Consider the following 268,317-nt stretch of genomic DNA (forward strand, 5'->3'; position numbering starts at 1 on the left):
TTTCCTTCTCTGTTTGCTTTTAGGAAGACCATCAAGATGCACCTGTTTTCTCAGGCTTTTAACTGAAATTAATTTTAAACTATCTAATCTGCTTTTAAAATTAGATTGTTTAAAATCTTCTGAGATTGTTTTTTGTCTTGTGAATTTTAACTATTTTTATTCTGTTTTACATTTGTTTCATTTTAACTCTGTACACTGCCTAGAGATGCACATATCAGGCAGTATAGAAATAGGATAAATAAATATTTAATAGGGGGAAGCAACTGTCCCTATATAACCTCAACACAGTACCCCTCTAGTGGTTATTGCTGGTGTCTATTTTCTATTTCATTTTAGGGTGTGAATCCTTTTGGGGTAGGGAATCATCTTATTTTTCTACGTAAACCACTGGAGAAGTTTTGTTGAAAATTGCTATATAAATATTTGTAATTGCTTTTCATTTTGTAGTGGCTACAAACTAAAAGAAGGTTTGTGTGTTTTTCTTCCTATAATACACTGCTTCTGAAGCTGGAGGCTTTGGAGAACACTTGGCACCTGGATAAGTGGCTGCACTTTCTCTCACCCTTTGTCGTTATTGATACACTACCTTCCATCACCCACCTGTGAGACAAAACATTTTCTTGTCCCATGAATCTTATAAGAGGAGGAGTTGGCAACACATTCGAAACAAATTAATATGAGGGGGTTATGGTGATGCTGTACAAATTCCATAATGCTGACAGATAGGAGTATATGTTACATTATTTTTTCAAAGGGCCGAATAACCTAACACGTTTGGTAACCACTATCCAAATTCCATAATGTTGTATTCTGGTAACATATTCTGTTAGGAATTGTGTCATCTGAAGGTCTGTAGAAGGAGCACATCTGAGATAGTGATGTTCTCACCTAATCTGTCTATGTAATTCTAAAATAGACTTCTTCATAAGGAGCCAAGTTCATTATCCCCCCCTCCCCGCAAGTATTGATCGAGATGCTCTTTATAAACCACCTGTAAAATATAAATGTTCTGCATCTTTTCCCAAGAAGGCTTGCCTTTAGGTGTGTGTGCATGCATGTGTGCGGGTGTGGTGCCCATAACTAAAGAAAGAAAATATTGCATTACAACCCAGCCCATTGCATTTAATATTTATTAGGAAACACAGCTTGCCTTGTCAATTACATAGCCATTGAAGAAGTGCATAAACATTTCAATTAGACCACAAAGTCCATAGGCTCTAGCTCTTCTTTGCTAGCAGGTGCCTAATTTAGTGGAATAATTGAGATAATCTCAAGCAAATAGAAGCAGGTTCCCTTCACAAATTATTTTGTAGCTGAAATGAAAAATATCTGCATTTTGCTTCTATAAAAAGGAAATCTGCTTTTTAAGGATGTGTGTTTTATAGATCCTCTTAAAGCTATTTTTAAATGCATTTATTCATAATATAAGGTTGGCAGGAGTTTTAGATCTAGCCACAATAACTTAGACCAGCTAGTAAATTACAATTTGGCTAAAATTTATATTCCAACTTAACCTTGGTCTTTCACCTAGAAACAGCATGGATCAGACTTCTTAGATGTAGCAGCTATATATTTCAGAGGCAAATTGACAAGAGGCCTACAGAATTGTGTCCCTGCCACTAGTTCAGAGCACCTGTTTGCCTGCCTTGTTCCTGGGTAAGGGCAGGGGAGAAGACCATCAGGTTGTTAGTTGCCAGAACCTAAGGGGTATACTCGTGGATCAAATGGGCCGTAACCCAACATTGGGCTTTAAAAAAGCCAATCTGGCAACTAACAAACAGGTGAACTGAGCTCTGCGATGCTGAAAGTAGATTAACATAAAAACAGGTTGCTCACCTGTAATGTATGATCTGGAATTGATCCAGATCGTTTGATTTTTTGATGGCCCGGTATCATTCACAATGTGGGTTCTGCACCTGCGCAGTTGCTCCCATGGAAGGATTTGTCAGCTCTTTAAAGCACTTTGAGGCCATGCCCTTTGTGCAGAATCTTTGGTGCCAGAGTGCTGTTTCCCTCAGTTCCTGGATGGACATTGTTGTATTGAAGCTTCATCAGAAGGGATAGGTAAGGAAAGAAGGTAAGAGCATCTGATGAGCAGGGAGGCTGGGTGGGTGTTGTGAATGATACCAGGCCAACAAAGGATCAAAGTTACAGGTGAGCAACCTGTTTATCTTTGTGGTGATCTGGTATAATTCCCACATTGGGCAAGTAGCTAGCTTCTAAAAGGATTTAAATAACCTTCTTAAGGACTGCATGCCTGAAACCAGCCTCAGCCACAGAACGTATGTCAAGGGCGTAATGTTTAATAAAAGGTTGGTCAGAAGACCAGGTAGCAGCCTTGTGGATTTCAGCAAAGCTAATTCCAGAAAGGTGAGCAGGTGTCATGGCCTAGACCTCTGAGTCAGAAAAGTCAGAGGAGGAGTGGGAGGACTTGGTTGGGAGTACAGTCTCAGAAGCACAGCAGCAGGATTTGGCTGTGAGAACAGACTCTGAAGCTGAGCTAGAACGGCAGCAGACAGAGGAATCTGAACAGCTGGCAGAGATGAGGGCTGAGGAGACTGATCAGGAGGAAGCTGGAATTTCACCTGTGTTAAGAAGACGTCTCAAGAGAAAGGTTATCGTAGAGGGGGGTACCTAGTTTAGTCCAAGGGACTTTATTTTGTTTATGCTACTTTTCCTTTGTGAGTCATTTTTTGCTTTCGTTCGTGCAGCTAAGCTGCTACTCTTATCTCAGACTTTCTATTTAACTCACAGGAGTAGAGCTGAAGGGATTGTAAATTCCTGTCGGGGCAGCCGAGCCAACAGATTTATGACAGGAGCCCAAGTGGCCATTCCCCTTGTTGAATGAGCTGTGAGAGCAGAAGGTGGAGTGAGACCTTGTTTCTCATAACAGAGCAGGATAGCTTGAACCAACCATTTGGACAATCACTGTCTGAAGATGTGTTGGCCATTAATGGGACCTTCAAAAAAGTCACAAAAAGTCTGTTAGAATGCCTAAAGTCTTTGGTACAGGACATGTAAAACAAAAGGGCTCTCTGAATGTCTAAGGAATGCAAGGAACATTCAAGGGGTGACACCGGGTTAGAGAAAAAGATGGGCAAGACAATGTCTTGGTTAATATAAAAGTCCGACACTATCTTAGCTAAGAACGCAGGATCAGTGTGCATCACCACCTTATTAAGATACAAGGTGGCAAAGGGGACATCAACCCTCAAGGTGGAGACTTTGCTAACCCTAGCGGTTGTGATGGCAATAAAGAATGCAGTTTTGAAGGTGAGCAGTTTGAGGGAGGCTGAAGATAAGAGTTCAAAGGGGTCTTCTGTGAATGAAGATAGGACCAAAGAGAAACTCAAGGTCTCAACAGGCTGCCTAACTGGAGAAAAAGGGTTATTCAAGCCCTCCAGGGCTTGCAGGTGGGAGAAAAGAGATGTGGAACCCCAGCCAGGGTGCATAATGGACAGGGCAGACGTATGAACTTTTATGGAGGAACTAGTAATTTTAAGCCCGTTAAAATAACGGGCGCTAGTACCTTCCCCCCCTTTCTTCCTTCTCCCTCTCTCTCGCCCTCCTTTTCTTTCTCCCCCCCTTTTTCTCTCCCTCTCTTTCCTTTCCCGCCTTTCTTTTCCCTCTTCTCCTTCCCTTCTTTCTTTTTCCTTTCTCTTTCCCTCTTTCCTTCCTTTCTTCTCTCTCTCCCTCCATTTCTTCCTTCTCCCTCCCTCTCGCCCTCCTTTCCTTCCTTCCTTCTCTCTCCCTCTCCCTCTCTTTCCTTTCCATCGCGTCTTCCACCTCTTCTCACTCCCTTCTTTCTGTTTCTTTCTCTTCTCCTCTTTTCTTCGTTTAACGGGCTCGCTCTTTGGGGCTGGCGGCTCCTCCCTCCCTTTCTCTTTTCTTTTATCCTTCTCCCTCACTCCTTTCTCCTGTTTCTTTCTCCTTCCTTCCTTAGATCTCTCTTTCCTTCTTTCCCTCCCTCCCTCCTTCTTTCTTTTGTCCTTTTTCCTCCCTTCTCTCTCTTTTCTTCCCCTTTTGGGTGGTCAATAGCAGCAATATTTGGGACCAACGGAAGTTCCTAAGAACTCTTCAAAGGCAGCCCTTTAGCATTTGTTTTTAAGCTGTTTGTGGCAATCTGTGTAGGGTTTAAATAAAGGGGGGAGGAGTCTGAATCAGGACCATGGCAAGAGCAAAGAGTAAAGCCTCCTCCCCTATTCTGTGATCCCGATAGCGGGATAGTGGCCAACTGGGGAACCGGGGAAGCCCACAGTGGGGGAAAGAAGGAAACCACATATTCCCCTTGGTGTTCCCCACCAGCGCTGGGTGTTGGGGGGCATGCCCCCTCTGGTTCTGAAGGGAATCAACAGCCATCCCGGTGAGTGGGCAATGACACCCGCTATCCTCCATGGACGTGTCTCCTTCTGTGGGGCTGTTAGGGAAAGGCCCCAGAGACTGGAGACTTTGCTTTCATCAATTCCCCCCTCCCTTGAGCAGCAGGGAGCGCAGAAGACACCAGCAACGCTCTCCTCCGTTCTTGCCTGCCTTAAAGATCCACTCCAAGTAGCCGTTGAGTTCCGGGGGGAAGGGAGGGAGGGGGCAGGGGAAGGAGGGGATTCGCTGGGGAGCCTTCGCAGCTGTTCTCTCAGCCGGCCTCCGTGACGACTACTGCCGCCCCTGACTCCGTGCACGGCCCGCAGCAGCAGCACCGCCGCCGCTTCCTTTTGTGAAGAGGCTTGCTCTTAAGGAAACAGCACTTAGCTATGTTTTCCGCGGCTGGCCTGGAGCCGCCGCTGCCGCCTCTGCCTCCCTGCGGCTGCTGGAGCCGCCGCCGCCCTCCCTGGAGCCGCCGCCGCCCTCTGCCTCCCCGTCCAGGTATCCTTCTCCTCTGGCCGAGGCGGCGGCTCTGCCGCCTCGGCCATTCTCCCCCGCCGCCTCTTCCCTGGCTTCTGGTCGTCCAACATGGCCGCCGGGTGCTGGCGGTCGTGTCTCCCTCGATCTGTTCTACGCATGCGCTCCGCGCATGCGTAGAACAGCCGAGGGAGGCACGGACACACGCTTGGTGTCCGTCCACGGACGGACACCAAGCCTTTTATTAGAGAGGATTAGACCAGATTGTTTCATAGAGGTGATGTAGAGCAGAAATTGGTGGACAAAGGCTGTGGCTGAAGCCTTTGGATTGAGCATAAATAGAAAATCTCTTTCATTTACAGATGTAATTATGTCTGGTGGAGGCCTTCCTTCGTGAAGGAGGATATTATCTAAAGTTCAGCCTCCACACATTCATATTCAGGGTCCTGAGGCTGTGGTGAAGGACCTGACCTTTGTTAAAGAACATAAGAACAGCCCTGCTGGATCAGGCACAAGGCCCATCTAAGTCCAGCGTCCTGTTTCACACAGTGGCCCACTAGATGCCTCTGGGGAGCCCACGGGCAAGAGGTATGTGCATGCCCTCTCTCCTGCTGTTGCTTCTCTGCAACTGGTATTGAGATGCATCGTGCCTCTGAGCCTGGAAATGGCCTGCAACCACCAGACTAGTAGCCATTTATAGACCTCCACCATGAATCTGTTTAAGCCCCTTTTAAAACCATCAGAGCTAGTGGCCATCACCACATCCCATGGTGAGGAATTCCATAGATTAATTATGCACTGTGGGAAAAAGTGCTTCCTCTTGTCAGTCCTAAATTTCCCAACCTTCAGTTTCATGCGGTGACCCCTGATTCTAGTGTTGTGAGCAGGCGCGTAACAATGATAGGGCAAGGGGAGACAGTTGTCTGGGGGCCCCACTGCCTGGAGGGGCACCCCAGAGGCACCTCATGTGACTCCCCATTGCCCCCTGCCCAGCCCCATAGCCTCTCAGCCACTTGCCCTCTTCGCCGTCTCTCCTGCTTGTTCTGCTGGCCTGCAATCTAAGCAGCAGGCAAGCTGCAAAGAGCTCCTTTTCTCCCGCCTCTCAGCTGATCGGCGGGTGGGCGGGGCTTCCACAGAGGCCTCCGTGTAGGCCGCAGTGAAGCCTGAACTCGAGTAGGGCCCAAGCAAGCCAGGAAGGAGGAGGCAGCCAGAGTGTTCTCTGCAGCAGAAGACCCCTTGCTGCCCTGCTTAACCCAGACCAGCATTTTCCAGGTAGAGTGTGAACACCTTTTTGTGGTTACCTTTCCCGCCCCCCCCCCCAATATATAGGGATCTGCTTGCCATAGGGCTTGGATATGGGAGGGGGGAGGGACCGAGAAGTCTCTGAATATTTATTTTGAAACAGCTTGGAAAATTTGCTGACTTAAAAAAACTATCTAAAAAGTCCTATAAGTGGCTTGTTTCATGGCAGAAAATTGCAAAAACTTCTGGAACAGTATTTTATTAATTTTATTTATTCATTCATTCATTTATAAATGCACTTATGTTCAAGTTGTTTTGCAACCCAGAAGGTCTGAGTGAGAACTGTGAAGCATGTGTGGTGCTTTTATTTTATTTTTCTTGTGTGTGAACTGCTCCCCAATAACTTGCAGGGACTTCAGGGTAAATCTGGCCAACATGTGAATGCAGCACCTCCATTCCAGAGGAGATGTGTCTTAAAGGGCTTTAAAAGCCTCCTGTGAAAAACCTCCTGCAATCAAACTTGACTGAATTTGTTCAGAATTCTGAGAAAACAAACATAGGTTCACCCTGCATGGTTGAAAGTCTCCTTTGCTAATCTGCAGCGAGGGGCCCATTTTAATAATTCATCTTTCTAGTGTGTTCTAGGCATTAAAAGTAATACAAATGTATATCACTATATATTGTGACGTGTGTGTGTGTGTATTCAGTGAAATGTATTTGCAGGCAGCATACTTATTTTGGAATATCAGACTTAAATCCTTGGGGGCCTGGGGTGTGCGGAGGCCCTGGACTTTGGGGGGGGGCATTTTAAAATCTTGTCTCTGGGCCCATTCCAACCTTGCTACGCCCCTGGTTGTGAGAGAGGGAGAAAAAATTCTCTCTGTCCACCCTCTGATGGAGGAGGTCCAGGAGGTGCCAAAGACAGTGAGACCCTTGAGATAGATGGAAGAGGAGAGGAAACCAGGGCTGCCTTGGCCACCATGGGGTGAGTAGAATGCATTTTGTCCTCTGAAGTGATATTATGCATATTAAGCATAATATCCCCCATCCAGAGGATATTATGCACCCCTGGATGGGGTGGGAAGAGGTAGAAAAGTCTGCCTATCCATGGAAACTGGAAAGCGTCTCCCAGAACCCCTAACCCCACTGTAGTCCTTGAACAACAGAGTGGGCATTTCTTGTTCTCTTGGGTGGCAAAAAGGTCCACTTGGGGAATCCTCCACTGCTAGAAGATTAAGGTGAGGGCATCATCATGAAGTTTCTACTCGTGCTGGCAAGCAGTGCTGGTTTCCTTGTGGAGGCTGTCTGCTAAGATGTTGTTGGTACCCTTTATATGGAGAACCAGGGGGTAGATTTGGTGGTGAATGCACCAATCCCAAATTTGAATTGCAAGATTGCATAGGGACTTGGAGACTGTGGCCCCTTAATGGTTTATGTACGCTATGGCTGTGGTATTGTAATTGTAAACCGCCCTGAGCCATTTTGGAAGGGCGGTATACAAATCAAATTAATAATAATAATAATAATAATAATAATCCAACATCACCTGGACCATTTTGCCAAACAAGAGAGGAACGAACAACTTTAGAGCCAGGAAGACTGCCAAAAGTTCCAGGAAGTTGATGTGCAGAGATGCCTGCTGATGGTTCCAAAGGCCCAGAGCATGAAGGCCCAGAGCCAGACAGAGGAAGGAGTGAGAGCAATGGGCAAGGTTACAGAGGAGTCAAAGGTTCTGTTTAGAGGTGTCTGGACCTCTGGGCTTTGAATTTTGTTTTGTATGTTGAGAGAATGGGAACTTTTGACTTTGAGGGAAAGTATGACTATAGTTTCTGTGTTCAGGCCTGTTGCAGGGGACTCTAGACATGTCAAACCTACAGAAGCACTGTGCGTAGGTGCAAGTTGTATTAGCAGAAGTGAAAGTCCTGGCAGTAAACCTGGACTTTTTCATGCACTCCATGATGTCTGTTTCAGTGCTAAAAAGACCTCTGCCATCAAAGGGAGAGTGTTCCATGTTGTCCCACATATCCTGCTGGAGGGAGGGCGAGTGGAGCCAAGCATGTCTGCGCAGCAAAACAGCACTGGCCAGAGTACAGGACTCAGTCTCTGTAAGATGTTTAATCATACTGAGACAGACACTGACAGGTTATATCAACAGTCTTAGAAATAAGCTCCTTAAACCAAAATTGTAGGGGTGCAGGAGCGTTCTGCATGTCAGTTTTGAAGCCCTCCCAAATGGAATATTGGAATTTGGCCATACTGGCCATGTTGGAGATCTTCATGTAGAGGGAGGAATAGATCTTGCCTCCCACAGAATCCAACTTCCTACCCTCCTTATCAATGTTTCTTTCCTGATTTAGAGGAGAGTGTACAATCCACCACCAGAGAGTTAGGTGGGGGAGGGGGGTGTTTGAACAAAAATTTACAATCCTCCTCCTGCACCCTATAAAAAATTTCCAATCTACAAGAAGTAGACGCAGAATTGGAAGGAGCCTCCCAAGCAGATTTCGCCAAGTTGACCAGGACTGGTAGCATAGGTAAAGCTGCAAGCGTGGAAGGAGAGGTAGAGGACATGAAATGGTATACTGGATCACTGACACTTTTAGTAGGGGCATGCTTGTCTATCTTTGAATGTACTATCTTGGGGGTGGAGTCACAGTTTGTCTCCTTCTTACTTGTGGACTTAAATTCAAACTGAGAGGTTTTCCTCGCTCTGCATAAGAGACTGTTAGTCTGTTTATTGTTACTTGGATGGTGGAAGGTGTATCAACGGTACTGAGGGCAATGGATGCAGCAACACAGAAGACTTCCCCGAGGAGGAGCAATACTTAACAGTTGAAGCTGAAGGTGATTTCAAAGCTAGACCTGAAGGCAGCATTGTTGAAGAAGCTGGTTTGGTCGATGTCAGCATCAATGCTGAAGATATCTTTTGGTGTTTTGGAATTGACGAAGCATCTGTCTCCTTGTGCTTCCTCTTCTTATGGTGGGACTGTCTAGGGAGATCCCATGGCTTAAAAGCACCTAAGGAAGCATCGATGTTGATGATGTTGACAACATTGGGGTTGGTGGGCACAAGGTGGTTTCGTACAGTGCAGCCCTCAAACACAACTCTCCACTTCTCTGAGTCTGTTTTGAGAAGGAAAGGCAAATTTTACAGAACTGGACATTGTGGTCTTCCCCTAGGCAAAAAAGGCACAAGTCATGCCGATTCGATGAGGGGAAGAGTATAATGGAACGAGGAACACCTCTTAAATGTTTTTCTTGAGACCCAGGAGGCAAACAAATCCAAAACCTAGGGTAAAGCAAGGTCAGAAAACAATCCAAGAGTCCAAAAAGCCAAATAGTCAAGTATACAACCATTTTTGTTTCCCAGGAACTGGATGGAAAGGCAGAGACTATGTCGAAGAACTACAGGTTGCTTACCTGTAACTTTGGTTCTTCTAGTGGTCATCTGTCCTTTTACACGCCCTCCCATCCTCCCCACTGGATCTTCTGAAGGTGGACTCTGTGACTGAGGGGATGTGGAGTGGCGCAGCCGCATATAGTGGCTGGGGGTGGGGTTCCCACCTAAATCAGGAGAGTAGAGCTTGTTAGGTTCTGACAAGGTCTCTGCGCAGGCGCATAGCCCATTGGTGTAAAAGGACAGATGACCACTAGAAGAACCAAAGTTACAAGTAAGCAACCTGTAGTTCTTCGACGTAGTCTCTGTCTTTTACACCAATGGGCGCATAACAAGCTAGCACGCAAGGTGGAGGGAAATTAAACAGAAACATGGATGCACTCTGCAAGAAGTATTTATTTCAAAGAAACAAAGCATATCAACCAAAAATAGACTGCAGAACAGTCCTGCCAGACTTAGCATCATTCCGTGCTCTGGCACCAATAGGACAATGATGAATAAAGGAATGGGGCGAAGCCCAAGTAGCTGCCTGACAAATAATGTCCAATGGAACCACATGATCAAAGGCCATAGAGGCTGCCATGGACCTAACTGAGTGCACCTTAATGGTCCCAGGCAATTGTTTATTTGCCAAGCTATAGCAAAGTTCAATAGTTGAGACAATCCACCTAGATAGGGACTGTGAAGAAACTTGCAAATCCTTTCAAGGTCCCTCATACAGAACAAACAGAGAAGGAGTTTTTCTCCACTCTACAGAACTTTGAACCTAGAAGGATAATGCCTTTCGACTCTTCAAATGATGCAACGATGCAAAGGCTCAAAGGGTGGGTGTAACAAACCAGCCAGAACCACAGACAAATCCCAAGCCGGTGACATTACAGGGTCATCCAGCAAAACATGTGACAGCCCCTTCAGGAAACTCTTCACCAGTGGGTCCTTGAACCAGGAAATCCCAGTTGTGGGCACATGTGCCACAATGGCCGCCAAGTGTACTTTGAGAGAGCAGAGTTTCAAACTAGACTCTTTCAAATAAGTGCAAACATTTTGAACAGATAGGTTAAGAACATCAAAACCATTTTGATTAGCAAAGGCAAGAAAACGGGTCCATTTATGTCCATACAACTTTCTCATTGAAGGCTTCCTAGCGGCAAGTAAAATGTCTCTGAGTTTCAATGGGAAGACGATAAGATCTTCCAGGCAGCCAGACGCAGAGACCAGATTTCTGGATGGAGCACCTGACCCTCCTCCTGTGACAGAAAGGAAGGTAGTGAGGGAAGATGCACATATGTCACTGCCAGCCACATCAGAGCCGCAAACCAGGGTTTCTTGGGCCACCAAGGGGCTATTAGAATGGCCCTGGAGCGGTCTTCCCTCAATTTGCGAAGGACTCTCGGTATGAGCAGGGACGGCAGAATAAGGCGGTTTCCCATGGTTTCCCATTAAAGATGGTTTCCTATGGGATGGTTTCCTATAGTTTCCCATGAGTGGATGTTGGATCGGGGTGTGTTTTAGGACTTGTTCGCAATGTGAGGTGTTCCGGTTCTGGATGTCTTTGTGTCACAGGACAATGCTCTGTGTGCCCTCTATTGTTCAATGAGAGGGGAAGGGAAGTGCTCTCTGGGCAATGCATTTGTCCTGTCCTGGACGGGCCTCCGGGAGAAAAACTCTCCAAGCGGGTGTCGAAGATCAGCCCTATAAACTGCATCCTGCGGACCGGTTCCAACGAGGACTTCTCAAAGTTGACCTGAAAGCCCAAGGCTCTCCAAAGTGTCTGTGACTGCTTTGAGAGAATCCAAAGCAGCCCGCTTTGAACCTGCTAAAATGAGCCAATCAGCTAGATGTAGCAGTATTTATATCCCCTTTTCTTGTAGGAACGCCACTAAGGGGCCAGACACTTTGTAAAGACCCTCGGGGCTGTTGTCAGGCCAAACGGCAGGGCCTTGAACTGATAGGCAATTCCCCGTCTTGAAACTCAGAAAACAGCGATACTATGGACATATGGAAATATGATAATACACATCTCTCAGGTCCAAGGTGATCATCCACATGTTCTTCTCCAACAGGGCCAAAATAGTCGGCACTGACAGCATTTGGAACCTCTTGTAAGCGAGGTACCTGTTCAGGCCTCTGAGGTCTAATTAGGGCGTTGACTGCCATCCAGCTTCAGAACAATGAAGTACTGGGAGTAGAACTCGGGGCTTGTCACATTGGCAACCTTTTCAATCGCATCCTTCAAGAGAAGAGTGGAGACCTCCTGCTCCAACACTGGAGTTGAGGGAGTAGTCACGACCCATGAATGTGGTGGTGTCTGGCGAAACTCAAGGGCATAACCTATACGTATGACAATGAGGACCCACTGATCCACAGTCACCTTGTCCCAATTCACAGTGAAGGCAGCAAGGCGGGTCCAAAAGGCCCAATACTCATTGTTTTTTTTAAAAAGTACTTGGTTGTTGCTTCTGAAAGGCAGGCTTACTGGCCTGGAAACCAGACTTGTATCAAGGCTAGAACTTGCTAAATCGAAAGGAACACTCTGATGAAGATTGTTGCTGTGGAGGAGCTTTAGCCTGCTGGTAAGGAGACCATCTGGACTGTCTCTGCAGTTTAGAGGCAGAGGAAGAGTAAGACATAGATTTTGCTGTACTCCTCAGCTTCTGCACTTTCTTCAAAGTCTCATCAGTCTGTTCCACGGAGAGACTAGAACCTTCAGTGGAAGATCCTCAATTCTGGATCGGGCCTCATAGGTCAACCCGGAGGAGCGCAGCCAGGCATGCCTCCTAAGAGCCAATTGAATGTCCAAGGGAGATGATCCTAAAGCAGGCTTCCCCAAACTGCGGCCCTCCAGATGTTGCTGAACTACAACTCCCAGCATCCCGAGCCACAATTTCTTGTGGCTGGGTATGCTGGGAGTTGTAGTTCAGCAACATCTGGAGGGCCGCAGTTTGGGGACGCCTGTCCTAAAGAAACTAGGTCCGCCCTCGATCTCAGACAGCGAGGAGGAAGGGGAAGCTGTCAACTTTCCAGCCGATGCAGGAGTGTCTGAGGGGCAGAGCCCGGCTGTCAGTGTTCATGAAACGGATGTGGTAGATCCAGCTAATGATTCAGAGCAAGCACAACAACCTGAGACAGCAGAAATCATGAAGGACCAATCCGAAGAGGAGCTATGCAATCAACCTCCACTGACTCCACAACAGCGGCGTCTTATGAGACGCAGGACTCAATTAGAGACTATTAGGAGGAGCAAACTCCTCTTGCAGAGGCTGATAAGCCTTGAATTCCTGCCAGATGGGAGCTCTCGGCTTGCACTATAAATTACGTCACCAGCTTTCTACTCACTGCTGAAAAGCAACATTTGTCAACCTCCGTGTCGACAGTGTGCAGCCAAGTCTGGTCAAGACAAACTTTCCGAGCCGTATCCTGTTGCAGCAGTTCCGTTTTGTCCCGTGATCTTCCTGGCAGTTGGCCAGGCCCTGACATCTGGAGAGTCAGGGTCACCCCCTTTATTATCCATCTCTGGAGGTGTAACCAGATTTGGAACCAAGTTCAGAGGGGTGGTTGGAACCTCCAAGGGGTTATCCAAGGGAGATGGTACTGACCCATCCGCCATTGTAGTCAGTATCGACGAAGGCTGCGTTACCGGAGGCTGAACTGGAACTTCCAATGGCAAATTACAGCCACTAGCACAGTCACGTAGATCCCGTCAAAGAGAATGAGAACAAGGCCTTCCTTCCGAATGTGAAGGGACCCTATGTAAATCTCGTCTAGTCCCCCAGTCATCAGTCGCAAATTCCTCCCAGTACCGAGATCCATACCACCACCTCCCATAGTCAGAATAACCAGAGCAGCAATCAGAAGGAAACTGGCTATACACTCCATCTTCTTGGCACCAACCTCCACAGGAGGGGGGTTCATTCTCTACATGGTACATGGAACCCCGCACAGAGTCACAGTATCGACCAGAGTATGATTGACCACGTTGATCCCAGTCTCTCCCATATCTACATTCAGAGGAGTAGTCCTATGAGTCCCAACACACCCTTCGATCCCCACGGAGGGACTGTTCCGCATGGTGCATGGGAAATGAACGACGTCTAGGCAGCCACGTCAAATTCACATCGCCTCTATCAGGTGAATAAGGCCCATAGTTCAACATAGCATAGTCCATTTCATCGGTTGCTATTGAGCTTTCCTGTCCAACACTGGGAAAAGTACAGTCAGGCATCTGGTTCAGCGACTTCCTAGCCACCAGGGAACTAGTATGATGAAAAGTTCTGGTAGATTTCAGTACCGAAGGCTGGCATATTCTCTGATGCCTGATCAACAACTGCTGAGCCCTGTGCCACGGAGATCAATTTTGGCTTCTTGACCAAGGGCACCTCCAAAGGAGAAGCTGACAGGGGCTTCTTCTTCTTGGGAATAGGAGGCAGATGCTGTCCTGCCGGTAGAGGGGGGCCTTGTGCTGGAGGCTGCTGCTGCTGCTGGAGTTGTTACCGAAGGTATAGCAGGCCTAGGCAACTCGTCTGACAGCACAGAAGGGGCCGGAACCACAGGCAGGTCCGGAGCAGACATTGATGGTACTGGTACCGAAGCCAGGAGAAGCAAAGTCCGAACTCTCTGACAGTATCAAATAAGCCATTTTAAATGACTGCTTCAATGAAAAGGCCTTGGATGAACGGAGGAACAAGTCCTACAGGGCAGCGCGCAAGCGAGAAGCCCTGTTCTTTTGAGTCTGCTTTGTGAACCTTTGCCAATGAATGCAGGTCTCGACTACGTGGGATTCCCCCAGACAAAGCAGACACTCAGTAGGGTCTATGACAACTCGCTGCAGCCAACTTGCAGCGGCTAACTTGCCACTGGTCAATTGGATGTGGCCAACTCACTGCAGGGACAACTCGACGCAGGGAACAATGCAACTCCTACCCCTGCACGCCTGTCCTGTCACTTTGGCTTTCGATCCGGAGGGGACAAGTGGGAGGGAGGCGAGAGGAAACTAAATTTCCACCTACCACCCACCAAAGCATGTCTTTCACGTTCTACAGTGGAAGGAAGAATCTCTCTGCATTCCTACCTGTGGGGTTGTGCCTCATGAGAAGTGAAATTTCAGGTGCGAAGCCTGCACCAGATGCAGAGAGATCCTTCCTTCCACTGCAGAACATGAAAGACATGCTTTGGTGGGTGGTAGGTGGAAATTTAGCTTCCTCTCGCCTCCCTCCTGCTTGTCCCTTCTGGATTGAAAGCCAAAGTGACGGGACGGGCTTGAGGGAGGGGGGGAGTTGTGTTGTTCCCTGCGGCGAGTTGGTCACGTTCAATTGACTGGAGGCGAGTTGCCCCATTCCCCACTTGGTATGAGTATCAGGGGAAGGGATCTTAGATTCACAACACACACATTTTTAAATGTTTTTTGTGCCCGGCATAGAAGTGCCACAAAGCCTTGTCCCAGCTGGGACCAGAGTCAAACAAACAGGGAGAGAACAAGGGGGGCAGGTGCAGAAAAATAAAAATGCCAAGAAAAAAATGCTACTGCATGAAGTAAAGAAAACAACAGACATGAAAACAGAGGAAAATAGGAGAAAAACAAGAGGATCTAAGAAAGCTACAGTTCTACTCGTTGCAGAGCCAAAGATTCCACGTCTACTGAAGCATGGATGATGAAGACTGAGGGGATGTGGAGTGGCGCAGGGAGCAGGGTTGTTTGTTTATTATGTTACACAGTCAGACAGGTGTTATTGACTGGTTTGCTTTATCCAGACATCGAGTCCTTCCCAAGGACCTGGGATGCCAGAATTTTATTGTCAATGCTGTTGCTGCTGTTATAGATATCGACGCAGAATATAGGCTGTTCCCAGTAAAGCTGCTTTTTGTAATTGGCTGATGGTGATTTCTGTGGCCCCTATGGTGTTGAGGTGCTCTTCAAGGTCTTTTGGAACTGCACCCAGGGTGCTAATTACCACTGGGATTATTTTGGTCTTTTTCTGCCACAGCCTTTCAATTTCAATTTGTAGATCTTTGTATTTGGTGATTTTTTCTATTTCTTTTTCTTCTATTCTGCTATCCCCTGGTATTGCTATGTTGATTATTTTGACTTGTTTTTCTTTCTTCTCAACTACAGTTATATCTGGTGTATTGTGTGGCAGATGTTTGTCTGTTTGTAGTCGGAAGTCCCATAATATTTTTACATCTTCATTTCCTTCAACTTTTTCAATTTTATGGTCCCACCAATGTTTGGCTACAGGTAGCTTGTATTTTTTGCAGATGTTCCAGTGTATCATCCCTGCTACTTTGTCATGCCTTTGTTTGTAGTCAGTCTGTGTGATCCTTTTACAACAGCTGATCAGGTGGTCCACTGTTTCATCTGCTTCTTTACAAAGGCGGCACATGCTGTTTGTGGTTGATTTTTTGACTTTGGCTCTTATTGCATTTGTTCTTAGTGCCTGTTCTTGTGCAGCCAGTATTAAACCTTCTGTTGTTGTTGTTGTTGTTGCTTCTTCTTCTTCTTCTTCTTCTTTTTTTCAGTTTCTATGCTGCCCGTCCAAAAATGGCTCAGGGCGGTTTACACAGAGAAATAATAAATAAGTAAGATGGATCCCTGTCCCCAAAGGGCTCACAGTCTAAAAAGAAACATAAGACACACACCAGCAACAGTCACTGGAAGTACTGTGCTGGGGGTGGATAGGGACAGTTACTTTTCCCCTGCTAAATAAAGAGAAGCAGCACGTTAAAAGGTGCCTCTTTGCCAAGTTAGCAGAGGTTCCTGCCTAAATCAGCAGAATAGAGCTTATTAGTTTCCAATGAGGTCTCTGAGCAGGCGCATAGCCCATTGGTGTAAAAGACAGAGACCACATTGAGGAACTGAGGGAAACAGTGCTTGGTGTCAAAGATACTGAGCACACTCCATGAGTGAAGGGCATGGCCTCAATGTGCTTCAAGAAGCTGATGAATTCCTCTGCAGGAGCAACTGTGCAGGCACAAAGCCCATGTTGGGAATACCGGGCCACCACAAAGATCCTTTTAAGTGAGCTACAGACAAAGCTTCCCAGAGAGATCGTTACTGGAAAACCAGTTTTAGATGTCTTCTTTTCTATGTTAGGTATTAAATATCTTATGTTGATGAAACATATTCAACATATGAATGCAGAAAGAAAATCTGTCAAATTCGACACCTCAGAAGCAAGAACTATTCCGCTAATAGTGTCAGCTAATTCTGACATCAGCCAGTTAACCATGTTTCTTTTTCTGTGCCATGTAGGTAAGAAACAAAGATGCAAATATGCACGCAAATTGTGGAAAGGACTTATACAAACCAAACATTTTATCTTAACTTATTAGGGCAAGTTCATATCTATAACTGAAACTCCTCTAATTGGCTTTGCAGTGTGTGTGACTATCACCAACTTGGGTTGAAGTGTAACTGGATATGCACCTAAATTTACTATGGTAACCTTGACTATAGCAGAATTCTCAAAGTAATGCCAAAATCAAGGTGAGTGGAATGGGGAGAAGCGAGAAGACAACTGTTCTGGATGGGGTCACACTTCCCCAGAAGGAACAGGTACGTAGTCTGGGGGTGCTTCTGGATCCAAGTCTCTCCCTGGTGTCCCAGGTTGAGGCAGTGGCCAGAGAGAAGTGCCTTCTATCAGCTTTGGCTGATACGCCAGCTGTGTGTTTCTTGAGACAGATGACCTCAAAACAGTGGTACAGCTGCTGGTAATCTCCAGACTGGATTACTGTAATGCACTCTATGTGGGGCTGCCTTTGTATGTAGTCCGGAAACTACAGTTGGTCCAGAATGCGGCAGCCAGGCTGGTCTCTGGGTCATCCTGGAGAGACCATATTACTCCCATGTTGAAGGAGTTACACTGGCTGCCGATATGTTTCCGGGCAAAATACAAGGTGTTTGTTATAACCTATAAAGCCCTAAACAGCTTGGGCCCTAAGTATTTAACAGAACATCTTCTTTGTTATGAACTCATTGAGATCATCAGGAGAGGTCCGTCTGCATTTGCTCATCTGGTGGCTGCTCAGTGATGGGCCTTCTCCATTGCTGCCCCGAGGCTTTGGAATGCGCTCCCTAGTGAAATAAGAGCCTCCCCATCTCTGACAAATTTTTAAAAGTCTTTAAAGACGTATCTGTTCACCCAGGCTTTTAACTGATGCTGTTTTGATTGTTTTAAATGTTTTAGAATATTGTTTTAAAAATTTTGAATTGTTGTGTTTTAAATTCCTTGTTTTTGTTTTTAACTAATGTTTTACTTTTGTTTTTATCTTGTTGTAAACCGCCCAGAGACGTATGTTTTGGGTGGTATAAATATATGTGAAACAAACAATCAAACAAACCCACCCTTTAACCTGTTTTCAATTATGTCTGAACAGGGTTGCAAGATTTGCATTTTACCTTAACTCTCAGATAAACAGGTTGCTCATCTGTAATAAATGATCTGGAAGAGATCTGATGACATTCATAAGTATGGGTTCTGTGCCTGCGCAGGACTTCTGGGTAGATTTTGTTAGCTCATCACTGCACCCAGATCTTCCCTCCCCCCCCAGCTTGTACAGGAGTTTCGTTATAACTGGTGGTTGGGTGCTTTCCACCTCAGTTTCTTCTTTTTGGCTAGCTATGCACTGGAACCATCTGATGTCCAGAAAACGGCAGCTAATTGCATCTTACAAGGTAAGTGGAATTTAACTTTATTTGTATAACTTTACAATTTTTATATAATATGTGATTTTAATATAACAGTATAGGCAATTCTTAATAAAAACACCACAGGGAATGCATAACATGCTTACTGCTGCAGGGAGGCTGGGTGTTATGAATGTCATTGAATCTCTTCCAGATCATTTGTTACTGGAGAGCAATCTATTTAGCTGAAAAGAGATCTGATGACCTCCATAAGTATGGGTTTCTAGCGAGCTATCCAAAATGGCAGAGGGTGCACTAAGCTACAGCAACACTTTCTTCAGAACACTTCTCCCAAAATTTGCCTCCACCGAACAGAGATCCAATGCATAGTGTTTCATAAACATTTGCTCTGATGACCAAGTTGCAACCATACAACTGTCTTTAAATCTGATGCCAGACAGATGTGCTGATGAAGTCGCAGAAGCCCTGGTTGAATGAGCCCTAACCAATCTTGGTGGATCCACATTCTGCTGCATATATGCCAGGTAAATCGACTCAACTAATCAGTGTGACATATGCTGTCTGGAGATTAGATTCCCTTTCACCTTGCCTTTGTAGAATACAAAAAGGTACCTTGTTCTACGGAATCCCTGAGTTCTTTTAATGTAAAAGAGCAACACCCTTCATATGTCTAGTGCATGCAACGCCTGTTCCAGCCTAGTTTCCGGTTTCCCCAAAAAGATTGGAAGAACAACATTCTGTTTCAGATGGAAGTCTGAAAATTTGGGGGGGTGGAATTCCGAATCCAAATGGAAAACAACCTTCTTGGAAGAATCTAGTATAAAGTTCATCTTACATTCCGGATGTGAAAAGACCATCTTACCATCCCATCCCTTGTGTCGTGAGGCAAAGGCTGCTAAATAGACTTTCACTGAAACATTCACTAGCCCACTCTGCTTTAAACTGGTCAAATAAAGCATGATCTTCGCTGAACACGATTTAAAACCTTGCAATCTTGCATACTCTTTGAAACATCTCCACTGAGAGGCATAATTCCTCCTAGTGGAGATTTCCCTCTCATTAAGTAGTATTTTGGCTAAGTCTATTCTCGAGGCTGTTAAGCACAGGGTCCTTAGACTTGGATGAAGCATCTGACCTCTCCCCTGGGAGAGATTTGTGCATTGTGGTAGCCTGCAGTATTTCCCATTTGACAGTCTGAATACTCGAGGAAACCACGGCTGTCTTGACCACTAGGGAGTTACTAGAATGCAGTGTTCCCTGTCCTGCAGTATCTTGGCCACCACCCTGATTAACAGCAAGTAAGGGGGAAATATGTAAAAGTATCCTTGAGTCCAGACATACTGGAAGGCACCACCCTTTGTGCCTTGACCTATTCCCACCCTTGAGCAGTAGATATAGCATTTCTTGTTCTCCCTGGTGGCAAATATTATTGTAAGTACTTTCCCTTGCTTTCCATAATTTATACTCTGGGTAATTATACCTAAAACCAGGAGATTTCACCACCTGAAGACATCTAGTGTCACCTTATTTGCCATGAGGCAACAATCTTTGGTCCTTGGAATAATCTACATGCTCCTTTGCTAGAAGCCTCTGAGAAAGGAGATGAGGTGTAGATGGATGGACTAAAGTACTAGATGGTTGCGTATCAGTCTCACAGAGGACATATTTGGAGTTTTTGGAACAACTGGCTCACCTCCTAAGGTGTCATCATCTAAACCATGGCTGAAGCAGCCATGGAAAGTGGAAGCAGAGGAAGTGCTTTCATTAGACTCTAGTAGCATTAGCAGTCTGTGCAGAATTAGGGTCCAGACTAGCCTCTATCTCTGTTTGCACAGGCACTTCCTAGAAATCTACACGAGATTAAGCTGCAGAATATGCCTGAATGTTGAGGGTGGTGGTAGATGGGGATTGCCGTGGAATTGGGATGCTGCCCGATAGTGTGTTGATGGGAAGCTCTGTGTTGTTACAGTAGACATTGACAATTGTTGGCATCCCTTAGCAACAACCTGTGCCGGCACTACTTCCCTATTCTTCTCCTGGGATCGATCCGCCAAAGGTGGGGTAGCCTGTAAAGTGCACTGCAACCCAGTTAGAGAGACAGTGTCATTGAGCCCAATACCGGGGCAGGTGCAGAGGCGTGAGCACGATCATCCCTATGCTGCTTAGGTAGAGGTTCCATGCTTTCATCCCTCCTCACATTGTCCTCATGATGCCACTTCTGATCTCTTTCCTTTGATGGAAGTTCCAGCTCTTTGAACTGACTAGATATTGACACTGCCAGAGCCTCCAACGTCAAGAGTTTTGACTGTGAAGGAGACGCAGCCCTCGAAATCATAGCCAATCCTGATGGCGAAGCGGGGGAGTGGGGCATTGGAGTCCCTGGTCCGAGGGTGTCCTCAAACAATGCTGCCCTCAATCTCAAAGCCCTGTATTTTAAAGTTTGTTTGGAGAAAGAGGCACAAACCTTACATTTGCTAGTGTTGTGCTCTTCCTCAAGGCAGAGTAGGCAAAGCAGGTGGCTATCTGTTGACAGAATGGAAGCCCTACAGTTTGAGCACCTGTTAAAGTTTTTTTGGTTTGGTTTAGGGTCCATTTGCTACTTGTTCTTGATTTTGTTGTTGTAGAAACAAAGCCAACATCCATTTTTTAAAAAGGAACCTAGCAGTCCATGTCAGTCCATTATGTTTAATACTTCCCAACCCATCATCCGCTAGGCTATCACATTGTCTATCATTGTCAGAGTCATATACATAAGGATCTAATCAAAAATTTTACTGTTTCTTTTTCTTAGGAATTTAAATGAGGAGCTACAGCTACCACAGGGCCAATCACTTAGGTGGTCAAAAAGAAACTGAGGGAGAAAGTGCCCAACCGCCAGTTATAATATAACTCTTGCATGCAGGGGGTGGTGGTTCTGGGCACAGTGAGGAACTAACAAACTCTACCTGGACAGTCCTGCGCAGGTGCAGAACTCTTATGGACATAAGAACATACTTATGGAGAACTCATACTTATCTGATCTCTATCCAGATCTCTCTATTATTATTATTTTTTGTAACTGACTAATTCTGCTACTCTAAAAACAGTTTTCTTAACTGTGCTTCAATAGAAGAGGAAACCAGTATGCAATATTAGAGCAAGGTAAACATAAGGGCCACTAACCATTGTTAAGGGACATGCACTATGGGATCTTTTGCAGCCTTAACTGTGGTTAATGCTAGTCATAATGTGCTGTCTGTTAACCGTAATTTGAAACCTGCATCAAATCATGGTTAATAGAAATCTATGTTAGTGTTAGTCACAACTAATGTTTGTACAGATAACACCACTAAGTTTAAGGACTTGCAATGGAAAGGGGAAGGAGCACCCTATCCCATGGTCTGATCCCAATCCCTTAACAATGGTTCAAAGGAGATGGCTCACATTATGCCTGTACCGGTCCTCAGTTTCTGGGGCTAGAAAATATTAGAATGTAGTTTTGTTAAAAGGGAAATTGTGAACAAAACAGTTTTAGAGGAGATGCCTTTTAATTACCATGTTTAACAAGATAGCACTCTGAGGGAAACTGTAAAGCAGGGCTGCTCAACTTCAGTCCTCCTGCAGATGTTGGCCTACAACTCCCATAATCCCTGGCTATTGACCACTGTGGCTGGGGATCAGAGTTGTGGTCCAAAAAGAGCTGGGGGACCTAAGTTGTGCAGGCCTGCTGTAGGTCCTCCATATTAGATAGGTATCATCAATTACCAACCAGCCCAGTATTTTGTTGGGAATGTGGCATCTCGTGCTTCTTTAGGTCAGCTGAGCCCCTGGGTAAAGACGCAATTCTGATGTAAACAAATGAAGCTTCTGATGTAGCTTCTGTTTTATCTGTTCTGTGGTTTTTCTGTCTGTCTTGTCATTACTACATCACCTGTGGCCCCACTCATTTTTGCTGAGATAGAAAGCACAACAGATGTGCTTACCTACTTGGTTATCTTGTTCCCCACATCTCAAACAATGCTTGTTCTTATGATGACTGAAAGTAGTTTCCCCTTGCCTCCTTACACATCAGAACTATTTTAATAGAAGCTGCCGAACTGTCTAACCCGGCTTCCATGTATCATTTATGTCATCTAAGACAGCTTTATAATATGTCACAGGAGTTACTTGCCCACATATACCTATATCAATAGTTTGTGGCCTAAACTGTGTGTGTGTGGGGGGGGGTGCGTGTGTGAAGAAAAGAGAACCAACATCTACAAAGCTTGGTTGACTTGCTACAGGTGATCAAAAAGTGGGTATTTACTAGGCTGATCTAGTCTCTGTGGTTTTAAAAAGAAGAAATTGGTCTGAAAATGCAACATCATGGATGCATAAATAAATAGTATGTGAAAATATGCATCATAAAACTGATCCGACTGGAAGACTGTTGCAATTCAACCTCTTTAAAGACACCCGCATTAAATTTTGTAACATAACCAAGGGTTTATTCCACAATATAAACTGCAACATCTGATACAAGCTACCAAAAAGAAGAAAAAGCCAAAATACAGCTGTGGCCATTACTTTACAGAGCTTTTCTGTCTCCTACATCACTAGTCCATCAGTGACACTAGAACCTAAACATTTGCTTTCTGTACATTAACCAATGCTAAGAGCACCAACACGCTGTTCAGAATTATAATTCCAGTCACTGAAACCAGACACAGAAGTTATTGCTCAGATAAATAAAGCTAGTCTAAAAATCAAAGTGGGGAAAATAATCTAAAGTTTTCAAAAAGGTCAATAGCGTAAACAGGGGTTCTTTAAAAAGAGGACATATGGGAATTTAGTGCAGTGTTTGCACCTAAACAGATTAAGTGTGCTGGTAAATTCCAAAGAGGTAATTTAATGCTGTAGATGAAAAGGTGCATGTTTTGATGCCTTCCAAATTGGCAAGAACTCCTGCTAAACAGTCAGAATTTCAAATCTCAAATAACCACAAACAGTTTAAAGGATAAAAATACAAAAGTGTCAAATTGTTTTGAGTTCTGAAAAATGATCCCATGAGAATAGAACTAGCACCATTTTCAACTTGGCTCTAAAACCAGCTCTGTGGCTTTATGGGGGAAAATCTGATCTTCTCTTGTAGAGTCCTGTATGCTCACTGGACAGTTTACTTTCGATATGGAGAATCCTTTCCAGTACAGCTCACACAGATGTAGTCTTCTTTTTCTGCCATCTCTGGAGAAACACCCACACACACTTGATGGAACCACTGGTTGCAGCAGCCATCACACTGGACCCAGTCCACCTAGATACAAAAAGCAGACAAGTCTTCAGAAAAGATAGCAACTATGACGTATCACTTTTATGTCTGGTCACTTTCAAACTGTACATAGCTACAGGAACATTGCTAATGTGTTTTTTAACAACATAATTTCATTCCTACATCCCCTCTCAACTTACCTCATCACCTTCAGGCTGCAGGCAGTTGACAGCTGGACAGATGGCATCCTCATCTTCAGATTCCTCCTGTTCAGAGAAGGACATATCTGACAGAAGCAACTGGCTTTCACTAGAGCGCTGAATGTCAAACAGCCTCTCTCTTTCCAGCTTGCTGGTACTCAGCTCTCTCAAATGAGTGAGTTTCAGTTTTTTCTTGTTGGGAGTTATTTTTCGGACTCTCGTTCTCATCTCATTGCAGAAATTCCCTCTCTCAAAGCGCCTCTTTAGCTTCCTTTCCACAGAACAAATTCCATCTCTCTTTCCTCGGCAACAATCGTGCTGTGAGAAACAAATTAAAAACACCACCATTAAGTACTGCATAGCCAGCTCTTCCATGACTTTCCACATAATGAATTACAAGCACATCTTCAGCGTAACACTTTGGAATTATGGAAGTGAAGAAAAGAAAAATGCCTTTTTCTTACAAAGCTGGTAAACGTAGAAGGGGCTTTTATTTATTTTATGTTTAAGATAAAGGAACAAAATCAAAGCCCAAACTCAGGTTGACTGTTAGTTGCCAATATGCAAGCTTTCCCTAACTGCCGTTTGAACTCATATGTCATCACAGAAGTCTGGAGCTCTAGTTTCAGTCTGTTGAAGTGATTTCCACTAGATACTGGTTGGGCTTACGAGATGCAATGGAATACTTACATTCTAACTACACAAGAGACTTCGGGACAGAAGCAGCTGTGCGTCACTGGTTGGAAGTGATGTGGGGAGGGGAAAGAAGGGCTGAATTTCTAATGTGCCTTCTGGTTTATCAAGAACATTTACAGCATCTCATGGCTGGAAACATTAGGGAGAAAAATGGAAGTTATGTTTGGGTGACTATCTCTATATATGCTGTTAGTAAGGAGGCGGTGGCTGGATTTAGAATAAATCAGTTAAAAAAAACTTTTCACACAATTTCACTTTAGTCCATAAGCCAGGCCCAAAGGTTTTGGCCACTGGTACCGTATCAGGAGCCATCTAATGGCACAGCGGGGAAATGACTTGCCTAGGGAGCAAGAGGTTGCTGGTTTGAACCACTGCTGGTATGTTTCCCAGACTATGGGAAACACCTACATCGGGCAGCAGCAATACAGGAAGATGCTCAAAGGCATCATCTCATACTGCATGGGAGATGGCAATGGTAAACCCCTCCTATATTCTACCAAAGAAAACCACATTGCTCTGCGGTTGCCAGGAGTCAACACTGAATTGAGGGCACAACTTTACCTCACCATATCAGGGCACGAATGCTCATTTTTGCCAATGTCTACGCCCCAGAGATGGAAAACAGGAACCTGTGTCAGACTATTGGTCTATCTAGCTCTGTATTGTCTTCACAGACTGGCAGCAGAGCCGGATTAACCTAGTAGCAAATGTAGCATTTGCTACGGTCCCCGCATTTTTGAGGGCCCCACACTAAATGTTTGCAAGCTTTTCTCCTATTCCTATAACCTTCTCTCCTGTCTGGAGATCTCTCCTCCTCTCTGCTTCTGCAATCCACCCTAGGCAGGAAAAGAGCCATTGCGGTCTTAGTGCTCACCGGTCACCCAGCCCTCACAGCTTCACTCATTCTTGTTGAAGGGAAAGTTCGCTTTTCTGCCCAGGCAGTGCTCCAAATGGCGAAAAGCTGGGGCTTGCAGCAGCCCAAAGGAAATAGCCTGTCCACTGGCTCTTGGAAATTTCTTGTCATGCTTACTTTAGGGCTCCTTTATAACATATGCTACAGGCCCCACATTAGCTTAATCTGGCCCTGACTGGCAGCAGCTTTTCCAAGGTTGCAGGCAGGAATCTCTCTCATCCCTATCGTGGAGAAGCCAGGGAGGGAACTTGGAACCTTCTGCTCTTCCCAGAGCGGCTTCATCCCCTGAGGGGAATATCTTGCAGTGCTTACACATCAAGTCTCCCATTCATATGCTACCAGGGTAAACCCTGCTTAGCTATGGGGACAAGTCATGCTTGCTACCACAAGACCAGCTCTCCTCTCCTAGGTGATTGCACTTATAGCTTTCTCTGTGTTATCACCCCTTCTTTATCCCTAACCACCACCCCTACCCAAATTAGGGTATAATTGCAGTCATTTTTGTACAGCAGGAAGGATTAGAGTAAGGTTAGGATAACTGAAGAAAAATAGGTTGCTAAACTGTAACTGATGACCTGGAAGTGGATACATTAACATTTATAAGCCTGGGTTCTGCACCTGCACAGAACCTCCTGGGTGGATTCCTCAAGCTCCTTGTGGTGCCAAGATTTGCTTTGCATGCACAGCGCATTCGTTATTTATGGTGGATAGGTGCCATCATATTTGGTTCCTGCACAACCACCCAAAAGTACAATAAACACAAGTCTTTGTAGGCCACAAACAGCCACTTAGTTTTACGGAAGTTCCGCCGGACAATTGCTTTGCTAACTGGGCAAAGAGGAGAAAAAAACAAAAAGAAACCGTGCACACTGCTAAATGAGGGAAAACCAAACTAGAAAAAAAACTGAAAAAGCACGGGCTGAACTGCGACCTAGGAACCTGTCTGATGTGTCTCTTTGCTCAGTTAGCAGGAGTATCTTATCTAAATGCCTATCTTCCACGCTGTCAGTCTTAATGTTTCCAAGTTTGGGTGAAGCACTTTACCTCAACTGCGGGACAGGAGATTCGTGGTGACCCTCACAGTAAGAGTCAAAGTCTGGAACTGAATCCCTTCCTATAGGTTGTTCTCTACAGTCCACCACTTCAGAGATCCCAGGACAGAATCTGGGATAGTTACGAGTCTTGTAAGGGTTGTCTACATTCGGTTGAAAGACTGACAAACCATAGCTGGAGCTTCCTCATAAGTAGACATGTGTACCACACTGTCACAGTGCAAGAGCCCATGAGGCCCCATAATTTCTGGATGTTGTGCACCCTCTGAGGTGGTTTCATCTAAAAAAGTTGAATCAGTTATTTTATATAATGGCAGTGCTTACTGGGCAAGAATGCCCTTTGAGCCTGTGCATCCAACAACACATCAGTTAATTTATTCTCTTCGCAGGAGTTAGGCTGGACTTTTTCCAGTTGACCGGTATTCCCAGAGTCTTGAGGAGATGTAGTAGAACATAAGAGATCTGAGGAAGTAACTTGCTTTTGTCTCTAGCTGCCAAAAGCCAGTCATCTAGGAAAGGGGGAAATCACCAGACCCTTGGGTTTTGCAGATGAGCCACAACCATGATCATGCATTTCGTAAACACTCTTGGGGCAGTTGCAAGTCCAAAAGGAAGTACACTGTATTGGTAGACCACACTCCCCACAGTAAACCTCAGGTATTTTTGGTGATTTGCTTGTATGCCTATGTGGAAATATGCATCCTTTAGATCCAACACTGCAAGCCATTCCTCCTGGTAAAGAAGAGAAAGGATACCTTGCAACGTTATCATCTGAAATTTCCGGGCATGTGTCCACTGGACAGAAGCAACTGCCCCTTTCTTCAAAAATGCTTTCACTTCTTCCCTCACTGTTGGTGAGGCAGGTGTGTACCTTATGCCTATAAAGACCAGCAGGCACTTGAACTCTGTTGCATAGCCTGTATTGATTATGTGCAAGACCCAATGATCTCAAGTTATGTGGTGCCATGCAGACTCATGGCTTGCAACTAGATGAAAGATGTGGCAGTTAGGGAAGGTGTTGGTGGATGGATAGGTACATCAAAGATGCTGCTTTGATTTTGAGGTTTTAAGTGGAACCCCTGGAAATAATAGTAAGCATGGGTCCAAAAGGAGACCCATAAGATTTACACTGGAACTTCTGATACAGTTTATTATTATTATCTCTATATAGAATTCACTTATGGATGACAGAGTTGAGGACTATGTCCAGAGGCATCCGGAGCCATGCGGATGATTGCCTCGGGAAGGGAGGAGCAGTGAGCTAGGGACGGCAGGCGGAATCGGCAGACTCAGGAGACAGAAGAAGAAAGCAGGAAAGGCAGAGAGGAAAGGAGGAACCATTGCCTGGGGAGGGAGCAGCAACAAGGGAGGTGGGAACCGGCAGACTCGGGAACAGAAAAGGAAAGGAACGGTGGAGGAAACCGACCACAGAGAGAGGCACTGGGGGGGAGAGAGAGAGGGCGAGAGAGGCGCCGGGGGGGGGGAGAGAGAGAGGGCGAGAGAGGCGCCGGGGGGGGAGAGAGGGCGGGCGAGAGAGGCACCGGGGGGGGGAGAGAGAGGGGCCGGGGGGAGAGAGAGAGAGGGCGGGCGAGAGAGGCGCCGGGGGGAGAGAGAGGGGGGGCGGGCGAGAGAGGCGCCGGGGGGAGAGAGAGGGGGGGCGGGCGAGAGAGGCGCCGGGGGGGAGAGAGAGGGGGGGCGGGCGAGAGAGGCGCCGGGGGGGAGAGAGAGGGGGGGCGGGCGAGAGAGGCGCCGGGGGGGAGAGAGAGAGGCTGGGCGAGAGAGGCGGGGGGAGAGAGAGAGGCTGGGCGAGAGAGGCGCCGGGGGGGGGAGAGAGAGAGGCTGGGCGAGAGAGGCGCCGGGGGGGAGAGAGAGGGCGGGCGAGAGAGGCGCCGGGGAGGAGAGAGAGGGCGGGCGAGAGAGGCGCCGGGGAGGAGAGAGAGGGCGGGCGAGAGAGCTGTGGGAGGACCAGCCATATTCTCCCATCTAAATCCAAAAAGGAAGTAAACTACCGCACAGATGCTCTGTGCAGGTTCAGCTAGTTATTATTGTTACATTTATATCCCATTCTTCCTCCAAGGAGCCCAGAGCGGTGTACTACATACTTAAGTTACTCTTTCACAACAGCCCTGTGAAGTAGGCTAGGCTGAGAGAGAAGTGACTGGCCCAGAGTCACCCAGCTAGTATCATGGCTGAATGGGGATTTGAACTCGGGTCTCCCCGATCCTAGTCCAGCACTCTAACCATTACACCATGCTGGCTCTTTTACAGAAAGTTTACAGCAGACCTTGCGCTCAGAAAACTTATAAGCAGGTTGTCACTGATTATATCCACGATATCTAGAGGTAGCATAGGAGGTTGAAGTAGACATGAAGTATTTGGCAGTGAACTTTGATTCCCCCCCTCCCCCGTTTCTCCATGGTGGAATCAATATCTCTAAAAAGGTCCTTGCCATCCAACGGCAGGCTCAATTTTCTCATTCACATCTTGCTGCAAACTCACAGAGTGTCGCCACACGTCTGCAGATGGAAATAGCTGTAGTAATTGTCCTGGATTCCATTTCTGCCAAATGTCTGGCAGAACTGAGTTGTTGGCACATTACAGAAGTAGACTGAGTAGCCTCCACGAAGCGCCGCTTGAACTCATCCAGAGTTTTGGAAGTATGATCCCAGAAGAGATTATCCCAAAGAGAAAGATTGTACTCAGCCATACAAACAGTATAATTGGCAATCTTTACAGACAAGCAAGCAGTCAAATAGGTTTTTTGGCCTAGCACATCAAGCTTGCACCCTCTTCTTTATCCGTTGATGAAGAATGGTGACAGCCAGACTTAGAGGTAGCAAAGTCTATAACTAAGGAATTTGGCATAGGGTACTTCAATAAGTACTCATTGTTTTCTTCCTGTACCCTATAGGCTTTCCAAACATTTGGATGTTGGTGCTGATGTTTGGAGGACCTCCCAAGCAGACTAAGGAGCCTCAGATTACTGGCAGCATAGGTAAGAAGACAGGCTGAGCAGTCCGGGAGGTGATAGATCATAAACTGGATCTTTAAGGTCCATGGTCGTCTTCTTTCAAGTCCTAAAGCTTCCACCATTTCTGAAACCTGTAGGTGATAAGATTGGAGCTCTTCATTAGGAGAGATAGATGGAGTAGGTTGCACATCTGGTGGCGGATGAAATAGATGTTTTGTAGAGGCAGATTAACCATCAGTCGAGGTAAAGTTATCGTACTCCTCATCTGAAGATGGCTGACTAGTTGCCTGAATTGCTGGGAGAGCAGCATCCTGGGAGGGACCACAGCATGAGTTGCAGTAATAATTTGAGTTCCAGCAGTAGCACATGTCCGTTGAGCAACCAAGGAGATTGGTGCAAGAGATGAAGAAGTGGATGGTGGTAAATGAGAGACAGACCCATTGACTCTAAGAGGGTTTGAGGAGATGTAACCTGGGTTCCACTCTCCACCATACCCAAGGTGGTAGGTTGGCATGACTTCCAGAATTGTATTCATAATAGTCCTAAGAAAGGCTCTACACTGATCCTGCTCAACTTAGGGCCCCCCCCAGCTGTTTTTGGACGACCATAACCCCCAGCCACAGTGGCCAGTAGCCAGGGATTATGGGAGTTGTAGGCCAACATCTGCAAGAGGGCCAAAGTTGAGCTGCCCTGCTCTACACCATGGTACTGATGGGTATCCACCCAACCACCTTCAGAGAGCAAACCCTGAGACACTGTGTAGCCCTTTGAAGACTTCTAAGAAGTAGAACAGGAAGCAAGCGATCAACTGATGGCAGGCTGTATAGCAGAAGGTTGCAAGGGGACCTGAAATGTAGTGGTAGCACCAGGAGTGACATCTTGGGCCGGAGACATTGATGGAGTCTTCAGTCTTGTAACAGGCATCTACATCGGCATCCTAGCCCCGGCTGAGAAAATCTTTGAAAGTCAAGGCTGATGGCATACTCTCATTATAATTCAGCAGAGACAGCGCTGTAGAAGGGTCCAAGTCAACCTCCAAATCAGCTTCCTCAGCATCAATGTTGTACGATGCTGAGGAGTAGGTTCCCTTGGTGTCGACAGTGACTGTCGAGGTGTAGAGGCCAGCAATAAGGACTTTGCACAGTGATGGGCAACTGATGTTGAGGCCGATGTCAAAGGGCGCACAGGTGTCAACACAGACAGCAAGGAAGGATGTCATGGAGGGTCCAAAAAGGACACGGTATCACAAGTCTCAACAGGGGAGCGAGCCCCAGCAGTGGTTCCTCTAATTTTTTGCATCTTTATGCGGAATGAGTTTTGTTCTGGGCGGCAGTATCAAGGCATCGTGTGTGCACCTGAATTCAGAGTGGGACTCTCCTGATTAAACCTGAGTGGGATCTAAAATTAACTGAGTGAACATCAGAAAACTTGTGAGTGCGCACGCATGCCTTAGAGGGACCAGTGACCGCCACCCAGTGGTGATCCAGATACCAACAGGGATGTCAATGCATGCTGAAAGTCTGTTGGAGATAGAGCAGTGACAGACGATGAAGCTGCAGTCAATGTCAAAAGAGGAGTGGAGACTCGATCTCGATGTTTAGAAATGGGAGCATCACGATCCTCATCAAAACCTTACGCTTCTTCTTATGCTTGTGCTTATGTGAAGAAGATTCTTTAAACAGCAAAACCAGCCATTTGAAAACTTGTTCAGATGCCAGGATTGAAGATCCAGATGTTGAGGGTTTAGACTGTGCAGGTGCGGCAGCCCTTGACATCAATGTCGACAGGGATCGCAGCATTGGCAGTTTCAGTTAGGGGTCTGCATGCAACTGGGAAGCCCGGTTTGGTTCGAATCAAACCCAACTGGGCCTGGTTCCATTAGCGTTGAGCCAGGCCCCAGTTTGACTCAAGGCCGAACCAGTTTGGGCCAGGCTCGAAGGTGGGGGGGGGGGAATCAAAAAACTAATATTATATATAATATATATCTTAAAGAAATCTTACTGCCCCGTCTGGGGGCCTCTAGAGGGTGCTGCTGCAGCCATGAAGGAGGTAAAAACAGGTTGCTTACCTGTAACAGATGATCTGGTAGTGGTTCCATCATTCATAATCAGTGGGTTCTGCGTCTGCGCAGATCAGCTTCGGGTAGAATTCGTTAGCTCCTCGCGACGCCAGCAACCGCCAGTTGCACGTGACTGTAGTAGCCTCTAGTGGCGGTTGGGCATCTCTGCAATCAGTTTCTTGATGGCAGACATGGCCGTACGATGTTCCTGTTACAGTGGCTTGTCATGTCAGATGCGGGGACGGCAGGGAGGGCGTTATGAATGATGGAACCACTACCAGATCATCTGTTACAGGTAAGTAACCTGTTTATCTGGATATTGGTTCCATCATCCATAATTAGTGGGTGAATTACGAGCTACCCAGCTGGAGTTGGGCATAATCTGCCAGTCACTGTAACACCCTCTTTAAAACTGCCCATCCAAAGTCAGCAGCCTTTGCTGCTCTAATGTCCAAAGAGTAGTGTTTCACAAACGTTTGGTGCAATGACCACGTTGCTGCCGTGCAGATGTCAGCGAAGTGAATGCCAGCCAAATGCGCAGCCGATGTGGCGTAAGCCCTAGTAGAGTGTGCCTTAATTGTCTTTGGGGGACTGACCCCTTGTTGGTCATACGCGAGTTTAATCAACTCCACCAACCAAAAGGAAAGCTTCTGTCGGGTTGGAGAACACCCCATGAACTTCCCTTTCAAGTCTATAAACAACCGAGGTGTCTTGCGTATAGCACTCGTGGCCTTCAAATAGAACAGAAGAGCACGTCGGACGTCTAGCAAGTGCACCGCACGTTCGAGGGGAGATGTTGGGTCCCTAAAAAAGGTAGGTAGTACAATATCGGTGTTCAGGTGAAAATCAGTCACCACTTTAGGCTGGAAATCAGGATCCAGGCGCATGACAACCCTTTCCAGATAAATTTTGTATAGGGTTCGTCAATACGCAGTGCACGCAGCTCACTTACTCTCCTGGCGGAGGTTACTGCCACTAAGAACAGAGTTTTAAGGGTCAAGTGTTTAAGAGAAGCTTCAGCTAGCGGCTCAAAGGGCGCCTCCGTCAGAGATGAAAGAACTAAGGAGAGGCTCCACTTCTCGGCTGGCTGCCGCACTGGAGGATACAGATTATTGATGCCTCTTAAAAAGTCCTTACAATGCGGATGGGTAAAGACCGTCTTGCCGTCCCACCCATCGTGGTGCACTCTATATTGCCGCCATATGAACCTTAATAGACACGTTTGCCAGTCCGCCCTGCTTCAGAGTAGTGATGTAGAGAAGGACGGCTTTCAGACTCGCCTCCCTAGGGTCACAGCCTTTGGAGGCAGCATGTGCAGCGAACCTACGCCATTTCGCTCTGTAGTTGCGTCTCGTGGACCACTTACGGGTATTCAGGAGGATCTTCCTCAGAAGCCTATACTCCACGCTGTGAGATTCAGTACAAACAGGTTGGGGTGCACCACCCTGCCTTGATCTTGAGTGACTAGATCTGTCCACTGAGGGAGTCTCCTGTAATTCCCTCTCGATAGTCTGAGTAGCTGTGTGTACCACGGCTGCCTTGGCCACCATGGAGCAATCACTATTGCCCTCGTTCAGTTGTGAAGCAACTTGGCAACCACCCGAGGCAGTAAGGGTGTGGGTGGATAAGCATAAAACAGCTCCTGGCTTCAGAGATACTGAAAGGCATTGCCCTTGCTCAGTGGTCCGACCCCCATCCGTGAACAGTAATGCTCGCACCTGCTGTTCTCGGCGGTCGCAAACAGGTCCACCATTGGCTTGCCCCAAGCTTTGAATAGTTATCCAAGCACTTCAGGATGCAATTCCCATTCGTGCAGCTCCAACACTAAGTCCCTGCTCAGTGAGTCTGCCAGTCAGTTCATGCTGCCCTTGATATGAATGGCCACGGGGTAAATCCCGAGCGGGATGCACCAGTTCCATAACTGCAGACTGAGATCACATAGAGACCTGGACACTGTCCCGCCTTGCTTGCTGACGTAAGCAATGGCTGTTGTATTGTCCATCTGTAACTGGACCGTCTTCCCGACCAGTTCTCCCTGAAAGGCGACCAGGGCTCTCAACGCAGCCAGCAGCTTGAGGAACTTTATATGCAGGAGTCTCTCTTTCGGGGTCCATACCCCTTGAGCTCTGTGGTGCAGCAAATGCACCACATTTGGTCCCCCAACCGTGCATGGAGGCATCGGATGTCACTGTCAATGCGGGCTCCCGTGTGCAAAATTGAATGCCCGTGAGCATATTTGACTCTTTTGTCCACCAATTCAATGATTCTAAAACTTTCTGTGGAAGAGTCACCCGTTTGGACTGAGGTTCGGACCTTGGTTTGTAGGCTCTCAGAAACCAGAGCTGTAGCTTGCGCATCTGTAACCTCGCGTACAGGACTGTGGTGGTGCAGGACGCCATCAGGCCCAACAGTACCTGTACTGTCTTTGCCTTTTGTGTGGGATTCTCCTGACAACAGTAAATCAGGACACGCAGACGGGAAAACCGAGCTACTGGAAGGAATGCCTTCTGGGCTGACATATTCAGGTCCGCGCCAATGTACTGTAGGCGCTTTGCTGGCTGGAGAAAGGATTTCTCCCAATTGATCTGCACCCCTAGGTCCTCCAGTAGGTTTGTCACCATGTCTATGTGCCGCAGCAACTGTTATTTTGTTGCGGCTGTCAGAAGCCAGTCGTCCAAGTACGGATAAATGGACACACCCTGTACTCTGAGATGGGCCACAATCACCGCTACACATTTTGTGAACACTCTGGGGGCGGTGACTAGCCCGAACAGAAGCACATTGTATTGGTAAATTTCGCTTCCCATGGTGAAGTGTAGGTACTTGCGATGATTCTGCTGAATGCCTATGTGAAAGTACGCATCCTTTAAGTCGAGCGTTGCAATCCAGCTCTCCCTGTGGAGGAGTGGAAGGATGGCTTGCAACGTTGTCATTCTGAATTTTTGTACTTCGATGTACTGATTCAGGCCTCACAGATCCATTATAGGTCTTATGCCTCCGTCGCGTCTGGGGATTTGGAAGCAGCGGGAATAAAATCCCGTCTGACTGAAAGCCCACCTCACCGGTGATACTGCTCCCTTTAATAAGAGCTTCTGCACCTCTTCCCGCAAAATCAGTGTTTCCGGAGTACATTTCACTCCCAGGAACGGTGGGTTTTCCTTGAACTCCAGCGCATATCCCGTTGAAACTATGCATAGGACCCACTGATCCGATGTTATATGGTGCCATGCTTGGGCATGGCTTGCCAGTTTGATGGTTATTCTGGCGGTGTTCAAGGAGATGGTGTTCCTCTTACTCTGAGAAGTCTGGTTTGTCCTGTTCCTCGGGTAATAGGGTCGCCTGTTACTATTGCAGAAACGTTGGTAAGGCCTTTTGAAGTCCCTCCTGTCAGAACGACGATAGGAACCCTGACGAGCTTGATACTGCCCGTACTGAGTATACTGGTTGTAAGGTCTGTTCTTCCCAGTATATTTGGAATTAGTGAAAGACCGAGCTGCAATTCGGGATTTCTTCCACTGCTCCATGGTTTCATCCGATCCCTCATGTCCTGTTGAAGTGCAGTTGCACGCAACCAGGCATGTCGTCTTAGAATAATAGAAGCAGTTAAGAGTCCGAGATTCGGATTCAGCCAGGTGCTTAGCGTTCGCCAATTGCTGGCGGGTGGCCGCAGTTGTCTTTGCAAATATTGCCTCGAACCTCTCGACAAACTCACCAGGCTCCAGCGCTGTGTGCTGATCATACAAAGCCTCCCAGAGGAAATGCGTAAATCTCGCCTGGCAAGCTACATAATTGGCTATCTTGATAGGCAAGGATGCGGTCGAATAAGTTCGCCTGCCAAGCATGTCCAGCTTGCAGCCTTCTTTGTCTGCCGGTGTTGTATGTCGCTTGCCGCCTTTAGTTGTTGTCGCACAATCTACCACCAGAGAATTTGGAGCGGGATGGTGCACTAAGTAAGTGTTGTCTTCTTCTTGAATGTGATATAGAGCCTCCAGCCGCTTGGAAGTAGGTGTGGAAGTCTGTAATACCTCCCAAGCCGACTTAGCAGCCCTTGAAATATGTGGCAGCATGGGCAGGTAAACTGGCTGGAGGCCCGCAGCGGCCCGCATCATATTATAAACGGGGTCATCCAGGTCAGTCGTCTTTTCCTTGAGGTGTAGACCCAGCACTCGAGCCATTTCAGCTACCTGCTGATGGTAACCTTTCATTTCTTCATTTGGAGAAATCGATGGTATTGCCGCCACATCCGAGTCCGGATCCGGGAGTGACGGAGTCTCTGGCTCTTCGGGATCACCCTCAGTTGAGTCTGAGGTATAGTCCTCCTCAATATCTTCATCCTCATCGTTTTCCCTAGACAACACCGGCGAGTTGCCTACAGCTGTAGAGGTCATTGTAACCAGCTCCTTAGCCGTCTGTGTCGCTGCCTGGTGGCTAACAGAGCGCAATGGCTGTGTAGACGCAAGTGGCACATCAGTTTGTAATGAAATTGAACGCTGCACTGGCAGTGTGAGTTCAGGTCTGGGAGGTAAATGCGCCTGAAGCGATACTGTACGTTGAGTGGGCCTCGGTACAGAGGCTTGGACGGCTGTCTCCGCCTGCTGCACAAGAATCATTGGTTGCACTGCAGTTTGTACAGCTATTTCAGTCCTTGCAGCCTGCATGGCAGTTTGCACAACCGTCTCAGTGCTATCCACCCTTATGGGGGGGGGGTGCGCATCCTCTTTCCTCTAGCCATCTCTTGTAAAGAGAGTACTCCTCACGAGTTATCGTAATCGAATCTCCCCAACCATCTCTGGGTAGGAGACCCATTACAGGCATAGCCTTCGCTGATAGAGAGGGCGTTTTTGGAATACGCAGAACATTATAGTCACCTTCATTAAAACCAGTAAAGGTGTAGGTAGATGGTGTACTCTCCTCTGAATTAAGCATACGCGCCAGCCTACTACCGGGAGAAAGCTCCCTCTGCCCCGGTGTGGTCATGGGGGACATTCCTGATGTCGGCAATTGTATAACACTTGAATCTTCTTCCTCATAGGGCACAACGCTGAGGCTGACATCGGGCACGATGTCGATGTCCATGTCTGGCACAATATCGAGCTCAGTGTCAAGAATAACTGCTACTGTCGATTCCGGAGCAGCGCAGCCTGTAGATGCCGGCCTCGACACCGAGCGGTGTCGATGTTGAGGAGTCAGTATCGAAGGCGCCGCTGTCTCCCGTTTGTCCTCCCTCGACGCCGAGTGACCTTGATGTCGAGACAGCGGAGTCAGTGGGGCCTGATGAGGTGTCGGTGCCGGGGATAAGGAAGCCGCCCGCCGTCAAGGGATGACATAGTTCTGCAGACCCGAAGGCGAAGGCGTGTGCTCCGCAACCGGCACGAGCTGCTTTTGTTTCTTAGGAGGCGGCTCCTTTTTCGAAAGCTTCTCCTTGTGCTTCCTCTTGTGGCGTTCCTCTGGATGCTTAAAGGGGGCCGACGCGGACGAGGTTGAAGCGGTCGATGCCGCAGCCTTCGATGTCGTAGCCCTCGATGTGGAAGCACTCGATGTCGAGGCCCTCTCGGTCGATTTCGAGGAAGCGGCCTCCTTCGGGGATTTAGACTGCCCTTCCGGAGCAGGACCCGGCACAGTATTCTCTGCAGCCCTTTTAGGCATCAGAGACTCCTCAAGCAAATACACTCGAAGGCGTGCTGCACGATTCTTCAAAGTCTGCTTGCTAAAGGTAATGCAGACTGAGCAGATATTCGCGTCATGCCGCTCTCCCAAGCAAAACAAGCAGAGGGCATGGCCGTCCGTCGAGGGAATCTTTCCATGGCAATTAGTGCACCGCTTAAAGGTTGTCTTGTCCCTCCCAGTCTTCCCCGAGCCATCTGTCTTACCAGATCTCTCGGTCATTTTCAAAGAATAGTCGTCCGGTCCGTTTGCCGAAGGGAAAAATCCGAGACTGCGACAAGTCCAAAGGGAAGTCCGTGAGAAAAGCCGAGTCCGTTCCGTCGTCAGAGGGGGAAATCAGAGTTCGCGACAAATCCAAAGGAGTGTCCGTGAGGGAAGTCGAGTCCGTATGCAAATTTCAAGCCAAATTTATCCGAAATAAAGCCAAGTCCAAAGGAGTATACGAAAGAGTAGTCAAAGTCCGTTTTCCAAGATCAGAAGTCCAAATAAACGATCAACAAACTTTCTTCGAGGAGCAACTATCTCCGAGAACTGAACGCAATGGCGGTCAGAAAGAAACTGATTGCAGAGACGCCCAACCGCCAGTAGAGGCTACTACAGTCACATGCAACTGGCGGTTGCTGGCATCACGAGGAGCTAACGAATTCTACCCGAAGCTGATCTGCGCAGGTGCAGAACCCACTAATTATGGATGATGGAACCACTATCCAGATCCAACAGTTCTCACTCCCCCTACCTGCCTCACCTGGACTTTTTAAGGCTGGTTTGGCCGATTTACAGGCCTTTTCAGCCCTCTCCCTGCCCATAGTGGCCATTTTGAAGGCCACCGCACATGTGCACTGGCATTTGTATGCCCAGGCCACTCAAGCATGCAAATGGCCACCACGGGTAGTACCAAACTGACCCTAAAAAGACCAGGGGAGGCTGGCAGGGTGAGCGGGAACCACTGGAGACTCCCCCCCACCGCCGTGGCAGCACCCCCGCCCCCAGAAAGCCACCAGACTGGGTGATAACTTTTCTCTTAATTTTTTAAAACACAACTTTTTAAAGTTTTAGAGCCCTGAGCTGGCGTGTGTGTGTGTGTGTGTGTTCGGCTCGAGGTCGAGCCAAACTGAACCAAACTGGTCCCAGTTTTACTCGAGGGCGAGTTATCAAACAGGGCCAGTTCAATGGCGAACTGGCTCAACCTCAAGCCAGTTCGCACATCGCTAGTCTCAGTGCCTCTTTGTACAAAGCTGTTCAAAGTCTAAGTGTTCCGTTTTTCAGTGTTTGACAGGAGAAAGTTCAAATTTTGCAAGCCAATGTATTGTGATTCTCTCCCAAGCACAAAAGGCAATGTTTGTGGCAGTCAGTGGATGGGAGTTCGCCACCACAATTCCTGCACTTCTTAAAATGTCCATGAGGGCACAAAGTGATTGAAGCAGACATCCAAGACCAAAGAACCACCTGAGTCCAATAACCAGGCGCAGAACCCGGGGTTATGAATGGCAATGAATCACAATCCAGATGTTCTTGTACTCTCCCCATAGAGTAATCTTTGGGGGATATTCCTGCGCATTTTCATTTCCATTCCTCTGATAAGATGGATACAATTTTATATACTTTTTGTGTTTTTAAAAGCTTTTAAAAACACCATTGCCCATTTGCCCACTGCAGTCCAGATGGTTAGGATAATAAAAGCATGAGAACACACTGAATGTATTGCAATGTGATTGTCTATTTTCCCATCTTTAGGGGTTCACCTTGTCACAAATCACAATCGGCATTTGTCCCCCCAGTTGGTACTGATCACCCCAGTTGGTTCAGGTACTAACAGTATTCCTATAAAGTTAACCAAGTCCAAGCACACTCTACCTTTCTTAGAGAAATTCCGGTCCCAAATACCTACCTTTTCACTTGTTGGTCCTACGGGCGACCTCTGTTCTGACTTGGAAACAGGGCTCTGCTTTGTGAATAAGATTTCATAGAGCTCTTGTATTTCAGGTAATGAAACCTGCAGCAATTGGGCTTCCATCATCAGTTCATTCAGCTCTGCACTAATAGCTATAATTACAAACACAAGCATTTTCAGTTCTCCACGAAGATAACAGGTATATAGCTTTAATAAATAAAAAATATATTTATCCCCTCCCCCAAGCATGTCAAAGAGAAATTAGTTTTACAGACTCCCTTCAACATGAAGCTGAACAAAGATGGACTTAGAGTTTTACACAAGCATTTCACAATCATCAGAGTTATTATGTAATCCATTCTTACCATGAAGGGGGATGCAGTTTTGTCCTGTAGAAAAAGGAGAATGTAAATGCATGGGTCTGTTATTCCAGTCATGAGGCAAAGAGAAAGACGTAGCACCAATTGTCTGTGATACCTGATTAAAGAAAAACAGTTAAACATCTTTTCCTTTAAAATGCTTTGAATTTGAATGATCAAAAGTATTAAAGTATACTTTTAATAAAATATTAAATGATCAGCTTTGTATCTTAGGCTTAAAAGTCATGTTATATTTTGCTGTTATTCAATATTTTTTGTAAAGATCTATAAATAAGAGGGAGCAGAATTATAAAACATATAGCAGAACAAGCTTTGCTAAAACAAATCAGCATGGCTTCTGCAAAAGATAATCCTGCCTCACCAAACAGATACAATCTTTTTGTGAGCGTCAAACATGTAAACAGAGATAACCTAGTGAACATTTTCACCCTATTTCAGAGTGAGCACAGGAAACACTGCCTTCACTCTGTGACATCACATAACCAAAGCTGATTTCAGCTTGTTGAAGAGATCACATTTTACATAAGATTTTCCATCACTGTTCAATACTGTAAGGACTGCAATTTGCAAAGAGCTTGGGCCAATCCTGACTAAACCCCGCAGCGATATCAGAGCAACTGAGGCAAGAGAGGAGAGCTGGTCTTGTGGTAGCAAGCATTACTTGTCCCCATAGCTAAGCAGGGCCTGCCCTGGTTGCATCTGAATGGGAGACTTGATGTGTGAGCACTGCAAGATATTTCCCACAGGGGATGAAGCCGCTCTGGGAAGAGCAGAAGGTTTCAAGTTCCCTCCCTGGCTTCTCCAAGATAGGGATAAGAGAGATTCCTGCCTGCAACCTAGGAGAAGCCGCTGCCAGTCTGTGAAGACAATACTGAGCGAGATAGACCAATGGTCTGACTCAGTATATGGCAGCTTCCTATGTTCCTAAGAGAAACCTGATGTAGACCCAGAGTACCAGATGTAGACAACCTCTACAACAGAGGACCTGATGTAGACCCAGGCAGTTGATGCAAGAGGAACAGAGCTCAACTATAACATCAAGGAGATATGTTTAAGGATAGGGACATCATGAGTCCAGGAGAAAAGACCATAGTTCAGAGGTAGAAAAACAGGTTGCTCTGGTATTATTCACAACAAGGGCTTTGCGCCTGTGCAACAGTCCCCATGGAAGGATTTCAAGCTCCTCATAGTGCTCTGGTGTTCTGCCCTTCGCACACGGAGCACGCTTGGTATCTTTGGCGGCAGAGCACTTCCCAGCTCAGTTCCTGAACAGCCGCTGTTAGAAACAAAGGACTTCTCAAAGTAATTAAGGTGATGAGACTAGGTACATCTGAAGAGCAGGGAGGCTGGGTGGGTGTTGTGAATGATACCGGATCACCAAAAGAGCAAAACTTACAGGTGAGCAACCTGTTTATCTTAATGGTGATCCGGTATCCTTCACAACATGGATAATTAGCAACTTTCCTAGAAAGGAGGTGGGTTAGACGATGTGTGTTATAGAACTTTCTCTAGTACAGGATGTCTAAGGCATAATGCTTGACAAAAGCAAAGTTGGAAGACCAGGTAGTGGCTTTCTGTATCTAAGAGAAACCAATGTCAGATAGGTGAGCAGCAGAAATGGCCCTAGCCCTAGTGGAATGGGCTTTAATACTGCCAGGAGTATTACATCTCGTTTGTCATAACAGGTGGAGATCAGTTAGACTAGCCATTCTGAAAGTCGTTGTCGGGAGATAGTTTGACCTCTGCACCTTCAAAAGGCAACAAAGAGTCTGTGAGATTTTCTAAAGTCCTTAGTCCTGTCTACACAGAAAAGGAGTGCTCTCCAAACATCCAGGGAATAGAGAGCGCATTCTGGGGGAGGGGGGAGAGACGGGGTTCATGAGAAGTGTAGGGAGGATAATGTTGTGGTTAATATGGAAGTCAGAGACAACTTTAGGTAGGAAAGCTGGGTCCGTTCGTGTAACTACTTTATTTGGAAAAAACACAGTAAGAGGAATGTCAGCTCTTAGGGCAGCCAGTTAGTGTACTCTCCAAGCAGCAGTAATCACAATTAGGAAAACTGTCTTTAATGAGGCTATGGATAATGGTTCAAAAGGAGCTTCCTTAAGAGTGGAGAGCACAAGGGAGAGGCTCCGGGGTTCAACTGGCTTTTTTAACTGGTGGATAGAGATTATTCTGTCCTTTGTGAAACCTTCTGCAGTCAGGGTGGAAGACCTTTGTGCACTGCAGACAGAGCTGACATATGGACATTGATGGATGAATTAGAAAGGCCCAAGTTCTTTAAGGAGGTCAAATAAAGTAGGACATGGCGTAAGGTGGCAGTAGTTGGTTCAAAGCCCCTAGACTTCGCATAGCTCACAAATCTACTCCATTTACAGAAGTAGTTACACCTGGTGGAAGCTTTCCTCTTATGGAGTAGGATCTGGTCTAAAAGTTCACCCTCCAGGTCATCATGTTCAACATTTGGAGGCTGTGATGCAGGACCTTGCAGCTGTTCTTAAAGAGGAGATCTGGATACTGGTGAAGGTGATGATGGCGGCCTTTGGACAATTGCAAGAGGAATGGGAAAAACAGGTTGCTTACCTGTAACTGATGATCTGGTAGTGGTTCCATACATTCATAACTAGTGGATTCTGTGCCTGTGCAGATCAGCTTCGGGCAGAATTCGTTAGCTCATTAGAGAAGAGACATAAACTTTTTTCAAGGAGCCAACTATTCTGAGGACTGATCGCTACGGCAGTCAGAAAGAAAATGAATGAAGGAACGCCCAACCACCACTAGAGGGACTGCAGTCAAGTGCAATCGGTGGTTGCAGGCATCACAATGAGCTAACAAATTCTGCCCGAAGCTGATCTGCGCAGGTACAGAACCCACTAGTTATGAATGTTGGAACCACTATCCAGATCCACAGTTGTCTCAGCCACTATGGAATGAATATTATGCAATTTGTCTTTTGCTGTAAGATTTTGCTCACAACACGTGATAGGAGAGGGAAGGTTGGGAAGAGGTAGAACAGATGTGTGTTTCAGAAGATCTAGAAGGCATCTCCCGAGACCCCTTCACTACTGCCATTCTCAAGCAGAAGAGAGGGCACTTCTTGTTGAATTGAGTCACGAAGAGGTCCACTTCGGGAGTCCCCTACTGATGGAAGAGATCGGAAATGACGTCGTCATCAATTTCCCATTAGTGTTGGCAGAAGAAATCTGTTTCTCTGCTGAGATTGTCTGCCAATGTATTGTTGGTGCCCTTGATGTGAAGGGCTAGTGGGTAAAAGCGAGGTTTTATGCACCAGTTCCAGAGTTGGGTGTACAGGTTGCAAAGAGGGCTGTTACTTCTATAAATGTGGCCAAGTTTTGTTTTGTTGCATCCAAACTTCGTAGAGCTTGTATTAGCAATCTGAATATTTTGTAAATTATAAATATATTATTTTAAGTGTTAAGCTGGTCTCAGGACTGTAATAAATTTACTACTTCCAATGTTTTGTTTGGGAGGAGGATTCCTCTTCTCGATGTTTTTGTTTCTTTTGATGTTTGCACCCATCCTTTGAGACATCACAAGGATTTCTGAAAGTAGCCTGCATGGTAATGGGGGAGGAGGTCAATGGATTTGAGCTCAGCTTCAACATGGTCAATGTCGATGGAGCCGGCGATATAAGAGAGTGCAGCAACAGAGTTGACAGTCGTAGGGCTTGCTCATACAGAGCTGCCCTCAAACGCAATTCTCTACTTTTCCGAGTCTGCTTGGAAAAGGACAAGCACATTTTAAAAGCACTGTTGTTATGGTCTTCTCCAAGGCAGAGTAAACATAGGTTGTGTCTGTTGGAAGAGGGGAGAATCCGGTGACTGGTTGAACAGCAATTGGAAGTCTTTTTTGAGTCCATTAGCAATAAAAGAATGGACAAAAAGAGTCCAAGGGTTAGTGTTTCTGAGGTCAGAGAAAAAATGAATACTCAAATCGTAATTTTTCTTTCAGGAACCGAGAACGAGGAGCAAGAACCCAAGGAACTGTCCACAACAGTGGTTGGAAAGGAATTGAGTTGTGAAGTGCTCTGCTGCCAAAAAATGATTGCACTCTGTGCACAAAGGGCAGATCCTGAGCACACTCTGTGCACGAAGGGCAGAGCACTATGAGGAGCTTGAAATCCTTCCCTGGGGACTATTGTGCAGGTACAAAGCCTGCGTTGTGAAGGATACCAGGATCACCATTAAGATCATGTTTTGAATGCAGAGTTTGCTAGGTTCAAACCCTGGTATACTCAGTTTAAAAAGGGATCAGGTGGCAGACAACAGGAAAGACCTCTGCCTGAGATCCTGGAGAGCACTATCAGTCCAAGCAGCTGACACTGGGCTAGATGGACATTGTCTGGCTTCAAACAAGCATGAGTATGTACAAAGGGAATTTGTTATTTAATTATGTGGGTTACATTTTAAGCTTTCCTTACTCTAGAGGAAGGAGTCTTGCTTCAGAGGAATGATTGCTAGTTCTGGACGAAGGAATCTTATTTCACTGAGAGAAATGGGTTACTTACCTGTATCTTATGATCTTGAGGTGATCTGTTGTCAGTCATGAGAAATGGGATTACTGCACCTGCGCAGGGACCTTCCAGATGGATTAATTAGTTCCTCTCTGGCGCCTCTCTCTGCTGTGCACATGCTCAGTGCCTTCTTTTACCCAGCAGTTGGGCGCCATTTTGAATCAGTTTCTTGCAGAGCGCCTGATGCTCAGATGATCCTTGAAGTGTCCAATCAACTGTCCATACAGGTAAGTCATCTTCCGGTTTTACAATGCTGCAGTGGGGAGGTCCAGGTGGGTCTCATGACTGACAGTGGATCACCTCCAGATCATAAGTTATAAGTAAGCAACCTGTTTATCTGGAAATGATCCGTTATCATGAGAAATGGGTGACTAACCAGCTTCCCCCCTCTACAGCCATTCTATTCATTACTCTAGAACTCTCTTCAGTACCTCTCTTCCAAATTTGGCTTCAGCAGCCATATGTAGGTCTATGGTATAATGCTTTATGAAAGGCAAATGTGTAGTCTAAGTGGCAGCTGCACGCAAGACTTTAAAATGGAGTCCACTTGTGAGCAGCAGAACTAGTGTATGCTCTTGTTGAGTGTGCTTTCACAACCTTTGGAGGCTGCCTGTTCCGCAACTTGTACATTAAGAAAATCAGTTCAACCAACCAATCAGAGAGCCTCTGTCTTGACACCGGCATGTCTTTGTTCTTGCCTTTAAATAATACAAAAGCAGCTTTGTACGTCAAAATTCTTTTGACCTTTTTAGGTAATGGAGAAGCCCGGGCCTGACAGCCAATGAATGTAAAGCCCGTTCCAGGCACAGCTCAGGTTCTTGAAAAAACGGTGGAGGTACAATATTATGATTCAGTTACTACCTAGGTAAGAAAGGCAGATCAGTATGCATAATTGCCTTGTTGGAGAAGAACTGTGTATATGGTGCATCTGCCCTTAAAGCGGCTATTTCACTAACACGACGGGCAGTAGTTATGGTGATGAGAAATGCAGTCTTTAACGTCAGATATCGCAAACTGGACTCATGCAGTGGCTCAAAAGGAGGCTCCATTAGTGAAACCAGCACCAGAGACAGACTCCACTGCTCAGCCGGGTGGCATACAGGAGGGTACAGAAATAGCAGCAAGGTGCACCTGTAAGGATATATTCATCAGACCAGATTCTTTCAGACTGGTTAGGTGCAGTAGGACTTGATCAGTTGAAGCTCTGAATGGGTCAAATCCATGGTCCTTGGCATAAATGGTAAAACACTTCCATTTGCTAGTGTAACTTTTCTGCATAGAAGGCTTACGACAGTTTAATAGGATTCTCTTCAATAGCTGACTTTCCACGCCGCCAGCCACAGCATCTGCAGGGCTGGATGTACTATTCAATCTCCTTGTTAGCAGATCTGAGTTGAGAGGCAGATGCCAATAATTGTTCCCCATCAGTCTGAATAGCAACACAAACCACAGTTGGCATGGCCACCATGGTGTCACTAAAATCGCTCTCACATGGTCTTGTATCAGCTTGCCCACAACTCTGTTGATCAGGGGCAGTGGAGGGAACATATATAGCAGACCCTTGTCCCAGTTGTACTGAAAAGCATCCCCCAGAGAGGTTTTCCTAATGCCATCTCTGGAACTTGAATCTCAGAAATTGCTTGTCCACTTCCATTGTGAATATATCCACCTGGGGAATACCCCACATGGCAGTCAGATGGTCCAGGCCAGCTTGCTTGAGCTCCCATTCATGATGCTGTTGGTTCTCCAATGTCCTGCTCAAGTCATCTGCTAAGATGTTATCTACACCCTTGATGTGGATGGCAATCAAGAACACACTTTGGGAAATGCACCAATTCCAAAGTTGTGTCCTTAACACACATAAGAGACCGTTAAACTGTGCCTCCCTGACATTTATTTATTTATTTATTTACATTTTATATCCCGCTGTTCCTCCAAAGAGCCCAGAGCGGTGTACTACATACTTAGGTTTCTCCTCACAACAACCCTGTGAAGTAGGTTAGGCTGAGAGAGAAGAGATTGGCCCAGAGTCACATAGATTGACAGACTGACATAGGCAATCGTCTATGCAATGGGGGGGGGGGCAAGTTGAGAAGGTAGCACACGTTGCTGTACAGACACAGGTGATTATTGTTCAATATGGCCTGGTGGCATACACTGCACTTTCCACAATTGAAACTCTACAAAGTCCAGTTGTGTCACAGGAGACATAGTATGTGTGACACCACACACTTGCAAAGGGACTCTTTGTGGTACAAAAGATTGCAAAGTGACAAACGTAGAGATCAGCTTCCACAGGGCCTCAGTGGTGGTAGGTGGCAAAGTAATCGTCAACGTAGCAGGTCGCACCGGTTGAAAAGAGGAATCCGTTCTGGTCGTGGAATTGGCAAATGGTGACATAGATGGGTTTTTAGGAGTTGAGTCCCCTTCCGCATCAACATCACTGTCGAAGCTGCCACTCAGGAACCCCATAAACATGGAGCCAGGAGTGCTCTTGGTGAATCCAACATACTCATTAGTGATCTCGCAGTGCTCTGATCCAAGAAGGTATCATCAGTATTGTCAAATAATAGCAGAAGGGACCTCACTGGCATCTGCACTGGAGACAACATCAGAGGCTTGTAGGAATGAGAGGGCACCCGTTAGTTGCCCCATGCTTGACATCGGGCATCGATACTGATGCGCTTGGTATCAGAGTCAGCATCTAAGACCTCAACGACTTCAACATGAATGTCAACGTTGATGGACATGACAGGAGGCCAATGGAGACCAGAGAGGCCTTCGAAGTCTAAAGCTTTTGGTACGAAGAATTCATCAGTGTCAACAAATCTCAACACTGAACCAAAGTAGGCGAGCAAGTCCTCAACCTTGATGGACATGGAGTTTTCTATCTGTGCTTCTTTGGAGGTGGAGAGTCAGCGTCAGAAGAGACACAATGTCGTTTAGGTTTCTTATGTCCGCTATCAGAGCTTCTCAGCTTTTTGAAGACCATTTCTTCCGGGTCACTCACCAAGGTTTTAGACTGTGCACACACAGACCCTGACTCCGACATCGAAACCGTCGATGTTGACTTCAGCACCAAACCCATAGATGTTGATCTTGATGTCAACTCTGGTCTCGGCATCGGTGGATGCAGCGTGTCACCATAAAAAGCCTCTCTGAGGCTCAACGATCGATATTTCAAAGTTTATTTTTAAAACAATTTACAAATCCTACAAGAGGCAGGAACATGCTGTTCACCCAAGAACAAGAGGCAAAGGTCATGTTCATCAGTAGAAGGCAATTTCGCTCTACACAGAGCAATGTTTGAAAGTAGTCTTTTTCTCTCTCAGCTCCCTCCATTCTAACAGCAGAGCCGTAGAATTCCAAACAACCAAGTCTGACATCCAGAAACCAAAGAATAGTAAACTCACAGTCCGTAGGACGAGAAACAGTCAAATCTGATCAAATAAAGCTTTCTTTTCTCATCAATGAAGAGCAACAACCTGAAGGTCTCAATGGATCAGCAGCTTAAAAGAAACTGAATCAAAATGGCACCCGACTGCCGGATAAAGGAAGGCACTGAGCATGTGCATGGCAGGGAGGGGCACCAGAGAGGAACTAATTCATCCATCTGGAAGGTCCCTGCGCAGGAGCAGTAACCCCAATTCTCATGGTGACAGTGGATCACTTACAGATACAACTCTATTTGTTTATGGTTTAGGGAAGAACAGGAGGGTATAACTGTCAGTCTGTGAAGACAATACTGAGCTAGATAGACCAATGGTCTGACTCAGTATATGGCAGTTTCCTATGTTCCTAACTGGAGGGAGAACATCACCCATGACCCAATAAACTGACAAACCCTTGGTAGATTAGCCAGCAATATATTAATAATTCACTCCAGTAAGTGTTGGCACAGAGTTAGATACATGTATAAACTGTCAAATGTTAAGGACGTTGCTGAACTAATCCTGATAACTTCCTGCAACACCTTATCAGGAAGTAATTGGAGTCTTACCTTACTAGTCTCTTGCAACTGGCCTGCCATGGTTTGCCATCTGCTGTACAGTATCCCTGAGCCCACTTTGTCTTGTGAAAGTATTATATTCCCTGAGGATAGCATTTGCTGTGCTCTGTGTTGCCAGGTCACGGTTCTCTCAATCATATACCGTAAAGCATCTCCCTCAGGCAGTCTCACACGAATACGCTGCAAGGCAGCCAGTAAAGGTAGAATCTTTTCTAAAGGTGGCTTTTCTGATCTATGGCAGTGAGGACAGAGCCACACTCGAGGTTCCGGCAATGTGTTGGGTACTGCAACACAACTGGTATGAAAGACCCCTCTGCAAAGTTCACACTGAATCATTGGTGCAGTTGGTTCTCTCTGGCATAGGCAAACTTTTATCTCTACATCTTGCTCATTAGAGAAAATTTTTTCTTCATTTGCAGCTCTTAGAGAATGCAATGCTTCCATCTCTTTTAAACGGGCTTCACCAAGTGTGGCCATCTGGAAGCAAGTTATATGAAAATATTCAAAATCCTCAAAGAGAAAACAAGTTTAACAGAAGAGCTCCACTGTAATTATATTATCCAACCTTTGCCAAAAAAAAAAAAAAAAAAGGTTTTGGGGAATATGAGAAAGACCTGGATGTTTTCTTTAACTTTTTTAAAATTACAGATCATTCATTCATTCAATTTCTATTCTGCCCTTCCAAAATTGGCTCATTATTAGTTGAGTGACCAAGTATTAAGGTATTTTCATATACAGAATGCAAGGCCCAAGTTTTAGTCGCAGGAACGACTTTCCAAACCAATACATACACCCTCACTTTTTAAAAGCACAGCCTTTTATTTTTGTGATAACACACATAGCAATATTTTACTATAGACAGACACACTTCCATGTCTGAGATAATTCTAATAAAAAAGAAACCTAGTAAGCTAGTAGAAAAGCCAAATAAAGAAAACTTGATATACTGAACCCTCATTTCAAACCCATTTTTAAATGTATACATACCGCAGCAGCAGTTTCTTTACTCTCTGATAAAGCTCTTTCTAAATCATTTAAACTTTCCAATTTGGTGCTTCTCTTTCTTCCATTTGGGACAGGCTCTTTTAATTTCTTTGTTTTTCTTTTAAAACCCAGTGTTCCAATATCACATCTTGGACACAACACCTGATGCAAAACCAAAACAATCATCATTTGTTTTGGTATAACACACAGCAACATCATATCTTCCTTTTAAAGGGTCATCTAAAACTACAGATATATTCTAATAGTGTGGCTTTGTTAGTCTGTTGCTGACTCTGTATGTTCTTGACTACTGAAAGGTCATGCCACAGAAACACTTGTTAGGCTTTAAATAAGACTCTTGGGATGGTAGATTGGGAGTTTGCTTGCTTTTTTCATAACAGAAGTACCTGAACACTGATCGGCAATAATCTACTATAATAGTCTGGAAATAGACTGCACATCAGTCTTTTAAAATCTGATAGCCATCTTAATCTTCAGAGTTGCCAGCTCCAACCATTGTTTCTTTTGTAATCAAATTCCTCATGTATAGAGGGTGCTGCCTGTGTGGAACCTGCGCAGAAAACAACTTGCTGCCACCAAGTAGAGTTCTTTTGAATGATTCTACCATCCAGTCACTGGAGCCTCTGTCCCTCAGCTTGACAAAAAGGTAGAGTGGTAAATTAGGGAGGTATGCATGGGGTGTGGGGAAATAATTGACAGAGACACTATTGAAAGTTCAAAAAAACAAGTTTACATGGTTCAAAATCTTAGTTTCAAAACAGTTCAGTAACCTTAAGTAAATTTTTTTAAAGCTTCAGGTAGAGCAAGAGCACAAGAAAAGCAAAGAATAACCAACACCAATAACCTATACAAACTAGGCTCATCAACAATCTCAAAAGGAGTGTGAAGGATAGCTTCCCCCAAAGCTCTCTTTCTTTCCCCTGTAGCAGGCCAGGCTCCTTCACTACTACCACCCACCTAGTAGTTTCTGCCTCTCCTATGCTGCAGCAATTCCAACTCAGTAATTTCAAGCTCTCTGCTTTTGACTGCCCCAGTAAGCTTTTTCCTGAAGTCTGCTTGCCAAGTCTTCACTGTTCATCTCTCAGGGTCTTACTTCTAGTCAGCTCTAATTCCAACTTTAACCTTCTCCGCCAGAGTGTTGGACTAAAACCGGGAAGAGCCGAGTTCAAATCCCCATTTAACCATGAAACTCACTGGGTGACTCTGCGCCAGTTATGTATCTCTCAGCCTAACCTATCTCACAGGGATGTTGTGAGGATAAACATAACCACGTACACTGCTCTGAGCAACTTGGAGAAAAAGTTACATATTATAAATATGTAAAAAATAAATAAATAAATAAATAAATAAATAAATAAATAAATAAAAATAACTTTCTGCTGCAGGCAAGCCTCCATTTGTTCTCTTCCCCCCTCCAATTTTGCTAAACAAACTAATCAAAATAAACTCGTTCCCTCCATTTTTTCAAATATAGCCAATCAAATCAAACCCTCTCTTCCCCCAAAAAATTAAACAGCAGAACTCTTTTCCCTCCCAGACCAAACTGTAAAACAGGAGTTGTGAACTTCTGACCCCTACACAACTTCTTTATACAGATGGAGTAAGCAATTTCATATATAATTTGGAAAGCACAAAGAGGAGGTAAAGGCCTCATACCTTCACACCATATCACTGATACCTGGGAGCAGTGTTCCCTCTAACAGGGATTCCCAAATGCTATTGACTACAACTTCCATAATCCCCAAGCAAAAGCCACTGCAGCTAGAGATTCTGGGAGTTGTAGTCAACAACTTCTGGGAATTCCTGTTAAAGGGAACACTGCCTAGGAGCATCAGAGCCAAGACAGATGCCACACACAACTGCATGCAGTGTTACACCTGAAGCCCTTATAAAACAACCCACCCCCACACTTTTGGAGGGGCAAACAATTGAAGAAAATGCTGGTGGGGGTTGCTTAATGGTGGGGGTTGCAGAGGGTTGGTCCAGTTGAACAGTGGGGTGCCAATAGCCATTTCTTTTAAACAAAGATGTATCAAAGACTGAAACAATGTCCTTTGAGTCAAGGGGCAAACACTGTATTGTTTTGTTAATCATGGAAAACATGGCTGTGCCTTGAAGTGTATGATTGGTGGTGGTAGAGTTATAACCACTTTGCAGATTCCAGAGGAGCAGCCATGTTAGTTTTATTAAGACCTAGATTTATTGTGGCATAAGCTTTTGTGAACTAGAGCGCACTTCATCTGATGTATGAAGCGTCATCTTCAGTTGGTAGATAAATATAAACATTAGTATAAAGAAGAAACAATGGAGTGAGCAACTGTGAGCACTGGAGCTAAAAGGTCATGAAATGCAACAGTCTGTGATATTTCTATGGAAAGCTCAAATGTGCACAAGATAAGCACAGTGACAAACACAACAGCAGTACTTTCAAACTGAAATTGCTAGGTATCCTCAGTGATATCATCACACTCCCTATATGTTCCCTGACTCGATGGGCTACTTCAGGAAGAAGGAAACAGAGGAGAAAATAGCACTGAAGCCGTATCAGTTGAGGACACAATGGCTGTGAGCACTTGCAAACAACATAAGGAAAGGTAAATGCAGGGGCTTTTTCAGAAACCATGAGAAAACAATATTTGCCTCCTAAATGTTCACAGGCAAACACTGGAAGTAACCCTAATATTTATTACTGCTTGCTTAAATTCTGAAGGATTAGACTCCAGAAAAATAAGTCTCTCTCTCTTTCATGCCAACATACATCTATTTTGGACAGCTTACCTCTAGAAGAGAATAAGAAGAATTCTCAGTCAAGAAGGTATTGGCTGCACACTCTTTCCAAGCTTGAACCTCAGTCACTAATGCCTCTAGCCTTGGCAGATATTCCAGATGTACTGGAATAGAGCGACTTCGTGACACAAGTTCCACAAGTGTATCTAACACAGGCACGCGTCCACCAGCCTAACAGTGCAGAGATGTTAAAAACACATGCATTAATAAAAACAATACTTTAAAAAATCAAATATATACACTAGAAGAATCAGACATGTGCTGAAAGGAAGTAGGAATTTATGGATAATTATCTTCTATGACAACGATTTGTTCTAGATGCAAAATCAACCAAATCTAAATGTGATTTTCCTGTTTCAATCATATGCTCCAAGATTACAAAAATATAAAAATAACTGGATTCTTCTGCTGTATATTTTCCTACGAACCTACCATTTATACAGTTTGGCCAGCACACACCCTACACAGCTCCCAGAAACAAATGAAGTCATAGTGAAATTGGATCATAAGCATGCAAACAATGCCTAGGTACAGTTTTCCTACCTGCAGGCCCTCCACTTCCTGTAACCAGTCTTTTGCCTTCTTTACAGCATCTTTCAGAGCAGCACCATTTGGAAGATAAGCAGGAATTTCCTCTATCTCCTTCACTGCTGCTTCAAGACTGTTTAATGACTGCCGTGGTCTTAAAATAAATGAAATGTAACATGCAGTCAAAGATGTGGCATCATATTGTTACACAAAAACTAGTATGAAATTGCTATCTGCCAAACAACTGTAAAAGTATATATCAACCACCAGCATCAATCAGTATGGACTATTGTTAGATTTCAGAAACAATAAAACAGAAATACAACAATTCCTGTGCATGTGCAGTTCAATTTCCAGCATTTAACTATTACAAGTATGTCCTTGCACAAAGCAAGGGTGTCTTTAAAAAGATCCTTCAGTAGAACTAGGGCCTAGTTCTCAAAGAGGCAGTAAACCTGTGTCCGGAATGTACCACATCAGACAACAGAAATAGTACTTTCAGACTATGGGGGATCCTATTACTAAATTCTTTCCTTCAACAATAAGATAGAGTTCTAGCCTAGCCATCTCCTAATACACAAGTTGTCTATGTGCAGGGAAATTTTCTGTATGGAAAAATAATGTGAACTCCTGCTGTAATCTGAAGTGGTACAGCCCAGAAACAGATTTACCCTTGCAGTAAGAGCGAGGCCTAAGATATCATTGTGAGATTGTTGCTCCTCAAATTCAGATGTTTGTGGAAATTCATTAAATGTGGACTAAGAACACAAATAGCCAATCCTCTATAGATATTAATCTATGGTAGATAGATGAATGGGATCAAGCTTGATAGTGCCAAAACCCAAACCCAGTCCCAATGCTACAGCAGCTTGCTACCTTCCTCAACATGACACATAGTGTGGCATAGTACTTGTAGGTTCCTGGCACAAGGGGTGGGGGCACAATGTAGGGGGTGGAATCAGCAAAGTTGCCCTTCCGTCCTTTGCACAAGCAGAATGTCTCCTGGTTGCACAAATATTAGTTTGGATGCCACCCACTGAAGACAGCCAAGAATGCATTTAGGATTTCATAGCTAGAAAAGTAGCATTATGAAATATAGATATTATTCAACTAAGCTCACATTGAATAAGTCACTGTGAGATAGTAATTTAAACTCCATCCCCAACTGAAACCAAGTTCAGCTGCGCATATTTAACTGCATTTGCTCATATTAGTCCCTCCCTACCCATGTCTCCCTCTGTTGTTCAGCCCATTGTGTATTTTAGATGGTAAGTTCCTTGGAGGCAGAAACCTGTCTATCTTTGACTGAAATTGTATATTACTGATAGCATTGTATACTACTACTAAAAGTACAAAATAAGAGTATTGTATATTATTAACTGCTAAAATAAGAAGAGCCTGCTTTGAAGAACAGATTTTATCTTCCACTAAAAGTTTGAAAAAGTGCAATAAATGAAAAGAAGGTAAAGATTTGTGAAGTGCCAATAAACAAGATCACTTAACTACACATTCCCCCCATTAATATCAAAAAATGTTTCTACAAAAACCCCAAACTGAATTGAAAGCAATGAGTAGTAAATTGCAATGGTTCTGATAAAGCAAACATTTAGATTCTACCTGGCCTTTATCAAGGTTCTGGCCTTGTCATCCCAGTGTTCAGATACTGTTAAGAGTTCTTGCAACCTAGCCATTGCCTTCTCAACTGCAGGATGAGGAGCTAGTCCAACACCAGAGTCTATGAGTCTTCTCATATCATCCAGAGTAAGAGAATTCTGGTCCAAGCAAACCTGCTGTACATCTTCCAGCCAGCGTGCTTGCTCTAGGCGTATCCGTAATTCACCTAGCTGAGGAAGATCAACATCAAAGTCAAAACTAACATCCAAGAGTTCCTGTAGTTCTGAAGCACTGGGAATTTCTTCAGAGAGGAGTTTTTGGCTATACTTCTGGAATTCTTCCACACGATTAAGAAAATCCTGAAATATGAAATAGAAAAATACCAAAGCTTAAATGCTTCCATATTGTAATTTCAGTTGTCTATTCACTACATTAATGATAACTCACAACAGTAAGCAGCAGATAGCCTCCAAGATTACTTCTGTGCAAATAAGTTCAGAATGTCATCTCTCTCTGCACAAGAAATCCAGATAATTTTTATTGCCATTTCTCAGAATTTCTAAATACACCTCTTAGCCCTCAATATTCTATACTGAATTAGCACAACTACCCAATTAGTATTTCCTTGTAGTTGTGCAGGCAATATTCCATACTCAAATATTTTTAAGGAAGTGCGCGGACACATAAAAGCAGAAGAGTTCATATTATATATTAGGTGTCACAGGGAATGAACAAATAATGCAGGAAGTAAAGCACCAGATGGAATATACCAGGACTTGGCAAATCCTAGGCACCAGGGAGCCACAGCACCTAGAAAATTAACTGTGGTGCCTAGATTAGGATATTCAGAGGCAGAGTTATTTAATACAACATTTATTTGCACCATACAGCCCTGTTTTTTAAGTGTGTTACTTGCCAAGGGGATACAAAGAGGACCATTTACCCTCCCCCTCCACAATGTCCATCACCAAGTCCAGAAATTTTGTCAAGTCTGACTATTTAAAGAGCAATTAATTCAGATCATCTGTTTTTCTTCAGTAAATAGTAACTGAACAAGGCCCTGTAGATCAGGACTAGTGGAGGCAAGGGAGCTTTAACTCTGTCTATCCATCATGGGTCAAATACAGCTGCTATTTACTCCAGAAAAAGTTCCCATTGGTGCCAATGAGAGATTTTCCCAAGACAGATAGTTGTCTGATTAGGGACCCCCATGGATCAAGATCGTGGCAGGGGAAAGGTGCCATTCTCTAATGAAAAACTAACACTTTAAATGTCATATGTAATTTGGCCCTCAGAAACTTCAGGAAATGTAGGCACAGTAGGGTCCTGCCTGCAAGCATAGACTAGGTCAGCCAATTGTACATAAAATCAGTTGCAGCCTGGACTGACTCACAGTAAGTTTACAGCTTATACAAACCCTACATCTATAAATCTCAACTTTTGGTTTTTAAAAAAAGGGAAAGCACAAACCCATCTTACGAAGGGTTTAGTCTTTTAACTATTACAATTAAGATAATTATTATAACACGAGCAACTTTCAGCAACAACAAACACTTTAGTGACATTTTTTCTCTATTCAAATTCTTAAATGTTTAGAAATCTAAAATGGTATTTTTGTACTTCTTTTCTGGAGATGGAGGGAGGTAGTTCTTCCATCTGCAAATTACCTTCAGCAATGTTGTTTGGCTGAGGACACATGGCAAAGCATAAAGTTGTCTAACAAACAAACGGAGTTCATTCACAGTCAACTGATTCTGGGATTTTCCTCCTCCAGACCGATATCTACAATTACACCAACATTTTTACACATCACTAATATATGCTTTAAATATTGCAAATTGTATAATCTGAGATTATGGAGAGGATTTATGCTGGAACTGAGGTGCCTATATTAAATAAAAACTAATCCCGCCCCCCTATTAGACAGCATATGAATTCTTCTAGCATTCAGACCAGATTTTAGGTATATTAAACTATCATACATACTGGTCTGGCTCCAGGTTTTTGTAGGCCCTGGGAACCAGTGTATCTGTGGGTACCCTTCATCACATACCCCTTCCTTGCATCCTGTGCCCTCCCACAGTGGCACCTGCTCCTTGCTCCACTAACACCAAAGAATACAATGCTGATGGTATTGCCAGAAGGAAACTCTCCAATGTCCAGCCATCAAGAAATGGGAGGACACCCCTCTGATGCAAGTGTCAGACCAGGACTGAGAACACAGGTTCAAATCCCTCTAGGACCAGTCACCATTTCTCAGCCTAACCAACTCATAGGCTTGTGGTGATAAAAGGGGAGGGAGAACCCATATATACCCTAAGCTCCTTGGAGGAAGGAACCCTAATCTCCTTAGAGGTACGGTTAGGTAAATGTATGACTGAGAGGCATCTAATATGTTTTCCAAATAAACCCGACAGCAGTTCAAGATCAGCAACACACACACAGAGCAAACATACCTGGTTTGCCTCTTGCCATTAAGAAGCTGCTGCGCAACTGAGGCACATTTTTCTGCATCCTGAGTAACTAAACGGAGATGTCGCAGTAGGTCATTGTCTGGAAACTTCTTCATTTCAGATTCTTCAATTAAAGCTTTGAAACTTATGAGACCTTTAGGATAATGATTTATAATAATTATAATAATGAACTAGAATATTTGGGGACTGTATTATTAGAAATGGCTACATATTTATGAAGTTGTCAAGTCTGCAGGAGAATCTTATGCACATGTAATTGGGAGTTAGTCCCAGTAAGCTCAATGCAATTTATTTTTGATTAAACATGCTTAAGATTAGGCTATGAATTACATAATGTCTAGTTAAAGTACAAGACAGAAGGTAAAGATACATACTTTTTTTATTATTAACTTTTGCCTCCAAAGCTTCATTGACATTAGAAGCCCATTCATTGTAGGACTCTGCCCGCAACTTAAGTGCATTCATCATTGGATACAGTTCATCTACTGTATATCGGTATCTGAAAGTAAGGCAGAATTCATTCAATTTACTTACATATTTTTAAATATTGTTATATGTTGGCTTACAGAACAAGTGTTGTTGCAGCAGGCATAGCTTTTGTCTGAAGTTAATTTAAATGTTTACTAGACCTTACAAGGGAAGAGACATGGGCCTGCTTTCTTTGGTGACAGCTGTAAAATCTCAGCTGTCCCCAACAGTAGCAGCCCCATGTCTCCTCCCCTGTAATGTCTAGTAAATGAAATGCATTATACAGTGTCACTGTACTACCGCTTCCCTGCCCCCACAAATCAGGAGCCAATGAAATGGAAGAGTGTGGGGAAACTTCCAGTGCAATTATGTCACGTTACATTTCAGTTTACTAAACATTATGGTGGAAGAAGAAGAGAGGAGACTAGGGCTGCTGATTTTGGTGGCAACCATGAAGTATCTGTAAAAACAGGTTGCTCACCTGTACTGATAAGAGATGAACTGATAAGAGATCCGTCGACATCCGTAAGAATGGGGTTCTGTGCCTGTGCGGGACCCTCACAGTAGAATGCCGCAGCTCTTCATGGTGACCAAGCCCTGCCTCCACACCCACAGTGTGCTATTTAAAGGTGGGCCAGCACCATATTCCTCAGTTCTTGGACGACTGCCGTGGAGGATGATCATATGTAGCAGGTAAGTTCATCATTGGAAGAAAATTGCATGCACACTCAGTATGCGCACAGCGAAACATTACTGCAGAGGGGTGGTCTGGGAGGGACTTAAATATGTCTGGGAAGAGCAGAAGGTTTCAAGTCCCTCCTTCCCTGCCCAGCTTCTCCAAGATAGGGCTGAGAGAGACTCCTGCCTGAAACCCTGGAGAAGCCGCTCCCAGTCTGTGAAGACAATATTGAGCTAGATGGACCTATGGTCTGACCCAGTGCAGCTTCCTATGTCGATGGATCTCTACCAGATCAAAAGTTACAGGTGAGAATCTGTTTATCGGCATTCGAGATCTGTTGAGATCCATAAGAATGGGTGTTTAGCTAGCTTCCAAAGGTGCAGTAGTAGCTATTGTAACACCCACTTTAAAACGCTTCTCCCAAAACCTGCCTCGGCAACAAAGCACACGTCTAGGGCATAATGCTTGATGAAAGGTAATTCAGTGGACCAAATAGCTGCTTTACAGATGCCTGTGAAGGTTACCTCTGATAAGTGTGCAGCTGATGAAACATAGGCAAGGGCAGAGTGGGCCTTGATTGCTTCAGGTGGTTTCACATTCTGTGACTTTTAGTTCAGCATAATGAGTTCAACCACCCATCTAGACATTCTTTGTTTGGAAATGCAAAAGCCCCTGGCAGGGCCTTTGTAAGCTACAAAAAGGCGTTTGGTGGATCTAAAGTCCTTAGTATGGTCTAGGTAATATAGAACCGCTCTGCACATATCCAAAGAGTGCACTGCACGTTCTAAAGATGTAGACAGGCCCCTGAAGAATGTAGGGAGAACAATATCTTGGTTAAAGTGGAAGTCAGACACCACCTTGGGCATAAAACTGGGGTCCATACGCATTAGTACTTTATCAGGATAGATCCTTGTGTATGGTGACTGAATCCTCAAAGCTATAAGTTCATTAACACGCTTTGCTGTAGTTATAGCAAGTAGGAAGGTCGTTTTTAAAGTTACTAGTTTGAAGGAAGTAGTACCCGCTGGCTCAGATGGGCTCTGGGTCAATGCTGAGAAGACCAAAGATATGCTCCATGGCACCACAAGCATACAAACAGGTGGGTATACATTCATGAGGCCCTTCAGGAAAGCTCTACTATCTGGGTGAGAAAAAAAGAATTTTGCCAGCACAGTGCGGATGTTAGGATGAGAGTGCAAACAAATGTACTTTTAGGGACACATTAGCCAAACCTTGCAAGTCAAGAAGAGGAGTATGTCCTTAATGGTAGCTTGTTTAGGCTGGAAACCATGCGCTCTGGCATAGGTTTTAAAAACACAGCCATTTGCCAAAGTAGGTACATCGGGTGGAAGGCTTCCTTCGGTTAAGTAGAATCTTATTCAGAAGCCAATTCGCAATGCCATCAGATGGAGTGTGAGTACATCTGGATGTAGGAAGTGAGAGGTGTGTGTGAGAAACCGCAGGAATGCCAAGCAGACAGACTCTCCAATTGGGCAGCAGATAAGAGTAAAAGACAACAACTGGTCAACTGAATGAATAGTAGCTGACCCTGTTGGTGCAGGCGTGGTTGTAGGAATAAACCTTTTGAATGTGGCCGCAGAAAGTGTACTGGGGGACGAGTCCAGTATCAATAGCAATGTGCATGCCATGGAGGGATCCAAACAGGCACCTCTATCTGAATCCTCTTCATCAGCGTCAAATGTTGGCATGAGCATCTGACACCGGAGGGAACCCGTCTCAATGCCGACAACAACAGTGTATGTAGCATTGACATTGCAGTTAGAAACTGAGGAGAAAGGATCTTCAGCGTCGACGGAGCTGAGGAAGGAATCAGTGTCGGAGCTGGAGACAGAACGAGCCCTCGATGTCGACTGCGTTGGTATTGAAGAGCTGTCAGCATTGAGAGGCTCCTGTGATTCCCGAATCTTCTTTGATGTTGAAGATGTGGAAGTCGAGGGGCTGGTACCATGGGCAACCATCGCCTTCAAGGCCTGTACACGATGCCAGTTTCTGTAGGTCCGATAGCGACCATGTTTCATCATTTGTTAACTCTATAGTTTTAGACTTGTTTGGTTTTTGTATCGATGAGGCTTCCAAGGTTGTCTGCTTGGTCTTGGACTTTGAATGTCTGGAACTCAAATCCACACCCAAAGGTGGCATAGGGCTCCTGAAAGCCCTAGATGTCTAAGTCAATGCCAATAGCTTCGACGTTTTCAGTGTTGAGACTGTTTTTGATAGTGATTTTGACATCAACGTCGATGGGTGGGGCTCACCCGGAGTTGAAGGATTTAACACTTCATCATAAAAGGTGGCACGGACCTCAGAGCCTGATTCTTGTGCATCTGCTTGGAGACAGACAGACATATCTTGCAGGAGGAGACGTTGTGCTCCTCACCAAGGCATATGAGACACAAACCAAGGAAGTCCTTAGAGGGGAGCTTAGCATTACAGCCCTCACACCTCTTAAAGCTTAGCCATAATCACACCTCAGCCATAATCGATAAGTGAATAGCGTCGTCCAAAGGTTCAACAACACCAATGCAGCCCAGAAGCCAAGATCAAGTCAATAAATGAAATAACAGTCTCCCCCCGCCACTCAATTTAAAAAGAAAAGAAAAGATGAACTCACAAAGAAAGTCTGAAGAACTTTATCTGACAAGGAGTGACAGACCAACGTCTGAATGCAACAGCAGTCAGAAAAGAACTGAGGAACATGGCACCGGCCCACCTTTAACTAACACACTGTGGGTGTGGAGGTGGGGCTCAGTTGCCACGACAAGCTGCAGCATTCTACTGCAAGGGTCCTACGCAGGCACAGAACCCCATTCTTATGAATCTAGACGGATCTCGACGCAGATTGTCTAGTTTCAATATTAAGAGTACAATAATCTCAGCGTTACCATTTACATACCAGGGTCTGCACTTTTCTTTTTAATCATTTCCCTTCCAGCAGTGGTTATTTCCAAATATGGAGCCTCCACAAGAGGTGGGGAAATGAAGAAGATTCCTTCAAAAAAAGGCATGGGCAGGATTCAAGTTCCCCTAGCAACGCATTTGCATTTGAAGTCTCCCCCCCATTCCTACTTCACAGGGCGCAACTTCACAACAGCAACAGATCCATGTATTTCCCTTGGCCTCAGGTAATTTTGCATTGTGAAAATGTAGATTTCTTTGCACATAAAAATATAGATCACAAATAATAGTATTTTAAAGTTCTACATTTTGTATAAATCCAGAAATCATCAGAAATACTATTTTTCCTCAGAATCATAGCAGAAAGATATCAGCACATTCAGTTAAAATTTACTTGAAGGTTTGCCTAACCCTTCTCCTCACTTTTTGTGTAAATGAGCCTCTTATTTGAAAACAATTTGATTTGGGGTCAAACTATCTCACAAAGAAGCAGCAGATCAGTGATGACACACCCAAATCTCTCCCCTCATATTCAGTGCTCCCTTCCTTGAACAAATATCCTTGTCATATCTATATGACACATGGGTTGAACAAATGAACAAATATCCTTAACAAATATCCTTGTCATAGCTGTATGACACAAGTGTATGGGTTTGTTCTGTATATTTATTAATATTTCTACCTGTTTAAGGTTGTTCACGGATTTTGCAACTGGAGTAAGCAATCCTAAATTGTAAAATACTGTATACACTGAGTGGCAGAGAGAGGCTATGAAAAACAGGTTGCTTACCTGTAACTTTTGATCTGGAAGTGATCCATTGTAGTTATAACGAATGAGTTCTACGCCTGCACAGGGACCTCTCGGGCTGACTAAGAAGCTCCTCGTGAGGTCTCACCCCACCGGCACGTGCTGTACTATGTCTGTTATGAATGGTGGTTGGGGCATCCACTCCTCAGTTTCTTGTAGACTGCAGGTTTTGACAATCTGTTCTCTTTGCATATGATCACCAGTCTTCTAGCTATCTGCTGCCGTGGGGATGGCAAGAGTGGGTCTTATGACTACAATGGATCACTTCCAGATCAAGTGTTACAGGTAAGCAACTTGTTTATCTGGATCGTGATGCGTTGTAATAATAAGGAATGGGTGATTAGCCAGCTTCTCCTCGTGGAGGTGGGTGCAGTAGATCCATAGCTTATGGCAGCACCCTTTTCAGCACATTTATTCCGAAATTTGCCTGCCTTGCCATTTGCAAGTCTATAGTGTAGTGTTTAATGAAGGGTTGTTGAGAAGACAACGTGGCCACCATGCGAATATATGACATCCTAGTGCCAGATAGATGGGCTGTCGATGTTGCATACACCTTGGTGGAATGTGCACGCACAGTCCTTGGGGGAGCAACACCTTGATGTTTGTATGCCAATAAGATCAGCTCCACCAGCCAATGTGCTAAGCGTTGGCGCGATATAGGATGACCTTTCTTTCCTTTGTATGCTACAAAAAGCTTCTTTGTTCTCCTGAACACGTGAGTTCTTTGCAGGTAATACAGGAGGGCTCGACGCACATCTAGAGAATGAAATGCTCTTTCTAAGGCCGTCTGTGGTTCTTGGAAAAAGGTAGGCAAGATTATTTCTTGGTTTAAATGAAAGTCTGATACCACCTTTGGCTGGAAGTGTGGGCCCAGACTTAAAACCACCTTATGTGGGTAGAACTGGGTATATGGCTTGTCCATGCGTACTGCCATCATCTCACTTACCTATTTGGCTGTGGTGATTGCGATCCGAAAAGCAGCCTTGAGAGTGAGCGGACGGATGGACACTGTGGTCAGCGGCTCAAAGGGATGTTCAGTCAGAGCTGATGGCACCAAGGACAAACTCCAATGTTCCATTGGTTTTCTTATTGGCGGATACAAATTATTTAGTCCTTTCATGAATCTTTTGCACTCGGGATGAGAGAACACAGTAGTCCCATCCCAACCTCTATGTTTCAAGGAAATGGCCGCTAAATGCACCTTGATGGAAACATCCAATCCCTTCAACTTCAAGGTAGTAAAATATAGTAGTACTTGTTTGACAGTGGCGCGTAGCAGGTGAAACCCCTTGCCACGAGCACAGATAGTAAAACACTTCCACTTGCTACCATAATTCTGCCTAGTGGCGAGGCGCCTATTGTTCAGCAATATGTTCCTTAAAATCCGATCCTCCATGCCATCATTCATAATGTTCATACATCAGGATTCAAGACCTTTCCTCTTTCCCTTTGGAGCAGATCCAGTACAAGAGGGAATCTGTGTAAGCGGCCTTTCGACAGCTGTAGAAGCAGAGCTAACCATGGCTGCCTCGGCCACCATGGAGTCAGGAGTATGCAGGTTGCTCTGTCCCTCAGTATCTGCGCTAGCACTCGGCCGATTATCAGTAGTGGTGGGTACAGATAAAGGAAACCCACTCTCCAATTGTGCTGGAATGCATCGCCTAGTGATCCCCTTCCTATGCCAACACGAGAGCAGTAATTGACACACTTCTTGTTGACAGCTGTTGCAAACAAGTCCACTGATGGGGCACCCCAGCTGTAGAAGAGGTTCCTGAGACAAGATTTATTGATCTCCCACTCATGCTACTGATCGTATTGGGAGACCTGACTGAGGCTGTCGGCTAACTGATTGTCCACACCCCTTATGTGTATCGCTATCAGGTAGATGGCATGTGCAATACACCATTCCTATATTCGTCGGGACAGGGCACATAACAACATGGAGACTGTGCCCCCCGCTTATTGAGATAGGCAACCGCCAACATATTGTCTAGCTTCACTTGCATCAGCGAACTCTTGAGCATTGGTTTGAACGCCCTCAGAACCAGGAACACGGCCATCCACTCTAAGCAATTTATATACTGTTGAACCTGAAGTTCCGATCACTTTCCCTGGATGCGATGTGCTCCACAATGAGCACTCCATCCCAGCAGAGAAGCATCCATTGTCACCCACTGTGTTGGAGTTAACAGCGCAAATGGTACTTCTTGGGAGAGATTGTCTTCTGTTATCAAACGCAACCTCTGGCTGTCCACATTGGGCTGGAAGTTGCTCAGGTACAACTGCTACAGCGGTCACATGCGAAGTCACATGTACCTGACGGTTGTATTGCATAAGGCCATCAGACCTAACAATCTCTGTATTTTTTCTGCAGGTTGAATAGGATTGCATATGAACTCCTGAACTAGCTGCCCGATCTGCTGGGTGCGCTCTAGACGCTCTTTTCTGTTCCATGTCTAGAATCGCACCAATTAAGCTTAAGCGTTTCATCAGATTCAGCTTTGACTTCTTCTAGTTGATACTGATGCCCAAGTCTTGGAGCAGTTGTGGATTTGCATGACTAGTTGCTTTTTGCTGTCACTGAGCAGTAGCCAATCACTCAAGAAGGGGCAGACCACCAGCCCCTGCGTCCGTAAGAACGCTACCACAACAGCCATCACATTAGTGAAAACTCCTGGCACTGTCAACAGTCTGAAGGGCAGGACTGTATATTCATATATCATACTTCCTACTGTGAATCTGAGGTACCTCCAGTGATTCTCCTGAACGCCAACATGAAAGTAGGCCTCTTTCAGATCCAACGATGCCACCCACTCCTCCTGGTTTAAGATCGGGCAGCTAGTTCTTAAAGGGTAGAATTACCTACAATGATTGCCCTGATTCTCCATCCCGCTTTGGGATTTGGAAGTAGTGGGAATAGAACCCGGACAATCTGTTCACCCACTGCACCGGGACAATTGCCTGTTTCTCTAGCAACACCTTCACCTCTTCTTGGAGAACTGCCATGGCCCTGGTGAATCTCATGCTGGAGAATGGCGGTAGAGCTTTGAACTCTATCACATATCCAGTTTCTATGATAAGTAAAACCCAGTGATCTGAAGTTATATTGTACCATGCCTGAGCATGGCTTTCCAGTTTGATGGAAGAGATGACAAGTACAGGACCGATGTTTGGGGCCCTGGCAGTGTTGGTTGATACTTGGCCAATATTTGGGGCCTTGGCAACTGGTGGAGTGTACAGTGGGCATACTAAGCCCTCAAAAGGACTGTTTAGAGTTGTCCTTATTCTGGCGTGCATTCTGACTTTTATTCTTTTGGCTGAACCCCTTAGACCGTAGGTAGGGTCTGTACTGCTTCCTGAAATCCTTTTTGTCCTGATATCTATAGCAGGCTTCCCCAACCTGCGATTCTCTAGATGTTGCTGAACTACAACTCCCAGCATCCCTGGCCACAATTTATTGGGTATGCTGGGAGTTGTAGTTCAGCAACATCTGGAGGGCCGCAGGTTGGGGAAGCCTGATCTATAGGATCTTTGTCAAGGGTACGTTCGTCCCTTTGAAGCGCCTGCTGACGCAGATGTGGGCACCATGAAGGTTCTCACCGTAAATTTTGACTTTTTCAAAGTCTCCATTGTTGAATCTGTTTTATCATGGAAAAGGCCTTTTCCGTCAAAAGCAAGATTTTCCACACGCTTCCTCATGTCTTGAGGAAATCAAGATCCCCCAAAAATCCCAAAAAAGAGTCCCTGGTGGCGCAGTGGTAAAACTGCCGCCCTGTAATCAGAAGGTTACAAGTTCGATCCTGACCAGGGGCTCAAGGTTGACTCAGCCTTCCATCCTTCCGAGGTCGGTAAAATGAGTACCCAGAATGTTGGGGGCAATATGCTAAATCATTGTAAACCGCTTAGAGAGCTCCGGCTATAAAGCGGTATATAAATGTAAGTGCTATTGCTATTGCTATGTCTTGCTGTAGGGACGTTGATTGGAACCAGGCATGGTGGCGCATACTGACGGCTGTAACCATCTTCCATGACTCAGTTTCAGCCAAATGCTTAAAGGCACTAAGCTGCTGCCTTGTGTTTTCTTCTCATAAATTTCATTGAACTTGCATTGGAACTCTTCTGGCGCCATGGAAGTTGAATCCTGCAATAAAGTGTCCCACAGCAGGTGATTATAGGGGGCCATGCAAGCTGCATAATTCGCGATCCAGATAGCCAAGCTGGATGTGGTGTAGATCTTTCTTCCCATCACATCCATATTCATGCCTTCCTTTCCACAGGCAACGTATGGCGACGGCCACCTCGAGATGTTGTGGCGCTATCTATGACGATCGAATTGAGCACTGGGATGTCACAGTAGGTAGGTGTTCCCCTCCTCTTGAATCCTGTATAAGTTTTCAAGTCATTTAGAAGTGGGGGGTAGAGGTCTGCAGGACTTCCCACACTGTCTTGGCAGCTTTGATGATGGATGGGATCATAGGCAAAGCTATTGGATGTGATGACTTGGCCTTTGCCATTATATTTTATACTGGGTCTGCAACCTCAGTATCAGGCATGTTCAAGTCCATATTCAGTGCTTCTGCTATTTCCTTAATGAGGGCATGATATGCCTTCAGTTGGGGATGTTGAAAGGTGTGGCAGAACGTCAGAAGGCGGGTCTGATTGGTGACTAGCAATAGGAGTGTGCATGGAACCGCCAAACTGCGGTCCGGAACTGGGGTGGGGGGTGGCTCTAAGAGCGGGTGGAGGGTTTACTTACCCCTCCCGCCTCTTTCCCATTCTGGCGCCCTAAGTTTAGTAGTAATTGGGGTGGCAGGATACCTCCCTGCCACGCCTTCCCCGCTGCTGCTCTGCAAAACTCCGAGAAGTCCTTTGCGCACACGCACATCATGAGCGCACTTCATGTCTCTGTGACGTGCGCGCGCAAAGGACTTCTGGGAGTTTTGCAGAGCAGCAGCGGGGAAGGGGCGGCAGGGAGGTATCCTGCCGCCCCAATTACTACTAAACTTAGGGCGCCAGAATGGGAAAGAGGCGGGAGGGGTAAGTAAACCCTCCACCCGCTCTTAAAGCCCCCCACCCACCCGAACCAGACCGCCCAGGTCCGGACCATTCCGGAGGCCTTTAGAATGGCCTCCGGACCGGTCCGAGCCCATCCCTAAATAGCATTGTCCGAGTCCGACACCTCTGCTTCTGAAGAGTAGGCTTCCAGGTCCGAGTCTGACACCTATGACACCTCAGCCTCTGAAGAGTAGGCTTCCTGGTCTGGTGACGATGGTACTCGCTCTGTTGGAGGAGGGCTTGCTTTAATCTTCCTCTTTCCTGCTGGTTTTCTAGGGCGTTGAGTCATCTGTTGCAGCGTAGGATTGAGTTGCCAGGAGTGCAATGACTGCAAATGAGAGGATGTCACAGTTTCTATTCCAGCATGCACACTGGGAGCCTGAATGTGAGGCTCCAATTGGCTTGCAACTGCTCCCAACTGGAATGTGGGCTCTTGTTGCACAATTGTCAATTGCTGTATCATCATTACAGCTTGCACTAATGGTAGCTGTGCAGGTTGATGCTGCATTTGTGGTTGTGCTAATGGTATTTGTGGAGCCACAAGCACTTGTTCTGCTTTCCCGCACAGATAGTCCCCATAGTCCTCTGGAAGTATGTGGCAGAAGCCACAAGAATGAGTTGGCTGGGCTGTAAGCAAGCAGATGCCCTGGTTTGCAAAATATTAGGTTGACAATGCTATCACTGTGTTAGGGACTGGCGCATGGGATAGGATAGCCCCTTGTGACACTCTAAATGGTGAAATCGATGGCGTTTTAGGTGGAGGGAGGGGTTCATCATCCTCCTGCTCCATGGCTAACCCTGTGCTCAAAAAGCCTCGGAAAGTCGATTCCGATGGTGTGCTAGATGTGGAATCTAGCAATTCTAACAAAGCATTGGGCCCATCTTGCTCCTGGAGATCTTGGCCCCTTTGCTCCTCGACCTAAGGTGTTAACAACGGTGCCTTCAGCATCCAGCGGGATTGCCTTGGGGTTTGTGCCGGGGACAGAGGTGGAGAGTTCTCAGTGCCAATGTCGACATCGCAATGGTGCTGGTGTCAATGTTAAAGAAGTCAACATTGATGGTGGAGATAATTGATGTTGATGTTGACATCAAAGTCCTTGATGCCGTGGTTGGAAGTTGTTTCCATGTCAACTGCACAGCTTCCATTGTTGAAATCAATGTCGAAGCGGTAGATGTCGACGATCTCTGTGCTTTCCCAGTCAATGTTGTGGGTTTTGTTGCTCTCGATGTCGATTTTGAAGTCTTCGATGTTGCAGCTGATAGTGACTCATCCGAGTCACACTCCATTTCACAAAGTTGTACCGAGGATGGCGAAGGGGTACGGTGATGTTTGGCTGGAGGCGTGCTTTCGTTGTCAGAGTCACTGTCTGAATCACGCAGGTGCTTTTCTCTTTATGCTGTTTCACAGAAATGTCTTTGGGCTTTTTAAAGACAACGTCTGTCAATCTGGTTTTAGACTGCTGCTGCGCAGATCTGTGATCGCCCAACTTTGAGGTTGGGTTGAGTGGGCACTCGACGTTGATGGAGGACTTGGCCTCGGCGTAGGCAGGTGGGGTGCCTCATTGTATAACACTGCTCTCAGACGCAATGCTCTGTTCATTCTGGTCTATTTGGAAAACGAGCAGCAAACTTTGCAAGCTGCCATATTGTGCTCTTCTCCAGGGCACATCAAACAAGCTTTGTGGTAATCCGTTGAAGGAAGCTTGGCCCGACATTTTACACAGCATTTGAAGTCTTTTTTACCTCCATTTCTGGTGGCAATTAGGTCCATCTTTGTTCTTTAGCCAATTCATTCTGCAAAATCAAGTCCGTAAAAAAGTCTAATTCCAGGTACAAGAAGTTCGTAAATCGAACAAACTAGTCTAATTTGTTAACCAAGCCAAAGTCCGTATATTTCTTTCCTATGTTTCCGTTGATCTGAGGACCTACTACGAGGTATGAACGCTTAGGTGGTCAAACAAACTGACCACCTTGGGGTTATCTTTTTAACGAAAGGCGGTATATAAATGCAAAAATAAATAAAAAAATAAATAAAGAATGGACGCCCCAACCGCCTCTCATAATTGACACAGCATAGCACGTGCTGACAGGGTGGGGCATCACGAGGAGCTACTTAGTCAGCCCGCAAGGTCCCTGCGCAGGATCAGAACCCATTCCTTATTATTACAACGGATCACAATCCAGATCTATTTAAGGAAGGGAGCACAGCCAAACCAATGGCAAAACCACTAGAAACACAAAGAGCGCCACAAGGAGCTAGCAAATCCATCCACAAGATCCCTGCACAGGTGCAGTACCCATTGCTTATGACTGCCAATGGATCACAATCCAGATCCACTATGGCTCCAGACTATGTGTTTGCACACAACCACCACCACCACCACCACCACCACCAAAAAAGGCCCCTAAAGAACCTACCTACACTATGGCCAAAAAGGGGGGAAGCACGAAAACTTTCTGGTAGCTGCCCATGTTTTTAGAGGTATGCTAGTTAGCACTATGAGAAAGGGGGGAACCGCAGAAGGCAGTTATGATACAATAAGTATATTCATGGAACTGTACAACAAAGAGAAAGTATTCATGGAACCATACATGTGGAAGGAAAAAAAGCGGAAGAACTGACTAAGTAAAAAGGGTTTGTTTAAAAATTCTTTATATTTCTGGTTCTTGGTGTAGAGGCTTAGTGGGAAAGTGCGCATGGCAACTGTTGCCAGGTGACTGGATTCTAATTATGGTCTCTAGGGAGCATGGCTGGGTTTGAGTGACAGAAGAGCCTTCTTCAGACATCTGAGGAAGACAACAGCATACTTGTGTATGCTATCCAAAACAGCGTACACAAGTCTCAGCCCAACCCCAACCCCCATCAATCATTCCTCCTTACTCCCTCCCACCATAACCATGAGCACCACTCATGGTTATGGTTTTGGTCTGAAGAAGTGAACACCGTAAGCGTGATGGTGGTTGCTTCTGTGATCGGAATTCTGTAATTTCAGGAACTGAAAGGCAGAAGGAACTACAGGCTGCACACTGGGTTTTAAGAGGATTTCTATTTCTCAGAATAAAACAGTTGCAAACAAAAGCTTACCCCATTTTATATTTATAAGAGGGACATGTACAGAGGTCCTCTATATGATATAGGCATACCAACAAGCCAGGGTTACATGAACAGTAGACAGCAGACATGTAGCAAGTGGTTTTACACTTTATGCACTGTCGTTCATCATCAGGCAACATTTCCAAATTCATTCTCTCTAAATCAGTAACTCCCTGTAGTAAAGCAAACAGTCACTTCATAGGATAATGAAACAACAGTCCATGTATGTAGGTAGTTATTATTAATGATATAAAGAGCCTGACAGAGAAAGTGAGGCATGCTCAAGTTTCATTTTAGAAATGAATGTATTTTATGCATTTAATTATACACTTATGGGTCAAATGCACCTCACACACAAATTACAGCAATCAGAAAAACTGTTATTCAAGGGGGGTAGGATCAAGGGGCTAAACCAGGGATTCTCAAACTTGGGTCCTCAGGTGTTATTGGACTTCAACTCCCATAATCCCCAGCCTCAGTGGCCTTTGGTTGGGAATTATGGGAGTTGAAGTCCAATTACACCTGAGGACCCAAGTTTGAGAATCACTGGGCTAAACCAATAAAAACAGTTGTCTAAGAAGTTGATTTCTCCATCAAAATCACTAAAGAAACAAAATATATTTTTAAAATAATTTTAACTGCTAGAACATTATCACTGCTTTTCCTCATATTGACTACTTATCCAGCAACTACTACTCAAGGAGTAGCAGTATTATTATGTATATATCCCCACACTGTTTGGAAGACCAATACATTTACATAGATAGGTATTCTCCCAGTTGATTTAAAATAATTCTGTTTCAACAGAGTTTTTCACAAAAACCTACCAGCTTACACACAGCCTCCCGTAAAGCCTTTTCATCTTCAATCATAATGGCCATGTCTTTCTCAACAGTAGAAGCTACCACCACATCAAGAGTCTCTGCTTTGGCAGCCATTCTACATATCATCTCATCATGTGAAAACACACAATAGCGGTTTAACAAGCGATAGTGTTCCACACACTGGCGGCCCAATGGCAACTAAAAGAAAAATGACCGCGAATTAATTTTCTTTAGAGAAAAGAAAATACTAAAAAGGGAAACCTGTATCAAGTCAAATTAATGCAGTTCAGTTCAACCAGGAAAAGACAAAAACCAACCACAGTCCATTCTTGGATCCTGCAAATATTTAAATCACTTTACCGCAGAAAGGAGTTCAACATTCAAATGAGAATTATACAATGATATGTGCAGATCTGAATGATCATACTACCATCCTAATCAGAAACTTTGAAGTTTATTTTCATTTGTGCAAAGGCTTCAACCTCTCAACAAAATAAGAAAAGTCCTATGTGTACAGAGAATGATCCAAATTACTTAAGTGGATCAGAAGCCCATTTTTAGATTGTGAGCCCTCTGGGGACAGGGATCCATCTCATTTGTTTGTTATTTCTCTGGGTAAACCGCCCTGAGCCATTTTTGGAAGGGCAGTATAGAAAATGAATGAATGAATGTGCCCAATGAAGCCTCCCTATAGAACTGTGAGTCAGGAACTGTGGGTCAGGAACAGAGTTAATTTTTTTTTTAAATTGTTTCTCAGGACAGCTACTACAAAGTTTTCAGATTACATTTGCCAACGAAGTTTAATGACCTAAAACATACCCAGTCAACAGTGCAGAAATTAACAGCTTCAGCAAAGTTGAAACCTTGATTAAATCCACTGTGATAGGCTCTTGGAAATGTAATCACAAATTCACCAGCACACTGGTTGGTTCGGTAAATCTAGAACAAACAAAGACCTAAATTAAAAATCCTTAGCTTTTACTTTCAAACACCACAAGAAAAAAACCAAGTTTCCATCTAGTCCAGCATCCTATTTCCAACTGTAGGCTACCCAGATACATCTGGGAAACCCATAAGCAAGGAATGAAGGCAACAATGCTTCCCAACTGGTCCCCAGCATCTGGTCTCCAAAAGTATACTGCTTCAGTATATTTAGCTATCATGGCTAATGGCCTCCAATAGGTCTATCTTCTGTGAATAATTCTTTTAAAAATCTATCTCAGCTAATGGCTATCAACTCTTTTGAGCTATTTAAGAAGCAGTCATAGCAGTCATACTGGGACTCATTCATGCTGAAAGGCCGACTGATCCTCAGCTCTGATGTGTGTTCTCTCATATGTTGGCATGCACAGTGGGGCCAGATTATATATGCAGCCTGTTCTTACAGTGGGAGAGGCCCGATGCCTGGACACATCCTTGTATCCAGGCAGCAAGCAATTCATCAGAATGCTGCTTCTGCTGTTTAATGTGATGTCCACTCCAGGAACCACAGTTGCTAATCTATTTTCTCTTCTCTGCTAGTGATAGAGATTAACAGAGATGACAGATAAATTGCCTTGAACATGTACTGGGTGTGTCAAGTTCTTTAATGGTAAAGGTTTCAGCAAAATAATAAAATTAAAACTTCTATTGCACTTCTGCAGAAAACAGACAGGCTAAACATTCAGGAACTTGTTTATTCAAGGGACTCCTTAAACTCCCAGTGCAGTCAATTAGTTTGGGGAGTGCAGCCCAAACAAAGAGCAATAAGACTCCCAAGTGCAGTCAATATACTATACACTCTTACTGGCCAGGGAAATTGCAAATGAACTATAAGCCATATCAGAACAGTAGACAAGATTGTTTTTTAACCTCCATACAACATTAAAGAAAATTCTGCTTATTTATTCTCTTTTTCCAGAGGAAACCTAAGACCAATTTAGAACTCTACTGGGTTCTCAATTCAGAACTGTGAAGGTACACTGCTCTAGGAAGATTACAATTAGCTTTCTTCCACCACAAGTTTACTTTAATATGGATTTTTATTCTCACTCACTCACACATGGAAAACCTTACACTAGAATTAAAAATTCACTTGAATCATACACTGAAGATTCATAAGTATGAAATATTTTGTATTCTAATGAGAGCACTTTACATTTATATTTTCCATTCTGGTGTAATATTTTCCACCTATATTTCTTCACAGTAATTCTTCCAAAGCACTCCCACTGAGGGAAAATATGTGAGAATTAGACCAACTGCGATTTGCACCTAAAGCAAGTCATGTGCAACAGAGTGATTTGCAACTCTCCAATATTTGTTAGACACATAAGACAGTTCCTTTCTTTTGCAGAAATGTGAGTTCAGAACACTATTATCAACCAAAGACTGGTTTTGTTCATTTTCAAATAAGTTATTAAAAAGCAATGGCTGCACTGTTCTTTGTATCACTCACCAATTTATCAAACACCACAACTATTGGTGTGTGCAAAAATGGCTAACATACTGCCAACTACTATAAGGGAATGGCTTGAAAGAGTGAAACTTTGCATTAGAAGGGGTGGGGGAGGAAAACATAGGAGTTCAGTGACTTACAGGCACACCATGAGACATTAGCGTATTGGGATTCATAATTGTAACTAGCTGATGTAAAAGGTCTGGCTGAGATTCAAATAGCTCAGGAGCCAGTTTCTTCATCACATCTTCTAATTGCTCAGCTGCATATCCTGGAGCTCCATACCATGTTTTAGGCTCTCCCCTGCAAACACAATTGAGAGAGAGACAGACTGACTGACTGACTAAAATAAACCCAAACACTGATGACTAGAATAAACCACCATATCCAGGGTTCAGGTACACAATTATGTAGCACACACAGGAAGAGAAATATATAGAAATGCTAAGACACCTGCATGTTAATGCTGAAAGAAAACATCTATTTATGGTGTATCACACACACACCCTCACCCTATGTTTGGTTCTTTATAAACTCACCAGTGCAGATAATTAATGGAATAGCTCCAGTGATCCTCAATATGCCAACAAAATGACGAAAAGCACATCCCTACATATAGCCAAGGCAACTTCATTCCACATATATCTGCAGTGATGTGAGCAAGGACAGATTGCTCCATCACAGGCATATTGTTCAAATTCCATCCACTATCAAGATACTCCTAAGTGAAAAGCAGGGAGTAGAATTCACAGGTTTAAAATAAAATCAGGTGGGAAAGGCAACAATGTTTTCTATATGATAAAGAACATTTTCCTAGTTCAACAATTATAGTAAAAAAACTCTCATGTGTATTCTCCCAAATCCAAGTATAGCTTCATTGATTTAATTTAAGTTTCCCCCCAGAAATATACATTCAAAGTATTTCTTAGCATTTATTGTACTTGTATCTTTGTATACAAGTACTACAGATCACATGGCTGGATAATCATAGAAATCCTGAGCAGTTGGGTCTTGGTCATTCCTACCCTCCATGCAGGTATGACATTTTGGGACCAGCTATTTACCAGTCGCATTGGAGAGGAAGTACAGGTGGGGTAAGGTATGTTACTGTAGTTGCTAAGCACTATATTCACATCTAAGGGCACAGCAAGGTGCTTTCCTCACTCCTCCTCTCATGGAGTTGAAATGTTATAGCAATCAACTAACTCACAAATGACGTGGAAGGAGAAAAATGGAAGTGTAAACTCAAGGAAGGAAGGGTTGGGGGGTGTTGGGAAGAAAGACAGCCAACAGGCTAAGACCAGACTTTGTTGCGAAGTTCTTATTTTAGTTCCATACAGGCCTTAAACACACACACACACACTTACTTGAAAATTAATGAATTAATTAGTTAATCAATCAATCAGAATCTTACCTCTTCTTCTGGTCTTAGTTTAATTTTCCCACCTCTCACAGGAAATCCACTGCCAAACTCCTTTGAAGCAATATCAGCACCATATTCCACTGTGACATCCTCTTCAATTGTGCTAACAAGACGCCAGAACTCTTTCTCAACTAATTCTGTAGGAACCATCTGTATATAAGAAAGACAAAATGTTACTCCAATATGAGTCTTTTTATGGAAAAAATATTAACAAACATTACAGGAATACTGCAGCAGTGATATTAACAGACACAAAAACTACAGTGTCAAAATGTTTATATTCTCAGGGGGCCACATGGAACACTACAGGTGTATGAGAGAAAGAGGTGTCACCCACATCTGGCAGGTCCAGCAGGTATTATTGCAGATACAGAAATTAGGGCAGACTACAACAAATGAAGACAAAAAGAGAGAGACCTGGTAAGAAACTGGCAGCAAACCTTAGTGGTAAGGCCACAAAAACCAGAAACATCCCTACATTTCCTGGTTCTTTCTGGTTATAGTCTGTTCTTTCTGGTTATAGTATGTTTGCTATAGTATGTTTACATTGCTACTGTTAGATTGTACTTTGCAACCATATGTTAAATCATTTCAACAGTCCCCTTAAAACAGAGAACATGTTGGCAGAAAAGTTACAGAAGTAAAAACAGGTTGCTTACCTGTAACAAATAAACTGGTAGTGATCCACTGACAGTCATAAAAGTGGGTTAAACACACACGTTACAGACCTCTTTGGGGTAAATTCTTTAGCTCCTTGAGGCACCCTTCCCGCATCATGTGTGCATGCTCTGCACCCATTATCATCAGTGGCTGGGCATGATTTCCCTCAGTTTCTTCTGGCTGACGACATCATGTCCAGTTTCTTGCCTTCAACCTACGTGTGTGTGCGTCTATGTGTATTTCTTGCTTGCCTGCCTACCTGCCAGCCACCCATCTGTTGCGGGTGAAGGGCGAGCATCTTTTATGACTGACAATGGATCACTACCAGATTATTTATTACAGGTAAGCAACTTGTTTATCTGGGTAGTGATCCACTGACAATCACAAAAGTTGGTGACTCACGAGCTTCCCTTTTATGGTGGTAGGAGAAGCATGCTACTGAAGCACCCTTTTAAGCACTGCCCATCCAAAAGATGCTGCCGAACGGAGGTCCAGCACGTAGCGTTTTACAAATGTTTGATCAGAAGTCCAAGTGGCAGCCATGCAGAATATCTCTAAACTTAATGCCAGATAGATGGGCTGCATAGAGATAGTACAAGCCCATGCTGAATGGGCCTTGAATAAAGAAGGCGGGTCTACATTCTGTATCCTGTGGGCCAAAAATATCATTTCAACTAGCCAATAAGGTAGTCTTTGCCTTGAAGGTGCATAGCCCTTGGTTTTGCCCTTGTACCATACAAAGAATCTTTTAGTCATTGTGAAAATAGCAGTCCTTTTCAAATAAAATAGCAGCGCATGGTGTACATCCAGCCTATGTGTTGCTTTTTCTAATGGTGAAGACAGATTCCTGAAGAAGGTTGGGAGCACAATATTTTGGTTCAGGTGGAATTCTGAAACTATCTTTGGTCTAAATGATGGAAGCTTCAATTAGTCCAGAATGCATCAGCCTGCTTCCTTATGGGTGATTGTAGATTTGACACCTTTTTTTACAGCCACTGCACTGGTTGCCTGTTCGCTTCCGGGTCCAATTCAAAGTGCTGGTTTTCACCTACAAAACCATTATTAGCACATTAATATAACCCCTGCTAACTGGGCAAAGAGGCACCTTTTACCATGGTGATTCTCTTTATTTAGCAGGGGGAGAGTAACTGGCCCTATCCACCCCCAGCACAGTACTTCCAGTGACTGTTGCTGGTGTGTGTCTTATGTTTCTTTTTAGAATGTGAGCCCTTTGGGGACAGGGAGCCATCTTATTTGTTATTTCTCTTTGTAAACCGCCCTGAGCCATTTTTGGAAGGATGGTATAGAAATTGAATTATTAATTATTATTTCTATTTCTTGTTTACACAGTCAGACAGGTGTTATTGACTGGTTTGTTTTATCCAGACATCGAGTCCTTCCCAAGGACCTGGAATGCCAGAATTTTATTGTCAATGTTGTTGCTGTTATAGATATCGTCGGAGAATATAGGCTGTTCCCAGTAAAGCTGCTTTTTGTAATTGGCTGATGGTGATTTCTGTGGCCCCTATGGTGTTGAGGTGCTCTTCAAGGTCTTCTGGAACTGCACCCAGTGCGCCAATTACCACTGGGATTATTTTGGTCTTTTTCTGCCACAGCCTTTCAATTTCAACTTGTAGATCTTTGTATTTTTTTATTTTTTTCTATTTCTTTTTCTTCTATTCTGCTATCCCCTGGTATTGCTATGTCGATTATTTTGACTTGTTTTTCTTTCTTCTTGACTACAGTTATATCTGGTGTATTGTGTGGCAGATGTTTGACTGTTTGTAGTCGGAAGTCCCATAATATTTTCACATCTTCATTTTCTTCAACTTTTTCAATTTTATGGTCCCACCAATCTTTGGCTACAAGTAGCTTGTATTTTTTGCAGATGTTTCAGTGTATCATCCCTGCTACCTTGTCATGCCTTTGTTTGTAGTCAGTCTGTGCGATCTTCTTACAACAGCTGATTAGGTGGTCCACGGTTTCATCTGCTTCTTTACAAAGGCGGCACTTGCTGTTTGTTGTGGATTTTTCTACTTTTGCTCTTACTGCATTTGTTCTTAGTGCCTGTTCTTGTGCAGCCAGTATTAAACCCTCTGTTTCTTTCTTCAAGTTGCCATTCTTAAGCCATTGCCAGGTCTTGGTGATGTCTGATTTTCCACTTATATTGTGCAAATATTGACCATGCAGGGGCTTATTTCTCCATTTTTCTGCTCGGTTCTTGACTTGTTCTTTCTTGTAGGCCTGCTTTGTTTCATTGGTGTTGAATAGTTTCTCGTTCTTGACCATTTTAAGTGCATCTTCTTCACTGTCCTTGATATATTCTTCAAGGCCTCTTTTCTCCTCCTCTACTGTTTGATGGACTTGCAGCATTCCTCTTCCACCTGAGCTGCGAGGGAGATAAAGCCTATCTACATCACTGCCGGGGTGTAGAGCATGATTGATGGTCATGATTTTCCTGGTCTTACGATCTAGCGTCTCTAGCTCTGCCTGGGTCCAGTCTATTATTCCTGCAGTGTATCTGATAACAGGTATAGCCCAGGTGTTTATGGCTTGTATGGTGTTCCCGCCATTGAGTTTGGACTTGAGGATTTTTCTAACTCTCCTGATGTATTCACTTCCAATTTTTCTTTTAACTTCAGTCTGTGTGATGTTATCAGCCTGGAGAATGCCCAAGTTCTTTCTCTTCCAGGTTCTTGATCTTGCTTCCATTGGGCAGTTCTATTCCTTCTGTTTTTCTTATTTTTCCTCTGTTCATTATTAATGCAGCACACTTGTCTAGTCCAAACTCCATTGCTATATCGCTACTGAATATACGGACAGTGTTTAGCAGTGATTCGATTTCTGACTGGGACTTTCCATACAACTTCAGATCGTCCATGTACAGCAGATGGTTGATTTTACTTGATGTTTTAGATGTTTGGTATCCGAGGCCTCTTTTGTTTAGTATTTGTGAAAGTGGGGTCATGGCGATTACAAACAATAGAAGTGATAGTGAGTCCCCTTGGAAAATGCCTCTTCTAATGCTAACCTGTCCAAGTGCCTCGCCATTGATTGTTAACTGTGTACTCCACATGCTCATTGCTTTTTTTATAAATATCTGAATGTTTTTGCTGACACCAGTTGTTTCTAAACATTTTCGTATCCATGTGTGAGGCAATGAATCGAAGGCTTTCTTGTAGTCAATCCATGCAACACTTAGATTTGTTTTTCTTCTCTTGCAGTTTTCTAAAATCATTTTGTCAATCAGCAGCTGGTCTTTTGTGCCTCTGGTGTTCGGGCAATTTCCTTTCTGTTCAACTGGAAGCTGTTTGTTAGTTAATAAGTGTTGCATCACTTCATCTGCTATTATTCCAGTTAATAATTTGAACATGGTTGGCAGGAAGGTGATTGGTCTATAATTACTTGGAACTGCACCTTTTGCTGGGTCTTTCATGATGAGATGAGTTTTCCCAGTTGTTAGCCATTGTTCAATATCACCGCCTTTCATAATGTGATTGAACTGTTTTGATAGTTGTTTATGAAGGCTTGTTAGGTGTTTAAGCCAAAAGCCATGCAGTTCGTCGTCGCCTGGCGCAGTCCAATTTTTAATTTTCTTTGCTCTTTCACTTATTAATTCTGTTGTTATTATTAGATCTTGCATTTGTTAGTTACATTTTTTGACCTCTTTCATCCAGCCTGCTTTTTTATTATAATCTATTGGATTGTCTATTGGATTGTCCCATAATTTCCCCCAGAATTGCACTGTTTCTTCTTTATTTGGTGTTTCTAGGTTTCTTGCAGTTTCTCCTTCTATGCTTTGGTAGAAACGTCTCTGATTCGACTGGAATTGGAGATTTTGCCTGTGTTGTGTACTTCTGGCTTCATATCTGCTAATCTTCTTTGACACTGCTGTTATTTGCTGCTTTATTATTTCCAGGACTTCTCTAATCTTCCTTGGTATTTTTGGATCAGATACTGTTTGGTGTTTTCATTCTTCAGCTTCTTGTCTTTCATATCTTTCAATTTACTAGCATCTGATCTAAGCCTGGAGATTTTATTTTCTAATCTAATCTTCCATTTAGGTGATGTACTGCTTTCTTTTTTGACAGGTCCAGTGATCTTATATCCGAGCTTTTGTGTTGTTATTGTTGCTGCACTGTACATTAGTTGGTTTGTTTCTTGCAAATTATTGGTTGTTATTTCTGCAAGTGCAGCACTGACATCTTTTAATGCCTGAGCAAATTGTTTTTTGGCAACTGTTTTTAGAGCTGGAAGTCGAACCCTGGTGGTTGTTTGGTTCATGTGCTCAGATATTTTTTGCTTTAGTTCTTGTTGCTTTTCTGTTAAACGGCATTCGGGTTTTTGAGGTGAAGGCAAAGGGGAGGTTGCCTGGTTTTGATTTTGAAACAGTTCAGCAACAGTAGCATCCTCGATGATGATGATGATGATGATTTCTCCGGGATCGCCTCTCTCAGCCGGTTGTATCTCGGCCCATGAGGTCTTCTCAGCTAGCCCTCCTAGTGTCGCAGGCCTTGGTGTCGTGCATGGTACATGGTGCCTGGACCCATAGGACGGCCTTCTATGTGGCTGCCCCTCTTCTATTGAACAGTCTTTCCCCACAGATTCATTCACCCCCTCCTTGGCTGCTTTTAAGACACTTCTTAAGACCCACTAGTTTCACCAGGTGTTTGGTTTATTATTATTATTATTAAAACTGTTATTGTTGTTCACTGCCTAGAGTCTTTGGAGGAGGTGGTATGCAAGAAAAACTTAATAATTAAAGTCTGGGTCAAAGCACATCACGACCTTGTCTGGGTGGAATTTAGTGTATGGTTTATCAATACGAAGTGCATTGAGTTCACTGACTCACATAGCAGTTGTTATTGCTATAAGGAATATTGTTTTTAAAAGATAAAGCTACCAAGTGTACCTTTATGGACACATTCACCAATCTGCTTGTTTTTAATGAAGTCATGTAAAATAGCACTTTTCGAATGGTCACCTTCTTTGATTGATTCTGCAAATTTGCCACCATATGGATTCCTCAGACAGTGGTGCACCTAGGTAATTTTGGCACCCAAACTGCTCCCACCTTTAGGCCCCTCGTCACAGTGAGACCCCTTCAAACCTGCTTTTGGGGGCCTCCTGCCACCACCCCTCACCCACCCCACCAGACCTCCAATTTCCTCCCCCAAAATTTCAGCCGCCATGTGCATGGCCGAGTCTGCTCGGCTCGCCCCCTGGCCACCAACCTCTGGCCATGCACATAGCAGCTGAAATTATGGGGGGGGGGTCAGAGGTTCGGCGCAGTGTGGCAAGCATGGGGTGGTGGCAGGAGGCCCCCCTGGCCATTTTGAGCCCCCGGCCCAGACCTTGGAGGCCATGGACCAGGGGGTAAGAATGACTCTGCTTTCGGACGATGCACCAGTTCCACAACTGCTGGCTTAGACGACACAGGGGTCATGACATTGTTCCGCCTTGTTTGTTTATGTATGCCATTGCCATTATGTTGTCCAACTGCACCTACATGGCACTGCCCTTTAATTGATTTTGGAACAACTTTAGAGCCAGGTATACTGTCAGAAGTTCCAAGAAATTTATATACAGCATCCCCTGCTGCACAGTCCACAGAACCTGCATTTTGAGGCCTAACATATGCACTCCCCATCCCAACAGGAAGGTATCCATTGTTACTGTTAATGTGGGTACTAGCACCTTGAAAGGCATCCTCTGTAGGAAATTCTCCCTACAAGTCCACCAAGTCAGAGATGTCCGTACCACCTCTGGGACACACAATATATTCTGGCTGTCCATATTCGGACAGAACGCGGATAGGTACCACAACTGTATCTTCATCATTCATAGCTTTGTAGATCACACCGTTGATGTGCATGAGGCCATAACGCCTAATAGCATCTATATGGTCCGCAACCTTTGAAGTAGCCTCTCCTGTATCATCATCACCATCTGAACAATGTGTCCGTAACGCTCTTCGGGCAAGAATGCCTTTTGTCCAACAGTGCCCCTATGCACTGCAGTCTTGATTGGCTTCAGGTGAGATTAGAAAGTAACTGTTATTTTGTTTTTGCAGACATCAGACAGCCAGAAATGGGGAAATGGTCAGTCCTTCGTGAACACACTTGGCGCTGTCGACAGTCCAAAGGGTAGAACATTGTATTGATATATTCTGTTGCCTACTGTAAACCATAGGTACTCCTTGTGATTCTCCTGTATGCTGATGTGAAAATAGGCGTCCTTTAGGTCCAACGTCACAATCCACAGACACAGATGTTGGAGGTTCACACGTTGTTGGAGAAGGGAGCGAAGGATTCCACCATGCAGAAATTGAAATATTGCTTGCAACATTATCATTCAAAAATTTTTCACAATGACATACAGCTTGAGCCACCGCAGATCCATTATTGGACAGATTCCCCTGCTCCATTTAGGGATCTGAAAGCAGCAGGAGTAAAGAAACAACAAACACCTTGTCTGCATGCCCATTGCACTGGAGATATCGCTCCCTTCTCCAACAGCATGTGAACCTCCAACATCTGTGTCTCCAAGGCAGAAGTGTACTTCACCCCCATGTAAACTGGCAGAGAATTCAATTCTGTCACATATCCAGTCTGGACTATTCTCAAGACCTACAGGTCTGATGTTATGTGGTGCCATGCTTGAGCATGACTTGCCAGTTTGATGGTGTTTCTGGCTGATGCCAGGGTGATGGTAGTCCTGGCACTGACGGATGTTTTCAGCTTGATGGTGTTTGCTCTTCGGTGTTCAATTGGGCTTACTTGAAAATCAAAGGTGGTGTTTGGGTTGCTGCACGGTCTTATTCTGTGTGTCTGGATTTCCCTTGTTCTTTACATTATATGGTTTCCCATTGTACCTATGGAAACATCTCTTGTAGTTGCCTTGCCTACGGTTGCTACCTAGCATCTGAGTATCATGGAGTAGTGGAAGTGGAAGTTTTTGCTGTGAATTTTGACTTCTTCCACTTTTCCATCGTTAAATCTGCATCATCATAAAAAAGACCCTTGCCATTGAATGGCAAAGCCTCTATCTTGTCTCTCATATCTTGCTGGAGACTGGTGGAGTGTCACCAAGCATCTCTTCTTAATGTAATAGCAGATGTCAGTGTGCGGGGCTCCAGTTCAGCCAGATGCTTGGTGTTACTGAGATTCTGCCGAGTAGCAGTAGTTGTTTTCATGAAAGTCTCAAACTGTTTATGGAAGTCTTCTGGAGACAAGGTCTTATGTTCCTGAAAAAGTGTATCCCACAAAGTATGTGTGTATTTTGATAAGCATGCCATATAATTTCCAATCTTAAGCGACAGATATGCTGTGGTGTAGGTCTTGCGACCCAAAACATCTAACTTACGCCCCTCATCAGTTGGTGTTGTATGTCGCCTGCCACTCTTGGAAGAAGCGGCCCAATCACGTTCAAGAGAGTTCAGCACCAGTGCTTCAGCAGATACTCATTTCCTTTCTCTTGCACTCTACAGAATGTTTCTAACCTCTTTGTAACACATCCCAGGCGGATTTTGCCACTTTAGTTATTACAGGTAACATGAGAAGATATACCGGTTGTGCAATCGAAGTTTTCTTCATTAAGTTATAAAGTGGGTCATCTAAATCACTCATCTTTTGTATCAAATACAGACCTAGCATCATAGCCATCTCTGCTACCTGCTGATGGTAGGAGTGCACCTCCTCTGTTGGAGAGATTGAAGGAGTGGTAGGTACATCTTGATTCGGGTCTGAGTTCCTTCCAGTAGATTCACTTTCCATGGAGTCCAATTCATTCATCTTCAGATAACACAGGTTCATCGGATTGTGCCATTGACCTACAGCCAGCCTTCACAGTAGTACGTCAATGTCCCATACTAGCCTTCGAGACGGTTTGCAGATGTCCTGACTGTACTGAAGAGCCACAAAATGTTCCAGGCTGTGATGGATGGGGAAATGTCCCTTTGGTAGGTATTGAATGTGTCTGAGTAGCATGGTGTGTGGTTGTCGAATAGTCTAGGTGCTTATAGCCTGTACAGACCTTAGTGGTTCTGGGCATGTGCTTGTTTATGTAGAACCTGTAATGTCCATACCTGTCCTAGAAACAGAGACTGGAGGGAACAAGTTAGCCTATACGGCGGCATCCTGGTTCACCAGATGCAGGGGCACAAGCTGTGGTGTCACAATGTGTTGCAAGACCTTTTGCACAGCCGTGTCCTGTATCAGAACTTGTGGTGGAGAGACCTGTGTTGCCATCTGCACCAATTTCAGTGTCTCCATTTGTCTTGCCTTCCAAGCTTTAAATTCCTTATAGTCCTCAGGTAGAACTGGTGAGAGACCAGTGGAGACATCACCCCATCCGCCAACAGGTTGCAAACAGTGTTCCCTCTAACTTTTTTCATCTGAGTGTGGAGTAAGTTTTGTTCTGGGTGGCAGTATGAAGGCAGTGTGTGCACGCATGTGTTTTAAGAGTGGGGCCTTCCTGATTCAACCTGAGCAGGATCTAAAATTGATTGAGCGGACATCTAAAAACATGTGAGCACGCGCACACATACATGCCTTACAGGGAACACTTACAGGTTGTAAACCTTGCAGTGGCATCGGTGATAAAGAAGGTGTCTTTGGTACAGGGTGAGAAATATCCACCAGGTCCTTCTCCTCCTCTAGACCCAGACTCAAGAACCCCTCAAAAGTAGCCGCAGAAGGGGTGTTTTCACCAGATTCCAACACTGCTAAAATATTTTGAGCAGACTTAGGGTCAAGAATCATTTCAGTATCAATGTCTCCTTCGAAGTCAACATTGAATACCACCAGAGAGGTCTCACATGGTCTCGATGTTGCTGTCGAGAATGGAAGTTGAGGGATACATAGCGATTGGCAGGGCAGAGCCAGAGATAGGGATATGGCTCAATGTCAAGGCATCAACGTTCTCAACCTCATCTGCACCCTGCAGATCCAGGGCCAAAGAGCAGTGCTCAGGAGATGCAGTATAATGTTGAAATTCCATAGGAGAATTTCAACCTCGAGCAGCACCTAGCTGACTTTAAAGACTTATCCTTTATGTTTTTTCTGTGAGGGAAGAATCAGAAGCGCATTCCTCCGCTTTCCCTTCTCCTGCTGGGAGGACTTAAGCTTCAACAGGGAATCAGGCTTTTTAAACACTACAGGAGACCCTGATGTCGTAGCCTCTGCTGCCAGAGATTTAAACTGCATTATAGGAGCAGTCCCCAGTGTCAACCTCAGTACCAACCTCGATGTCGAAGGAGACTGGGGTATCGATTTTTGCAGGCTTAGGGCGTCCTTTAAAAAAGCCACTGTTAAGCATGCAGCCCGAATCTTCAAAATCTGCTTAAAGAAAGAACTGCACACTGAGCAAGCGGATGCGATGTGCCCTTCTCACAAGCAAACAAACAGTGGTCATGTCTGTCCATAGATGGGAGCTTGTCTCTGCACCCATCACACCTTTTGAAGGTGGTTTCCCCCCCATGGGATTTCCCACTCAAGAGTCACCACTTTGAGGCTTTATGTTATTCGTCCACAACACTAAAGACTGTCCAGTAAACATGTCAAAGTTGTCAATAGCCCAGTTCTTCACCGAGGTAAATACTGGAAGTCTGTTTAGCCTTTATCTAGTCCATTAAACATTCTGAGTCAAATTGCCGATAAATCAAGTTAAAATTCATTACAGTCAGAAGGAGAGTAGTCAATCAGTCTGTAATCAAGCCAAATGTATTTTATTTCCAGAGGAATCAAGAGAAAAATACTCGCTAGAAATTTTCTGAGGAGTCGAAGTCACCAAAGATGCGATCACATTGGTGGTCAGAAAGAAACTGAGGGAAATGGCGCCCAACTGCCCAAGATAACGGGCACAGAACATGCACACAGAGCAGGGCAAGGGCACCTCGAAGAGCTAAAGCGTTTACCCTGAAGAGGTCTGTGCAGGTGCAGAGCCCACTTTTGTGACTGTCAATGGATCACCACCAGATTAGAATTTATCAGATGCTAATATACTAAAGACAAATTAGCCATTACAGAGGATAGCCAGGGTGTTAAAAGAAGGCTGTGCTGAATTCTTTTAAAATGGCAGGATCTGGTGTGGAATGAAAGTGCAGAACTGGGGTGGGGTGGATGGGATCAGAACCCACCTTCTGCCTGTTACTTCTCTCCACCACCACCTAATCAGCAACCAGTAGAAGCTACTGCTGCGCTCTGAGCCCCACCAGTAAATAGATACCTAGGAAGAAGTTGCCATGCGGAGTTTTACACACCCATACCATTTGATTAAAAAGTGATGGCAACTCAATTCAAAAATACAGACCTGCCACTATCATGCCTAGTTATACATGGCAGGCTCCGCCCCCTGCAATTTTATATCTAAGGACTATTCTGTTTTTAATTCTTCTACATACAAAAACAGAGCTTTTCCTAGAATTTACACTTCAATTAGTCCTGCAATTGATGCTCAAGTTACAGACTCATTAGAAATATGAACGTACGTGTACAGGCATGTTAAAATAATCTGACTTGAAGGCATCTGCCATTTCTCCAAATGTGCGAAGTGTGTAATCTCGCGCTGCCTGTTCAAATCCAAATGCTTCTTGTGGTTTACTGCACTCCTGGGTAAATGTAAGACGTTGCAGTGATTAAAGAGAGAATGCAAAAACCTTAACACAATTTTAACTTTTCACAAAGAAGTGAGCTTTATAAAGCTGCACCAGCACTGTTTCACTTTTACAGTATGGCTGTGGAAATGCAGGTTACTGTAGAGAGGTGGAAAGGAAGGAGTAGAATTATAAATGGTGCTGCTTTTATACTCTACCCAAAAGCCCCATCAGCTGCTCTACAAGCAATTATCAACTGCTGGAGGAGTGCTTCGTTGCAATACTGGGGAAATTGGGCTGCCTGGGGCAATTTCATCATCAAACCTTAGTCAAAGGACTCAAGTCATTCACAGCTGATAATCCAAACAGAAGGGCCACGTGGATCAGGTACGTTAAATATATTTTTTTTAAAAAAATAGACAAAATAAGAAGACGACCATCAAGGGGAGCATGAGGCACATGGTGGTTGTAGGCAGGCTGCCCACTAAAATAGCAAGGTAAATCACCTGTAAAGCCAGGTGGAGGAGGAATGCAGATAATGACCTCTAAGAAAGTGGAGGAAAAAATTAAGTATTTTAAATTCATTTTGCTTATTATATTGTTAGTCTATTTCAGTGCTGACTTTTTATATTTGCAAAGCATAGGAGAAAAAAATGCAGATTTCTTTTGTTGTAATTACCTGAGCTAGGCATTGGGGGCATCTCCAATCCCCTTTGGGAACATCATGAAGAGGTGGAATTAAGCAAAAGGTATGGTAACTGTCATCACAGCCATCACATAGGAGCAAACGGTCCTCATCATTACCACTGCCGCACAAGAGACATACATACAAATCCACCTGTAAAAATAAATTGATGAAGTAGAAAAAAACATTGGTCACATGTATCTCTTATCTTTGTTGCATGGTTCATCTCTATGTTTAAATAAGTTCTTTGTTCTCAGATATGAGCATATATAAACACTCCAAGATTCCCAACCACCCAGTTTGGAGAGAGCAATCTAAGACTACATAGATGGAAAACTAATATGAAGAAGATTTGATAAGCCACCATCAGAATTACTTTTAGTGTCAAGAAACACCACAGTATATATGGGTCATCCAGTTTTATTATTTCAGTGGTGGCTAGTTGAAAGATCATGCAATTCTAGAACTAGAAGGAACCTTGGAAAGTTTTCTAGTCCAACCCCCTTGCTAACAGTTCTCATAACAGATGGCTGTTGAGCCTCTATTTGAGAACTTGTAGCAAAGGGGAGCCCACAACTGCAGTAGGCAGACCGTTCCACTGACAAGCAGCTCTTACAGTTAGGAAATCTCCCCTAATGTCTAGCCTGAATTTGCTTCCTTATAATTTCAACCCATTAGTTCTAGCCCTGCCTTCAGTAGCAACAAAGAACTAATCTGTTCTTTCTATGTGACAGTCCTACAGATATTTGAAGATATCTATATTTCCCAAAGTCTTCTGTTTTCAAGCTAAACATACCTAGTTCTCCTTTAACCATTTGTCAGAGGACTTGGTTTCCAGATCTCTCACTTCTGTCCTCCTCTAAACCCATTCCAGTTTATCAATAAAATCCTTAGAATATGAAACCCAGAACTAGACATAGTAATCCAAGTGAGGTCTGATCAGGCAGAAGAGAGTGGAACTATTACTTTTCTTTATCTGGACACTATGCCTCTGTTACGCAGTCAATTGCTGTCCTCTAGAAGCAGCGGTGTGAACTAAACCACAACCCGAAACTAGTTCAGAGAGGTTTTCTAATAAAAGCAACCAGAGCTTAAGATCTCTTGCTTGCCTTGAACCTGACTGAATCAAACCTCTACACACAAAAAGGAATATTGGAGTTATCACAAAAGGTTCTTTCTACACTGTGGATGGATGGTATCCCCTCCCACTTGTGCCATATTGACAAGGCTTATGTCAATCAAAGGTTTTCACAGAATGTGGGAGCTGGTGGCTGTACCCAGTTTGGATTCTGAGCAGGATCTTTTTTCTTTTCTTTTTCTTTTAAAAAAGAGGAGAGCCGGTCCTTACCTGTTCTCCGCTAATGCATGCAGCTTCCTGCTGCGATAGTGCTGCTCCCAAGAACCCGTGTACTACGCCAGCATGCACATGGCATGCATGCCCGGATGCCATGTGTGTGTCGATGCCACACATGGGTTCTTGGGAGCAGCGCTGTCGCAGCAAGAAGCTGCATGCAGCAGCAGCGAGCAGGTAAGGACCTACTCTCCTCTTTTTTAAAGATCCCGCTCGATGCTCCCCTCCCTGAGGTGCTGAACCAGTGTACAAAACTCAGTTCATGCACATCCCTACTGGATACCCTCCATCCACTGTCTAGAAAGAGCTCTTCAAGATAAGACCAATGATCCTATCCAACACAGTGGGTATCGATTTTATGAGATATACCAGCAGTATGAATTGGGTGGGAGTGGTTTCTCAAAACCTCATTAGATATTTATCACCTGCTGCAACACCACATGGTGAAAGATAGCATCAGCTGAAGAAAAGGAATGAAATTTATAATGTTTAATAAAAAGGGAGAGATGTAGGACCAGTTAAGTTGCCCAGCAACTTTCTGATAGCAGGGGGTTGGCAGAGAAAGCTGCTGTGCTAAGAACTGAGTGGGCCATGATGCCTCTAGGTACTTGTAGACCAGGGAAACACAGACCTTAATACAGCAGGAAATATTGGATACTGCAGCCTAGAATGGTCAGGTGGAAAGTTAAGAATAGGGAATCAGTGAGCCAGGAGCCCTCAGCCTGACAAATGCAAATTTTGCAAGCCCTTCTGATATTGAGGGAGCGCCATAAATTTGTGTAAGGGAGAAAAGGAGAAAGAAGAACTACACCCTGTGAGTGGTGGAAAACAAAGTTGACTTTTGGGGGAAAGGTAGGATCTATTTGGAGGATGACATTATCTGTTTGAAAGAGGCAGAATTCCTTACAGCCTGAGAGGGCACCTTACACCAAAACTTTGCTTGCTGATATAATGGCCACTAAGAAGATAACTTTCCAAAAGAGGAACTTGAGTAAGACTGAACAGAGAGGTTCAAAGGTTGGTCAGCATGTTAAAGACCCCATTGAGCTCCCAAGTGGGAAAGTAGTGAATTGGAGGTGGAGCCAAGATGGAGGAACCCCTAGGAGCAACCACTCCGAATCCAGACAGCTGGAGTTAGGCAGGGTCAGTGTAGCAGAGGACCCTAGTGAAGGAGATCAGTACTCTGATGGAGTTCCATGATCTTGGATAAGGGCCACGTCTAAGGACTCTGTTCTGACTTTCTGAAGAACACACCCAAGAAGTGCAAGCAACACACACAGGAGGCCAAGGCACTGTCAATGCACTTGTGTCCTTGGCCCGATCACACAGATACCTAGTGAAAGACCTTAGAAACCTGTGATTTAGTGGGGAAGCAAATAGGTCTAGTACTGGAGTCCCAAACCAAAGAGTAATGGTGCAGAAGACACTGCAGTTCAGGGTCCATTCTATTTATATTTATTAAAATAAAAAATAGAAATACATTAAATCAAAACTAAAATCAATTAACGATTAAAATAGAAGACTATAAACAACATGAAGCCATTATTAAAACAATTAAAACAGTTTTTAAAACCCTGGAAAACCAGGCCGAACCATTACGGTTTAAAAACAGTTTAAGAACCCTGAAAGGCAAGGCCAAACAGATAGGTCTTAAGGGCTCTCTTGAAGGCCAATAATGAACTCAGATTACAGATTTCTGCCTGGAGTGCATTCCACAGCCCAGGAGCAGCTACCTAGATAGTGATGCATGCTAGGGTGAATTTAGACTAGAGAACCTTTTCGAGCACCGCCCGAGCCAAGTTGGCCTCTGCCACTGAAAAGATGTCCACAGCATAGTGCTTGACAAAGGGAAGGACTGTCGACCACGTGGCCGCTTTACAGATGTCTTTTCATGCTGATGCCCATGATGGCATGCTGATATGGCCATGGCTCTAGTGGAATGTGCTTTGATCGGGGGGGGACGACACCCCTTGATGATTGTAGCACATGAAGATGAGTTCTACAAGCCTGTGGGAGAGTCTTTGTCTCGAGATAGGTCATCCTTTATTTTCTCATTTATAGAAGAGAAAGCGTTTGTTGGTTTGTCAGAATGATTTTATTCTATCCAAGTAGTACCGGAGAGACTGCCTAACAAATGCATGGACTTCTCCAAAGGGGTGGAAGGGTTCTGGAAGAAGGTAGGTAGTACAATGTCCTGTTTTAGGTGAAAGTCAGAAACTCCTTTAGGAGTGAAAGAAAGGTCTGTCTGGAGGATGTCTTCAACTGGGTATAATGTTGTATAAGGAGTGTCAGTTTGAAGGGCTGTCAGCTCACTGACCCTCCGTGCCGATGTTATGGCAACGAGGAAAGCAACTTTTAAAGACAAAGATTTGAGGGAGGCAGAGAGAAGAGGTTCAAATGGTGCAACATCAAGAGAGGATAAGACCAATGAGAGACTCCATGACTCAATGGGCTCTCTCTGACAGGTAGAAAAATGTTATTTATTACTTTGAGGAATCTCTTAGGATGGGAGAAGACCGTACATCCATCCTAGCTTGGGTGTCTTGCAGAGAGTGCCGCTAGGTGGACTTTGAGAAAAGTATTCAAGAGTCCAGAGTGTTTTAGACCAGTGAGGTATAGAAGGATCTGACAGATCGATGCATTGAACAGGTCAAGCCCTTGGACACAGCACATACTGTGAAACGCTTCCATTTGTACACGTAATTCCAGCATGTTGACTCTCTTCTCTCATTCAGGAGGATAGTGTCTAGTAGCTGAGCTTCTAAGCTATCATAAAATCTAGCCAATTCAAGAAGTGTTGAACCATTTTTGAAAGTTAAGTGTTTAAACTAGAGAATGAATAAACCTATAGTTTTTTCATTCTCCAGTTCAAACACTAACTTTCAAAAGTGGTTCAACACTTCTTGAAATGGCTAGATTTTATGCAGAATATCAAACTCTCTTGTTTGCCAGAACTGAACCCAATTATTTTTACGGTTTGATTTCTTGACTAGATGAGAAAAATCATCTGCTTAGCAAGAATAGTACAAAGCTCCTGCAACTTATCTTTTAGGGAGAAAAAAGCTTTCACATTTAGTACCAAGCTGACACAGATCTCAAATGGGATTTGATACACACACTAGACAGCTGCGTGCCAAGACTGATATCTCATTCTAAATCCAGGAGATAATGATGGAAGCTCACTGGATCAACCTTTTTAAAAAACCAACCATAACAGTCTACTTTCAAGCTGTTTCAGTTTAACACTTCTAATACATTATTTTCTATTCAAATCAAAAATAAACTATCAGTGTCACATCATCACATCATGCAATCTGAAGAATTGTTTTTCCACTATCAAACTATGAGTTCAATATTATCTGCAATCAGCATTAAGAAGCACAAATGAGTACTCACTGCATTAAAGCTTTTCTTAGAACGTCCTTTTGGTTTTTCTCTGTCACTTTCCCAAACGGGTTGTTTCTTTTCAACAGCTTCCCGTTTCACTATGCCATGAGATTCTTTATCTGATACAGAAAAATATAAATTACTCCAAAATGTTTGTGACAAAATAGTAAACCTTGAAAATAGGGCTGTTGCCTAAGAAATCTTAGTTGATTGGAATTGCATAAGTTTACATTCCTCCCCCCCCCACCCCACGCCGGCTCTGACAAAAAAACAAATAGTTTTTGTTCCTGGATGATGCACAGATACCATGGCAGACATAATCTAGGAGAAGCATTTCCTCCCATGAGAAAAAGGGGAATGTGTCGCTCTTCTAAAATGTCACCCACCACCTGCTTGAAACCGATGTTTGTTTGTTTGTTTTTTAATTTTGTGGTGTTAAGGTGCGATTGTATAGTTAGCTAGCCAATTTCTGTTATTTTTTTTTCATTTGATGCACTTACCATTGTCAGGCTTTGCAGGGGTGCTTCCCATTCTGCGTCTCAAGTTGTGAGATTTGGTTTCAGTAGGCTCCTCTGAATCAGCTTTAATATTAGTAGCCTTGGCAAAAAAAATAATTGAAACATACATAACATATATTCATCTTAACATTTTATTCAGTATTAACTACTTTCCATTAGCCAATTCCAAAAAACAATGGACAGCTAGCTACTTTGATAATTGTATGTGTATGCACATCTACAGCCTACTTTTCAAGCAGATAGCAATTACAATATAATGTGTGTATTCATGAAAGGAGAGGAGAGAAGCCAAAGTCAAGAAAGATAAAGGCCTTAGGAAGGAACTTAATAAGGAATTTCGAAAGCTGTTAGAAGATATAAGAAGCAGTACAATTTTTATTTATTTATTTATTTATTGAATTTATGCCCCACCCAAACTTGCGTCTCTGGGTGGCTAACAACAATTAAAACACATATAAAAGTTAAGACAGTTCAACATATAACACCACATATAATAATTAAAACAATACAATAATTTAAAAACCATAAAATTAAACAAACAGTATTTTTAAATTAAAAAACTGAGAAAGCTTGGGTAAAAGAAGGGGGGAGGGGTTCAAATTTTTTTTAAATATAGCCAGAGATGGGGAGGATCGTAACTCAGCAAGAGCGCATTCCACCATCTCAGGGCAGCAGCCGAGAAGGCCCGTCTCTGTGTGACCACCAGATGAGCTGGCGGTAACTGGAGACAGACCTCCTCAGATGACCTCAATGGGCGGTGGGGTTCGTAGAGAAGAAGACGCGCTCTTAAATACCCAGGACCTAAGCAGTTTAGGTCTTTATAAGTTATAACTAGCACTTTGTATTTTGTCCAGAAACCTATCGGCAGCCAGTGTGACTCCATCAGCAAAGGAGTAATGTGGTGTCTCCGAGATGACCCAGAGACCAACCCGGCTGCAGCATTCTGAACCAAGTGAAGTTTCCGGACGACGTACAAACCCACGTAGAGTGCATTACAGAAGTTAAGTCTGGAGGTTACCAACAAATGGGGTGGATGAATGCCTAGAAGTATCCAGATCCTCTCTTACAGAAGGGGGGGTTGACTTTGAAGGAATTGGGTGGAGTGTACCTGCCCATTCCCGAGCCAGGGTGTGTCGCCCAGTAGGGCGCTGGGTAGGATTTCAGAGTTCTGACCTGCTTCTATTGGCCCGTACTGTTCTCTAAGGGTGATTAATCACCTGGTGTTCCAGTCTGCCATGCCTTGTGTAATAGTTAACAAAGTTGTGGCCCTTTTCTTCCATACTAAGTCTACGTGTTTTCTTGAGCTGGGGTCTGGGGACAATGTTTAATTTTTGTTTTAAAATGTTTTTAAATTGTTAGTTGTTGTTTTATTGTTTTTAATTTGTTTTAGCTTTTCATTGTTTTATAAGTTGTTTTAATTGTAAACCGCCCTGAGCCATTTTGGAAGGGCGGTATATAAATCAAACAAACAAACAAACAAACAAACAAACAATAAATGTACCACTGTTTTGAGGTCATTGATCTCAAGAAATGGGCGCAGCTGGCGTATCAGCCAAAGCTGATAGAAAGCACCCCTAGCCACCACCTCAACTTGAGAAACCAAGGAGAGGTGTGGATCCAGGAGTACTCCCAGACTGTGGACCTGTTCCTTTTGGGGAAGTGTGACCCCATCCAGAACAGGTAGATCAAAATCGTCTCTGGAGTTCTGACCCCGCACAATAAGTACCTCCGTCTTATCTGGATTCAGCTTCAGTTTATTCTCCCTCTTCCAGCCCATCACTGCTTCCAGGCAGGCATTTAGGGAGGATATGCCATCTCCTGAAGAAGTTGACGCAGAGAAGTGGATCTGGGTGTCATCAGCATACTGATAACACCCAGCTCCAAATCCCCTGATGATCTCTCCCAGTGGTTTCATGTAGATGTTAAAAAGCATTGGAGAGAGTATGGAGCCTTGAGGGACACCATACTTAAGCTCAGATTTTGAAGAGCAACAATCTCCAATCAGCACCATCTGGAACCTGTCTGAGAGGTAGGAGTGGAACCACTGTAAATCAGTGCCTCCCACCCCCTCAGACATTTCAGAAGGATACTATGGTCAATAGTATCGAAAGCTGCCGAGAGGTCCAAAAGGACCAACAGAGTCACACTTCCTCTGTCGATTCCTAATTGGAGATCATCCATCAGGCCAACCAAGGCAGTCTCCACCCCATAGCCCACCCGAAAGCCAGTCTGAAATGGGTCTAGATAATCCGTTTCCTCCAAGACTGTCTGGAGCTGAGAGGCCACCACACTCTGGTCTTGTGGTAGCAAGCATGACTTGTCCCCATAGCTAAGCAGGGACTGCCCTGGTTGCATATGAATGGGAGACTTGATGTGTGAGCACTGCAAGATATTCCCCTTAGGGGATGAAGCCGCTCTGGGAAGAGCAGAAAATTTCGAGTTCCCTCCCTGGCTTCTCCAAGATAGGGCTGAGAGAGATTCCTGCCTGCAACCTTGGAGAAGCTGCTACCAGTCTGTGAAGATAATACTGAGCTAGATAGACCAATGGTCTGACTCAATATATGGCAGTTTCCTATGTTCTTATGTACCTTGCCTAGCCACAGGAGGTTGGAGACAGGCCTATAATTGCTCAACTCTGAGGGATCTAACACAGGCTTCTTTAGAAGAGGTCTAATAATTGCCTCCTTAAGACAAGGAGGCATCTGCCCTTCCTCAGAGAAGCATTTATGATTTCTACCAGGCCGCCTACAACAGCCGCCCTGCTAGATAGAATAAGCCATGTTGGACAAGGGTCAAGAGAGCAAGTGGTAGGCCTCACTGATCCAAGCAGCTTGTCCACATCCACAAGAGTCACAAACTGAAATTGATCTAGTCGAATCGCATAAGAGGAATTGTTGGATACCTCCAGTTAAGACATCAAATTAATTGTGGAGTCTCCATCTAGGTCAGGCTCAAATCTGAGAGATTTTGTCTGCGAAAAATTCATTAAACACATCACAGCGGGTGACTGATGCCTCCAAATTCTGGTTCATGGGAGGGGAGCAGATACTAGTCCCCTCACAACCCTGAACAACTCCGCCAGACGTGAACTCGCAGAAGCAATACAGGCAGAAAAGAATTGCTTCTTTGCCGCATGTATCGCCTGAGCATAGATCTTTAAATGTGCTCTATGTCGTAATCTGTCGGATTCGAGTCGAGTCTTTCTGCACTTGCGCTCCAGTCGCCGACCTTGCCGTTTCAGCCCCCGTAGCTCTTCCGGATACCAAGGGGCCAATTCTGAAGCGGGTTGGAGGGAACGCTTATGAGCAATCGTGTCTACTGCCCTGGTGAGCAAGTTGTTCCAATTCTCAACCAGGGCATCAACAGGATCACCAGCAAAGCCAACATTAAATCTTTTCAAGGCTTCTTGGAATCCTACTGGATCCAATAACCTCTTCAGGCAGACCATTCTAATAGGCCCCTCGCCCCTGCGGAGGTGGGAAGTGGTTGTAATCCCAACCTTAACCAGATGGTGGTCCGCACATGACAATGGGGAAATCACAGGAGTCCCCACCCACGGAACACCACCCTGATCAGAGTAAAAGACAAAATCAAGCGTGTGACCTGGCGTGTGTGTTGGTCCAGAGACCACTTGGGATAGGCCCATCGTTGTCGTGGCCGCTATGAACTCATGAGCTGCCCCGGATAGATTGGTCCTGAAATGAACATTAAAGTCCCCCAGCACCAAAAGTCTGTGAGACTCCAATGCAGGTCCCGCAACCATGTTCGTAAGCTCAGTAAGGGATTCAGTTGGGCAGTGGGGCGATCGGTACACCAACAGAAGTCCCAATCTATCCCTGGTTCCCAAACTTAAGTACACACATTCAATATGGTCCGATACCCTAACAGGGACCCTGGTAAGGGAGATGTCATCCTTATTTTTTATTTTTTATTTATTTGATTTCTATACCGCCCTTCCAAAAATGGATCAGGGCGGTTTACACAGAGAAATAATAAATAAATAAGATGGATCCCTGTCCCCAAAGGGCTCACAATCTAAAAAGAAACATAAGACAGACACCAGCAACAGTCACTGGAGGTACTGTGCTGGTGGTGGATAGACCATAGCCACTCCACCTCCTCGCCCACGTACCCTCACGTGCTCCTCCACAGAATATCCTGGAGGAAGAAGCTGGGATCTAACTGGACCACTAGCTTCCCCCAACCAAGTCTCAGTAATACATACCAGGTCAGCCCCTTCATCTATAATCAAATACCGCCAACTCGTTTGGTGGCTGCACAACTCGTTTGGTGGGCCTTCTTGGTCACTGCCCCGAGATTGTGGAATGCGCACCCTGCTGAGATACGATCCTCCCCATCTCTGGAAATTTTCAAAAAACACCTGAAAACCCATCTTTTCGCCCAAGCTTTCTCAGCTTCCTAATATTTTGGGGTTTAAATTTCTGGTTATTTTTAAATTGTTAAAGTGTTTTTAAGTTTTTGTATATGTTTTAAACTAGTTTTATGTTATTATAAGCCACCCAGAGATGAAGGTTTGGGGTGGTATACAAATTAGATAGATAGATAGATAAATCTCAGATGAGCTCTGGCTTATTTTGGACCAAGCTGGCATTGCAGAGGAGCAAGGTGAGGCTATGTGGGTTGTTGGCAATGCTCCCCAAGGTCAAAGAGCTGGCAGGACAGCCAGAAGGGGAGACAGCTATTAAATTTCTGATTACCCTTCCCCTGGAACGGCCTGATGACCTGCCAACGTTACTTCTTCTATTCCCCACCACCACCGGAATAGCTGCCCCACATTCAATGAAGACACCCCCTGTCTCCCCATCTCCAGGCAGACCCAAACACATTACCCAATCTCAGTAACAAAGCTGGAACACTTATTGCTACAACTCCTCAAACAGCCAAACTGAATAGAATGCAGCCCAACCCTCAGCCCTACACCAAAGGCCGGCTGGCTTTGGCGGCCGCCTGAAGGCTGGCCGCGCCGCCTGCTGCAGCTCTTCCCTTAAACAGCCCCCAGAGTTCTTCCTCTCACAAAGGACCCTGGGTAGGGCTGATGTGATCAGTCAGTGCCTACAGGTGGAATATGTCGGCACTTGAGGGAAGGGAGAATCCCAATTAGGCAGCAGGACTGTGCTAGGCTGAGTTGGTCTGTCCAGCAAATGAAGGGTGGGGAGGAGCAGCTCCAAAGCTCCCAGCTGTCCAACAAAGGAGGCTTGATAGTAAAAAGCCACAGCTCACCTCCTCCAGTCTCCCTCCCTGTAGATGTTACTATAATAACATCTCTAAAGACCTTGAGGATGGAAACAAACACGGAAAAACAAGGAAAGTTTTCCAAAAGATCTCTGAACTTAGAGGGAGGTTCCAACCTCGAATTGGTATGTTAAGGGATGCCAAAAGGACAGATAGTAACTGATTCAGACAAGATCAAACAGAGATGGAAGAAGTATACTGAAAATCTGTACAGCAGGGACATCTACATCCAAGATACTCTAGAAGATATTCCTTACTTGCAAGAACCTCTAGTACAGGAAGATGAAGTTAGATCAGCGCTCCAGTCATTACCAAGTCGGAAGGCTACAGGAATTGATGGAATCGCTACAAAAATATGGGAGGCAACAGAAGAAACAGCCGAAGTTCTAACCAAATTATACCAGCAAATCTGGAGAACAACACAGTGGCCAGATTGGAAGAGGTCAGTCTATATACTCATACCAAAGAAAGGAGACTTTTTTTTTTTTTTAATATTTATTTATTTTTATATCCCGCTCTTCCTCCAAGGAGCCCAGAGCGGTGTACTACATACTTGAGTGGATGCAAACCATCCCACAATATGCTTAATTTCACATGCTAGCAAAATAATGCTCAGGATCATCCAACACAGATTAGAGCCCTACGTGGAAAGGGAAATGCTGGATGTTCAAGCTGGTTTCAGAAAAGGCCAGAGAACAAGAGACATCACTGCTGATGTACACCGGATAATTGAGAAAGCCAAAGAATACCAGAAAGAAGTCAATACGTGCTTTATTGACTACAGAAAAGCCTTCGATTGCATCAACCATGTCAAGTTGTGGAATATCCTTAGGAGAATGGGCATCCCAGAACATCTCATTGTTCTCATGAGAAACCTATACACAGGACAGGAAGCCACAGTCCAGATGGAACATGGTGAAACAGACTGGTTCCAGATCGGCTAAGGAATAAGGCTGTATACTTTCTCCCTCTTTATTCAATTTATATGTTGAACATATACTGAGAGAAGCTGGACTGGAAGAATATGAGCATGGTTTTAAAGTTGGAGGAAGAAACATCAATAACCTGCGCTATGCTGATGACACCACTTTGATAGCTGAGAATGCGGATGATCTGCAAGCTCTAGTAATGAAAGTCAAGGAGCATAGTGGGAAAAAAATGGGACAACTACTAAATGTCAAGAAGACTAAACGAATGACAACAGGTACAGCAACCAGTCTCAGAATTGACAATGAAGACATTGAAATGGTGGATAGTAGTGATATGCACGGACCTGTCCGATCTTGGGGCGGTTCAGTGGTTTGAACGCCGGGGTGGGGGTTCCTTTAAGGGCGGGCGGAGGATGTACTTACCCCTCCCGCTGCTTTCCCCCCGCCGACGTGCCTTTTGTTGTAAGCATTTGGGGCAGCAGGATAACTCCCGCCCCTTCCCCCTCTCAGCAGCAAAATGCTTCAGAAAGCCTTTTGCGCATGTGCACATTGCACGTGTGTGTCATGTCTCCACGACGTGCCCACGCGCAAAAGGCTTTCTGAAGCCTTTTGCTGCCAAGAGGTGGAAGGGACAGCAGGGAGTTATGCTGCTGCCCCAAATGCTTACAACAAAATGCGCGCCGGCGGGGGAAAAGCGGCGGGAGGGGTAAGTACACCCTTCCCACCACCCTTAAAGGAACCCCCACCCCAGTGCTGGACCGCAGCTTCACGGTTACGTGCACATCCCTGGTGGATAGCTTCTGCATTTTAGGATTGATCATTAACAGTAAAGGATCCAGCAGTCAAGAAATACACCGCAGACTAGCACTTGGTAGGGTTGCAATGAAGGCCTTGGAAAGGATATTAAGATGTCATGACATGCCTAAATCTACAAAGATTAGAATCATTCGGACAATGGTTTTCCCTGTGACACTCTATGGATGCGAAAGCTGGATTTTGAAGCAGCAAGATAGAAAAAGCATTGATGCTTTTGAACTTTGGTGCTGGAGAAGACTTTTGAGGACACCATGGACAGCCAGGAAGACAAACAAATGGATCACAGAACAAATCAATCCAGAGTTTTCACTTGAGGCACAAATGACCAGGCTCAAACTATCATACTTCAGACACATTATGTGAAGATCCAGCTCCCTTGAGAAGTCCATAATGCTGAGGAAAGTTGAAGGAAATAGAAGAAAAGGACAACCAGCAGCAAGGTGGATGGAGTCTATTACGACAGCAATAAATGCACCACTGAGAGACCTTAACGGCCAAGCTGAAAACAGATCATCCTGGAGAGAATCTATCTATGTGGTCTCTAAGAGTCGACACCAACTTGACAGCACTTAATCAATTCATGAAAGTCATGTCAGAGGAGAAACTGAGGGATGACTTTGGAAAAGAGTGCATGCAGTCCTTCAGCCCACTCATCAACTCTTAACCAAAGTTAGAGTATGTTTGCAGCACTTCAGAGAGAAAACATTGTGTGCCTGTGAGTGTCAGAACTGCATGCATAGCCTGAAATAATTTGTAGGAATACTGGCTCACATACACAGCAATGTCAGGAAAATAGAACTACCAATTCTAACACTGCTACAATTGTCTGAACCTAACAAAAAAGACATTGTTGAGGGATCCTCAGGAATGACATGGCTGCAGGGGAAAGCCCAGAAACCAGGCCAAGGATACCTGCTTGCACAGCTCCACCCAATTCCTCTACTGTCCCCCTACAGCCCACAACATGGCCATTGCTGACAAGTCCCTCAATATCTTTCAGCAGGCTCGAGATACTGCAGAATCACAGAGATTTGCTTGCACTCTCTTTTTCTGCTAGTATTACTGTGTGTGCAAGTCACTGTAACCGCTTTAATATCTGGCAAAACAAGGAATTCCTTATTAAAACCATTTTCTGTTTTAGGATTATCATGTTTTAAGACTCTACATATAAAAAGCAATCCCACCTCTGCTCTCATACGTTTCGCTCGACGTGCAGGTGGACATGTTTCAGATGGCTGAACGGACTGTCTTTGTGGGATATCATGGGGTTTGTACTCCTTGTCCTTTGTATCACTCGCAAGGTCTGGCTTCTGAAGGCACTAAAATGCAAGCAAAAGAGCAATCTCAATTTCTCTCTCTATTAATTATTATTAATTATAATTATAATTATTTCTTGTTTACACAGTCAGACAGGTGTTATTGACTGGTTTGTTTTATCCAAACATCGAGTCCTTCCCAAGGACCTGGGATGCCAGAATTTTATTGTCAATGTTGTTGCTGTTGTTATAGATATCGACGCAGAATAAGGCTGCTCCCAGTAAAGCTGCTTTTTGTAATTGGCTGATGGTGATTTCTGTGGCCCCTATGGTGCTGAGGTGCTCTTCAAGGTCTTTTGGAACTGCACCCAGGGCGCCAATTACCACTGGGATTATTTTGGTCTTTTTCTGCCACAGCCTTTCAATTTCAATTTGTAGATCTTTGTATTTTGTGATTTTTTTCTATTTCTTTTTCTTCTATTCTGCTATCCCCTAGTATTGCTATGTCGATTATTTTGACTTCTTTTTCTTTCTTCTTGACTAGTTATATCTGGTGTATTGTGTGGCAGATGTTTGTGTTTGTAGTCGGAAGTCCCATAATATTTTTACATCTTCATTTTCTTCAACTTTTTCAATTTTATGGTCCCACCAATTTCTGGCTACAGGTAGCTTGTCCCTGCTACTTTGTCATGCCTTTGTTTGTATTTATTATTATTATTATTATTATTAAGCTTCTCTTGCACAAGTCTAGACACACAACCATAAGGATGCTCGCACAAGAGAAATATCAGGCCACTCACCCACACTGAGCCCCCTGCATCTCCAGATAGTCTGCTGAGACTCAGAAACCCCTTGAAAATGGTGTTAGAGAGGGCTGCACAACTTCAGCCCTCCTGCAGATGTTGAACTACAACTCCCATAATCCTTTATTGGCCACTGTGGCTGGGGATGATTACTAGTAATTATAGTCCAACAACAGCTGGAGGCTAAACTGAAATAAACTTGCAAATTTATTAAGAACCTCACAATTTCTCTGGCTTGCTACAGCTGCGTTTTCTGGACAGTGGTAGATCTTGATTGTTAATGATTTTATAATTATGCTACAATAACGGACAAAGCTATAAGATAACATAGCTGTGTTCATTACTGATAAGTGTGCTTCAAAGCGGAATCAGTGTGCCACTGATTGAGCCCTTTGCGCTATGGGTTTTATCGATACATTAGAATGAACAATGATGCAAGCAGTATTAAAGCAGTGGAAAGGAAATGTGACTTTAAGCTTAATGTATAATTTGATCACATTTAAATTGTCCAAAAACTGCAAGAAAATGAGTGCATAAGTATTTCCAGTAGCAGAATCACATAGCCTTGTTAAAAGCAGAAAGATTATTCAGTACCTGAATAATCACTGTCAGATTACTTACGTTACAGAAGACAAAGCTATTTGTATCTTCTATTTTAAAAAAAACAAAACCCACACACATTAAAAAACTTCTGAATACAGTAAATGGCTAAGATCTGGAGTACCAAAGTGGAAGTATAAAATGAGCTGTGCACCTGTTTTGGAAAACCAAAACTAGTTGCACCACAACCAGCATGCACTGGGGAAGGCAAATTTCAGTGTCCCAACCTTCCCTTCAAAGCACCCAGTAACTAGAAAAAATATGTCCCTGAGGACTGCACAGATCGCAGAGACAGATTTGTGTGTGACTTGTGTGTACAGAGCACTTCCGGGGCAAGGAGTGAGAAGGGGACCAAATGTCCCCCAAAGAACTCTGTGACTCATGGAAGTATATCCTTGAAAGCTGTAAGAAACATATTTCTACCATTTACAAGGTGCTCTGAAGGGAAGGTAGAGAACCCCAAAATTCACTCTTCCCACTGTGTGGTGGGTACAGCCTTAGTAGGGAAGCAATGCTGCTGAAGAGACTTCACAGCCATCTGTAATGCACCCACTTTGTTAGTCTGGATCTTGACCACTAAATTCTAAAAATAAAGAAGAAAAATACAGGAATGAGAGGGGAAGGTACACATTGGCCAAGTTCAAATGCAATACCACACCATGATTTAGCATTGCTAGCCCGAGGCTCATGCACATGCACAAGGGAACAAAATGTGCTGCTGTCATTCCTGGTTTAAAAGCAAATCACAATGTGTTATTCCTTCCCAGCAAATTGTGGTTTGTTCCAAGTGATCCACTAACATCCATAAGTATGGGTTCTGCACCTGCACAGGACTTCACAGGTGGAATGCTATAGCTCCTCATGGCACCCACATTCTGCCTCTTGCGCTCAGCACGTCCAATATATAAAGGAGATTTGGGCACAATTTTGCCAGCTCCTAGATGACCGCTGAAGTAGACGATCATCTACACCGTATCTCATGAGTGTAGTTGTAGTTGCCGTTACTATTTATATACATATACCTTCAAACTACTAGCCACCTACTGGCGCAATGAGGAAGTAACCTGTCTAGAAAGCAGGAGGCTGTTGGTTTGAATCCCCGCTTGTGTGTTTCCCAGAATATGGGAAACTCCTATATCGGACAGCAGCGATATAAGAAGGTGCTGAAAGGCATCACCATCTCATACTGTGCAGGAGATGGTAATGATAATCCTCTCCTGTATTCTACCAAGAAAACCACATGGCTCTGTGGTCGCCAGGAGTTGACACTGACTCGACGGAACAATCTTTCCTTTCCTTTTCAAACTACTGAAGCAGGGAGGAATGGGAGGTGATGTCAATGGATTACTCCCAAATAATCAATTACAGGTAAACAACCTGTTTATCTGGATTGTAATTCGTTAACCATCCAGAACTATGGGTGTTTAGCTAGCTCCCCTAGATGGACAGTGCAGTAGTTATTATAACACCGTTTTCAACATGCTCCTCCCAAAGCTTGCCACCGCTGCAGAGCGAAGATCAATAGCTTAGTGCTTAGACAGGACCAAAGATAAGCTCCACTAAGCTAGAAGTTCTTGAACAGATGGGTATAAATCCAACTGGAATGCATCACACGATGATTCTGGATTGTTACCTGCTCTGGAGCATTATTTCTTGCATTTTGCATTCTGAGGTGTAGCAAAAAGGTTTATTGCAGGAGTGCCCCAGGCACTGAATACAGGACTCAGATATTTAGAGCTGATTTCCCACTCATATTATTGATGATGTATGAAAGACCTGCTTAAGTCGTCTGCAAGTACACTGCCCATGCCCTTTATGTGTATAGCCACTGGGTTAATCTGGTTGTGAATACACCAATGCCAAAGTTACACGCTGAGGGCAAACACAGACCTGGACACAGTTCCCCCTGCCTGTTTATGTAGGCAATGGCTGTTGTGTTGTTTAACTGTAGCTGGACCACATGGCCCTGAAGGAGAGGTAGAAATGCTTTCAGTGCCAAGAACACATCCAGAAGCTCTAAGAATGTGATGTGCAGGCATCTTTGATGGTGAGACCATAGCCCCTGTACTTGATGTTTCCCACAGTGAGTTGTTCCCCATCTGGTCAGAGAAGCATCTGTGGTGACCCAGATTGATGGGGCTGGAGTCTAAAACAGGACGCCTTCTTGAAGACTGGCAGGTTTTGCCCATCAGTCCAGAGTTTCATATATGAGTAGAGATGACGAGATTCATGGCTGGCTGACTGACTACAATCGGATGGAAAACTAACATTGCTAACCATAATAGTAATTTGTACAGGAAGCCATGAGGCCCAGAAGCCTTTGAATGCGATATGCTCTTTGAACTGGATGAACCTGGAACTGTTGGTTCAACTCTTGATGAGGTGGAACATTCTAGAGTTAAATATGGTTTTTGTTTCTGTGTTTAATACTGCCCCGATGTAATTAAAGGTCTGTACAGGTTCCAGGTGAGCTTTATTTCCATTCATTCATTCATTCATCCACCACCCAAAATGTACATCTCTGGGCGGTTTACAACAAAATAAAAACAGAAAAAGTAAAAAATTAGTTAAAACAAAAACAAAAAGTTAAAAACATGACAACAATTTAAAAATTTTAAAACAGAATTTTAAAACAGCATTAAAACCATTTAAAAATATTAATTAAAAGCCTGGGTGAACAGATGTGTCTTTAAAGACTTTTTAAAAGCTATCAGAGATGGGGAGGCTCTTATTTCACTAGGGAGCGCATTCCAAAGCCTTGAGGCAGCAGCGGAGAAGGCCTGTCCCTAAGCAGCCACTAGACGAGCCAATGGCAACTGCAAACGGACCTCTCCTGATTATCTTAATGGACGGTGGGGTTCATGATGAAGAAGACATTCTCTTAAATACCCAGGGCCCAAGCCATTTAGGGCCTTATAGGTTATAACCAATAACTTGTATTTGCCCGGAAACATATTGGCAGCCAGTGTAGCTCCTTCAATACAGGAATAATATGGCCCGAGATGACCCAGAGACCAATGAGGCTGCCGCATTCTAGACCAACTGGAGTTTCCGGACTACATACAAGGGCAGCCTCACATAGACTGCATTGCAGTAATCCAGTCTGGAGGTTACCAGCAGATGTACCATGGTTGTGAGGTCGTTCATCTCAAGAGACAGACAATATGGAATCCTGAGGCACACCATACAAAAGTTCAGATTTTGAAGAAGTGCAGTCCCCAAGGGACACCATCTGGAACCTGCCCAAGAGATAGGAGTGGAACCACTGCAAAGCAGCGCCTCCCACTCCCTACCCTCTCAGACACTCGAGAAGGATACTATGGTCAATAGTATCGAAAGCTGCCAAGAGTTCCAAAAGGACCAACAGAGTCACACTTCCTGTGAATTCCTAATTGGAGATCATCCATCAGCCCGACCAAGGCAGTATCCACCCCATAGCCAGCCCAAAAGCCAGTTTGAAATGGGTCAAGATAATCAGTTTCCTCCAAGACTGTCTGGAGCTCGGAGGCCACCACACTCTCAATTACCCACCCACATAATACCACCCTGATCAAAGTGAAAGACCAAATCAAGCGTGTGACCAGTAATGTGCGTCGGTACTGAGACCACTTGAGATGGGCCCACAGTTGTCATGGCCGCTATGAACTCCTGAGCTGCCCCAGACAAATTGGTCCAAAAATGAACATTGATGTCCCCCAGCACCACAAGCCTGGGAGACTCCAACACCAAGCCCGAGACCAAGTCCATCAGCTCAATTAGGGACTCTGCTGAGCAGCAGGGTGATTGGTACACCAACAGAAGTCCCAGTTTATTCCTGGTCCCCAAACTTAAGTACACACATTCGATATGATCCAACACTGTAAGGGAAAAGTTATTCTTATAGACCACAGACACTCCGCCTCCCCGCCGACGGTCCCTCACCCGCGCCTCAACAGAGTACCCTGGAGGGAGAAGATGGGACCACACTGGGCCCCCAGCCTCCCTCAGCCTGGTCTCTGTAATACATATCAGGTTGGCACCTTCATCCAGAATCAAATCATGGATGGTTTCTGATTTGTTCAGGACTGACCTGGCATTACAAAGGAGCAAAGTGAGGTTCCAAGGTTGGTTGGCACTGCTCCCCAAGGTCAAAGAGTTGGCAGGAGAGCCGGAAGGCGAAACAGCTATTAAGTTTCCAAGTCCCCTTCCCCTGTAATGGCCCACTGACCTGCCAACATTACTTCTTCTGTTCCCCACCACCACCGGAATTGCCGCCCCATGATCAGTGGATACATTCCCTTTCTCCCCATCTCCAGATAAGCCTGGACACATTTACAAACAGAATTGAATAAACAGCACTGGCAAAGAAATAGTAGTTTCAGTAGTAGTGACCATTGAGACTTCAGAAGATTTAACTGAAGCTGGATGTAGTGGGTGAGATGATGAAGCATCACCAGCAGCCAGTGTTACAACAGGCACTGGATGAGTTATAGTACAAGGAAATAAGAAGTTTGTCAAAGATGGTGCTTACAGTGGCCTAGCTTGTCAGGCCTTCCAGAGACGGAACCTTTGGAACTGATAGGGTAGCTCTGGTGATGACATGCCTAGGCCCTATCTCTGAAGACCCTAAGTATTTGGTGCTGGAGTGAGAAACCACAGTAATGCTATTGACTAATGCTAGGTAAAGGTGCTGACAAATGTGAAGCCATCAATGAGAAGCTAGCTGGCGGGCAGAAAAGACTCTGAGTAACAGTCATAGTAATTGTATGCACAGGTGACAGGGATGGTGTCCTAGGGACATCACCTCCTCAACTTCTGGATTTTCTTTTGGAACCTCATCACGTCCTTGTTAAAAGAAGCCTTTAAATGCTGAAAGTGAAGGGATGCTCGCATTGGGAGTCCAGAAGGGAGAAGAGTGTTCAGGCTGTGGAAGGATCCAGGCCCCCTTCTAACCCCTGAATGTCATCTTCAACATCAAAAAAAGGCAATGGTGAAGTTGGTTCTTCGTGTCGTGGCATAACTTGCTTCGAGATCAACAGCACCGGTGCATTCAATTGAGATGTAGAGTCACAATATCAAGGTGTAACTGGCCTTGATGTAGAGGACAACTGAATCGGGGTCGAGAGGTGGATGTTGGGTATCGACTCATGCTCGGCACCATGGTTGAAGTCAGCACTGGTAGAAGTGCAGGCATCGGTGTTGGCATCAAGAGTGGAATGGATGAAGAAGTTGTCACTGTCGAGCGATGATCTGCTAAGCATCTACTCTCAGTCTCTCTTGATGTCAACAGTTTTGCCTTCCAATGGGAATCCACGTTCTGGAATCCTGTAGGCGATGGTGTCTGGTCAGTAGTCAGCTTGGAGCTCGAGTCTCAATCGTTATGCTTCTTTGAAGCTGGAATCGAAGACTTCATCTGAAGGGGATTGTCACCTCCTTTTGTGTTTATGATGATGTGGAGAAGGCGAATCCTTCAAAGGCAAAGGCTATTTAAACACCGTCTTTAGCCGATGGGGCACTGAACACCAAGGGTTTAAACTGTGCAGCAGCTGCAACCCTCAATGTCAAAGTCAATGTAGAACCTGGTTGTTGCATCAGTGGCCGTAGCCTCATCATACAGCGGCGCTCTAAATCTAAGTGCCTGGGTGTGTGTTTGTTTTTAGTCTGGTGTGAAAAGGACAAAAATATTTTGCAAGTCAAGGTGTTGTGCTTCTTGCCCAGACAAATTAAGCAGGAATCGTGGTGGATGCTCGAGGGTAACTTCCCACCACAATCTGCGCACTGTTTGAAAGTCTTTCATTCCATTAACAAGCAGAATAGTCGCCAAAACAGTCCGAGTCAAACCAGAAAAATCCAATAAAACACTTTCTATTTCAGAGAAACTCATGAAAAAGGGAACCAGTCCAAACTGAGGAGCAGCCAAAATGAGGAGGTCCTGACACTTAGGCAGTCGGAATTGGAACTGGTAAAATGGCGCCCAAGCCTCCTTATATATCGGACGTGCTAAGCATGTGCAGCAGAATGTGTGTGCCATGGGGAGCTACAGCATTCTGCCCACAAGGTCCTCCGCAGGCACAGAACCCATTAATTATGGATGGCAAACAGATCATGATCCAGATCAAAGAGTTCAAGTCCACATCCCATGCATCAGCCCTATTAGGGCCCCTTGTGCCTTGAGTAGAACAAGGGCAGTAGAATAAAATGAACATGCTGGGCCAAATGACTAACATTATAACCAGTTCGGCTCTGAATCAAGAGGCCTAGAAACCAATAGGGCATTGCTTGCATGTGCTGTTACAAGGAAAATAAATGCAAGCTATTAAGTTCTATTCCTTCTGAGCTTTCTTGAGTCACCTCATCAGTTTGCCTGGTTTTGGAGAACTTTTGCAACACTTGAGAAATGATATGCCCAGTATGAAGCAAGAGGAAAGGAAGAATCAAAAAGGAGAAACACACATCCTGCTTGCCATGTGTACCAGACATGGAAACAAAGTCAGGAATTACTGCAGGCATATAGAGGGGAGCAAAAAACAACACAACTATTGTTTGGACACACACATGAGTGAAGGACATGATAAATGGAATATAGTCTCCAGGGATTTCACCAAACATACATAGTAAGATTTATTTTTGCAGAGCAAGGATTTATGGAAAATGCACATATCATATCCAATATTCCCTTATATATTCAAATAGCAATAGCAATAGCACTTACATTTATATACCGCTCTATAGCTGGAGCTCTCTAAGCGGTTTACAATGATTTAGCATATTGCCCCCAACATTCTGGGTACTCATTTTACCGACCTCGGAAGGATGGAAGGCTGAGTCAACCTTGAGCCCCTGGTCAGGATTCAACTTGTAACCTTCTGGTTACAGAGCGGCAGTTTTACCACTGGACCACCAGGGGCTCTTGGAATGTATACAGAAACACAGTCTAATGAGGAGGTGAACCTAAGTAGACAAACTACTCAGAGATAGACAAACTATGAAAGAATGAAGCAGCCCAAAGAAGAAGAGAAGGTGGTACTAAGGAAAAAGGAGAGATAGGAAGTTAAGATGAGAAAACGGGGGCTAGGTTAGGAAGACTGCAAGATGCAGGCACCAACAGAAAAGAGAAGAGGCAAAAGGCTAGGGATGCTGGCATTCACTTGCCCTGTAAGTAACTGCCCATTTTTGCTGATGCATCTCACAAGTAACTGATGCTTAACATTCAGTTATGGCAACAGACTACTAAATTGCTTAATGTTCTACTTAGGGATGTGCATGGACCATGGAGACGCTGGGGTGTGTGTGTCTCGCTTTAAGGGCGGGGGGGAGGGTTGTACTTACCCCTCCTGCCACTTTCCCCCCTCTGGCACTCCATTTTAAGGAGAAATTTTCGGGCCAACAGCGTTCCTCCCAGCCGCCCCTGCCCCCTTGTTGACCGGTAAAAGCGGAAGTAACTTCCACGCATGCGCCCACCGCTGATGTGTGCGCACCCACCCTTAAAGTAGACACACACACACACACACACCCGGCTTCGGACCGCCAGACCAGGCAGACCTCTAACATGGCCTGCGGACCAGTTCATGCACACCACTAGTTCTACTGAGATCAGAGTACAAAGAAAACATATGATATGATAAACCATACAGTGACATAGGAAGTAAAGATGAGTCACTGTTAGGTCTCCCTAAATATTATCTACCTGATTTCATTAATGTGTAAATTAAACTGAAGTGACAAGCTTTGTTCACACTGGCATTTTCAATGTAACTTCACTGTCTGTGGTTAGACTAGAGATATGAAGGGGGGGCACAGAAAAGCTTTGGGGAGGATGAGGGGGATTCCCCCCCACTTAAGGCCACAGGTGGGGAAATTGGAGATTTTGGATAATTTAAGAAAACTTCTTCTATTCTCTCTCTGATGAGAGAGAATGCATTATGAATGATGCATAAAACATTTTACAAGCTATGGCTTTAAAATATTATCACTTACTGTCCATTGCCCTTTCAAAATGCTGTGTAAGAGCTATATAATATGAAAAGGTTTTATATAAGACAATGAAAAAGACTGGACAATTACAATTCTTATCCTGTACAATACAGAGTTATATGCAACTCTCATATACTAGGGCTGTGCCTTGGAATGTCCATTGCTTATGAATGTATAGCACACACCCTGGCGCTGTGGGGAGGTACCTGCTCCCATTGTGGCTCTCCTAGCGCAGTTCCACACATTTCCAGCACCAGGGACCTCGTTCACAAGAACCAGAGCTGGGTGGGGCTGGCTTGCAACTGTGGTTCCTCCCAGAGCTACCTCCATGGGCTGGCTGGTCCTGCAAAGCTCCAGTTCCTGTTAAAGAGCTCCCACCCAGGCACTGGAAATGTGCAAAACTGCACCAGGAGGGCCATGGTGGGAGCGGGCACCTCCTCGGAGCATCGGGGTTTGTGTGCCAAGATTAATCAGCAATGGACTTTCTGATTAATCAAATCTAATGCCAGATGCATTTTGGGTTTTTCCCCCTCACAGGAGGCACTGTCTTTACTATAGAAATTTTGCTTATGAATTTTTGCCTGCTTTCTTCTTGTCTAGCTTTCTCTTTGATCTGGAGAGTAGTGGATACATTATCCTTCTGATCTGGCACATGTTCATCTTGTATATATTCTCTCATCTCAATGAATTGTGATACCACGTTTTATCCTCCTAGGGGAAACAAGCAGCCTATTGCCTTGTTTGCCTGTGTGAGGAGAATTAAAAGGAAGTCAGAGGGCCGATGTTGAAAGAGGCTTGCTGTGGGAAGCAAACTTAGCTGATCAGATGCCACAGGCTGGAGTAGCTTGCAGGCTGATCTCTAGCACTAGATATTACAGTATTTATTATTTGGTATACTTATGAGATGTAAAAATATACATCTTCGTTTTATTTTTATAAAGGAAAATCTTAGCCCTATCTACATGTCATGTTCGACGTTCATATAAGTGTACACTGGTACAGATCTGTACACAGGTACTGTTATTCACACATAATGCATTTTGTATCTTGGTGTTTTATGGTTTTAATGTTTAGTTGATTTTAAGGTACTAAATGTAACTTTTACAGAATTTTATTTCATTTTAACTTTTGTAAACTGACTTGAGATGCATTATGAAAGATGGTATAAAAATTGAACAATACATAATGCTGAACATAGGTACAGCAGTACACTTCTTAACGGTACCATGAAGGTGCAGTACTCACACAAAAACATGTATGCTTTTATAGTCATCATACAACAAAATGTCTGAATAAGGCTCTTCTGTGCTAATTATGCTGTATATCAGGCCTGCTCAGGCCCCTCAGCTGTTTTTGAACTACAACTCCCATAATCCCCAGCCACAGTGGCCAATAGCCAGAGATTATGAGAATCGTAGGCCAACATCTGCAGGAGGGCTGAAGTTGAGCAGCCCTGCTGTACATAGTTCATTTCATGTCTTTAAAACAGTCAAGTATGTTTAAATATGATACAAAAATAAAGAGTATTGTATGTATTTCAATGTCCACAAAATGTGTTTTTACCTCCAAAAACATCACCACCATTTTGATATGACTAAAATTTACAGATATTTTATATCTCTAGATCAGACACTATGAATTCCATCTTAATTTGACAGGCAAAAGGACTGTGGCTAGACCCTCCATTTAAAATGTGCTCCTACCAGATGTGCTTATTTTTTTCTAGCTTCAGGAATCTGAAGACTGTTAATTCTCCAGATGCTTTCAGAGGACATAATGGTGCTCCCCTTAGTATATTATTTCCCTTTCCATAATCTGAAGTATGGCGGGGGGAAAGGAAATATAAACTCTATGTTAAAGTAGGCAGAAATCATGAACTTTAGCTGAGGACATAAATAACAGAACTTATGTTTTGGGCGGTATAGAAATGTATTATATATAAATAAATTTAAAGAAGTATATAAGAAGAACAGTCCTGTTGAATCAGGCCCAGGGCCTTTCTCTGTGCATCCTGTTTCACACAGTGGCCCACCAGATGTTTCTGGGAAACCCACAGGCAAGCGCTGAGGGCAGGCCCCCTCTCCTACTATTGCTCCCCTGCAACTGGTATTTAGAGGCACCTTGCCTCTTAGGCTGGAGGTGGGCTATAGCCCTCAGACTAGTTGCCACTGATAGACATGTCCTCCATGAACTTAACTAAGCCCTTCTTAAAGCCATCCAGGCTGGTGGCTGTCACTACATCATGTGGCAGAGAATTCCAGAGGTTAATTATGTGTTGTGTTACTTTCTTTTGCTAGTCCTGAATTTCTTAACCATCAATTTTATGGAATGACCCCTGGTTCAAGTGTTGAGAGAGGGAGCATCTTCCTTATGATGTAAAGCTACAACACCTGGGACATTTTAGTTTAGAAAAAAGAAGAAAGAGGGGCAACATGACAGAGGTCTATAAAAATAAGCTTGGCGTGGGGAGAGAGAAATTTCTCTCTCTCTCGCAAAACACTAGAACCAAGGGTCTAGCATCTTCTGGTACATATTTAATATGAGGAAGCCAAATTTTTAGATATTTTTTCTTTTTCTGGCAACTGCAGGTCATCCTTAACTGATGTGCCTATTTTTCCATCTGGGCAGTGTTGTGTGTTTTTTGTTTTTTATGACTGTGGCTGATACCCAGACTAATCCTGCACCTATGCACCAGGGTATTCCCATCATGTGGGGTGGCAAATGCTTTTTATTGGGTGGTGGGGGCAAAAACGCCTTCCTCCTGCAGCCACCTGTGCCTCCAAAACTAATACCCTGAGGACTGGGGGACCCTCAGGGGCATGATTTCCAAAAGGCATAGATGGCTACATAGAGAAGCAGAAACTGCCAAAAATTGCAAGCCCCTTCATTACGCAACAGAAAACCTCGGCACATCAATGCAGGGTTAGTCTGGATGTCAGCCTCTGAGTCTTAGAAGGATTCACCCAGTTTTCATGGCTTTTTATAGGCATTCGAGCTATTTATTATAATAGGGAATTCCTTCTATTTCAATAGATGTGATAGAACCATTTGGGGAGACAAATTTAGATGGCAGCTAGTAAGCTCATGATCTTTGCCACGGCATTATTAGACATTCAGTCCACATATGTACATTCCATTGTGTTGGCATTCATAGGTGCATCGGGCCCTCTTTCTGATAGATATAACTGACATTTTTGGGAAGTAAGGGCAAAAACAGTTGCAATAAAAGAGAGCTGTGATTAGCTCTTATATTTTAAAACAACAAAACGCCTTTGTAGGAGCCGGGGGGGGACCTCCAGTTTTGATTAGAGAATCAGAACTGGGGAAAGAGGCATCTTCTCCTCCCTACAGGTACTATGATTCCTCCTGGGGAAAAGTCAGTCACTTGTATTTTTTCATCAGCAGGACAGCAGCTTCTAGGGAGGAGGAATAAAACCCACAAGAAGTGCCAGTAATCTGATATTTTTAAAGTCACTTTCATTTTGGCTCCAAGATTCCAATGTATTTCAGACATGTTGCACAGACATTAAAAGGTTAATTCTCAAACTTTTGATTTTTTAAAAATCTCAGTGGTTTACCTAAATATGTTTCCTAGCAACTCATAGAGCTGTTCTGGTCTGCAACAAAGCGTGATACATAGTTGAATCAATGTGGTGGTAGAATGGGACTGTCCAGACAAGGCAATACACATTGATGAACTGGATCCATCCCAAAGCTGTCTCTTTGGCTATTCCTGATCCAAATCACAAAGGTCTGACCTTTCAAATAACTAAGATTTTTTACCAGCTGCAAACTAATGAAAACCCCTATGCAAAAGAGTGGAAAATCTTCAAGATAACCAAGGAAATAAGATCTGACTCTTGGCTTTTTTGCCCACACTTCTGAATAAGCCAGAAATAATAGGAAGCACTAAAATTTCCAAAACTCTACAGCAGGTTATCAAATCTTCTTGATGGTGCCAATTGTTCTCCTAAAAAATGGAAGATTTACATACAGAGAAACTGAATCCTTCATGCCAAGAAAAAGTTAATAATGAAGCTGTTTAGTTCATAAATGAGGTTACTAGAAGTCATGTACTGTACAGCTTTGTCTCTCCAATAAGCCTCCAAACCCCTTGCTGCTACCTCCCCACCATCTGATCAATATGGCCTTCAGCATGCCCCTCACATCTCCTACAGAATGCTCTTTCGTCTCCAAGCAGAACTATTCCTCTTCCCCATTTAGCTGAACTCCCTGTCAATGGAGTTCTATACTTTTTTTCTCCTTTTAGTTTATGAGACCAGGCAGGAAAGAATTTAAGAGAAAATACCTCTTCTTCAAGAGCCCTAAGCGACCCCAGAGCTTTGGTTTGGCTACCTCTATACCAGGCATCTCAATCTCTTGAATGCCAGGGACCAGATGTCTAAATTGATGTGGACAGCTGGCTACTACTAGAGAAACATCATTCTCTACCATATATTGAAAATAAAATCCTTGTATGTAGGAAGCACTTGCTGAGCTAGGCAGAGAATATCAATATATGGATGTTGTTATATGAGAGGAAAACATCAGCAAAAAAGCAACACACTGATTTAATTAACTGATACTCTTATTTCTTGAGATTCTTAGGATCCAGAACTGAATGGGATACCTACCTATGCAACAAACCTCTCAGAAAGTGCCAATTATAAACATATGTTGCATAAAATACAGGCCAGGGGCATACCAAGGTTGGAGTGGGTCTAGAAATGAGATTTTAAAATGGGCCCCTCGCTGCTATATCTCTATATATCTCTGTATTCACACACACACGCGCACCCCAGGGGTGCACAACTCAAATGCTCAGATGGGCCAAAACCAATCGTGACTTGGCTTGTGGGGGCTGAGGTCAATTTTTAGGGTGCTGATTATTAAAGTGACACTTAATATCAGTTAATTAAATTAATTAAAATTAGAGTGAAATTAATTAAAAATAAAATTTAACTTCTGAAGTTCTGACAGGCCAAGATTAATGTAATTTAAATTGAATTGAATTAAAATGAATTCTAATAAAACTCATAAATACAATCTGTACAAAATACATAACAATGTAAACTGCATTGCTCTTCCTTTCCACCTTTGCCAAATCATCCCACTTAACATGGGATGTTAAGTGGATGATAAGGTAAAAAAGAGGAGTTTTTCTCTTAATTTTTTATTTTAAAAATAGCACTTTGATTCTCCACCACACACTTTCTGATCCTTCACAACCACCCCACCAGTGTGGAAGATGAGAGAAAGGGGGTGGAGAGGCAGGGGGTAGCGGGGAGAGGAGGAGATGGGGCAGGCTTGATGAGAGGGAGAGAGAAATAAAGAGTAAAATGTGATGGGGCAGGCTAGAGAAGAGGGATGGAGGGAGAGAGAACCATTGGCAACATTTCCCGAACTTTAAATGACTTGCACGTGGAAGGAGCACTGACAAGAAAGAGAGAAAAGGAAAGAAAGAAGATGGAGCAGCAGGCTTTACAGGAGCGGCGGGGGGGGAAGGTTCAAGCTTTACTAGAGGGAGAGAGAAAAGGAAGGAAAGAGGATGGGGCAGGCTTGGTGAAACTAAAGAAAGCGGGGATGCAGTCTCGAGGAGGAGAGAGGTGTAGTTGGGGCGAGGGAAGAAATCAGTGTGGGTTTCCCCCCCCTTCATTTCGGGGCTCTCCTCCCCCTGCCTGCTCACCTCTCCGGCAGCTACAGCTGCTTTTAGCTCCTGAGCCCTCCTTGGGGCTCGTTTCCCTCTGCCCGCCCGCCTCTCTGGCAGATACGGCTGCCTTTAGCTCCCGAGCCCTCCACGGTGCTCACTTTCCCTCTTTCAGACTACTTCTCTCTCTACTTATCTCTGAGCACCTCCGCTCCTGCCAGGCGCAGGAGCTTCCTGGAAATGAGGCTGCATTCACAGCAAGAGCCAAGGCCCTTGGAGATCAGAAGAGAGAGAAGTAGTCTGCAAGGGGGAAAGCGAGCCCTATGGAGATCTCGGGAGCTAAAGGCAGCCTTGGCTGCCAGCGAGGCGGGCAGGCAGTGGGAAGCAAACTCCGAGGAGGGCTCAGGAGCTAAAGGCAGCCATAACTGCTGGAGAAGCAGATGGGGGGGGAGTGTTTTTCTTGCTTCTCAGAGCAGCCGAGGCTTGCTACCGGTCTGGAGCTTCTTCTCACCACTTCTCCTTGTCTCCTCCTTTAAGTTCTTCTTTCTTTCTTTTTTTGCAATGCCCCCCACTGGCACCACCGACATCACTGCTGCCTAGCTTCTCGAGGCTCAGCCTGCCTGCTACTCGTGTTGCTCATGGTGCACATGAGGCAGGCAGGCAGGTGGCGGCTGTCCCACCCCACCCAACCTCCGCCTGGAATGGAAGCAATAGGGTGCGCAGGTGCAGCTGGTCAGTTCTTGCTTTTTGAAGGCAGGGTAAGCCCCCTCCCACTGTGTCTTCACCACACCGAGGCCACCAGCCATTGCACGGCCTGCCTGAGAGGCAGGCTGCAAATCAGGCGGGTACCGCAGGGTGTGCGTGCCTTACGCTGCCATGTGCCATGAGAGACTGGCCTCCTAGGGGGCCCCTTGAGGCAGCCGGGCCGGGAGACAACTGTCTCCCCTTGCCTAATGAATGGTGCGCCCCGCTGCAGGCCTTAAATCAAGTAAAGTAAATGCAATAAATGCCTACAGAAATACTGATGAGAGACACTGACAAAGAAGTGAAACTTGAATCCTCAATGGGTAGCAACATGAGACCAAAATAAACACGTATATTCATTCAATTGATTGACTCATTTCACAGAATATTTTAATAGTTCACATTGGAAGATGCATAGGAAGCACCTTAATAGCTTAGAACAGAGACAGGGAAGGGTTGTCATTCAAAAAAATGATGATGAACATACCTTTTCCAGAACTGCATCATCCACTAAACACATCAGTTTGGAACAAATGTCAGGTGCCTATTGCAAAAGAGAGCTTGGAAAGTTACAATTTAAAAGAACTGTGACCTTTGGAAGTGAAGTCACATGTGAAAATCATAACCTTCTCAAGTAGCCCTTTTTTATTTCAGACTTATCATCCAAGTCTGAAGACATTTAAATTAAGACCATATTTTCAATAGTACATGGTCACTTACAAAGCTCTGTTTAAAATGCACCTAGAAAACACTTCTCTGTATATTCTAATATGATGACAAATAAATATGAAAAACTGATTACACAAGGCCAAGCAGAACATCTTCATGAAAAGAAATACAACTCCTTTTAGCCTTCAGAACAAAACAGAAGCTTACATACCAATGAAATGAACTGTTTTACTGTTTTCCACTAGGCAGTAGGAACGTATGATAGAAGTGATAAGATCAATTTTCTGGTACAAATATTTTTATTCAAAAGCTGTTTTAGTGCCTCATTAGCATTTCCACAAATTAATATCTAGAATTTTCAGGACTTTGAAAGACACAAATATCAACCTTGGATGAAAATATTAGTTTGATGCTTACAACCTACAATATATATTATGGAATACTGGCTGTTTGGTTGAAACAAAGGTGCATGCATCTAGTGACCAAGGGCCGATTCATATGCCCGTTTTAGGCCATGGATAGCTATGGTTTTCAGGTGGCACACATCAACTTTCAGCTGTATTGTCTTATTGTAAGGCAGTTCTATGCATGCCACCAATAGTGGCTGAATTCACAATGCCACCACATACCAAAACCTACTCCAGACTGAATCTAGACTATGGTGGCAGTGTGCACACAACTGAATCAACTCATGGCAAAAAGCACATGGAGGCTGAAAACTGAGGATTGTACTAAAACCACACAGGGTTTTCTTTTATAAGTTGTGAATAGCATGTACTGAATCAGAGTCCACCCCCTGCCATGTCATATCTCTAATTTCACTCATTTAGAGCTAAGCAACACCGAATTTTCCTTTTCTATGAACTGGCCATACGTATGTAAGCTTATGACACAAAGATCACTGAATTTAGAAGTCCTGTCATATTGCAGAATGGACTGGTAAAAATAGCTTTCTGCATGATCCATAAGCATGATTTATTTACATTCAACTACTGCATGGAAAAAAACTATGCAGGGAAGCACAAGGCAAGCGTACATTAGAGACCTTCCCAGCGCTCAGAAGTGATTGTTGTACTGCTTACTCCCATACAACCATAGACTTACAATGAAGGCTAACTTGGAGTATTGTACCACATAGGCCCACAGGGTAGAGAGCCATTCCAATAAATGTTAAATAAAAATGCTAAAAATATTTAGATTTACCTTCAAAGTTCTACTGTGTACACAGCTACTATGGAGTACTACCACAGCTACTATGGAGTACAAACAGATTTTGAATTATAGTATACGCAAGATGAGGAGTAATCTTGCGTACAGCAACTTAGTTATTCGAGATCAGTCATTTTGTTCTCAAGAGATTAGTTTTATTTGCAACTTCAGACATTAAAAAGTCTGAAATGCCCATCTGCATTTATACTAACAAAGTTATTGTACAATTGCTCATTCTAACTTATTTTCTTTAACCCTTTATTTAGAAGTTTTAATATCAGCGTGCATCAAAATGGTGTAGATTTTTTAAAACCTTGAAAGAAGAAAAGAAAAAAAAGGAGAGAAGGTGGAGAGGAGATAGTCTCAATAGAAATACAACTATTTATCATACTGAAGTTTTTTAAAGTGAAGTTTTAAAAGCCCAATAAATTCAAACAAACCACTTCTTTGCATCTAGTTTTTTTGTCCAAAAAAGGGAGAAGCAAGCTGATCCAGACTGCTTTCCTTTCTACTGGACAAAAATGTACATTATAAATCTCTAGCTTCTTGATAAAAACAATAAAAATACCAAACTGCAATAAATATGTAGGAGGTTTTACTTTTTTCAGTAAGGAATTTTTCCCCAAAAATCCTATATAAAGCTTCCTAGGTCCCACTGTATTAAGTTTTCTTTTGAGATTCCTAAAACACCCATCACCACTGGATCTAGGTAGAGGAAGAACAAATTCAAAAGCAATGTTGAAACATGACACAATCCATTTGTAAGAAGTTCCCAATCTAGGACAAGTCAGCAAAACTCACCAGGAGGCTAGCTCCAGACTGGAATAAGTTGTAAGGATAAAGAATGCGCTCATAATGAGCACGAATATGCGAACCCACTGCTTTGCCAGGAGCAAACCCCATCTTGGTGGCTATTTTGGTCCATTTTCTGTCCTTACAAACAAGGTCAAATCCACCTTCTTCTGCAACTAGCTGCAAAAGAAAAACAATTGCACATTAAAATCCCTCTACATGCAACCATAACTCAGAAAAGTAAACTGCTTTGCTTCAGCACACAGGTAATGTTTTATGAATATCACAAATCCATATAAATCCATAATTTTTAAATACAAACTAATTTAGTGACAACAGCAATATTTTAAGTAATTAATCCACTCACTTGAGCCCCATTTACCAAATGCTAAAATGGCTATCAACTCAAGGACCTCTGAAATTGAAGTACAACTTGCTTCCTGCTGGAAATAAGCGTGCCCTCATCCTAAACAAGTGAGACTTACCCTGTTAAGCTGGAACAAATCCAAAATTTTCCTTTCTACATGTGGAATTTTCAGTGTGCATCCTTGAAGTTCCCAGAACTTTGCTATCTGGTCCAGAAAATTCAGTTTTACCCGGGTCTGAGCCTGTTAGGACATAGTGTGCATTTATTATACAGCTTAGATATCATTTTGAAGTACGAAATATAATCCAATATGGCCTATCAAATCAAGATACCAATAATAGAGATGACCACTGGCTCTTTATGAAAAGAAGCACTAATTGTCCTATGCTCATTTCAATGATGCAAGCCGCAGTGTGAAGGAACTATTTGCTATACTTCTGATCAGCCATGTATGCCATCTGAATGAGTTTTTTCTGCACATATATAGTCGGCAATCTAATGCAGTACTGAAATTGTACCAGCACCCCATCAAATAGTAGTCTAGTATACACAATTGTCAGAATGCATCTACTGGCATTCTTAAGTACCTCCGCCTCAGCACTTGCACTGGCTCTTATGTGATCCAAGATCACATAAAATGCATAACTGCCATGGCAGTCAGAGAAAAGTTGCAAAAAGGCAATCTAAGGTTTGTTACTCCTGAAGCCTATACCCTCTGAACCATGAATGTGGTTTTCAGTTATCTAGGAAGGGCACCCCTCAAAACACGTTAGGTCTCAGAGAAGTTATGGGGTAATGATAATTTGAGATCCTGCCCATTTCCCTCTCACTGCATCCTGAGTCAAGGTCATTTTCTCTCCACTGGAGTATATCATTTGTCATCACTGATGTGTCCCTCACCTCATGGTGAGAGGCACAGGGCATTTACCCCTGCTGCCTCCACAAAAGGGCTCAGTTCCTCACATTAAAAGGCTGAGGAACAACCATGCGTGCCACCCTAAGCTCCTTCAATGAAGAGTGAAATATAAACATAATAAATGCATTAGTTTTATACTCTCCACTTTTCTATATCTTTCTTCCAGTTACCCTCCTCAGTATGGATACCATTTGAAGGCATATTAGTACTCTGGAATTTGAAACCTAGGCAGAAAAATGTTAAGGACACTTTCTCCAAGAGTGTCTATGGGGGGAAAGACACTTCCAACAACAGCTAGTGGGGCTTTCATACTGCAAGTTCATTCTTTCAAAGCAATTCATATGAATTATCTTGATGCAATCCTTACAACAGCCCTGTAAGGTTAAGAATTATTATACCCATATTGCGGCTGGGGGACTAAGAGGGAGTGGCCTGTCTAAGGTCCATAGTGAGTTCCTGGTAGAGGTGAAAGTCAAACCAGAGAAGTACCCAGTAGAGGTGAAAGTCAAACCAGAGAAGTACTAATTCATAGCTTAGTCTCTTAGCAACCACACTGTACCAGCTCTCAATATTTTGTCTTTGTCTGTGCCTGATCATTTGTTAAAGGAGAGGAGGCGCTACAAAACCCATTCTTGCTGCACACAGATTACAGCAGAATGGAGGCTAAGCACCACACCCTAGTTTCCTCTGGAAAATAAGAGGGGAGAACAGATACAATTTAAATGCTGCTAGGATTCTTTCCCAGGCTGAACAGCATGGTAGTCATGCCCGCCCTCCATTGTGTGAGGTAGGGGAAGATCACTTTTTAGCCATACTATCATCACTCATTAGCTGTGAGGAAGGGAAAGCAAGCCTATGTTCTGAAGCCAAGATTGATCTTTAGAATTCATATATCCCAACTTAACTACCAGGCAATCATCAAACCTAGATGCTGTGAGGAAAAAGCTTCCTGAGAATTTTCATAAACTTACACCTGAGTTCAACCTCTTGTAAGTATAATTTTTATTCCATGGTTAAAGGTAAAGTGTGCCATCGAGTCAGTGTCGACTCCTGGCGACCACAGAGCCCTGTGGTTTTTCTTTGGTAGAATACAGGAGGAGTTTACCAATGCCATTCTCCTGAGCAGTATGAGATGATGCCTTCCAGCATCTTCCTATATCGCTGCTGTCCGATATAGGTGTTTCCCATTGTCTGGGAAACATACCAGTGGGGATTTGAACTGGCAATCCCATGCCTGCTGAGCAAGTCATTTCCCGTTGCTACACACATAAAATCCAAAGTGTAACAGTTGAAAATGAAGCCTGTTTTTTTTTTTTTTAAAGAAAAAGTACAGCATGTTTCTCAATGAAAAATTTCAAGTACCCATTTCAGTAAAAGGTAAAGTGTGCCATCAAGTCAATTTCGACTCCTGGCACCCACAGTGTAGGGCCCCCCGATAACATTAGGATAGTTTACCTCCAATTCATTCAGCCTTTGGATTCGTGGAGTAAAGTGAAGTTTATCAACATCACATGCAAATGGAGGTTGCCAGTCCTAAGGAAAGAGAAAAAGAAATCCAGTACAAAGTTGATACGTTGGCAGATCAAAGTTACCACATAAGAACGAACATTTTTGCGGCATTTTCAAATGTAAATAAATCCCACAGAAAGTTATATTTTGCATAATTACCTCTTACAAGCAAGATCTTATTTTGCAATAATTACCTCTTACAAGGTGCATCTGTTGTGTCATATTTTATATTTCACAATATAACTTTAACAAAATCTTTTTGTTTCCATGCTGTTTCTTAATGCAGGTACAAAAAGAAAATTATGTAAAGGAAACACATATCACCATCATATTATAAACCTGTGAAGAAACCCATCTTCAAATAATTGGTGCAAGCAATTCTTATTATCACAGTGAACGAGTACCAGTCAAGTATCATTCCTTTAGTTTTTAAAATATCTGTTAACCATAGAGGCATTGTTCATTGCTGTGCATCCAAAAGTATTCCATTGTTCAAGAAGGTAATGGGAAATCCCTACATATGCCTGGTACACAGTCCATTTTTAAAACTAAAAGTTTACATGACCCATTAGGTAGCTGCTTAAACCACTAGATCACATATTTAGCTTGGCCTTTGCTTTACTCTTTTTTCTTTTAATTTACAAATTTGTTCACTTATGCATCCTTAGGTTGTTCCCCCAAGTATGTAGAAACAGTTACCCTATTTTGTGGAGGTTCCATTTTGCTTCCAATATGACATACACTCAACCCGATATTATAATGATGCATCTTTCAGATGCTAATTTGGTTGACAGAAATAAACCCTTGAGCTAGTATTTTCAAGAATAAGTTACTGACTGAAATGGACCAAGATATATATATATATAAAAAGATCAGTTTGGAACAGCTAATCTTGTATATAGATGTTATGACAAAGTTTGATCCTATACATGGTTATTCAAAAATCAAAATTCATTAATTGAGTTTACTTTCAGGCAAGTGTGTTTTGGACTGAATCCTTAACTATGTAGGATGATCAGTGTTCTCCCTAAGGCATGCGCATGTGTGCGCGCTCACACATTTTTTTATGTCCGCTCAGTTAATTTTAGATGTCGCTCAGGTTTAATCAAGAATGTCCCACTACGAATGCATGCCTTGATACTGCCACCCAGAAAGAAACTCATTCCACATACAGATAAAAAAAATTAGAGAACACTGATGATGATATGTTGTTGAATAGTTTAATGTTATTGTAAAGTGTAATATTATGTCCCATCCCCCCCGCACACTCTTTAATATCTAAATCAGGGGTCCCCACCTGCGGCCCTCCAGATTTTGCTGAACTACAATTCCCATCATCCCAGCCACAATAAGTTGTAGCTGGGGGTGGTGGGAATTGTAGTTCGGCAACATTTGGAGGGCCGCAGGTTGGGGACCCCTGATCTAAATGAAACCACTGGGAGAGGTCATCCATGGTTATGTACTGCAGTGTCATCAACATACTGATGATACCCGTTCTAAAGGTAAAGTGTGCCATCAAGTCGATTTTGACTCCTGGTGCCCACAAAGCCCTGTGGTTTTCTTTGGTACAATACAGGAGGGATTTACCATTGCCTCCTCTCATCAGTATGAGATGATGCCTTTCAGCATCTTCCTATATCACTGCTGCCAGATATAGTATCAGCGAGGATTCGGACCAGCAACCTTCTGCTTGTTAGTCAAGCATTTCCCCGCTGCACTCTACCTATCATTTAAATCAGCTAATACCAGGGAGGCAGCTGATGTCTGCAGGCTGCTCTGATCTGGATGGAGGCAAACCAACTGAACCTTAATCCAGATAAGACTGAAGTACTCTGGGTCAGTAAATGGGATTTCTGAGTGGCGAGGTAAATCTGGTCTTGGATAGGGCCACGCGGCCCCTCAAACACCAAGTTTTCAGCTTGGGAATGGTTCTGGACCCAATGCTGCCCTTAAGAGTCTCAGGTGGTGGTGGTGATGTGCAGGAGTGACTTTTGCCAGCTATGGCTAGGATGCCAGCTGCGACTGACTTCAGTCACTCATGCACTGGTAACATCCAGATTGGATTACAGCAATGTGCTTTACATAGGGCTGCCCCTGAAGACTGTATGGAAGCTTCAGGTGGTCTAGAATGCTGCTGCAAGGATGTTCGTGGGCACTAGTCTCTTCTTGAGTATTACACCCATCCTGTAGCACTTTACTGGCTGCTAGTGTGATCCTGGGTCAGAGTCAAAGTGCTAGTTTTGACCTTTAAAGCCCTACGTGGGTATCTGTTGGACCACATTCACCCATTTAAATCTGTCAGGGCCCTTCATACATCATCTCGAGCCCTACTTGCAGCCCCGCCACTGACTGAGATCTGGTTGGTGGGGACAAGAGACAGGGACTTTTTGGTTGTGGTCCCTTGGCTCTGGAGTGCACTCCCCTCCCAGAAGAGCTTCTCCATGCTCCCTCCCTTCGGATTTTTTAAAAAATAACTTATAACCTACTTGTTTAGAGAGGCTTTTAAAATGTGTTTTACTACAGCCTGATGGGTTTTAAATTTTAATTCGGTTTGTTTTAATTCTACATTGTGTTTTATTGTGTTAGATTTTGTATTACTTTTATTGTTTACTACTGTGAGCCATCCTGAGCAGTATTGTGCTAGAGGAGTGGTATATAAATATTTTAAATTAAACATATATCCAAATCCACTGCTACTCTTGAATCACATTAAATTATAGGGATGTTGCTCCAAATATACAAGGTTCTCCTGTTTCTTCAGGATAATGGTGAAATTTGTATTAGCTCAGTTCAGACAATCCTACAAAGTATGGGTTGAAGGCTCCGAAAGAGGGAAACCATGAGGATAGGGAAGTAAAGAGAGCAAGCACAGGCCAGTAGCTCATTCCTCATCCTCAAACCATAGTTTAATCAATGGATTGACTGCACTGAGCTTATGTTTCTCAGCCTATAGAAGCCCTCTATTTTGTGTACTACACTGTTAATGGTTTCTATTTTCAGTTTTAATGTTACATTATTATTTTCTCAGTCAGCAAAAACTAAGGTTTAATTAGGTAAGAGTGCATCAGCTTAGGCATATGCATGCATCAACTTCCAGCTCAATCTCTAACAGTGGGTATATTTATCATGATTATTTTAATACTATTAAGACATGTGCGATAAATATGTAAAAAATAAAATACAAAGAACTGTTTACACTAAATTATATATAAAATTCATGTTTGTAAAGTTTAGGCTGCTTCTATTTCAATTCTCCCCTCCCCCCCCAAAAAAACACCTGGAGATCCCCCTCCAAATCATAATTGGCTTGCATTACTATGCAGAAGTGCAAGGCAGGAAAAATGGAAGTTTAGAGGGAAAGATATGCAATTGCACACCGATTTCCAGACTAGAATATCCTTTGTTTATGAATCTATTGACATGACTCAGGTTTGACAGACCTAGATGGTTATCTTTCTATAAAAGATGGTCACTTTAGTTACATAATTCTGGCATATCTCTCCCTTTCACACTTCACCCTCTTTTTGTGACACAATGGCTAGAACTGCATCTACAATCGAGTGTACAATACATATTACATGCTGTTGCCACAGATTCAAGAATTAATCCAACTCAACAAAATGGTGGAATTGAAATCCAACATCTCCCAGCTCTGCCCTAATGTAAACTATAAGAGCCAAAATAGATGCTATTTTAAACATGTCTGGGACCACACATTTTCCAAGATCGCAGGGAATGTAGCAGCAATTCAGCAGACAGAGGAAGGGGTTCTTAAACATCCCCAATGCCTGATTTCCCCCACAAATGCTTCATACAAAACTCATTTTTAGTTTTGCAGGGGAACTGTCCAGGGACAACATTTGCAAGGTAGACTTGGAAAGCAGAGGGAGGAGAGTCAGGTTAAAATTTGCCTAGCCACCCACTGACTCTCTGGTAAATTCCCCTCACCCCCTACATCAGCACTGTGAGGCAAAAACAAGGTCAAGAACCCAGTACTTCCTTCGTAATATCTGGTTTAACTCCAAGGGCAACTTATCAAATCTTTTCTCTATGGAGATGGCTTTCACATTCGTAGTTTTCATACAAGAAGATGTATGAACATGGTTTACCAACAAGGAGATTATTTCTATGTAGGAAAGATGTAACAAACATGTATTATTTATATCCCCATGTAAACCATTCTGATAACTTTTGCTGAAAAGCAGTATATAAATATTCATAGTCATCATTGTTGTGAAGTGGCCCTGATATAAAGTCAATCTAGCAATGTTTGTAATTTTATCCCTGTTTTCTGTTAACGATATATTTCTGAAATCTCTTCATAAAGCAAACTCTACAAGCAAACTTCAGGCACAGTTTTCTCCACCCCACAGGTACACACCCTTTCCACAAACAGCTAAATTTCATGTGCCACCCACAAAAGTTACTTCACTGAAGATTTAGCAAACCCTCTGTCATCTTTTTTCCTTACTGGAAATATTTCTAAACATATTGCCAACTTTTCCAAAAGTGGTTTATCCTTTTACTCCATATTTACCACCTTTTACTCATCACACATGTAAAACAAGTGCTACGACCACAACCAGTCTGTAATGATTGGTATGAATAGGCTTATTCATAATACAAAGATATGAATGATATTAATAGCTTACTGCTTTCCATCACAGTTATGAGACCTGCTATATGAACATCTTATTTATTTATCTATCAAATTTGTACACCGCCCCAAACTTTCATCTCTGGGTGGTTAACAATAGCATAAAACAAGTTAAAAACATACCAAAAACTTAAAACAATTTAAAAATTTAAAAATAAACCAGATTAAAACCTAAGAATATTTAGGAAGCTGAGATCTCCATCTAGGAGATTTAGGAAGCTAAGATCTCCATCTTAGGCAGATGGAGTGTTGTACAATGGTGAAACCACTACTACAAGAATATTTATATCACTTATCACCTAAAAGAGTTCTCAAAGCAGCTTCCATAGCAAAAGAAAAGATGGTTCCCTGTCCCCAAAAGGACACAATCTAAAAAGAAATAAAAAGGGAGATACCAGCATCAGCCATTGCAAGGGAGGTTATGCTGGGTTGAATAAAGATACTAGCCCCCGCTCCCTGTTCAATAAGAGAGACATCACTGTGAAAGGTGCCTCTTTGCCCAGTTAGCAGAGAATATTTTTCAATATGTCCAAGATAGGAATTCACTCATTTATGGCCCACTTCTTATAAACAACAATGTGCCAAGTTAAAGATCAGAATAATTACTGCTAATAATATTTTAAACAGACATCTACAAATCCACTTGCAAGTGCTCACTGCCCTCTGGCAAGCAGGATACCTCACAAATAAACTTCCTCACCAGAGATCTCATTTCCACTGCCATTTTTGGGAAAGTAAGAAACAGCAGGAATCCTTTCTGAGCAAGAGGAGAGGACTCTCATTGTTTCTTACCATCTCCATATCTCAGTGCAAATGACAGAAGACCTGCTTCTTTTCCAAGTCCAGAAACTGTGTTCCACCTGTGTTCCAGAAAAGGATCTGAGGGAAGAGAAGGGATTGGTGGCAGCCACAAATAATGGCTAGCTAGTGAGCTAAGCCTAAGTTTGTGGAACCCTGATTTTAAAGATACATGAAGATTGGCATACTCTGAAATTGTTTTAGTAGCACTGAAAGGGGTCAAATAAATCCTGAAGACTGCCACACTGGAGCACAACAGCAACCTTATTTTTAGACTTTGTAAATCTACCACTTCAAACATTCAGTTGATCAGTAGTACTCACTGCTCCCAATGGAGAACCTAAAAAAGGTGCCTATTGTGTTAAAAAGTACTGCAGACTAGAATACCATATTACAGAGAGTATTTGATCTACCACTTCATACAGAACATTCTGCCCTTGAGTTTTAAGAGGTGTATATACCAAGCCTCTTAATTTGTGCAGCACATCAACTACAGGCTACGCAACAGCCTTGGGCACATTCACTTGTCTTTTTGGTTCATCACACATTAGGCATGCCTCAGCATGCTACTGTTCACAAGAAATATCAGGTTGGTTTCTACACATTGAAGGATGCAACAGAACAAATAATACATCATCACATATAACAATGTATATATTATAGACTATAAGCTGTTGGGGTTCCTTACCATATTTCTTAAGAGTACAAGCCTAGAACATCTCTCAGGAATAAAAATGTAAAATTAGATAATATAATCAGAATTATTAATTCTTATCAAGAATTATGGTACAATCTCTGTAAAATTCACTTCTAGATCTCTGACAAAGGATAGACATTATACAAAACTCCAAGAAGCAGTTCTATGGGAAAGTATACAGAGAAGCATACTCAAACCATCATATCCCCTTTCATGATTTTAGGATATGACTCAAAATATAGCATTTCTGCAGCTACAGTGTTTTTTAGGATTTGTTTGATGAGCAGAAATCAATAGGGAGCAAAAGACCTACACTGCTAATTTAAACAAATATTGCCTCATAGATTTAAGCTCTTAGATCTGGTTCCTAGATGACTTTGCTTCACTCCTCAGGCCAGCTCTGCACAACTTCATCCCTCCAGCAGTAGTTGGTCTACAACTCCCATCATCCCCAGCCACAGTGGCCAATAATCAGGGAAATTACAGTCCAACATGTGCAGGAAGGCCAAAGTTGTGCAGCTTTGCCTCACACCAACAGCATACACAAGGAAAGTGTAAACTCTTTGAGAATAATTTTAACGTGATAGTTATGTGAACTCTAATGTGTTATGCCAGTCACGAAGCACAGATTTGCATTACCTTAAATCTACTTTATTCTGCCTTCCAATACCAGGCCAGTGCCCACTTCAGATTTTCCAAATATATTAGTTTTGTCAATTAAAATTTCTTACAATTTGAATGTGTGGGTTGTGAATATTGTTAGAATAAAAGAGGCTTGCCAAATATATTCACTAACATATTTAACTTGCTTAACACAAGTGTACCTATTTTCAGTCTTTTTTATTCTTCCGTCTCTTGCATTGCTCAACCAGATTCTAACTTGCTCACCACAGTACTCCAATAACATTCTGTCCCACTCTCACAATATTGTGTCCACCACCATTTTTCCTGACAGATTGTATCCTCTAACAACAATGTAAGGCATAAATGCAATGACTGTAGCTTTCTCTTCCAGGCTAAGAAAAAGCAGCATCTGTTGAATTTCTGCTTGACATGCAACTATTAAGGACACAGTGGTTCTGGCAGCCAAAGATGGTTCACAATCAAGCTAATGGCCCACATTCATCCTCAATGATCTTCTCATGAATTTTCTCAGAAGATAACATCTTCTCATGGTCCTCCATGTTGCTATATGCTCAATACATTTCATTCCAGACAGTTACCAATACTAGCATTATGGGAATAAATGAAAAAGGTTGTTGGACCATTTTAGTGAGCTTTGGCAAACTAAGCTGGTTATATTTTTAGGGATGTGCTTGAAATGCAACTCAACATCAGAATCTTGGGCACATCCCTTTAAAAACAAGGGCTTATACAGCCCCTTCAAAGCAGAGGAGAGCAGGTCCATTATCTGCTCCTCCTACAATCGCTACCATTGCCATTGGTCACAATTACTTTGGCTTTAAGGGAAAGTCCTCCTCCTCCTAACCTTACCACTTCTGAAATAGGTAGGGGCCTCCTGAAAAGCAGATGGTTTCCAAACTCAACACTTTTCTATCAGGAGAATAAAATAAATAAAAAGCAATAGCAAAACATTAATCCTGAACTGCTCTTCTCTCATGTGTTATGAGTTAGGCCTCTTCTCAACCACTGACCTAAAGCAATTACAGTGCTCATTAAAAAAGAAAAGAAAAATAGAGTGCCTGAATACAGAGTCATTAACATAGAATATGGCTTAAAATAAAAGGGAAAATAGTAATTCTCAAAATACGGCAGTGCAGACTCTCACACACACCTGAGCATATAGGAAAGTGACACACAACATGACTCTTGGGTATTAAGGAAAAATAGTGAAAGTCACATTCAAGTTTAAATAGAGTAATATTTACTAGCTGAACTGGGCACAGAGCATCTGCACCGCTGGTTTGCCGCTGCTGCCCCCCCCCCCGGCCATTGTCTTCTTACACCTCCACTCCCCCCTGCCTGCCAGCCCGCCACCGTTTTGTTTCCCCACTGGCCAGCTGGCCTCTGCCAACATTTTCTTCCCTCCCACCCATCCCCGACGCTATTCAGCAGCTGCTTGAACTCTCGCAAGAGCTGACACACATGGGATTAGCGACGGGTATGCCTAAGATAAATATACACAAAGAAGATATAGTATGCATTCATCCCAGATCACTATTACCATCACTGAGAATATTGATAGTATTTTTTGACCCAGATCACTATTACCATCACTGAGAATATTAATGCAATACTTTTCAACAACAAAAACTTCTCAAAGCAGTTTATATAACAAAGGAATGGAAAGATAGTCCCTTACCCCAAAGGAGCTCACAGACAAGGAAAACACCAGCAAACAATCACTGCAAGAGATACAGCAACTGTCTCTTCAACTATCAACTATTCATCGCAGTGTAGTAACAAGATCCTATCACACACTGCATATTTAAATTTGCAAATTTAACCTAACAATCCTATCACTTCAGTGAGTATAACACAATTTAACTCCAGTTTTAATGAGTTCTGGTTGGCTGTTAGGCAAAAACACGACTAGTGTGACAAAACAAGACCTTGCCCTTATCTCTACAACACTCTGTTATATGCAACAAAAACTCTGGGAAAGTGGTGCATCCAGCCAATTCAAATTCAAGGTTCTTATAATCATCATTTCATTAAATCTAAAATAAACTAGACCAGGGGTTCTCAACCTTTTTTAACAAGTGTACCCCTTTTGTTGTAAACCTTGAGCTAGGTACCCCATAGAGACTGTGCGTGTGTGTTTGCATGTGTATGTACACACACACCCCAATTTAAATGTTACAGTTATGAGACAAGCTACTCCAGTAACTGGCTTCACATCCAGACTAAATTACTCATGAGTACTCCCATTGTGTGTGTACTCAATGCTAATTTTCTAAAGCCAGCCAGTCAGGCTGAGGGGTAAACTAGCTTCAACACACAGCCTCCTCCCTCCCTTCTGCAATGACCAGCAGCTTCAATCCAGCAATCCTCAGATTGGGAAGAAATAGCACGACTGCAACGTGGGGAGACAGGAGAGTACTCCCTGGGAGCTCTTAAAGCAGGGGAACTAGTACACCTTGTTGGGAACCGCTGAATCAGACATGGTACAGATGTTGTGGAAACCTGACCTTTCTTTGCAGAAGATATATGAATGAGACGACCTTAGAAAACAATCTAATTCAGACAATCCTCCAAACCAAGGATTCCCATCAGGGCATACTAGTACAACTAAAGGTTCTCGAAGGACTCCCAGTGAGTATTTAGAGCCCTCCTGCCTCCCAACTATGCAGTCAGGCTATTTGTTCCCCATCTGAGAATTGCAGGCTTGAAGCAGATACATCCTTAGCTATGTGTCTGCTGCAGAAGGGGACCTCCTCCTCTGTTCCCGATTGGCTATGTACTGAAGCTCAGCATACCCCTCCCCTCAGCCTGATGGACAGACTTAATTTTAATTTTCTCAACAGGAAAAAAGTAAAGATGTCCCATTAATTTAAATGTAACTGTTTATGAGTAACTTAGCATGGCTATAAAGCCAGTGACTGTAGTAGCCTGTCTCCCTAACCATAACACTTAATTTTCTGTTTTTCTGTATATAAATGTATACACACACATTTATATGTTACAATTATGAGACAGGCTACTCTAGCCACTGGCTTACATCCACATTCTGTTACTCATAAGCAGTCTTACTGAAATTCATGGGATGTATTTATTTGTCACATTAATTTCAGCTGGAGTACTCACGAGTAACAGACTGGATGCAATTCAGTGACTGGAGTAACCCATCTCATAACTGCAACATTTGCATTTGTGTATACACACACACCTATGGGGTACCCGGAGCTGAAGGTTTGTGAAAGAAAGGGTACATTTGTTTTAAAAGGCTAGGAATCCCTGCTCCAAACCATGATTTGGAATACTGTATCAGAGATGTGCTGCAAGCTCACATACAGCACACTCCTCCTTTCCCAGTTTCGTCTAAGCATAGTTTACCATGACATCCAAATTGGGCTAATGGTGCTTACACTAACTAGAATTGCCTCTAAACCATGGTTTAGACCTCACTTGAAACCATGGTTTAGATGTTAGTGTTAAACACAGTTGGCCCAATCACACACAAAAAAAACCCTATGATTAAAAGAAACAAGAAGAAATGCAATGTGGTGAGGAGGAGGGAGCATGCAAAGCCTCAAGTACATTCCTGAGCTTCCAATTCACAGTGTGATGTTTGAATTGTGCCAATATAAAAACAACATTGGCCAAGGGGTCAGGCCAAGAGGGGCTTGGAAGTCCCAACTATGCAAGGAGGATGTTTTGCAGAACACTGAATGTGGTGAGTTTTAATTCCCTGGGTAGAATTATGTGAGAAAGATGGCATAAAGTTTTGTTTCTATCTCCTAACATTCAAAGGCCCAATAATATAAGTTTTGAATCAGTGGACTATTTGAAAACCTCTTTTCTGGCCTCAACTATTAAGATTTTCTGTTTTTGCATACCCATCTATTAAGAAAACTTCATGAACATGCTATGAGATGAAGGTTTTCCTTTTTTCATAGGTTTTCATTTAGGAAATATGATATATGGAAAGGATTCTCAACGTTGGGCCCCCAGATGTTATTGGACTTCAACTCCCATAACCCCCAGCCCCAGGGGCCTTGGGTTGGGGATTATGGGAGTTGACGTCTAAAAACATCTGGGGACCCAACATTGAGAATCCCTGATATATGGTGTCAGGCCACACTTTGAGGATTAACTGGAGTTCTGATTAACTCACTGCTAAAATATTTTTATAAGTGATTAACAACAATCAATAACTAGCCCAACATATGCTCACAATATACAAGATTTCATATTCGCATTACATTCCCAGAGTTAAGTCCTAATCAAACATCTAATTCTGCACAACTAAATGAATGTACATGTACAGGGATCCACTAATTTAGGTTTGGCTCACTAACCAACCATTATTTGTAGTCGCCACCAATCCCCCCCCCCCACTTCCCTCAGATCCTTTTCTAGCATACCAGTAGCGGTCTTAGGAGAAAAGCAGATCTATCATTTGCAATGGGATACTGAGATAGTAAGAAACAGTGGGAGCCCTCTCCTACTGCTCAGAAATGATTCCTTTGGTTTCTTACCTTCTTGGAAATGATAGTGAAAATTAGACCTCTAGTGAAATTTGTGTGGTGCTAGATGTCCTGCTCATCACTAGTGAATTGGCAAGCAGATATGTAAGATGCCTAGGAATGTATTTTATTAACTTTGACTTGTATAGAATTAAAGAATTTTACAATGGAAAGTATTTCCAGATATCAGGTATTTCCAACTCTTGTCCCAAACATGTCTTTATTGTTTCTTTCAGTTTGAACACAATCTGTGGAAATAAGCGGCTAGCGGCTCAATCTTTTGAACATTTTAGACAGAGAGGACTTTTGTTTAGAGACAGATATAACAACTTTCATGGGAAGCAGTGGCTGAAATTTTGTGCTGTTACATATCATGTACAAGATAAGACTAGATGAATCATCGTCACTAGTTTCAAGCAAGGGCTACTTTGGTGAAGAATATTCAATGAAAGAGCCATTTCTCACTATGCTAACCTCTGTGCAGTGCTGCACTTTGCCCTTCATCAGTGATGCCCTTTTAAAACTTTTTAAACGGCAGTTAAGACACATTTGTTCACCCAGGCTTTTAATTAGATATACTGTTTTGGTTATTTGATTTTTGGTGGTTTTAACCTTTTAGATTTTGAATTGTTGTGGTGTTTTAACCTTTTTGTTTGTTGTTTTTGTTTTGTTGTGAACCGCCCAGATACTTGCATTTTGGGCGGTGTACAAATATGTTAAATAAAATAAAATAAAAAGAGAAATGGGGAATTGTTGAGCCCAAGCACCAATTGGAAGGCATATATAGAGCTCTGGGTAGGGTCGCCCCCCTCAATGCTTTCTTCATAAAGTTCTATGGGGAAAACACTGGGAAAGACTACGCTTTCCAGTACTTTGAGCCCACTTGAGCCCCAGCACCATCTTGGAAGGTGTGCACAATTTCCTTTCAAGGAGGCCTACCAGTACTTGGCAAAGTCATCTGTGTGTGGTGCCAGGGATGGGGGGTGTTGTGTGATTATTCGACTCTGATTAAATCTTTGCATAGACCTAATAAACAAATAATCAGAAAGCTGCACTAAGGGCCAATGGGAGCTGCCACTGACTCCTGAGTCTCGCAAGCAGAACACTGGGCTAGAAGGTCATATTGGTATATGGAGTTTTTCTTTTCTTTCCCAAGTGTAAAAACACAATCTGGTACACAATTACATTTGCTTAAGTGCACCGATTTCAGTGGGACTCAAGTATCTTTTTAAAAGTGTTTTAATTAAATCAAGTATCTTTAACAATCTACCTGATACTCAGATGCACCCAAGCCGATTGAAATTAATGGGCTTAGGCGTGCCTACCTCTGCATAAGATCAGGCTATACAGGCTATATCCTGGATTGCAGCCTATAACATTATGTATTTTGACATGTCTGTGTCTGTCTCTGGGAAAGAACTATGACAACTCAAAATATTTTCTTCCAAGTCTGAGGCAATACTGTACTTATTTTATTTTATGCCCATATACCTTATCATATATTACTTTCCCATTAGATGGCCCCATTATAAACATAAACACACACACACAAACAAGCAAGAGTCCACAAATACAAGTCACCAGGACCATACATTTAATTCTGGCCTCTAGTGTACTGCAGCCACCACAGAAGTAATGAGTCTTCAAAAAACTGCCAGCAGCACATGCCTCTTTCAAAATGGCACCAGTCTGCATTTTGTGACTGCATTTTGTGTCAGGTCAGTATCCATAGCATGGGTAAGAGGGGTTGCTATAAACACACATACATATCTCTCAGTGCTCCTTCCCTGTAACATATACACACACACCAATTAGCAGATACAAAAAAGGATGCATTTATTTTACCTCTCTAGAGTAGGAAGCAAGAAAGTGGAGTCTTACTGGCTACTAGAAACAATGACTGACTGACTGCCAAGCCCAGCCAAAATGTGTTGGTCCTTTTCCCCAATCAAAAATAATGTTTGCATTCAATGTCTTTCTATGCCACAGGCAAAACAAAAAACAAAAAACCACCCCTTAGCAAATAATCCATTAGAGCGCAATGGCCATTTTCTGTGTCCTCAAAGGTAATGTTATATTCCACACACTAATCCAGGGGTAGACAACCTTGGCTCTCCAGCTGCTGAACTACAACTTCCATCATCTCCAGCCACAGTGGCTGGGGATGATGGGAGTTGTAGTTCAACAGCTGGAGAGCCAAGGTTGCCTACCCCTGCACTAATACAGGGGGCCAGAAGCATGTTGTACAATCTGACCCAGTCATAGATAATCAGGTCCTACAATAAATGCAGCATCAGCTACCACCAAGGACCTCATGGGAATGGAGCATGTGAACTTGAATGGCACAGGAACACAGTTTTGGAGCAGAGCTGAAGAACGGGTGTGCTTCCTGAGAGATTCCCTCAGTGCCAGTGGTGCTTTATCTTCCAGAATGTACATGAGACTGCAGCAATACAATAAAGTGTATACTGTATCGAACACATAAAACTCATAGTTTGTTTGGTTTTTTCTGACAAGTAAAACTGTGAGATCTCTTTACACCATGCCCTGACTGAAATTTGGTAGGATCACCAGGAGTCAAATAATCCATACATAACTAGTTAGCCATACCAGCATTAGAAACATATTTTACAAAACACATGTATAATGCCCGAGCTGTTCCTAATGCAAACCACAACCAATCACAATTTACTTAAAATTATTTTACAAATACTGCTCAATGGTTTAAGACAGATGTTATGCAAAAAGATCTGTCTTGCAATCTTTGATGATAAGTTTATCTGATTCAGTAATACTTTTGAATTCATCCACATGTACAATTACATATACTGAGGAAAGTTGTAAAAACTGAAAGAATTTTAAGAGGCAAAACAACAACATAGAAAAGTAATTCCTTTAAAATCAGAAGGCAGTCCTATTCAGCGTGAATGCGAGTGCCATCCACCAAGCATCACTTCCATACAAACCTTATTGAAAGAAATGGAACTGCACAAGAACAAAGGTTGGTAGATTTCAAACAGTACAATAAGGCAAGTTCCTACATACAACTTCCTTCAGTTGTGCCAGTCTTCAGTGATGTTTTCCAATTAAGATTAAGAGGCATACTGAAAGGTTTCTGAATACAGAGAATGGCTTGAAATTAAAGTTTTATTGTAGAAATCCAAGTTCATCAAAATGTCTCTTTATCTTCACCTCCAAATTAAACTTTTAATAGGCTGTTTCAATTATTTCTCACTATAATATAAGCTATTTGAAGCCACATTTTTCTAAGGTATTCCTAAATGAAGAATGCCCTTTTTTAGTGAAAGCAATGTGCACTCGTGTTTAATAAGCAAATATTTGTTTCCTCAAATCCTTCATCTACACAGTTTGCCTTTTTTGAACAAGCAACTGTGCTAAAAAAGCAAATTATATTGAGATATCAAACAATGGGAGTTACTGGTTCAAAATTGTCTTTCTGCACCCTGCAGTAGTGTCTGTTTATACTTCTAATGATGAAGACTTATCACCCTTCCCACTATGTATTGCACTCTAAAATGGTGGCCATGTCTGCCTAGGATTCTGAAAGAAAATATTTCTCAAAACTCCAAGGTTTATATTTTTGTATTCTCAACTTTAATAAATGGGCTATCTATAATAAAGCTAAGCTAGGGAGCTCTAGAATGGCCACTTAAAAGCTTTTATGGATACACAAAACAGGGAAATAAGGAAATCTACAGTCTTTAGTTCAACCACAATGCCAACATGGAGGGCAACACCCAAGCAGCTGTCTCACTTAGGTCTTTACACAGTGACTGCTATACAGAATTATATTGAAGTAGCAGCCCAGCCCAAAGAATTTGACAAAGCTTAAACTTTGTTAGACAACACACCTGAACCAAACGCTTTATCTGCTACCTTCAAAACATATGGCTCTGTGAAAAGGCAAACTGTTACAATGGCTGCCTCTTTCTAGCCATAACAAATTCTCTTCAACTACTTTTGCTTCAGACCTCTGCCGTTTTATGGGTTGTTGTTTTTTAAAGACACTTTTAAAAACCCATCATATCTCTTCACTAGTTGCCTAGTGAAGGTACAGGGCTTGCAGTGCAGTTTTTGAGCCTCTTTCAAGTTTATTTCAAATTGAAAACTAGCACTCATGATACCTAACTGTATCTTGCTCCTGCTTGGAAACAAAAGCCTCAACTGTTCTTTAAAGACTGTGTCGACTGGGTAGTTTTGGCCCTAAGAAGGTACTTCTGAAATAAGGGAGATCCGTTCTCCGTCTGCATTTGAAACCTAGGGGCTTAGAAACGTGCCTCATTGGGGGGTATGTGTGCGCGCTTGCCTCTTGCTTTTCAGACCGTTGGAGAGACACACAACAAGGCAACTTTATTTGGGCCGAGGGAGGAGGGGGGTTGGAAGAAGGGGGAGTAGAGTTCTTCGAGTTTAAAGTGAAGCCAGGGGCCAAAGTGAGAGCGATGGGGGAGGCTCACTGGCAGCCATATTAGTGTGGGTCTTCCTCGGGGAGTAAAGCCTCAGTCTACCTAGCTGGAAGATCCACCGAGGGGCATTCAATAAATATCCCACTGCTCATGGTCCCATCTCTGTGGGAAAGAAGACTACCACTGGGCTCCAGAATAAGTCCCTATTAGGATGGTGATGCCCTTTAGGGCTCCGGGCTTCAAAGGGGCAGAGACAAGGCAAGCGCTTCCCCCAGGAGCCACACACACCCCCACCGCGACTTCTGGGCAGGCTCTCTATGGGAGAAGGGCAATATTGCCGTGATGGTGACCGGGGGGAGCGAACGGTGTTCGTTGAGAAAAGGGGGGCAGCTAGGGGTGTAGAAGTTGGGGGGGGTTACGGGGTTGCTGACCCCCACCTTCAGAGGTCTTGGGAAAGGAATTAGCGCCTCGGGGGCAGAAAGCTCTCGAGGGGGAGGGGGAGAGGGAGGGGGTCTCCCCCCCGCCCCGCGACTCCTCCTTGCATGCAGGCCCGTTCCCGGTTCAGCCAACGGGGAAGGGAGTTAGATCCGCGCCGTCCCGCAGGTCGTCGCCGAAGCGAGGCTTCACTCACCGGTGGCGGCCGCACCTTGCAGATCCCCGTCTGCTCGGCGATGGGCCGGATCTTGTGGATAAAGGAGAAGGGGTCCGCGAATTCCTCCCAGCTGGGCTCAAAGACTGGGCACTCGGGCGGCGGTAGAAACTCGGCCATGGCCAGCCTGGGTCGCCGGCAGGACGGGCAGCTACGAGCGAGGCAGCCGTACCGAACAATCCCCCAACAGCCAAAGCGTGCTTGCGCTCCGCTCGAACGGAGTGTGTACCTCCGCGGGAGCAAGGGGGGAGGGAGGAAAAGAGTTCGTGGGGGAGGAGGCCGGGCGGGCCCTCTGGGAGGTGCCTGCCCTCCTCCCCCTCTTTTCTAAGGACGTCCGTTCAGTCCTGCCACATGGGGTAGCACTTCTTTCTTCCACCCCACCCCCTTTGCCGGGGGTGGGGGCTCAGGGGCGCAAACTCTCTTCGAAGGAGCTCGCGCAGAAAGTGATATCTCCGTTGCCGAAAGGCCTTTCTTGAGGCGACCCATATAAAAAGCCGATGTGGCTAAAAGTCCGCGCGATGCATTTTAGCCTGCTGCAAAACGAAAGCCAGGAAACCCTGTAACCGTAGCTGTGGCAGGCCTGATGTTGATTTTGGCTTTCCTGGAACTGAACTGCAACTATTTGGGACTAGGATAGCTTTCTCTCTCTGCAAGGCCTTTAGGCCCCATCATGAAAGGATTTGTTGTTTTTGCTGGATCAGTCTATCCCATTCGGACTTCACTGTATGCTCAAAATAGTTTATATGATAAACATATGCCAACAGTTTCAGAAAGTCTGGCGTTCTATGGGCAAATGCGATGCCGAAGGATGGAGGAACCTTTATTTTCAGTAAACAAACTAAGCATGAATTAGGCTGAGAGGTTCATTGGTCCCGGCGGTACACATTTTCTTGTCCCCAGTGTGCAGAACAATTCCACTCAATTTTCTTTCTTTAGTGAAACCTGAACGATGCCTTATAGCTACCTACAATTATCCACTTTTTATTAAGGAGAATTATGATTAAATGTAATATTCTTGCTATGCCCCTGATCCAATCCTAAGCATATTTATTTGGAAATAACCTCATTTTAATGGAGCCAGCCCCGCTTTTGTCAGTTCCTTTCACCTCCTTTATATTTTATATCTCTTTTGAACAGGTTGGTTTCAGATAGGAGTTGGTGGAAGTTTACACATTTTGTTTTATCAGGATGCTGAGTTCTCACACAGGTACCCCCAACTGCTTAGTAAAGGGGGGGATAACATTTGAAGTGATATTTGATTAAAATATGCTTTAGTAGGCAATAGGAAGGAACTGGGCACAGTAAAATCCTGGCCGTATTCTTAGACTTTATACTGCTTTTAGTTAAGCAGACATGCTACTTTATCAACTGCCCATGTGTATTTAGGTGTATTCATGTGTACTTTGCAGGAGATTGATGCACATCAATCAAGGGGAGCCTTGTATTAGGACTCAAAATGCTTTTGTTTAGCAATCATTTTAATAAATTTTCAATTGTGAAATTTATAAATGAACATGCATCATTTGGGATATGTCTCAGAGCAGTATAGTACATAAAAACAAACTATGAGTGTGGCTTTGCTGTATGTTCATATTTTGCACCATATGGGGAAAGCCTCTGTTTCTTTGTGTGCAATCCATTCCTAATTCAAAATGGAGATTGAGGCCAATGGGGTTAGCAGTATGTTTTCTCTTCTCTCGCACATGAGTTATATTTATTTTCTCTGATCTTTCTCAGATTACTTTGCTCTTTTTGAAATTAAGCCAAATAGTCTTAATACCCTGATCCTATCATATGCATGCTTCCATGGAAATAAAACACAGTGAGTTCAGTGATAATTCTTCCCAGGTAAAAGTGCATAGGACTGCAACTTTTGGATGAGTTTATTTCAATGTGTACATCTGATTAGATAGCATTTGAAAACAAAATGTTAAAACAATAACATTTACTGTAAAATATATTCAAGTATAAAATGTGCAAAGAGAGAACGATCCTATTCCATTTTATTCTTGGCCAGGGGATCAAAATAAAATACGCTTCCATTGTTGCTTCTGGAAGGCAACAAACTCTATTATTGTAGTTTAGTGCCACGGATTTTGCCATAAAACCACCATTCTTAGTCTATTTTCTCCAGAGTAATCTTACTTTTCTAAATAAAAAAATGAATTGAGAATTGCATCCAAATCAGCATTTACCAGGTTTGTCCCCTGTTAAGCATATAGAAGAGGAGGGGCATTCTTAAACCATAGTATTAAATTTATCCTAAACAGATGTGTTCTAGTTTTTCTAAATTTGCTATTTTCTGTGTTTTCGATCCAGAACAACATATAGACCAGTTTCTCTACCTGTACTCCAATTATGTAAAACTTTTGAATTTGTTTTTGTTCCGGATGCCCGATACGGGATTGTTGCAATGACAGATTATCTCCAGCAACAGGGGATCACTAAAGGCCTCTAAGCTAACGAGCTCCACGCAGAGAACGCCAACCACATGGGTCCCTACTCTCAAACCCACCTTCTTTGCCTTTATGATCTATGTTTACATGTGCGGAGGGATCCTTCACAGCTGAGAGCCACCTCAGTGCCGGTACTTCTTTTTTTAAAGAGCCTCTCTATTCTCTGGGATAGGCCAAGGGCTTGGGGGGACGTCAGAAGGGGAGGGAGGCTGAGCTGTTTCATTGTCTGTGCCTCGTTCGGTGCAGTGGGGAAGCCTTCCCTTTCCAGTGTAAAAACACTGCACGCGAAGGGGGAGGAGGACTGGAGCGCTGCTATCCACGTAGCTCTCCAGCCTCCATAGAAGAATTAGGGGTTCCTTGATTCAGCGGGGCCTCGCTCTAGGCCCTGGGGTCTCCAGGACAAACAATGAGAACTGATGATGATAATGAAGAAGAAGGGGGAGGGGCTGGTTGGAGCAACCATTGTGCACTTGCATAGCCCAATCTTGGCACAGATAGATTTACTTGGAAGTAAATTCTATTGAGTCCAATGGGATTTATTCCCAAGTAAGTGTATTTAGGATGGCAGCTATAACGACTATGTTGTTAGATAGTTGGATGGTACCACGTTCCTAGAGAGACAATCAACCGGAGGCCCTTGCAATTTAACATTGCCCCTACACTGGACTTTTGTGCATGGCGTGGTTTCCCATACCCCCCCAAAACACAGCTTTGTACCCTTCCTTCCTATTGCAGCGATCTGTACCCTTCCGTCCTGTACCCTTCCTACCCTTTCTCTTGTAGTCTCCCGTTCCAGAACAATTGCCCCCACGTAAGCAAGCTTCTCCACAAAGCGGATCATACCTTCAGAGTAGCTGCCTCCACCAGTCCCTCCCTCCCTTTCTTTCGTCTTAATCCTTCATCCCTAGCTGCTTCCAAGCAGAGGCAGGACTCGGAGCTTTTCTCCTTTTGCTCCTAGAACTATTTCCCCATAATCATGTCCCGAAACTGCCTCCCTCAAAAAGAGACCGGGCTTCATTCCAAAGGGAAAGAATACTGGAACTGTTCCAAACTTTTGCACAGTCGTGTTCTCCCTCCCCAATTTGTCACTAATGCCACTGACAGGTTATGAGAGAGGCGTCCACAAATTCTCCAGACCCTCCCTTCAGACTGAGTCCTCTGTTTTCGGTGGCTGGGGGCCGCGGGGCGTGCTCTTCGCTCAACGGATTAACCCATCTTCTCCAAAAACAGTCCTAACAAATAAACCAACCCGGAGACCTCCATTCTCTGGCTGTTTTGCATGGGTCTCATCCCCATACTTCCTAATGGTAATACCTTAATCGGTACCCCACAAAGCTCTTGGGGTTCATTGTCCACAGTACTCGTCTCTGCACAACATGCGTAATTTACTCCCACATCTCTTCTAGCAACCCTGCAGAGACAGTACATCGGATCTTTCATCCTACCCCAAAGCTTGTGAATTTCCCTACAATGTCATTCCTCCTATAAGAATAACATGTGTAAGGCTCTTCTGGACATAATCAAATCTTCCCACCTTCCCACTCTAATTCTGTCAGAGATGGGAGAATGTGGGATTGATCACAGGATAGGGAAGGAGACAGATTCTCGGTGCTTCACTTGGCCGACCGCGGTTTGATGTCCAAAACTCGGGTTAACGAATAGGAAGGAACCCGCGTTGGTTCCCACCCCGGCCACTGTTCCATCCGATGACGATTAACAAGAGGACAAAGGGAAGGGAAGACCTGCCTGCTTTCAGATTATCAAGAAATGCAACCCACCCAGGATGAGGGCAGGGAGCCCCATATATGGAGCCAAAATCCCTCCCCCATCCGCATCTGGCAGGGATCTGGTTTATGGAGGCAGGCAGGCAGGAATTAAGTGGAGCGGGGTGGGGTGGGCGGAGAAGTGCCTCAGCTGGAGAATAGGCACATCAAGTGTTACCAAACAGAGTGGGGAAGAAAGAAGATTCCCCTCAGAGTCAGGAGTCGACTCATCAAGAGGGATGGGGCAAAAGGCCCTTGAACCCCCATCAATGGAGGGAGAGGGAGTTTCACTTAGTAACTCTCTAGGACCCAGGGGAGCAGCAGGCGCTGCACGTAGCACACGTGTATTCGCTCCTATATTTCTGGGCCAGCCTGCTCCTCCCTCACCCAAAGCTTGCAGCCGTCAATCTTTTTCCCCCACAGCCCTTATACCGCCCCCTCTATTATCCCGACTTCTCTATCACCCCGCAGCCTTCTCTCCCTCAGCTCTTACGTATGCAATAGGCAAGTTCTCCACCAACATAGCAACAGTTTAGAATCAAGCTTTCTAGCCACGAAGAAGAACCAGGGTCTCTTTTCTGTAGCACTCTTTTGAATTCAAGAGCGCAGACTCTATAAAGCCCTGGGGCTAGTCTGGTTAGCACTTTAGCCAACCTGTCGTTCTCACAAGGTAGTTAATGAGCTACCAAAGGCAGGAGTTGTTCTTTTCAATGCATGCTCATGGGTAAAGGAGAGCTCTAACCCATGTTTGTAATTATGTGTACAGAGTCAGGAAATGGCCTTGATTCTGGATTAATGAAAATTGAGTACAAGGGTATGTTATTGTGTAAGTGGTATCTTTACCCCCCAAAACCCTACAAACTCACACACCTACACATCAAACGTTATGATTCGAACCGGATTCCCCACCACCATGACAGATAAAACTGAGATACTTGCCTCCATGTATACTTGTTAAAGTCCTCTTTCTTCTGCAGATTCTAATGTTGCATATTTGCTGCATACCCCATGCTCAGTGTAAGTATTTGATATTTAATGACATTTGATATTTGGCATCCAATATTTTACATCTGACACCCAATATTTGATGTTTGACAGTGTTTTATATCAGACATCTGTTTAGCATGTGACAGTGTTTGATATTTGACAGTATTTGGTAGTGAAGTGCTGAAAATTTATTTTTCACAGCCAGTGATATTCAATATTTGACTTTCAGTGTTTGATAGCCTGTGTTTTATAAATAGTATATTTGAAATTCAATGTATACACTTTACTATTTTCTCATTTACATTTGCTATTTGGCAAATTATTATTTGATAGCTGATATTCAATAACAGTACTATTGAATTATATAAGGGAGAGGGGCTGTAGCTCAGTGGTGGAGCATATGGTTTGCATACAGAAGGTCCCAGTTTCAGTCTTCAGGCAGAACTAAGAAAGGCCATTACCAGTCAATGTAGACAATAATAAGCTAGATGACCAATGCTGACAACTTAATAATAGTATATCTCCATATATACATATGGTTACACACACACACCCCTGTGTGGGAGTCCTGTGATTCATAGAAGACAGTTTTTTATGGTAGTCAGGTCACTGCCCCACATACATAGATCAGATAGGAGAGAAATAGCAATGCATCGTGTTTGTGTTCCACTAGTTAGAAGAATGATACATAGAATTCATGAGAACACAACTGGCAGTAGTCAAATATACAAAGCTAGGACAGCCTCTTGCCAGATACAATCAGATTGTAACTGGAAGTTTCTGTCCAAAACTAAAGAAAAGCAAATGTGTAGCCAATATGATGCAGAAGAATCTGAGGGGGTGGGGAAAACTTTCTGACAGGCAGCACTCATATCACACTTACCTGGTAATAAGCTCAGGACTAACCCTTCTATGAAGCAGGGTGAAGTGAGTTGCTTTGGGCAGAAGATTGTAGGTCGGTTCTCAAGAGCAGCATAGCAGCTGACCCACTACCCTCCCCATCAATGTCCGGAAAAGGAAGGTAAAACATTGGCATGATAATTTTATTCTCCTCTTTCTTCCTCTTCTGTTAGGAGGGAAGAGATATCTAAAAGAAAGGAATTGCAAGAGTGATTGTAATAGGAGCAGGCTGGGGGGAAGAAATAAAGGGAGGAGTGCTGTTTGGTGCCTCTCCTTCAGATAACAATGTCCTGGGAGGACAGAGCTTAAAACCTTTACTTAGCTGACAACTGCAGCAAAGACCTAGCTTTCAAGTAAACAAGCTCTACATATTCTAAATAGCCAATAATATCAGTTATGAAGGTAGAAGGCCAGCAGGAGAGGGGGTGCTTCCCAGGGTATTGCACAGAGTGTTGCATGTATGACTATTTGCCTGAGGGGCAGAAGTCGTGGGTGTGTACTTGGTGAAAAGAGTTCCTGGTTCTCAAGGAACAAATTTGTTCCCTTGAAGCCAAGGTGGCTGATCTGAAGAAGCTCAGGGAGGCAGAGAGGTATGTGGGTGAGACCCTCAGGGACGTGATAGAGGCATCCCACTCCCAGACTGACAGCTCCTCTGCTGTTGTGGAGAATGGATGTCTCAGGGAAGGAGGACATCAGTCTGAAGAAGAGGGTAATGCTCCCTTAGAAGGAACTTCTTCTTTGGGTGATGCACCCATATCCTCTTTCACAAAGGATACTCCTATGGGGGGTGGGGGCCTCCTCGTAGTAGGTGATTCAGGGGCATAGAGAGATGGGCTTGTGACCCATGTGTAGACCACACAATGACTTGCCTGCCTGGTGTGAAGGTTGCGGACATCACACCACATCTAGATATGCTTTTAGGCAGTGCTGGGGAGGAATCGGCTATCATGGTGCATGTCAGCACCAATTATGTTGGCAAATGCAGTCAGGAAGTCCTGGGAGCCAAATGTAGGCTGCTAGGTAGCATATTGAAGTCCAGGACCCCAAGGGTAGCATTCTCTGAAGTGCTACCAGTTCCATGATCAGGGCTAGCAAGACAAGTGGAGCTGAGAGGTCTGAATGCATGGATGAGACAGTGGTGCTAGGAGGAGGAGGAGGGATTTAGATTTGTTAGGCACTGGGATACCTTTTGGGGCAAGCAAAGCTGTCCCAAAGCTTGGAAAAGGACAGCTTCCACTTGAACCAAGATGGAACCAGACTGCTAGCACTCAAAATCAAAAAGGTTGCAGAGCAGCTTTTAAAATGATGCCTTGGGGATTGCAAACAGGAACTGGGTGGTATCCGGTTGAACAAGCCAAATCCCCTAAGGCGCAAGCGTGCAAACGTTTCGGATAAACCAGAAGGGGACAGAGTAGAACCAGGAGTAGAGCAGGCAGACAGACAGCTGGTCAGGAACATAGGAAGCTGCCATATACTGAGTCAGACCATTGGTCTATCTAGCTCAGTATTGTCTTGACAGACTAGCAGTGGCTTCTCCAAGGTTGCAGGCAGGAAGCCCTATCTTGGAGAAGCCTGGGAGGGAACTTGGGACCATCTGCTCTTCCCTGAGCAGCTCCATCCCCTGAGGGGAATCTCTTACAGTGCTCACACATCAAGACTCCCATTCATATGCAACCAGGGTGGACCCTGCTTAGCTAAGGGGACAAGTCACACATGCTACCACAAGACCAGCTCTCCTCTCCTAAAAAATGGGTGGGCTCAAGGGCATGCTTAGGGACATAGGAAGCTGCCATATACTGAGTCAGACCATTGGTCCATCTAGCTCAGAATTGTCTACACAGACTAGCAGTGGCTTCTCCAAAGTTGCAGGCAGGAGTCTCTCTCAGCCCTATCTTGGAGATGCCCGGGAGGGAACTTGGAAACTAGTTGCTTTTCCTAGAGCAGCTCCATCCCCTAAGGGGAATATCTTACAGTGCTCACACTTCTACTCTCCCTTTCATATGCAACTAGGGCAAACCCAGCTTAGCTAAAGGGACAAGTCATGCTTGCTACCACAAGACCAGCTCTCCTCCCAGTCAAAAAGGTAAAATGATAGTAAGGGAGATAACACATCAATGCCAGGTAAGAGACTTGTGTATAGGTGTTTATATTCCAATGTCAGAAATCTCTGAGCCAAGATGGGTGAGCTGTAGTGTTTGGTTGCTAATGAAAACATAGATATAGTGGACATAACGAAAACGTGATGGAACAGTGAGAACCAGTGGGAATTTGAACTGGCAACCTCTTGCTCCCAAGGCAAGTCATTTCCCCACTGCACCATTAGGTGGCTTTTCTGAAAGAATATCTTCCATCAAGTCTTGTCCCCTTGGACAGCAGCAGGAATGGTCCTGTCTACAGGGATTTGGAACCTGTAGACATTTGGAACATCCAGCCTCTTCCTGCTACTGCTTTCATTAAGCCCAGATATGCTGCCTGGTATTCCCAGCACTCATAACTGGCGGTGCATCTTTAAAAAAATGAGTCCAGTCCTTTATGTACAGAATAGGAATGTTTTTTCATGTTTGCAATTATAAGTTTAGTCAGTCAGTGTGCTGGTTTTATAAATCGAGAGGAAAATTATGTGATTATTTTGTATGCATATCTGCCCCCGAAAAACCAAAATAGATATGAAAATAATATGCAGTCAGGATCTTTGCAGATTGGCAACTATCAGGCCAAAAATTAAAAATAATAATAATTAAAAATCCACAGGAAGCCATTTGCAGTGTACAGTAAAACCAAGATTTCTGCAAACTAGCCAACTCAACACATATCCTGGATCAGTTGCTTTTATTCTTTTTTCCCACTAGATGGCAATCTATATAACTGTTTATTGATGCACACACTAGTCTAAAATTTAGACATTTACATATAATTCTCAAAAGCTGGGGTCTGAAATTTACTTCAGAAAGAGAGCACAGAAATGAACCAAGCAACAGAAGGGATGGAATATTAGTATGTGGAAGTTTAATTCCTCCTCCCTCACATATATTAGCCTCAGACTTAGGGAGAAGGGATTTGCAGTGATAGCCCAGGAACAGAAGTATACAAATTAGACAAGCTGTACATACATGGTACTTCCTCCTTTACACCCTTTAACAAAACCTGGACTGAGGGAGGGAAATAATAATTTATTATTAATAATAATAATTAATAACAAATATTTATGTCACTTTTCAACAAAAATTTGAAAAAGCAGAAACATATCTATCCTGAAATAATGCAAGATGCATGTTCTATAGTATATTCACATACATGCACTCACTATGCAGTTTTCATTGGTAGCTAGGAATATATCTTCACTGAATGCAAGATACATATATTTATAAGCACACACACACACACACACACACACACACACACACACCCATTTATACTATCTAAACGTGCATATTTCTGTTCTCTCATGTAACAGCTAAAATAATCTTTCCCTTATGTGGCCTCCGCTTTGCCAATTCCTAACAGCAGGTTAAGTTATTTCATATGAAAGTTTTGAAAGTCTGGAACTGATTTTATGGTCATATGACTTGGGGAGAGAGATTCCTTCCCCATTCTGCCATTATGCTAGGCTCTGTAGAGAATAGAAGTGTGACATCATCAATATAGGATTGTTAACTAGAAAAAATCAGTTTGACCTCCTCATATGCCTTGAAATATAGCTTGCTCTGCAGAAATCAGCAGGTGCAGCTTTTTACAGTATGGAGATAAAATGTTATCACCAACTAAGTCTGCCATGGGAAAAAACACAACTGCATAGTCTGGCTGAAATGTTAACACCACTGTGACCATGTTCTAACATTGAGAACAATTGTGGTTAAAGAGTTAATTACAGTCACCAAGCCCTGCATCCATGGAATGTGTTATGAAAACCCAGAATTTCCAGGCTATCCCAGTTAAATCACTGCGGCTAACTAGCATTAAACCAGGATAGAAAACCAGGATCCGATCCACACGTGGCTCACTGATCATAGTTAACTCTTTAACAATTTAGATTGTGAGACCTTTGGGGACAGGCAACCATCTTATTTATGCATTATTTATTTTTCTATGTAAACTGCTTTGAGAACTTTGGTTGAAGAATGATATATAAATATTATTATTACTACTACTAGTAGTAGTAACAATGATAATTTTAATTGTGAGAACACTGGCTATATCAAAATCAAGAGATCTTATCGGACACAGGAACAAAAACCACTTAAGTTGACAGCTTTGATTCTGTGCCTTTTAATAGCTGCAAGATGGAAGGAAATTCAGCAAATGAATCTTGTGCCCCCACCCCCAATCACTGTATCTTGATGCAAGGGAAAACTACATCTGCTGAATGTTTGATTGCCATGTAGCTGAGCCATGCCAGAAAATGTTGACAATACCACTGAGTTCGAAATAGTTCTAGTTTGAACTGAAAGAATTGTCTAGGTAGTGTTTGTAGATGATGCCCTGACATAGTTTAACTAGAAAATGAAAAATAGAAATCCGAGGGAGATCAGAAATCAATCATCTTTAGTGTGAGACAAGGGCATTGCTAGATACTTAAAAGATCCAAAGCCCTGGTCCACAGCCTCCCTTCTAATAATTAAAGTTAGTCATTACCCCCGCCCCCGCAATAGTTCTGTATGTTTTTTAAAGTCTCTAATATTATAATACAGCATGTTTGAAGGTGGAAGCAACAGAGAGCAAGGTGAGGCTAAGAGCTCTCTCCCATGTTCTGTGCAGGTGCCGCCACTCCTTTGGGGAAAAGGTCAGGGAAGAGGGAGGCGGCTGATGAGATTTGGGGCTCTGAGCAATTCATTGGGGGTCTTTGCCCTGTGGGCCACCCGCTAATGACACTCCTCGTGTGAGACAGATTAAAACCACATCAGATGATAGCTTCTTGCACTTCTCTCTAATTTACAATGAGGCACATGGAAAGCACCCTGGGAAAAGGCAGATTCCTCCAGGACAGGACACTTCTGTTCTCAGTGCAAGATAGCAACAGTAAGGACACAGCTTGTGCTGCTCTCTGTGTTACTTAAATAGCTCTTTTAATTGTTGTAGTATATACAATAGTGGACTGCAGTGAATATCTACCTCCTTTTTATAAGCCTCGTCACTGTGTTTAAAAATAATAATTAAAAAGCCAAATTTCACATTGTGTTTCCCCAAACTCTGTGCAGAACTGGAAGATCAGGCTGTATCTCTAAGCTGCAATTCACACAATAAGCAGCTGCATTCATTGTGGGCCACTTATATCAGCATCTCGTGGATGCTGCTTCACATGGGAAACTTGAGTCTACCAACTTCACCATACATCTGTAAAACTTTTGGAAGGTTTGTAGTGGCATGATGTAAGCCAAAGGGCACACAGTAAGGCTGTCTTGCATTCAGCTACAGATGAACTGCTGCTTGCCAAGTGTGCAGCACCCTTAATGCAGTATGGATTCCAAGTGACCACGATGCGGTTATGTGGTGCATGTATGGTGCCTAATTCTCTGGGACCAAACAGCAGAATTAATATCTATGTTAACCCAGGGACTTAAATAAGTTTGCAAGTAATGGGGATTCAGTTGCTATTATGTGCATGAATTTTTAGAAGATTAATTCTGCCAAATAGTGTCTGTGGAACAAATGAATTTTTAAAAGGAAAGCATCTGTTCTAGTCAGAGGAATTTCCCCAGACAGATCAGCTAACTGTGCATGCCTTAGCAACATGTACTATGTTTTCAGCTCAGGTAGAAGTTTATTTAATGCTTTCACAGTCTACAAAAAAAGAGTGGCTTCTCTAGCCTTCTAGTTCAAATGTTGCACTGAATAGAACTTTGGCTTTAAACTTGTAAAGGTTTTACAACTGATACCCCATCCCCACCCCTGCCTAGTGGCTTCATCTATAATTGTTGCATGACGGAGCATTGTGTAGAGATGCATGATGGACATCATCTTCTCACACTTGCAAATCCCTGGTGTACATGGGATCCAGCCAAGCAACCATGCAACAACTAGCATTGCTGCTGCAGCTAGTGCGAGGGGAGCACCCACATTCCCTGGTAAGGAGGTGCAATCATGTGGCATCTGTTCTTTGGCAGATGCTGTTGCAACTGCTTTGACTAATCACAGTGGAGCTTGCCCAGTAGATAGGCTGTATTATCTCTGGATCCCTGGTATGACTGGAGCTCCTTAAAGCTTGTCTGCCTGTGCTGCCATTTTGGGAGGTGGAAGTTAATATGCATCATATTAGTTTCCCCCCTCTCTCAGTTAAACCAAAGTATTGGTACTGTATTGTATTTATTTAGGGTAGTTCCAGATGGGACATTTATTCAGCACTGGTCACACCTTGTTTACTCACTCACACAACATTGTCATTCATCCATTCTCAGCCTGTACTTTCCCCATGCTTAACTAATGGGAAATCTTTTTTTTTTTTAAGAACAGCTGCACAGCTGCAGAATGACTGCACATGTGGACTATTGGTAGTACTTCTGTTCTGATTTTGATGTGTTCAGTGATGGGGGACTGCTCTTGCTCACCGCACCTCTGGATTTCCTTGCCAGAGCACACCCACACCATTCCCCTCCCCTTCCTTTTTCCACTGATGCTGTTAGAAGATTGTCTGTGTGTTTTTGTGTTTTGTTGTTGGGGGGGGGGATACCATTGTTTACCATTGCTCCATTTTTAACAAAAATTGAATTGTTTTATGATTTAATACCATGTTGACTTAGCAGCAATATTTTATTAGTGCTAACTTTGTATTAGTGCATGTATTAAGATTATTTGGTTAGGGGAACACCAAAACAGCTGTAGATCAATATGTCAACACAGTGCTAATCATCCCCGCCCCCCAAAAAACTTATGGAGGTCCACACAGAACCTGTTGAATGTGTGTCCAGAACAACATAAACACAAGGCTAAAATGGGGAAAGTCAGTCATGCCATCTTACACTATGGACTGTCTGCTAGTGTGGGTAGAACATAGTGCTATAAAAGTGCACAAAAATACACCGGTATGAAAATAGCAGTGCAATTTCTCTTGTGACTCAAAGCAGAAAAGTAACTAATAGGTGGTACTACAAGAAGCTCATCTGGAAGTGCCCTAAGTTCCACTGAAGGGGACAAAAGGACAAAATTGACTTCAGGTCTGGTACTTCAGCTCAATCGCATAGTGAATTGATGAAAGTTTCAGAGCTTCGGGCCAGTAATATGTTTCATGGGATCCACCTGTACTTCAGAGGTAGGCTAGAAGGACAGAACCATGAAAGAGACTGAGTATGTAGTAGTGGCTAGTGTTTTGGCCTTAGATTGGCCTGTTGTATCTTCTCTCAATCTAACCTATTTAAAGAGTTGATGTGAAGAAAATGGTGAGGAGAGATACGCCCTGGGTTTCCTGGAAGGGCAGAATGTGGAAGGGCAGAATGTGTAGCAAGTAAATGAAATGCAAAAGGTATATGAAGCTCCTTCTAAACATGCATAGAGATGGAAAGATGAAGAAAGAATCTGTTAGTATTCCCCCTGTTCCTTCTTCCTTTTAGTTCAGTTTCCTTATTAAGCTTTGGAGTTACTTAGTATGCAAGTCTGGGATGCCAGATTTTCAAAGAAACCTAGTTGCAGCCATTTATCACCACAGCCTGAGTGTATCTGAATGAGCATGAGTGACAGGAAACCAAATTGAAGGCCAACAAAATAAAATAAAGAGGGCAGGCGGGCAGGGAGTGGGGCTGACAGGAAATGACCAACAAAGGAAGGAACTGCTAAAAGTTTCTGACAGTGGAACTGCAATCGTTTTGTTGACTTATAACTACAAGAGAAGTTACAAAAACGAAAAATAATTATAGTGAAGGGGTAGATTGAACTGTAATGTTCTATGTTTTTAAAAAGACATTACCAAACTTTCTAAAGCAGCAGTTATAAAATGTTTGTAAGTAACATAAATGAGGTGTAGTTTGTGCCTGAGTCTGATTTTGAAACTTAAATTTGTAGAACTCCTGTTTGCATCAAAACTACGTACAAATCACACGTCCAAAGCAGTCTTCTTTCTAACGGGGATTCGCAGATGCTGTTGACTACTACTTCCAGAATCCTCAGCTGCAGTGGATTTTGCTTGGGGATCATGGGATTTGTAGTCAACAACATCTGGGAATCCCTGTTAGAGGGAATACTGGTCCAAAGGTATATCCTGGGGTGTGGGAGGTATACCTCAGTGGTAGAGTGCATACCTTGCATGCAGAAGATCCCAGGTTCAATCCCTGGCATCTCAGTAGGTTTGGGAAACACCCCTGCCTGAAACCCTAAAGAGCTGTTGCCGGTCAATGAGCCATTTCACACGATCCCTGTGAAGCGCCAGATGGGGTTGGGTGGGGAGAGCAGGCTTACAAGTGAGCAGTCGCTTATTGCTGGGCAGCCGGATTGGCCGCTCAAATGAGTGACTGCTCTGGTTGTGCGCTTCCACACCCGGCTGGGAGCTCCAGGAGTCAGGGGAAGAGGAGTGCTGGCGTGTGGCGCCCCAGCCCCCTGAGCCCCAGGAAGGCACAGCGCAAGTGTGTGGTGCCTTCTTGGGGTCCCCGTCCCCCCCACCCCGAGTGTGCTAGGAGTGGCTGCACACAATTCATAAAACAAGGTTAACGGAGCACTTGCTGCATTAACCTCATTTAAGGGGAGGGATTGTTAGACAGGTTAGTCACCAGAGAACCACTGGGCTTGCCCGTGAGCCTGGTGGTTCCCACAATTGATCAAAACCAGGCTGGGCTGTGTTAGCCCGTTTTTGATCAATCGTGAGAATAGCTGCACTGTGTATACAATAGTCAGCTGGATGGACTGATGGCTTAACTAAGTATTAGGCAGTTTAAGTCTCAGTTACTTTATGATCCTCACCATTAACACCAGAAGAAATGCAATCAGCAAACAATGCTAATGGTGATTATATATCAGGATTTTTTAAACAGTAGTTCTAGCACTGGTAGATATTATTAGTGCTGATGACATCCATCAGAAATACATACACGACAGAGCACCACAAGGCGTATTAGCAGCATTATAACTCTCAAGATGCATTGGAGTGCACGTCCATGCCTAGAGCTGCACAAATTCTATCAGCAATACATTAGTACTGTAGTAAAGTGTGCCGTCAAGTCGGTGTCAACTCCTGGCACCCACAGAGCCCTGTGGTTGTCTTTGGTAGAATACAGGAGGGGTTTACCATTGCCTCCTCCCATGCAGTATGAGATGATGCCTTTCAGCATCTTCCTATAATGCTGCTGCCCAATATAGTACTAATAGGGATTCAAACTGGCAACCTTCTGCTTGTTAGCTGCGCCCCTTAAGGTGGCTTAGAGTTATAATTGGTATAACTCCTTTAAGGGACAGTGTCCATGAAGAGGGCCACTTATTATTGCTGTTAGTATAACATTGGAGATAATCTTAGCATTATATGAAGTATCTCAAGCTGACTGCTGTTTATTAGCATAAATAATAGAACTGAACTAAAATTGTACATGAAATCAGAATTCAGCAAAATGTCTATTCTTTATTTCCAACACCAGCATATTTCTCTTTTGCAATTCAGTATTGCAATATACTTTTAAAATGAAATAATAACTCTCTTTGAATTTTAAATATCAATATTGCAAATTAAAAATGTTTTTATACCTTTAAAGAAAAAAAATCAACAATAAATATTACTGGGAAAAAATAAAAAAATAAAATTAGAATATAAATTAGATTTTTTGCAAACCCAATTCAGTTAGGGTTATATGGGGAATATGAGAGGGCCAATCTCACAATCACTTCTGACATCATAAGCAGTGTTCTCTCTAATTTTTTTCATCTCTGTGTGGAATGAGTTTTGTTCTGGGCGGCAGTATCAAGGCAGTGTGTGTGCACCTGCATTCAGAATGGGGCCTTCCTGATTCAACTTGAGCGGGATCTAAAACTAACTGAGTGGACATCAGAAAATGTGTGAGTGCATGCACATGCACACACCTTAGAGGGAACAGTTATCATAAGTGCAGTTTGCCTGTGTGAGATGTCAGTGTGAAGGACAACATGATGTGCAGAACTCTGCATGGATTAACTTTAAATATGCTGCTGCAAGTACTCACAGAACTACTCCAACTGCAAAGTGCAAAAGCTGGTCTGTGTAGCATTACACACATGACATTTGCCTTAACATTACCAGCTGAATGCACTGCATCTGTAAAGGTAAAGTAAAATGTGCCGTCAAGTCGATTTTGACTCCTGGCGCCCACAGAGCCCTGTGGTTGTTGGTAGAATACAGGAGGGGTTTACCATTGCCTCCTCCCACGCAGTTTGAGATGATGCCTTTCAGCATCTTCCTATATTTCTGCTGCCCAATATAGTATCAGCAGGGATTCAAACTAGCAACCTTCTGCTTGTTAGTCAAGCATTTCCCCGCTGCACCACTTAAAGTGGTGTACTACATCTGTACATGGAAGTAAATGAGTTGATGTGAGTTGAAAAAGCCACAGTTACAAGAAACAGCAAAACTCAGACAGGTATGGCTCAGAAGGATGAAGGAGTTTGGCCCAGGCAGATTATTATGGGAGGAGAACTGCACACTATGCTTTTGTGCACCATCTTAAAGGCATCTGAGAAACTATGTAAATACTACCCTATATACTTAATTTTTGATAGTAACCTGTTCTAATGGTGTTATCAGAGCTGAGCAGTAGAGCAGAACAGACTTACCTAATTTGTCACACACAACTGCGAATATTTATATACCACTTTTCTACAAAAGTTCCCAAAGCAGGTTACATGGATATACATAAATAAATAAATAAAAACGGCTCCCTATCCTTAAATGGCACCCAATTTAAAACAGAAACATAAGACAGACCCCAGCAACAGCCACTGGAGAGATGCTGTGCTGCGGTTGGATAGGGCCAGTATTCTCTCTAATTTTTTTCATCTGTGTGTGGAATGAGTTTTGTTCTTGGCGGCAGTATCAAGTTAGAGTGTGCGCACATGCACTCAGAGTGGGACCTTCCTGATTCAGCCTGAGTGGGATCTAAAATTAACTGAGCAGGCATGAAAAAACGTGTGAGCACATGCACACGCCTTAGAGAGGACACTGGATAGGGCCAATTGATCTCCCCCGGCTAAATAAAGAGAATCACCACTTTAAAAAGGTGCCTCTTTGCTCAGTTAGCAGGGGATGGGATCAGTTAGTTCTGGATGGGATCCCATCCAGAACTTTGGTTTAACTAATGTGTTCGGCATTCTCTTTTTCTTTGTAATATGATACCTAACTTGGGCACTGAGACAATAGAATTAAACTTGGTATTCATGTTAAGGTCACAATTCTACACTGCAAGTTTTAATTATCACTCAGCCACCCACTCCTGTTTCTTGGCAAGCCATTAATAAACATGCAAAACACTCACATCAAAATGCAGTCTCTCTTCCTAAGCACAGAGACATCAAAATGAAACTTGCTCTGGATATTTCTGACACAATTCTTAATGTTAAGTTCAAACACCAACTCAACTCCCACACCTTTTGGGAGGGGCAGGAAGAAAATTGCAAAAGCCATGGAGATATCTAAAGTGAGAGATTTCATTGTGCTTTATCGTATGTTGTCATAAAAAGTTATGTGGGTGATGCTGATTGTATGCCCTTTTGTTTTTTTTTTGTTTTGTACTCTTAGGAATGAGATGCTGTGGGTGCATGTTAACTAGGCTGTTTTGCAGAGCAGCTCTGCCCTCATTGTGATAAGAAGCAGTCTAAAACATAAGTCAAAGGTATTAAACTTATTTATAATGAATTTTGGGGGGTGTTATTTTAATTGTATATCTGCTACTGAAAAATAAATGATTTTAACAAAATAGGTAAAAGGTAATTTTTAAAAAAAAAAAATCTACAAAATCACTTTCTCATTATACATGTTACACTGCTTTATGCAAAACATGTATTACCAGTGAAGGTTAAACATACATTGAACCTTTTCTGTTCAATGCCTCCACTGGAGCTTGTGTAAATAAGAGCATGACCTATTTTCAGAAGTCTTAGAAGCTTTTTTCCCCGCACTTGCCAAAAACAGCTTGTGACTGGAAAGTGACATATTAAAAAGGGCCTTGACTGCTTTAGGCAATGACGGGAAGATGTTAACATGGAAGACAGATTGTCCCTAGACAGTCCCCTACTATAGCTCTGTGAGGTGTAGCAATAATAAAACATGCCAGTAACCATGAAAATTTTACTGAACTAGAGCAGATCAGACATAAAAAGGAGTCTTCTGCTTACCAACTAATTATTAAAATATTCCAGATAACTTTTAAATGACAGGACTAGTTCAGTAACAATAATAAAAGCAGATTAACTGGGTCTCAGAGGCATTACCAAACAACTGTCAGCATCAGGACCTTATGAGATGTTAAGTAAGGCAGAACATCTAGAAGCAAAAGATATGTGCATAAATTAAAGATTTTGCAATGTGAATACAGTAAATACAGTGCTAAATGGGAGCAGAGATCATTCTGAGTCAATAACTGCTTTGGGCTTTTTAAGAATAAAACACTATAGAAATTTTATAAACAATGGTGGCTCACGTATTCCATGTTGTCAGCAGAAGAAGAGAGCACAAACAGCTCTCAAAATTGTTAAAGCACCCTGTGATTGCTGGAAAGGTGTTGCCAAAGGTCAAGGGCCGCTTGGCAGCTATCATGCTCCATTGTGGATGACTGTTGAAAAGCAAGAGAGCTTGGAAATCAGGTAGAGCTCTCCTCACAGAAGGTGTCCTCCGCTCCATTTCTGGACTGTATCCCCTCTTGCTGCAGCCCACCTGTGAAGCATCTTACACTGTTGCCATGGGTCCCTGCAACTTGTGGGGCTACAGGGTTGTCAAGAGTTTCTTGAACTTTCTTACACTGGTTTCGCTGTGTATGTTCACTCTACACTTTTGTGATGCACACATAAGCACTACTAGCATTGTTTTGCCAGTTATTCACTGAATCAACAAACAACCGAGTCAGCCTTGAGCTTGCAGTTAGGCCTAACTTGTCATTGACTGGGCGAAGTCATTTTACGTAGATTACACTGCTAGGAAAATTCAAGAAATGAAATCCAGGAGGCCCTCTGATATTGCAGGGGTAAGGTTTGCAGAAAATGTGATATTGGAGTGCTTGACCATCCCCCGCAAAATGGGGTTAGGTTCTTTAGCTAAACAGTCCACCTTTGTGGCTAGAGTGGATGGAAGAGCCTGTGTAGGAAGAGTGGCTATTTAAACTTTAAACCTCCTCATGCAGCAGCTGGGAAGTGGGGAAAGTATATATTTAAACTGTAAATCTCCCCTGTGCATCAGTTGAGAAGTATAAGACAGGGGCGTAACGAGGCTGGAGTGGGCCCAGAGACAAAATTTTAAAATGGGCCCCTCGCTGATACACACACACTCACTTCACATGTGACTTGCCTCGGGGGGGGGGGGCCTCGAGGCGTGGGAGCCCCCAAGCAGCCACCTCCCCTTGCCTAATGGTAGTTACGCCCCTGGTATAAGATGTAAAGTTTAAATAGCTACCCTCCTCACTTCTCAGCTGATGCATACAGAAGTTTAAAGACATGGTGCATGATCGTTCTTCTGCACAATCCCCTCCACACGTTAAGGTCATCTGAGGTGGTCCGTCTTCATGTCTGGTGGCAACTCAGAGGTAGGCTTTCTCTGTAGCTGCTCCTGGGTTGTGGAATGCACTCCCTGCAGGAATCCGTAATCTGAATTCATGATTGGCCTTCAGGAGAGCCCTTAAAACCTATAGGTTTGGCCTGACCTTCCAGAGTTTTTAAACTGTAAATGTTTGGCCTGGGTTTCCAGGGTTTTAAAAATGGTTTTAAATGTATTAATAATGGTTTTTTGTTTTTACAGTTTTAAATTTGAAGAGTTTTTTGATTTTGGTTTTATTTTAACGTAAACCACCTGGTACTGTTTAAGACTGAAGGCAGAGGAATATTCAAACTAACAAGTAGATTTTGAAAAATACAGTAGATAAGATTTGGGAGATTGTATTGCACTATTATGATGCTAAACTGCCTTTGTTTTACAGAGGGCTCCTATTCAGAGTCTTCACTTAGGCCTTTACTTTCAAAGGGGTCTAAAACCCACCTAGATCCTATGTTCTATTTACTCTCAAGTGAACCACCAACTGTGAGGAGAAGGTGGCAGCTAGGTCATAAAGAGATCATTGTCACCCCCACCTACTGCTCCCATCCAAGTAACAAGCCCCTCCCTCCCTCCTCCTAGACCCGCCAACTAGCTGTGAGGGGAGGGAGTAGAAAAAGGAAGAACCTCTTGCTTTATTGTAAAGAAAATATATTTATGTTGCAAACCACTTTGGGTTCTATGGAAAGGAGTATATAAAAGCAACAAGTAAACACCCAACAAGTGGCATGAAAATTTACTCAAGTGTGCCCAAGGATATGCAGAAACTTACAACCACTGCAGTCTAAGACTGCAGAAAAGTGCATTCTTTGCTATTCCAAGAGAAATGGCTTAGTGTTTACAAACTATGAAATACCTGTAAGTCTGGAGAACTCCACAGCTGACAAACTGAGCCCTTTCTCATAATCATACGAGGGCGGGCAAGGGGGAAGGCAGTAGCTCACCTTCCCTGCAAACAATCTGGCTGCTGATTCTGAGCCCATGGAACACACACCCAGATGGTCTGCTGGCAGTGCAGGGGTTGGGATGTGTGGTCCCAGCCCCCAGAAACCCCACAATGCACTGCATGAGTATGCAGTGTGGGGGATCTCCCTGGCGACAGCCAACTGGTTCCTGTGCCAGCACTGACTGGGAACAGCTAGCACTCATACACGAGTTAGCTCAAAGGAAAGTTAATCTTCTCCCACATTAGGGAGCAATATTGTCAGCAATATTCTCACTTGTTTCCTTGTTGCATCCCTAGCACCACCAGAACATGAAGAATTTTGGGGTCAGCCCACCTTTAGTCCATTCACCTTCAACTGGAAGTCATGAAAGTGGATTACATTGTTTTGTGCATTGCTCTTCCTCCCTGCTCCAGCTGATGTAAAGTTCAGAAAGCCCAAGTAATGCAGAAGAGGGAACTATGGCAGCTACAGCTTGTGATGCATGGGTCAAGTTGCACCTCAGAAATACTATTTTCTGCACAATTTACATTTGAGACATCCTTTAGCACATTTAAATACTGCCAAGAGGAGAAAACTATATATAGGCTCCATTAATTAAGTATTGGCTTAAATGTAGGTTCTGAGTCTGATAAGGTTAAAGATTACTGCTTTATCATCTTCACATTGGCCACGTATCTCCTAGGAAGATGGAAGTGATTGTTTAGAAGGTAAGAGGAAAAACTACCTTGCTGCCACAAAACCTAGGTAGGACAGTTTGATTGCATGACTGACCTCAGCGGATCCCAGAGAAACATGGCACAAATTTTCAAGCTTATCTGAAGTTTTCCCCCCATCAAGGGCCATTAGGAGAAAGTTACTAAATATTAGCTAGTCCTCAGGCCATTGCCTGACATGAGATATCAGATCAATGTAGGATTTAGGTATCTAAGTTCTCTGCAGATTGTTTGCTTCAAGTACACTCAGATTTAATTGCCATGGATATTTGGCACACTTGTGTTGGGTACACTAAAGTTGTAGTTTTGTGAGGCTGCTGGAACTAGGTGTACTCTGTCCTTCACAACACACACGTTCTTTGGATAAATCCTCAACTGATACTAAAAGTATTGGAAAGTCCTGTTTTCCCTCCACCATCAAGTTCTGCATTAACAGTATTGAATCTTTGCTTCAAGGAAGTCACTTAGTCATATTTAATCAGTAGAACAGCCTCAACACCTTCATATGTATATGGTAAGATTGTTTTTTAGCAGAAACTTTGTGTTACTTGGGTCCCTCAATATTGTACTTTTCATTTTTTTGTATCCATTTACCCTTTTACTAGTTGACTGTATGCTCTGGTGCTCTTTTCTCCTCTAGGTATGGCCCATCAAATTTCTATTCATTTTCTCAAGTCCTTCTGGAGAACAGACACTTGTTTCTAAACAATGTGCCAATTTTGATTATATGTAATATTTAACACCCCAGTCCTAGACTAGGGTGTTAAATAAAGTATTTTAAATATCCCACTTTGGCATCGAATCAGTGGAACACACAAGGTGTAAGTAGACAGTATGTTATTTGCCTCAGACAAAATTGCTAGTACTCCGACCAGCTAGTTAACAGTTTGAGGTTTAAGTGTTTGCTGATCGAGGCACTTTAGGGTGAAAAGGCTTTTTCATAAAGCCTCACTTTTGATATCTTCAATAAGCCACCAAAATAACCCAGTTTGAAGGACTCACTCTCTTCCCCTTAAACATTGCTTGCTTTGGAATGTTTTATGACTTTTAGTAATGAAAGACTAGTCCATGTTTGAGTTATTAATATGCAAGCACATTTTATTTGTATCCTGTTGAATGTTTCAATGCTTGCAACATTAGCTGGCAGGTTATAAGAGTTTATTCCAAACACTTTAGCAATGATTGCCAAGTGTATGATTTACATTTATGTTGTACCATTTACTTTGTTACAGACAAGATGGCAAATGGTAACAGCCATATGATCAAAGTGATGTTTAATACTCCTCGCCTTCATCTTCACCATCCAAAGAGTCTGTACCCACTTCTTCATAATCCTTCTCAAGTGCAGCCAGATCCTCACGGGCCTCAGAAAATTCTCCTTCCTCCATTCCTTCTCCTACATACCAGTGGACGAAAGCACGCTTGGCATACATCAAGTCAAACTTGTGATCCAGACGGGCCCAGGCTTCTGCAATGGCTGTGGTATTGCTGAGCATACAGACTGCACGTTGGACTTTGGCCAAATCACCACCAGGAACTGCTGTTGGGGGCTGATAATTAATACCCACCTAACAAAAGCAATGAATACAGACACTGAAAATCTTACAAACACTCGATGTCATGTGTTCCACTGTTAGCATGTCATAGGAAACTGCCATATACTGAGTCAGACCATTGGTCTATCTAGCTCAGTATTGTCTTCAGACTGGCAGCGGCTTCTCCAAGATTGCAGGTAGGAATCTCTCTCAGCCCTATCTTGGAGAAGCCAGGGAGGGAACTTGAAACCTTCTGCTCTTCCCAGAGCGGCTTCATCCCCTGAGGGGAATATCTTGCAGTGCTCACACATCAAGTCTCCCATTCATATGCAACCAGGGCAGACCCTGCTTAGCTATGGGGACAAGTCATGCTTGCTACCACAAGACCAGCTCTCCTCCCTCCTAAACAGGTTGGATCTAGACCACTGACAGAACTGTGGCACCTTCCCTCCCCACAAGGAGATTTGTTCTGCACCTTCCTTTCTCAGCATTTTCAGCACTTATTTAAGACAGCCTTAATTTGGGTTTTTGGTCAGGGAGCATGAAAGTCTGCCCTGTTTTAGTTGTGACTTCATAGCTGCTGTTTAATTAACGTTTACACTGAAGTTGTGTTATGGTTCGATATCACCCTGGGGGTTGTTGACAAGGGCAGACTATAAATCTAAAAATAATTTGTTGCAGACCCAATTATTCTTGAAACCAGCATTTGGAATGTGGTCAAACAAGCACCACAGGCACCCATTAGAGAATCTTGCTAGCTTAACATTTCTCTTTTCCCCACATGCCTGTACTATTTTGTCTGTTTAAAAAACTGTTTAAAGTCATATGAATAAGCTCTCACTGGGAGAAGATAAGTTTTTGTACTTTGCAGGAAAAGGGTATTCCCTGAAGAAGAGGTTATTCCTTGAAATGTGTATGGACTTGTTCTTCTACAATAAATAGTTTTGCACCACCTGTTCTTTGGTTCATCATTTGTGCTGGTGGGTTGCCTTCCCGTCTTGTGTGTCTAAGTCTCATCCTCACCAAGTTACCCAATTTTGAACCAGCTTTAGTTATAGCTCATGCAAGATAGTTACTTGGATTCAAGTGTTTGTATAACAGCATAGAAGTTGAAACTTCCCCCCAAAATTTACTAATAATCTAATCAATAAGCCAGTTGGTAGCATATAGGTCCCACTGATACTGCTTATGTAATGCTGCTTATATTAGTTACTGATGCCAGTTAACTAAGTCTGTTAAGGTTTGTGAATTATAATTAAGAGTGCTTATGCATTAAGCTACAAGTTAGAAATGAGTGAGAAACCAATTCTGAATTCAGTCAACAGCACTTACCTTAAAACCAGTAGGACACCAGTCAACAAACTGAATAGTACGCTTTGTTTTGATAGCGGCAATAGCAGCATTGACATCCTTGGGCACAACATCTCCACGGTACAACATACAGCAAGCCATGTACTTGCCATGACGAGGATCGCATTTCACCATCTGGTTGGATGGCTCAAAGCAAGCATTGGTAATCTCCGAGACAGAGAGTTGCTCGTGGTATGCTTTCTCTGCCGAAATAATGGGGGAATATGTTACCAAGGGGAAGTGGATTCTGGGGTAAGGCACCAGGTTTGTCTGGAACTCTGTCAGATCCACATTTAAGGCACCATCAAATCTAAGAGAGGCAGTGATTGAGGAGACAATCTGACCAATGAGGCGGTTGAGGTTAGTGTAGGTAGGGCGTTCAATGTCCAGGTTCCTACGACAAATATCATAGATTGCTTCATTGTCAACCATGAAGGCACAGTCGGAATGTTCCAGGGTGGTGTGAGTAGTCAGGATGGAGTTATATGGCTCAACAACAGCAGTGGAAACTTGAGGAGCTGGGTATATGGCAAATTCTAATTTTGATTTCTTTCCATAATCAACTGAGAGGCGTTCCATCAGCAGTGAAGTGAAGCCTGAGCCAGTGCCTCCCCCAAAGCTGTGGAAGATCAAGAATCCTTGCAAGCCAGTACACTGATCAGCCTGAAAGAGGGAAAATATGCATTGTTACAGCAAGCCAACAGAGTAATCTGCTATTTGGAAATGTTTTCCCATTTTCCCTTCCCTTATTGCTTATGATTATAATGGACAGAAAAGGTTGCTTTACTGTTGAAGTTAATCACTCCTATTTGTAATGGGATTCACCAGAGTTTTCACAAAGAACAAAAGGAGACCAATGGCAACCATGTTTGATTCCACTGTATACAGCTACAGACTTTATATTTTATATAGAATGTTTATAGCAAGAACTGCTAGTACCCCCCAGAACAGTCAAGCAGAGATAAGCCTTTTCATATTATATGGGGGTAAAAAGCAAATTCTATTATCTCAGGTCTATGAACATAAGCTATAACCCTCATAGCATTTACTCCCACTTGGTTACCATAAGCCAAAGAGGAAGTCACAAAGACTAGATTCCAGAACCATAAGAGATGAGACCAAACCACAAAGATGTCAGAAGCAGATTAAAAACACTGTTGCCCTTTAGGGGCCTCTTATACCAACAGGAACTATAACAGCTGAACAGGATGGAGATGCATTTCCCTCCAGATTCTTGATTTAGCCAGAAGTTATAGATCTTGAGAATGCTTACTTTTGAGTAGCTACTTCACTGTTTAACACTATTAGTCCAGGAAATAATGCAGAATTAATACCCATGCACTTTATCATCTATTATACAGGTCAGATTTGAGAGGCTACTAAAAGCAGGACCAATAGGAAGCTACCTTATACCAAATCAGACCATTGTTCCATCTAGCATAGTATTACCTACATAAACGGATCCTGGAACGGCTCTCCAGGGTTTTGAGTAGATGTCTTTCCCAGCCCTACCTGGAATCACATAATCTCCTGCCAAACAGAGACATCAGAATGCTAAATGGATTTTGAAGCTTCAGGATTAGTTTTTAAATAGTGCAAGTGTCTTAACAATACAATATACTCTTCTGTTCATGCTGTGCTGGGTTCTCCTGCAGTAGAGGTTTTTAAACAAAGGCTGGAAAGGATGCTGCAGCTGGCAGTTTCCTTAACTGAAGACCTCCAAAACCCCTCCAACTCAAATGCTATGATTGATTCAGATCTGACAGTGCAGGAACATACCAGTTTTCTGACACGCTCCAATACAAGGTCAATTATTTCTTTCCCAACTGTGTAGTGACCTCTTGCATAATTGTTAGCAGCATCTTCCTTGCCAGAAATCAGCTGTTCGGGGTGAAAGAGTTGTTTATATGTCCCATTACGTACTTCATCTGAAATGGAAAATTTCCAAGTTGCTTACAATAAAAATATAGCAGTATGGATAAGAGTCCTGAACTAGTGTCCTACACCTACATGAAGTGACCAGCTGCCATAAAACCCAAGCGCTGCTCCAAGTAATAACTTGTAGCACCCAATCAAGCTTGTAGGCCCCAAGTCAACTACATGCTCATGCAGCAGCCAGAACTATGGAAACAATCCATAACCATGTCAGTCTGCTGTTTGATGGAGAGGGTGGAATAGGGGCACCAGATGCAACCTAGTGCTCCTTCTCCCGAAGAGCTGCTGAACACTGCATGACAGGGCAATGTGCTACTCAGGCCAAGAAATTGTGCTTACAGCATCCATCGGTGTATGTTACTCCCCATCCAGATAGAAATATGTATGCATAAGCCTACTTCAACCCCATGAATGACACCTTGCTCAATTGGGAATGGTTCACAACATTTTGCTGCCTGAGAAGGACGACAATATGACATCCTCACCTGTAGGCAGGTGCTCAGCAGGCTATGCTGTTAAGGCAGAGGTGGCAGCACACAAGTCCTTGGATTCAAAGTCAGGCAGTGGTAGCAGGGATGTTCTTAGATCACTTCTGGCAGAGGGTGGAAAAGCATGAGGAAGGGCAGTGGCAACAGGTGGCAGAGAGGCCCTGCAGTGGCAGGAAACCAGTGCTTACCACCCCTGTGATTCTCCTTACAGCCACACCATGAGGCAGAGTGAGGTGGCTGTCTCAGGAAGGACCGCCCCTGATCAGGACATCTGTGCAATGGCCACTCTGAGCTAGTTGCTTGCAACATCTAGCCGTGTGGTGAAGAAATCATTAGCATTCTTCAACCTGCTTCCTCAGGTTTCTTAACACCTGCAGAAGTGGAGCAGTCATCCTCTCAGCACATGGCTGGAATTACAGGTAACTGGTCTTCCATGGTGCAAGGTTACCATGCTCTTTGTCTGAAACAACTTGAAAGCATGCCAGGTAGAGAGTCCTTTCTACCATTCTAAAAATAGTTTGTAGAGGAGGATGTGCATGGTTTAATTACACATCCTCAAGTCTGACTTGACAACCCACATTTTCTGTGAACAAATAAGTGCAGCTTTAGAAGCAGTACATGTGTTTTGCAGCTTTTCTAAGACTAAGCTATCATTTTGCAAGCATGTAGCAAGTTATATTTTTTAGTTACAGACATTATTGGTGAACCTTGGTCAAGAATCTCGCCATTAGATCTTTCAGGTATTGCAGACATTCAGAAACTACAATCTTTCAAATAACAAGTATTACAGAAGTTCAGAAACTAACCCTGGCAATAGTTTTAATAGCACAGGGCAAACCAATGTTATTTGATTCCTGAAGTTTCACTATGTATCCAAGCCTAAATTAACATAACACAGGTTAGCCATATATTTGGAAAGTAATTTCTATTGTTCCTTGTTCTTGCTATAGTGGTCGGAAAATAAGGCTGAACGGGGCTTTAATGAAACCATACAGACTGTTGCATGTGGCAGGGCAGCACCTGGTGCTGGTCCTTTGGTGCCTTCCTGTTTCAACAATCTCTATATTTAATTCTCTGAGCCGGCATGCGTGTCCTGGATTTGGCGGCGGCACTCTTGCGACACATTGAGAGAGTTCCCAGCCTTGGGCAAGAGTTGCAGGCAAGAGAAAATGGCTACAGTGGCAGGCTGCAAAACGTCCTCAGGAGGTGGCCTTAGCAAACCGCTGGCCACTGGTGAGGAGGAGGCGGTGGCGATGGTGGCCCAGCCTGGCCGCCGGGAGCAGGAGGCAGAGGCAGGACTGCCAGGCACAGGCGAGGGGAGAGGAGACACCGGCAAGAGGGCAAGGGGTGGGGAAGCAAGTGAGGCAACCTGGGGCCAGAGGGAAACAGGCGGCGGGACTCCCCAGTTCGCTGCTCAGGAGGAGGAAAGGCGGCAGTGGGACCCTTTTCGGCCTTCCGCCACCCGGTAAGGAAGACCTGGCTGTGGCGGCAGTGAGGTCCAGCTGTAAGTTGCTCAGTGCGGGTGGGAGTGTGGGGCAGGGAGGAGAGGGATGGAAGGGAAGGCAGGGCAAGAGAGAGTGGGATTTTATTGTTAGATTTTCATATACTGCCTTTCATAAAATTATCCCAAGGCAGTTTACAGATTAGAATAAAATCACATAATTACATTAAAATCAATTAAAACAATAAAAACAAAACAGATGAGACGATATATAGTTTCTGAAAGGAAACATGGTACCCTCAGACACTAGAGCAGAGCTGCTCAACTTCGGACCTCCTGTAGATGTTGGCCTACAATCTCCATAATCCCCGGCTATTGGCCACTGTGGCTGGGGATTGTGGAGTTGTAGTCAAACAACATCTGGGGGGGGGAGGGGCGCAAGTTAAGCAGGCCTGCTCTAGAATGCCCACTATACAAATCTCACCCATAACACTTCTTCAGCATCCATTCCAGTCATCCAGGCTATACTTACCAATCACTGCTGGTTCTAGATCTACAAATACGGCACGAGGGACGTGCTTTCCTGCACCTGTCTCACTGAAGAAGGTGTTGAACGAGTCATCACCACCACCAATTGTTTTGTCGCTTGGCATTGTGCCATTGGGCTGAATGCCATGTTCCAAGCAGTAGAGTTCCCAACATGCATTGCCAATTTGCACACCGGCTTGGCCAACATGGATTGAGATACACTCGCGCTATTAAAGGAAGACAAGAGGGGAGATGTTAATGTAATTTCCTTTCTTGGTTTGTTACTATGAACTAAAAGACCAATTGTCATTTTAAGATAATAGTAACTTGAATTCAAGAGCAGTTACCAACCACATTTTCCCTATTTAATGGCTTAATTAGTTACTAACTTAGAGGGTTATTAACAAAAAACATTTAGTGGTTTCTGGTATCTGTCATTACCACATAGCTATAAACTAGTATTGTTAGCAGGGGGGCCACTATTACAGAAACATGACAATACATAAAATGGCAAGCTTAAGATGAAGACAAAAATAAGCCCACCATGTTAATGTTGATAATTCAACTACTCCATTACCAAGTCTTCATTTATAAAAATATGTTTATTATTTTGACTCAATATCTGTGTTATTTTAGAAACCAGGTAAAGAACTTTCTATTCATTCAGGCTTTTAAAATTTGATTTTTAAAATTGGCTTTAAAAACAAGTTTTTAAAACTATTTTGTCTTCTTTTCTTGGTGTATTGTGATTTGATGCATGATGTGTTTTTATTTGATGTTTTAATGTGTTTTTAGCCGCCCAGAGAACAATTTGTTATGAGGCAGCTAACAAAGTTTATTATTAAATATTGTCCAACAAGGCAACAGAAAATAAGTATCTCAGTCATTTTGATAATCCATTTATAGAGATCTAACAATAATTTTTCCTGAACAATTTAAGATGTGGGCATACAAATATGGGCTTTCTATAACACTCCAATACTTTGTCATTTCTCCATGAAGGTTGGGAGCCTCCACCAGATTCATGAGGCTTTGTAACTAGGAAGTTCCTAGGGTGACTTATTCTGAACATGGAAGATTAATTCTTTTAGTACATGCAATCTGTGTTCCCTCTAACAGGGATTCCCAGATGTTGTTGACTACAACTCCCATAATTCCCAGCCAAAGGCCATCATAGCTGGGGATGGTGGGAGTTTTAGGTAACATCATCTGGGATTCCCTTTTAGAGGGAATGCTGCATGCAATGCTGTATGTAAGTATAGATTTTCTCTAGGAAGGCCAACTTTCTCAGCTCAGAGATGTCAATATAGAAAAGACAGTTATATGACTAAGGAAAAAACATGTAAGAGGTTCATTTAACTTGCAATAATTGGGATTTTGTTGGTAAACAAGATTTGTTGCCTTCTTCCAATTACTGTGTTTTCTCCTTTAGGATGTTTTAGTGTATTACAGATGTTTGCCTCTTGTATGACTTTATGTCCTGACCCTATTTTATGGGCTGTTTTCAAAAGCAAACAAAAGAGTTGAAGGTTGCCCTCCAAACCTTCCTTGTCTGGGAATAATTGATAAATCACCTCCACTAGCAACTGTTCAAAACACAGAAGGTGCTGGTTTAGTGAAAGGTACACTCTGACCGTTAAACTATCCCAATTTGTGAAGCCTCATGTCCTTGGATTCAAGGTAAAACCCATTTGTAAAATTGTTTCATCATATTTACATTCCTACATTTATACCTGTACCAGGTGATCTTCCCTACACCCCAGAAAGAAAAGCATGAAATCTCATAGGAACATAAGAAGCTGCCCTATACAGAGTCAGACCATGGGCCCATCTAGCTCAGTATTGTTTACACAGACTGGCAGCAGCTTCTAAATGGTTACAGACAGGAGTCTCTCTCAGCCCTACTGCAGATGTCAGGGAGAGAACTTGGAACCTTCTGCATGCAAGCATACAGATACTCTTCCAAGAGCAGCTCCATCCCCTAAGGGGAATCTCTTACAGTGCTCACAAGTAGTCAAATGCAAATGAGGTTGGATCCTGCTTAGCAAAGGGGACAATTAATGCTTGTTACCACAAGACCAGCTCTTCTCATTGTATTATCTCAGCCTTATACAACTCATGGCAATATTTTACTTTTGATGGAAGGACCTGATTTTTTTTTTTAAGTGCAAGGCTCCTTTAGATAGCCCATTCTGTTGGATTCTCATACATGTCTAACTAGCCTATATGCTCGTCAGTCTTACCCCCAGATACTGCATCTGTCATTCCCTTTGTTTGCATCTTCAGCAGTGCATGATTGCTTGCTAGACAGATAACTAAAGCCAGGGCAGATAAGGTATGGTTTAATAGCTCAGCCTTTCCACCTCTTGCAACTTCAACCATCTCTTTAGCCGATTAATTACTTGTAAATGGAGAGTGCCTTCAGAGAGCCACTGCAGTGTAATAAAAGGTTTTATTGAGGAGTCACAGATTTATACTCTCACTTAGCTATAAAGCTAATTGACTGACCTTGGGCCATTCATTTCTCTTCCTAGCTTACCTGACAGGGGTGCAAGGATAAAATGTGGGGCATTTTTGCCACCCTGAGCTCCTTGGAGGACAGGCAGGATAATGTGTAAAAACAAACCTCTTCCCCAGTGAGCTACTACAGCTATTTATAATTTGCTTTTCATCAAAAGAATTCTCAAAGAGGCTTACATTAAAAAATTAAGAGTGGGCACAGGGAACAAAGAGCTCACAGACTAAAGAGAAACTCAAAGTAAACACCACCATCAGCCACTGGAGGGATGCTGTGCTGGGACTGATTAATGCTGCCAGACACGGAGTAGAAGAGTCTAGAACTTTACTTCTCATTTAAAAGCATGCTGCTCAAGCTTTTAACAGCACTGCTTGCTCTGATCTGCCTTTCTGGTATTACCTGCCCTCTTATCTAAAAGTGAATTTCAGGAGGCGCTTGTGGACAAATAGCATACTTTAGTAATATAATCAGTCAATTCAGGGATTTAGCATGCTATAAAAACCACACAGGGGCAGGAATTAGGAAAGGAAACCTAGTGTCCATGGTTTGTAAAAAGATGCTCAAGTATCTGGCCATCACCTGTCAAGCTTGATGAAATAATAGTAGGAAACCATTTTATATAGGTTTGCTTTCAGTGTCACACACAGGCATCAAGACTACATCAGAGCACAGGTTTAAATACAGGAGCTCATATATACAGTGACCCAGCATAAGAGTTGCAAAAGCAGCACTGCTACAGCCCCTGAGCCTGCCAAAAAGGCATTATCAAAGGACCCTCAGCAATATTGTGGGCTGCATGGAAACTGGGCTGAGGATATCTGCTAGTGGAACTCTGCCTGGTTTCCGGGCCCTCCACTTGTGACACAGCCCACATCTTTGCAGCGGGTCTTGGCAGATTCAAGGGGCTTCAACAGTGCTGAGTTGCTTGTGCCAACAACTTCCACTGGTGTCACTGTGTAAATGAGCTGATGTTTAAGATAAATCAAGCTTCAAGACCTCATGATGAAGAAAAATTCTTCAGAAAATATAAAGTACAAGGAAGCCATTGGTCAGAGCTCCTATTGATCTAGTCACTGCTACTCCCTATATACTGCTTCTTGCTATCTCAGTTTATTGCAATAATCAATCTGCACAACTGGAGTATCATTTCCGATTCAGTCTGTGCTTTACTCAGCATTAATCTAAGGCCATGGAATGTGTGCAACTTTTAGTCAGATTCTTAAGAAATACTTGTCACAAGACAAAACATGTGTTCATAATAGTGTCTATAGATTCAGTATATGCCCACAGAGCAACATTTTTCTTTTGTTCTTTGCAGAACTACAGCATAAAGTTCTTGCTGGAGAACTCACTGTAATGAAGCAAAGAGCTACAATGTAGCAGAGAAACCCCTAGAGCTAGTTTTAAGAGTTAAATATCTGTACTGCCAGAAGACCCCTCCCCCCCCAAATGTTTTCCTCTCAACAGTCAACAATTTGACAGACAAGAGGGAGCAATTAAAGGATAACTGCCTAGAAATGAGAACTTTTGTGCCAAAGCTTAAGGAGGAAACAGCCTTTTACTAGGTTTGTCATAGGATGTTGAAACACTAGAGAAGAAAAGCACTTGGAGGGGCAGCCATCTTCTTTTGAAACTTCCCACCATTTTGCAACAATGCTTCTAACAAACTTGTAATGGGGGGAGTGGTTTAGTCAAAACTGCAGCAGCCCCCACCAAAAAAAGCTGCTAGGGATCCTAAAGAAAACTGTTAGGTAGTCAAGTCCGTATGGATTAAAGGAGTTAAAATGCAAGCAGACAGAGCAGAAGCAGTTGGATCAAAAACCTCCCCCCACTCCTTCCAGACAAAGGGAAGTCGATTTGGAGATGTCAGTTTGAACTGATCCAGACAAATGAATATGCCCCAAACAGTTCAACTTCTTGGTTCTTTATTCGCCTGCTGGACTTGCAAGTGGCATCTCTTTCAGATTCCCAAGTGTCTCTCTACTATGAGGAGATCCAGATTCCCTCCGTTCTCGAAGCGTACTGCGAGATTCAAGTAGCACCAGGCATTCAAAAGACTGCAGGACGGGCAAGAGCGGCAACTCGAAGAGTACCAAAGGGGGGCAACTGGGGACGAGGTGAGGGATAGTCGCCTCCTGTGCAAGGACTCTGGATTCTGAACTTTGTCAAAATCGAACGCTCACCACCACCACCTCATTACCCAAGACCTGGGCGTACATCTTGGTCCGCGATTGGAGAACGCAGAAGTTTGACTATCGCCTGTCTTGCCTAAAGTAGGGGCCATGGATCTTCAGACACGACAATCACATGCAGAAGAGATCCGTGTCCCAAGCTATAATGGGCTGATTTATATCTCGAATTAGGGCATCCTTATCATGGTTACATTATATAAGAAACTCTCCATTCGCGTGGCGCGTTCTCTAAGCGGCAGGTCACAGACAGACCTTCAAAACTCCTCACTCCGACCATCTTTTAAGTGCATCCCCCTCGCCCCTCCATTATTCTACATTTTCCCACCCGATCCTAAAAAAACAGCTCTTCCTCCCTAGCTACTTGCGTCAGTGCTGCTAGCGTGGCAGGAGACGCGAAAGTGAGCAAGGTTCAAGTCAAATGCGCACGACAGACAAAGGTGACTTTACAAGTACGTTTCATAATGCGAGAAAGCATGAAAGACCCTATTAGTGCCACAACACGCAAAAGGAGAAAACAAACGACCCCTCACCATGTTTCCGGCAGGTTGTGAGTCAGTGAGATTGTTGGTGCTCTGGCAAGAGCAGACGCGCTACGGGTCTGAGCAGCACCGCGAAAACAGCTGCGGCATCCCCCGGACAGTCCTTATATAGCGAACCCAAAGGAGAGCTTCCCTCCTTGCGCCGGATTGGACAGTGCTGCAGTATCCTTGCACCGCCCCTGGCACCCTATTGAGCAGGGAGCGAAAAGGAAACACGTTTCCTCTCCCGTCATTGGATCGCGGATATGAATTTATCCATCTGCGGGCAGCCATTGGGCAATTCGTAATAGGGTATAGCTGAATTACACGTTCCCGCCAACCCAAGGGCGACTGAATAGAATTACTCCCCCTTCCCACACCGGCCCAGAATTGTTTGCTCGCTGGCGACGTTCTCTCATTCTCCCAGTCACTCTCGGGGGAATTTGCTTTATGCCAAGTTTCTCTGCCTCCGATTGTCTGGGGCTCGAGACGCAGGTGTGTTTGCAAGGGTCAGCGCCACACTTTTTGCCTGAATTTGGAAATGCTGTTTGAAGCAGCCTGTTTCTAATGGTATTGATTCCAGAACGTTAAATTGAGACGACGGGACTGTTTCTGGATATCACTCCATGCTTCTTTTGCAGTACAGTACAGCCCTTTCTCCCGCATGATCGTGCCATCTTGCTTAAGAACATGTGCCTAACATTTGCTGGCGTTTTCCTATGCTCGTTTTCACTGAGGCCTCAATTTGTGCTTCGCTAAGAAAGGGGAAACTTCGCAACGTGGGAAGTCCAAATAAACTAGCCTCTGGGATGCAAGAAGAACAATTATAACATCTGATCAGACCGTTTCAATTACTCCCAATAATTCCGGGTAACAAAGATCCAATACAGCACCTTGTTTAACATCATACAGTTTATGCTCTCTGTACTTGGGCTAACATGTGTAGGGGAGCAGCTATGTGAACAGAGCATTTAGTGGCAAGATTGTAATCCATTTTTAATTTCTAAAACAACAAAATTTTAATCTTAAGGCTTTTAAATGTTACATAATGCTTGAAAAGGCTTTTTGATGCAGGAATTGCATAGGACATGTGTTAATGGGACATTCTGGCATGTGGCCATTACATTAAGCTGTATTTTGCTGACCAGGGATGCAATATAAACAAGGTAGGAAGCTGTAGCTGAGGTTTCCCAACATGTACACAGTGCTGCCTGGGGTGAGAGACCAGGTGGGTGCTGTGGGCTCCTTCTGCTGTTGCCTGCCTGTCGGTCTGCTCCTGCTTCCCCTGTGGAGCTGCTGCCTTTGGGTAACATCTGTGGGGAGTGTGTGCAGGACTGGGATCAGCTCCTGAGTGACCTAGCAGTTCCTTGGGTCACCTGCTCAGCTTTGGGCATTATAGGAACGCTGCCTGTGGCAGTGGGCCTGCCACCAAAGGGGCAACACCAAAGGGGGTCACCCCTTTGGGGGATAACGAGGGTGAGGGCCAGGTTGTCTGGCTCAAGCTCCCTCGTGGGAGTGTAAAGGGTTAGGGGCTGGTCCTTCAAGGGTGGGCCTGAGGGCTGGTTGGGTTGTGCCAGGCATTTTACAGGTATGTTTTTGGGCTCTCTTGTGTGGGATGGTGCTGGGGGTGTACCCAGCTGTTCTGGGGCAGCTATAGTGGTGGGGAATTGAAGAATTGACGCTGGCAGAGCAGCTGGCCATTACAGGGGAAGGGACATCAGTAACTTAGTAATGGTTTCCACTTCCAACTGTTCTGTCAACTTTCAGGCCTCAGGGAGCAGCTCCAATGACACACAGAGTCTGGCCTTGCTCCTCTGCAATGCCAGGTCAATTCAGAATAAGACCGAAATTGTCCATGATTTGGTCGTGGATGAGGGAGCTGACCTGGCATGTTTAACTGAGACCTGGTTGAGGGAGGCGAGTGGTCCAGTGTGGGCTCAGCTTCCCCCACCAGATTCCTGTCATGGAGCAGGCCAGGGGAAGTGGGTGGAGTGTGTGTGGAGTGGCTGTGGTCCATAAGGATACCATTTCCCTTATCAGGGCCCCTGTGAGACAGCTGACTTATACTGAGTGCATATTTTTGAGGCTGGGAACTAGGGATAGATTGGGGATTCTGTCGGTGTACCGTCCATCCTGCTGCCCAACTGATGCACTAACTGAGCTGGCGGAGCTGGTTGCGGAGTTGGTGTTGGAGTCTACTAGACTTTTAGTGCTGGGGGACTTCAATATCCACTTTGGGGTTGGCTTGTCTGGTGCAGCTCAGGAGTTCATAGCGGCCATGACAACTATGAGCCTATCCCAAATAGTTTCTGAACCAACTCATGTTGCCGGCCACGCACTCGATTTGGTCTTTTGTTCGGATCAGAGGGGTGTTCCGTGGGTGGGGGATCCAGTGGTTTCCCCATTGTCATGGACGGACCACTACCTGGTAAAGGTTGGTTTCACAGCCACAGTCCACCCCTGCAGGGTGGTGGACCTATTAGGATGGTCCATCCAAAAAGGCTGCTGGACCCAGTAGGATTTCAAAAGGCCTTGGAGGATTTTGATGTCGATGCCCTGGTGGGAACCTGGAACAGGGAACTCACCAGGGCAGTAGACAAGATTGCTCCTAAGTGTCCCTTCTAACCTGCTTCAAAAATAGCTTCTTGGTATACTGAGGAATTGTGGGAGCCGAAGCGGTTGGGTAGGCAACTTGAGCTCAAGTGGAGGAGAACTTGGATCAAATCTGATGGGTTGCAGCTTGTGACCCATTTGAAGACTTATGCGATGGCGGTGCATGCAGCGAAAAAGATATGTTGGTCTGCACGCATTGCGAATGCAGGTTTGTGCTCAGCAGAGCTATCCTGGGTTGTGAGGAGTTTAGTTTCTGCTCCTTCTACTTCAAATCAGTCCCCGGGGTCGTTCTGCTGTGATGTTTTTAATGAGTTTTTGCGAACAAGATCTCCTGTATTCGGGCCAACTTGGACTCCACTATTTCTGCAAAGTCTATGGAGGAGGTGGCCAGTGATTTCTCTTGCAGTATTAAATTGGATCAGTTTCAATCTGTGACTTCTGAGGATGTGGACAAGCTGCTTGGGGCGGTACGGCCTACCACCTGTTCTCTGGATCCTTGCCCGACTTGGCTGCTTCTATCTAGCAGGGAGATTTTTGGAGGGGGCCTAGTTAATATCATAAATGCATTGCTGAGGGAGGTTAGTGTGCCTCCTTGTCTGAAGGAGGCAATGGTTAGACTGCTCCTTAAGAAGCCTTCCCTGGACCCCTTAGTGATGGATAATTACAGGCCAATCTCCCTTGGTTGGGCCAGGTGATTGAGAGGGTGGTGGCTGACTAGCTCCAGGCAGTTTTGCAGGAAACTGATTATCTAGACCCATTTCAAACTTGCTTTAGAGCTGGCTAAGGGGTTGAGACAGCCTTGGTTGGCCTGATGGATGACCTTTACTGGGGAACTGACAGAGGGAGTGTGACTCTGCTGGTTCTTCTGGATCTCTCAGTGGCGTTCAATAGCATCGACCATGGTATCCTTCTGGATTGCCTGGGAGAGTTGGGGATAGGGCGCACTGCTTTGCAGTGGTTCCACTCCTATCTCTCGGGTAGATTCCAGATAGTGGAGGTTGGTGACAGTTACTCCTCAAAACGGGAGCTGTTATATTGAGTCCTTCAGGGCTCCATTCTGTCACCAATGCTTTTCCAATGAAACCACTGGGTGAGGTCATCAAGAGATTTGGTGCTGGGTGTTACCAGTATGCTGATGACACTCAAATCTACTTCTCCTTTTCATCTTCAGGAAATGGCATTCATTCTCTAAATGCCTGCCTACAGGCAGTAATGGGCTGGATGAGGGAGAACAAACTGAAGCTGAATCCAAGCAAGACAGAGGTGCTCATTGTGGGGGCTCAGAATCTGAGGGGTGAGTTAGATCTTCCTGTGCTGGATGGGGTTACACTCCCCCAGAAGGAGCAGGTGTGCAGCTTGGGAATACTCCTGGACCCAGGCCTCACCCTGGTATCTCAGGCCTCACCCTGGTATCTCACTCTCATGGCCAGGAGTGCTTTCTATCAGCTTTGGCTGATTCGACAGCTGCGCCCATTCCTTGAAGAGGATGACCTCAAAACAGTGGTGCATCAGCTGGTAACCTCCAGGCTTGACTATTACAATGCACTCTACGTGGGGCTGCCTTTGTACGTAGTTTGGAAACTTCAATTAGTTCAGAATGCGGCAGCCAGATTGGTCCCTGGGGCAACCCGGAGAGACCATATTATGCCTGTCTTGAAACAGTTATACTGGCTGTCAATATGTTTCTGGGCAAAAATACAAAGTGCTGATTATTACCTTTAAAGCCCTGAACGGCTTAGGTCTGAGTTATCTTAGAGAGCACCTTCTTCTACATGATCCCCACCGCATGTTAAGGTCATCTGAGGAGGTCCGTCTCCAGTTACCACTGGTTCGTCTGGTGGCAACTCAGAAGCGGGCCTTCTCTGTAGCTTTTTAAATTTTGTAGTCCATAACGTATTTTCATAGCTGTCTCTCCTTTTTGTTTGATTCCTGTTTGTTTGTTCCAGTTTCATATTCTTTGTTTCTAATTTGTTTCAGTGCTTATCACTGAATGGCTACAAGTATAAGTAGCAGATAGAAAAAAGAGATAATGCAGCCCATGTGCTCTACTTTCCAGCTTTTGAAAGTGTAAAAAGGCACACTGGATTTATGAGGACCTGGGGATTGTTTCCATAATCATAGTTGCTTCTCTATAGTGAATAATAACAACTAGTTGGGCCAGGTGCAAAGCATCTGCGCTTCTAGTTCTCTCCCTTCCTTCCCACCCACCTGCTGTTTTCTTTCCCTCCCTGCCCAGCCGCTGCTGACATTTTCTTCCCCCACTTACCATCGCTGCCATTTTCTTCCCCCACATCTTTCCCACCTCGTCCGCAAGCCTGTCTGCCAGTGCTGCCACTTTCATCTCCCCCTGCCGGCAGCTCGCTCGCAAACTCTTGTGAGACCTGCCACACATGGGATAGGTACGCCTTAGAGAAATAGATAGATAGATAGATAATGATTGAACCCCCCCACACACAATTCTCATTCTATGTAAACTGCTTTAAGAATCTTTTTTGTTGAAAAGCGGTGTATAAATAATAGTAGCAGTAGCACTAGTAACAGTAATACTTTCCCAAGAGGCAGTGTACAAAAACATCACCCAATAAAATCCAACTTCAGCAAAGTCAATGGGGGAGGGGGGATGACAAAAGCTTGTTAAACTGCTAGAATCACTAATCAAACTTTAAACTCCAATAAATAAACAGTTTCTTATGTCTTCTACCTCAACATTGGAATGGATCTTATGCTTTCTACCTCAAAATTGGCATGGATCATCCTCAAACCCACTTCTCATCCACTGCCAAGTTTCAATATCAACTTGTTGAGCTGTTTTCTAATTATAAGTACCTACTGTTCGCTTGATTTCTGGGTATAATGACAGAATGCTATTGACATGATTGTGTAACCCTAAACCAAAGTGGTTTATGGCCTGAGATGAATCTGAGATTCCTATCTTAGTATGAGTTCACACAATCATGTTTGTTTGTCTGTTTGTTATATTTATGTCCTGCTCTTCCTCCGAGGAGCTCAGAGTGGTGTACATGCTTATTTTCATCCTCACAACCCTGTGAGGTAGGTTAGGCTGAGAGATACATGACTGGCCCAGAGTCACCCAGTGAGTTTCATGGTTGAATGGGGATTCAAACCTGGGTCTTCCTGGTCCCAGTCCAACCCACATTAAACCTAGATTTGAAAGAATGTGTGAACCAGGCCTATCTGTCTGTCTCATATTTAATAGATGGTCACTACTTTGGTCCTATAATAAAAATGACAACACAGTATTCATATAGCACTTTCTTAATGTCCAAGCGTTTCATATTCATCATTTGAGTAATACCTACATTAACCTTTTTAGATAGATCAGTATTATTATCCTTATATTGCAGAAAGGGAATTGAGATAGAGTGGGAAATGGATTGCTTAAGACCATCTATTGATGTCCTGGCAGTCTAAGCTTTCTAGATTAGAGTCTAATATGTTGGCCATAAACCAAATATTTTGGTCATGGTTTATTATGATTTTGTTTTGGGGAGAAAGTCCATTAGAAACCATGCTGAAAATAAGGATAGAAACATAATTAATTAACTAACTAACTATGTTTCTATCCTGATTTTCAGAATTAAGTAATTCAGTCATTCTTTATGGAAAGAGTGAATTTGAACATGGAGGAAAGTTGGCAAGAAACAGGACTATTTTGTGCTCTGGGAGTTGCCTGCCTGCTCTAATTACTGCATGTTATTTATTAACCAGTTAGACAGGCTAGGCAAGATAGACTAAGGATTATTTAACATTCTTAAGTTAGGTAAGGCTGAGAGACTTCAAACTCCCACATAGCTCACCTGGTGATTTTTTTCAGTCACTCTGTGGAGTGAGCCACATAGTATCAGAGTTTGTGAATGGATCCATCTCATAGTTGGTTTCAGGGCTATCAGGGAATGACAAACCTGATTCTTTTTATGGTAATGCTTTAAAAATTTTTTTAACATATCTTTTATTAATGAGTCAGGGTTATCAGCTTTCTAGTTTATCAGAGAAGATGTCCAGTTTAGTTTTATTACTTAATTTACTTCTGCCATTTTTGGACAACAACCTCTGTCTATGACTGCTTTATTTTGCACATTATGACTCTGCTTTGACTTTGTAACTGGTTCTATGAATAGGTTCCACCACAAGAGATAGCTGGTGTTCAGTTTACAAGATACTGTATATATCATACCTGCCAACAAGCCCCTATTTTCCCATTCAGGTGGATGGGAAAATCAGGACATATTGGCAGGTATGATATATTTATGTAAGATAAAGTGCAATAACAAGTAGCTGACTTATAAAGCTGACTTACTGTACATTTGTTTTGCTAATTGAAGGTACTTCATGCTTGTTCCCACTTTTGCTGAGAACAAAGCCATGCAGCACGGTTTTATGCTGGAAAGGGCTCTCCCTCCTCACATATTTGGTCAGTCCATGGTACTCTGTTATGTGAACTTTACACTTGCATTGGGCTGTCTCCAGTTCAGAAATTCCTGAGATGAAACAGGATTCCTGAGATGAAATTCCTGAGATGAAACAGTGCCCTAGGGCACTCTTGATGGAAGCTGGCTTCCATGGAAATCCATTCTGAACAATCCATAAATATTACTGAGTTTGTTTTAATTCCCTACTAAGGCACTATAAAGAACACATATGTGCCATTATTCAAGATGGCTGGAAAAACAGATTCACACTGAAAGTTTGTTAAACTTTTAAGGGGATGGCTTGTGTGCTTTTATTGTGATTCTATATGCCAGCCATTTTTACTGAACTGCATATAGATTTAAATTCAGTTCCTTGGGTTTCATTTTGCAAATAACAGAACATTCAGAAAAATGTCAAGAAATTATAGTTCAGAGTTATTATCTGGCTCTGATAAATGATAAAAGCTACATAGGTAATATGCTGCATAGGTAATATGCACCCTTAAGTGGAAACAAAAACACTGGCCAACGTTTTAGTCACAAAGACAGTAAATTCTCTGCTAAGAACTTTGTCTAATATTTTTTTTAAATGAGAATCGTCTGTCTTTACTAGTTAATCAAATACAATCAAATTGGTATTCAATGAATATGTGATGTGTAAATAGTTTACAAATATCAAATACTTTCCCGTTGTTCATTACTTAATATTAGTTGTTCAATAATCAATACATTTGCTAGCTATTATCAGTTAAGTTCTCAAAGATTGCACATTTTTATTTGAGAACTGGTTACAAGAACGGAATGCTGACAGTTAAGTTCAATTATCTGTACAACTTTGTTTCAGCTCTTGTCTTGACAGGATCCCACCACTTTCAGGGGAAACATCTGCCTTTGGAATGAGTCCCAGATTCAGACTCATGCTGCTAACTTGCATGCTAGCTAGTGATTAGGGAGGTGTTCTAGCATATTAAAATAACCTGATTTATGAGAAGACATGTAAAGAAATATTTTGTGGTATATATGGTTGGAGCCATTCTAGCCAACTAGAGCAGCTGTCCTCCCTGAGGAACTGTTTCATCAGCACACAAATTTGGGGCATACCACTCCCAACCCCCATCATTGCACCAGTCTGTTTGTCTTGATAAAACACTCTTGATGTTATTTCAAAACACTCAGTGCCAGCAGGACCAGAAACACTAGTCCAATCCAGGTCAATAGCAATGCCCAAGAGTTAATGGAATATGGACTTGTAACAATTATTCTATAGTACATGATCAGGTTTCCCTATAAAGATACACATTTTTATTTTATTTATTATTATTTTTAAATATTTCTATACCTGCATGTGTGTTAAAATACAAGCCAAAACAAAAAAATATTACATAATATAAAAAGTAAGATACAATTTAAACAACTTTTGAAAACTCTAAGCTTCTTTTCGTAACCTTTGTCCCTGTAAAGCAAACAGAAGAGCAAATAAATAATCAAACTGAGACCAAATCAATGTCACTTAATATGTCCTGCATAGAAGGTTTTGGACTGCTAGAGTAACTGCTACATCAATTTTTGTGCTAAATAATAATAGGCAAAATATATTATTTTAAAAACCTTTAACTTCTTAGGTACAGAAATACACAAACACAAATAAGCATGACATGTAGTCAACCAATGGATTCCAGTGGGAATGGGAATAGAAATCACCATCAGGGGCCAAGGATGATATAGAAGCAGCAGTTGGAATGAGTAAGACATGCCTCTTCGAAAAGATCGGTGGTTTTTAGCAGACTGTGGAATAGACGAGTTCTTGATATATACAGTTTGGGGGGGGGGGAAACAGGTCTCAAAAAAGAGAGTGCAGTCTGACTGATTCTTTGAGCAATATATTTCATGGGTGAGTTTCCTACAGAGCACAAACCTGTCATACCACCTTTCCTCTGAAAGGGACACATCAGTCCTCCTTTGAAAGGCTATTTCTGATTTGGCAGTTATGAAATTATGTATAATTGAGTATGTATGTATGTAACATATTTTTATACTTCCCCAAACACAAGTTCTCTGGGCAGTTTACAATAAGACAATAAAACAACCAATAAAAAGATTAAAAAATTTCAACAATTAAAATTTAAAATGTTTTTTAAACACAATTAAAAGCCTGGGTGAACAAATGCGTCTTGACTCTCTTTTAAAAAGTTGTAAGAGATGCGGAGGCTCTTACTTCACTAGGGAGCGCATTCCAAAGCCTCGGGGCAGCAACAGAGAAGATCCGTCCCTGAGTAGCCACCAGATGAGCCAGTGGCAAATGCACACGGACCTCTCCTGATGATATCAATGGGCGGTGGGGTTCATGACGAAGAAGACGCTCTCTTAAATACCCAGGGCCCAAGCTGTTTAGGGCTTTATAGATTATGACCAACACCTTGTATTTTGCCCGGAAACATATCGGCAGCCAGTGTAACTCCTTCAATACGGGAGTAATATGGTCTCTCCTAGATGACCCAGAGACCAGCCTGGCAGCCGCATTCTGGACCAACTGTAGTTTCCGGACTACGTACAAGGGCAGCCCCACATAGAGCACATTACAGTAAATCAGTCTGGAGGTTACTAGCAGATGTATCACTGTTTTGAGGTCATCTTTCTCAAGAAACGGACACAGCTGGCGTATCAGCTGAAGCTGATAGAAGGCACTTCTGGTCACTGCCTCAACCTGAGACACCAAGGAGAGACTTGGATCCAGAAGCACCCCTAGACTGCGTACCTGTTCCTTCTGGGGAAGTGTGACCCTATCCAGAACAGGCAGATCAAGATCGTCTCTTGAGTTCTGACCCCGCACAATGAATACCTCTGTCTTATCTGGATTCAGCCTCAGTTTGTTATCCAGCCCATTACTGCCTCCAGGCAGGCATTTAGGGAGGTTATGCCCTCTCCTGATGATGCTGACATGGAAAAATAGATTTGGGTGTCATCAGCCTACTGATAGCACCCTGCACCAAATCTCCAGATGATCTCTCCCAGGTTTCATGTAGATGTTAAACAACATCGGAAACAACTTGGAGCCCTGAGGCATGCCATACAACAGTTGAGATTTTGAAGAACAACAGTCTCCAAGGGACACCATCTGGAACCTGCCCGAGAGGTAGGAGCGGAACCACTGCAGAGCAGTGCCTCCCACCCTCAACCCCCTCAGCCATTCCAGAAGGATACTATGGTCGATAGTATCAAAAGCCGCCGAGAGGTCTAACAGCACCAACAGAACAGAGTCACACTTCCTCTGTCAATTCCCAGTTGGAGATCATCCATCAGCCCAACCAAGGCAGTATCCACCCCATAGCCAGCCCAAAAGCCAGTTTGAAATGGGTCTAGATAATCAGTTTCCTCTAAGACTGTCTGGAGCTGGGGGGCCACCGCCCTCTCAATTACCTTGCCTAGCCACGGAAGGTTGGAGACAGGCCTGTAGTTACTCAGCTCTGAGGGATCCAAGGTAGGCTTCTTTAGAAGCGGTCTAATAATTATCTCCTTAAGACTAGGAGGCATCCTACCTTCCCTCAGAGATGCATTTATGATCTCTACCAGGCCTTCTACAACAACCCCCCTGCCAGATAGTATAAGCCATTTCGGGCAAGGGTCAAGAGGACAGGTGGTGGGCCGCACTGTTCCAATCAGTTTGTCCACATCCTCAGGGGAGACAAACTGGAACTGAACCAACCTAACCATGTAAGAGGAGTCACTGGATACCTCCACATCAGATACTGAAGTAAGTGTGGAGATGAAATCCAAGTTGGCCTGAATACAAGAGATTTTCCCCACAAAGAATTCATTAAACACATCACAGCAAGTAATCAATGGTTCCAAATTCTGATTCAAGGGAGGACGGGCACATACTAGCCCTCTCACAACCCTGAACAACTCCGCCGGACGTGAACTTGCGGATGCAATACGGGCAGAAAAGAATCGCTTCTTTGCCGCAAGTATCAACTGAGCATAGGTCTTCAAATGAGCTCGATGTTGTAATCTGTCTGATTCAAGCCGAGTCTTTCTCCACCTGCGCTCCAGTTGTCTACCTTGCCGCTTCAGCCCCCGTAGTTCTTCTGTATACCAAGGGGCCAGTTTTGAAGCGGGTCAGAGAGGATGCTTAGGAGCTATCATGTCAACCGCCCTGGTGAGTTTACTGTTCCAATTCTCCACCAGGACATCAACAGGATCACTGGCAGAGCCAACACTGAATCCCTCCAAGGCTTCTTGAAATCCTATGGGATCTAATAACCTTCTTGGGCGGACCATCCTAATAGGTCCCTCACGCCTGCAAAGGTGGGGTGTGACTGTGAGTCCAACCTTAACCAGATGGTGGTCCATCCATGACAATGGGGAAATCATAGGAGTCCCCACCCACCGAACACCACCCTGATCAGAGTGAAAGACCAAATCAAGCATGTGATCTGCAGTGTGCGTTGGTCCAGAGACCACCTGAGATAGGCCCATAGTCGTCATGGCCGCTATGAACCCCTGAGCTGCACTGGACAAATTGGTTCCAAAATGACCAATGATCCCCACCGCACGTTAAGGTCATCTGAGGAGGTTCGTCTCCAGTTGCCACTGGTTCTTCTGGTGGCAACGCAGAGGCGGGCCTTCTCCATAGCTGCTCCTGGGCTGTGGAATGCACTCCTGGCAGAAATTCATAATTTGAGATCATTGCTGTCCTTCAGGAGAGCCCTTAAAACCTATCTGTTTGGCCTGGCCTTCCAGGGTTTTAAATGATTAACTGTTTTAAATTGTTGCCTTGATTTCCAGGGTTTTTAGCTGTTTAATTGGTTTTATTTTGTTTTAATAGTTTAATTTTTTTGTTTTTATCATGTTGTAAACCGCCTTGAGCCATTTTGGAAGGGCGGTGTACAAATCTGACAAATAAATAAATAATTATGTGGTGGCCATTTCCTCTCTATATTTAGCATAATTCCTACACAATAATTGGATTGGATTTCTCCTTTGGAAAATATAATGCAGTACAAGCAGGTTTTTCTTTATTTAATGATAAATTATTAATTACATTTTCAAGGTTTGTAAATAGGTTTATGCAAATAAATGAATTCATATTATAATGGAGTATTTATTTCTTGCTTAAACTGATAGGGAGGAATTGTGCCATATTCCACTATAATATTTCTTTATCCATTCATCAGCAAGTGTCTTTCAACCAATCAAATTATTTATTTATAAATAAATAAGAGTTCTTCCAGTTCCACTAAGTACATTTCAATAAATTTGGTCACAATTCATTCCCAATTATTGTTAACAATTAACAATTTGTTAACCATAACTGGGAATGAATTACAACACTTAACACATTATTGTTTTATTGCACAAGCAAAATATAGTTACTTCACCTTAAGTGGCGCAGAGGGAAAATGCTTGACTAACAAACAGAAGGTTGCCAGTTCGAATCCCTGCTGGTACTATATTAGGCAGCAGCGCTATAGGAAAATGCTGAAAGGCATCATCTCAAACTGCGTAGAAGGAGACAATGGTAAACCCCTCCTGTATTCTACCAAAGAACTCTGTGGACACCAGAAGTTGAAATCGACTTGACGGCACACTTATGGGGAGGGCTGGCCTGTCCATTAGGCAGATGTAGATGGTTGCTTAGGAAAGGGGAGAATGTGGGCCTGATCCAAGCCATGTGGATCCAGGCCCTGGATCTTTTATTGTAAGTACCTAGCAGTACCTCTGCTCACTTATATCACTCCAGATATGTGTGCATGTGTGTGTGTGTGTGTGAGAGAGAGAGAGGTGGTGACTTACAATTTTATCTCCTATATGCACATATAAAATTCTTTTTACTACTTGACAGAATTATATAGGTGACTAAACTATCCTTGAGCGAGAAAACTTACTCTGAGCTAGATTGGCTGTCTGTATGGGCTTTAAGAACATAAGAACAGCCTTGCTGGATCAGGCCCAAGGCCCATCTAGTCCAGCATCCTGTTTCGCACAGTGGCCCACCAGATGCCGCAGGAACCCACAGGCAGGAGTTGAGGGCATACCCTCTCTCCTGCTGTTATTCCCTTGCAACTGGTACTCAGAAGCATCCTGCCTTTAAGGCTGGAAGTGGCCTTTAGCCTTCCAACTAGTAGCCGATGATAGACCACTCCTCCATGAAGTTATCCAAACCCCTCTTAAAGCCATCCAGGTTGTTGGCTGACACATCTCGTGGCAGAGAATTCCACAAGTTGATTATGCTTTCTGGGTGTGATGGTAGAATCAGATCAACTCCAGGCTGCTGCTTCCCTCTGCACTATTGTGACTTCTTAGGAAGAGCCTGTAAACATAAATTATTGGGCAACCAGGCATTTTGCGTTTGAAAGAGGAATGGCTAGGGGAGGATAATTATCTGGTTTAGTCTTTCTGACTTCTGGAGACAAGTCTGTGCTAAACCTTCAAACATGACTGAATTTCTCATGACAGATTTGGATCTGCAGTTTAATCAAAAGGTCTGAGTCAGAAATCCTTGCTAGATATAGATGGCACTCTGCAGTAGATCAACAGATCTACTAATTAGATCTCTAATTTGTCTCTAATTATTTGTAATTTCAACTCTTTTTATTTAAATTTTAAAGATATACTGTATTACTGGATATCATCCAAAGGAAGTTGATAACTTGGATTAATTTTTATGAGGAACAATGCTCATGAATGGATAAAGTAATTTCATACAATAGTATCAACATTATGCTAATAGTATCAGCAGTACATTAAATTGGTAAACTGAATAGTTTTTTTTTCTTGTTTGGATAGAGATTTTCAAGCTATTAAACTATGTTCAAGCTATCATCCCCTGCTAACTTGGCAGAAGAGGCACCTTTTAACATGGTGATTCTCTTTATTTAGCTGGGGGAGAGTAACTGGCCCTATCCACCATCAGCACAGTACCTCCAGTGACTGTTGATGGTGTCTAACTTATGATTGTGAGCCCTTTGGGGACAAGGATCCATCTTATTTATTTATTATTTCTCTGTGTAAACCGCCCTGAGCCATTTTTGGATGAGCGGTATAGAAATCGAATGAATGAATGAATCAAACTATGTTCACGCAGAAAAGTCCCATTTATTTCAGTGGGACTTATTTCCATATATGTTTAGGATTGTAGATTCTGTGACAGAGTGATTATAGACAATGGTTTAGCAGTATAAAAGAAGAATGGGTAAATATTGATAAATATAAGCAGAATTATTTGTGAATTATGGTAAGGAATTTATTTAAATTAGAACCAAAGCTTTCCGGTAGGCTTGTGAGATCACCCAGCGTTCTGTCTGTGTGTTTATGTTTGTGTGTCTATCTGTGTTCTCATCAACTTTGCAATGTCTGGAGCAATATGAACCAAATAAGTTGTAGGGACACATAGGGATACCTCAACAGCATACTTTGTAATTATGTCATCCACCCAATTCATGATGGCGGACACACAAACTTTTGAGGTGAAAGTGGGCTAACTTGTGGACCATGTAACCAATTTGAACCAAATTTGCTACAGCTGCAGGGACACACAGGGATGTCTCAATGGCATAGTTTGTGATGATGTCATCCACCCCAATTCAAGATGGTGGATGCATGAACGTTTGAGGTGCAAATGGGGTAACATGAACTGCCTAACCAGTTTGGACCAGATTTCATCCAATTGTAGGGACAGTGAAAGTAAAGTATGCGGATTAGTTCTTACTAGAACAACTTGTTTTAATTATCCTTGCACCAGCTAGTCACTAGTGAGCAAGCCCATCTGAAAACAAAGGGAATTAAGCTGATATTGACTAACTTGTTCTGTTGACTTCAGTGCAACTTAGTTATGACCATTTTTTTTTCTGGATCAGAGTCACAATTTATAAACAATCATAAAATATGAATTTGAATCAGTATATCATGTCTGGTGATATTGTAATATGCACCAATTCTGTTTTTCCATAATTCCCAAGTTCTTCCTTGGCATTCACCCTGAAAAACACAGCTTAACCCCAGCAGCATCAGCTGGCAGATGATGGCTGGCACTCTAAGACTCCCACAATGCACTGCACGACAAGTGGGATGTGGAATACTACTTCTACTTCCTACACAGATTAAACATGCAAGAAAAGATAACATAGGTATGAAGGAAGCAATTGAAATACTTTGTGCTAGCCGACCCGCACAGAGCATCTGTGCGCTCTTTCGGGCCGGCTGTCCCCCCCCCCCTCCTGTCGCACTATCTCTTGCCCCCCTCTCCCTGCCCCTCCCCCTCTCTTTCCCCCTCCCCACTCGCCTCCCTGCCCCCTTGCCCTCTCGCTGGCTCTCCTCCTCTCCCCTCGCCTGACCGTCCCATCGCTGCCTCCTACTCCCGGCAGTCATGCCACCGCCTCCTCAGCCAGGCCGGGCCGCCACTTCCTCACCTGGGACAGGCCACGCCATCCCGCCACCACCTCCCAACGGCCAGCCAAGGCTGCCTATGCCTCCTTTCCTCACCACCGGCACCTTCCAGCCGAGGCCGTACCGGTGCCAGCACCAGCACGCCAGCACCAGTACCTTCCAACCGAGGCCGCCAATGCCTCCTTTTCCCGGACAGCCTGTCCCGCCACCGGCGCCTTCCAGCACCCAGCTGAGGCCACCGCTTCCTCACCTGGGACAGTCTGGCCTCCTGGCAGGAGGAGGCCATCTCTCATGAGATGGCACAGCGCAGAGCCATGCCATGGCTACTCATGATCCGCTAACCTCATTTAAGGGAGGGAACTTAAGCGGGCTAACTGCTGGGAGTCATGCAGCTTCTGGAGGTTCCCATGACCGCAGGAAAGCGAGCTGGGCTCACTTAGCCCACTTTCCTGCGGCCGTGCGAATAGCCTCAATGCCTTCTGGTCTCCTTCCCTTGTTATTATTGGATAGGCAAGTTGATGGCAGAACTGTGTTAGGAAACTCCGTACCTAGTGGCGGTGGCCATCCTACCGCCACCTCCTCTGGCCGTTTTGCAGCCTGCTGTCACCGCCTCAATTTTCTTCCCCACTTCAAGTCTCACCCAAGGCCGGAACTCTCGCAGTGTGTCGCAAGAGTTCCACTGCCAAATCCAGGAGGACACGCATGCCGGCTATGAGAATTAAATATAATCAATTCCCTACCATGCCCCCTTCTCATCTACCATGTTCTCATCTATACAGGGCCAGTGCTGGATCTTACAGCAAAGAAATATTGTAACGCAAGTACAGTGGTGCCACCATGCGGTGGACACTGGGAAATGAATGTCATCACATTGAAAACATCAGGCAGTCTCACTAGAGGTAACGTGTGCAGTCAAGTCGATTTCAACTTCTGGCGCCCACAGAGCCCTGTGGTTTTCCTTGGTAGAATACAGGAGGGGTTTACCATTGCCTCCTCTCACACACAGTCTCACTAGAAGAATATAAATTCCATTCCAGCTATTTTATGTTCCATGCCATTTCAGATCCATATTTAATAAACCTGATATAACAGTGTATGTTATGGCCAAAGTAGATGTGACAAAAACAGCCATGTTTGTTTGTATTCCTTCCACAAACAGCAGGCAGAGTCTAATTTTTATATCAAAGGAAGGATATGGGTCAACCAGACCACTCTGTCTCCCCATGCTTTGTAACTTCAGGCAATTTTCTCCCCAAAGTGAGCCATATTGGAAGAAGTTGGAGGGATAAGGTGGGAGAGTGTTCAGCTCCTCTTTGGATGTAAAGATTAGATTCCAGCCCCAACTTTATATGCCAACTGGGCAGATATGTAATAATCCTGACTACCCACTAATATCTAATTTGGCCCTGGTTCTCTCTGGCAACATTTTTTTTTAGAAAGAGCATATGTAAACTGAGAATCATGGATTAAGTTTAATTCAATACAAATATTCATAACAACTAAAGTATCCACTAACATCCTCTTTTTGCAGTTTTGTGATTTTTATTTTTTGCAACTATGAAACTTAAATTGATTTCCTGGCAATCCAGATCATGATCATAAAGTGAAAACTCTGGGATTCAGCCGCCTGCTTGTAAACATAGTCAAAAGTATACAACCTTTGGTCTAAAATAACATAGAATACCATAAATCTGGATACAGTGCTACAGAAAGTGGCCAGGAAATATTATTCCAAGCTGCATTATATGTCCACTAATCAAAGGATAAATAGTCCAACATATTCAATTCTTAAATTGAAATATTAATGGAATGAGGTGAACCACCAATTGCATGAGGTCCTTGGTCTCAGAATACATCCATGTAATCTGAAAGAAATTAGCAGGAATAGAAATTGGGGATTACTTATATGAAATAGAGGTTCAAGGGAGCTGTTACAATATAAACAGATACTTCTTTTAATGCACTATATTAGGGCATCATGCTTGTGCTGTTTTCAAGCCTGAATGTTGGTGTTACAAACTTGACATTCGTTCACTAAAAAGAAGCAGAATATCTATAGAATGGAACAGCCAGCTGATAGGAGGCTGATTGATCTTTTGGTCACCAGTCAGCATGTCATTCATGAGACACACGGTCCAAGGCCACATAGAAACTCTTTTTGTCATCCAAGCAGTGCCAGCCAATAGGGCCAATTTCACAGTCTGCACAGACCAGGAACTTTATGTTTCCAACATCCTTGGTGAAGCCAACATTTTCGAAAGAGAACATGTCATCAACCAGCCAGTGGTTCTGTAGGACATCCCCATCTGGGTCACTGTTACACACCAGCGCTGTCTTCTTCTTCATGGAAGGAAGAAAAAGCTGTTAAATAAGAAGACAGGCAAATCACCTGTGGTTATAATGAATACAGCAACATCTGATGTCCTATGGGGGCATCATGGAATGGTTTGAAGAAACTGCCACCTTCTCCAAGACACAAAATTGGAGCAGACTGCTACAAGCAAAACAACACACACACAGAATGCCCTCTCTCATCGTCTTGACACACACACACACACACACAAAATATGAATTTCTCTCTCTCTCTCACACTCACACACACACAAATATGAATTTTGATACAGGAACACAGGAAGCTGCCTGTCCATCTAGCTCAGTATTGCCTACACTGACTGGCAGTGGCTCTCCAAGGTTTAAGGCAGGAATCTTCCTAGTCTTACCTGGAGGTGCCAGGCATCAAACCTGGAACCATCTGCACACAAAGCAGATCTCTACCACTGAGATATGGTCCCATAGTTCTAGAATCTAGATGCTGAGGTGCCTAGCCATGAAGTAGGCCCTCTCCCTAGATCCAAACTTTAATTTGAGATGTTTCTGTTTTTAATGCGAGGGTGCCAGATGGGGAATAGTCATTGTTTTATTTGCTTCACATTTTTGTGATATTAATGTGTATTGAATTAGGATGCTGTCAACCTCTTCAAACAGTCCTTGATAGAGAGATGAGATAGAAATAACTTAAAATAAAACAATGTATTCATTGTGATGATGGGCGTGTGCCGCGTGTCGCTTGAGCACAGGCTGAAACTGCTTCAGTCTCTCCCCGGCTGAGCAGCCACCAACGCATCGGAGAGAAGGCCTTTCATTCATAGTAGACTACAGCCTCCAAGGACGTAGGAGCCCTAGTGCCGCCACCGCTCCTCCATACTAAGCGCTGCTTGATGGAGAGAGCAGCTGGAACCTAAGAAAAGTCCCTCCCTACTGGGCTGATCCGGCAGCCCAGGGCGGCAGCAGGCGCGCGGGAGGAGGGGACAGCGCGCACAGCCGCCTCTACCACTGCCTACCTCTCTGCGGGCGAAAATGGCGGCCCCAGGCAGAAGGACGCGGGAGCCGCAACGTTGGCACAGCACAGCCTTGCGGTTCCGGCCCTGCGCGCACACCAGCTCCTCCGCTCCTGATGCCGCCGCTGCTACAGTCTCCATCTCCGAACAGGGCGCCGCCATAGCCACGCAGGCGCAATCGCCTAAGGGCGGGGCCACGGGCAGAGAGGAGGGCTCCCTAGCCACCCCCATTTGGTGCTAGTTTCCTGCTAGCGCGACAGGCAGGCCGCGATGGCTGAAGGAGACGGGAAGCGAGACTAATGATCGCAATCTCCGCCAACCAACCCTCCTTGCTCTTTATTATCCTCAGCGCTAAAGGACTTCTTCTTGCAACTTCACATATACGCTGATGGGATCAGAGCTGTCGGTGACTGACCAGGAGAGAGATCTTGAGGTCGTGGTGGACAGCTCGTTGAAACGGTCGTCTCAGTGCACGGCAGCTGTGAAAAAAGCTAATTCTATGCTAGGAATCATTAGGAGGGGGATCGAAAATAAAAATGCTAAGATTATAATGCCCTTATACAAATCTATGGTGCGGCCACATCTGGAGTACTGGCTACAGCTTTGGTCACCGTATCTTAAGAAGGATATTGTAGAACTGGAAAAGCTGCAGAAGAGGGCAACCAAAATGATTATGGGCCTGAAGCACCGTCTTTATGAGGCTAGGCTACAGCATCTGGGGCTCTTTACCTTGGAGATGAGGAGACCAAAGGGAGACATGACCGAAGTGTATAAAACTACGCATGGAGTGGAGAGGGTAGACAGAGAAATTTTTCTCCGTCTCGCACAGCACTAGAACCAGGAGTCACTCCATGAAACTGAAGGTTGGGAAATTTAGGACGGGACAAGAGGAAATACTTTTTCACACAGCACATAATTAATCTATGGAGTTCCTTGCCATAGGATGTGGTGATGGCCACCAGCTTGGATGGCTTTAAAAGGGGTTTAGACAGATTCATGGAGGACAGGTCAATCAATGGCTACTAGTCTGATGGCTATGGGCCATCTCCAGCCTTAGAGGCACAATGCCTCTCAATACCAGTTGCCGGGGAGCAACAACAGGAGAGAGGGCATGCACATACCTCTTCTCTGTGGGCTCCCCAGAGGCATCTGGTGGGCCACTGTGTGAAACAGGATGCTGGACTAGATGGGTCTTGTGCCTGAACCAGCAGGGCTGTTCTTATGTAAAGAAGCAGTACCTAAAATGTGGTACCATGCTGTGTTTTTACTTTTGTTTTGGACTGTTCCATCAGTGTGTGACTGAAATTCTCCCATCTGCCTGTCAAGAAATTAATGAAGGTTGTGCACAGGTATCATGTGATTTAGAGTCGGAAAGAAAGGAAGATGTACCCTTATAATAGGGCTGTGCCTGGAGCCAATCGGATTCCAATCCTATGGAAGTGATCATCGAATTGTGCATCCAATAACTGTACTGGATCGAATCATTTTATGCATTGTTAGTGAGTGGAAACATAGTCTCACAGGATATAATGGCCTATAGGAAATAATAGAACATCACTGAAATGTATTATTGTAAGTCAGAATCTGATATTTTAGGCATGCTTGATCTTCTCTTAGAGTTGATTGTGTACTCTTTTTAGGGTTTGATACCACCCTCATTTCATGCTGAAGTGCCAGTTTCAGAGAAGCGGACAAACCTTTCCTCCTCCCCTTTCACACTTTTGCTTTGAATATATACAATCAGATGAGGCCAACAATATTCCATTGCAGTCGTTCTTAGCAAGCAGTACCTTCTCAATGGTTCTTTAAATATTAGAGTTGCTCAGAGAAGGGTGGAGTTTCCTCTTTCCCTTCCTGTGACTGGAAGGGAGAGGAGTACATTTCAGTATGTTTGGAGCAACTGCAAGCCTGAGACATTGAAGCAGAGATGTCAATTACATCACTGCTCTCTTCCTCCCCTCAGCATTTTCCATGGTGTGGCACATCACCAGGCTCAATGACAAGCAGATTTTGTGACATCATCAGCAACAGAGAAAAGTATGTAAACAGCCATCCAATAATTAAATGGAGTTTGATACCGCCCGATAGGATGCAAATACACACACACACACACACATACAGTGGTGCCAATATTAGCAATTTTGCATTGAAAATGATACCATGCAAAATACTGCTAACAGGCTGCATCACTCTGGATCTGATCATTGTTCCAATTCAATGCACAACCCTCCTAAATAACATAAACAACACTTTTATGTGACGGCTACTAGCTTGGATGGCTTTAAAAGGAACTTAGACAAATTCACGTGGGACAATGGCTACTAGTCTGGTGGCTATAGGACACCTCCAGCTTCAGAGGAAACATGCCTCTAAAAACCAGTTGCAAGAGAGAGGGCATGCCCTCAACTGTTGCCTGTGGGCTTCTCAGAGGCATCTGGTGGTCCACTGTGTGAAATAGAACGCTGGATGGGTGGAGCCTGATCCAGCAGGGCTGTTCTTTTCACCCACAGATCTGGCCATAGGCCATGTGTCTATTGACATTCCATTCTCAGTACGGCTATCTTATTTGGTCGATGGGTATTCACTGCAATATTCATGATGCTTCAATATTCTTCACTTCTCTCCCATTTTAAGTTTCCATTAAATGCCTAGGAGAGGAATATCATGGCTGCCACATTAGATTACAAAACGGAACTACCAAGTTAAACATCCTGAATCTTTATCATAGCAAGGACATTCAGGGGAAACAGAAATAATTACGTGATGGGAAGCATATGGTTCATGGAGCTGTTTCTTGGTGATTATCTCTCTTATCCAACCAGGAGAAGCTTTATTACACTTCTCCCATTTAGCAATTAACTTGGAGGTAAGTTCCCTCTCTAGAATGAGCAGCAAGATCAACCTGTAAGCAAAAGCAGAAAGGGCAGTGCCAAGATATGCAATTGCATAATTAAAAACAGCAGGAATTTAGTTTGGGTTTTAAACTAACTTGCATTTGCTCAACCCCCAGTCAAACAAGTCTGCAAGGTCCAACTATACTCACTGGTAATTTGTGATCTCCATTGAGTACTGCAGTGGTTGTGTCCCATGACTAATCACTGTAGATAGTGAGGCTATTCACAGGGACAGCCTAGCTTGGGTTGGGCTGCTTCTGTGGAACTTCTGCCAGCATTTAGCCGAGCTTAAATGAATCTGTGGTTCATTCAGCCTTGGAAGGCAATCATGAGAACCATCACTGCCAGGTTAAAAGCCCCACCCACCCACTAGCCAGATGCCATTTCCAGCAGAGAGCTGGAGGGAAGGAGTGGCTGAGCAAGCATGGCAACTGCTCTAATAAGAGCAGCTGCTGTGCTCATGGTGCAGGGCACTCTGGGATGCGGGAGGGGGAGGTCCTCCTGTTCCCAGCTCTGGCTTTCACCACATTACGGCTTGTGTGGGCGCATGGTGGAGTGATAGATGGCCACTGCTCATCTGCCAGGGAAAGAAGACAAGCTCCTAGCTTCCCTGCAGCCCATCTGAGCAGTGGCCAGAGGTGGTTTGAATGACCTCAGTGAGTTACAATTAGGTTATCTCATTATAACCTTGTACTTTTTAATATCTGTATGACACCTATATAGTATTCTGATTTTGGACAGAATAAACCTGGTATTATGACAGCTAGTGGTATTGTCTCTTTAAGAAATAAGCTACAGAGGAAAGAGGGAACTCTTTAGGAAAGGAAGGGCAAAAGCAGACTCCATGTTAAGAGGTGGCTGTACACCTGCGTAGGTCTTCTCAGAGCTGTAAAAGGTGCTCAGACAATGTGTGGTGTTTTTCTATAGTCTGGAGTGTACTATCAACACTACAAGAATAAAGTCAAGCTACCCAGAGGAAAGGTAGAAAGAGACCAAATAGTCACATGTACCAGAGATACTTTTATTAAAAAATACATAAGAAATGAATCACAAACACTGGCGTGATAGAACAGAATCCATAAACTCAGTGTTGTTTGAAAGTGCATAATTATCCCATGCCACCACATCCCCAAAGCAAGGAGTCAACAGCACCCAAGAAAATAAATACATTCATCCCTTGGTTCTTGATAGGGCAACACAGGAAGAGGCTCAGTAAGTCATGGGAGGAGAGCTTCAGGGTCATGCTGAAAGTGTAGGACACGTACATAGGGGATGGAACAGCATTATCCACAGGCTCAGGTGTCCGCTTCAGCAATGTGACTTGTCATAGGTTTCTCTGTATGTTTGCACATCTAATACAAGCTATGTTACACACCAGAAGGGTATTTAATAAGTGGGAAGAAAGGGAATCCTAAAAAGTCACTACAGAGGGATGTCTTGAGCAAAGTGAAGAATTCCAGTCTGTATTAGATAGAATCAAACTTCTGGTGACTGAATCTGGAGGGATACTCAGCAGGAAAAACTGAAATGTGTTGGAAACATCTATATGCAATTAAGAGTGTACAGCTTCCCATATTCCCAGAAGCACAAGAAACAGCCTCAGAAAAAGCAGAGATGATGAGGTGCAAGAGAACCTGTGCCAACATTGCTCATACTGGGCAATACAGACTTTATAAGTCCCTGACAGGGAATCAGGCTTTGCCTTGTCTACACTGGAGATTGGGAGATGACTAGTGTGAGGTGAGAAGAGGTGTTTTGTGGGGATAGGTTGCCTTGTACGTGCCCATGCAAGGCCTGAAAAGTGTCCTGGGCAGGTGCAATCTCCAAAAGCAGGATGATAATGTTTTCCTCTAACCTTGGCACCCATCCATCCATTTTGGCTCAGGCACCCAAGAACTCACTTTCAAACTTATTATTTAACTACTCTGCTAATACTAAGTAGTTTTCTCTTGGAAGGCAAATGCAAATTATAGCCACATTTCTGTTCACAAATGCTAGAACACACCACTTCTCTCCAGGAAACACGGGTATCCAGCATCCAGAAGAAAACTAAATGCAATATCACCCTCCAGTGTGCCTGCCATTCTTCCCAGCAAACAGACTGGATATTGCAGCCGGGCTTAATCTCCAGTTTCCCCTCTTCAGATACTGAGGTGAAGGTCAGCTGCCTTACACCAAGATGCGGAATCTTTACAGCTGCATGCATCAACCTTTAGTTTGATTCTTCTCCCCATCATCGTGTGTAAGACTGCAGAGCTTGATAAAGCATCCAGAAAGCCTTGTGCACGCACAAAATATTCACTAACAGTATGTCTGCACTGCAGCATATTTGGTACATGGAAACATTCAGGCACAAATCCACCTTTGGATCCACACTCACATTTCCCTGCATATGCTGATACACTGGAGAGGACTGAGATGCACTGCTTAAGCTCAAGCATTCACCAGACCAGGAGGCAAGGACATCCTTGCTGCTCTGACAACTCACTTTTTACAGGGGTAGCCCATATGAGTGTGTAATTCCTCCATTATCAGCTCAAAGTGCCTTGTGTGTGGTTCCCCCCCACTGGAATCAGTAGCTTTGAAGATGAGGCTGAGGGTGTGGAGCATAGGCCAGATGCCAATCGTTACTGTATCCATAGCTTCAGGAGATCAATAACGGCAAGTTCGATGGTCCTTTCTCCTACAGCCTCTCTGTTCCATGAAAGTGCTCTCATAGGTCCTTTCCCTAAGTCACTTCTCCCTCAGCACACAAACACCAGCATCACAACGTTGGGTCCCCAGTGATGTAACAACTTCCCAGGTGTCAATGATGGGGTCGTAGCATTCAATACTGCTCAGGAGTGAGTTCCCATCATACCTGCAAGTGACGGAAAGTTATAGGTTAGAACATATGCTGGCATCCAGGACTCTTGAAGAAAGAAGAGATGTATTATATTAATTAAAACACGGCAGTAATTTGAGAGAGGTGACAAAAACATCCTAATTAGTTATATGAGGATGGAGTTCCTATATTTTAAGATCTCAGTGGAAGGGAAAGCCTACATGCCCATTTTTGCTCATCTGGTGACTAACCCACACTATGGACCAATCTACATGTTCAGTTTTCATAGGATGTCCATACTTCTGTTCAAGGACAAGTGCCTTTAAAATATATGAACAGTTATACCAGTATATATTTTCATTCCATTATGTGTATCAGAAAGCTGTAGTCCACATGTAGTCCACATGTGTAAAGATAATAAAACTGACATTCTTAGATTACAAAATAATCTTTGTCCTTTGTACTAAATGCAAATGAACTAATACAAATGAAAAAAACCACTTTAAATATTTGGGGTAGGACTGAACAGATACTGAAATAAATGCATAAATATGAAGATCCTCCTGCCCTTTCCTTTCTTCCACCGAGGTGTGAGATGGCAGTCTTGTGGGCTAAGGAACCGGAGGTGGGCAAGATGAGTGCATGTGCTGAGAATGTGCCGAATGTCTCCAAGACAAAGGCTAATCTGGGTGAAGGCCTGGTCAGCATCAAAACAGAAGTGAGGTTGTGAGGCTGGATAAGAAGGCAGGCATGCTGGACTGCATCTGACCCATGCTTACAACAAACTGAATATAGGGAAGTTCAGGGGGTGGGAGGAAGAGACACAGCTGGAAAAGGATGTGACAGTCAATCTGCCTGCACAGCCCATAAAGGTTTGCCTAGGACACTCTGGTCTTTTCTAGCAGAGAGGCCTAATCTGCTTACCCTGCTATGGCGTAAAGTCTCCCTCGCAGCACAGTTGCACCCACATAACAGCGAGGGGTTGTCATGCTTGTCACTGTTGTCCAGGAGTCTGTGCGAATGTTGTATGCTTCCACAGAGGAGAGATGTGCTGTTCCATCAAATCCTCCAACTACATAAATATGATCATTCAGCAAGGCTACTCCAGCTCCTAGAAAAAGATACCATGGAATTCACTCCAAGATAAGTGAGCTTCTTACAGTTAGGCATATCCAGAAACAAAGAGATTTTAACTCTTGCTTTCTGACAATGTTTGAACACTTAGGAGTGAGCAATGATCACAACACCTACCTCTCATTAGCATTCACATATCACCAGTGGCAGAGGGATGCTGGCAGCAGCCCGTGTTTGGCCATTGCTGTGGCCCCCTGACCCCGCCCCTGTGCCTGATGTCAGATTCAGGGGGCTGCCTAGCCATGCCCCCCACATCTGACATCAGATGTGGGGGCATAGTCTCCCTCCCAAACGGGGCCACACAGGGACATCAGTTTGTGCTACGTTGGTCAGCGCGGGCCAGAGCAACTCTCCCTGCCTTTAAAAGGGAGAGTCACTCCGGACGCGCTGCCAACGCAGTGTGGGCCAATTTCGGTACCAAACGGGGCCACGCGGCTCCATTTGGGAGTGAAATAACGCCCGCCCCCCCCGCATCTGACGACAGACGTTGGGGGCATGCCTGAGGCCGCAAGGTGTGGTGGCCCGGGTTCTTTGAACCCGTTCACCCAGTGGTGGCTTCGCTGCTGCATATCACCACTGCTAAAGTAGCAGAGGAAATTTAACAAAAACTGAGCTACATTGGTGTCTTTTTCACAAAGTTAAGAAAAGTATACTTTTAAATTCAGGTATTATGGTGGCAGGGGGGATGCTAGGGAGAGAAGGCTGGTCTCTTTATTTAGCAGGGGGAAAGTAACTGGCCCTATCCACCCCCAGCACAGTACCTCCAGTGACTGCTGCTGGTGTCTATCTTACATTTCCTTTAGACTCTGAGCCCTTTGGGGACAGAGATCCATCTTATTTATTTATTATTTCTCTATGTAAACTGCTTTGGAAACTTTTGTTGAAAGTGGTATATAAATACATTTGTTGTTGGCAGGCTCAGCAAACCCTGAATCAATCATTTGGATGCTTCACTGCTTTTTAGGAGGAGGGCTGCATGGAGAAGCAAGAAGAAAACAATCATTTGCTAGACATAATTAGGCCACCTCCAGCTATTAACGTGACTTAAGATGGTTGATAGGACTCTGCAAAACAGTACTACAGAATACTAATGCTGAGCAAATACTTGTTAGAAATTGGGTTTATATATTTAATTCCATAACTAACAAACCTGACCAGAGATTTCACTCACCTGAGCGCTTGGTAGCCATTGGAGTGACATTTGCCCAGTGCCCAGTGTGGGGATCGTAACGCTCCACAGAATTTAAGATGTTCAGACCATCATAACCACCTGAAAATACAGAGGAACCCGACAAATTATAAGTTTTATTTGCAGACCAAAGGCTCAGGATGGGCAACATTGATAAAAGAGAAGGATCCCAGTTTCCAAAGAGCTCAGAATCTGGGTCAGGCAATGATTGTTTTGGTTGTGCAAAGCCTAGGCAAAACAGATTTTGCACAACCAAGGAAGTGAGATTAAGGGGCACAAACATTTACAACCCTATTAATATAGATAATCAAAGGACCAGCAGAGTTTCCAGTCATTTCCTATCTTATTTCAGGTGATCTGGCTTCTGAAAAAAGTGTTAGGCATCTCTATAAAATGGTCTGGAAGTACCCAGGGAATTACTCACAAGAGGACAATGGTATGTGTATGCACAATATTTATCATTGACTAGGAAAGCTGTGAAATTCTTAAAACCACAGTGAGTCCAAGCAAGCATTACCAAAGGAAGTGGCACCTCAGTGCTTCCTCCTTAATGTTATTAAGGATAAAGCAATGCAGCTCATACTAAGTTGCCTTGGTCAGAGTATTCTAGCTTAATTGATCTGAGAATTTTGATAAAAATTAATTTAACTTTAGAAAATCCAGAATTAACTTCAGAAAACCCAGAAGCATCAATAAAGATTTATCAAACTGTGACCTCTTAAATTAAGAAAGGCAAAAGAATTTATCCAGTCTGAAAACTCCTGAGCAAAACTTGCTTTCTCTGCTCAATCTCTACTTTTATACATTCAGTTTACTATTTGCAGTACTAGAATGTTGAACCCACAGTCATTCTGTAGAGGGACATTTTTATGCTTGATGGATATGCCAGCTAGAACAGAAAAACAGGTTACTCACCTGTAACTGATGATCTGGTAGTGATCCATTGACATCCATTAGAATGGGTTCTGCACCTGTGCTGAAGCCTGTCGGTGTGGAGTACCACAGCTCTTCTTGCTGGTTGCGCCCCGCCCCACATGACTACATGGCTATTTAAGGCGGGAGGAAGCACCAGCACTTTAGTTCCTTGGAGACCACTGAAGTAGTCGAACCTCTTTGGAGCAATAGGTGAATTCTACGAAGAAGACTTGAGCACTACTGCAGAGGGGAGGTTCGGGAGGGTCTAATGGATGTCAACGGATCACTACCAGTTCATCAGTGACAGGTGAGCAACCTGTTTATCTTATCCATTCAAATGGTGTTTAGTTAGCTCCTAAAGGAGGAGGGAGCAGTAGTGTCACTGTAACACCCTTTTGAGAACACCTCTCCCAAATTTCACCTCTGCTGCAGAATGCAAGTCAATGGCATAGTGCTTTACGAAGGGCTGTTCTGAGGACCAGGTGGCAGCCCTACAAATGTCCTGAAATGATATGCCAGATAAATGAGCCGCTGAGGCATCGTAAGCTCTGGCTGAATGTGCTTTGATGGACTTAGGTAGCTGTACTTTTTGTAACTTATAAGTCAATAGAATTAGCTCTATTAGCTAGTGGGATAGCCTCAGACATGACAAGGCCAGACCCATAGACCTTCCTTTGTAGAATATAAACAACTTTTTTGTCTTTCTAATCATCTTTATTCTTGACAGGTAGAATAGAAGAGCCCTTCGGACATCCAGGGAATGCAGAGCCTTTTCAAGAGCTGAGCTCGGAGAGCTGAAGTAGGTAGGAAGCACAATATCTTGGTTTATGTGAAAATCTGTCACAACCTTAGGTAGGAAGCAGTGTTCCCTCAAACAAGGAATTCTAGATGTTGTTGACTACAGCTTCCATAATTCCCAGACAAAGGCTGTCGCAGCTGGGGATGCTGGGAGTTGTAGTCAACAACCTCTGGAATTCTCTGTTAGAGGAATGCTGGTAGGAAAGCAATGTCAGGACATAGCAGCACCTTATCTGGGTAGAAGCGTGCATAAGGCACATCCATCCTCAGGGCTGTAAGTTCACTCATCTTGTGGGCAGTTGTAATTGTCACCAAGAATGCAGTCTTCAGAGAAACCTGCTTCAGGCTAGCTGTAGCCAGGGGCTCAAAGGGCGTGTCTGTCAGAGCCGAAAGGACCAAGGATATAAGCCAGTGGCTGTCTTACCGGAGGATACCGACTGGCAAGACCCTTCAGAAAACTTTAGCAGCTGGAGTGGGAAAATACTATCCCATCTTCCTATCCCATCCTAGGTGTCTAGCTGAGATTGCTGCTAAGCAAACCTTTATGGAGACATTAGAAAGCAGGGAGATCTTTAACATGGTTAGGAACAGCAGGACCTGGCGGACTGTAGCTTTCAGAGGGTGAAAGCTGTTTAAGGCTGAATAGCCTTTTCCATTTACTAGCATAGTTTCTCCTAGTGGAAGGTTTCCTTTGGTTAAGTAGGATTTTATCTAGAAGCCTATTTTCCATGCTGTTAGCTGTAGAACGGGTACCTCTGGGTGCAGTACCTGACCGTTTTCTTATGACAGAAGATCTGGGTACTGAGGAAGCCTCCTGTATGTGTGTCCTGACAGTATGAGTAGATGCAGAAACCATGGTTGCCGAGGCCACCATGGAGTGATCAGCATGCATTTGACTTGGCAGATCAGAATATGTGCCACTACTCTCCCTATAAGATGTAGAGGAGAATAAATGGACAATAGGTGCTGAGACCAGTCCATCTGGAACGCATCCCCTAATGACTATGGGTCTTTGCCTGCCCTTGGGCAGAACCTTGTGCACTTGGCATTGAGTGCTGTCGTGAACAAGTCTATTTTGGGGAAGCCCCAAGCTCTGAATATTGGGAGCAAGTACTTGTTGTTCAATTCCCACTCGTGCCGCTCTTCCCTGGTGAACAAGTGACGCAGATCATCTGCCAGGACATTTTCTGTCCCCTTTATGTGAATGGCCAAAGTGGTGATGGTTTCTGATGCACTACTGCCAAATTTGTATGCTCAAAGCGCAGAGAGACCTAGACACCATCCCCCCTTGCCTGTTTAAGTAGGCAATTGCTGTTGTCTTGTCCAATTACAACTGGGCAGTTCTCCCTTTGAGCATTGGTAAAAAGGCATTCATGGTCAAGAAACCTGCCAAGAGTTCCAGGAAATGTATATAGAATTGTCTTTGCCAGTGACTCCATTGTCCCTGGGCCATGCTGCCATTGCAATGTCCCCCCAGCCTATCAGTGAGGCGTCCGTCGTCACCCATACTGAAGGAGACTGCAGTTGAAATGGGGACTCCTCACAGTAGATTCTCTGCACGAGTCCACCAACTCAATGACCAGAGGATTTGCTTTGGAATAATCATTTCTAGGGGCTGTCTATGTTCAGACGGAAGGTGGATATCAACCATAACTGCAAATTTCTTATTTTCAGGCATGTATGTCGAACCGTTGTCTTGTAGGAGGCCATAAGGCCCAGGAGGCGTTGAATCTGTCTTGCACGCTGCACTGGACTGGACTGGAGCTGATGTACAAGATCCGCAATTTCTTGGAATCTTTTGTGGTAAGTAGGCTCTTCCTGTCTGGGTATCCAGAACAGCCCCTATATAGGACATCACGGGCTTTAGATGAGATTTCTTCCAGTTGACTTCTGTCTGAGGTCCTGGAGAAGGTGCAATAAGCGTCTTCTTTGCTATGAGCCCCACCGGCCGTTGGGGTCACTTGAGGAGGTCTGTCTCCAGTTGCCACCAACTCGTTTGGTGGCTACACAGAGACGGGCCTTCTCGGCTGCTGCCCTGAGATTGTGGAATGCGCTCCCTGCTGAGATACGATCCTCCCCATCTCTGGCAATTTTCAGAAAACACCTGAAAACACATCTCTTCAACCAGGCTTTCTCAGCTTTTTAATACTTGTTTTTAATTTAAATTGTTCTGATTATTTAATTGTTTTATGATGTTTTTAATGGTTAATCATTGTTTTATGCTTTATAATTTTTGTTTTAATTATTAACTGATTTTAATGGTGTTTTAATGTAAACCGCCCTGAAGCTTTTGGAAGGCTGTTACACAAAATACATAGTCTAAAACAGTCCAAAGGTCAAAATAGCTGATAAAACAATTCTTTCCTTCTTTTTTCTTTTTAACAGAATTCACTAAGATACAGGAACCGCAGTGACCAAGGAACCGATTACTACAGTGGTCACAAAGGAACTGAAGTGCTGGTGCTTCTTCCCGCCTTAAACAGCCATGTTTAAGCGGCCCACATGGGGTGGGCCGCAAGCATGGAGAGGAGTTGTGGTACTCCACACCGACAGGCTTCAAAGCATGTGCAGAACCCATTCTAATGGATTCAACGGATCACACCTCAGATTTTGATTATAACTTCTCCTGATTATAACATCTTGGATAGTATTTTCACCAAACATGATCCATACATGTTTATTTGAAAGTAAGCTCCAGAGAATTCAATGGGACTTATTCCCAAGTAAATATGCACAGAATGCTGACCAAGGCAACCTACCAAGACAGTAGATAATGTTGTTAGCAACAACCAGTCCTGCTCCTTCTCGAGCTGTCTGCATATCTCCCAACATACTCCACTGATCAATGTTGGGATCATATCTTTCCATACTGGTATGCCGCCGGCTTCCATCAAAACCTCCAGAAACATAGATCATGTCTGTAACATAATACAGGTTAGGAATTGACAGTTATGGCTTTCCTTTGCCCTAATCTTCTTTATGTCTTTTGATATATAATATCTGCATTCATCCCCAATATGAATAAATTGGAGCTGGGGCCACTCAGAGCTGCTACCGGTATTACAGTTCCACAAGAGAATTACAGTTCCACAAGAGACAAAATATTAATGTTTCAGACATGAATTCCAAGTAAAGACTTCCTTAACCACAACCACCCCTCATAGGAATGCTATAATTATAGTGCTATTTGTCCCAAATCACAACAGTGGTATTAGCATCTACTCATAAACTTGGAATGGATCTTCTCAGTGTTCCCTGTAAGAGGGATTCCCAGATGTTGTTGACTACAACTCTCATATTCCCCAGCCCAATACTACTGCAGCTAGGGATTATGGGAGTTGTAGTCAACAACATCTGGGAATCCCTCTTACAGGGAACACTGGATCTCCTACATTTATTCTATATTAAAAAATGGGTTTTCAAAGTAATTTTCTTTGTACATAAATGGCTGCTAAAGTTGTGATTGCCTATTAACAAAACAAGTAGAGGAGATTTTACACACACACACACACACACACACACACACACACACACACCCCCCTGCTTCATTGAATCAACAGTATCAGAGTAACCAGCAACAATCCGGTTAAGAAGGTTTTCATGTAATTCAGTATGAGAATTGTAACCACAGCAATGCCAATTTCCACCACGAATTTCTCCAGTCATGCTCAGTTTTAGTGAACTTTGCTACACACGAACATGTTAAGCTGGCTACCAAAGCACGGCAGATATTTAAAATAGGTAGCCTTTCATTCAGCATTACAGCCATATGGAACCATCAAAAATTCACTATTAATTTCCACTGGCAAATTAAAAGATTTCCCTGGAATTATTCACTGTGCAGTAATTTTACTGAAAGCAAACTGCTCTCTCAGGTTTCAATGGCTGCTTTTCAATCAAAGGATTTTCTCTTATACAATACTGACAACCACAGTAGCCTACATATATCAACAACTCTGAGAACAGTTATGCTCTGCACACAACCACTAGTTTGATTTTCATTTTGGATGCCAGGCACAATTCAGACTGGTGTGACAATATGTTAATCAACACATACCTCCCAGGGTAGTGGCCCCAGCTAGGCCTCGTCTAACATTCATTGGAGCCACAGAATACCAGATGCTGTCTTCATCAGCTGTATAATCCAAGCACTCCACAGAACTGAGACGAGAACGGCCATCATAACCACCTATTACATATATCCGATCATGCAAGGACACTGTGGCAACATAGCGTCTTTTACGACTGATGCTCTATGCATGTTAGAAAACAGAGAAATTGAACCAGTAAGCTTGGGTAGCTTGAAGCATCATTGGTAGTACCAATTTGGTACCTTCGGTTTTCTTGTGCTGCCATACAGAAAGAGAGCTATCAATACAAGGGACTGTATGCCACAATGTCTATGTAACAATGTCTTTTAAAAAAATTTATCTGGCTGATTTGCAACAAGATAAATATTCAATTTCACATGCTCATTTCTGCAGTATGTAGCATACTTCTGAATTTCCATACATGAGGAAAAAAAGGGGGCCCTACCGGAGCTCAGTGAACACTGAAAGCTTCTGACATGCAGAAATAAAATGGCTCACAATGGGACTTAGAAAATACTAATTTGAATTTTGAATTACTGTTTGAGCATGAGGATGTTAAAATTTCAGCTGGATTATTCTCATCCTTCATTTTAGGCAGCTTTACACAAGATACCTTTCCCATAGGGATATTACCTACCTGGATACAGTGCTTTCCTATGTTCAAAACGTTTTACAAGTATTCTCTCCGAAATCCTTACAACAGCTCTGTAAATTAAGTCAATTGCTATCCCGCTGCTACAAAAGTAGGGACTGAGACTGAAAAATAGCAGCATGCCTAAGACCCCCCAACAAATTCATGGTTGATTGTAGATTTGAACTGTTGCCTTCCCAACATAAAATGCAATTTCTTGATCATTACAATATGAAACATATGAATGTCTACACTGTCGCTTGTACAAATATTCTATATTGGGAAAACAGGGAGATCACTAATGAAAAGATATAAATAGCATATGGCTGATATACAGCATAATAAAAGTTGAAGAAAACCATGAGTGATACATATGAAAGAAGAACACAATGAAAAAGGGACCAAAACATAAGTATCAATATTGGCTGTTGAAGGGAATTGAATAAGACGTAAGATCAAGGAAGCAATGTTCATGGAACAATTGAGACTATTGAAATGTAATATTAATGTTAAGGATGAGATGAAAGAAGCCATGAAATACATTGGCCACTGAAAGAGTTAATTAATATCTTCTCGGCAAAAGGTCTGCTCTCTCCTCCCTCATGTGTTATCTATTATCTGTTTGTTGCTTTCCGTTCTCAGCTTCTGTACTGAAGTGCTTTCAGCTTGCGTGCTAGGTGGAGCACTAAGGATGGTGTATTACACTGAAATGTTTGTTTGGTTTTGTTTTATCTTACATGTTTTATGGGAAAATCTGTATGTTATTTTAATATCTTTTATGCATTAAAGAGGTCATTTGAAGTTTGTCTTTTAAAAATAATTACAGTATAATACACATAACCATATAAATATAAGAAATAATCAAGTAAAAGCAACAATGAAGCAGCTTTTCCACACTCAGAGTTCAAAAATATGTGTTTCCCACTACAAACATGAACTTTGAATCCCATCCAGGGAAAGGATGGAAGGGGGAGGGATTGCAATGAAAAACAGTTGGCAGAAAAGGTTAAGCATCCTTCTTGCTCTAAACTCCCAAAGAAGCTTTACTTTTAAAACCAATCTCTTACTGGTAGGAAACTCCACTCCTGTGTCTTTGGGTCATATTTTTCCACCACATCAATAGGTGACTGCTGACTTCCAAAGCCCCCAATTACTAAGAGAACTTCATTGGCACCTGTAGAAAAATGGACCACAGGAATGTTAATTCTCCAGTAGGTCATTAAGAAGGAATAATCTAAATTATGGACTCTTCTACCCTCTGTGCTGAAGGAGGGATCCTGAGCATGAACAAAAGAATCTAAGCAGACTGTTTACTTTGCTATGCAGATGTTCTCCTTAAATCTACATAGCTGATGTAGAACTGAAGGATTCAATATTGCTCGATACACTAGTCCCAAACCAATCCTGGTATTTGCCCAGCTTCTTAAAAATCTACAGTCAAAGAGGTAGGACTACTATATGAAACAATTTCTTTTATTGTCCTAGTAACCTTACATCATCTATAGTATACTGTATTATACCTGTACTGCTAATATTTGCAGTATATGTACTGCTTCTGCTTAAATAAGCATGCAGGCCTCATTTATTTTAATAAGACTTAAGCATATATTATGTAACTAGCATGGGATTGTGTCGACTGTATTAAATTATTAAGAATGTTTATATTCTATTTTTCAACAATAAAAACTTAAAGCAGTTTACATAGCAAATCGAGAAAATAATTTCTTCCAAAATGTCTCACAGTCTAAAATGAAATACAAGAGAGACACCAGCAATAGCCATTGATTGATTGATTGATTGTTGAATTTATATACCACCTTTCATTAAAAACAACCCCAAGGCGGTTTACAAAAGTTAAAAAACATACAATAAAATAATTAAAATATTAAGCTAAAAATATAAAACAAATCTAATTTAAAAACTATAAAATGCAAGCATAAAAACTATAAATGAGTAAAAACACATAGAAGCAGCAATAGAAACAGTCATGTAAAAGTCTGGGTAAAAAGCCAAGATTTAAGAAGCTTTCTAAAAACTATGATGGAGTCCGAGGAGCGAATGGCCATTGGGAGAGACTTTCCAAAGTCTGGGGGCAACAACAGAGAAGGCCCTGACCCGAGTGCACGACAGCCGAGCCTCCTTCGTTGTAGGCACCCGGAGCAGAGCCCCCTCAGATGACCTTGTCAAGCAGACAGCAACCCTTGGGAGCAGGTGGTCCCTCAAATACCCCGGGTCCAAACCGTTAAGGGCTTTAAAGGTCAAAACCAGCACCTTGAATTGGACCCGGAAACAAACTGGCAGCCAGTGCAGCTCTTTCAGGATGGGTGTGATGTGCTCCCACCTGGCAGCTCTGGATAAAACCCTAGCTGCCACGTTTTGCACTAGCTGCAGTTTCCAGATATTCTTCAAGGGCAGCCCCACGTAGAGCATGCTACAGTAATCCAGCCGTAACATGACTAAGGCATGGGTAACCGTGGCCAGATCTGCCTTCTCGAGAAAGGGACGCAGCTGGCGCACTAGCCAAAGCCGTGCAAATGCACCCCTGGCCACAGCCTCCACCTAAGCTTCCAAAAGCAGAGCCGGGTCCAGTAGTACCCCCAAGCTGCACTTGCTCCTTCAAGGGGAGTGCAACCCCATCCAGAACTGGTAAAATCTCCTCATCCCGATTGGCTCATCCCAATTGGTCAGTACTGTTGGTACTGACCAACAGTACCGCCATCTTGTCTGGATTCAATTTCAGTTTATTAGCCCACATCCAACACATCACGGCCTGCAGCCCCCGATTCAGGACATCCACCGCCGCCCTAGGATCAGATGACAAGGAGAGATAGAGCTGAGTGTCATCCGCATTTTGCTGACAACTCAGTCCAAGTCCCCGGATGACTTCTCCCAGCGGTTTCATGTAGATGTTAAACAGCATGGAGGACGTCGTCCAAGTTGTTTCATCGCCCTAAGCTCCGAGGAAAACCAAGGAGCAGATCGGGCTCCACCAAGCCAGAGAGGGTGTTTAGGAGCAACCGTGTCAACAGACCGGGCTGTCTCTCCATTCCAGAGATCAACCAGGGCCTCAACAAGGTCACCAGCTCTGGACACTGGAAACTCCCCGAGGGCCATCTGGAATCCAAGCAGATCCATAAGACTCTGGGGGCGGGCCATCCTAATCGGCCCACCACCCCTGAAGAGGGCAGACGGAGCAGTCAAACTAAACCCCACCAGATGATGATCTGTCCATGACAAGGGAGTCGTCTCAAATTCCCCCACCTCCAGATCATTTATTTCCTGGTCGGCAAAAACTAGATCCAGAGTATGTCCTGCCATGTGGGTAGGGCCCGATACCAACTGAGACAGGCCCATGGTTGCCATGAAATCCTGAGCCGCACCCACTAGGGGGGTCTCAACATGGACATTGAAAGTCTGGGGGAACCCAAGGCCAACTCCAAGACTACCCCCGCCAGCTCAGGTAGGGAGACTGAAGTGCAGCGGGGTGGTCGGTACACCAGCAGAACCCACATGGAAGATATGCTATGCTGAAATGGGTAGGGACAGCTGTTCTCTCCTGTTAAATATGAGACAGGCATCACTTTAAAAGGGGCTTTAGTAGAGGGGTATCTAAACCCTCCCCAATTGCTGCTGCTCAGTAAACAGTATCCAAAGGCTTCTGAATCTGAATATTCCATAAGCTACCTATTTCTGAAAGTCATGGAAATGTTATGATCCTTATGGACGTATAACCAGAGCACCTGGAGGCAAGAGGGAGGTACTGGCAGACTTGGGGTAACCTATAGATACGTCAGTTTCACAAAAATCTGAAGAAGACCTAAGGGGACCAAATCCCGCCCACTTCCACTACCCCAATTTAATTCAATGGAGCGGAATGTTCTCAGAATCAGGTCAGTTAACAGACAACCGGGTGGGCAGAGCTAATGGAACTAATGGTAATATTTTTATTTTTGCTAGACGCTTCTAGATGGCAAAGCCTAGAATTTGCATCAAGTAAACAGGGTTCTACTGTTTGTCTAACCAAAGCAGTTAGATCATTGTTAGCTGCTCTATTGTTTCCTGAGTGTTGTTTGTGAATGGTTGATTTATGCAGAACACGAGGTCTATAAATGAATACGTTTGCTAACTAAAAGCAGCTCTTGGCTTTCTGTACTCACAAAAGGTTTGTTTGTGGAAAGCAAGCTGAAACCAAGCTATTGTTTAGATTAATAAGTGGAAACCTTATTTCTAGACCTCTGTTCTGTACTGTTTTCAGAAACTTCATTCAAACGTTAGCAGGTTTTTATATCGTAGAAAAGCAGCACAATTCCCTCTCCTCCCTAGCAAATGATATAGCATATGAACCAGGAACTCTACACAGACACCTGTGCACAGAGGCCCTGTTTATGCCATTCTTTTCCCTTTGGGGCTGAGGGGAGAAATTGCACAAATGGGGCATCACCAGGAATGCTTGGAATATACATTATCATATATTAAAAATCCAGAGACCTGGGATCTAAAAATGAAATTACTAGCCATCATTCTTCCAGAAAATAATTACTTGGTCTTTCCCGAGTCCAAATTTGTTGCAATAAATTTGTCTCTCCTTCCTTCTGAAGTCCACTGGAGCTCTTGAAAATATGTCCCTGAGGGTTGTGCACCCCTCAAAGATGTGTTTTCGGGAGTCACAGTGTACTTCAGAAGGAAGGAGTGATTGATGAAAATTCCCCCTCTCTTTTGCACCAGTGCAGTGCTGCTTCACCTGTTCTTAGTTTGGATGTTGGTCAGTATGTTTCCCATCTGCATTTTGTGGCCATTGTTCTCTGAACCAGGTAGTTACCGTCTGTTTCTGTTTGGGGATGTGCACAGACAGAAGTTCCAGCTTCCTGGAGCACAGAATCTGTTCGAACCATGTGTGTTCTGACACTGATTGGGGCTGCAGGAAGGAATGCTGCAGCCCTGCGCCACCCCAGGGAGTGCACGAACTGTGTGTGCACATCCCTATTTCTGTTAAATCCAGCCGTGTGTCTGCAAAATAAATAAATAATGTAACTGGCTGACATTCTGCACAGGTTAAGGAGGGCAGAGCAAAGATGTATTCCTGGACACAAGAAGGCCTTTTGCAGCAGCAAAAATTCCTTCCACCTCTCCCTCTCTGGGCATGCTGTAGTTGCAGGGCAAACCTCATGAGCAGTTAGTTAGTTAGATTCTTGTGAGGATGGAGTTCTTGCTTCACCCTCCTAAACCTGCACAAAATATCTGCCAGCAATCTTTTCAACAATCCAAAATACTTTTTAAATAATAATACCATAAATAAATAAATAAATAAATAATGTCATTTGCTCACACACCATCTATTTGGAGCAAGCACGTTTCTATCCAAGTTGTTTTCAGTTTATACATCGTATGCCTCGAATCTGTCTGACTGCTGGTTTCAGTTTCTATGGAAACTGAAAGTCTGTATGACTCTTGAACTCCAAAAGGTTTGTGTCAGGAGCCCACCTTATGAGGTAAAAAAATGTGCCACGTACAACAATCACACTCCTTCCATGCTTGTTTCCTAACCATGCATGTAACACAGGATATATACTTCTTCCCAGAAATGTTCATCCTCATGGGATGCATAGTTCTGGACAAGCTACAGCCTGTCTTTTAGAAAGATGTACCCAATAATAGTATGTTGCCCAAGTGCAATATAAAATAATAATTCTATTAACAATTTTGAACCTTCCAGGTGACATAAGGCATTAAAACATTTGAATGGAATATCACAATTCCTTAGTATATTACGATCTTCCCACTATTCTGATATTTTATTTTAAAGATTTCTAAGTCACTCTTGAGCAAAAATGTCCAGGGAGGTGTAAAATCAAAAGTAAAGCAATAAAGCCCATGATGATATACATTACATATAATAGTAGCAGAAAAACAGCAAGTCTAAAAGTTAAAACCAACGTAGATTATATTCTGAAATAATTTGGTAAGTAAAATTGTCTCTGGGGTCAACCCCCCCCAAATGTAGTCCTCCAAAGCTTACCCAAACGTGCTCTGGTTCTGGGACCCTGCATTTGGCTCCGAAGCTCAGGCCTTAGATGAAACTTCTTAGCCTCGTCTACAAGGTCTCGGCATTGCAAGCTGCATCGAATAAAAGGCTAGGGAAGATGTGAGCACTGTATATTAGTCTTGAAACAATCCTATAAAAGTAGCATATCTATAAAAATTGGGTGTAGTGGCAGGCTGCAAAAAAGTGATACAAATAGCTTCTTGTCTGTAGTTAAGGAGTCTTGAATGCTGAACTGTTAGAAGACAGATTCACATATTTAAAAACAAACAAACCAGAAGCCCCAACTTTGATTGCTCCCTCCAGGTCGCCATTCTGAAGCTCAAAAAATTTCAGCATATGAAGGCCATATAATTATCTGGTGCTTCAGGTCTCCCAAGTATAAAAGGAAAGGGACCTTTAGAGTTGGTGAAAAAGCACTAGTGTGACTGCCCAGAGGCATAAGCTTACTCACAGGCAGGGCTAGTATTTTTCCACATGTCCCTGTATGTGGAACATAGAGTTTGATAGGATCTAAAGTAGATGCAGAGATAGCTTGCACACCCTGCAACACTATGGGTGGGTTCATATGATAACTTGGAAATCTGGATTGCATGCTCCCAGCAGGCATGTCATGCAAACCTGCCGAAGTCCGGTTCCTGACATTCTCATACTGTATTTGTAGAGCTTAGGGGTGTGGCCTACAGGCCTGTCTCCAACCTTCCATGGCTGGACAAGGTAAATGAGAAGGTAGTGGCCTCTCAGTTCTGGGCAGTCTTGGAGAAAACTGATTATCTAGACCCATTTTAAACTGGCTTTTGGACAGGCTATGGGGCGGAGACTGCCTTGGTTGGCCTGATGGATGATCTCCAATTAGGAATTGACAGAGGGAGTCAGTGTTCCCTCTAATTTTTTTCATCTGTGTGCAGAATGAGTTTTTATTCTGGGCAGTAGTATCAAGGCAGTGTGTGCGCATGCGCATTCAGAATGGGGCCTTCCTGATTCAAACTAAGTGGGATCTAAAATTAACTGAGCAGACATCAAAAAACGTGTGTTCGCATGCGCATGTGCACACCTTAGAGGAAGGGAGTGTGACTCTGTTGGTCCTTTTGGATCTCTCAGCAGCTTCCAATACTATCAACCACAGTATCCTTTTGCAGCGTCTGAGGGGGTTGGAGGTGGGAGGCACTGCTTTTTAGTGGTTCCTCTTCTACCTCTTGGGCAGATTCCAGATGGTGTCACTTGGAAACTGCTACTCTTCAAAATCTGAACTTTTATAAAGTGTCCCTCAGGGTTCCATACCGTCTACAATGTTTTTTTAAACATCTACATAAAACCACCAGGAGAGATCATCATGGTGCAGGGTGCTATCAGTATCTTGAGGACACCCAAATCTATTTCTCTATGCTGACCTCATCAGGAAATGGCATATCTTCCCTAAATGCCTGCCTGGAGGCAGTGATGGGTTGGATGAGGGATAACAAATAGAGACTGAATCCAGATAAGATATGTGTCCTTATGTGCTTCACTATGCCTCCCAAGCAGGAGCCACTGGAAGAGGCTCTCATTGGTCAACGGGGTATGCTGGGTGAAGGCAATGGCAGCACAATCTGTTGGCTATCTCGCACCAATGCTGCCCCAGGGTACAGAGGGCTCAGTCAGGTGGGCTTTCAGATAGTGTGCCTTACCTGGCTGACTCCTGACACCACCCCTTACTCTAAAATATCAAGCTTTATTATCTTTGACATTAATGCAACTAATGAAGCAAGAATACACCCTTTGAGTGAGGGCACTACTAAATCAAATAAATCTGTATTGATACATTGGTCATTGTTCTTCAGGTTTCTTTACCAGCCCTACCAAAGATTAGACCCAGGATCTTCTACAGGCAAAGCAGATGCCATAGCACTGAGCTTGGGCCCTCCTTTGTAGGATGGCTTAGTAGAAGACCCAATAGGAGGGGAAAACACTAGCACCTTTGTTCTGCCTAAAATCCCAGGTAGGCCATCAGCCTTTTATGTGTCCTTTCTTTTGTCTGACAGTGATATTAATGTTTCCACCAAGGTGGCAAAATCTTGCTACATCGCAAGCTGTGTAAGGAAACCATTGGTAAAATCTTGAGTGTCAGTTGTACTATATATTGTTATATTCTAAACTGTTCTGTAAGAAAGTACTGGCTAAATCATGATTGCTGGAGGTTAATACTATCAGTGTTATTTTTGATATTTTATTTTATTTCAAATCGGGTTGATGACTACAATAAAGATTCCATTCCATTCCAACTCCTCTCATCACCACTTTGAACTGGCTCCAAATGATGCCTGCCCTGCATCTAGCCAGTATTCTCTCCTTACACAAAAAAAATCCTCAAACCTTCCTTTGAGAAAAGATTGGGGGTGAGGTCTCAGGATATTGTGATAGAGGAACTGGTGGAAGGGAAGGCTCACTAGACTCAGGAGATATTTTTCTGGCCTCACCTTCACTGGAAATAAGAACATAAGAACAGCCCTGCTGGATTAGGCCCAAGGCCTATCTAGTTCAGCATCCTGTTTCACACAGTGGCCCACCAGGGGAGCCTACAGGAAAGAGGTATGTGCATGCCCTCTCTCCTGCTGTTGCTCCTCTGCAATTGGTATTGAGAGGCACCGTGCCTCTGAGGCTGGAGATGGCCCACAGCCACCAGACTAGTAGCCATTGTCAGATCTGTCCACCATGAATCTGTTTAAGCCCATTTTAAACCCACCCAAGCTGGTGGCCATCACCACATCCCATGGCAAAGAATTCCATAGATTAATTATGCGCTGTGTGAAAAAGTACTTCCTCTTGTTGGTCCTAAATTTCCCAACCTTCAGTTTCATGGGATGACTCCTGGAGTCCTGGTTCTAGCGTTGTGAGAGAGGGGAGAAAAATTTCTCCCTGTCCACCCTCTTCACTCCATGTGTAGTTTTATACACTTGGGTCATGTCTCCCTTTGGTTACCTCTTTTCCAAGGTAAAGAGTCCCAGATGTTGTAGCCTAGCCTCATAAGGAAGGTGCTCCAGGCCCATGATAATCTTTGTTGCCCTCTTCTATACCCTTTCCATTTCTACAATATCCTTCTTAAGATACAGTGACCAAAGCTGTATGCAGTACTCCAGATGCGGCCACACCATAGATTTGTATAAGGGAATTATAATCTTAGCATTTTTATATTCAATCCTCTACCCAATGATTCCTAGCATGGAATTAGCTTTTTTCACAGCTGCCACACTCTGAGTTGACACCTTCAATGAGCTGTCCACCACGACCCCAAGATCTCTCTCCTGCTCAGTCACCGACAGCTCTGATCCCATCAGCGTATATGTGAAGTTGGTGTTTCTTGCCTCATTGTGCATCACTTTACACTTGCTTACACTGAATCAGATTTGCCACTTTGTCACTCAGTCACCCAGTTTGGAGAGATCTTTTTGGAGCTCCTCACAAGCCGTTGTGGATTTCACTACCCTAAATAGTTTAGTGTCATCTGCAAATTTGGCCACTGCAGTGGTTACCCTCAACTTCTAGATCATTTATGAACAAGTTAAAGAGCACTGGTCCCAATATCAATCCCTGGGGACCCCACTTCCTATCTACCTCCATCGTGAAAACTGTTCATTTATTCCTACCCTCTGTTTCCTATCCTTCAACCAGTTACCAATCCACACATGAACCTGTCCCCTTATCCAATGACTGCTAAGTTTACCCAAGCACCTTTGGTGGGAAACTTTGTCAAAATCTTTTTGGAAGTCCAAGTATACTATGTCAACCGGAACACCTTTATCCACCTGCTTGTTGACACTCTCAAAGAACTCCAAAAGGTTAATGAGGCAAGACTTACCCTTGCAGAAGCCATGCTAGTTCTACTTCAGCACGGCCTTTCCCTCTATATCAGGCTTCCCCAACCTGCGGCCCTCCAGATGTTGCTGAACTACAACTCCCAGCATACCCAGCCACAATAAATTGTGGCTAGGAATGCTGGGAGGTATAGTTCAAAAACATCTGGAGGGCTGCAGGTTCGGGAAGCCTGCTCTATATGTTTAACGATTTTGTCCTTAAGTATGCGTTCCATCAATTTACCCAGCACTGAAATTAAACTGACTGGCCTGTAATTTCCCGGATCCCCCCTGGATCCCTTTTTGAAAATCAGAGTAACAGTGGCTACTTTTCAGTTCTCTAGTACAGAGCCTGAATTTAGGGACACATTACATATTTTGCTAGGAGATCAGTAATTTCACATTTGAGTTCCTTCAGAACTCTTGGGTGGATGCCATCTGGCCCTGGCAATTTGTTAGTTTATAGTTTTTCAAGACAGTTTAGAATATTGTTGCCTCAAATTGGCTCAGTTCTTCAGCCACTAAACCTGAAAAGCTCTATTCCGGAGAGGGTATATGGTCAGTGTCCTCCACAGTGAAGACAGATGCAAAGAATCCATTCAGCTTCTCTGCAATCTCCTTATCCTCCTTTATAATCCCTTTCATGACCTCATCATCTAAGAGGCCAACCACCTCCCTGCAAGTTTTCTACTTCTGATATATTTGATGAAGTTTTTGTTATGATGCCTCTGAGTATCTTCAGGAGTGTCATTTCCTGCCAGCAAACACAGAATTCTTAGTTTCCTTTGCTTCCTGAACTGAAATGGGAGGCAGAGGAAATAAATAAGTGACAAATCTCCTGCTTCTTGGTAATCACTTTCTGCCAGAAAGCATACCTGGTAGAATTTCCAAAACAAATTAAAGCTTTTGCTTTTTTGTGGGAATTACGGGTGTGGGGGGAGGGAGGCTTCTTAAGGAAAGCTTGGGAAAACAACAAATAGTTTTCTAGTTAAGATGAGGGGTGTTTGCCCATCACAACTTGTACCTACTCCTAAATTTCATTTCTTGGTGAGTAAGAAGTTAACACAGTGAATGAGAGCCATTGCCTGAGGAGAAATACAAATAAATAAATAAATAAATAAATAAATGCACCCATGTTCTAGTAAGATGATATTAAAAGAAGGACCACCTGTAACAATATGGCATTATTATTGTGTTAGGTCTACGACGACTGTAATATTAAACTAACTCCACAAGTTGCTTAATGAAAAGACAATTGGCGCTACCTCAGTATCTATGACATCAGTGATGTATCGGGGGGTGAGAAGTGGCATGCGCACATACTGCAAAAGTTCTGGCAGGGATGCTTCTCGTTCCTTCTTTGAGTGCTTCACCCAGTTAATGACTGCCTCAAAGACAGGCTCTTCAGAATCCACCTGGAAGAAAAGGCATGGCATCAATCAGCCTTTTGCAGGGTAGATGGCCTTGACTCAGGAGAAAGATCACTTTAGGATCACTTCCACACAATCAGATTAGATCACTTCCACACAATTAGATCACTTCCACACAAATGAAAATTGGGAGTACACAACGCTCCCAAACCTGGGCAGAACACAATTTTTAATTGTGTGAATGACCTTACTATCATCTTAGCTGCCACACAAACCCTTTTTCACTTTAACATTTTTCAACAATCTGAAAAATCACTCATTTTGCTCTTAAGAATGATTTCATAGCACAAACACTAACATTTATATCACAACATTTATAGCTCTACAGAGCATTGGTTGGATGCTTTCAAGGCCTTACCTCAAAAGTTTTATCCAGATGGGCTATTCTTCTTGGTTTTAGTAGAGGAATCAGATTTCTTAAAGTTTAATGAATGTTAAGAAATCTGATTCCTCTACTAAAACCAGGAAGACTAAAACATAGGATTTATTTACTTCCCTTTTAAACCAAGCCCCATTTGTATCTCCCCATTCTAAACAAAATCTCCTTCAAATTTTATTTATTGGCATATTAATTATACATAGTCTTACAGTTAAAGCTCTTCCACCACAGCCAGCCCCCGGACATTTCTACATATCATATTCATTTAAAAGGATGTGAATTTTGGTTGTTGGGGCATTATTACAAAGATCACCAAGTATTTGTTTCTCATTTTAACACCTACTCTGCTCTGTTTGCTGCTGCATGCATACTACTTTTCTTAAGCCCCTTTACCTTTTATCCCTGGATTAGGAATGTGCACGATCCATTTGTGCAGGCGTGGGCAGAGAGTTGTTCCCTGCAGGATGCACACAACATCAGCACACACATGGCTGGTGCACGTGTACGCTAGCCATGTGTGTGCCAACGCCATGTGTAACCTGCAGGGAACAGCGCCACACTTGAGCGTGGCCTTTGCTTGATCCAGTGCTGCACCTGGAAAAGTGGCGAGGCAGCAGTGGAGCAGATAAGGACCTGCTTACCTGCTCCTTAAGGGAACCTCTCTCCACCCTGCTGAACTGGTTCAGCTGCAGGCACCGAAGCTAGTTCAGAATTTCCCAAAGGAGGCACCAAACCGTCTCCTGCACATACCTACCTTGGATTATTTATTTACTTACTTCTCATATATCTATACTGTGTGATATGTAAATTGCAAGGTGGTATACAAAATTTAAAATATTTAGAAGTTACAGATTAAAATACATGACAATAAAAACAATAAATAGCTATTAAAACAATTTTTTTAAATTATTAAAATTAATTCTAATTAAAAGCCTGAGAAAACAGGAGAGTCTTGAGGTTCTTCCTAAAAACAAACAGAGAAAGATGCTCTTATTTCAGTAGGGAGCATATTCCATAGCCCTGGGGCAGCCACAGAAAAAGCCCAGTACTGAGTCGCCACCAAACAAGCCGATGGCATCCGTAACTGGACCTCTCCAGAAGACTGTAACAGGCGGCAGGGTTTATGACAAAGGCAGCGCTCTCTTAAATACCCTGACCTAAGCTGTTAAGGGCTTTATAGGTAAGAATCAGCACTTCGTATTTCACCTGGAAATGTATTGGCAGCCAGTAAAATTCTTTCAAAACCAGTGTTATGTGGTCCCTTCGTGTTGTCCCAGAGAACCATCTGGCTGCCGCATTCTGTACCATAGTTTCTGGACTACATACAAAGGCAGCCCCATGTAGAGCACATTACAGTAGTCAAGCCTGAAGGTTACCAGCATATGTACCACTGTTTTAAGGTCATTCGCCTCTAGAAATGGATGTATCAGCTGATGTTAAAAAGCGCTCCTGGCCACTGCTTCAACCTGTGAAACCAGGGAGAGCTTTGGATCCAGGAGCACTCCCAAGCTACATACCTGATCTTTCAGGGGGAGTGTAACCCCATCCAGAACAGGCATATCTAAACCATCTCGCATGTCCTGTCCCCTCAGTCAGTACCTCCATCTTATTTGGATTCAACTTCAGTTTGTTATCCCTCATCCAGCCCATTACTGCCTCCAGGCAGGCATTTAGGGAAGATATGCCATTTCCTGATGAGGTCAGCATGGAGAAGTAGATCTGGGTGTCATCAGCATATTAATAACACCAAGCACCAAACCTCCTGATGATCTCTCCCAGTGGTTTCATGTAGATGTTAAAAAGCATTGGAGATAGCATGGAGCCTTCTGGAACTCCACACTTCAGCTCTCGCTTAGCAGAACAACAGTCTCCAAGCAACACCATCTGGAATCTGCCAGAGAGGTAGGAGCGGAACCACTGTAAAAGAGTGCCACCCAATCCCACCTCCCTCAGGTGGTCCAGAAGGATACCATGGTCAATGGCACTGAAAGCTGCAGAGCGATCCAAAAGGATCAGCAGAGTCACACTGCCTCTGTCAATAGCCATTTGGAGATCATCCATTAGGCTGACCAAGGCAGTCTCAACCCTGTAGCCCACATGAGAAGTGGGTCTAGATAATCTACATCATCCAAAACTGCCTGGAGCTGAGAGGCCACCACCCGCTCAACCACCTTGCCCAACCATGGAAGATTAGAAACTTTCTTCAAAAGTGGTCTAATAATAGCCTCCTTAAGACAAGGAGGCACCCTGCCTTCCTTCAGAGAAGCATTTATAATATTTACCAGACCCTCTATAATAATATGATTATCAGATGAGATAAGCCAAGTTGGGCAAGGGTCAAGAGAACATTTGTCCACTTCCTCAGGAGTCACAAACTGAAAATGATCCAATCTAATCCCATAAGAGGAGTTGCTGGACACCGCCCAAACACACTCTACAGTAACTGTGGAATTGAGCCCAGCCCTCTCGAATATGAGATTTTATCTGCAAAAAAGTCATTTAAAATGTCACAGCAAGTGACCGATGGTTCCAAATTTAAATTCAAGGGGGCGGGGGTACATACTAGCCCCCTCACAACCCTAGACAACTCAGCTGGATGTGAATTTGCAGAAGCAATGCGGGCAGAAAAAACCTGCTTCTTTGCTGCCCGCACTGCAAGAGCATAGGTCTTCAAATGTGCTCTGTGTTGTGCCCAATCAGACTTGCACCGAGTCTTCCTCCACTTGTGCTCTAATTCTCTACCTTGCCGCTTCAGCTCCTGTATCTCATCCAAATACCATGGGGCTGTCTAAATTACCCATTTATCCCTAGAGTAGTAAGCTCAGGGCTTCCCTTGGTGTTAGTGAACTCTTGCTGAATGGTATATGCTAGGTCTTGTACTAGCAGCACCTGAATATAAGCAAAAACACAACAAAACAAAATACCTGACTTGGCAACACATGAAAACAGGTAAACAACATATAATGTCTTTCTTTCTGAAGAACAAATTCAATTTGAAAGTGTACAGCTTGGGAGGAAGAGAACAGAGCAAGGTATCTCATTGCTCTCAAACAAATTGCATCTTATTTTCTCACCCCTCTCAAAAAGAAGTGAATTTTGATTTTTTAATGAATTATAAGTTACTCTTTGTATAACCACTTGTAGATAATACAATATCCAGTGTGAAAAACGGGCTTTATTTTTCTAAGAGAAAACACTGTCCACTAGTTTTCAAACATGGCACAGAATAAGGCATTAGGACAATAATGCATACCAGACCAACTTGTTCAAAACTCTGAAGTACATTTGAAACTGTTGTCATTGCATCTCTGTAACAATGAGGGCTAGAAACCTGCCTTTATTTTAAAATTACTGCTAGGATTCTCAGGATTTTAACACACTCTCATAAGTACACAAACATGCTAATGCCCACCTGTAGCCATGGACTGCAAGTTACCAACCTCTGATGAATGTAATGAGGTCAATCCCTAGCCAAATTTAGCATTTACTAAATTCCTAAATTTTGTTTGGTTCCAACTTGTCATACACCAGAGCCGAGTTGCATCTTTTTATTGTTTATACAGGAACAAGCCAGCTTTTACCTGAATTTCATCACATTTGATAAGCTTTTCTACTTCTTCTTGACTTAAGAGGATAAACTCTTCATGTTGTACTACATCTGGGAAGTGCTTCTGACTGAAGACCTCTGCTGCCTGCATCAAGTCAACACAATTATGTGTTTCAGCAAAATCTCGGATCCCCAAACAGTTGGATGGGTCCAGTTGGCTTTCCAGGAACTCACAACAAGCCTGCTTTACTCCTGTGAGAAAATTGAATTAATATTTGTATTTTAGCTGGCCAAGCCACTGCTTTTGAAAAGCATTTCAGAGAATAAAACTCTCTTCTTAAAATTGAAAAAATGAACCACAATGATTAAATCAGTTATTTTCTTTTAGTTGCAACAACAACTCTGGAAAATATGGCGCCTACTTTTATCCCCCTAGCCTGCCAGCCAGTTTACTGCATTAAGTATATTTGCTTTTAGTTGTGTCAGTTATTAAAAACATTTTAATTGTATGTTATAGTATTATACAAACATGATATTTTCTGCTTGTAACCAAAGACATAAAATAACTAGTAATCAAGAAAATGCTCCCCTCTCGCAAAAGTATCACCTAGCACAGTTTTAGTATTCTATATTCCATCAATTCTCTGGGCCTTTCCTAGAACTCAGGTAAGTCTCTAAATCAGGCTTGCTCAACTTTGGACCCCCAGCTGTTATTGAACAACTCCCATAATCCCCAGCCACAGTAGCCAATAGCCAAGGATTGTGGGAGTTGTAAACCAACATCTGCAGGAAGGCCAAAGTTGAGCAGCCCTGCTCTAAATGTTCACATCATTATTAGTTGTGTGTGCACACATGTATGTGTGCATTTTCAAATTCTTAAGAAGCTTTCCTAGCAAAGAGTCTCCATCAGTAAAGATTTCCAAAAGTAGATGCACCTTTACTATGATTACATGCAGACATAATGCTAAACTATTGTTACCACTATGTGCATGAGCCGAACTGAGACTGAGACTAACATGGTCTCTCTCTTCATCCTTAATGCTTAAGGGGAGAGGATTGAAAGTTTCTACTCAGTTTATATACCATGGTTTCCATTTATGTCTGGACTTAGGAAATTGTAGTTTGACCATCGTTAGTTACGTACATAAGAACAGCCCTGCTGGATCAAGTCCAAGGCCTATCTAGTCCAGCATCCTGCTTCACGCAGTGGCCTGTTAGATGCTTCTGGGAATCCCGCAGGAAAGAAATGAAGGCATACCCCAAGCAACTGGTATTTAGAGATATCACACCTGTGAGCTTGGAGGTAGCCTATAGCCATCAAGATTTGTAGCCATTGATAGATCTGCCTTCCATGAATTTGTCTAAGACCCTTTTAAAGCCATCCAAGCTGGTGGCCATCATCACATACCATGGCAGAGAATTCCATAGGTTAATTATGCGCTGTGTGGAAAAAGTACTTACTTTTGTTGTCCTAAATTTCCTGGCAATCAGTTTAATGGGATGATCATTAGTTCCAGTGTTGTGAGAGAAGGAGAAATTTTTCTCTATCTCCATACCATGCATAATTTTAGACATCTAACATGTCTCCCCTTAGTCACCTTTTTTCTAAACTAAAAAGCCCCAGATGTTGTAGCTTTGCCTCGTAAGAAAGATGCTGTAGGCCTCTGATCAATTTGGTCGCCCTCTTCTGCACCTTTTCCAGTTCTACAATGTCCCTTTTGAGATACGGAAACCAGAACTCTACACAGTACTCCACATGTGGCTGCACCATAGATTTGTATAAGGGCATTATGATATTAGGATTTTGATTTTCAATCCCTTTCCTAATAATCCTGAGCATGGAATTTGCTTTCTTCACAGCTGCTGCACACCAAGTTGACACCTTCAATGAGCTATCCACCACAAGCCCAAGATCTTTCTCCTGGTCAGTCAGTGACAGACCCATCAATGTATATATTAAATTGCAATTTTTTTGCCCCAATGTGGATCAATTTACACTTACTTACACTGAACCACATTTTATTATTCATTTATTATTATTAAAAATATTTATATTGTTAATAATAATAATAATAATAATAATAATAATAATAATAATAAAATAAATAATGCCTCTACAGTGAACTACTGCTCGGTCGCCTTACAATATTAATAAAATAGATACAATATAGGATAAAAAATAAGGTTAAAAAGTTAAGAGACCAGGCTAAAACCACAATTAAAACAAGTTTTTAAAACCTGAAATTAAAATTTATCAGTAAAAAGCTAAACACTAAGAAACCTACCAGATAAAAGCACAGGATAAGATATTTAAAAGCCTCTCCAAAAAGATGAGTCTTCAGTTCTTTCTTGAAAACACTGAGGGAGGAAGCATGGTGAAGCTCTTCCGGGAGGCATTTGCCATTATGTCACCCATTCACCCAGTTTTGAGCTCCTCACAATCTGTTATGGATTTCACTACCTTAAATAGTTTAGTGTAATCTGCAACTTCAGCCACCTCGTTGCTTACCCCAACTTCTAGATCATTTATGAATAAATCAAGAAGCACAGGTCCCAGTACAGATCCTTGGGGGACCCTACTTCTTACTTCCCTCCATTGTGAAAATTGTCCATTTATTCCTACTGTTTGTTTCCTGTCCTTCAACCAGTTACCAATTAACACATGAACCTGCCCGCTTATCCCATGCCTGCTAAATTTACTCAAGAGCCTTCGATGAGGAACGCTGTCAAAAAAAATTTGCAAGTCCAAGTATACTATGTCAGCTGGCTCACCTTTATCCACATGACACTCTCAAAGAACTCCAAAAGGATTTCACAAATAGGATCTCAAGCCAGGGCCATTGGATTATATTGGATTGGTAATAGCTGGTTTGATATTTTATTGAGATTTAAATACAATGGTTTATGATTGTTTTTTGTGGCTGACATCCAGACTCAGTTACTCAATAGTACCACTCAGAAATAACTCTAAAGGGTCACTTAATTTCAATATACTTCCACTGAGTAGTTAGGTTGTCAACCGACGTTCTGTAACCCACTTTGATCTTGCATAGCAAATAAACACACAGAATAGGAAATATGGCTCCAAAATATATCTGTCTTCAATCTGCACAGCTATTGTCTTTGCCATTACCTTTCAGCTGAAGCAGACAGGCTGCTGGGAGTAACTCCTGAACATTTTCCACTGTCACATGAACTGTTTCTGTATATACAAAGTCCAGCAAAATTTCCATGGTAGAGGCTGTTAGTCCTTGGATATCCACATAAGGTTTATCCTTCTCGGAAAGCTGCAAATTATAAATAAGGACACCAATGTTTAGAAACATAACTTGAAAAGCTAAAGTGTAGGCAACTGGCAAGAGCCAGGAAATACTGAAGAATCCCATAGAATCTGCAGCAAATGGACTGTGCAATAATATTGTTAAGATGTTTTGGTGCAAAGATAATAGAAGAATAGAGTTTGAAAGCTGAGAGCAATAAAGACTCTGATAGCATATTTGTATATTTGTATCTTCTGTTAGCTACTAGGGAAAATATCAATTCATCACAACCAAATGATGACTCTTTGTTGTTATAATTAAAAATAAAATAAAAATCCTTACACTGAAATCAGGGTTGAGATTATAGATTAGTACAGACCTGCAGATAAATTACTAACCCACCAAAGCTTTTGCTAGCCTGCCTATATATATCTAAATTTGTGGGCCAAGAGAATCCACACTTGTAAAGCATCCTTACTGGATGCTGAAAGCAACATTTACTCAACACAGATAACCAGTTGAGGGGTAATAGTAATGTTTTTTAAACATTGCACACACAGGGTCTGCAAGACAAGCTTTCAAATGTGTCTCATGGAACGTTGATTGTGGTAGGAGTGTGACAAAGGAAGTGGCTTGTTCAAATCTCATTTCAGCCATGAACTTATTAGGTAGCCTTAGTCTTTCAGCTTCAGTCCTGTTCCTCTGCCCCCACATAATGCAAGGATAATAACACTGGTCTACCTTACAGGACAGTTATTGAAGATTATTGAAATAATGGGGCAAGTATTCTTGAAATGTGCTAAACATTTCAAGTATTATCAATATCTTGAAAGCAAAAGGTAGGTCTATGTATTTCTTAATTCTGCACAAATGCAGAAGCCCCAAATGATGTGGCATTAAGTGCCAAATTCTAGTCTTTATGGGTGCAAAGAGAGGCTGGAAAGAGCATGAGCAATGTCTGGTAAAATCTCAGAAGCCAGAAAAGTGGCTGATTAAGATCTCCAGTAACTGAGGAAAGGAGGGCAAGACTTCAATGCCCTGAGTAGTTCTCTTTACTTCTCTCCAGTCCTAGCTGAAGAACAAACAAGGGATGATTCAGGGCAAAATAAGCAGAAAGAGGCAAACAAATGTAAGGTTCTTCAATTGACATAGCTTATACATGTCCAAAATTCAGCTTTTCTTGGCAAAGAGTTGAGATTGTTTTGGTGCAATCTTTTTATTTATTTATAAATACAGCACCAAGTACAGGCAGCTCAAAGGAAACTTAAGACTACTGGCTGGCACCTGTGGTCCAAGGCTTAAGTAGCTCATGTCTTTGGCATGCGCAAATGTTTTCCTGTCATGTATATGAACAGTTGTCTGTACAAATGCAGACATGCCGAACAAAGTTAAGTCTCCAAAATTCTATTGACAAGGATGAAAACTGTAGATTTCTAGAAGGGGGCCTTAGTTATAATGGGCTGATTTAAGATCTATGTATTCTTTAACCTCAGGAATTAGATTGCCAGTGTCTGCAATTACACCATCTTACTACAGAAAAATTTAGCCCATACCCAGTCTCTATAGAAAATTAGTTATCTGTCAAGTCTAATGCTTGAATTCCATGACTGCTGACATGTGTTGAGCTGTTAGCAAAAATATACAGATAAAACACTGGGACAAGAATTATTTGTGTTAGATAGATCTGAAGGAGTTGCAGGCTGCATAGCAATTTTAGTTTCTATTCTGGAGCTTCAACTTAATTTCATTGTTTGGCCCCTTTGGCTGATTTTTTGCATATGGAGAATTTTATCTGCACGTTTGCAGCCCAATCCTATGCAAGTTTACTTGGAAGAAAGTCCCTCCAACTTATTGGCAAGGAACTAGGCAAAAGATTGCAACTCGAAGGTTATTATTTTTTTTGCATTGTGACTATTACAAGCACCTTTCTTATACTAATTTAAAAAAACCTGAAAATACTTGTGTATTGTGCATTTTGCCTACCTCGCTGGTGAACATAGCACAGAAGTAATCACTGCAAGCAGCTAAAACAATCCGATGGGCTGGAAAGTCTTTCTGCTCCACACGCAGAGTGACATCACATAGTGTGTTACTTTTTCGTAGCAAGTTCATCGCATTGAGAATGGACTTGGCATGAGAATTAGTCATTATATCTTTAGGCGCCATAGTGAGTTACTTCAGCCAACGGGAATGTTGAATAGCCAAGTTCAGAGTATCATTAACCTGTGAAGAGAAGAATCTACTTCACTGATAGCACCTAATGGATGAGAGGCAGAGAGTGTCAAAGAGCCAAATGAGACATATTATTGGAGACATGTGGAGGAGATATATACATTTTATTTTACTACTGTATCACAGGTGTGCAGGGCCTCCAGGTTTTATCAGAACAATGGTGTGGGGCGAAGGAAGTGGTCTCTCCTTGGGCCCCCAGCTGCTTTAATGGAGAAAACATATGTGGATCCACTACATTTTTCCCTGCAAGGGAGAATTTTATTCTCTAGAAATATATCTCAAGTCTTAAATCACTCCATAATGTTTACAGTTAAATCCTTCCATCTTCTAGACTAAGGTTTCATGTCAAGGTCTCTCCTTCTGTAAAACAAGAACAGCACACAAATACACCCTTTCCCCCCAACCAAGAGTTGACCAGAGGTATAAATCTCTGCAGACATGTGCAGTTTGCAGCCCACATGTTCTTTCCTTTCTGAAAGTACTGCTAAAAGCCTTGTTCATTTTCTTATTTAACTAGATATTGATTACTGCAATGCACTTTCTGTGGGTCTCCCTTTATTCCATTTGTAACTACTGATTCCTCTTCATAATTGCACAAGTCATTTCACCTTTCTAGCCTGCAAATATGAACATGTTCAACCTTTTTATTTGCACTAACGTACTTCTCAATATTTGCTTCTCTTTATAATTCTACTTCCTTTTAAATCATTGTACTTCATTGCTTCCATTTACCTTTTTTCTTTATTTTCTTTCTATACTCTTCTCATAGTCAGCATTCTTCTGATACTGATGTGTTAGTTAGATCAACGGTTACACCTATTGTTTCAGGCCTCTTATCTGGCAGCAGCTTATTTCTGGACTCACCACCTAATATTCATATGATACAGATACTTCAGGCCATTTCTGTTTCCTGAGGAGTCCTCTAATTTGTTGAGATATTAACTTTGTCTATCTCTTCATCTATTGTCTTGCCTTATTCCCCACCCCCACACCCCTTTCTTTTCTTCATATATCTTATCTGAGGATAATGCAGCCTTTAGGCTGCAAGCAAAAAGGACTTTTGCAGAGAGAGAAGTGAAAATAGCTTCCCTAGCCCCTGCCCCAGGCACGGCAAGACTTCAGCACCCTGCAAGAGCAGAACACTTGTTCTGACCTCATATTCCTCTGTAACATGTGCACCAATATATTTACAGCAAATGTTCTTAACACTGGGAGGCTTTTATTAATGAAAACCTCTACCTTATTTTAAAGGTCATTTATAAACATGAATCCTATTGAAATTAAGTAGTCCTTTACAGTAATTTCTGAGTGCACTATTAACTTAGTCTGGATGCTCAGCCTAAATTCAGAATCTAGCAAAATGTTTCCATTTTCTTTATTATCACAGACTTGTCATTTTGAACACACATGTTGAGAAGGACCAGACCATCTAATCATGCTTAGTTTGTTGGTATTGCAGCAGACTGGCCCTATTTTACATACAAACTTTACTTGGTGTTTGGAAGCAACCACGATGGATCAAAAACAGAAGCATTTGTAAACAATTTCTGTTTAAGTGAGTGTCAGTCCATATCTGTACTTCAGAAAGTCAGGTTCTGGAATGACATTCTCAATGGAAGACCATCTTTGCCAGCTGAGTGTGCGACCTGAAAACTGCAAAGTCTAGCCTCTGAATCCATTTCAGTATTCAAATGGCAAAGGACCTACCACCCTCTACTGTTTTTAGAAGGTCATGGTGGGGGGATAATTTGGATAAAACTGGGGAATCAGGTATGACATGGATTTCATTAAGGGACTCCCTATCTCCCCCCACCCCAAACACTGAGTATATTTTAAAGTGGTGGCTCTCTTATATTTACTAAATATATTTACTAAACGTATTTATATTTACTAAATATTATTTAGCAGACAACCAGCAACTGTTCCTACACCCCCCGCCCCCACATCTGTTCCTATGTAAACCGCTTTGGAGAACCTTTTAATAAAAAGCAGTATATAAATCTTGTTCTTCATCATCTCTTACCTGACATCTGCCCTAAAAACACCATTCTACCCTAAAAGCTATAAATCGAAGAAAGCCTTAAAAAGCTGATGCTGCTCAACAGCACAAATCACTGAGCGAGCTGCGGGGATCCTCGCCTGTTGCCGGGTGGTGGTGGGGGGGCGCAGTTTCGGAGTAAGGGGTGTATTCATGGGGCCACCACGGGGATACATATGGGTGCCCTAGTAATTTAAAGGCAAGGGATTCCTTGAATTAGGGGAACTGTTATTCGCCGTTGGGAAAGTGCCGGACTCCAGCACAGTTACTCGCCTCATTGAATTATGGTTCCTATGGAGCAGAACCAGCCATTGACTCGAATGCGTATTTCAATCAGGGCACCTGCTGTCTTCTTCTACCTTTTCCCTTCTACACCAGCAAACAGCGGCTGTAACCGTGGACCGCGACACCTCAAGAGCATCCTGCGAGGCTGCAGAATACTTCGATTTTTCGCTCAGCGGGACATCTCCTCCTCCCACAACTCACCGCCGCACCCTCCCCGTGAGGGGAGAGATTCCCGGCTCCTCGGGCCTAAACGTCTCCTTCCTCCTATCCACCAGACGCGCCTTGATGTCGTCACTATAGACGCTACTGCATAGAGTCCTGAAAAATACTAGATTGACAATTCCATTGTCAGGAAGTGGGAGTCTGTGATGGCATTTGTGACCATCCCCCGCCCCCTTCCGTCTGTGGGGTAAAGGTGAAAAACCTGCTCGTAGGGAATAATGAAGAAAACCAGGATTCTGTTGTTGTGTTGGTTAGTATGTTCCCTCCTTCCCACAAAAGGTAAAAATGAACTGAAAATCGTGTTCTTTGAACCTTAGATCTTATTCAATATGATGTTATTATTGATGTGCTTTAAAATGTGTTGTGATATTATTGAGTGCTTAAAAATGCTTCAGATAAGCTGTAAATAGAAATGCTTACACAGGCTCAGACACAATGGCTTACAACAGCCCTGCAATGTAGTCCAGGGTTTCAATCCCACTATTGCACACCATGGTTAACTGTGGCTTACAATATCCTGCAGTGTAGTTCAGTGTTATCTTCACATTGCAGTGTGGGTGGGTCAAAGATGGTGCCCTATGACGACTATGTAATGTAGTCATTAATACTACAGGTTGAAGGTGAGACTGAGGCTGGGTGGTGGTTCACAGCAGTTTAGCAATATAGCCCAGTATTATTATTCTAATATTACCAGGTGTGTTATGTGACTGTTATGTGGCTCAGCTTACGACAACCACGTAACATAGTATAGCACAGAGTTGTTTTATATTTAAGAACATATAGCACATGATGCCCCTCTTATACTGTACAATAACCATAGTTATTAAATAATGCTTTTAAATGATGCAGAGGAAATCATGCCCTCTCCCTGGTCACTTGCTGTTGGCAGTTCTTTTGGAATTCCAGCAAAATAATAATAATAATAATAATAATAATACATGCAGTCTCCCACAAAGCACTTCTCAGTTTGCAGCAAGTGTAATTCTAATTTAAATGCCAGCTCCATTGCCCCCTCAGCCCCCCTCCCAATCCAATGGCAACATACAAGAGCACAAGGCATTAATGCAGATGCTTTATGTTCTATTCACTTTCATATAAACACACTATGCTAAGTTCTTGTGGAATCAGTGGGCCTTAAAAAGGTAAAGTGTGCCATCAAGTTGATTTCGACTCCTGGCACCCACAGAGCCCTGTGGTTTTCTTTGCTTGAGTACAGGAGGGATTTACCATTGCCATCTTCTGAGCAGTATGAGACGATGCCTTTCAGCATCTTCCTATATTGCTGCTGCCTGATATAGGTGTTTCCATAGTCTGGGAAACATACCAGCATGGATTCAAACCGGCAACCTTCTACTTGTTAGTCAAGCATTTTCCCGCTGTGCCTTGCTTCAGAGTATATGCACATAGGCTTGCATTGTAAGCCTACAAGATGCAAGTTGGTGTAGCATACTGGGTAAGAGACAGAGCCACAAATCAGAACTTTCCTGGTTTGAATCTTGTTCATACCATGAACTCTCTAGGTGGCTTTAGGCAAATCAGTATCTCTCAGTGTCCCAGTATTGGGATAACAATGCTTACCATACAGGGCTATTATTAGGATTACATCAGCGTAATACATGTAAAATGTTTTGCACACCAATGCAAAGTATTATTATTTGCACTCCACGCAGAATAAGCTCCACTCAAAACGATAGAACTTAGAAGTTTAGTTCCATATTACGATTTAAAAAAAAATTCTCTTACAGTATTCTCTTTGTGTCCGTCTTCACGGTAGAGGATACTGAGCGTATACCTGTTCCTGAACCAGGCTTTTTAAGGATGAAGGCTAAAGAACTGAGTAAGATAGAAGTGACAAGAGAAGATGTTCTAAACTGCCTGGTAAAACTAAAAACTAACAAATTGCCAGGGCCAGATGGCATCCTCCGAATTGCCGACCTCCTTGCTAAAATATATAACTTATCCCTTCAATCGGTCTCTGTACCAGAGGACTGGAAAGTAGCAAAAGTAACACCGATTTTCAAAAAGGGATTCAGGGGCAATCTGGGAAATTACAGGCCAGTTAGCTTAACATCCGTTCCAAGCAAATTGATGGAAAGCATCCTCAAGGATAAAATTGTAAAGCACATAGAAGAACAGGCCCTGCTGGGAGTGAACAAGTATGGCTTCCACAAATCTTGCCTCACCAACCTTTTGGAGTTCTTTGAGAGTGTCAACAAGTATGTGTGAATCAAGGTGAACCAGCTAACATCGTATACCTGGACTTCCAAAAAGCTTTCGACAGAGTTCCTCATCAGAGACTCCTGAGGAAACTTAGCAGTCATGGGATAAGGGGACAAGTACTTGTGTGGATTGCTAACTGGTTGAAAGACAGGAAACAGAGGGTAGGTATAAATGGAGAGTTTTCACAATGGAGGAAGAAAGAAGTGGGGTCCTCTAGGGAAAACTGTACTGGGACCGGTGCTTTTTAATTTATTCATAAATGATCTAGAAGCAGGGGTAAGCAGCGAGGTGGCCAAATTTGCAGATGATACCAAACTCTTTCGGGTAGTGAAATCCAAAACGGATTGTGAGGAGCTCCAAAAGTATCTCTCCAAACTGGGGGAGTGGGCAACAAAGTGGCAAATGCGGTTCAATGTTGGCAAGTGTAGAGTGATGCACTTTGGGATGAAAAACCCTAACTTCAGGTATACACTGATGGGATCTGAGCTGTCGGTGACTGACCAGGAGAGGGATCTTGGGGTCATGGTGGACAGCTTGTTGAAAGTGTCAACTCAATGTGTGGCAGCTGCGAAAAAGGCCAATTCCATGCTAGGGATCATTAGGAAGAGGATTGAAAATAAAATGGCTAGTATTATAACAGCTTTATACAAAACTATGGTGCGGCCACACCTGGAGTACTGCATACAATTCTGGTCACTACATCTAAAAAATGACATTGATTAGATTGTGAGCCCTGTGGTGACAGGGATCCATCTTATTTCTCTGTGTAAACTGCCCTGAGCCATTTTTGGAAGGGCAGTATAGAAATCGAATGAATGAACTGGAAATGGTGCAGAAGATGACCAAGATGATCAGGGGCCTAGAGCACCTTTCTTATAAGGCAAGGTTACAACGCCTGGTGTTTTTTAGTTTAGAAAAAAGACGACTGTGGGGAGACATGATAGAGGTCTATAAAATCATGCATGGTGTGGAGAAAGTGGAGAAAGAGAAATTCTTCTCCCTCTCACATAACACTAGAACCAGGGGTCATCCCATGAAATTGTTGGTCCTAGATTTCCTGGCAATCAAACGAAGGTACTTTTTCACACAACGCATAATCGGCTTGTGGAATTCTCTGCCACAAGATGTGGTGACAGCCAACAATCTGGATGGCTTTAAGAGGGGTTTGGATGACTTCATGGAGGAGAGGTCTATCATCGACTACTAGTTAGAGGGCTAGAGGCCATCTCCAGCCTCAAAGGCAGGATGCCTTTGAATACCAGTTGCAGGGGAGTAACAGCAGGAGAGAGGGCATGCCCTCAACGCCTCCCTGTGGCTTCCAGCAGCATCTGGTGGGCCACTGTGTGAAACAGGATGCTGGACTAGATGGGCCTTGGGCCTGATCCAACAGGGCTGTTCTTATGTTCTTATGCTCAGTATATGCATCGAAAAGCATGAATGTACAGAAATTATAGGAAATTACCTTAAAAACAGTTATAACATATACACACCAAAATGGACAGCATAAAACACTATATGTATATGTGTTTGTACACACACACAGCAGAGAGGGAAAAATTACAAATATACATTATTACAATCATACATACTTGTACTATGGTACACAGCATTACACAGCACTATACCAACCATACCAAATATATCAATCAGCTATAAGGTAAGGGAGACTTTCTGTCTATTTGCTATGGGTATCTCATCTGGCAGGAAACAAGCTCATCAAGTTTGGTCAACACACCCAAGACAAGATATTTGCTATCCTGGGTGGTAAAATTTGAATGGAACTCAGGATGATGCAAAACTTGACAGATAGAGAAAAACTGTAGATAAAACCTTCCTATATTTAATTTTAGGAATATTATTGATTTGCTAAAATTCTGCTCCTTCTTTTGCTTTCCACCCCACTCCAAACAGGTCTTGCTTAAAGGGATTGTGTGTTCTCACTGGGATCAGTGGCTGGCGATTGCAGGGGCCTCGGGCATTTGAACTGCCCTGCCCAATTATACCTCTGCGCCTATATTTGTTTATTTATTAAACTTCTATACCGCCCAAACTTTCATCTCTGGGCGGTTAAAATAAAAAAATTAAAACACATATAAATAGTTAAAACAATGCAACAATTTAAAATCAATCATAAAATTAAAAACAGACAGTTTGTATCAGTCTCTGCTTTATTCTTTCTATGGCCCCTACCAAAATTTTAGTTCATTCTTTTCCTTTTGTATTCATTATTTAAACATTATTCTTGTTGCCATCCTCTCCATGCTGTCTTAAGTCCTGTCATGTTTGAAATTTTCCACTCATCATTCAGATTGTATTACTCTTTTGCACCATTCTCTTCACTGGCTTCTGCTCTCTTCACATTTTTACTTCAAGCTCCTGTCTCACAACACTACTCCTGCATTTCTTTTCTTTTCTCCTTCTTAGAATTTTCATTTCACAGGTACCAATTCCACTGTTCACTGCCTGTGTTTCCTTCCCCTTGAACTGTTACCAGAACTGCTTCGGAGAGCTTGGCTGGACACTCCAACTATGCTTTGGCTCAGTGTGGGGAATTAGCTTGGCTGGAGGGAGCAGGCCTGTTACAGTATCAATTTGAGAAAGTTTTGCATTTCAGAAATGATGAAGAGGCAGAAATGTAATACAACAGATTTATTTAAGGGTAAAGGGGGATACAGGAACCCAAAAGCTAGTTAGGCAAGGCAATAAAATCTTAACTGACAGTCTTAACAAGAATCGCACTGAAAGTAATTTTAGCTTAGGGTCCAAATTGTAGGTTAAGGCTTGTTGTAGAAAGCACTTAAGGGGTGAGGAAACTCGAAGAGGCGAAAGGTTAGTTCTACCTATCCTTCGTCCAGTGGTGCATTCGGTGCACTTGCAGGTTGGTGCACCAGCAGGTCTCCTTGCAGGAAAAGGGCAGAAAAGTAGGAAGAAAAAATAGTGAGGGGCAAAAGGCTACCACTCACACCCTTGAGAACCAGCAGGGTAATGATCCATGCAGACTCCAATTCTGAGTCTATGTGGCTTGGTCAGGAGTACTTATACTCCAAAACATGGCTGGAAGCAATTCATAAACCATACTTCCTCCCTGGCGGGGCAGAAATTCAGGTAGAACAATGAAGTTCATAGTTTCACGAACTGGTCAGTCTTGGGTGTGGCTCACTAAACAAAAGGGAAGAATAGCTTGTGGAAATGTGAATAGCTGGGCTTAAGGCTTATCTTGAGACAGAGATTACATTCCAGGTGCAAAGATATATATTTTAGATTTTAATGGGCTGCCTCCACTCTGGTTGATGACAGCCAATTAAGCTATTGATGGTGGATTGGGAAATGCTTGCTCTTATCTGAGTTGCTGTAGAGTATGCTGGCACACCTAACCTTTTGATTAGGTCTACTTGCTGGTGGGTTGCCCTCCCTTGAGATAACGAGAGGGGGGGAGGCTGGGGATGGCCACTTGCAGTCTTAGCTACTGTGACCTCCAGGCACTATGACCCATGCTTTGCTCATGCCAACAACCGTCTGTGAGTCTTTGCAAAATATGGGCAGATGAAAAATTCATGATACCATGAACTGAGGTCTCCAAAATGGAGACTGTGAGCCCACAATTCTAATTGCATAGATGGGTGCTTTCTGGGTTCCCCCAAAATAGAGCTGTTCTAACAGCGATTCCTCCCTACCATGGTAATGCCCTTCCATTTGACACCAGACTCTGTTTTCAGCTCTATTCACACATTACATTCAATGCACGTACAATCTGTGTACAGTGTATGCATGTACAGATCTGAATGGATGTACAGTTATTCATATATTTTGTCATGTGACTGCACATACAGTAGTACACTTCCTATCTGTACCTTGCATTTGAGGGAGCCTGTACCAAAGTTCCCTCTAAGGCATGCACATATGTTTGTGCTCACATGGTTTTTGGTGTCGGCTCAGTTAATTTTAGATCCTGCTTAGGCTGAATCAGGAAGGTCCCATTCTGAATGCATGTGTGCACACACTGCCTTGACCCTGCTGCCCAGAACAAAACTCATTCTGCACACAGATGAAAAAAATTAGAGAGAACACTGGCCTGTATTCTCAAATGGGGGGTGGAGCCAAAATGGCAACCAGTTAACAGCTCAACTCACAAGCTCCTGTCCCAAACTGGGCTTCCCCCAGCTCCTGGGCAAGCCTTCCAGGGGCTTGCCTCCCCCAAAGGGGAGGAAAAGATCTCACAAGAGCCCTGCCAGCAAGAGTCCTGCTGATGATGGCGTAGTGATTAGGATTTTCGTGTAGTGGTTAGAGTGCAATTATTAACTCGTTGTCTTGTCTCTCAAACTCACAGACAGAAACCTTTGGATTAGTTTCATATGACTATCTCCAGACTTAATGTGAAAAGCCTCTAACCCAGGGGCAGAGCCACCATTGGGCAAACAGGTTCAAAGAACCTGGGCCGCCACTTCCAGGGGCTGCACCTCACGGTCCCAGACACACACCCCGCATCTGATGTCAGATGCGGGAGGTGTTATTTATCTCCCAAACGGGGTTGCGCGGCCCCATTTGGGACTAAAATCGGCCCATGCTGCATTGGCAGCATGTTTGGAGTGACTCTCCCTGCCTTTTAAACACAGCGGGATTGATCTCCCTCCCAAACAGGTCCGCGTGGCCCTGCTTGAGAGGGAGACCACCCCCCAGTGTCTGATGTCAGATGTGGGGGGCGTGGCTATCCGCTCCCCTATGTCTGATGTGGGAGGCAGAGCCAGGGGGCCACAGTGGCTGAACACAGGCTGCTGCCAGCCTCTCTCTGCCCCTGCTCTAACCTTTAAAAATGCAGCAGTGGTCTCAAAACTGATGGTTTCTGTCTGTGAGTTTGAGAGACAAGACAACGAGTTAATAATAAACTTACTGCAGTTATGCAAAACATAAGACCACGACCAGGATTAAACGGGGTCTCGTGCCTAGCCTCAGACTCCGGAAGTGATCGGGATCTGGAACAGGATATGAAACTTTATTTATCACATGCAATCTCAAGACTCTCCAAAATCAGGTCATGCTTCAGACATGTGCAGCCGGACCAATCTGATGAAGATAATTCCGCCCCCCGCCCGAAACAGCTACTGAAAGTGCACCCATTGGACTTCTATTCAGAAAGTGAAAGTGAAGGTGACAGTGAAAGAGACAAACCTGGAGCCCTGTCTCTCATGATTCCCCCTGCCTCCCCTGGTTGCCTCCTAGATTCTGGGGCTCCTGCTCCACAAGATATGTGCCCCAGAGTGCTCCTTGTTTCTGACCCACACTTTGACAGTGTTACTGCTCTCCTTGCCTCAGACAGATTGTCCGCACCACAGGTCTTCCAGATCATTCCTGTGGTGCCCCCTCATTCGACTCTAGGGTGGATGACTTCTATGACGGAAGAAACAATTTACACAAGCTCTTTGGCATTCAATGAGAATGAAGGGCAGAGCCCTGCAGCAACCACCCTGCTTATAGCAACTCCTCATCAAGAGGCCCCTTGGCACTGCCCTACCCAAGGCCTTTAATCTTTGGAAGTGCCCACTGCCTTGCAGGGTTTGGGAAGTGGAGTATCTTTGGACAGCACCTCCCATCTCAAGAACATTAGAGAGCTTAGCACCCAAGGCAGCCTACCTGAGCCAGTGAGCACTCAGGCCTTCCCTGCTGACCTCCCTGGACTGGACCCCAAACAGCAGGCTTCTGTGAAGGAAATGTTGGACCGGTGAGGGAGTGCCGCAATTATCAAGCCCCAATTATCCTCAGTCAAATGGGCTGGTGGAGCGTATGGTTCCGACTGTCGAGCATATTAATTAATTAATTAATTAATTAATTAATTAATTAATTAATTTTTTATACTGCCCCACACTGGAGTCTCTGGGCAGTTCACAATGATAAAATGGTTAAAACACATATTAAAAACACATAAAAACAATTAAAAACTAACAATTTAAAACTAACAATTTAAAAATCAATCACAGAATTAAAAACCTATACATTATTAAGAAGCTGAAAAAGCCTGAGTAAAAAGATGTGTTTTAAAATATTTTTTAAAAATTGTCAGAGATGGGGAGGATCGCATCTCAGCAGGGAGCGCATTCCACAATCTCAGGGCAGCAACCGAGAAGGCCCATCTCTGTGTGGCCACCAGACGAACTGGTGGCAACTGGAGACAGACCTCCAGCAACGGCCGCAATGGACGGTGGGGCTCATAATGAAGAAGACGTTCTCTCAGATACCCAGGGCCTAAGCTGTTTAGGGCTTTATAAGTTATAACTAGCACTTTGTATTTTGCCCAGAAACTATAGGCATCCAGTGTAACTCCATCAGCAGAGGTGATATGCTTAGGAAGGCAATGCAGGATGGTACAGATCCTCATTTGGTTTTACTTTTTAAAAGGAATATGCCAGTCATGGCCCTTTCTTTTGTACCAGCTCAGCTGTTGATGGGGTGACTTCTACACAGCACATTACCAGCGACATCAAAAGTATTGGCTCCTACACTGACTACTGGAGTATCAGCATGTTTATTAAAATGCATTTGTCTGGCCTGGCTTTCCAGGGTTTTTTAATCAGTTTTAATATTTTAACCTGGTTTCAGGGTTTTTAATTATTGCAATTGTTTACTTCTTGTTTTAAAATGTTTTTCAATTGTTAACTGTTACATTGTTTTTAATTTTTGTTTTAACTCTTTATTGTTTTAGTGGTTTGTTTTTAATTGTAAACCACCCTGAGCCATTTTGGAATGGCGATATACAAATCAAATAAGTAAGTAAGTAAATAAATTGATGTCAGTTTCAACAGCAGCAGAAGTTATACTGTGATAAAGGAACCGCTCCCTTGCCACCATTTCATGTCAGTGAAAAGATTTACATGCAGACAAAGAAGGGTTGGATGCCAGCCACTGTCGCAGCTGGGAGGGATGAGCCACGAGCATACACAGTGAAAACCTCTAATGGAACAATACTGAGGAGAAATAGGAGACATGTAAGGAAAGATTGTGCTTTATTTACTAATGGGACATGTGACGACACATTTGGTGTTTCTAATGACCATCAGTGGTGCACCTAGGTAATTTTGGTGCCTGGACTGCCCCTGCTGTGAGGCGCCCCTGCATTTTGGGGAGCCTCTTGCCACCACACTGCGCCCGCCCTGCCACTGCCTCGCCACCAAAATTTACCTTAATTTTAGTGCCAATGTGCGTGGGCAGGGTGTGAGCATAGCAGCCCTCTCCTGCCTCATGGCAGTGGTGGGTGGAGCAGCCACTGGACCTGCCCATCTGGCCCAGTGGCCTGTGAAAACTGTGAGGCACCTTGCAGGTTTCAAGGGCTGCTGGGCCAGTTGGGCAGGCCCAGTGGCCGCTCCGCCTGCCACTGCCACAGGGCGGGGGGATGCCTGCTTGGCTCACCCCACCACCACCCGGCCACACACATTGGCGGCTAAAATTAAGGTAAATTTTAGCAGTTTGGCAGAGTGGGGCAGCAGTGGGGCGGGCACGGGGTGGTGGCCTGAGGCTCCCCTGAGGCCCCCCAGGCCCTTTGAAACCCAACCCCCCCCCATGGACACTTGGAGGCCATGGACCAGGGCCCAAGGTCAAGGGGTAAGAATGCCTCTGATGACCATACCTTAATTTAATTAATTTATTTATTTATCAAATTTATACCCCACCAAAACTTACGTCTCTGGGCGGCTAACAACAATTAAAACACATATAAAAGTTAAAACAGTTCAACATATAACAACACATATAAAAGTTAAAACAACACAATAATTTAAAAACCATACAATTAAACAAACAGTATTTAAAAAACAAACAAACACCTGAGAGAGCTTGGGCAAAAAAAAAAAGGGTTTTCATAAAATGAGGATCATAACTCAGCAGGAAGCACATTCCACAATGTCGGGGCAGCAAATGAGAAGGCCCGTCTCTGTGTGACCACCAAACGAGTTGGCAGTAACTGAAGACGGACCTCCTCATATGACCTCAATGGACGGTGGAGTTGTAGCGAAGAAGATGCTCTCTTAAATACCCAGGACCTAAGCCGTTTAGGGCTTTATAAGTTATAACTAGCACTTTGTATTTTGCCCGGAAACCTATCGGCAGCCAGTGTGACTCCATCAGCAAAGGAGTAATGTGGTCTTTCCGAGATGACCCAGAGACCAACCTGGCTGCTGCATTCTGAACCAACTGAAGTTTCTGGACTATGTACAAAGGCAGCCCCACGTAAGGCACATTACAGAAGTCAAGTCTGGAGGTTACCAACATATGTGCCACTGTTTTGAGGTCGTTCATCTCAAGAAACGGATGCAGCTGGCATATCAGCTGAAGCTGATAGAAAGCACCCCTGGCCACCACCTCAACCTGAGAAACCAGGGAGAGGTGTGAATCCAGAAGTACTCCCAGACTGCGAACCTGTTCCTTTTGGGGAAGTGTGACCCCATCCAGAACAGGTAGATCAAAATCATCTCTGGAGTTCTGACCCCGCACAATAAGTACTTCTGTCTTATCTGGATTCAGCTTCAGTTTATTCTCCCTCATCCAGCCCATTACTGCTTCCAGGCAGGCATTTAGGGAGGATATGCCATCTCCTGAAGAAGTTGACACAGAGAAGTAGATCTGGGTGTCATCAGCATACTGATAACATCCAGCTCCAAATCCCCTGATGATCTCTCCCAGCGGTTTCATGTAGATGTTAAAAAGCATTGAGAGAGTATGGAGCCTGAGAGACACCATACTTAAGCTCAGATTTTGAAGAGCAACAATCTCCAATCAACACCATCTGGAACCTGTCTGAGAGGTAGGAGCGGAACTACTGTAAAACAGTGCATCCCAACCCCCAACCCCCTCAGATGTTCCAGAAGGATACTATGGTCAATAGTATCGAAAGCCACCGAGAGGTCCAAAAGGACCCACAGAGTCACACTTCCTCTGTCAAGTCCCAATTGGAGATCATCTATCAGGCTGACCAAGGCAGTCTCCACTCCATAGCCCACCCAAAAGCCACTTTGAAATGGGTCTAGATAATCACTTTCCTCCAAGAACTTCTGGAGCTGAGAACTGCCTTTGCAGACAGTTCAGACTTGGCGCCACAGAATTATATACGATCATCAGATCAGAATGAAGAGGTTGATTTGGAATCAGCACTACAGAGTGGTGGATATCTATCTGAAGCTTCAGAAGAGTTGGAGGTACCTCAAGAGACTAGGAGTGGCAGAGTTATACATCGTCCAACCAAATATGATGATTTTGTCATGGGGAAGTGGTAAAGACTTGCCCCCAATGAGAGTCATGTGCTTGAACCTCTGGCTCCAAGTATTTACAGTGTTTTACAGTGGAATCAACAAAGAGTTGTATTAGTCTAAAAGGGTGTGTGTGAGTGTAGTATATATGTCCTGTCTCTTGAAGATTAGGTTGTATTTGGTTGGGTGTGGCTTAGCTTTCTGTTTTTCTAAGTGCAAGCTGCCCAGAGTTTGTTGCAGTCTTGTCTGAATAAAGAAGGATTCTAAACCTACTTTGTTTCCTGCTCCTTCAGGTCCAAGGTCAGGCCAAAAAAGTGACTGGTTGTGAGTATGCCTAACAGCCTTACCTAGGGGAAGATACTACAGCTTTCCCACCTACTTTGCTTCCACACAATCACTTCTACCCAGGTTCCCTCTTACCTTGCTTCCACACAACTGAAAATTTGGAGCACACACAGCTCCCAAACCCAGACAAAACACAGTATTTGATTGTGTGAGTGACCTCTATGTCAATCCCCAGTGCCATGGGATGGAGGCATATTGGAGTCTTATTCAAGTACTTTGACAATTCTCTGATTAGGGAGGGGGATTTTCAGCTGTATTTACAGGACCTGATTAATACATGTTGAGACCCTATGCTATGTGAAGCTTGAGACCGCATAGCATTAGAAAAATACATTCAAATAAAAAGGATAATAAAATTTTATATATTTGGCAAAGATGCAATGAAAAACTAAAAATCTTACAAAAACAGTTATCTTTCAATAAGCCTAATGCATTAGAAATACCTTTTAACTGAAAATACATTATGAGGCGGTTCCCATGATCAATGGGAACCACCAGATGGAGTTAAGCAGTCCCCGCAGACGAGCAACCACAGAGCCCAGGGCGGTCGAATCGGCCACCCACATGACTGCCGGCTCTGCCATGGAGCTGACAGGGACCATGGGGATCGGGGACCACGCGGCCCCCAGAAGTTCCAGCATGCCCTGCGCGGGCGTACAGGGCATGCTGGAGAGACCCCCGAGCTGGGAGGCTGCTTTTTAGCCTCCCGCTCAGGTGTCTACTCATGAGTTGCCATGCCGCGGAGCCGCGCTGCGGCAACACACGATCCAAAAGCCCGGGTTAGCAGAGCGCTTGCTCCACTAACCTGGGCTTAAAGGAGGGTAACTTTAGTGGGTTACCTGCTTTGATGAGACCGAGCTCGGCTACAAGCCCGGTGGTTCTCATGCGCGGGCGAAATCGGGCTTGACTCCCTTAGCCCGATTTTGCCCAGTCGTGAGAATCGCCTCATTATGATTTCTTACTTTAAAAATGTCAGTGATGCTCATGCACAAAAACACAGGAGTTGTTACACAGCTCAACATTACTAAATTGGGCAGGTGGGTGGGGACCCAATACAACCTGCACTATGTCTGCTTTTTATTTCACATAAAACTTAAAACATTTTCTTTTATGGTTTTTGGAAAGCAAAGTTATTTATGATGTCATCAAATGAGAGGTTATGAAGTTTATCACTTTCTATGCACATAATGCTTTGTTTAGAAAGCCTTTCTTGTAGCATTGTTATCTGCAGTTCATTCTTCATCTTTTTCAGCTGTGAAAATGACCTTTCTTCTGAGCAGTTTTGTTACCATTAGAGTCAAAAGAGCCGCGATATTGCTTCTACATCTGGGAAAGCCAACTGAATTGTATCTTTGATGATGACTTGATACAGATCATGATGGCACAAATGTCCTTTATTTGGATAAATTGGCTTGATAGAATCATGGAAGTGCCCATTAGGCAGCAGACAATCACTTCTCTCTCCTCCTACCTAGTTGTTTGCACCTATACAATTGAAAATTGGGAGCACACACAGCTCCCAAATCTGAGTAGAACAGTTTTTGCTTGTGGGAATGACCTTAGTGTCTTAATATTCCCTGGTAATATACACAGCAGGAGTGTAGCTATAACTGAACAATGGTGGAGGGAGATGTATGTCCCTGGGGCCATGAAGGGGCACCCCACTTGTTGGGAAACAACCTGATTTTTGTTCTCCTCTCCTACCTCCCTGACTCAGTGTCAAGTTGCTGGCTCCTGATCAGAGTGCATGACATTATTTTCATAGGAGTGAGAAAGGGCATACCAAGAATGCTATTATTATTATTATTATTGACATGTTTATACTGTTTTTTAACACATGAGTTCTCAAAGCAGCCTACATAGAAAAAGAAATAAAATAGTTCCCTGTCTCAAAAAGACTTGCAGTTGAAAAAGAAGCACAAGGGAAACACCAGCAACAGAGTTGCTGGGAGTTACTGTGCTGGGGCTGGATAGGGACAGTTGCTCTCCCTTGCTAAATAGAAGTCACCACTTTAAAAGATGCCTCTTTGTTCAGTTAGTGGAGTTAACTACTGTATTTTCAAACACCTTCACTATCTTTATCTGAACAATAGTGACAGTAAGGAGAGGGGACTCTTTGTTCTATTAACCTCGTTTAAGGGCAAGGGTTCCTAGGCGGCTAGCCACCACAGAAACCACCAGGCTTGTGGGCGAGCCCAGTGGTTCCAACGATCACTGGAAAGTGGGCTAAGCTCCCTTAGCACACTTTCCAGTGATTGTGGGAATAGCCTCCACATATGAACACTGTAAGATATTCGCCTTAGGGTCAGGATGAGGCCATAGCTCAGTGGAAGAGCAGCAAGCAGAAGACCCCATGTTCACTCCCTGGCATCTCTGGGTAGGGCTGGGAGATACTTCTGCTTGTAACTTTGGAGAACTCCTGCCAGTCAGTGTAGACAATACTGAGTAAGACAGACCATTGGTCTGACTCAGTACAAGGCAGCTTCCTGCCATATATTTTTAAGAGTTTGTTTTTGGCATAAGAAAGCCATACATCCCAATTACAGATACCAAGATTTGCATACACAATCCTGCCACTGAAATTAGCTGAATGAACAACTTTTCACACTGGAATGTGGTGGGGGGAGTTTAAAGAATTCTTTTGTATTTTTAAGAATAATTTCAGAATATAATCATCAGATTTTAATTGTTATTTTTCTCAACAGATTATTACAACTCAATAAGCAGTTTAATAATTAAAAAATTATGTTGTGCCCAAGAGAACCAGAAGATCTCAGATTTAAATTTGCAATTATTCAAATTTACCATATGGTAATAATTCAATAAAATGAATGATGTTTGAAGTTGAAATCCTACATATTTCAAACTGTTCTTTTACTTTCCTTTTGCAGGCACATTAATAAAAAATTTGGTTACATATTTAACATCTTGAACTTTCCTGTAAGTGTAATCTATGCAAAATGACTTTTCCTGGTCAGCGACAGACTTCACCTACTATTGTTCCTGTATTTCTGGATCATTTATCTGCAATTAGGGATGGGCCCGGACTGGTCCGGAGGCCATTGACCGGTCTGGACTTTGGTGGTTCGGTTCGGGGGTGGGGGGTCACTTTAAGAGCGGTGGGAGGGTTTACTTACCCCTCCCGCCGCTTTCCCGATCTGGCGCCGTAAAGTTCCGAGTAATTGGGGCGGCAGGATACCTCCCTGCTGCCCCTTCCCTGCTGCTCCTCTGCAAACTTCCCAAGAGTCCTTTGCGCGTGCGCGCACGTCTTCACGTCTCTGACGCGGTTCCGTGCACACCCCTATCTGCAATTGGAAACAGAGGCACTAAGTGGGCTTCAGCAGTTATTCCTACCTGGTAGATTGATTCCAGATGTTGGTGCTGAGAGATTGCTGCTCTGCTCCAAGGAACTTATGCCCTGCGGTACAGTAGGTTTTCGTTGTCTTGGCTGGTTAATTTCTACATGAAGGTAACCAGAAGCAGGTCATCCAGGAATTTGATGTAAGTAGAGATGTAACATTTTCAAAATAATTGGGAAAATATTTAAATATATGCAATAAGGATTTCCTTATTGGACCAAAATTTACTTTATTGCTTAATAACACAAAGTGTGTGTGTGTGTGTGTGTGTATACCGCCTGACTCCAAAGGCTCTAGGTGATTCACAACAATAAACACAATAAAGATGAAATAAAACAAACTGTTTAAACAGCAATTTAAAATATTGAAAGATGACTAAAAGTCTGGCTTTAAAAAATGTGTTTTAAATAAACCAAACAGTAGAATTGTGTGTGTCAAGTTATATAAGCTTGACTACTCTAGGCTTCACTACTGCAATGTGCTCTATGTGGGGCTGCTTTTGTATGTTGTTCGGAAACTTCAGTTGGTCCAAAATGCAGCGGCTAGATTGGTCTCCAGGGTTTCTCGGAGAGACTACATTATGCCTGTTTTAAAGCAATTGCATTGGCTACCAGTAGGTTTCTTAATCTTTGTGTTTTTTTCAGAAAAGGTCTTAATGGAACAAACCAGTAATACAGTATTGGTCAAGCTAGGATGGAATTTGAGAAACTGTCATATGTAGACTTAAAAAAACCAAAACCCTTTCTAAAGTCTATTCCATAATATTTGATCTGAAAACTCAAAAAGAAAAAATAGATGTGATTAAAGGAAACAAAATACACACAAAAATATCCAATGGTTTGGGGAATTTTTTTAATTCAAAAGATTACAGCAAAAATTATTACATAGATATTTTGTAATCATTATTGACATAATGGAAAATTAACAATGTTTATTGAAACTGATTTGATTTGCAGAAAATGATAAGTATTGGCACTGCCAAACATTTTTCGTTATATGTGGACAGATTGAAACAAAGCTGTCACATTTGGGGGGAAAGGTATCCGTGTTAACAATGACATATTTCATTACAATTATCATTAGCTTCCATTGTCAAGGGCGCCCACTGCTTTTTCAATAAGGTTTTAAAAAGTACACTGAAAATATCATGGGATCTCATCTATAGATGTTGACAAAAACCAGGGTATTATTTGTGAAGTACTGAAAGACAATGCCAAAGCCAAAACGGGAATGGTTTGATAAAACCTGGGAACAATTAACTTAAAGACTCTGCCAGCAGGGCTCAGGTGGCTTACTCCCTGTGCCACCAAGCTAGCTCAGTGGTAGAGAGCATCATCAGCCTGATCTCTGCTATGCCACACCAGCACCCTTGTGATGGCCAGAGCTGGCAGCCCAAATGATCTGAGGAACCAATGGGGGCTGGCTGACTATATATAACAGCTGCTCCAGGCTTGGTTACTCAGTCTGAGCAACTCTTCACAACAAGCAGCAACACTTCCTTGCCTCAAGTATCTGACCACCAGTCCAGCTCCAACCCTTCTCCGACTCCTGCCTCTGCTCCCTGCTTTTGTCTGCCTGCTCAAGTGCTGCATCTTGGCCTGTCCTTGGCCACATCTCCTGCCTCTGGCCCTTATCTGCTTGATCCTAACTCAAGTCTGTCTTCGACCATGTTTCCTGCCTCTGGCCCTTTGTCCTTACCTGGGCCGGCCACCATGGAGAGAACGTGACACATGTTTCCTTGTGCTTCAAATTCTTTTTTGTGAGAGGATCTTTAAAGCAGCCAGACTTAGATACAGGGGAATATGATATAAAACCAGTCTGAATAATCCAGGGCCGGATTAAGCTAGTGTGGGGCCTGTAGCATATGTTATGAAGGGGCCCCAAATTTAAAAAATGCACATAAATATTGAAACATAAATTATTTACTTGCATAGTAAAGTAATTCAATTATTTCATTTGCCTAGTGCGTCCCCACCAACCACCCCATGCCTCCACTCAGCTGAGCCAGCCAGTCAACAAACTTTGCAAAACACGCCCCCCCTCCCCCACATACACACACACACTTTTGTGACTCCTGACCATGGGTTCTCCTTTGGAGTTATTTTCACAAAGAGAGGGGTGGGGGTGGGGAACAAAACTCTGAATGTTTAAATTAAAAGGTTCTCAGGAATTCTGTACTTTGAGAAATCTGAACCTATTAGCAATTTTGGCACACAACAGTGGATGTTTGATTCCAATGTGTGCAGAACATATTGGATCCCAGAAGCCATCACATTAAAAGGGCCATTTGACAATATTAAGAATATATGTTTAACCTCTTGTGTAAGCCTGACAGGAAAGCAGATGTATATTTAAAATAGTTGATGCATTGCAAATGAATGTGATTATGATGAGGTGCATTAGCAACTTCCATGAAAACAGAAGTATCCAAAAGACAATCTTTTGGCAGGAGGCACAGCCTCTTTCAATCTAAATTACACTAACATGCTTAATATTAAAAGGAGGAAATGCACAAATCATTCAGTGCAACCCTAAGCATGTTTACTCAGAAGTAAGTCCCACTGAACTCAATGAGCCTTACTCTCTAGTAAGTGTGTTTAGGTTTGCAGCCTCTGTTAATCTTTGGACAATTTCAGCGGACATCCCAATGTAAAGCTAATGAAGTTGGCAATGCAGCAGTAGTTATTTCAGTTCTAGAGGAGAGGAAAGGAGCTCACCTTAAATTTGGCAGTTCCTTGGAAAGCAGTGATCACAAATTTCCTCCCAACAGCACTAGATACTAAAGGAGGATATAAGTGACCTTACCCAACAAGACCATAATATAATCTCCCTTCAAGCACCCCTCAATTGATCCACTAAACTTTGAGACTCCTCTTGCCGTGCATTTGAGTTACTTCCGGCTTTCTTTTTCATCTTAAAGGTACATGTTCTCATTGTTTATCTTTACCCTCTCCCAGTCAGTCGGAAAACGCTGGCAACATTCAACTAGCATCTTCTTTAGCTTCCTTTCTTCCGCCCGGCATTAATAGTTGGTTGTTTTTTAATCTAAACTGCTTTTATTTCTTTTACTCTCTCTGTGATGTTTTTAAAAACTTTTACAGTTTAAACAAATAAGGACCAACTCCCTGGCGATTAAGTTATCTTTGAGACCCCTTTGCAAGCTATCTGTTCCTATGGTTGTTCTTACTACTCCCTCCCATGCTGCTTAACATAATAGATAACCCAATCAACACCATGGTGCCAGGAAGACCTTGCTTAAACGCCCTCAAGCGAGGCGAGCGATGCCGGAGATGAAAATGGGCAGCAGCAGGCAATGAGAGCAGAGAGCACCAAATAGAGAGCAAAAAGAAGGGGCAGACGTTCAAGCCAGGCATGCGGGGCTCTAGAAAACGCAGGGCCCGTGGCAAATGCTACATTTGCTACTATGTTAATCCGGCCCTGGAATAATCTCAAGTAGCTTCAAATTCCTGGCTGGCTCATAGCTTCTCAGAGACTGGTCCTGCCATAATCTGACATGTTGGTTGAATGCTTGAGATCACACCCTGGTTTCTGCAACATCACTCAAGTTACATGGAGGACAACAAGAGGAAGACAAACATCAGGCAGCTGCAAAACTGTTACAAAAGCAGAAGTAACAAAACAGAAATACAACAGAAAGCAGGAGGCAAAGTCATATAATATGTAACTCCAAAGGGACTTTGAGCAAATAGTTCTTTCCCCCAGATTTTATTCATGCTCTTGTGCTTTAGAGAAATATGAAAATGAAAATGACGCCCTGCCGTTACTTAGAACCAACAACAAAGGAAGTAGAAGGGCAGGAGTCAGGCTTGGATCACTACCAAAGGCCCACACCCTTCCGCTCCCCACCGAGGTAGAGAAATGGTCAGGATAGCACTGCAATTATCACTGTGGCGAAATAGCTGGCTGGGGTGTCCTTAAAGGGGAGGTGAGCCTTGGAGTTTTGTTGCAACTGCAGGCTATTGAGTAGCTTGGATGGACCCATCAGGGAGGGGAGGAGGAAAAGATTGCAACAGGGGAAGCCCTTGCCTAGTCCTGCCACCTGACATCTTTTAAAAGAGACTGCTCTTTTAAAAGATGTCAGGTGGCAGGATTACGAAAGGACTCCCTCATTGCAGTCTTGCTTTCTGTTACCTTCTGGATGCAAGGCAAATGTCTCCCTCTGGGTGATAGTGCATGCCCAAACAGCCTTCTAGGAGTTAAGCCATGTAGGATACTCCTGGAAAGTGGGATGTGTGGGAGTTACAAAGGCTTAGGCTGCAAAGAACTATATTTTTTTTGGGGGGGGGACTTGAAGGTGGTTTGTAATATGCATTATGTCTCCCATAGACTGTACACTCATCTAATTTTCATTGCCGAGGAAAATTCTGTGTTGGGTCAAAACTCTGAAAATCCTATTTGACCAGAGGTAACAGTGGAAGAAGAAAGGGCTGAGTGTACACCCTGGAAAGCAAAACCTCTCCAGAGGCCAGAAGGTCATATGAGATTCCCCTTCTTTGCAGAGGAGAAAAGGGTTGTAAATATGGCTTGTTACAAATAAGTGATAAAATCAAACTTTGTGAACCATAAAATAAAAGTAAAATTTGAAGAAATTTGCCTACATTGGAAATGTCCTGCACATAAAATGCAAATCTCATACTGTCAAGCTTATGAACACTCCTGTCTTACATTTTATAGCTTCCGTAATGGTTACATGAGGCTCAGCCACTTGTACTCCATGATAGGTTCCCTTAGTGTTATCAACCACTGAGGAGTGAGGACCCATCCTCAAATATAGTTTCCATCTTGCCTGTCCATGGGATGTCTGTGGTATAACGTTTTCCTGCGACAAAAATCTCTCTATAAGTCCCTCCGTTAACATCTGTGGCTGCTTTATTGACATCTGTAACTGTTTCTGAATGACTGCCTGCCATTCCTGCAGTGAAGGAGATTGCAATTGAATGGGAGACAGTGAGTTCTTCAATCAAGGGAATGCCAAGTGTCATCTCAACAGTAATTCCAATTTCAAGACTAGACTCAATAGACCAAGAAGATTCTTTTGTGTAACTGGTACTGATCTCTCTCTCTCTACATGCAATGGTGGGTCTCCCTCTTTTCCTTTGCAATTATCTGCCTTCAGTAAAACACTTAATTGCAGAGGGCTAATATTCTGTGTCTTCTTTTGGTCTATAGAATATACAACATCATAAATCACTATGTTTTTGGCAGGCTGGCTATCTCGCACTTGCCCATGAGCAGATTTGAACACATAGGCTGGGGTTCGCATCTCCACATGCCCCCTCACAGCTGACATAGCATAAATCCCCTGACTTTGATTGTTAATTGGGTCTGTTCTCCATAAAGTGACATCTTCCCTTGCTCCAGATTCTTTATCATCCCACATTTTTGTCCATTTCCCCTTTGTAACGTAGGTGGCATTTACACAGCACACTATGTCAGTAGGTGGTTTTTGAACGCCACTAAGTGTACCCACATGTCCCAAAGCAGTGTATCTGGCTGGGCAGAGGGGCTGCCAAATAATAATATCTCTTGTAGCACCTAAGCCCAAATCACTCCAAATGCGCGAAGATAGCCCGTTGGCTTTATCAGTATTTTAGCTATTACCTCTCTGGCATAGATAGCAGTGCGCTTCTCATGCTTTGGAATGGCCCTGTCTCCCACGTTGCAAGAATGTTTCGCTCTCCAGACAGAGACATCTGCAGTAGCTCCACTTTCTTGACAGAAAACAAAATAGAAATCTTAGCTCCAGCTTTTTGAATCATGCCTGCAATAACACACCATAAACCAACATATTACTAGTTTATGCCACTTGGTATGAATTCAAAACTAGCCACTTTTCCACCCATTGCAATCCCCCACCACCCTTCATTTCCATAGTGCCACAGAGGCTCAAAAACAAAATAACAGATGTCGAAATCAGTGAGAAAGGGTAAGAAAGGGATGTGCTTTCAAAGGACAATGGATTTTTGACAATGAAGAATATTTTCATTAGAGGTTTGGCTCTAGGAAACAGACTGACCTCCTTACTAATGATGTACTAGTGAAACAAAGTTGCTAGAGATACGTGCACAAATCTATTTCTATGATTCAATTCAAGGTCAAATTAAATCAGCCAGATCAAATCAAATCAGCCAGATTGGATGTGAACTCAAATCTGCAAACCTGAATCTGATCAGATTTGATTCGAGTTGGATTCTATTTGAATCAGTTTTGTATCAATTAGACCCACTTTTCAAGGTCCTGGGGGCACTCAGTGTGGGATGGTGAGTAGGGCCCCATGGGTTCCACCTACCACCCAAATTTAAAGGCAGTGGGGCACTTGGTTGATTTTCAATGATTTGTTTTTTAGTTTTTAGAGATTTTATATATTTCTGCCATTGGGAATGATGGGGATTCAAAAGCAGCCCCATTACTCCCTATGGGATGTGCCATGGGTTGCAACTTTAGTCATGATGTCTGTCACAGATTCAAAGCTTTACTCAGCCATTCTGGGTCAGACTATACACTGCCTGCGAATGCATATCACAAAACCCTGACAACTGTTTCAGTTAGGCCTAAGTAGCTTTGGCAGCAATTTAGAAGAGGAAGTGGCAGAAGGAAAGGCGATGCTGCTATTTTAGCTAGGACTCCAGTCGGCCTGAGGCAAGCCTTGAAAAGATTGTCCCTCTATTGTAGAGCCAATAATCTTTTGACCAATTACTCGAAATCCAAAGTAATGATTTTTGCAAGGAGACCTAGGCAGTTAAGATGGTCGATTGAGGATCAACACTTAGAACAGCTCTACACATATAGATATTTAGGTGTGACCCTGCAAGCAAGGGGTTAATGGAAGGCGCATATAGATCAAGTTATTCTTACAGCACGGAGAAGTTCTCTGGCCATCTGGATATTTTTCTATTCTAAAGGAGCTGAGATCATCTCAGCCGCCTTGACATTATTTGTGGCCAAAGTTAGGAGCCAGCTATTATATGGGGCGCAACTTGGTCCTTTTCCTTCATACAAGTCTATGGATGTGGTTCAGAATGACTTCCTTAGGGCTCTACATAGAGTACCTAGATGTGTCTCCAATGTATTGTTAAAGTTTTGAGTTGGGTGAAGATCGAGGTCTGGGCCTGGTTATCTATTTTGACCTATTGGCTTAAAGCCAGATTTCCCCCCTGAGGATGGATTTCTTATCTTGACTGATGTATTCCAGCCCACTTGGGCCCAGGCTATTCAGGACAAAATTGTGTCCTTGGGTCTGTCTATGGACTACCTGGTCTTGTTAAGTTATGACCAGGCTAGGCAGATCCTGAATCAACAGCAGAATACTGGGGGTGGGAAGGAACTGGCTTCCTAGAAGAGCTTATGGAATCCTAGAGGTGGGCATTAGGTTTGGGGAGATGCAGCATTTTCATGCAGGTCCCACTAATTCAAAACAATGATAGTGACAAGTGGTAATTGATTCCCCATCACTATTTCCATATTTATTTTAGGCTAAAAGTAAATTAGACTCTTGTATTCCCTGGGGGTAGTCATCTAATGGGTCAGTGGGAAATGACTTGATTAGCAAATCAGAGGTTACTGGTTTGAATCCCTGCTGGTATGTATGTATGTATGTATATATTTATTATTATTATTATTGATTGATTGTTAAATTTATATACAGCCTTTCATTAATACAATCCTAAAGCAGTTTACAGCAAAATTTAAAAACAAGATTATAAAAATGACACAATTAAAATATTAAGCTAAAAATATAAAACAAATCTGATTAAAAATTTAAAAACACAAGCATAAAAACTGTACAAAACACAAAGAGCACCAGACTATGGGAAACACCTGTATCGGTCAGGAGGGATATACCGGTAGGAAGATGCTAAAAGGCATCATCTCATACTGTGCAGGAGATGGCAATGGTAAACCCCTCCTGTATTCGATCAAAGAAAATCACATGGCTCTGTGGTAGCCAGGAGTTGACCCCAACTTGACGGCACACTTTACCTTACCTTATTTCCTTGGGAGGAATGATACTCTTAAATGCCCACTCTAATCAGCACCCTTTATCTAACCTACAATGTATATCACCATTCCCAGGGGCTGACACTGCCCTAATCGCTATTCAGATAGCATTAATGGTGCGATGATCCCAAAGCCAAGTCACACACACACCCTCCTTCAAATAAGGCACTCCTATTCCAAATGGCCACAAGAGGAAAGGGCGGCGGAAGGGTGGTTAGGCAGGGGAGAAACTGACAGGAACTGGGCAGCGTCCAGTTCAGGAAATATCAGCCCTAAGGGATGAGAGTGTAAATGCTCCAGATCATTCACAAGGAAAGAGGGTGCGACGATGTGACATTAGCAATACAGGACAGGATACGACAGGCAGTCAAAAAGACCAAAGGAACACAGAGGAGCAGGCCCATGCCAACAACATTTTAAAAGGGTCAGAATATATAGGTGTTTATATGCAAATGCTAGAAGGCTCCGAGGCAAGATGCGGGGAGCTGGAATGCTTGGTTGCAAACATGGACATAGCTACAGTAGTAGCTACTCCATCCCTGGTGGAATGGAGAAAATCAATGGCAGCATACAGTTATTCCTAGAGAGATACTAACTCTGTCAGGACGCCATGTTCGGCCTCCCGTCCGCGCCATGCACCTACTGGACGAAATGGCAGGCGGCAAGGAGGCACAGAGCATCCTCCAACTGGTGGAGGGCATGGGGGAAGGGGCTGGGCCAACCCGCATTGCAGGAGAGAGCAACCCTCCGAATCAGGCAGAGCAGCCCTTGGAGAACGGCAGCCTAGCGGGAGGGAAGTCGGAGAAGCCGGGAGGAAGGGAAACAGAAAGTGGGACATGGGAAGGGGCGGAGCGGGACAAACCTTTGAGGCTTATCAGGTATGCATGTGGCTATTTAGGTAAGGGGCAGCCTATAATGAAGGCTGTTGTGCAGTTAGGGAAGCTGAAGAGCCTTGGGAGAAGGGAGCAACCCAGCAACAAGTCCTGGTTGGGGGAAGCTTTTGGTCCCAGCTTCTCCCTACAGGTTCCTCTGTGGAGCAGTTGAGAGGAGGTAGGCAATGAGGTGGAGCAGCTGTGGTCTATAAGAATGACATCCCCCTTACCAGGATCCCTGTCCGAGCACCTGGAACTTATGTCGGTGTACCGTGTACTGATCACCCTGCTACCCAACAGAGTCCCTAACTGAGCTGACAGATTTCATTGCAGAATTGGTATTGTACTCAAGTTGCCCAGGCTGATGGTGGTGGGTGACTTCCATGATCATTTTGGGACTGCTTTGGGGGCAGCTCAGGAGTTCATAGTGTCCATGAAAACTATGGGCCTTTCTCAAATGATCTCGTGACAGACACATGCTGCTGGTCATACTCTCGACTCAGTTTTTTGCTCTGATTAGGGAGGTGGCTGATTTTGGGCTGATTTTGGGCCTACTGCATCCTTTACGTCCGTACTGCCAGTTCCAGCAGAGCCTTTGCACAGAGAGGAGCTCTATTTGCAAGCTCCTCTCTGCCTCTGAAATTAAGGACTATCTTTGCCCGACTGACACAGGCCGGGGTAAGGTGGACTCGGCAGTTGGGAGGGAGGGTGGTAGGTTGGCGTCGTCGGCCGCGGCAGCATTTTAAAAAATGATTTCTACGGCCTCCGCTCCGCCCCCGGCCCAGGCCTCAGAAAGGTAAAAACAAACAAACAAAAACACTTAAAGGCGTGAGAGAAAGCTAGCGCCCGTTATCATAACGGGCTTAAAAATACTAGTGTCTGAATAACTTCCAGGGGCTGTGGAACACATTTCCTGTTGACATTAGAGCTGCTCCATCCCTGATGGCTTTCTGGAAACCACTAAAGATGCACATATTCAGCCAGGCTTTTAGGTGTATGTTCAGTTTCTTTCTTTTAAATGGTTTTTTAATGACTTTTGGTAACTCACTTGAGACTTTAGTAGTAGGTGGTATACAAAGGCATGAAATAAATAAATAAATAAAATACTCTTCCCTTCTGTAGCCTCCTAGACTAATCCTAGCCATGGTGTTCATTTGTGTTAATCCTGGTGAATTAGCAATTACTACTTACACATTCCAAAGTGCAACATCCTTTGAAAATCCTGATCCTTTGTCATTCCAGATTATGACAATGTCTCCTTTTTTCAACAAGAGATTTGAGGACGCACCTATGGACATCAGAAGTTTTGAGTTGAGCATATGAGTTCTAAGTTTGTCTGTAAGAGTGCTGGATTACATGCTTACATGTTGTCGGAGGCAGTGGCAACTATGCCCCTTATGCTGGCTACGTCCCCTGTTGAAGATGCCAGCATTAAAGGGCTGGCCCAGCCAGGCCAATTCCACCCCACCTCCCTCTTGCTGCGCATTCCCATCCTATTCTCACACTCCCAGAAGCAGAGGTTCACCTAAGTGATTTTGGAATCTGGACCTAAAGGCTTCTGGAGGCCGCCCCCCCCCCCCAGTATTTTTAAGGAAAAGGTAAAGCGTGCCATCAAGTCGATTTCTGTGACCACACCACCCAGGACAGACTAAAAAGGATTTGGGAGCCCCTAGGGGCTGTGGAGGACCTGACCTGGGCCTGGAAGTCCAGGGGTAAGAGCACCTCTGCCTAGAAGCCAGTGAACAGCAGGAGAAGGGAGGATGGGGAGGCAAGGCAGCACCTCGTGTACAGCCTCCCTCTCCTCTCTTCTGCTGCTCTTACTCGCAGGCATGCTTGGAAGGTGGCAGGTGTCTGGAGAAGTAGCAGGCAAGCGAGGTGATACTTGTAGGTGGTAGAGGTGGGACGCTTAGCCTCACCACCCTAAGATTCAGGTGCCACCTGCAGGGGCCACCTCACCCCACCTCATTAGCAAGCCACCTTAGTCAGCAATATGAATACAAACACTGAATTGCTTCCACATTCTGTTCCACAATAACAACATATACATGTTGAACAAATATTATTCATCACACCTTCACTTATCTGCAAACATTTTTGTGGAACATTAAAATCAGCTTAGAGATAGAACAGAAAGACAGAAAGAGACCTAAATGCACCAGGGAAAAGAGGGCTCCTGTTCAGGGCCTAAATGAGAGCTGTCAGGCCTTAAGTCTCCCTAAGTCATAGCTTCTGACTTCAGATTTCTTCCTCCAGTGACTGATTGCCAATTCTCATTACTTAGTGGTTTAGGAAAGGTACACTGCATATGTGTAGAGGTTTTTTTCTTATTGGTGTTTACGGTTATTTATCTTTCCCTTTGGGGAAAGTACAAAGTATTCTAGCAGAGTGCTTGGGAAAGCATCCTCTCCATTTACAATGTGTGGAGTCTAGTTGTTGCAACTATTTAAGAAACACACATGGAGATCACTGTAAAATCTAAATTACTTAACTAGTTTATCGGTGAAATACATCAGGATAGGAGAGACCTAATCCTATTGAATAGCTACATAATGAATACGAAGGGAGGGAGGGAGAGAGGTGTTTCCATCTTCTCTCTAGAATACTTTGTACTTCCCCCAAAGGGAAAGGGAAATAATCATAAACCCTTACAATTACTACATCATATCTTGCAGAGTTAGGGGAGGAATGGAGAAGAAAATATTGAAATAAGAAGAGGAACTGAAGGGGGAAAGAGGGGATTGAGTCTAAGGAGCATGTGTAAAAGGAAAAAAATCATGGAAGTGTGAAGAAAGTAAAAAAATTCAAAGTTACATAGGAAGCTGCCTTATACCGAGTCAGACCATTGGTCCATCAAGCACAGTATTGTCTACACAGACTGACAGTGGCTTCTCCAAGGTTGCAAGCAGGAGTCTCTCTCAGCTGTATCTTGGAGATGCCAGAGAGGAACTTGGAACCTTCTGCATGCAAGCATGCAGATGCTCTTCCCAGAGTGACCCTATCCCTTATGGGGAATATCTTACAGTGCTCACACGTATCCCATTCAAATGTATACCAGGGTGGACCCTGTTTAACAAAGGGGACAATTCATGCCTCCCAAGCTGTAGGGGTAGTAGGGGAGAGTGAAGGGAAACAAAAAGGATGGCACAAAAGGAGGATGCATCCATGTCCTATAAGGACTGTAGATACTTGCTTTCCACATTCTAAAGCAGCCTGAATGCCAATTGCAGATCCAGTCCAGGGTGGTTTCCAGACAGTGAGCTTTACACCACTAAAAGTGGTGTAAACCATGATGTTGTGTCGTACCGATTAAAAACTGCCTGTGAAATCTGTTGCTTCCTACACCGGGCAAATACAGCTATGTTTTTGCAATGCAGAAATGCTGTAATGCAGCAATAAAACACAAAATAAGGCATCGGAAATGTGAACAGCACCTTGCTTACGACACACGGACTGCGATGTCAAGACACAGGCAGTATGGAAGGACACTTAAGGGATACATCGTGACACTGCGGTAGCGTGTAATCTGGACAGTGCCCCAGGGCACTTGGATCTTTGTTCCCCTGAGTGTAGCATTAAGAGATAAATCCAAAAGTAAGGTTTGAAAGTATTCTCTTCAGGCTACCATAAATGATGAATGAGGGGATGGTGAGGAGAGACACATATAGGAAAATTAAAACTAATGCATTGAACTTGCCTGTACTGCTGAGCATCAGGAGGTGGACTGTGGCGAGGAATTGCTACGTTCCCTAGGCTTTCATAGCCTGCTGGACATACCATTTCAAATATTGCACCAGCCTTCTTTGCTCCAGTATCACGATCGTCCCAAATAAGCCTGGAAATGCAAAACAGCAAAAGATATGCAAGAACAGGGCTTGTGGCACTTGGCCAGTCCTTTCCTGCTGCCTAGTATTGTGACTGCTAGATCAAATCCTGATGAGGAGGAGCCATATTAATAATTGGGCACACTGAAGTCCCCAGGTTTGTTTGTTTGTTTGTTTAAGTATACACTGCTTTTCTAAAAATATTTTTATGCAAAGCAGTTTACATTAAAGAATAAAACATAAAAACAAGAAATATAATAATAAGCAAAGAAATCCAACAAAATTCATAAGGCAAAAGAGATAGGCTAAAATACTATAAAAGAAGCATAAAACATTTTGAATTAAAAACAGGTGGGTTTAAAGGCCTGTTCTTTGTGAGGCCTGGCAGATTGCCTCAGGTAGGGAGTTCCAGAGACGCAGTGCCACTACTGAAAACTCTGTATCCCTGGTGTTGGAAGTGAAGGACTTTGCGCTGTCTCTTGTCTCAAAGACAGTGGAGGACAGACTAGTGAGTCAGAAGGCAGAGGGTCAAGACATTGGTCACCCCTTCTCTACTGCTCTGACACTATCCCTTTGGAATGTAGATTGCTACTCTCAGGGACTAACTTCCTTCCTTCCTGCTTTGCACTTCCTCTCTCCCTTCTCTCCCTGTTCCTTCTACCTTGCACACATGCAAGCTCCTCTCCCTGCACCATGTGTGCAGAGATGCAGAATCCATCTGCATCCAGCTAGCTAGCTAGATTAGAGATCATAACTCCTTACTTTCCTATCTAGAATGGAGTTCTCTAATAAATACCACTTATATTGATTTGAAACAATGAACTGGCTCCAAGTTACTTTACTCTCAGCATACACGCATGCCTAACTAAATTCCGCTGTGTTGTGCCTCTGTTCACTCTGCTATAATGAAAAAGGGTTTCTCCTACCAGAGAGAATTCCCAACACCTGGTCTCCACCAATCACATCTGTGTCAGCAGTGGACCGAAGAGGAAAGCCTGGGGTGAACATTCTTCATTGTGTGAAAGGCCCTGTTGCTTCTTCTAGCTGTACTTTCAAGGGGAAAGTGTGTGGACAACACAATGCTAGTTCCTTAAGAATACAGCTCTAAGTTTCCAGTAGAGTTTCTGAGCCATCCAGATGGCTCTGATGAAGAAGTCTTTTGAAACGCTTTTGTGCACACATAATGGCACTCTGAGAAATATTTGCTTCTTTTTGTTTTTCTTCTCTGCCTGGGTACCCCTGATTGTTTGCAGCCCTTATGGAACATATTTACTTTTTTAGAGGGCCAAACTACTCTATCAACATTACAGTTTCATAATTGGAACTCCCAGTGTTGCTTTTTTATTTTTCAAAGGAGTTGGATGGGCCCTGATTTAAATGGGAGTGTGATGCAGAAGTGGGGTTCCTTCCAGTCTTTCCTGAGGGCTGCACAACCCTCAGGGACATAGTTATGGAAGGCAAAGAACACTTCTGGACGGGGCGGGTTTCCAGCAAAAAGCACAACAAAACAGCCCTCTCCACTCTTCACCTGCACACACTCTACCATTTCGGAAGTCTCTGGCTGCACTCAGACCAGCCTTCTTCTACAATGACACAGAGAGCCGAGTCTCACGATCAGTGAGACCCGATTTGTGAAGGAAAGCGTGGAGAGCGGGCTAAGCCCACTCTTCGTGCAGATGAGCAGGGCGGGAGACCTGGGTGGCCGGATCGGCTGTCTACACAACTGCCGGCTCCGTGATGGAGCTGGTGGGGGCTGGGAGGATCAGGGGCTGCACGTCCCCCCCAGAAGCGAGCGTGCAGGGCATACTGGGGAGACCCCTGTGCCGAGAGGCTGCTTTTCAGCCTCCTGCTGGGGGTCTACTCATGAGTAGTTGGGCCGCGAAGCTGCACCGTGGCTACTCACAATTTTTAATACCAGTTTTGTGGAGTGCTCGTTCTGCAAACCCAGTTTAAGGGGACGGTTACTTTGGCGGGTTAATCTCCTGGAGGCCACCAGGCTCACCTGCGAGCCCAGTGGTTCCCATGGTCAGGAGAAATCGGGCTAGTCTCCCCTAGCCTGATTTCTCCTGATCGTGGGAATAGAGAGAGCTGCATCCTCAGAATGCTGCTCTTGGATAACAGCCATTCATAACAATAAAATATTAATCTAAAAGCTAAATACTGAGATAATAGCAGTCCTCATTTCCTCACCACCTACCAGCAGCAACTAATGCTGAAAAACGGGAGTGATGTTACCAAGTACAGCATAACTAGGTGAGAGATTCAGCGTTTAGGTGCTTATATGCCAATGCCAGAAGCCTCTGAGCCAAGATGGGTGAGCTGGAGTGCTTGGTTGCTAACACAGAAATAGATATAGTGGGCATAACAGAAACATGGTGGAACAATGAGATGCAGTGGGACACTGTTATCCCTGGATATAAACTCTATAGAAAGGACAGGGAGGGGCACCTTGGAGGTGGAGTAGCACTGTGTGTTAAAGAAGGGATAGAATTTAACAAGCTAGAAAACCTAGGTGGACTGGAGTCCTCCATAGAAACCCTGTGGGTGGCAATACAAGGCCTGAAAGGAAATGTGCTACTGGGGACATGCTATCTCCCTCCAGATCAAAACGCTGACAGTGACTAGGAGTTGCAGCAGGAAATCAGGGAGGCATCAAGGAGAGGCAGAGCTGTAATAATAGGTGACTTCAATTACCCACACACAGACTGGGTAAATTCACAGTCAGGTGACAGAGCAGTCAGATTTCTAGATATGCGGAATGCCTGTGCCCTAGAACAGTTGGTCTTGGAACCAACCAGAGAGAAGGCAACCTTGGACTTAATCCTGAGTGGCACCCAGGACCTGGTGTGGGATGTCAGTGTCATCGACCCTTTAGGGAGCAGTGACCATAGTGCGATCAAATTCAGCATACATGTGGGGCAAGAATCACCAAGGAAGTCTAACATAGACATTTTGAATTTCAGAAGAGGAAACTTCTCCAAAAGAAATGGTGAAAAGAAAGCTGAAAGGGAAAATCAAGAGAGTCACTTTGCTCCAGAATGCATAGAGTTTACTCAAAGCCACAATACTAGAAGCCCAGTTAGACTGTATACTCAAAAGGAGGAAAGGTACCACAAAGTCCAGGAGGATGCCAGCATGGCTAACAGGTACCGTCAAGGAAGCCATAAAAGGGAAGAAGACTTTCTTCTGAAATTGGAAGGCCAGTCCAAATGAAGAGAACAGAAAGGAACACAAACTCTGGCAAAAGAAATGCAAGGTGACAATAAGAGAGGTGAAAAGAGAGTTTGAGGACCATTTAGCTAAAAGTATCAAGGGGAATAACAAAAACTTCTTTAAGTACATCAGAAGTAGGAAGCCTGCCAGGGAGTGGTTGGACCATTAGACAATGAGGGAGTGAAAGGGATTATTAAGGAGGATATGGAGGTTGCAGATAAGCTAAATGAGTTCTTTGCGTCCATCTTCACGGCAGAAGATACTAAGCATATACCTGTTCCTGAACCAGGCTTTTTTGGGATGGAGGCTAAAAACTGAGTCAGATAGAAGTGACAAGAGATGATGTTCTAAACTGTCTGGTAAAACTAAAAACTAACAAATCACCAGGACCGGATGGCATCCATCCAAGAGTCCTCAAAGAACTCAAATGTGAAATTGCTGACCTCCCTGCTAAAATATATAACTTATCCCTGCAATTAGACTCTGTACCAGAGGACTGGAAAGTAGCCAATGTAACACCGATTTTCAAAAAGGGATCCAGGGGTGATCCGGGAAATTACAGGCCAGTTAGCTTAACGTCTGTTCCAGGCAAATTGATGGAAAATATCCTCAAGGATAAAATTGTAAAGCACATAGAAGAACAGGCCCTGCTGGGAGAGAACCAGCATTGCTTCCGCAAAGGTAAATCTTGCCTCACCAACCTTTTGGAGTTCTTTGACAGTGTCAACAACTGTGTGGATCAAGGTGATCCAGTTGACATAGTATACCTGGACTTCCAAAAAGCTTTCAACATAGTTCTATCTTCATCAAAGACTCCTGAGGAAACTTAGCAGTCATGGGATAAGGGGACAAGTACATGTGTAGATTGCTAAATGGTTGAAAGACAGGAAACAGAGGGTAGGTATAAATGGAGAGTTTTCACAATGGAAGTAAGTAAGAAGTGGGGTCCCCCAGGGATCTGTACTGGGACCGGTGCTTTTTAATTTATTCATAAATGGTCTAGAAGCAGGGGTAAGCAACGATGTGGCCAAATTTGCAGAAGATACTAAACTCTTTCGGATAGTGAAATCCAAAACGAATTGTGAGGAGCATCAAAAGGATCTCTCCAAACTGTATGAGTGGGCCACAAAGTGGCAAATGCAGTTCAGTGTTGGCAAGTGTAAAGTGATGCACATTGGGACGAAGAACCCCAGCTTCAAGTATATGCTGATGGGATCCGGGATGTCGGTGACTGACCAGGAGAGGGATCTTGGGGTCGTGGTGGACAGCTCGTTGAAAGTGTCGACTCAATGTGCGGCAGCTGTGAAAAAGGCAAATTCCATGCTAGGGATAATTAGGAAGGGGATTGAAAATAAAATGGCTAACATTATAATGCCCTTATACAAAACTATGGTGTGACCACACTTGGAGTACTGCGTACAGTTCTGGTCACCACACCTTAAAAAGGACATTGTTGTACTCGAGAAGGTACAGAAGAGGGCAACCAAGATGATCAGGGGCCTAGAGCACCTTTCTTAAGAGGCAAGACTACAACACCTAGGGCTTTTTCGTTTAGAAAAAAGACGACTGCGGGGAGACATGATAGAGGTCTATAAAATCATGCATGGTGTGGAGAAAGTGGAGAGAGAGAAATTCTTTTCCCTCTCACACAACACTAGAACCAGGGATCACTCCATGAAATTGATTGCCAGGAGGTCTAGGACCAACAAATGGAAGTACTTTTTCACACAACGCATGATCCAGTTGTGAAACTCTCTGCCACAGGATGTGGTGACAGCCAACAACCTGGATGGCTTTAAGAGGGGTTTGGATGACTTCATGGAGGAGAGGTCTATCATCTGTTACTAGTCGGAGGGCTGTGGGCCACCTCCAGCCTCAAAGGCAGGATGCATCTGAGTACCAGTTGCAGGGGAGTAATGGCAGGAGAGAGGGCACGCCCTCAACTCCTGTCTGTGTCTTCCAGTGGCATCTTGTGGGCCACTGTGCGAAACAGGATGCTGGACTAGATGGGCCTTGGGCCTGATCCAGCAGGGCTGTTCTTATTTTCTTATGATAAGTTGGATATTGAATAAGTGAGGCTGTACTAGCTAGTGGGTAAACAAAAGTTGATGGGCCCTTGATGAGCCAGTCAGTCAGGGACAAGGTTTTATTTTATTGCATTTGGGGTAGTCTGATGCATACTATCAGGACCTCTTTTGTCCTGGGTGCTTGAGTGCCTCATTAAAATGCAAATACTGGAAAGGGGAGCATTTCCTACCATCCTGAGACAGGAACTTCCAACATAAGCCTTTGCCTACTTGAGAGTTTCATCTATACAAAATGGATTCTCTTTTTCAGTGTGAAGGCAGCTTTGGCAACACTTGCCATGATAAAACAACAACAAGAAGGGATGTAAAAATCCAAAACATTTGCATTTTAATGTAACATCCCAAATTCAAATCTGAATTTCAAAATGAGAATGGCGAAATTGGAAATTTTATTAGTTTTCAAATATTTCAGAAATTAAATTCAGCACGCATGTCTGAACTCATATGTGAATGTTATTTGAATGTGTAAGTTGTGGATAGCTTCACAGGTTTCTTTTGATCTGAACAAGGTGGTGTTCTCAAAATTTTGCATGATCAGAAATGAATATGATTTGTGAGAAAACAAAAGTGTCTTTGAAAGCAAATATGAGAAGCAGCCACTGGCTGTGGCTATTCAAATGTTCCTTATGTCAAAGATTCCAGAGAGTTTTCGATGACTAGTACCATCACATCATTTCGATGACTAGTACCATCACTATCTGAGATCACTAGTACCATCCTGTTGGGAGTGTGGCTGTTGAAGGTCTTTCGAAACCTTCATTTGGAACTGCTTTAGTGAAGGATAAACGTGATTGCCTCGTTAAACCTCCTCTATCATTCAAGTACTTTTTTTTTTTTGGTTGAAAAAATATTTTGAAACATTGATATTTGTTTACTGAATCCAAGGAGAAAAGGACTGGATAACCAGTCTTTATTCAGATATTGTAGAGCAAAATAACGAGCATGGAGCCACCTAATGGCACAGCAGGGAAATGACTTAACTAGTGAGCAAGAGGTTTCCGGTTCGAATCCCCGCTGGTATATTTCCCAGACTATGGGAAACACCTATATTGGGCAGCAGCAATATAGGAAGATGCTGAAAGGCATCATCTCTTACTGTGTGGGAGAAGGCCCCTCCTGTATTCTACCAAAGAAAACCACATGGCTCTGTGGGCGCCAGGAGTCAAAATCGACTCGACAGCACAACTTTACCTTTACTTTAGTAGTGGATGAGGAAGAGAATGGCTAAATGTTATAAATAGAAATTACATTATATGTGTTTGCTGACAAAAATTTAGCTCTCCCATGTTCTTTGTATAGTGTGATAGAAATTATAATATATTATAATGTCACAGAGGTCTTGTGTTTCACTGCTCCAATTTTACAGCATTAGTTTCTGCTGGTAGGTAGTGCAGAAATGAAGACTGTTATGATTTCAATATTTAGAAATTTAGATTAATATTCTATTTTTATGAATGGCAGATATCCAAGAGCAGCATTCTGAGGATGCAGCTCTCTTTGTGTCCTTGTAGAGAATGACTGCTCTTAATGCAGACAGAGGCTTCCTGTGTGGTAGACTGCATGCAGGTGGAGAGGGGAGCGATTTCCCCCCCGCTGATCCCCTCCTGCATCCAGAAGTGTTATTTGCCTTTCTCTGAGGGCTGCACAACCCTCAGGGACATAGTTGTCCCTGAGGGTTGTGCAGTCCTCAGAGAAAGACTGGAAGGAACCTGCATCACACTCCCAATTAAATCAGGGTGCCATCCAACTCCTTTGAAAAATAAAAAGGAACACCAGATGTTCCAATTATGGATGTCTAATGTTGATAGAGTAGTTTGGCCCTTAAAAAAACCTGAATATGTTTCATTAGGGCTGCAAACAATAGGGGTTACCCAATCAGAGAAGAAAAATAAAAAGGAGCAAATATTTTCCCAGAGTGCCACTATGTATGCACAAAAGCATTTTGAAAGACTTCTTCTTGAAAGGCCATCTGGATGCTCAGAAACTATACTGGAATCTTATAGTTGTGTTCTTAAGAAATTAGCATTTTGCTGTCCATACACTTTTCCCTTGAAAATACAGCTAGAAGAAGCAACAGGGCCTTCTACAAAATGAATGATGTTCATCCCAGGCTCTGCTCTTCGGTCCACTGCTGACACAGGTAAGATTAGAACATAAGAACAGCCGTGCCGGATCAGGCCCAAGGCCCATCTAGTCCAGCATCCTGTTTCACACAGTGGCCCACCAGATGCTGCTGGAAGCCTACAGGCAGGAGTTGAGGGCATGCTCTCTCTCCTGCTGTTACTCCTCTGCAACTGGTACTCAGAGGCATCCTGCTTTGGAGGCTGGAAGTGGCCCACAGCCCTCTGACTAGTAGCCATTGATAGACTTCTCCTCCTTGAAGTTATCCAAATCCCTCTTAAAGCCATCCAGATTGCTGGCTGTCACCACATCTTGTGGCAGAGAATTCCACAAGTTGATTTTGCAGTGTTTGAAAAATTACCTCCATTTTCTGGTCCTAAACTTCCTGGCAATCAATTTCATGGGATGACCCCTGGTTCTAATGTTATGAGAGAGGGAGAAGAATTTCTCTCTATCCACTTTCTCCACACCATGCATGATTTTATAGACCTCTATCATGTCTCCCCAGTGTCGTCTTTTTTCTAAACTAAATAGCCCCAGGTGTTGTAGCCTTCCCTCATAAGTAAGGTGCTCTAGGCCCCCGATCATCTTGGTTGCCCTCTTCTGCACCCTTTCCAGTTCTACAATGTCCTTTTTTAGATGTGCTGACCAGAATACACATGTACTTGTCCCCTTATCCCATGACCGCTAAGTTTCCTCAGGAGTCTTTGATGAGGAACTTTGCCAAAAGCTTTTTGGAAGTCCAGGTAGACTATGTCAACTGGATCACTTTGATCCACACGCTCATTGACACTCTCAAAGAAGTCCGAAAGGTTGGTGAGGCAAGATTTACCTTTGCGGAAGCCATGCTTGCTCACTCCCAGCAGGGCCTGTCCTTTTGTCACCCAGAAACCTCCTTAGAAGAAGCTTTAAAAAGACCATTTCCCCATGTCTGTGCAAGCACCAGCTTCTGAGGTATTGCATTAAAATGATAATTTATTTGTCAGATTGAATATGCATCCCTGAAGGACAAATTCAACATTTGAATGAAAATGAGCTCTTGAGCAGCTAGTCTGGAAAGCGCCCTGGAAAGGCAATTCCAGTGACAGCAACATGTAGTGCTGGAAAGACATGATAACAGAATAATGAGGTACAACATTAAAATGAACAGAAAACTGACAAGACTGCTTAACAGGATACATGCTTAGCTTTCCAAGAGGACTGTTGTACATAATAGGCTGATGTCCAGACAAAGTTGCTCAGTAGTGCTACTCAGGAGGTGCTTAAAAGGACTTGCTTAATCTTGTAATTTAGTTAGGTTGCCAGCCAACAGAGTTTAGCATTTCGTCTTACCTGTTTCAACAGTTGTCGCATCCCAGATAGAAACAGATGTTTTGGCCTTAGATCCACTTGTATCCCAGATCTTCTTATAGGAATCGACAAACTTATAGACTAATTTTGGTTTAGTAGCCGTTGCTGAAACAAAAACCAGATAAGAAATATTGCAACAATTCTGCATAGTTCCCAAATTATTCCTTCCACCCCCCAGTATTTAGAAGCAATTGCCAGAGTTTAGGGAAGAAGAGGTGGCACATTGTCCATTTTAAAGCTTATTTCCAGTGTTGGCATCAGGCTTGTGGAGGCCTTCCGCCATCTGCCTTTGCACAGCCATTGGGGGCGGGGGGTCATCACTGGGCACAATGGTAGAGGCAGGGGTGCTTTATGTGTGAGTGCAGATGCCAAAAAGCACTCTGAGCTGCTGCTGCTAAGATAAGCCCCCACAAGGTTTACCTTGGCAGAAGCAGCAAAGATTTAGAAAGCTTCTCAATGGCCACACAGGCAGACACCATATTTTTTCACCAGGGCCTCAGACGTCAGTCATGGACCCTTTGATGGCCCTCAGCCCTCCCTCTGTCTGAAAGTTGATTTGGAGTCACAAGGAGCAAGGCAACTGGCCTTGGCTGCCGGAGTCCTGGTTTGAGACCTTCTCCACTTCCTTAAACTTGAGAGGAAAGCAGCTTCCTTCCTGGAGAAAACAACACCTTCCAGGGACATTTTTGACAGGACTATGGTGCGGCAGAAAAGGGCTGGATCCCTCAAAGTCTCTGCCTGAATGTGGCGCCCTCCACCTGGCCAATGAAGAAAAAAATTAAGATGTCAGGCCAAGCTCCATGTTTAATGTAATGTGTTGTTGGGCCCCTACTTGAGTAGATGAAACTGGAGACTCTGTCTGCTTTTGTCAGCCTGGTCTTTGCTAAATGTCCTCTCAGCTCTCCTCAATTACCCGGTCTAGAACTGGCTCTATGTTGCTCACGCAGACTGCCCCCACCTTAAAGGGACAGCTGAGTGCTCATCGCCTCCTATTTTGAAACAAAAGACTGACAACTATTGCATGTTATCCAGAAAACAAATATCTAACTATAAAAATGGCCTGACAGCATAGACACATAATCATCGTCAGTTAGCCTTTGAGGAACTCTGCAGGAGTCTGCATAGTCTGGTTGATCAGACATATTTACATGTGATCTGGAGCAGCTTGCCTATAGCCAGCTCTGTGCTTCCTCCCATGGCAGTCCAGTAATATATACGGCTGGCATATTTCAAGAGTACTCCAAGTTTATACATATGAGAATGAAGCACTGCTGCCATTTTGTGTGAACTGTATAGGTTATCAGAGTAGCATGGGGACAGTCATGAATGCTCTTCTAGGTAATACGCAAAGTGGCCCCCAAGCTCTGCGAGCGCTTGCCCTAGGAGTTTTGGTGCCCTAAATAAAGTATTACTTTGGTGGGGGGCTCCAGCAAATAAGTAAAGAGCCTTGCACATACTGGGCTTTGCTGCGACAAACAGGGAGGGGAGTCCATCCAGTCCAGGCTCTTGCTTCAAGCAGTGGCCAGCCAGGTGCGCACTCCATGGAAAGTCCATTAGCAGAAGAAGATTCCAGCTTACTGCACTGAGAGAGGCCCTTCTTTGCCACCACCCCTACCTCCCTGTCAAGGCAGCCAGAGAATAAACCAGCCAGAGTTACCTGGGACACCTTGGAAGTCCCTCCAAAGAAGCCTGAGCATTCCTCGGGCTGGGCAGCCCATGAAGCAGGGGATTCCTGAACAAAACTCCACCTTGCCGGAGTGCAAAGATTAAAGCAAAAGACCCGCATGGCAGGGGGTAGTAGATTAGCTGCTCGGCACTTTTATGTCTCAAGGAAGGAAGCTCACCCACCCCTGCAGCAAAACACAAGCCCACGAAACTAATTGCAGGGATCAGAGTCAGACCCACCTGCAAGGAACAGGCGAAGTGTGGAGTCCCAGCAGGCAGGTAAGCCTCTCTGCGCCAGGCACAGTGAGTCTCCCACACCAGTGACTGACAGCCTGCACCAAGGAGCCATGGCAGAAATGGCAGGCAGGTGGGCAGGGGCCCTTCTGAGTAGTCAGAAGTAGCCAGACCTCCCCCAGCCCCAGCCCCAGCCCAGCCCAGTCTCTGCCTCAGCAGCCACTCTGGGAACACTGCCCGGTCCTCTCCTTCCCTTTCTCCTTCCCAGGGTTACCTGTACCTGGCTGCCTCCTTACCTAAAGTGCGAAAGCAGAGGGCAGCACCAAAGACAACTCTGAGGGGAAAGGAGACCAAAAGGCATTGGGATTCGCCAATAAACATTCTTGTGTTACCAGCAGCCACTTTTCCATACCATTTCCTACACCAAATGACCTTTTAGTCCCCTTTTTCCTCAGCTCTGCCTGTTTACCTGCCTCTTCCTCCCCCTGCCCGGTAATCTGGAGCGTCAGATCCAAATCTGATGCTGAGATGGGGAAGCTGAGACTGCTCCTGACGGCACAAGGGATGGACAATGACGTAGCACTGGTGGGTGGTGCTCATGCACGCAACTCCTCTGTGTGCCCAGAGTGCAGTTGAAGCCACCACTGAAAGGCCTCAGGAAGGGGCTGCCTGCACTCAGGCAGTGCCCTTCAAAGCATGCTATACGTGGGGCAGTGGGTATGTGTGTGGGTAGTGCACACACTAAAACTTATTTGGTGGGCAGGTTGATGGAAGCAGCTCCCAGCCACCCCCCCCCCAAAATGGTGCCCTAGGTGACAATCTAGATATGCCTAGTAGACGGCTAGCCCTTGTCTCTGCATCTATTTTGCTGTTCTACTGCTTGACTTATAGGCTGGTGAGAACTGGTCTATATGTCAGTCTATTTTCCAATGCATGTATTTCCCTATACTGCTTTTTGTGTGTGAATATATTGAATATGTCTCCTGTTGCTCCCCATAAAGCAACATATTGTATTGCATTGTATTGTATTGTATTGTGTTGTGTTGTATTGTGTTGTATTGTATTGTATTCTTTGTTATGATGAAACTCTGACACCAGGTCTCTCTAGGAATTTATTTATTCCAACAGCAACACAAATTCTGACAGGAGATTTTACAGTGCATCCACATGACATTTAAACATGTGGTGTAAGTTCTTAGCACCATCTGCTGAAAATCTGTGGAAAAAGAAATGTCTTTTCAGAACTACTTCTATACTGACTTGAAAAAGCTATGGTTTTGTTTTTTTAATGGATTGTTAACAGATGACCAGCAGATGGCACTAAGAAATTACCCAAATTTGCTTAAATATCATGTAGATGCCTTTAAAAACAACCATTTGAATTTGTGTTGAAGTTGGAATAAGTTACTGTCACGATAGGTCCACAGACTGACTGAGCTGAGTATTAATTAACATTATATCCATTCAAAGCTATCAGAATGTTTGCAGCCCAGTTTCTGGAGACACAAAAAAATTAAAACAGTTTGATTACAATGCAAATCGATGCACAAGGACTGGAAAAATGTCATGAGATTTAGAGAACTGGGTAGGCAGCCCAGAGACAAGGAGGCTGGAAGAAGAGTGCAGAGTAGGCAATGAAATGAAGAAAGGGGGTTATTTTCTTTATGTTTATTAGCAATCTTCAGGTCTCATGCTTACATGTTTTGTATATTATATACTGCATACTTTATTCTCTTTTTTAAATGCAACTATTTTGCATTGGTTTATTTGGTGAGATGTTACTTTATTTAACTGTTTGCCTTGGTTAGGCAGGAAAGGACTAATCGGACAGGAGGCCCGACTACCCTTACAGGAAAATTGAAAGGGTAAAAACAAGAACACTCCATCTCAGGGCTGTAGCTATAACTGAAAGGGTGTGTGTGTGTGTGTGTGTGTGTGTCCCTGGGCCCCTGGGAGGGGGGGAGGATGACAGCTTGCTCCTTGCTCTCCTCCTAGTGTCTCTCTGAAGAAGAAGCTGGGGCCCCATCTTCACTTTTTGTCTCAGGGCCCACTCTAACCTTGCTAGGCTCCTGCCCCATCTTCAACCCTAGTCCTACAAACTGCTACAGTCAAGGCCTGCTTGCAAGGGTTGTGTCCCTCTTATTCCCCCAGGGAATATCCCTGGCAGTGAAGGGTAGCCCACAACCCACCAAAACAGGGAGTTTTCTGACTAAGGAGAAAGAAATGGTCTACCTCTTGCTTCTTCTTTGTGCAGCAGGAGCCTTCTGGTTCACAGACCATGGTCAACATGTTGAGCCTGTCTAGCCCTCAGACTGATTCTCATAGTTTCAAGTTATGCTTTGAGCATGCATGCTCTGAGCTCAATCCCTCTCAATTAATATTTCAGGTGTGCTGTGGGTTAAGCAGGCTTAGCTTCTCTTCACCACCACAGCAATGACCGAGGAGAAGTAGGGCCTGTTCTCACAATGGCAGCAGC

General features: G+C 43.5%; 4 protein-coding genes and 1 long non-coding RNA gene across 14 annotated transcripts; 1 reads left to right on the plus strand and 4 right to left on the minus strand.

Moving 5' to 3' along the window:
- Positions 1 to 22,555: 22,555 nt before the first annotated feature.
- On the minus strand, positions 22,556 to 139,245 carry KDM5B (lysine demethylase 5B). 3 transcript variants are annotated; one of them, XM_053246494.1, is made up of 28 exons: positions 139,200 to 139,245; positions 120,426 to 120,503; positions 118,173 to 118,295; positions 117,697 to 117,867; positions 115,505 to 115,561; positions 99,199 to 99,333; positions 90,999 to 91,095; positions 90,508 to 90,617; positions 85,755 to 85,913; positions 84,971 to 85,090; positions 73,813 to 73,971; positions 72,938 to 73,119; positions 72,539 to 72,701; positions 70,781 to 70,900; positions 69,965 to 70,159; positions 69,129 to 69,310; positions 56,495 to 56,619; positions 56,103 to 56,253; positions 55,314 to 55,428; positions 53,650 to 54,005; positions 52,048 to 52,186; positions 51,496 to 51,675; positions 48,700 to 48,858; positions 47,704 to 48,189; positions 39,155 to 39,266; positions 38,787 to 38,941; positions 23,544 to 23,861; positions 22,556 to 23,388 (listed from the first exon to the last, which is right to left on the minus strand). In XM_053246494.1, the coding sequence occupies exons 4-28, from the start codon at positions 117,796 to 117,798 to the stop codon at positions 23,251 to 23,253; spliced, it is 4,215 nt and encodes a 1,404-aa protein (XP_053102469.1). In that variant the 5' UTR covers positions 117,799 to 117,867; positions 118,173 to 118,295; positions 120,426 to 120,503; positions 139,200 to 139,245; the 3' UTR covers positions 22,556 to 23,250. The 3 variants fall into 3 exon arrangements, with proteins under 3 accessions (XP_053102469.1, XP_053102467.1, XP_053102468.1); XM_053246492.1 differs by lacking the exon at positions 139,200 to 139,245 and adding an exon at positions 136,837 to 137,239; XM_053246493.1 differs by lacking the exons at positions 115,505 to 115,561; positions 139,200 to 139,245 and adding an exon at positions 136,837 to 137,239.
- A 20,121-nt stretch (positions 139,246 to 159,366) lies between these two features.
- LOC128325022 (tubulin alpha-8 chain) lies at positions 159,367 to 170,972 on the minus strand. Its single transcript, XM_053250369.1, has 5 exons — positions 170,813 to 170,972; positions 165,577 to 165,799; positions 162,960 to 163,108; positions 161,163 to 161,843; positions 159,367 to 159,863 (listed from the first exon to the last, which is right to left on the minus strand). Exons 1-5 carry the CDS (start codon positions 170,813 to 170,815, stop codon positions 159,570 to 159,572), a joined length of 1,350 nt encoding a protein of 449 aa, XP_053106344.1. The 5' UTR covers positions 170,816 to 170,972; the 3' UTR covers positions 159,367 to 159,569.
- Positions 170,973 to 187,686: 16,714 nt separating this feature from the next.
- RABIF (RAB interacting factor) lies at positions 187,687 to 189,765 on the minus strand. Its single transcript, XM_053246477.1, has 2 exons — positions 189,570 to 189,765; positions 187,687 to 188,589 (listed from the first exon to the last, which is right to left on the minus strand). The coding sequence occupies exons 1-2, from the start codon at positions 189,726 to 189,728 to the stop codon at positions 188,344 to 188,346; spliced, it is 405 nt and encodes a 134-aa protein (XP_053102452.1). The 5' UTR covers positions 189,729 to 189,765; the 3' UTR covers positions 187,687 to 188,343.
- Positions 189,766 to 193,467: 3,702 nt separating this feature from the next.
- Positions 193,468 to 227,404, minus strand: KLHL12 (kelch like family member 12). Of its 7 annotated transcripts, XM_053246473.1 has the most exons (13): positions 227,285 to 227,346; positions 225,493 to 225,627; positions 224,512 to 224,751; positions 222,402 to 222,555; positions 219,303 to 219,520; positions 215,178 to 215,327; positions 210,059 to 210,173; positions 205,110 to 205,216; positions 203,378 to 203,573; positions 202,080 to 202,238; positions 197,590 to 197,688; positions 196,209 to 196,395; positions 193,468 to 195,320 (listed from the first exon to the last, which is right to left on the minus strand). In XM_053246473.1, exons 3-13 carry the CDS (start codon positions 224,692 to 224,694, stop codon positions 195,194 to 195,196), a joined length of 1,695 nt encoding a protein of 564 aa, XP_053102448.1. In that variant the 5' UTR covers positions 224,695 to 224,751; positions 225,493 to 225,627; positions 227,285 to 227,346; the 3' UTR covers positions 193,468 to 195,193. The 7 variants fall into 7 exon arrangements, with proteins under 7 accessions (XP_053102448.1, XP_053102446.1, XP_053102447.1 ...); XM_053246471.1 differs by lacking the exon at positions 225,493 to 225,627 and having other exon boundaries at positions 227,285 to 227,404; XM_053246472.1 differs by lacking the exon at positions 225,493 to 225,627 and having other exon boundaries at positions 227,158 to 227,365.
- LOC128323411 (uncharacterized) lies at positions 198,700 to 201,102 on the plus strand. 2 transcript variants are annotated; one of them, XR_008306255.1, is made up of 3 exons: positions 198,700 to 198,829; positions 199,250 to 199,321; positions 200,995 to 201,102. It is a non-coding gene; the product is annotated as an uncharacterized LOC128323411 (long non-coding RNA). The 2 variants fall into 2 exon arrangements; XR_008306254.1 differs by having other exon boundaries at positions 199,250 to 199,325; positions 200,995 to 201,085.
- Positions 227,405 to 268,317: the final 40,913 nt, after the last annotated feature.

This window comes from Hemicordylus capensis, chromosome 4, assembly GCF_027244095.1.
Source record: "Hemicordylus capensis ecotype Gifberg chromosome 4, rHemCap1.1.pri, whole genome shotgun sequence".
Taxonomy (NCBI): Eukaryota; Metazoa; Chordata; class Lepidosauria; order Squamata; family Cordylidae; genus Hemicordylus; species Hemicordylus capensis.

Excerpts from the sequence above, each read along its gene's own strand:
- KDM5B (XM_053246492.1), bottom strand. The coding sequence starts at position 136,974 with ATGGCCGAGTTTCTACCGCCGCCCGAGTGCCCAGTCTTTGAGCCCAGC. Across the intron at positions 118,296-120,425 it reads AAAGGCTGAATGAATTGGAG|GCTCAGACCCGGGTAAAACT; the intron begins GTAAACTATCCT and ends ATGTCCTAACAG. Across the intron at positions 69,311-69,964 it reads GGGAGGCTGTGTGTAAGCTG|GGAGTTACTGATTTAGAGAG; the intron begins GTAGGTTTTTGT and ends GCTTTACTACAG.
- LOC128325022 (XM_053250369.1), bottom strand. Across the intron at positions 163,109-165,576 it reads TCTAGAACCAGCAGTGATTG|ATGAAGTACGTAATGGGACA; the intron begins GTAAGTATAGCC and ends TTTCCATTTCAG. Across the intron at positions 159,864-161,162 it reads GGTGTCCTACTGGTTTTAAG|GTGGGTATTAATTATCAGCC; the intron begins GTAAGTGCTGTT and ends TGCTTTTGTTAG.
- RABIF (XM_053246477.1), bottom strand. The coding sequence starts at position 189,728 with ATGGCGGCGCCCTGTTCGGAGATGGAGACTGTAGCAGCGGCGGCATCA. Across the intron at positions 188,590-189,569 it reads CCATTTTCGCCCGCAGAGAG|CTTTTTCTTCCTTCCATGAA; the intron begins GTAGGCAGTGGT and ends CTTATTTAACAG.
- KLHL12 (XM_053246471.1), bottom strand. The coding sequence starts at position 224,694 with ATGGCGCCTAAAGATATAATGACTAATTCTCATGCCAAGTCCATTCTC. Across the intron at positions 205,217-210,058 it reads CAGAACCAGAGCACGTTTGG|GTGCCAATGAAGTTCTCTTA; the intron begins GTAAGCTTTGGA and ends ATTTTTCTACAG. Across the intron at positions 197,689-202,079 it reads CAACATTATCTACTGTCTTG|GTGGTTATGATGGTCTGAAC; the intron begins GTAGGTTGCCTT and ends CTGTATTTTCAG.